This window comes from Phodopus roborovskii, unplaced genomic scaffold, assembly GCF_943737965.1.
Source record: "Phodopus roborovskii unplaced genomic scaffold, PHOROB, whole genome shotgun sequence".
NCBI lineage: Eukaryota > Metazoa > Chordata > Mammalia > Rodentia > Cricetidae > Phodopus > Phodopus roborovskii.
Window position 1 is genome coordinate 11,772,347 of NW_026125059.1, and position 286,864 is coordinate 12,059,210.

General features: G+C 50.6%; 1 protein-coding gene across 1 annotated transcript; it reads left to right on the forward strand.

The window, feature by feature from the left end:
- The first annotated feature begins 57,217 nt into the window (after positions 1-57,217).
- Prex1 (phosphatidylinositol-3,4,5-trisphosphate dependent Rac exchange factor 1) lies at positions 57,218-206,919 on the forward strand. The gene is made up of 40 exons (XM_051186107.1): positions 57,218-57,527; positions 124,403-124,474; positions 126,249-126,371; positions 132,705-132,809; positions 138,354-138,455; positions 151,322-151,483; positions 155,167-155,300; positions 159,388-159,506; positions 160,776-160,925; positions 162,758-162,905; positions 169,637-169,737; positions 170,771-170,874; positions 171,026-171,075; positions 173,011-173,086; positions 176,029-176,101; positions 178,429-178,571; positions 179,487-179,579; positions 180,158-180,306; positions 181,764-181,849; positions 183,895-184,031; positions 184,577-184,673; positions 186,188-186,375; positions 186,719-186,880; positions 187,462-187,672; positions 188,062-188,338; positions 190,192-190,398; positions 191,490-191,578; positions 193,282-193,364; positions 193,475-193,565; positions 194,961-195,089; positions 196,412-196,453; positions 197,270-197,490; positions 198,731-198,830; positions 199,678-199,821; positions 199,917-200,031; positions 201,353-201,419; positions 202,683-202,855; positions 203,748-203,850; positions 204,033-204,100; positions 205,411-206,919. Exons 1-40 carry the CDS (start codon positions 57,324-57,326, stop codon positions 205,451-205,453), a joined length of 4,941 nt encoding a protein of 1,646 aa, XP_051042064.1. The 5' UTR covers positions 57,218-57,323; the 3' UTR covers positions 205,454-206,919.
- Positions 206,920-286,864: the final 79,945 nt, after the last annotated feature.

The following is a 286,864-nucleotide window of genomic DNA, read 5'->3' on the forward strand; positions in this document are numbered from 1 at the left end:
TAACACATCTTAAACTAATATTCTATAATACGTATATGCACATGCAAACACAAAGATGTACACACAAATGCTCATACAAGCCCAGATAGATGCACAATGCTCCTACACACATGCATGCATACACTGGGCATGAAGAGACAAGTGATTTTAAAGATTTATTTATTTGTATGTGCATTAGTGTTTTGCCTACATGTATGTCTGTGTGAGGGTGTCAGATCCTCTAGAGTCACAGAAAGCTATAAGCAGCCATGTGGGTGCTGAGAATTGAACCCACTTTTAACCATTGAGCCATTTCTCCTCTCTAGTCCCCCTCCAATACTGTTTTTAAAAAACTTATTGATTTATGTATTTTATGTACATGGAAGTTTTGTCTGCGTGTACACCTGCATATCAGAAGAGGGCATCAGAAAGCATGGGGCTACAGCTATGGATGATCGTGAACCACCATGTGGATGCTGGGAATTGAACTCAGGAAGAGCAGCCAGTGCTCTTAACTGCTCAGCCATCTCTCCAGAGAGGAGACATGTATCCCCTTCCTCTTGTTTCCTTCCACCACTGAATACGTATCCTCAAAACGAGAATGCTTCCACTGTCCTTGGGAGCTGTGGGTCAAAGTGAGATCTGGAGAGAGCCTCCTCATGAGGCTAAGTGTGGCAGTGTTGGTGTTGATGCTGGTGTTGTGCACACGGGCTAGGCTGTGGGGCTGGACTAGCTGATGCACAAAGCAAAAGCAGCCATCATCGCACGGTAAGTGTTTGAGAAATGTGCTATGAAGTTAGCCAGTCCCCACGGCTGCCACCCACTGCAGCATTGCTGTTATTGTGGTCCCAAGTTGACTGTGAGGATTAATTAGATTAGAGCCCAAATTTTCACCAGGGGGAGAAACTCCCTCCAGAGCCACTTTTGGTTGTCACCAATCCGGACAGGGCACTGGTGGCAGCTGCAGACACTGGGGATGTGGTGATCAAATGCTCTAATCGAGGACAGCCCCAAAGGGGACTTATCTAATGTCTAGTGACAAGGATGTGGGGAGTGCTTTAGACACCAGGACCAAACCCAAGGAACTTAAAAGAGAGTGAGCCACCCAAGATACACTGTACAGACCACATTCCTCCCAGGCCGGGCCCCTTTGCTGCTCCCGCTAGCATTTTGGTCCTCAACAGGCAGCCACCCTCCCTGGAGACAGTCCCTCTCCCTTGTCACAGCTGCCACTTACCACACTTGGTACTTCCTTTTCCCTTCAAGTCCCTTTCAATTCCCCAATGATTTCTTCTGGGAAGTCTTCCTTTCTGTTTCTAGAATGGCAGGCTTGAAGGGTCCCAACCCTGCAATAACCCTGCAAGGGTTTGCAGAGATGGAAACAGGTCAAGCAAGGCTCAGAGAGGCAGAATGAATTCCCACAGTCTCACAGCAGAGAGCTGCTAAAGTTCGGATTCAAACCAGGGGCTGTGTTACACTGTGGGTTGGCTGCAGGCCATCCCACCTTGCCAGAGACCTTCCCACCTCCAAAACACTTCCACAAGATGCAGAAGTGAACAAACAGCCTATCCCATCCCCTTTATCAGCCACAGAACAATAAGAAGACTCAAACCCTAGAGCCCTCTGCTTGGGTGCTGAAATTGCTAGGGAGGAAGGGATCCTGCTGAAAGGGGCTGTGGTTGGAGCTGCAGGAATCAGAGGAACTGCCCAAGGGGATCTTGTTGTGGAATATTATTTTAAGATGTGTTACATTTCTTTATGCTGCAGAACATTTGTTTTAATAATGCAAAGATGTGTTGCATTCTTTTATGTTGAATCTGTTTAACTTTGTGAAGCTGTGTTACTGTGCCTGTCCAAAACACCTGATTGGTCTAATAAAGAGCTGAACAGCCAGTAGCTTAGCAGGAAAAGGCTGGTAGAGGAAACAAATGGGAGGAAAAATCTGGGAAGAAAAAGCTCCAGGAGTGATAGAAGGAGGAGAACCCCAGGGGCCAGCCTCTCAGCCACGAAGCAAGCCACCGAGTAAGACGTCAAGAAAGATACGCAGAAATAAAGAAAGGTAAAAGCCTGGAGGCGAATGGCAGACAGGAAAATTTAAGAATTCAAGTTAAGAAAAGCTGGCAAGAAATAAGCCAAGCTAAAGCTGGGCATTTACAAGTAATAATAAGTATCTGTACTTGATTTATTTGGGAGGTGGGTGGGGGTTCCCAGAAGAGGCCAAGAGTAAAACAAGCAACTGCAGGGTCTCTGTACCAGGGATGACAAAGCTGTGAGGAGCAACTCATGCACTCCTGGAGAGGCCCTGCGTCAGAGATGTAGATGCTGGGATGCAGGACCTGGCAAACAGAAGAATGACCCTCTTGCCTTCTGGGGGAAAGGGCATCTTGGGGAAACAGTAGTTCAGCCCCAGAGCGATGGGAACAGTAGACTGCCCTTACAGATTGCAGGAAGAAATCGGAATCTCACTTGGCAGGCCTGTTCTGCCCAGGCCCCCAGGGGCAACTGTGTCTGTCTCACGTGCAGGGGATGGCTAGCTAGCTAGCCCGTGCAGACCAAGGTTGGTAGTGGAAAATCCCAGTGCCAAGTGAGGTTCTCAGTAGCAATGGCACTGCCCAGCTGGCTGAGGCCCACAGTCATTCCTCCCCTGGTTCTGGGAGGAATTCCTCCCCAAAGTGAGATGGGGAGAGTTAGGGCAGAGGTGTCCTGGAGCTTCTGGACAGCCAACTTCAATGCCACTCCATTCTCATGTTGGTTATGCCAGCACAGTGACATTCATTGCAACTGGCCTCGTCTCTCTTTGCCCCAAATTCATAGCGTCCTGCCTGCTTCTACTTTGTAGACTGGCTATACAATGGCTTCTCTGTCTTGGGTTTATTGCCATCACAAAATCACTATAAGCAGGGTGTAAGTGTACATTTCCTTGGGTGACAGGAGGTGACAGAGGGTAAAATAGCCCCACAGAGAGTCCATTTTTGGCTATAGCAAATTCGAGACCAACCTGAGCTACATGAGACCCTGTTTGTTTGGTTGTTTGGTGGGTTTGTTTGTTTTGATTTTGTTTTTTGAGACAGGTTCTGACTATATAGCCTTGGCTGGTCTGGAACTCAATACATACATCAGTGCTGTGGGATGCCTTCCTGGTTGCTGTGAATATGTGTTGCTCTCATTGGTGGATAAATAAAGCTGCTTTGCCTATGGCAAGGCTGGATAGAGCCAGGCAGGAAATCCAAGCAGAGATAAAAGGGAAGAAGGGCAGAGAGATGCCATTCAGCCACCCAAGGAACAAGGAACAACATGGCAGCAGATCACCAGCAAGCCACAGGCCATGTGGTGATACACAAATTAATAGAAATGGGTTAATTTAAATGTAAGAGATAGATGATGGCCGTGGGGCTCGATGGGACAGAAAAGCCTTCAGTTACCGATGAGGTCTAATAGAGATCTGCCAGCCTCAGCCTCCTGGGTGCTGGGATTAAAAATGTGTGCTACCATGCCTGGCTGAGATCTTGTCTTTAAAAAGAGAAAGATGGGTCTGGAGAGATGATTAAGTAGTTAAAAGCACTGACTGCTCTTCCAGGATCGGTTCCCAGCACCCACATGGTGGCTTACAACTATAACTTCAGTCCCAAGGGATCTGACCCTCTTCTGACCTGCACAAGCACCAGACACTGAAAGACACATATGCAGGCAAAACACCCCTACATATAAACTTCAAAAAATTTTAAAAAGAAGAGAGAGAGAGAGGGAGAGGGGGTGGGAAAAGGAAATAGCGCAGCTGAGGGCAAAGTCATTGTAATTTCATAAAACCAAAAATTTCCCTCCAAAAGATGGTGTCAGCTCACCCGAACTGATGATCCTGTTTTCTGGTTGTCACCAGCGCGTGACAACATGAACTTCCACAGTGTGTATTTCACAACCTTCGAGGCTGAGACATCTCATGTGCTCGCAGCCATCTGCTTTTCCTCTCTGTGCGCTGCCTGGCTCCCTCCTTCTCCTCCTGCTGTATCTGCAAGTTGGTTCTTTTATAACACAAATCTGCAGCTATGGCTCTCAACCCAGTAGTAGAACATTTGCCCAGAATGCGTCAGGCTCTTTGTTCGATCCCCACTCCCTACCTTCACCCCCCTCCAAAAAGGTCTGTAGTTCTTTATACATTTTGGGCACTGATCTTCTGTCTGTATAAGATGCTGAGTATTTCTCCAATTCTGTCACTTTCTGGTTTTTCTCATTGATGTATGGGATGTATTTATAAAGCATTTCTGGGGAAGCAGCTATGGATGGGATTGATGCTCTGCCATTGAGCCACTTCCCCATTATCCGATAAAGCCTAGCTTGGGCTCAATGTCACTAAGTAGCTGAGGTTGGCCTTGAACTCCTGATCCTCCAGCTTCCGTTCCCATGTGTTAAGACTGCATGTGTATGCCACCATACCTCATTTTATGGGGTCCTGGGGATTGAGCCCAGGCTTTTCATCCACGCTAGACAAAGCAATCTACCAACTGAACTACTCCCCCTGCCCTATTATGATTCTCGACAACAGTTGCTAACCCATAGTTAACAGTGGACTACTGTAGCAGAAACAGCTCGTGCTGAGCCTCTTGCATGCAAAGGTCTGGGTGAGGTAATTGGTGTGAAATATGAGGACCTGTCAACAACTTCAGGGTAAATAATCTTTGTGAAGCCATACGTACCTATAGAAATCAAAATGATTGTGAATGCACCATGAGGAAAACTCTAACCTTTTAAATCATGACGGAAGCGTGCCTTCCACGTGTTGACTCTCAGAGGAACTCAAAGTGAGATAATGGAGACAAAAAAGAGTTAACTTTCCAATGACCATACAGACGGTCAATAGCAGAGCTGGGACTTGAACTCAGGACAAGTGTTCTAGAGCTTAGGCTGTTTGTCATGTGACCTGGGTAAGTCACCTGTCTTTTCTCTTCATTTTTTAGTTCCATTTCTTCCTTGATGGTCCTCAGGGATGGCGATCCCTGCTGTGCCTATCACTGATGCTTGGGTTTTTTTAGACCAATCTCATGTGGCCCATTCTGGCACCCAACTCACTGCACAGACAAGGATGACACTGGACCGACTCCTCCTGGTCCCCATGCTCCCACCTCCCGAGAGATGGTTACAGGTGTGTGTCCCTACACCTGTCTTTGGTCTGTCTCATTCTTTGACTACGTGGAGATACCTGTGCATCTGTGTCTGGCTTCGAAGGCCCACTGTGAGGCTCCGGTGAGGTGCTCCATGCACACCTAAAGGATTTTGTAAACTGTACGGTGCTGTGCACTGGGAGCGGAATGATGCAGTCATTAACAGCGTGGGCCTCTGATTGCAACCCAGCCCTGACATCCATCAGCTGAATAACTTTCAGGTTGTTTATTTAACCTATCTGTGCCTCAGTTCCATCACCTATAAAATGAGCCTGACAATAGCTACCCCATAGGCTTCTAGAAAGTTCTGTGTTTAAAAGTTGTGGCTCTTATCTCTGGCCTTTACTTATCTAAATGTCCACTATCCTCTGTGTAGCCCAGCGAAGCCTGGGCAAAGTCGTTGGGTCAGCACCGGGGTCGGCCGGGCAATCCTGACCCACATTCTGTTTGTCCCTTTGAAGTCTGGTCTCATCTGGGCCTAGCTTCTGGTGCTTCCTGGGAGACAGGCTGTGGGTTACACAGTCCTTTCAGTACATGCTCCTGAGGGCCAGATCTGACTAAACAGTGGCCAGATGGAGGCCAACTGGCTCACAAAAATAGGCCTGAGCCTGGGGTGGACCAGGCTTCTCTGTTACCCTGTTGAGCAAGCGGCTTGGGTTCAGGAGGAAGGAAGTGAGAGGCCCTGTTTAGGGATAACCAGTGTCTCCAAGCAGAGCTAAGCAGAAACATTACCACACACCTGGCCTGATGCTGAAGCTTTGGGAATGAGACAGGGTTTCTCTGTGTAGCACAGGCTGGCCTCAAACTCACAGAGATCTGCCTTTCTCTGCTTTCAGAGTGTTGGGATCAAAGATGTGCACCATTATGCCTGAATAGTCAGAACATGCATGGCCACTCTACTGCTAAACCCTGAACCTCAGGGGGACCCATAACACCACAAGGATCCTACAATGACACAATGTCACTGTAAGTCCATGTGTAAGTGAAGATTCACTTTGTGTGTTGCATTCTTTTGTTAAAATGTGGGCAGCTGGGGATGGAGAGATGGCTTAGTCTTTAAGAGCACTGGCTGCTCTTCCAGAGGACCTCAGTTCAATTCCCAGCACCTAAGTGGTGGCTCACAACTTTCTGTAATTCCAGTTTTAGGACATCTAATGCTACCTTCTGCCCTCCTCAAGCATTGAATGCACATGGTACACAGATGTGCATGAAGGCAAAACAGTCAGATTCATAAAATAAGTTAATATTTTTTAAAAACGTGGACATCTTTCTAGATGTGCCTGCTATAGCTAGAAGTTTCTCTCTCACCCGCTAGTTCCCAAATAAGCACTCAGAGGCTTAATATGAATTATAATTGTTTGGCCAATGGCTCAGGCATATTACTAACTAGCACTCACATTTAAATTAACTCATTTTTGTTAATCTATGTATTGCCACGTGGCCATGGCTTACCCGTAATGTTCTGTCATCTTACTCCTCTGGTAGTTACATGATGTCTCCCTGACTCTGCCTTCTTTCTCCTTGTATCTTTGCTTGGACTTTCTGCCTGGCTCTATTCTGCCTGGCTATTGGCCAAGCCAGCTTCTTTATTAACCAATGGTAATAAAACATATTTACAGCATAAAGAAGAGCATCCCACATCAATTTGCCATCCTTGCACAGGGGTCATGTGAATCTCCTCTGAATTGTCCAGTTTTAGTGGGGATGCTGCCAAAGTAGACATTGGAATTATGGCACTAATGGGTTCTAACAAATGTATAATGGCAAGCCACCACTGTGAGTACGAGTGGTCACATGTATTTATCTTTCTGCTTCAGAATCCTCCATACCCCTTGGGTTCTCCTCTGCGTGTGTGCACATCTAACACAAAAAATAAATGACCCACAGACAGATATTGGGGTCCATGCTTCAAGCTAAAGACCAGAAAAGCAAAGCATCCAGGCACTAGCTCTTTCAGCTCAGGCTGAAAGCTGACTCTGGCTCCACCAAACCTCAAACTCAGCTCCACTTGCTCTACCATACCTGGCTTGATCTGTTCATTCATCATGGCTTTTGTTATATTTAGATTGTGGCACATGCTTGTTTATGTGTGTGGGCTTGCATGCATGTCTGCATGATGGGAGATGTCACACCTTACTCCTTACATCTACATGTATGCATGCATGTACATGAATGCCAGTGTCATGGGGGCCAGAGGACTGTTTTCTGGAGCCAGCTCTTCCTTTTTGCTCTTAGAGGCTGGGTCCCTCTCGTTTCTGCCAATGTGCAGTGTGCTCCAGGCTAGCTGTCCCTCCCATCTCTCTGGAACCTAGAACTGCAGATGTGTGCCAACACCTCTGGCTTTTGGCATGGGCTTCAGAGATCCAATCCAGGTTATAAGGCTTGCGTGCCAAGTGATCTTTACCTGTCGAACCATCTCACCAATCTCCATGCTCCATACAGCAATGCAGTTTTCCAGAAAAAGACTTCAACCTGGCAACAGGCATTTAAGTCTCTGCATGGCAGGCTGGAGAGATGGCTCAGGGGTTAAGAGCCCTGGCTGCTCTTCCAGAGGACCCGGATCCCATTCCTAGCCCCCACATGGCAGTTCACAACTGTCTGTAACTCCAGTTCCAGGGGAATCTGACACCTTCATACCAATGCACATAAAATAAATTCAAATTATTTTTAAAAGTCTCTGCACGGGTCAATAGCTCTTGCCTTCTTTTGCTTTTTCTTATCTTCCTCCTGAATCATCAGCCTATTGACCAGATGCTGTTGTTTGTTTCCATTCATCTAGGGACGTCTTGGTTGTGTATATGTTTTAGGCAATAATAAATATAGCTGCTAAAAAAAGAGAAAATATGCCTGGGGTCCAGGTCATTGTGTGAACTTGCCTCTTTTATTTTGGGGGACAAATATCAAGCCAAAGAGTACAATTGCTGTTTGAGTGGGATGGTACAGGTATGCTTCATTCTGTAAGAAGCTCCCAGACTTCTTCAGTGGCCTCAGGGCTCTGTATCCAGTCAGTGCGGAAGAACATTCCAGCAGCATTCAGTGTCATCAGCTTGTGTCCCTAAGCAAAAGCCTTCCCACACTCATGGCTTTCTCCCTGGTCATACATTCCTTAAGTGGCAATATTTACTGTAGAAATAGTTACCACACATGTGTGAGGAGACACAGCCACTGCTTCATCACCCGGAGAGCCAATAATGAGATGGTACCACACCCCTCCAAGGGTTGTATCCACAGGATGCACATGGCAGCCATGATGAAGGTTGATATAGTTACCTTCCTGACTGTGATGTCTGGGTTTTATTCTGCTATGTTTTCAGGGAACCAAATCCAGGCCTTGTGTATGCTGGACAAGTGCATCGCCGCTGAGCTGCCCGAGGCTCATCTTCTACTGAGTTATTCACTCTCCTAAAACCCAACGGGAGATGTACCAGCTTCCCTTCTTGTCACTGAATGAATGCCTGAAGGGAGAAACCTGAAGGAGAGGCATAATTTGACCCTCCCTGGCTCCACCCGCCATTGTGGGATAATGCTGTGTGGGGTTTGTATTCCTCAGGGATCTGGAAGCAGAGAGGCCAGCCAAGTTGACCAGCTGGGCCCCATGCCAAAAAGGTCCTGCAACATCTCAAAACAGTTCCACCATCTGGGGACCAAGTGTGCAAATGCACAAGTCTGTGTGTGTGTGTGTGTGTGTGTGTGTGTGTGTGTGCATTCCAGACTCAAATCCTAATAGGAAGTATTACTATAATCAACTCCATTTTATTTATGTTTATGTGTGTTTGTGTGTCATATGAGTGCATGTGCCTGTGGAAGCTAAAAGAGGGCATTGGATCCCCTGGAGTTGCAGTTACAGGCAGTTGTGAGCTACCTTATGTGGGTACTGGGAACAGAACACAGGTCCTCTGTAACAGCACTCAGCGTTCTTAGCTGCTGAGCCATCTCTCCTGTGCTGTCTCTATTTTATAGAGGAGGTAACAAAGGTGCAGGGAGATCTGAGTGATTTGCCTGGGATTGAGCAATGGTGAAAATGGACCCGAGAGTCTAGCATGGGGATTGACAATATACACTGTGGTCTTTTGTCCAGGTATGCAATCAAGGCAACTTGGCTTCATTCATGCTGCTCCAGCATAATTACCAATGGCAACTCCCACTTTGGGTGGTAAAAGATGTGGTTATTTTACATCTGGCTGCTCCAGTTCTTTTTGCATAAGAAGGTCTCACAGCTGGCTTATAGGAAATGCCAGCGTTTTCAAGGCCAGGCGTTGCTGGCACACACCTTTGATCCCAGCACTCAGGAGGCAGAGACAGGCAGATCTCTGTGAGTTTGAGGCCAGCTGGGTCTACAGAGTGAGTTCCAGGACAGTCGCCATAGCTACACAGAGAAACTCTGTCTCGAAAAACCAACCAGCCAGCCAGCCAAACAAACAAACAAACAAAAACAAAACTAAACTAAAGTGTTCTTATAGCAAACAAACACATAAAAAACCCAGCGGGTACTTTTGAAAACATTCCATTCTGCAGCTCCTGCTGAGAGACCTATGGGATTTATAAACACAGCAAATGTTCAGAGAAGCTGTGCAGTTTTAAAAACTAGGCTGTTTAGTGATAGTGCACACCTTCAATCCCAGCACTTGGGAGGCAGAGGCAGATGGATTTCTGTGAGTTCAAGGCCAACCTGGTCTGCATGGTGAGTTCCAGGATAGTCAGAGCTATATAATAGACTGTCTCAAAAGAATAGACACACCATTGAACTCTGTCCCTACACGTGTGCACAGACACAGACACACATACACACATACACACACACACACACATGAAACTTGCCCATGAATGTTTGTGGCATTACTCATTATAGCCTCCAGTTAAAAACCACCCACACATCCATGACCTACTGGCTAAACAGTAGAAATATGGGTACCATGTGAGAGGCAGGAAACACTGACCTAGTGGGTGATGCATTGAACCTCGAAGGCATTATGCTAAGGAAGGAGGCTACAGAGTGAGCGCTCACTATGGGAGAGAGAGACAGAGAGACACAGGAGTTCCAGCTGAGTGTGGCGAAGTGTGAGAGAATAGAAAGCTGCAGGGCGGAGCCTACGGAGGGGTATGGAAGGCTTCGAAAATGGATGTGGGGATGGTCACACAACAGCAAGCCATCGGTTGATGCTCTTTGAAAAAGCGAACTTTGAAAGAGTGAACTTAACGATATGTGTGGCATCTCAAGACAGAAGATAAAAATACATTATTAATAAATAAGGAAAGCAGATTTTTAAAAGGATTAAAACATGAGGGCGTAATTACAATAGAAACTGCCTGTCAGTTGAACTCCAAGCAAGTTTATGAAAAGGAATATTCTAAAAGTAAAGAAATTACTGCGAAATTGAACTTTTTGTTACAGAAAAAAAAGTATTTAAATATACAGCAAAATGAAGGCAGGGGTCAGGCAAGCCCCATCCCCTTCACTCAGTCTAGTGGCCGCCACTGCCCATCTGCTTTTAGCTACGATCCCACCCACTCCCTTGAGCTGAATTTTTGAAGTAAATCCCAGTATAACGTCACCCGGTAATTACAGACATGCTGCGTGAATGTCATTCATTGGTACCATGTCTTCTCACTCAGCCTCAGGGAGTTTCCTTCCCAATACCTGCTTTGGGGAAATGACAAGGGATGGATTTGCTTTTCTTGTTTACATAGTGCACTTAGCATTCGGTCATTGGCAGCCAGGTACCCTAAAGGTCCCTCAGGTGACAGTTTTCTGAACCTGCTTAGACCTTGGCTTCATCTCGGTTTTCTCCTTTGCAATTAAGACTAAATTCTCAGTATGCATTGAAGTTTGTGGTTGAAACATTCAAAAACCTCTTTAAGAATCAAAACGAAAACCAAACAAAAAACTGTGGTGGTAAGGGTTTTTCCTTGCTGCCTGAAGAGTGGCTGCAATTGCTGGAGCACCTGCAGCCTTGCTGAAGCATGAGGAAGACTTAACGGTGGATGTCACTTCCCGGGATAATGGAACAGCGTGTACAAGGACTTGACTGTGTCCTCAGTTTTGGGGCACTACCGTTCTTTCTCCCTCTAGACTTAATTTATGCAAGAGAAAAAACGCACATCTGTGATGTTGAGGCTACTATTACTTTTAGACTGTCTCAGCAGCAGCTGAACATGATACTCTCCGTGTTTTAACTTCTCCCACACATCGATTCCCCTTGTATATATATATTTTATAACCCATTTAAGCCCTTATAGACTTACTGTTAAAATAAATAATTTATTGAACAACTACATTACACAGCCAAGCCCTTGGCTTCTCTTTTCAAAGATTGACAGCAGAAAATACTTCCAGACTGAGAGTCACAATGTGCTTGAGAGTCACAAAACTGAGCTCGAAGGAGAGAGGAAATCCGTCCCTTATTACCCCAAGATGGGCACCACATGGGAATTCAATTTGCAACAGAGTGAGTTTTTAAAATTCAGAAAGCTGAACAAAGGCAGACCATATGTCCCATCGTGGCTGAGGGCAGCCAGCCAGTGGGCAGTAAAACAGAGACTCTCAGATCACTACTCAGTGACTTAGACATGAGGGTCCCGGTGCTGGACACAGCGAGGATTTGGCTCTGTCACCGCTGTACACAATCAGGGCCCTGGTATCTCCAAAGGTCAACAAGGGCGGGAGAGACACTCAGTAAACAGGGATCTGTGACAGGCAGGGGCTGAGGCTGCTGTTGGTCCAGGCTTCTGTGTAAATGCATTTGTGCTGAGGAGCTGAGAGCTGGAACCAGAGGCGATGTTAAACACTGTCCTCATGGAGATGGGAGGGGGTGGGGGGGAGACAGGTCCATCACCAACACACTTACCACATAGCACGAGGACTGGAGGTTCAGCCCCAGAATCCACGTAGAAAAGCAGGATGAGACACATTCCTGTAATCCCAGGGCATGGGAGGCAGAGACTGGGGTAATCCCTGGAGCTTACTGGGCAAGTGTACCAGGCTTTTCCTTCTGGAGCACCAAGTAGCTCCCAAATCATGACACTGAGACTTATTAGTTTTGAATGCTTGGCCTTAGCTTAGCTCATTTCTAGCTAGCTCTTTTAACTTAAATAAACTTGTTTCTCTTTATCTATGATTTTGCCTGGGGCTTTTTACCTTTCCTTGCTGTCTCTATGTCTGTCTGGTTGGCAGCTGCCTGGCTTCTGGCCCTGGTGTCTCCTTCGTTCTTTCCTCTCTCCTCTCGTTCTTCTTGAGCCAAGAGTTCTCCTTTTAATTATTCTCTCTGCCTGCCAGCCCCATCCATCCCTCTCCTGCCTAGCTATAGGCCATTCAGCTTTTTTATTACACCAAACAGGTGCCCTAGGCAGGCAAGGTGAAATAAAGGCAACACATCTTTACATAATTAAACACATATCCTTACATCATTAAACAAATGCAGCATAAACAAATGTTACATGGTTTTACACAGTTAAAGTAATATTCTACAGCATAAACAAATGTAACACATCTTGGTCAAATTAAAATAATAGTCCACAGTAGACAGAAAGTCTAGCTGAATCAGTGAGCTCCAGGTTCAGTGAGAGATCCTGCCTCGAAAAATATAGTGGAGGGCAGTTGAGGATGAGAGATCAAACTCTGGTTTCTACATGCACTGTGTATTTAAAAACACACAGGTCTGTGTGTGTGTGTGCGCGCACACACACACACACACACACACACACACACACACACAGGTAGCACTGACCAGGAGTCCAGGCACACATACACACACACACACATACACACACACACACACACACACACACACACACACACACACGTAGCCCTGACAGTGAGTCCAGGAACCTCTAAGGGGCGCTGTGGTGACCCTTTAGGCATTTCCCCACTGTTTGGGCACATCTTGGAGAGCAGAGAGGCAGACAGTGGTTAGAACAGAGCAGAGTCAATACCAGAGGCAACCATCATAGAGGCTCTAAAGTATTTATACTGCTAGCAGCAAGGGAGCATCAACCTGAGGCACACGGAAGTCCAAACCTTTTTTTTTTCCCGTAAGTAAACATTTTAAAAGTGAAAACAGATTTGAATCTGTGTGTGGAAAATGAAATCATAAAATATTAATAATGATGACTTCCATTTGTGAGGAGTGCTCCCTGCTAAATCGTACTTCGTGGTCTCATGTAACCCTTGCTGGGAAGCCCTGGACAGGGCTCTCCTGGTTACAAAAGACCAAAACCCATCTCAAATTGGCTTGAACAAAGAAGGACCCCTACCAAGATGGAGAACAGAGGGACCACGAGATGGCTCTGTAGGTGAAGGCACTTGCTACCAAGCCCGATGACTACCTGAGTTTGATTCCTGGGACCTACATGGTGAAAGGAGAGGATTGGCTCCCACAAAAGTTGCACTCTGTGTGTGTGTGTGTGTGTGTGTGTGTGTGTGTGTGTGTGTGTGTGTGTGTGTAGGCAGCAGAAAAGTCCAGTAGGATTCAGGTACAGCTGAATCGAGGTTCTCGAATCGAGGACCTCAAAACTGTTATGAGAGTTCTGTTTCTTCATCCCTGGCTCTGGCTTCACCCCAAGGCCCTTCTCTCCTTGTGGCTCAAGGCTTTCATTACTCTCCAGCACTCTCAACTTAGAGCTTTTTGTTTATTGTTTATTGCTGTTATCATTTTGAGATAGGGTCTCATGTAGCCCAAGCTAGCCTCAAACTCGATATATTTCTTTAGCTCCTCCCTGCATGCTGAGAGTACAGGTGTGTACCACGGCACCCAGTTTGTGTGGTGCCGTGGATTTAACCCAGACATTCTATTCTACCCATTGAACCACATCGCTGGCCCCAGAGGTTTTATTCACCTGTCAACCCCAAGGATAGCCCAGACCTTCCGGGAACCAAATGCCAAGCCATTCAGAATGTTTCTTGCCCTGTGCTCTCATTGGCCAGGCTTGGTCACATGTCCACTTGCAGCTCTGAAGTGGGTTAATACTTCCTGGAACACAAGGTGAGCAGGGAGGTGTTACTCGGTTGTTGGAAAACTTGGGAATGCTGGGAATGTGGTCAGACAAGGAGTGAGATATTCCTGTTTTATTAGGAAGCAAACCAGGGCTCTGGCTTTGCCTGGCTGTTTGTGGATCTGTGAGAACCTTAGGCTGTAAGAGTAATGAGAGGGAGAATGTAGGCGGCCAGCCAGACAGGACCCAGTCGGGTAGGACCCTCAAAGCCTTAGGGAAGACCTTGAGGGTCAGAGAGCAGAGCAGAGACTTTGCTAATAGTAGGGGTCAGGGAGCAGAGCAGAACAGTGAAGTGGTTTGATGTGTGCTTCAGAAAGGGTCACCCGGATCCAGGTGTGGCAGCACAGGACTGGAAACAGAGGCAGGAGGATCAGGAGTTCAAGGACAGCTTGGGCTACGCAGAAAGTTCAAAAGGAGACGAGACTGCAAGAGACTCTGTCTCAAAGCACAAGGGCTGAAGAGATGGTCTAGCAGATAAAGTACTTGCCACACAAGCCGGAGGATCGGAGTTCACACCCCAAGAACCCATGGAACACTGATGGGATGGGTGTGGTGGCTTCCCTGTCATTCCAGTATCAGAAATAGAAAGCAGAGATGAGGATTCCCCAGCAATTTGCCTAGCAGACTGTCCACATCAGTCTGTGTTTGACTGAGAGACCCTTTATCAATGAATAAGGCTAAGAGCTATGTAGGATGATTCCCAGCATCAACCCTAGGCTTCAACATGCATGTGCGTGTGCACGTACACATAAGCTTATACACATGTGAACATACAAACACAAATGCACACATACACATGAAAATAAGACAGAAAGGGGGGAGGCAAGCCACAGCTATAGAGATTTCTCTCTTGTTTTGTTTTGGTTTTGGGTTTTGGGGTTTTTTGTTTTTTTGTTGTTTTGTTTTTTTTTTTTGGTTTTTGTTGTTTTTTTTTTTTTTTTGCTTTGTTTTGTTTGTTTGTTTTTGTTTTTGTTTTTTTGAGACAGGGTTTCTCTGTATAGCTCTGGCTGTCCTGGAACTCACTCTGTAGACCAGGCTGCTCTCCTGCCTCTGAGTCACCACCACCACCAGCCAGAGTACAGATTGCTTCCTCTCCAGGCCTCTGTTACCAAGCTGTTTGTTGAGCGCCCCCCTCCCCTAAGTAGTGCTCACCACTTAGCCGGAGGACAACATTTCTAACAAGATAAAAGTTAAAGGCCTAGGTTGGGCAGAAGACCTGCCTGCCTCCCAGGCTGCCTCACACCTACCACCCGCCCCCTCCCCCCAACCCCCAGACCAGCAGCCAGGAGGGGAGAAAAGAGAAAACAAGTCAGGCCCTATTTATTCCTTTTGGTCCCTAGGAGGAGCAGTCTTGGTAAGATAAGCCCGTGGCAGCTGCAGCCATCTCTCAAGTTGCCTTGAGTTTCAGACTACCCTCTGTAGGATGGATCCCACAGTCTGACAGTCAGGTCTCTAGAGGCCTGGGTGGCTTTCATCCTGCCCACCTGAGGACACAGGTTCTAACCTTTGTCTCCATAGCAACCAGCAGGGGTTTTGCCCAGTGAGGAGAGCCCTGCCTCAGGGTGTGGGGTAAGATTACCAAATCTGTGGCCCCATCTGCCAGCTCTTCCTCCCCAAAGGTGTGTCTTTGTGTGGAGAAAGAGGAGAGTCCCAAATGAATCACTTTAGTCCCTTGAGGTGAGAAGGCACAGGAGGTGACTAGGGCTTCTGCCATCTGAACTTGCTGTTTCTCAGCTACCCTGTGAAGGAGGAGCATGTCCCCAGTGCCCCTGACCTGCAGACAGCCAGGCTCCATCCCCTCCTCCCCATCCTTTCTTCACCCTTGCTTACCCCAGTCTTCCCTGAAGATCTAGTTTACCTGCCACCTTGCGATGCCTTCCAAATCCCCACCCTCCCCTCCTGCTGCCCTGCATGCCCCAGTAGAACTCTGCTCTGTATTTAGGGCCTCTCAGTGTTGCTCTATTACAGACCCCGCAGAGGATTCTGGGAAGGCAAGCACTCTATTGCCGAACTTCATGTCCAGTGCTGTCCTGGAACTTTCAGCAATCCTCCTGCCTCAGCCTTCTGAAAGGTTTTGGACACTGAGCTGTGTGGGGTAATAGTCTTACGATGTGAGGAACTGAATGAGGCTGAGCTGGGCAACAGCTCCTAGCCATGAAGATTTGCAGGTCCGCTTCATCTGCAGAAACAATACACCCAGGTATCAAAAACAACCTATTCTGTCTGCTCTCGGTCAAATCACAAAAAGAGTAGCTGTAACTTCCTGGTAGCTTCCTATGTATACATACTTGTCCCCATTAAATGTCTCAACCTTCCTCCCACAGGAAAGATGGGGCCTCTCACTGCTCCAATAAAGCAGTCCCAGCCTGCTGGGATCGGGTCTGTCTGTCCTGTGTCTCATTTTTCTTACAGGTGGATTGTTGGGGAGTGAGGGATTCATTAGAAGTAGTGTTAATGCCCTGGACACGCAAACTGAGAAGTAACAGCGTGGCGCTGCTCTGCTCTGAGAAGAAGGGTTCAGGCCCCAGAGCCAGACCCAAACATAACGGCAGGCTCTGCAGAGCAGAATCAGAGACTGGCAGAAGTGAGGATCTCTGATTCCCAGGCAGGAGGCAGGGGAGGGGGCAGGAACTGTGTGTGTGTGTGTGTGTGTGTGTGTGTGTGTGTGTGGCCACCAATACCCCTTTGATGTAAGTCACTTCCTAGGTGAGAGGTCCTGGCTCAGGGAAATCTGTTAGTCAGGGACCCAGTGTTTCAGCAGGGTGTCTGTGGGAGGGGAGGGGCAGCTGCAAGTGTGGTGCGGTGTCCCAGCATCAGATTCTTTACACCTTCCAGGAGCTGGGATGACAGAAGTGAGCCACCACACTATCCGACTGTGGCAGTTGCGTACCTGAGCAGACTCAGTGACTCCCCTAATCTGACTGAAGACTGAGGCAGAGCTGTTTACTGCCCTGACTGCTGGTTGCTCTCTGAGCCCGGGGCGCACCCCTATAGCTTCCACAGACAAGCTCAGCTCAGTCACCCGCCCTGAACTCATTTAAAGAGACAAAGGAGTGAAACAACAACAACAACAAAGGAGATGTGTTTAGTGTGGCCATGTTTGGAAGAGGAGCAAATAGCGACATCTAGGAACCCACTCCCCCACCCCCAAGTCCAGCTTCTGGTTTGACTTCACCCTCGGGTACACAAATGAAGTCACCTTCCTGTGGCACCTGGTCTGGTCAGCATTCTGCCTTTGCCCTCTTACCAGCCTTCCAACAGCCCAGCAGCTCAAGCCCTGGCCAGCTGCCCGGTTCCTCCTTCCTGCCCATGCTCCTCCTGGCCTCGGCTGCTGTCCCTTCCTGAGGTCCCCCACCCCAGCCTCAAAGGTCTCTCATTAGCCACCCCTTTGGTTGACCTAGATTCCCGCTTCTCATCTACCTCACACTCAGCCTCAGGTTTTGTCCCCTGCCCAGGAGGCCTTCCCTGACCCTCCTCCAGTCCAGATGAAGCCCCAACTGTGCACTGACCTCTCCCCGTGTTCCGGGGAGCATGCAGTAGGCACCTTTTCCCACACCTACCTGCTCTGCTCTCTAAGACTGTGGTCTCCCCAGAGCCTGAGCAGAGACACAGAGATGCCTGAACTTTTCTTGGGTCCCCGGTTTAGATAAACAGGTAATACTTCCTGCTGCCACCATCCTTGAGCCTCACACCCTGCTTTGTTATCTAACTGTCCCAAGGGAACTCCTGATTTCTTTGGCTGAGTGTGAAGAGGGTCTTTCCCTCCCATTTGGGCCTCCCAGAGCACCTAGCAAGAGTCTGGCATAGTAAACATGCTCCTTTATCCCAAACACACACTACCCTGTCTCCTGCACTTATGTGTGAGTGCGCAGGCACACACACACACACACACACACACACACAAACATGTATATGCATGCATGTATACACATGTATGCACAAACACATAAACTCACATGATCATACACAGACCCATACACACATACACTTTTCTGGCATCCCAAATATGGGTATAAAGCCATATTATGGTTTGAATTCGAAAGTCCTCATTGTAGGGATATATTACTTATGACTTACTAAAAGCTTGCCTGAGGATTCAGAAAGCAAAGTCAACCACAAGCCAGAGAAGCCAGGCACACACCTTTAATCCCAACAGCCAGAAGCTAGGAGGTGGTGGCACACATCTTTAACTCTAGGACTCAGGATTAAGAGGTAGACGGATCTCTCTGAGTTCAAGGCTACCCAGAGATACAGGAGATCGAATCAGTCTAAAAGAGTAACAGATCACACCCCTTTAATCCCAGCACTAGAGGGGAATAAAAGATAGAAACAGGGTTCTCAGTAGTTAGTAGAGGCATTCATTCTCCAGCCACACTGGAGATAGGAGCATTAATTTTCCAGCCACGCTGAGGAGAGGCAGCAGTCTGAGGTTTGGTGGAGCAAGGATGGCCTTTCAGTCTGAGGAAGAGGTAAGAGCTAGTGACCCACTCACTGCCTTGCTTTTCTGAACTTCAGCTTAAAGCCTGAACCCTAATATCTGTCTCTGTGTCTTTTATTTCTCTGGTTACACTCCACGGTGCCTGTGTTGTCCCTGTGAGTAGCACCGTTTGGGGAGGGGGTGTTGTGGGAATTTTTGGAGGTGAGGCTGGACTGGCAGATGTGTGGTCCTAGCAGTGGGAGTTGGGGGTTGAAAGCCTCCAGACCCCCCAGTATTTTCTGGCCAGCCTCATATGAATAAGCAGCGTCACACACTCCTGCCCCCGTGGCCTCTCGGCTGTGATGAACTGTGCCTGCTCCAAAATTAGGTTGCTTCTGTAAAGTCTCTGGTCACACTGAAGAGATTAATGAATAAAAGCTCGGGGACAGGTTCTGTGGTACAGGCAGCCTCATGACATTTTTTTTTTTTTTTTTTTTGGAAAGGCCTGTGTTCGAATCCTGTTCAGTTACTAAAGAGGGAGGCAACTGTTTTTACTCCAGACCCCTCATGTACGAGGGTGAGCACTAATTGAATGGGCATCAATATCTTCCAGTCAGGGTGTGTGTGACAGGAGCTCACCAGGCCCCACTGTGTGTGGAACTTTAGCAGGACACACCCTGAACTGTAACAGGGCCCTGGGGTGGGGATGGGCGACAGCTTCTGTGTGGGAGGATTTGGGCCCTATAGTTTGCTATAGTCCCTAGCACACCTCAGTGTCCTTAGTTCCCATCACTCCTTGGTGTCCGTTGCCTCATGACAACCACCATTTGTTGCCATGATTATTTTGCCTGCCATGTTTTTCCTGAGAGCCAGGCTAAGAGGAGAGGAACATACTGTTGTTACCAGAGTTGTTAAGAATCAGGGCCTGGGCAGCTGCCTGCCCTCAGTAAGCCAGTTAAAGGACAATTTATGGCGAAAAGCTGGGGAAGAAGGTTTATTCAGTGTGGCACATTGGGAAAGGAAAAAATAAAGAGGCCAGGTGAACCCCCGACATGCACTCCAGCTTTGGGGTCCCATGAGGTTTAGGTTTAATAATGGGCAAGAGTCTGCAGGGCTCAGCAGTCCTGGTCAAGGTCTGGCCCCGCCTATCACCTTTGGTTCTAGTGTCCTGCCAGGTGGTCTGGCAAGTTGTCAGATATGTGCGAAATCTCTTCCATGAGACAAGCCCCTCCACCCCCCACAGCAGGTTCCTTCTCCTGCATGAGATACCTGGGGGAATTCCCATTTCTTGGGGTCCATTGTCTCCATAGCCAAAGGGAGGCACTTGTCCCATAGCATAAAGCCTCCCTATAGGATCTCTTCAGGATGGTTACCAGGATGCCCCAAGCCAGGTGGTGGCTCTCTGCACAGCAGTAGGAAAGCTCCATAACTCAGCTGTGCACACCACAGCTTTTCATGAAAATGTCAGGCTCTGCCCCTGTGGGTGGCAACGAGACCCACAGGGCCTAGCTTGGCTCTGCTGACCCATCCTCTGTGTGTTCAAGCCTGAGACTCTCTTGCCTTCATCATGCCTGAACGTTTTGCCCCTGAGTGACTGGGTTACACTGGACAAACCTCTTGCCCTCTCTGGGTCATATTTAAGGGGACAGTTTAAAGTGGAAGATTCTGCAGGTCCTTCGTTCGGGAACCACTTCTCACTCTTGGAGTGGCTCTCCCAGTCATTGTCTGGGCAGGGTTGCAGTGGGCGGGGGCTGGTGGGGAGCAGAGCTCTGCATTCTTGGTGGGCTGTGTGGGTGGCGGTGGGAGTTCCCTTTTCTTTCTTAACTTTCCTTTTTCCTTTCTTCTTTTTTTTTTTTAGCCAGAAGTTATTTTAAACCCTAAGTGGGGAGCTGCTAAAAGCCAGCCGCCTCGGGCATCACGTGTTACACCTCTTGTGGAGAGAAGAAGCAATTCTGAAATCTTGCATTTTGCTCTGCCCCCACCCCAGAGAGAGGTCACCCCTCCATCCTTCCCTAGCCCAGGGCTCTGGCTCTGGCCACCTTGGGCACCCATGAGGGCTGCATCACATACCTGGGCATGCACTTGTCAGTGAGAGTTCTGGCTCTGAGCACGTGGGAGTCACCCAGTCCTGTGTGTGACTCTCATGAGCAGGGCAGCTTTAAACTCAGGGCCCAAGTCACATTTAGCTCAGAAAACACAGCTGGGAAATTGCCTGGCAACCACTCACTTGCTACTTCTCATTCTGATTTTTGTCCTGATCCCTTAGCATAAATACTATGTTTTAAAAAATGTTTAATTCAGTGTGTGTGTGTATGTGTGTCTCTGTGTGTGTATGCATATGTATATGTATATATATTATGTGTGTATGTATGTGTATGTATATATATATGTATGTATGTGTGTGTGTATATGTATGTGTATGTATGTGTGTGTATATATGTATGTGTGTGTATATATGTTATGTGTATAAGTATGTATGCATGTATATGTATGTGTGTATATATGTATGTATATATGTATGTATGTGCATATATGTATGCATGTGTGTCTGTATATAGGTATGTGTGTATGTATGTGTATGTATATGTGTATGTATGTGTGTATATATGTATGTGTATGTATGTGCATATATGTATGTATGTGTGTGCCTGTATATATGTATGTGTGTATGCACGTGGATGTGTGTTTATGTGTGTGTGTGTCTATGGAGGCATAGACCATTAAACTGACTCCTTCCAAGTGGCCCAGTTCTACAGTTGAGGGAACCACAGACCAGAAAGTCTAAACCCTTGGTTCTTGGTGACACAGCACCAACAGCCAGGGGCGGGACTTTCAGCCCAGGGTCCTTGCTCTCAATGCAACTGTGATGGCATGCAGCATTCAGTCACTTGCCTGCCTTTCCCTCTTGGCGGTGTGACTTGAAGACAGTCCTGGCAGGGCACAGATATACCTTTCCTGCAGGCAGCTGTTTGGATTCCCTTGTGAGGAGGGTCCCTTGTTCTTAAACCAGGGACCTATGTGGTGCCAGTGGAAGAAAGGAGACAGTCCGGCTCCACACCGCTGTCGGGTACACCATAGTTTACCAGAAAAGCTGCAGGATGCTTGTCACAGGCTCTGTCCCTGTCCAGTTTGGGCACTGGTGACAGTTGTTTGCCAAAGAGGCTATGGTGGCTCTCTCACCAGCAAGGCATGGGAATCACAAGTTCCCCCACACCCTGCTCAGGCAGGTTTTTTTTTGTGTGTGTGTGTGTGCTGATTTTGAAGCAGAGTCAGGCAAGACCCCCCCCCCCACACACACACACTTCCCTCATTGCTAGAATCACCTTCAGTGTCCACAGGCTGGCCACACAAGCCTCTTGCTTGGGTTGCAGTTAGTAGGTGCTCCAGTCCTTACCGGGAAAGCACGGAGCCTAACACCAGAGAGGCAAAACCCAGTAGGTCCCTTCAGTCTGAAACGACCATCCCTGACTCTACAGCAAGGCTTAAATGCAGGCCTGTGACCTAGATTCAAATCCTGCTTCCTCCTCTTCCAAACGTGGTGACCTTAGCTCAGTGGCTTCACTTCTCTGAGCTCAATTTCTGCAACTATGATAGTCCAAAGATGGGCTCGCTCCCCAGTGGTTCATTGCCTCAGAAGACACAGTGTTCTTCCAGGAATGCCTGGTACCAAAAGCCCACAATAATTAGTAGCTGTTACTTTACTCTTCATAGAATTCATTTAGTAACTAGGTTTTCATTTGTCCAGTCTCCCGGAGGAGATAGTCTCAGAAGTGCCCCTGCCTTAGACAGTGCATGAATGTAGTGGCCTGTTTGTGAGCAGCCACAGGGAGAACAAATGTATGTATGTATGAATGAATGAATAGAGGAAGTCTCACACACTCTTCCTCAGCCACAGTTGAAGCATTTGAGAGCTGGGAGATTTTAATTCTGTCCCCTGGGCTCTTCTATATTTTCCTAATCTGTAGCGATCTGAGTCATTACTTCCTGCACTTAGGAGAGAAAATGTTAAAAGAAAAAAAAAAAAGAAAAGAAAAGAAAAGATAAACCCAAGTTGCATGTGGCAGCGAATGACTTTAGTCCTGGCACTCGGGAGGCAGAGGCAGGCAGATCTCTGAGTTCAAGGACAGCCTGGTCTACAGAGCTCCAGGACAGTCAGGTCTACACAGAGAAACCTTGTTTTGAAAATAAATAAATAAATAAACTACCAGCAACAAAAATGATAAGCCCTAATTCATAATGGTGCATTTGGGAGCAATCAAGATGTCCTTCAGTAGGTGTGGGGCGGGGGCTGTTGCAGGAGGGTTCAGTAAGATGGGCTAGACATCATGGTGGCTTTGGGGAGGGAGGATCATTATAAGAGGTATGGAGCAGGTGTGTTTTGGGCAGGAAACCGCTTGGAGTGACAGCACACTGGTGACAATTATATACTGTATGAGCAGAGGCCATACCAAGGTAAACTGAGCAATAGGTACCAGTGTATGAAATCAACGAATCAGTGGTCTCAAGGAAGTCAGGGGCTACAGAAAGCTTCCCTTAGGGAATTAGAAGCACTTTCAATTTTTTCTAGAAATCTAAATGGACTCTGAAAAAGGCCTGTTATCTCAGTGTGCAAACATAGGCTCAGCCTTTAGGCTTGCAGTTTTTAAAGCACATTCAAAACAGACAGAAGTCTCCAATTTCTTCCCCGTGTGCTTCTATTCTCTGCAAGAATGAGCCATGCACAACATAAAGACCGCTTAGGACAGCATGTTTGGGGCTGGAGCCTGGGAAAGGAGGTGCTGTCTCCAAGCCACAGGCTCTCAGTCTTCCACTTTGCCATGGGGGCACCACCTCCATTCCCTTCTCTCTAAAGCAGGTTTGCAACAGTGCCTGCATCCTTGGGTTGATGTGAAGGTTAAATGAGGTAGCGTGCCTGGCATGCAGTAAATGCTTAGCAAAAGTCACCGTAGTGATCATAGAATTACAGAGAAGAGGGCGAGTTGGGTATGATGCCAGCCTGTGTCTTTCCTGTTGAGTGTTTGGGAAAGATTACAAGATTTCAGTAAGGGCAATCGCTAAAATAAAGAAGTGTTGCGTATGTACGTGTGTGCGTGTGCTTCTGTGTGCAAGCACATGGGAGCCAGAGTTTGGTGTTAGGTGTCTTTCTTAGTTGCCTCTACATTATATCTTGAGACAGTCTCTCACTGAACCTGGAGCTTACCCATGAGCTAGACTAGCTGGTCATAAGCTCCAGAGATCCTCCTGTGTCCACCTCCCCAGAGCTGGGATTACAGGTTCCACCACACCCAGCTTTTTTACATGGGTGCTGGGGATCGAACTCAGGTCCTCATGCTTGAATGGCAAGCCCCTTTTTGACTCTCAGTAAAGGTATTTTTGGTTTTGCTCTTTGATTCTTTTTCTTGAGATGGGGGTGGAAGGGAGCTTATTGGAGGGAAGTCCCTAGAGCAAGATATAGGACTTGATCGGGGACTCCCTCCTCCTGACCCGGGAATTCCAATAGAAAGTCAAATTGTGGGGTATCACTGGGGATCCCCCTGCCTGAAGTAGTCTATAAAGTCTATGAGAGTAAAAACTGTGAAAAGAGAGCAGAGAGCTCTGACCAAAAAACCCCGGGTGTTTCCAAAGAAATCTCCACCTGAGCCCCCGACTGGGCTGTCACTGAAGGTGGTGATAACATTTTGTTCAAGCCAGGAAAACTCAGCCACATTTGAAGCCCTGGCAGGCAAGGGTCAGACCCATGTGTGGGAAGCTTCAGGCGGCTTTGGGGCACCGCCCTTACCAAGTGTCTACAGATGGAGATGTTTGTTGGGATACACAATGGCTAGGTCTTCCAATCGGTTACTACTCCCAGGTTTTAGGTCTAGAAGCAGCCAAACGAGACGTGCCAGGGGCTAGGCAGTTCTGACTCCTGGGCAAGTTCTAAACTCTGGTCCCCTCACTTGGAAAGATAAGGAATTGAGGCCTCTGGAGATGGAGAGACCTGTGCAAGGTCCCCTGAAGTCTACGTTAGAATTCTAACTCGAAGAGATAGCTTAGCTGTTAAGAGTACTGGCTGCCCTCACAGAGGTTCAGCTCCCAGCACCCATATGGTGACTCTCCACCACCTGTAACTCCAGTTCCAGGGGATCGATATCCTCTTCTGGAATGTGCCTCTGAGGGCACTACACACACCATGGTGCATACACAGACAAGCAGGCACACGCACACAAATATAATGGAAAAAAAAAAAGAACTCCATCTCTAACCCATCCACCGCCCTGTACACCCCTCCCCGCCTCCTGACACTAAGGTGATGTTCTGGGCTTCACATTCTCACTGAGGTCTCACAGAAGTTTGCTCTGAGTGCAAGTGTGAGTGTGAGAGGGATCCAGGTATGGCTGCAGGGACCTCACTCAGGCACTATCAAAGAGGCACATTGATTTTTCCAGGCCATCAAAGAGGCCTCATGACCTTTTGTTTTTATTTATTTATTTGTTTATTTATTTATGTTGTTTTTCAAAACAGGGTTTTTCTGTGTAGCCTTGGATGTCCTGGAACTTACTCTGTAGACCAGACTGGCCTTGAACTCAGAGATCCACCTTCTTCTGGCTCCTGTGTGCTGGGATTAAAGGTGTGTGCCACCATTCACACTCCAGGTGTGGGGGTGTGCATGTGGTATGTATGTATGTATGTGTGTGTGTGTGAACCTGTGTATGGACATATGGAGACTGGAGGTCTACACTAGGTGTCTTCCTCAATTGCTCTCTACCTTAATATTTTTTATTTGTTTTTCTTTTTGTTTTTTTGAGACAGGGTTTCTCCGTATTGCTTTAGAGCCTGTCCTGGTACTCACTCTGTAGACCAGGCTGGCCTCGAACTCACAGAGATTCACCTGCCTCTGCCTCGCCAGCACTAGGGTTGTAGGTGCCCACTGCTGCACTCAACTTTATGTGAGTGCTGGGATCTGAACTATTGACCTCATGTTTGTGTGGCAAACTCTTTACCCACTGAGCTATCTCCCTATCTTACCATTTGTAAGTTGGCAGTTCAATGAAATCAAGTGTAGAACAATACTGGGCAGGGCCCTCTCCCCATCATCCACTTCTGGAATGCCTCGTCTTTTTTCTTTTCTTCCCTTTCCTCTCTCTCTCTCTCTCTCTCTCTCTCTCTCTCTCTCTCTCTCTCTCTCTCTCCTGCATGTCTGTCTGTGAGGTTGTCAGACCCCAAACTGAACTGGAATTATAGACACTTGTGAGCTGCTATGTGGGTGCTGGGAAGCGACCTGGGTCTCTTGCAAGAGCAGACTAGGGTTCAAATCTTTGTTCAGATGCCAGCTTCAGTTCTCATGGGCGTGCACCCAGGTGGTGTGTGTGAGTGTGTGTGTGTGTGTGTGAATGTGTGTATGTGTGTGAATGTGTGTGTATGTGTGAGTGTGTGTGTGGTGTCAGTGTGTGTGTGTGTGCGCGCGCGCGCATGCTGATGGATCAGCTTTGTTTTTAAGTTTGAGACCTTCTCTGGCTGTTTTGCTCTGGAGCTGCTTGCCCTTACCCCACCCCACTCTGCCCCCTCCAACAGTACACAAGGGTTCCTGTCCCTCCACTCTGTGCTCTGGGGTTCTCTTGAGGCAGTTTATACTTTGTGTTCTTGGATACAGAATCCAGGGCCTCCCATGTGCTAGGCTAGTGTGACATCAAACCACTCTCAATCCTTGCTGGATTTTGCGGCAGCCAACTGATGGATGGGAGGGAGGTGAATACTTTGGGTTCTTCAGGAGTAGTTCCTAGGGTTTAGAGGTGGGAGCTGTGGCTAGCACTGAAACCTGCTGGCAGGACAAACACATTTTAGTTTTGCTTTTGTTTCTATCATAGGGAACTTCATTGGCCTGTGAAAATTCATTTTTAAAAAATCAGCTTCCTTCTATAGCTCAGTTGGTAGAGCCAAGAACTGTAAAAAAAGAAAAAGAATCCACCACATGTGTCGGCAACTTTTATTCTCATCTGACCTAGAAAAGTGTTACATTGTACAAGGTCCTGAGAGGTGGTACACAGTAGGTGGTCAATAAACACGTGTATCAGCAAGACTCCACTTGCTTGAATCCAAGAAAGATCACACCGAGGAAGGTGATGGGAACTGGTAGGGTGTCCGCATCTCCAAGAGTCACTTAGGCTGTCCCTGTTGCCAGACTACCTTCAGCCTCACTCCTGGGTCCTATCTCTCAACTCAGACTAGGTGTGAAGACATGAAGTCTCTGGTTCGGGGCTCACGGGGGCTGGCTCGCTCTCGTTCTCTCTCTGTCTCAGACATGGTCTCACGTAGCCCAGGCTGGCCTCTAAGGCCCTGTGTGGCTGAGGAGAACTGTGAACTTCCCACCACACCCTGTGTCTGTGGTTCTGGGAACAGAGAGCTACATCATCAGCCCCCGTCCTCTCCCCTGTTCCCACCTTCAGTTCCCGCCGCTCTGAGTATGGTGGGAGATGCAGATTGATCTGCTGGCACCAGTGCCAACGCCCAGAAGCCAAGCTGAAGAGCTGCAGGCCTGTGAGGAGAGTGAAAAGGGCAATGGATTTGTGAAAGTCAGGGAGGAATCGCATGACAGACCAAGGGGGCAGGACAAAGCAGGAACTTGGCAGAGGAAGTACCGTAGCATGCAGACCTCTGGGGAGCCAGTCTCTGGGAGCGAGCCTCGTTGATGAAGACTGGACTTTTACGTTCAATCTGCTCCCAGTCCTGGAGCCAGGCTGTGGCCGCTGGGCCTTAGGATGGGAACCACATGTGTCATGCCAGGCCTTCAGGCCTGACATCTCTGCTCTTGTATCCTGACGCACCCCTGGCCCGCCATGCTCCAGCCCTACCTTTCTGTTCCTCCAGCACCAAGCTCCTCCTCACCACAGGACCTCTGCACCAGAGCCACCTTCTAGCCTGGCTCTCAGCACGGCTGCTGAGTGTGTGTCAAACCACAGGCCCTACCTGTATGTCACCTCCACTAAATTCGTTCTTCCAAATTGCTCTGTTTTGTATTATCCATAGCTCTGAAATGGGCCTGTTTGTCATATGACCTCATACCAGTTTATGATATTCTCTTCTCCCTCTCTCTCCTTCCCTCTCTCTCTCCCCTTTCTCTTTCTTTTCAGGCCGGGTCTCATGTAGCCAGGTTAACCTCAAACCCCAAGTTGCTATGTGACCAAGGCTGGCCTTGAACTCCCAATTCTGTTGTGTCCATCTCCCAAGTGCTGGAATTACAGGTGTGTGCCACCATGCCTGGCCGTGTTGATAATCATTTTCTTCCAGAAAAGGAAATACCAACCCCATAAACCCCAGGAATTTTCTCTGCCCTGGGCTCCTGTCTCCTCGTCTGGGGCCAGGGCCGTGAGCCGCAGCTCCTTCTCCATCTCCTAACTTGAACTATAGACTCAAGAATGTTAGGTGGAGATGGGAGTAGGGGTCGGGACGTGCTCTAGGGTAGCCCACCTGCTGGCTCCTGTGAGGTCCTAGGTCCATAACAGTGCCACACCAACACCAGAAGTGTGACAAGGGCACTCAGGAAAGCACCGAAGTTGAACCACAGCTTATGTGGAATTTGCCCTGCAACACGACACCCCCACAGCCCACGGGGCAAATAGCCTCACCCACTTCGTGCCCTAGGGAAATTGGAAGGTCTTAAGAACAGAGACCTCTTTCCACAGAGCGTGGGTCAATATTGTCGTAGCCCCAGTCTGTTTCTGAAAGCCTGGCTCTGTCCAGAACTCTCTTTGTGACCTGGGTTGGGCCTCCTCCCAACTCTGGGCTCCGCTTTTCCCAGCCCTCTAATGAGATGGTGAAAATGCACAGGTCCTCTCCTCTCAGCCCCCAGGTTTAGACTGACATGGACTCACTTGCCAGAAGGGAGGAGAAACCACACTGTCCCAAAGTGCCCCTAGCACAGGCTGGCCATCCATCCATTACTGACATTCCTCCAGGCCAAGCTCAGCCTCCCCGGCACTTTCCCATTCATTAGCTGCTGAGAGGGAGCAGGAGAGCAGGCCTCTGTCCTCACTCCAGCTTGGCAGAGAGGACAGTAAGAAGCGACGCCCTGTCCGTTTGCTTTTCCGTGCTCACTCCCCCAATTAGCTCCCTGGTTTCCACCACGGGGCCTTTGCACGACACACATCGCCCTAGGATGTTCTCTCCCAGGGTCCCCACATTTCCAAAGCTCTCTTCTCAAACCTCTCCAAGGGGCCTCTCCCTTTCCTCCCCATTAAACACACACACACACACACACACACACACACACACACACACACACACTCACACACACACTCACACACAGATACACACACCAACTCACACACTCACACTCATACAGATACACTCTCACACACACTCATATATGCACACATATCCACAGGAGAGAGATACACATATATTTCTTTTCTTTTTTTCTCTGTATTGCTGTCCTAGAATTCACTCTGTACACCAGGCTGGCCTTGAACTTAGAGATCCACCTGCCTCTGCCCCCCAAGTGCTGGGATTAAAGGTGTGTGCCACCCTCACCCAGCTATATTGTCTTTTTAAATTTTAGCTCCTAATTTTTTTTTATTTTACACGTATGTGTGTTCTGCCTGCATGTATGTATGCATACCGCATGGGTGGTATATGCGTTATGCATACATACATGGGTGCGGTGCCCACAGAGGCATCAGATCTTTTAGAACTGGAGTTACAGATGTTTGTAAGTGGCCATGTGGGTGCTGGGAATTGAACCTGGGTCCTCTGGAAGAGCAAGCAGTGCTCTTAACCACAGAACCATCTCTCCAGCCCCTATATTTTCAAACAGGAACTCATGTAACCCAGGCTCAACTCAAACTCTCTGTTTAGCCAAGGGTAGCCTAGAATAACGATTTGATCCTACCTACTCCTACCTACCTATGTCCGTAAGGCAAGCACATGCCACACCCTTCATGCCTTGTTTACATGGCACTGAGGATGGAAACCAGGACATCATGCATGCTAGCTCCACTCCTGTTCTTTATATTCTTAAGGGACAGGGTGTCCTGAGGCTCAGGCTGGCTTTGGTTTGTTATATAGCTAAGGATGGCCCTGAATCCCTGACCCTCTGGCTTCCATCCCCCATGCACTGAGGACACAGACACGCGCCACCATGCATTAGACTTTTCACTGTGGCGTTTCAGGAATAAGTGCTTTTTCTCAGGGATCCAGTGTCCTGCTTCTCGGGGCTCTTTCCTACCAAGCCAGCTCTGTTGAATGAAGACTTTGATCTGTCCTGTCACCTGTGATGTCCTCAGTCCCCAGCAGGCACCTAGCAGTTCCCAAGGGACGGAGAGGTGAAAGTGACTTCGAAAGAAACATTCCTTTTTCCCTCCTGCCACTGGGTGGGCCTAGGGCCTGGCGGGGGCTGGGGGTGGGGAGGGTCTCCTCTGTGAGACTCTCTTCAGAAACCAGGTTGCTTAAGGCACAACAAAGTGGCTTCCTGGTGATGGGACAGCTGTGGACTGTATCCAGAGGGCTTTTCACACAGAAACAGCTGAAAATGGATGACAGGAATGGACCAATGGGAAGAGATGTTCTGGGTCTGGGAGATGGTTCAGTGGGTAGAGCACCTGCCGTGCAAGTGTGAGGGCCTGAGCTTGAACCCCAGCACCTCATAAAAGCCAGACAAACACCTATGAATCCCAGGAGAGACTGGAAGAGTCCGGCTGGGGCTCACTGGTCCAGGCAGTCAAGCAGAAGTAGTGAGCTCCAGGTTCAATGGAGACCCTGTCTCAAAAAGCAAGGAGAATGATAAAGAAAGACACAATAGCAACTTCTAGTGTCCACACAAGTATATACACAGCCAGATACACAAGGAACAGGTGGGGGGGGAGGGAGGAGGAGGAGCAGGAGAGGAGGAAGGGAGGAGTGGAGGAGAAGAGGGATTCATTCCTCCTGTCAAATCCAGAGGTCTCACTAGCCACCTCATTTAACAAGACCGGTAAGGGACAGAGGTTGATAATCCTGGGGAAGGCCCGGGAAGACTTCAGTGTTGTTCTTTCAAGGGATGAAGAAGCCCCTGGGGCTGAGAGGTGGGAAGGGACTTTGGGGATAAGTCTGATCCTGCTGTGTGACCTCAGGTGAACGGACATTGCAGCTGTCCACCTGCATGTTAGTATGGGGGGGAGGGATCAGTGAGCTGAGCCTCTGTGTGGGTGAGGATGGAGGCAGCATGTGTGGTACGCAGCATACACTAGTTATTTTAGTGGCGCCCTTTTGCACGTGTTATGTGTTTCTCTCTGCCGCTCCTTACAAGCCTGCATATACCCTGTGGGCTTCCTGGAGCAGGAGGTGTGATTGCATCTGATGGTCTTTCCTCCCCACCTCCGACACCCTGATCACTGTAGCCCCACACCCAGGTCATGTGCCGTCCTTCTGTGTGCCGGTGACTCAGCTTGACAGCTGAGCAGATGGGAGAACCGTGGAGTTTGGCACTCACCGCTCTGGTTCTCCAAACAGCTGCCTCAAGCAAAGGTCAAGGAGTTGGGTTTCCACCCTTATCCTGAGGGTGTGCAGGAGCCCTGGGAGCCCAGGTTAGGGCTGCCCCACCCCTGCTCGCCCTTGTAGAGTGCTCACCTTATGCCCTGGGCAGACGGACAGATGGCTTCTGTCACTCAAAGGGGCAGGCACCAGCATGGCTGATTGACCACTGAGCTTGGCCTCTGTGCTGATTAGCAAGGACACATGGAGGGTTTGCAGAGCTCAAGCCTGTGTGCATCCCAAGCATAGGGGCAGATTGTCCTCAGATCTGCACACAGGGCGTGTGCATACAGGATATGGACATGGGCAACGACCTTCCCTGTGATTGGCAGTTCAGCTGTGCTAATGGTTTCTTCTCACCATGGGATGTGCAGCAAGTGGTGGTGGCGCACACCTTTAATCCCAGCACTCAGGGAGGCAGAGGCAAGCAGATCTCTGTGAGTCTGAGGCCAGCCTGGTCGTCTACAGAGTGAGTTTCAGGACAGCCAGGGCTACACAGAGAACCTCTCTCTCAAAAAAAAAAAAAAGTGATGGGGAGCTTGGTGCTATGGTACCAGCCTTGGGCATTTAGCCAGTTGGGCTACAGGTAGTATGACTTTATTTGTATACCATTATATTAAATTAACAGTGTGTGTGTGTGTGTGTGTGTGTGTGTGTGTGAGAGAGAGAGAGAGAGAGAGAGAGAGAGGTAGCTCATCATACTCTGGAGTCCTGGAGTGCTGGGATTATAGACATGCATTATCATGCCTAATTTTTGCCCAGGGCTTTGTGGCTGCCAGGCAAGCACACTTTACCAAATGAGCTGCATCCCTGACCCCTCACTTAATTTTTAGTAGGTGTGTTAGTGTCGCAAAATTCAAAATCCAAATTAAGTGTGTGTCTCTCCTGGCCACTCACACAGTCCATCCTCCTCCTCTGGGTGCTCTGCAGTCTCTGTCTTCTGCTAGGTGACTGTTCTCCACATCCTTATGACCATAAGTGTCCCTCCCCTACATCTTTTATACAAGGTGACCCAGAACCACTGTTCCTCATTGCTGTTCTGATCCTCATTTTTGTTGTTGTTGTGTTCACTTAAGCACATAAGTAGCTACCTGGATGCTTTTCAAGGCTTTGTAATATTCTGAATTTGTAGGGATATGTGTCCTATTTTGACTGGTCCCTCTATGGATGGACACTTAGTTTATTTCCAATACTTGAAATTACAAACTGTGATATAATGAATCACTGGGTGTTGTGGTAGGCCTGGGATCTAGAGTTTGGCTTCTCAGAATATTCCAGAACCAGCAACTGAGTAAGTTAGGAGAACCTCCATGATACTGGTTTCTCCTTTTCCCTAGATCTGCTGCTGGGTTGGAAACTTTTTTCTTTTTTTAAGACAGAGTCTCATGAAACCTAGACTGGTTTTCAACTTAGTCAGTAGCTGAGGATGATCTTGAACTCCTGATCCTGCTGTTTCTATCTCCCCCCAAGTGCTAGGATTATATGATGTGCCCACTGGCATACCCAGTCTATGCAGTGCTGGGGGATGGAGCCCAGAATTTCATGCATGCCAGCCAAGTGGCCCACCAACCTTGTGACATTCCTGGTCCCTGGGATCTATATATTAAAATGATGTCCGGGGACATGGATGCATATTGAACTTGAAGAAGACAAATCCCTAAAAGTGAGCTTTCTGAGCTGAGAGTTAAGTGTGTATGTAATTTTGACAGGTGTAGGCAAATTGACGGCAGAACACATGAGTCAGTATACACTCACACCTCATTTGAGAGACCCTTATAAAATCTCTGTACCCAGCTTGGTCCCTAGCTGGTGGCACTGTTTTAGGGAAGCAGAGAAGCCTTAGGGGCAGGGCTTAGATGAAGAAAATAGGTCATGGGCTGGGCCGATGGGGGACGACTACCAGGCCTGTAGTCTCTCTCTCTGCTTCCTGGCCTCCATGATGTAAGCCTCCTGGTGCACACACTCCTGCTGCCAAGATGCTCTGATCTTGTGTGTGGGGTCAGCCAACAAGTGGGCTGAGGTTGTGCCTGCACTTAGCCTGCTGGAGCCTGTTACTTATCCATTCACCAAAGGGCTTTTTAATGTTCATGAGGGCAATCCCATGTAGCCTGGTGAGGCCTACACAGCATTGGAGATCTTGGGGACCAAGGCTCCTATTTCACAGACGAGAAAATTGTGCTCAGAGTGGATAACAGGTGGCCTCCAGTATTTAAATATTTTAAAACAACCAGATCAGCCAGGTGGTGGTGGTGCACACCTTTAACTTCAGCACTTGGGAGGCAGAGGCAGGCAGACCTCTGTGAGTTTGAGGCCAGCCTAGTTTCCTAGTTAGTTCTAGGAGAGCCAAGGCTACACAAAGAAACCCTGTCTCAAAAAAACCAAAACAACAACAAAAGGAGATCAATATTTGTGACTAGTGGACAACCAGATAGGGCAAACCTTTCCCCCTAAGGGAGAGGAGGACAAATGTGGCAAGCAAGTGACAGCCAACTGGTTCATACCATGGGGAAATGAGTTTGTTACTGGTCTATGTGGTTCAGGGAACCAAGGGAAGATCACACTAGAGACAGGCCCAAGAAGGATGTTGGTTTTGGTTGGATTTAGATATGGGCTTAGCATACATTTCATGTGAGGAGCCATGCATCAAACATCTTGTATGTTGCAGGTCACATGGGTCTCTGTTTCAAATGCCCACTTGAGCCCTTTTAGCACAAGAACAGCCCCAGATGGTAGGTAAATGAGGGACCATGTGCCAATAAAACTTTATTTATGGACACTGAAATTTGAATTTCATATGGTGTTCTCTTGTCACAGAACACTTCTGAATTTTCTTCTCAGCCATCTGAAAATGTAGAAAACATTCTTAGCTTACAAGCTGCACAAAATGGGTGGTAGGGCTGCATTTGGCTGGTGACCAAAGTTTGGGACCCCAGAAGATGAGAGAGTGGGAAGCGGACAGGCAGGGCATCTGGGAGGTGACAAGGAAGGAAGGTTTAAGGCAGAAAGCAGGATGGAAATGCCAGCCTCTCTGTCTCCGTAACAGGCCCACTCCAGTTCCTATTGACTCTGGAAATATCCCCCTTGAAATGAGATTTGCCCCTAACTCTGGGCAGAGCCTTTTGTCTTTAACAACAAGCATCAGGGCTGAGGGATGGCTCCATCAGTCAAGTGGTCATGAGCATATGAGTATGAACCCACTGTCACTGGGGAGCCAGAGACAGACAAACTCATGGGGCTTGCTGGCCTGCCTGTCTAGCCAAATCCAGTGCCAGGTTCAGTGAGATACTGTCTCAAACAAATAAGGTGACAGACTGATAAGATGGCTGTGTAGGTAACGGTGATTGCTGCCAAGCCTGACGACCTGATTCAGTTGATTCAATCCTTGGAGAGTGACTGAGCAAGACACTTGACTTCTGGCCACCACCCGCACACACGTAAACACATACTTGTGTATATCTACTAGCACTCATGTGAATACACATTTGTGCACACCAATAAACACCTACACAGACACTAACACATGTGCGCACACACAGACAAGCACATGTACACAGTAACACACTCCTGTATACTCTAACACACACTTGCAGGGCAGCATGTCTCATAGACTTTCCCAGGGGTTTGTGCAGCAGCCTACACTGGGTTGGACGTTGTTCCCAGCACAAGTGTTGTCACAGTGAATGGAACACACAAGCTCCCACCCAGGCATGCTAACATCCGAGGTAGATAATGCAACAGTAAGTCCTAGCTTGAGAGAGTATAACAGAAAAGTTTTCCTTTTGTGTGAATGCCCCACCCCCAATCACACTATGTTTTGGTGGGGACCTGGGGACCCTGGGTACTCCGTGATCTGCAAAGGGTTCCTGGTCCTCAAGAGGAGCTTGCATCACCTTTGTAATTGGAAACTGACACCACAAGTTCCCAGAAACTTGGTGGAAACAGAAAGTGGTACAGGCCTTTCAAACACTGCTGTCAATTTCTTATGAAAGTTAGCCACGTGTTCCAGCAACTTCACTTCTAAGTATTTGCTCAACGAAGATGAAGACTTAGCCAGCTGCTGTGTTGGTGCACACTTGTAATCCCAGCATTTGGGAGGCAGAAGCTAGTGGATCTCCATGAGTTCAAAGCCAGCCTAGTCTACATAGTGAGTTCTAGCCAAGGGCTCCATTGTACAACCCTGTCTCAAGAAAATTATATATATAATTCATTAATTAAAAAAAAGAAAAAGTCACGCCCCCCCTTGCTAACTCATCTGTGTATACTGAATACTTACAGGTAGCTTCACCTGTGGCAGCCCACAGTGAGGACAAGCTAAATTAAGATCATCCCTAGGCCAATGGTTGACACATTCACACGGAGGAATACGACTTAGCAGGAAAGAGGACCAAGCCCCCGAGCCACGGAACTACATACATTGCTATGCGGAATGAAAGAAACCAGATGGTAGAAAGTGCATGCTGGGCCATGTGATTCTAATTATGTGACAGGCAAGACTAATCTACGGTGACAGATATCAGAAGGATGGATGCTTGTGGGGATTTAGGCAAGGCTGGAAGGGGACCCCAGGGGGATTTCTGGGGCAGTGGCAATAGTCTATTCTTGCTTGGAGGGGCTTACATACAGGTCCCAGGAATCCATCAACATTCTCTAACCACACACTTCAGATCTGCCCATTTCACTGCAAGTAAGCCTTACTTTAGTAACGAACCAGAGAAACCCCGTAAAGCAAGCAGAAGCGCCCATGCACACACAGCCTGGACACAGGCAACCTCGGGAGGCTATGCCTGCTGCCGGCTCAGACCAGAAAACAGGTGATATTCATTTTCTTCCCGCTGCCCCTCTGGGTTTTGGAATGATTCAGAAACTGTGTGCACTCATGCCTCCAGAGACCAGGAAGAAAGCTTCTGAAGTCACATGGCCCGTGTGTTTATGGAAAAGAACCCGCAGCTGCTTTTCTGCATCTTTTGTTTAGTCTTTTCAGAAAGGGCCTTTCTCCTCCTCCTCCTCCTCCTCCTCCTCCTTTCTCCTCCTTCTTTCTCCTCCTTCTTCTCTTTTTTCTTTTTCTTCTCCTCCTCCTTTTTCTTCTTCCTCCTCTTTCTCCTCCTTTTGTCTTTTTAAAGACAGCAAGAGGCTAGAGAGGTTGCCTAGTGGTTAGGAACACTGGCTGCTCTTTTAGAGGACCTGAGTTTGGCTCCAGCACCTGTGTTGGGCAGTATGAAAAACTCTCATAGCTCCAGCTTCAGGGGATTCCACATCCTTCTTGGGCTTCTGAGGGCACTTGCACACATGTGGCACATACAGGGACACACACACACATGCATACACAAACACACAGATAAAAGTAAAGTAAAATAAATCTTTAATGAAGGCAAGCAAGCTGGGCATTGTGGGTCATGCCTATAATGCCAGCCCTTGAGAGGCTGAAGCAGGGGGACTGCCATGAGTTCAAGCCACACAATGAGTCCTAGAATGGCTTGGGGTACACAAAGAGACTGTCTTTAAAATTAGAAAGGAAGAAAGAGAAAGAAAGAAGGGAAGGAAAGAGAGAGAGAGAGAAAGAAAGAAAGAAAGAAAGGGAAGGAAAGAAAGGGAGAGAGAGAAAGAAAGAAAGGGAGGGAGGAAGAAAGGAAGGAAGGAAGGCAGCCACAGGGCTAGAGAGATGGTTCAGTGGTTAAGAGAACTCTTGTTCTGGAGCAATGTTTCCCAATCTGTGGGTCATGAGCCCTTTAACAAACCTCTATTTCCAAAGTATTCATTTACAACAGTATCAAAATTACAGTTATGAAGTAGCAGTGAAATAATTACATGGTTGGGGGTCAGCACAATGTGAGAAATTGTACTAAAGGGTCGAAGTGTTAGGAAGGTTGAGAACCAGGCCTGTAGAAGTTCCAAGTTCAGTTCCCAGCACAACATCAAAGCTCACTACTGCCTGAAACCCCAGTTCTGGGAATCAGACACCCTCTTCTGGACTCTGTGGGCACACGTGCACACACACACACACACACACACACATACACACACACACAAATAAAAATAAGGTTAAAAAAAAACCCAGAAGGAAGATGAGGTATGCTGAGGGTGTCGCTCCGTGGTAGAATACTGTTGTTCATGATTTACACACACACACACACACACACACACACACACACACACACACACTCACTCACAGAGAGACACACACATACTCACAGAGAGACACACACCACACACACACATAGAGACACACACAACCGCATACACACTCACACAGAGAGAGAGACACACACACACCACACCACCCCCACACACAGAGACACATACACACTCACACAGAGAGAGAGTCACACACACAGGCGCACACACACACACACAGAGACACATACACAAATACCACCCCCCCACACACACTCACACAGAGACACACACACACACACACACACACACCATACCCCCACACACACACTCACACAGAGACACACACACACAGACACACACACACACACCATACCCCCACACACACACTCACACAGAGACACACACACAGACACACACACAGACACACACACTCACACAGACACACACACACACACCATACCCACACACACACTCACACAGACACACACACACACACACAGACACATACACAAACACCACCCCCACACACACTCACACACACACACACACACACACCATACCCCCCACACACACTCACACAGAGACACACACACACACACACACACACACACACACACAGGGGTGGGCCCTCTCATCCCTTTGGTTTGCTTGTTTTCTGCAGGGCTGGGGACCAAGCCCAGGGTCCTGTACTAACTAGTCCCACCAGTCAGTTCTCCACACGTAAGCTGTAGCCCAGCCCTTTTCCACCACGAGGCAAAGCTGACTCCTCCACAAAGTCCTCCCTGATTTCTCCCTGAGAGCCGCGCTTCCGCCAGCCTCATCCCCAGCCCTGGAAGACAGGGTACTTTCCTTGGGTCCCTGACTGTCATGCCACTGCCAGGACCCAATACCGATAAGGAACTGAGAGGTGACCCCTCAGCTCCTGTGGGGCAGGAAGACACCCACAGGGGTTTTCAGAAACCCCAGCCACCCTGAAAAAGGTCAGGCACTTTGGTTTTGTCACAGGGCCATGAGGCTCCCTGCAGCTATCTGACACAATGGGCTAACTTTTGCCCCACTGCACACAAGTTTTGCAGGAGCCCAGGGGTATATGGGAAACTTGGGCTACGGAATGGCACAGCACAGGGAGCAGGCCGGTGCTGGATTTGGGTCCTAACTGCAGACAGAGCGACAAAGCTGTTCTAGGGCGTAGAAAGGGACACAAACAGTGGATGCGCTGTAGGGTAGGTGGCAGCAGAGACACTCCACATATGAGATGGGTAGGGAGGCCCAGAGGAGGCCATGGAGACGGAAGCCACTTTGGGATCCCCACCCACCACTGTTCCTTTCAGTTTGTTTGTCCGTTTGTTTTTGAGGCTGACTTTCACTATGTAGCTGTATGTGCCTGCCTCTGCTTTCCTAGTGCTTGGATTAAAGGCACCACGCCCAGCTTGGTCCAGGCACAGGTGCGTGGGATGACAGGTACCTGCCACCAGGCCCAGCCTTGCCTTTCCACAAGTTGCCTCTAGGTTGGGGAGGTCAAGAGTCATACTGAAAATCCCAGCTTCTGTCCACAGCAGGGAGACAAGGGCACAGAGGGGTCCCGGTTATCCTTTGTAGGGTGCCCGGGCAGGGCATGTTGTTAAAAGAGCCTTCCTATGAGCCTTGGCTTTGCCTTGTCCACCTCTACTTCATCTAGTACCACTGTTGACCTTAGAGGCTCCCAGTCCCTCCCCTCTGGGAACAGGAACAGGGACTTGCATATGAAACAAGCCTAGCCAGTCTTCCTGTGGGAAAGGGGTAGTTCTGTGGATCCAGGCACCTGTATCTACCTGGTTGAGTTGGGTCAAAATATGCTCTCCCGTGCTGGTCCTGGCCTGAGTCCTATTTTTGCTGTTTCATTGTAAGGTTCCTAGAACATCACAGAACCAAGTAAGCAATGAGAAGGGTGGGAGTTCTGGATATGGACCACCAGGGAGTCAAGGATGACCTTGGGTGCGTCTTCCCAGAGGGTGATGGGCCTTCTAAAGATGAGGCCGGTGTGGGAGGCCACTGCCCATCCATTCTTCCTACACACACTCGTAGAGCACTCGGTCGGTTGGTATTCTGCTCCTGTAACAGAATCAGAGCAATTTGTAAACAGCACACAGGGCTGGCATCTAGAGAGGACCTCCCTGCGGTGTCATCCCAGAACAGAAGCACAAATGGATGAATGTGCTTAATGTGTGTGTTTGCTGTGAGTTTATGTGGAGGCCTGAGTCAACTCTCTCTCTCTCTCTCTCTCTCTCTCTCTCTCTCTCTGTGTGTGTGTGTGTGAGAGAGAGAGAGAGAGTCTGAGTCTGTGAGTGTTTGTCATATGGGGGTGGGTACCCAGAGAGGTTAGAAGAGGGCCATGGATCCCGGGAAGCTGGGATGCTCTGCCTAACCGGGATGCTGGGAACTAAGCTCAGGTTTTCCTCAAGAGCAGCAAGCTCTCTGAAGCACAGAGCTGTCTCTCCAGGCTCTACCACTTTATGCTTTGAGACAGCATCACTTTTTGAACCTGGAGCTCACTGATCAGCCAGATTAGCTGGTCAGAAAGCCCCAGGGGTCCTCCTGTCTCTACTCACACATCTCTGGGGTTATAAATGCACATAGCCATGCCTGGCTTTTTACATGGATATCGGGAATCCTAAGCCAAGGCACCAGGCAAGCACACTAGTCCTCAGGCAAGCATGTTACCCTGAGCCATCTCCTCAGCCCCTGTTTTTTTTTTTTTTTTTTTTTTTTTTTGAGACTGGGTGGCTTTGAACTCCCTATGTAGCTGAGGATGACCTCGGATACCAGATTGTCCTGCCTCCATTTCCATGATGCTGGGATGGCAGGCCTGTGTTACCCACCCCACTGAACTTTGATGACAAATCCAGTCTGTGGTCTAAGCCCCTCCCTCCCACAAGACATCATCAGTGCATGCATGAGTACAGAGTCTTCTGGGGCTGACCTCTTACAGATCCTGCCATTGCCCTAGGGATAAAGATTCCAGCACAAGCCAGGCAGTGGTGGTGCTCACCTTTAATCCCAGCACTCGGGAGTTAGAGGCACATGAGAGTTCGAGGCCAGCCTGGTCTACACAGCAAGTTCCAGGACAGGCTCCAAAGCTACAGAGAAACCCTGTTTTGATAAACCAAAGGGGAAAAGAAGAGATTCCAGCACAAGGCCATTGGGACACAAACAAAAGCAACAACAGGTCCGTTCAAGCCAGGTTCTGTGCTGGGGCTCAGATGTAGCAGTGGCCAGAAATCCCTGCTGCCACTTAGTCAGTGAAGTGCCCAGGAGACTGGACCTGCATCTGCTCCATTACCATGGTGATCACTGTTCCCATTTACACATACAGGAACACAGGCCCCAGACATGAAGTCACACAGCCAGCCAGAGGCCAAGTGCCGATCTGACTTCTGATTTCATAATTTCCAAGTCAGCTGTGTCTGCCACGACGGGCTGGAGAGAGAAAACATGGCCACGTGGGAATGACTGCTCGTTCTTCCTGCTGCTCCTCAAAGCGGGCTGGGGGTTGATTGAAAGGAAGGCTGCAGCGCAGCTGTGTGGTGGGCAGAGAGGGGATCTGATGCACAGGTCATAGTGGTTGCTGAGCTAGGCTTCAGGATGGGATTAATGAATGCTTTCTGGAGGGGGGTGGTCAGGGGCAGGAATGTAAAGCAAGGGGAAACACGGATAGGAGAGTGTTAACGTGGCTGCCTGAGTCACTTTACATCCACACAAAGCCTACCTCTTCTTTATTGGATGCTGGTGGCATAGGGAAGGAGGTCTGGTTAGCAAGACAGCTTTTGTCGTTGCAGCAGAAATCATCAGCCCCCTGCCAGCAGCACCCAGACCTCCAGGTCTGCGGGCAGGAGATAGACACACAAGGGTGCCTTTGAAAACAGTCTCTGGCAAGAGCTGTGACTCACGCTCATTTCTTCTCATGAAAATGCCGCAAGTGAGCGATGGATTCGTCACTTGGAGCAGTTTCTTTTAAGGACTCAGCCCCCCTGTGGTTGTCCTTCATTGCTTTGGTGATGTCTGCCGTGGCTTGGGAGTTGGGGAAGTGGGTAGTCTCCATGGAACAAGAATGAGTCTATCCTGGGCCAGACTCCCCTGGTGCATGAAGACTTGCTGTTCGGGTTGTGCCCAAGTTGGTGTCTGCTAGGTTGTTTGCTGGGCCCACTTCTAAATGAGACCCATTCCTTCACTCTCTAATTCACAATCACTCTATGATGGATTAAAGAGTGTGTGGGGCTCTGTGATTACTCCCTGTGTAGGTAAGGGGAAAAAAAAAATGCTTATCAGACAGCTAAAACCAGGAAAATGTGGTCTTCATAAAGATTTAAAGACAGAGGACTCTCTCTACTCCCTGTGTAGGTAAGGGGGAAAAATGCTTATCAGACAGCTAAAACCAGGAAAATGTGGTCTTCATAAAGATTTAAAGACAGAGGACTCTCTCTCTCTCTCTCTCTCTCTCTCTCTCTCTCTCTCTCTCTGCAGCCACACCTTCTGGAGCATTGTTTGTATGAATAAAGCTTTATTGGAAGCTGGCCATGCCCATTCATTTCCAATTGCCCTTGACACTTCAGAGATAAGCTGTGGAGCAGACACTGCAAATTCACAAAATGAGAATGGTCTGTTGTCTGCCATTCATGGATGTCAGTGACTCCAATGTCATGACTTTGTGGTAAAAATGCTTGCCATCAAGAGCGATGTTCTTGGAAATGGCTTCAGCAACCACATGTCCACACCAGAAAACCTGAAAGCCAGCACCCATCTGTCTCTGTCTCCAGAGTGTCCCTGGTATACCAGGCTTTGGTCAGGTGGGCATCATCTATACACAGAGGGGCACCTTGCTCTCCTGTGGACCGATGGAAGGTACTGGTTCACCAATACACGGGGAAACAGACACAAGGAGGCTGACCCAGAGCGGGAGAAGGGCTGATCTAGAACAGGAGACATTGCTCCTAGCACTGAGGAGCAGAAGTGCAGAGCATAGCTCTCTGTTGGGGATGACCTGACCTCTGTGACCAATGTAAAGTACCCATCTTGCTGGTGTGTCTGGCTTGTCCACAACAGGAAGACCCTTTCAGGCTGTTTCAGGCTGTTATGGCTCACAGGGTCATTCTGGAGGTCATCACAAGGGCAAGATGGAGAGTATGTGAGAAGGCTTCAAGGATTTGGCCTAGAGGGCTAGGCACATAGGTCACTACAGGCCTCCAGGAGCTTAAAAGCCAGTCTTGTGGCTCTGCCCACCTGCAAGGGACACTGGGAAATGTAGTCCTTAGTTATGCTAGACTTGAGACTGGCCAGCAGTCTGTACCAGGTAGTGCAGGCCCAGGATGGAACCCTAAATGATACTCACAGACAGGGACAGAAGTGACAGACACAGAAGAGAGAAGATACTGAGGGAGAAAAATGAAAAGATTGTGGGCACTGCATCTTTGACATAAAAACAGAAACACAAGAAACAGCACGGCACGAGGTCTTTCTCGCTTTTGTATTTCCCCCATGTCTGTTTGGATACACATATATCTAAACAAATATATGGCAGATGGGCAGAAAGAACACGCTTTAAATACACTGGAGTGGGTGTCCGTGGGGGGAGACAGGACTCTGAGGAGTGGAGATGAGAGAAGGCAAAAATAAGACGTTCAAACCAAACCAAGCCAAGGCTGGAATGGTGGGATGGGACAGGGAAGGGTTCTGCTTGGGAGAGGGTTTGCCGAGAGTACAGGAAGTCCTAGGTGCAGCGGGGGGGGGGGGGGGGGGGGAGCAATGACTCTATAGCACACACCTTTAATGCAGCACTCAGGAGGCAGAGGGAGACAGATCTCCGTAAGTTTGCAGCCAGCCAGGACACAAGGTTACACACAGAGAAAACCCTGCCCCAAAAGAACAAAAAAAAAAAAAAAAAAAAAAAAAAAAAAAAAAAAAGAAAGTTACATCCATTGTGGAAAATTTGGGAACTGTATAAAGAAGAAACCAATATCCATAATCCACTCTACAGATGTGACTGCTCTGTGAGTCACAGAACTCATGTGGAGGTCAGAGGACATCTTGCAGGAAGTCAGTTATCTCCTTCTACCATGTGGGGCCTGGGAGACAGAACTCAGGCCACCAGGCTTGGCAGCAAGCCTCCTTGCCTGCTGAACCAACTCATTTACCCCTTTTGCTATTTTTATAGAGTCCCTTACTGTCTTTTCTGCTTGGATAGATAGCGCACGAATGCCAGTCTACATATAATTCATTTATTACACACATTTTTATTCTCCTCCCATTTTTCCATTTCTTACAACCATTTTTCCCATCCCACTAAGTACTCTTTGAGCAGATGGCCCAGTGGCTAAATAGTTTCCACACTGCAATTTGCTATACTGTGATTAACCTTTTGTGGACTTGTGGGAATGCAGGTTCTTTCTGGTGTGACGCCATGACATGTGACACCATGACAGCATCCTTGGGCAGCAGGTTGCCTGGATGGGAGGTTATTCCTGTCATTTAGATAATTTGGTCAAAGAGCATGAATCCAAGTGTGTATGTATTTAATTTTAAGGCTTTGGGGACATTTTTTTTTTAATTGGGAAGAAGAGAATCCTTTCTTTAAAGAAAAAAATGCTTAAAGAATAAAATGTGGGGCTGGCAAGATGGCCGGGTGGGTAAGGGGACTTGTTGATAAGCCTGCCCACTTGTGTTTGGTCCCTAGGATCTAGGCATGGAAGGAAACAGGTGACTCTCAGAAGGTGTCCTCTGATCTCCACATGCTATATCATCACCCTCCCCCAAACAAAGGTAAACGAAGCAAACAAAACCCATAAATGTAACACATTATTAAAAAGTGAATTCATGTGAAACACATGCGCATCTCCAGCCCTATACTGTATCTCACAGGCTCATCTGGATCCTAGACCCTCCCCCGCCTGAGAGGAAACCCATGCTCAGTGTGCATGTTCTTGTCCCTCTCGTGGATGGCTTTGCCATCTGCCTCAATCTGTTGCTGTGATAAAAATGTCCCAACAAAAGCAGCTTCAGGGAGAAAGTGTCTGTTGTGCTCACAGTTCAAGGTATGGTTGCTCATGGAGGGGATGTCAAGACGGCAGAAGCTTGAAGCAACTGGTCACTGGGTCCACTCGCTGCACACAGAGCTGGATGCAAGCAGGTGCTCAGCTGCTCTCTGTTCTATGGAACCAGGATCCCCTGCCCAAGGAATGGCCCCGCCTATGATTAAGGTAAGTCTTCTAAAATCAGCTAATGCAATCAAAATAACCCTCTCCAGTTGTGTCCCAAGTTCACAGTTAACACTGACTGTCACACTATGGGGGTGTGTACCCTTAACCACCACAGTCTTGCCATCTGCTTTATTTATTTATTTATAGGCACAAATTCTCTGTGTAGCCCTTCTCTATAGACCAGGCTGTCCTCAAACTCACACAGGTCCACCTGCCTCTGCCTTCTGAGTGCTGGGATTAAAGGCGTGTGACCACCACCGCCTGGCCCTATCTGCTTCTGAACTCTCTAGATGGATTCTTGGCACATGTTTTGTTGTTGTTGTTGTTTTCTTTTACACATTTAGGCCAGCAAGATGGCTTGATGTGAAGGCACTTGCTCCCAAGCCTGAGCATCAGATTCTTGGGACTCATTGGTGGAAGGAGAACTGATATCCACAAGTCCTCTGAACTAACCATGGGCTCCGTGTCAAGTGGACATGTGCACACCCATGTTCTCTAGGCTATCCTACCTTCTTCAATAGCTTTGACCATCACTCACCCTGACAGGGTCTCCCCTGGACCTCAGCATTGGTCTTATTGTTCACAGAGTATCTCCTTGTGGAAACAGTCAAGCTACACTGCCAACATGATTGGATTGAAAACTACCCAGTGTACTAGAAAGGTGTACCTTTGGATGTGTCGGCCAGGATGTCTGGACCAAGTACAAAGGGATGAGATAGGATGTGGGGGAGGGGGGCAGAGAAAGTCTGCTTTGCAGGGGGGATGGGGGGAGTCTGCTTTGTACCAGTGATCCCTACCCCTATGTGAGCAAACAGCCTCATGCTCTAGACGCCATGCCTGCCCTGCTGTGAGGACCAAATCTCCTCAAACCCACAGCCAAATAAATCTGCCCTCCACTAAATGCCTTCTTATTGGGTAGTTTGTCAAAGCAACACAAAAGTAACTTATACAGAAAGTTGGTATCAAGATTTGGGACGTTGCAGAATAACCTGACCAACTGGTTCACGGGCCTTGGAACTGGTTTGGGGAAGAATGGAAAAAACGTAGAGTGTGGACCTGAGAAAGTCTGGAGTCCTGTAAGCAGCTGAATGGGCCTTTGTGGCCTGAGTGCAGAAGACCAGAATGCTGATAGGAATGAGGATAGTACAGACTGTATTCATGCGGCGTCAGAGGTGAACAGGCTCAGTGGGAATCTGGCTAGAGGCCACACATGTAATAGTCTGACAAAGAATCTGGCCATGTTCTGCCCATGTCCTTAAAATCTGAATAAGGTTGAGTTGAAAAGTAATGGACCAATTTGTTTGGTAGAGGAAACATAAAGACAGCAAAGCAACCATGCAGTTGTGTGGTTACTGCTCATGGCTTTTGGTCAGATTTATAACGGGAAAGGAATACAAGGTGAAGCAAAACAAACAAACAAAACCAAAACCAGCAACAAAGTTGAGAAGACAGGACCTGGAATACAGTTGTGTTGTTAAGAGTGCAGTGAATATGGGGGAAACTCAAGCTTTATACAGGGAAAGGTGCCCTGAGGGTGAGATTTTGCTCGTTTGAAACTCCAGGGCATAACAATGCAAATTCACTCAAAAGGAGAGTCCTGGAGAAGAAACAGCCTTCAGGGTACTCCAGAGGAGAACAGTTATTTAGGGAAGTGCTACCCCAGGCACAGCTGCAAAAGCCACTGCAGCTGTGTAAATGGGGATCATGTGACATCTTCAGCTGACAAGACAGTAAATGTGGCAGTGGCAGCATCCTTGGGATGCTGGTTGTGCAGCCATGAAAAATGCAAGAACTGTGAGGCCAGGGAGGCTTGCGGCAAGGTTATGGAAAGTCACCAAGGCCAGGAAATGCATGGCAAGGTGCTGAGATGCCTTTGCATGAAGCTGTGACGGGCGAAGCTCAAGTGGAAGGGACCCAGGATAGCCGTAGGCACAGAGTGGAGCCAGCACAAGAGAGCTTTGCAAAGGGCAAAGCTGGAAAGGCAAGGTCCTCAAGCCCACGGAGCCCAGTGCCAGACATGGCTACTTGGTATTTGCCCCCCTGGGCTTCAGAAGTCTTGTTTGACCCGCTTTCTCCTGGCTGTGCCCTGAGCCCTCCATTTTGGAAGGGGATGTTTACCCTGTGTCATTGTGTACTGGAAGTGTGTTACTTGCCTTTTAATTTTACAGGAACTAACAGTTAAGTCTTTGTCTTGAGCCTCAGAAGGTTGGGGCTGTTAAAGATTATGGGACTTAAATTGGACTGAATTTCTTTTGTACTTTTGTATTATGAGATGGCCATAACCCTGTAGAGATCAGAGGTGGAAACTTATGGTTTAAAAATTATATGCTGGGCTGGTAAGATGACTCACTGGGTAAAGTATGCAAGTTGAACAACTTAAATTAGATAGATATACCTGGAACCTACAGTAGAAATAAGAGAACTGAAGCCGGGCATTGGTGGCACATGCCTTTAGTCCCAGGCAGAGGCAGGCCGATCTCTCTCTGTGAGTTCAAGGCAGCTGGTCTACAAGAGCCAGTTCCAGGACAGCTTCCAAAGCCACAGAGAAACCCTGTCTTGGGAAAAAAATAAATAAATAAAAAATAAGAGAGCTGACTCCTGGAAGTTATCCTTCAACTTCCACATATATACCTTGGCAAGCTTGAGCTCACACCCATCTCTCTCTCTCTCTCTCTCTCTCTCTCTCTCTCTCTCTCTCACACACACACACACACACACACACACACACACATGCACTCACATGCATGCACACCAATAACAAAAATGATGTGTGTTCCATATGGAGTTTTCAAGGGACTTGGGAAGGTCGATCTTTACTGTGACCTGATTGTCATCCAAATGTCCAGAATGTCAGAGATGTATACCTTTGCATGTTCCTTTAGAGGGTCGACTGACAAAAAGAATTCTCATGCTCAGGATGTGCTACAGCATTCACAAGCTGTGGTCCTAGACTTGGTAAATAGGAGATGAGGAGAAATCCAGGGGAGCGCTAGCCTCCCCTTTCTCAGCTTCCTAATCTGCTAGATGTGAACAAGCAGCCTCAAGTTCTGCTTCCTGTTTTCTCTCCACCTCCATCATGATAAACTGTGTCCCTTTCTTTTGTTTGTTTTCTGAGACAGGGTTTCTCTGTGTAGCTTTGAAGCCTGACCTAGAACTCGCTCTGTAGACCCGGCTGGCATTGAACTCACAGAAATCCGTTTGCCTCTGCTTCTCGAGTGCTGGGATTAAAGGCATGACCACCACTGGTCAGACATGTGATTGCAACAATGAGGAAGGTAGCTATTATGTGATGGTTTGAATGAAAACTTTCCCCATAGGCTCAGGGAATGGCCCTATTAGGAGGTGTGACCTTGTTGGAGGAAGTGTGTCATTGGGGGTGGGCTTTGAGGTTTTAGATGCTCAAGCCAGGCCCAGTATCACTCTCTTCCTGCTGCCTGCCAATCCAGATATAGAACTCTTAGCTATCTCTCCAGCACCATGGCTGCCAACATGCTACCATGCTTCCCGCCATGATGATAATGGACTAAACCTCAGAACTGTAAATGCTTTCCTTTATAAGAGTTGTTGTGGTTATGGTGTTTCTTCACAGCAAGAGGAATCATAACTAAGACTTATTACAATATCTGAGACATCCAAAGCTGAATTCCCCAGCATCCTCTCCACTTAAGCTGCTCCTATTGTAATCTTCTCTATTCTTCATCTTCCTGTGGTCCAGCTCTGAACTTTGGAGTCATATTAAGTCTAACTTTCACTCCACCCCCCCAGGCTCAGTAAATCCTGTCTACTCCATCCTAGAATCCAGCATCCCTCTCCATTCCCTCTGGTCCACCACTACCTGTAGCCTGAACTAGCTCTTGTGGCCTTCTCCCAGGTCACCTCCTTGTGATCTCAGCTTCCATCAGTCTACCCCATGGAGCCACAGAGGGAATCACATCCTAACTCTCCTCTGTTGAGAACTTCTGTAACAAGCTGGGCAGTAGTGGCATACACCTGTAATCCTAGCACTTGGGAAGCAGAGGCAGGTGGATCTCTGTGAGTTTGAGGCCACCTGGTCTACAGGATAGCCCAAGATATGCAGAGAAACCCTGTCTGAAACAAAACAAACAAAACACCAACAAACAAAAAAGAGAGAGAACTTCTGTGTCATCCACCTCTCTCAGAAGAGAAGTCAAAGTCTCTCTCCCTCTATTGTGTAGGCTTATCAGTGGGTACAGCATCCATTTGGGCATGTACAGAGACCAAAAATAGATATAAGGATGTCTTTCTCTATTGGTCTCTACCTTACCTTTTGGGAAAGGGTCTTTGATTGGACATGGGACTGGCATTTCAGCTAGTTGGCCTGGCCAGCCAGTCCCTGACAGCCATCTCTACTTCCCAACACTAGGGTTGCAGGTGTACACTACCATCTCTGGCTCAGGTCCTCACATTTGCTTTGCAAGTATTTCACCAACTGAGGCATCTCCCTTTCCATTCACAGCCCCTCCTACTGTGATTCCTCTTGCAGTTCCCTGAACAGGAGGGGCTTCCACACTTGCTCCCCACCCCACCCCTGCTGGGCCACAGGCAGCATCTGCTCCTGCTTTCCTGGCCTTTTCAGACAAAAATATGTTGGTGATAGCTGGCACCTTTCATCTGATGTTCCCAGCTCTCAGTGCTGTGCTCAGAACATCACCAAACATCCAGGGCAAGGTTTCTCTCAAGCTAGAATCCAAAGTACGTCCTTCCTCCTTCCCTCCCTGCTTCCCTCCCTACCCCCCCTTCATCCACTCACCCATCTGGCTAATATTCGCTTGCTGCTAATGTTTCTGCATGAGGCCACTGGCCACATCTAGGAGGTAACAGGGCTTTGGAATGGACTTGGGTTCTGACTTCAGGGTGCCCAAGTTCTGGTCATAGAGGATGGCACATGGAGAGTTCCGGATTCCTTCTTTGAATGCCATACCCTCTTTCCTAGAATTTTCTTTTCCTTCCTTCCTTCCTTCCTTCCTTCCTTCCTTCCTTCCTTCCTTTCTTTCTTGATTTTGTTTTTGAGACAGGATTTCTCTGTGTAGCCCTGGTTGTCTTGGAACTCACTCTGTAGACCAGGCTGGCCTTGAACTCATAGAGATCAACCTGCCTCTGCCTCCCAAGTGCTTGGATTAAAGGTGTGTGCCACTACTTCCTGGCTCTTTCTCTCTCTCTCTCTCTTTTTAAATAAAATTTTTATTTTATGTGCATTCATTGGTGTTTTGTTTGCATTCATGTCTGTGTGAGGGTATCAGATCCTCTGGAACTGGAGTTACAGCAGTGAGCTGCCATGTGACTGCTTGGAATTGAACCCAGGTCATCTGGAAGAGCAGCCAGTGCTCTTAACCAGTGAGCCAGATCTCCAGACTATTTTTGTTTTGGAGACAGGTTCTTTCTGTGTAGTCCTGGCTGTTCTGGAACTCACTCTGTAGACCAGGCTGACCTCAAACTCACAGAGATCTGCTTTTGCCTCCAGAGTGCTGGGATTAAAGGCATTCACCACAACCATCTGGTGAATTTTCTTTTCTTACTGGTTGATTTTAGGCATTCTGCTGGTCATCTTGGCACCCATGGCTATTGGGAGCTGGAGTTCCCACATCTGGGTCCCCTATGCCTGCCTTAGGGTGCTCCTGGCATGGCAGAAATGTAAGCCTCTGTTTAGGTTTTTAGGTTTTTTTTTTTTTTTTTGAGACAGGGTCTCACATTGCCTTGCACTTGCTGTATAGTGAGGAGGACTCTCGAGCATCTTGCCTCTCCTTCCCAGGCACAGGCCTGCACCAACATGCCCTTCTTCTTTTTTCTTTTTCTTTCTTTCTCCCCCCTCCCTCTTTTTTTTTTTTTTTTTTTTTTTTTTTTGAGACAGAGTCTTACTGTGTACTTACTGTATAGCCCAGATGGCCTTGAACTCATGACAATTCCCTTGTCTCAGCATCTTGAGTATTGGGATTAAAGGCATGTGCCATCATGCCCAGCATAAGCTTCTATTTGAAAAAAAAAAAAAAATTGGTTACTATTTGTGACTTTACACTTTAGCAAGCTTACATCCCAGCTGACACAATGACACAGTTCATGTTTCTTCAGAGCACTTTTTCTCACCTATGAAACAGGAATGTTAGTGGCAATAACCTCACGAAGGGTGTTGGTGGGGGAGGAATCTGATACACGTCTTAGTAATTAATGCCTGTTGCACAGTGAAGATCAGAAACACTGGCGATGGAACTGGGGGCCCAGTGTGAAGAAGAGGCTGGGGACAGTCCCAGCACAGCCAAAAAGAAGAGAAAACGGTGAGGTGAGGACTGTCCCAAAACAACTCCGTTTCAACAAAGGCTCCGGGAAACAGAGTGTGCCTCCGAAATTTGGGAGCCAGATGCTGCTCAAGTGGCATTTGGAGAGGGTGTGGCTATCTGTGTGGAGAAAACTATTGGCCCTTGTCAAAGTTGCCACGGGGCACTGCTGGGAATCTGGGTTTGGACTTGGCAGCCTTATTTTCGAGCTTTAGATCCAGGAAAGACTGGGTGGGGGTAGCCAGACTTGCAAACGTGTGCCCCTACATCTGCTGAAGCCATCTGGCAGGCCCATTGCAGAATTCAAGACGCACAAGGTCAAGTCTTTTCTCCCTGCGAAAGTGGTGTGCCTGCATTTTCAAAGGGAAGAAGAGAGGTGGGATGTGGCTCAGTAAGAACAGTGCTTGCCTGGTGTACACAATGCCTCAGGTCCCATCCCCAGCTTTAAGTCAGGTGTGGTGGTGCAGGCCTGGAATCCCAGCACTTGGGAAAGTGGAGGCAGGAGGATCAGATGTTTAAGATCATCTTTAGGTACATCCTGGGTTTGAGGCTAGCCTGGGGTATATGACACTTTCTTTTGAAAACAAAAGAAGGGGCAGGTGGATGATGAGTGTTGCTTCTTTGGAAGATGAAGATGGCCATATGGTCCAAACTGATGTGTTATTAATAACTGTGTTGATGCACAGCACGCCTGACCTGGGTTTGACCCTGCAAACCTGGTCTTGTGGTCATCCTGGAACAGAGGATTCAGCTCATCTAGGGGGGAAGCAATTGGGGAAGGGAAGGCATGTCAATTAAAGTGCTGTAGCTACAGGTCAAGGATACTGCACTTGATAAGCCTAAGTAACAAAGACATTGAAAAAAATTGTAATACAAAAGGTTCAGAGACTGAATATCTGTAATTCGTTAATTCAGGAAGTCAGAGACATCGAAGATAAGAGGTTTTTTCCCATCTGTCATCTTGCATCTGACCATTGCACATTCAGCAATGTCCTTCCTCATGATCTCCAGAGGGCTGCCTTACCTCCAGGCATCATGACCTAACCCAGTTAGAACAGTTCACAGGCTAAGTAGGATCGGGCAGCAGTCTAACCACTTTGAAAATACCAAGCACTTTAATCTATGTAACAGCTCTGTCAGGTAAGAAACTCTTTATTGTCCCAGCTTAGAACCTTGAAGCTCAAAGACATTAAGACATTTGCACAAAGCCACTCAGTTACAACACGGTAGTGCTGGGGTTTGAACCCAGGTCTCTGGTCTCTAGATCAAGTATCTCCAAAGGCTAGAAAAGAAAGCAGGTATGAATGGAGGCAATAGGCATTTCCCTTTGTCCTCCAACTTGTGTTTGCACCAATAGGATTTGACAGGGCATGGAACCCTGACTTAGTCTGAAATCTCAGGAGGTTGTGTGACAAAACTTTTCCTGGGGGGATGCAACACACTTGGTATGCTCACACCATAGGGAACCCATGACAGACCAAAGTATGGAAACCACTAAAGTCCATCTTGGTGAACCAATGAATTTTACTGGAGTCACTTATAGGAGGAGACATGGCTTAAACACAGTGCATCCCAAGGCCCACCCCAGCATGGGTGACAGCTCACAAAAGCTGGGAATCTGGAGCACACTGCACAGCCTGTAGGCAGCTCCACAGGTTGAAGAGTGTCCTTTCCAGGTCCCTTGGGGGAGTCTGAACCTCTTTCAGCAGCTCGGCTGGTTTTCGCTTTTTCCAGGAAGCTGTTTTGGCTGCAGGGTCTTGAGCTTTTCTCCTTTGAGAGTCTTATGTAGAGCCGCTTCAGTTTCTCTTTTGAGGGACTCTCAGCTTTTGCTTCCTGTGGCAGGGAGGGGGCCTAGTGAATCTGGTCAGTTTCAGGAACTTCCTGAAGCTAATTTGAGTTGTTTACCTGATGTTTGAAGAGCTTCTCTGTAGGATGGAGTGTTTCAGCCTTGAGAAAACTGTTATACGACAGTAATGCACCCATTAGATCTTGAAAGATACTTCCCAGGGATACCTGTGCCCATTAGGAGGCTCCTCTTGAGCTGTTTCTACTGAGGCAGAGGGAGAAGCCCACCTGTGTGACTCTCAGGGACAGAGTTAAGCTTCAGTCAGAAGTGAAGCTGAGCCTGTGTGTCCAGCATGGAGTTGAGCGCTGCAGCTGTCTGTCCAGTTCCCAGGGAAGAGAGAACTCCCTTTCTTCAGCAAACTGTTTAGTGATGAGCTGGAAGGAACCTCACGTGGTCGTATTGAGGAACTGACCAGCCCTACTTCAGAAACCAGCAGTCCATTCCTGGCCCGTTTGGGATGGGGTAAAAGGCTCATTCCTGGTTTGGTTTTTTCCTTAAAATTTATCATTATCATTGTCATTGTAGTCATCGTCATCGTCGTCGTCGTGTGTGTGTGTGTGTGTGTGTGTGTGTGTAAGTATGTGTGTGTGTGTGTATGTGTGTGCAGAGAGAGAGAGAGAGAATGTGTCTGTGGAGGCTAGGACAGTGTGGAATTATTATGGAATTTGGTTTTCTTTTACATTTATGTGGGTTCTTGGGATCAAACTCAGGTAGTCAGGTTTGGTGGCAATCACCTTTATCTCTTGAGCTGTCTCCCAGCTCCTGATTTTTCTTTGCTTGTTCTAAATTCAGTGTTCTTTGAGACCGTTTTGGGAGAGGGCTTGCAGAAGCTTATAGGGCCTGGTAAGGGAATGAGCTGCCTGCTCTGTCTCCAAGCATCAGCATCTCCTTCTGCACAAGTGATCCTTGTGTGACAGCCACACAGTGGTACTTCCTAGCCCTCATGAGGTGCATGGCAACTGAGTCTAAAATTGTCCCTGAGAAATAAGAAGTTCCCTGTTAGAGCATCACCTCCCACATTGTACCTTTAAAGAATGCTCCCAACCACCGCTTGCTGTAGGTACTGCCTCTTTAAGGATCTTGGAGGGGAGGGCATAAGAAGTCAGTCTTTCCAGCTGACTGATATTGCCTAGTGTGACACAACTTTTCCCCAGGAGACGAAACACACTCATCTACTCACCCCAGATAGGGAACCTACAGCAGAACAAAGTATGGATACCACCAAAGTCTAACTTGGTGAAGCAATAAGTTTTATTGGAGTTACTTACTTACAGGAGAAGAAATGACTCAAAGACAGCTGCATCACGAAAGCCCACCCCAGCATGGGTGACAGCTCACAAAGCTGGGAACCTGGATTACACCACACAGCCTGCAGGCAGCTCCACAGGTCGGAGGGTGTCCTTTCAAGGGGCCTCAGTTGGTTCAAGTCTCTTTGAGATGACTCAGCTGGTTTCTGCTTCTTCTAGGTAGCTTTTCTTTCTCTGAGAGGGACTCTCTGCTTTTATTGCTCACTCTGACAGGGTGGGGCCTAGTGAATCTGCTCAGTTTCAGGAAGTTCTTGAAGCTACTTTTTTGTTGTTGTTTTTGTTTTATTTTGTTTTGTTTTATTTTCCTAGACAGGATTTTTCTGTGTCGACCAGGCTGGCCTTGAACTCAGAGATCTGCTTGCCTCTGCCTCTCAAGTGCTGGGATCAAAGACATGCACCACCACCCCAGGGATTGAAGCTACTTTTTTGTTGTTTATTTCCCTGCTTAAGGAGCTCCTCTGTAGGATGGAACTTTCTGATCTCAAAGGAGACTGTTACAGAACATTTAACTACCTTTGGCTCAACAAGTCACTTTCAGCCAGTACTAGCAAATCTGAGAGTCCCATTGTGATCCTGCTCGTTGCTTTGGACACCATCTATTCTGCCCTTGGCTGAACCCCAGTGGGTGCATAGGAGGTCCTCACTACCTCCTGATGGATGAAAGAGGGCAGGAACTTATCACCACGCTCATTCTTCTCTGCCCCTATAGCTCCCTTCTGTCAATCTTCTGCAGGCTCAGCACCTCCTCCAAGGCCCAGTGCTTAGTAGGTGCCGGTTGCAAACATCTTTGGGTCCTCTATACTTGTTCCCTTTGTCCCACACTTTTCAGGCCGCAGTGTCACAAGATATGAAAGGCCTAAGTTAATGCTGTGATCCTTAGTCTTGGTTATGGACTACTGGGAGAGCGTGATCACGTGACCCACCTCTGACCTGCTGGGTCTTAACTTTTATCCTTTTGATAAGAGAGACACAGAAGAGACAGTGTCCCCTTTGTCCTCTTTCTGTCACCCGATAGTTGTATGAGAGGAGGTGATGTCCTCTCAGCGGCCATCTTGTGACTCTGAGGTAAGCACCATGATGGAGACAGCATGGTCAGAGGTGCTTTGATGACATCACCATGCTCTGCGTCAGCCTTAGGAACCAATCTCTGGGTCTCTTTCTGAGAAAAGAATGTCCTTACGTTTCAGGCCTTTGGTAGCCCACATTTCCTTCTCCTGATGCCAAATCAATCCTAACAGACACAGCGATCAGCTTGTGAGTTGAATTGGTAAAAGTCTGCCGTTATTGCATGCTCACAGCGACTTGTATTAACTTAAACATTTTACCACCACAGGTTGATGGAAGTCCTGGTATTCACAGAGGAAGGCCGGCCTGGGACTAGGAGTGATACCCACGTGGCCAAAGCGCTATGGGTGCTGCGACAGGGAGATCCTGTTATGGGTTGCATGATGAGAGCCTGCCTCAAAAATCCAACAAAGCAACAACAACAGCAACAATAACAAAATCCCCACAAGAAATCCAGACATGGGTGCTAGGCAGTGCCACGATCCCAGAGTGGGAAACATGGAGATGATGTATCCCAGAAGACTGAGAGGGAGGAAGAGGATGGAAGAGAGGAACCCATCCACACATATGGAGGCACCGTGCCATTCTTCCTGATAGAGTGGGTCAATTCTTGAGTGGAGGGTGGAGCTTGCACGTGAACATGAAGCTAACCTTTAGCCTTGGTCACAGGCTAAGGAGACTGGCACTCATTGAGCACCTATGGTACACCAGCTAGCTGTGTAGTGTGTATCATTGTTTCTCTGGCTACATTAGCGACATCGAGGGCTCACAATTACAGACTGAGTGCTCCTGGCCACCAGTGGGTACTGTGTGCTGATATGCCCTACTACAGAGAACTAACCTGACCCCCCAATGTCACTAATCCTGGGTCTACTCCTTCGGACTCTCATCTTACAGATTAAAACGTGAAGTGGCTTGGCCAAGGTTGCCAGTGAGGGAGTAACTCTTTCAAGATGGCCACCATAACTCAGAAAGGTGCGGGATCCCTAAGGACAGAAGCAGTGCTATGCCAGGAAAGCTCCGGAACAAGAGGCTAATAACCTTTCAGAGACACTCGGCTCCATGACCCATGCCTGACAGGCTTACCCTTCACAGTCACACACCCAGGGTACCTTGCTCATGCCAAGGCCCACATCAAATGTCACAGTGCCCAGTGCCCGAAAGGAACAGGGACAGACATGAGTAGTAGCAGCCACCACACTCTCCTCTCTCCTAGGACAATGGTAGTTTTACTTCAAGACCTCAGAGAACTGTTCTAGGCATCTTGAAGGGAAATAAATAGGCAATAATGCTCCTGTCCCAGAGATGATGACAGTCCAGAGGACCTATTATGTGAAACAGGAACTGACACAATAGATCTGAGGCCAGCCAGGTAGGGACTGGACTTGCAGTTTTGACATTTTGACAGGGGCAGTTATAGACTGTTACAATCACTTCCCAGGGATTATAGCTGCGCCTTGTTCTGGTCCCTAAGAATGGGTCGCTATTGTTCTTCCCATTGTGCTGAGGCAAACCGAGGGGCTTTAGGCAGATGGTGTTGGGGGGAACCACGGTCACCAGTGAGGGGCTGCTCCTGTGCTCCTCGAGGGTGCACACTTTGCTGTAAGAATGAGCACGCTAGTGGAATGTTTGCAAGATCAAGGTCACAGGGAGCAGTTGGGCTGCGGGTAGCAGGATCGCTGGGCATCATCTCGGGTTGGGACGCGGGTTACTCCCTGAAAAGGTCACCTGAGTGGACACTTTTGCAGAGCATGGTGAGCGCCGGGGCAGCGGGCGCAGAGTTCTGACAGAAAGATAAACAGAAGAACGGAAAAAGATGCAGCTAGAGTTTTCCTTCCAAGATCGCTGCAGGCCCAGGATACAGTGGCTCAGGCAGTGGGCCGTCGAAGGGCTCTTCTGGGCGTCTGGCGAAGTGCGTGATTTGGCCCCGAGGGGCGTTCCCTACGCGTGGGTGCCGGGACGACCTAAGAGGCCTCGATCGGAGCTGCTGAGTGGGTCTTGGCCTTCACTCAGCAGAGCCACGACTCTGTAGACAGGGCGACCGGTCTACAGCTCCGAACTCCGGCTGTGCGGCGCGCGCACGAACCTGCTCTTGTCCGACGCTCCCTGGCAGCGGGGTGGAGGCTCCGCCCAGTTCCCCACTATGCCCCGCCCCAGCTCCATCCATTCTCCACTAGTCCCCTCCCAGTTCCCCGACAAGGCCCCGCCCCTCCACTGCCTAGCCGTTCCCACTAGGCCCCGCCCTCTTCGACGATAGATCCCGCCCACCTTACTCTCTCCAGCAAGGCCCCGCCCCACTCCGCCCTCCTGCCCCTGGGCTCCTCCCAGGTCCCGCCCCCGCTCCGCCTGCCCCGGGCCCGCTGAGCGGCGCCTGTCCGGGATGAGGAGCCCGGACGCTTGAGCCGCGGCGCGACCTCGGCGCGGGAAGTTTGGGCGCCGCGAGGCGATGGAGGCGCCCGGTAGCGGTGGCGGCGACAGCGGCGGGGACCCAGGCGGGGATGGTGCGCAGCCCGACGCCCGCGGCCCCGGCTCCGGGCCGTGCGCGGCCGCCCGCGAGTCGGAGCGCCAGCTGCGCCTCCGTCTGTGCGTGCTCAACGAGATTCTGGGCACCGAGCGCGACTACGTGGGCACCTTGCGCTTCCTGCAGTCGGTGAGCTCCCGCCACCTGTGGCCGGCCAGCCCGCGTTGCGCTTTTGTCTGTGGTTCCCCGCCTTGCGCTTAGTTTGAAAATGGTTACATCCGCGCGGCCGCTACCCGGGGCCCCGTTGGGGGCCGGTGTGGGGAAAAGCCGGGACAGGGGCTCCGCGCACCCTTGGCTCTACTGGGGACCTGTGGGCTCCGCAGCCGTGCCCTCAGCTCTAATTACACAGCCACAGCTTTAGACTGCAAAACAGCATCCGAGTGCGCCCTTGTACCACGCACCTTACACGGGTCTCAGTAGGCTGAGCCGTTATCGGGCTCTTCAGTACCGCGCATATATTTTCCGGTTTTTAAGACCGGGAAGAGTTTCGGCTCCAGAGAGGGTTGAGTCCCTTGCTCTGGATTGCACAGCTGGCTGGCTACGTGGGGTTGAATGCAGGGCGGTGACCTAAGGCAGCCAGCCCCGCGGGTGCTTTAAACTCGGGTGCTTAGCTTCCCTGGTGTCTCTACTGAGAATGAGGAAGGGGCCACTTCCCTACCATCCTAGGAAGTGAGAAAACTGGAGGGGGTGGGATTGGCTGGTCTAGGAGAACTGTGGGCTTTAATCTCCGTGCCTCCTGCTGGGGCCGCTTTAACTCCGGTCTTGGGTTGCTTGGGTTGGAGGAAGTCTTAACCCTGCTTCAGGAAGGGTGGTGTGTCTGTGTGTGTGTCTGTGTGTGTTTCAGAGACCCCTGAGCCACACTACTGCTCTCTACTTCTGGGAGAAAGGGTTTCCCAGTGGCTCGAGGGTGCAGGGGAGTCTGTGTGAGGTCGAGGGTTCCCATTCAGGGAGGAGGGAGTACCAAGGAGGGGGGAGGAGCTGTGTAGAGGTATTGAAAGCCATTTGGCCCTGGGATCCTTCTGGAAAGGCCTGTGAGAATAAAACAGGGTTGGCTTTCTTTCCCATCTCCTCCTTTCTCACAGTTAAGGGGGAGAGAGAGAGAGAGACAGAGACAGAGAGACAGACAGACAGAGAGAGAGAGAGACACACACAGAGGCAGACACAGGGTTTGCCAGCTTGAAGCTGGCAGTTTCTAAATGAAAGGTGCAGCCACTTTGTCATTGCTGAGCAATGCCAGCCAGATTCTAGGGGACTCCTCACTTCCCCCTCATCAGTGGCTGAGCTCCTCAGCCTTAAAAAGAAACAGGAAATGTAAACCAGTTTTTATATTGGGGGGAATACACTCTCCCCCCCCATGTATGCCCCTGGCTATTGTGCTGGTTTAACTGTGGCTTTAAATTGTCCCCATGAAGAGTCTGGGAAAGCTAGGACAATAGAAATTGATCGGAGTCCACATTCTTAGAATTAAAGAAACAAACAAAAAGTTTTCTCTGGCTTTCATGTCATCCCCAGGACACCTGTCGTTTGTGGACAACCATTCTTAGGTGTGACGGGGCATTCTGAGATGAGTAGGCTGATTGGATGTTTCTTGGAGCATCCTACCACCTATGCTGATCTCAGTTTCCCCACCTGTACAAGAGTAGGGACCCCAGGCTACTCCTGTGCCTTGCAGAGGACTGATTGTGTAACCCGAGGAGCATGCCCTACCCTGTAAGCCCAGGAGGCCCTCTCTGGCCTCTGGGGAATGGCCCTCAGGCAACCCATTTAGTCCTGGAAGCCTGGAGTGAGAGATGCCTGTTCATCTCATCACCCAGGCTTTCTTTATGTAGCACAGCACAGAGGGGCTGGCAGTTCTCCCGGGTTCTCCCCACTTGTCAGCTTTTGTGCACCCTGACCAGGGGTTCCCTGTGCTCCTGGCTCTCTGGGAGGAGCCAGTCTAGTCTACTGTGGCAAAATGGGTACTTTAACAAGTCCAGAGCTAGGGAGGTCGAGATAGCTCAGTGAGGTAAAGGCACTTGCCCTTAAGCCTGAGGACCCCAGTTTGGTCCCTGAGACCACCCCATGGCATACATGCCCTCCCTCCGAATAAATAAGTAGATAATGTAATACAAAAAGATCCAGATCTCCAAATTCAGAACCGGATTGCTTGGTGTGAGGTCTTTGGATCAGTGGCTTTAGGCAACTTGGCTTGACATCTTTGGGCCTTTATTCCCTTGTAAGAATACTAGGTCTTGTTTTTTTTTTTTTTTTTTTTAAAGGGTGGGTAAGTTCTACAACTTACCCAGAGCCCTAGGAGCAGTGCCTGCAGGCAGCTAGCTATGCAAATATCAACTGAAATTATGAGTTATGTGATAATTAATCTTCCAGGTGGGTAGGATAGTAGTCTCTGCTTCCAGAGAACAATGTGATCACAGGGGGCTGCCTGGAGGAAGTGAGGTCTGAGTCTGCACTGATAGAAAGCCTGGGGACTTCCAGTGAATTTCCTTTTGACCTTTGAACTCTAGCCACGGAAACCAGTGGGTCTGTTTTGTTCCCATCCTGGGGCTCTGGGGCTCCTTCAGCCTATCCACGCTGGATTTGTGCTGTACCCAGACACTGGGTTGTATTCTTCCTTGTCTCCCTGGAACTCTGTCTAGAGAATCAGAAAGAAGCAAGAATGTTTTGTGGAGATTTTGGCACCGTTTCAGGCCACTGTGGAGGTTGAGTGACCATGCAGGGGTGGATGGGGTGAGACTGAATGGGGTCTTGACTCAGGATCTTGGGTTTTAGCTGGCTGGGGCAGTGCTAATGGGGACAGAATGTGACAGATCATGTAGGAGCTGATCTTTGTCATTTACTGTGCAGCATTTTGCATGTGGCAGTCACTTAATTCACCTTGAGAAGGATGCTGGTGCTTCCCACTGACAGATGAGGAAACTGAGGTGACAGGTTGAAGTGAGCTCCGCGGTGGCTTGGTCTGTTGATGGTGCAAAGGTTGCGTGTGGAGCTCTAGAGCCAGGCTAGACATAGGCTTTCACCTACAGACCAACTTGGAGGATACCTCGGTTTCCACATCTGTATTGTGGGTGTATTTATTGTAGCACCTTTTTCACAGGGCTGTCGCAAAACTTGAACGAGCCTGACGGTAACTCCTACTGTTTGTAGTTGGAGACAGAGAGTAAGTAGTTAGAGATTGATGATGTTTGGGCAAGGTGGGCAGAGAACCCCAGTGGGGTCTGCCTTGCCCTGAGGCTTCCCCTTGGCCAAGGACAGAGATCTGCCATTTCCAGCCACCCAGAAGTTCTTTGCAGAACCACCCCGGCTGGGGTCTTTGAAAGGAGCAAGGATTGTGGGCACAAAGCTCCCAGAATGCATCTGGTGGTTCTGCTTTTTTTTGGGGGTGGGGAGGAGGAGACCAAAGATTTTCTCTGTGGAGCCTGCTCACCAAAACAAGAAATTGTGGTTTGCACAGTCACTCTGTGTTTTGTTTTTTAAAAAGCTCTTGTGTTCCTAGCCCTACCCTAGGGAGAAAGGCTGGGGGTGCAGGGCAGTCTAGACTCTGCAGTTATCCAGTCAGGGAGAACACCTAGTGTCTTTGGGCATCTTCCTATGCTTGTGCTTGGAAAAGTAGGGTACTGAGAAGAGTGGGCAGAGCAGGTCTGCTTTGGGGATGGAAACGGTCATTATGGGGCTGGGGAGACAGCTGAGTGGATAAAGCACTTGGCTTGCAAGTGTGAGGACCAGAGTTCAGAGCTCTAGAACCCATATAAAAGGTAGGCAGGTGCGGCTGTCCAAAGGGCAATGGGACTAGCCAGTGGGAAAGCTAGATATCCTGCCCAATATATAAGGGGGAGAGTGACCAAGAAGACAAATGGCATCAACTCTGGGTCTCCATATTCATGTGCATACATGTGCATGCTCATATATACACGTATATGCTCCTGCACACAAATGAACATGCATATGTCCAGGTATAGCACAGGGAACCTGGGCCAGAAACCAATGAAATCCTTCAACATTTTGGTTTAGAAATTTATTGTACCTATTTGTGTGTGTGTGTGCGTGTGTGTGTGTGTGTGTATACAAGCCACAGTGCATGTGTAAATGTCAGTTTTCTCCCCCTACCATGTGAGTCCCAGGGAGCAATCTCAGGCCATTAGTCCTGGAAGCCTGTCCTTGACCATTGAACCATCTTGCCAGCCCCTCGGTTTTAATTAATTAATTACCTAATTTGTTTTTTGAGATAATATCTCACATAGCCCAAGCTGACAGTGGACCTGATATGCAGCAGAGGTTGACCTTGTGTTGTGTGACAGAACTTTCCCTGGGGAGATGAAACACACGCTTTTACTCACCCAGATAGGGAACACACAATAGATCCAAGTATGAATATCACCAAAGCCTAGCTTAATGAACCAGTGAGTTTTGTTGAGGTTACTTACAGGAATATGGGTGAGGGGTCACTTACAGGAGCAGAAATGACTCAGAGACAGCTGCATCACCAAAGCCCACCCCAGCATGGGTGACTGTTTACAAAAGCTGGGAACCTGGAGCACATTGCACAGCCTAAGGCAGCTCCACAGGTTGAAGGGTGTTCTTTCCAGGTGCCTCAGTTGGTCTAAGTCTCTTCCAGGCAACTCAGCTGATTTTTGCCTCTTCTGGGAAGCTGGTGGTGGTGCAGGGGGTGGGGAGTTGGCTAGTGAATCTGGTGAGTCTCAGGGAGTTGTTTTTTTTTTTTTTGAGACAGGGTTTCTCTTTGTAGCTTTGGAGCCTGTCCTGGAACTCACTCTGTAGACCAGGCTGGTCTCAAAACTCACAGAGATCTGCCTGTCTCTGCCTCTTGAGTGTTGGGTGCCACCACTGCCTGGCCTGGCACAGGGAGTTCTTGAGGCTTTTTTTTTTTTTTTTTTTTTTTTAACCTCCCTCCTTAGGGAGCTCTCCTGCAGGATGGAATGTTTCAGTCTTGGAGGAGACTGTTACACTCCACCCTTTCCCATGATTCCCAAGCCTTGGAAGGAGTGACTTCAGATGTCCCTGTGTGACTGAGAAACTAAGAACCAGCTACCATGCCACAGTTACAGTCATTTGTTCTCAGGGGCTTCACCAGTGAGTTGAGACTGATAACACATGATCTATGGGTGTAAACACCTGTGGTTAGAAGGCAGTTTTGACAGGCCCATCTCACTGGTCTAGTAAAACCATAGAAGTTGCTCCTCCAATGGGACTTAGGCCCTCTTTTAAGTCCAAGGCTTTTTGTCTCACCTTACAGTACGGATGTGAACCCTTTCTTGTGGAGTGAACCTTAAGTCTGGTTGGAAGGCTGTGGTTGGTTTCACTCACGACAGCTGAACCGCTATTGCACAAGCATGTGCTTCCTGCCTGGCACGTCAGTGTTCTAGCGTGCAGGGTCCACAGCCAAGCAGAAACGTTGGTGACAGGTCTCTACCAGCAGCCTGCAGGGTGTTATAAGGAGCCAGTCAGTAGGCTGGGAGTTTCCAGTTAGTGCTAGCTTGGTCTTTCCACGTCTTACAATCACAGCATGCATATGAGTGCCTTTAGCAGTGGGGCCTTACCTTCTGGTTTTGGCATGAAACCAATAGCAGTAGCAGTAGCCTTTATGGTTTGTGGGATCTCAGGAGCTTCCCCGGCCAGCAACTCAAGGAAGTAGCCCACCCCAGGACTAGGGTTTTCATTTAGTAACTTCAGGGCCTGTGAAAGGGTCCTTTTGCATTTATTTTTCTTTTACTTAACCCAGCGCCAGTAGTGCTGCAGGATAGGTGAAAGTACCACTGCCTTCCCAAATCTTCAAAACACTCAGAGGATAGCATTTTGTCATCTTTATAAAGGTGATGGACAGGACAAGGCAACATCCCAAGCCACCCATAACAAACTGGGGCTACAAAGATGACCTTGGCAAAGCACCTGGAGTCTGCTGTCACCTGTTCTAATGGTCAGGTGACCCCAGAGGTTCACAGCTAAGAAGATACTAAAGCTTAACACAAGCAAGGTCTGATACAGCACGGGAAGGCTCCATCTATCTGTATCAGTTGCTTCCACCACAGATCAAGATTGGGTACAGAGCATGGATAAGAGGCACTGACTTAATTAGCCCCGTAATCCCTAAGTCATTCTCTGTGAGGCGTTACATTTCCATATCTTGGACTTCTTCCTCACAGCCCTTCCTACATTTTCTCACACCCGATAAACTCAGTGAGCCCGAATTAATTTGCTCAGACCTACTCAGGGCCAAGAGGGAATGAGGCCTGCTGCACCTGCTGGCTCCCAGGGTCAGAGGTGCCCTGAGTTGGCACTGTGGATGTTGCTGTATCTGTTGCTACTCCATCCACCATACCCGGTTGTTGGGGAGTTCCTGGCTGGGAAAACCCATCTCTGCCCCTAGCATAACCTTTTGCTGAAGGTAACTGTACCCTCCTTAGTGCAAACCCACTTCTGAGTCAGGGTTAATGTTTTGCCACATTTGTCTTCCAGTAGCCCAGACAGATGTCTGTCTGTCTTGCCTTTTTACAGTCTCCTCTAGGTTGCTCTCTCAGTTCACAAACTCTCCTTACCTGCTGGTCTAAGCCACTAAGAGCTTCCAAAGCCTCTCTTACTTTATAAAAACCTTACCCTGCTAGTGGACTCAGAAAAGGCACTAAAGCTCCACACTAGCCTCGAGGTCCCTGCTGGATCAACCTTTTTATTAGCTGTTTCTGGCCTAGAGAACTGGGGTTCAAGCATGGCTCCTCCTTTTTTTTTTTTTTTTTTTTTTTTTTTTTTTGAGATAGGGTTTCTCTGTGTACCTCTAGCAGTCCTGGAACTCACTGTACAGCAGCTTGGCCTTGATCTCAGAAATCCTCCTGACTCTGCCTCCCGAGTTCTGGGATCAAAGGCAGGTGCCACTAGTGTCTGCCTTACAACTCCCCTTATTCCTAGTTCCCTCAGTAGTGTGCCCCTCCTCTGTGGCTCTCAGTTCCTGGTATTTATGGGGACCTTGGAGGGAGATAGCCAAGTGCTCCTAAAGGCTCTGATAAGCCAATCTGTCAAGGACTGATTTCCCGCATACTGTCTTAGGTTATGCAGCCTTTGCCTTAAGGAGGGATGGCAGTTACATTGCTCAGTTCTCGGCCTCCACAGCAGCCAGACTGATCCTGTCCACTGCCATGTCTCACAGCCTCACGAGCCAGGGCTTGACGGGTATATTTTATTGCTTTTACCACCTCTTTATCATTCTCTTGTTTATCTAATTTAGTTGTCATATCAGGGGCTAACATGGATAGCCACATCTCCCTTTCTTGTTGCAATTGGTCCTTTGCACAAACACGCTCCTGCATTTCTAACTACATATAACAGAGGCCAGGCAACCCCCGCCGCTGCTTGCCAGCAGCCTCAACTCTTGTGTCTAATTTCAAAGATTGCAAGATTTTCTCTAAACCTTTAACCGTGTGCAGGTCATCTCCATATTCTCGTGGTGGACCCCACTCATCAGGTGGGCATGACACCTCATACCACACAGATGAAGACTGCCATCCCAGCATCCCTCCCACAGGCACCCCTGATCCTGATGGCTCAGCCTTAGTTGCTGTTTCACTACCAAGAACTGTGCAACTGCGTCGTGGCACAGAGGCACACTGTCACACATCATACAGGAAGGGACAACTCTCTTGGAATTTCCTCCATGGATGCTCCCACGTCAGGCCGTTTCAGCCTCAGTTGGATGCCCCGCTACCCATAGCCAGGACCACGCACTCACTCCTCCCCAGCCCATTTTTGGTTCTGTTATGACCCTGTTTGAGTGCCAGTTATGTTGTGTCACAAAACGGTTTCCTGGGAAGACAAAGCACACTCGTCTACTCACCCCATGTAGGAAACTCAAGATAGACCAAAGTATGGATACTATCGAAGTTCATTTTGGTGAACCAATGAGTTTTATTGGGGTTACTAACAGGAATATGGGTGAAGGGTTACTTCCAGAAGCAGCAATGACTCAAGATAGCTACAGCACCAAAGCCCACCCCAGCATGAGTGACAGCTCACAAAGCTGGGAACCTGGAGCACAGTGCATAGCCTGCAGAGAGCTCTACAGGTTGGAGAGTGTCTTTCCAGGTGCCTCAGTTGGGCTAAATCTCTTGCAGGCAGCTGGCTGGTCTGGGAGTCTTCTTTGCTTCGGGTTTTGTTTTTTTCTGGCAGGGTGGAGCCTAATGAATCTGGTGAGCTTCAGGGAATTCCTGAAGGGACTCTTGTTGGTTCCCTGCTTAAGGAACTTCCTTGGAAGGTTTTAATCTTGGAGGAGACTCCTATACAATTTCTGGTCCTCCTGTCTACCCTTCTGAGTTACAGGCGTGTGCCACCACAACCCATTTATATATTGCTGGGGATTGAACTCGGGACTTCTTGTATGCCAGGCAAGTACTCTGATGCCCATTGAGCTATTTAATTGCTTGTAGGTATTGGGGATGGGACCCAAGGCCTTGCGTATGCTAAGCAAGCATTTTTCCACAGAACTGTATCCCTGGCCCCAGTGAGCACCCCATTGGTGATAACATCTCAGATGTCAGGATTCTGTGGCCCATTTCTATGTCTTTGCAAGCAGAGCCCTGGACAGATGGAAATGTGGGCACTGATTACGTTTCTCAGTGTGCAGGTATTTATGAGACGTCAGCTGTCCCATGCAGACTATGAGCCAGACCCTGGGAATGCAGCCACCAACAGGGCACATGTGGCTCTTGTCCTTTGGAGGATGGCTGCACCTGTGAATGAACAGCTCTTTCTCAGACACAGGAAGCTCATTCACCATTATTCTCATACTCTTCCTGGTAGCCCTGCATCCTGCCACTTCAGGAGTGATGGATGGTGCTGGTGTTCCTGGCCTGGGAGACCTCAGGCAGGAGTAGTGGAGGGTACTCCCCTGATCAGGCCAAAGAGCCAGGTCCTGCTGGGCTGTCTTCCTCTCACAAGAATGTCTTTGGTGCAGTGGCGCCTAGCCAGCCTCCACGATCATTTGTTGACTTCTTTTTGTTTCCCAGGAAGATAGCTCTCTGGGTAAAATCTTGTCAAGAGGGGCTTACCCTGAGCTAGTGTGTGGGGTCTCCTGTCCTTACTACCTAGCTACCAAGCCAGGGCCGAACAGGCCCTCACCCTGGTCTGTAGAAGTCTGCTGAGCCAGAGTGAGAAACTGATCCCTGTGAGGGGCAATGGCCTAGGTTCAGCCAGGGTCCTATTCCCAGACCCCTGGGGACTGTCGAACCCCGAACCCAAGGTCCTGGAGGAGCCAGCTGCCGACAGGGCGCTCTGTGCTGGTGTTCCACATAGTGAGGCTACGTTGTACATTGTAGGACAATTGTCAGTGTCATCTGACAGGGGCTAGATGCCAGGAACAGTCTCTGTCCTGTGGGACTATCAGGAAAGTCTCAGAGGTCGCCAGATACCCCGTGAGGGTGGTGCAAACAGAGCTCCCGGATAAGGACCCTGGGCTGGGTCCTTTCTGGCTTCTAGCTTACGGTTCCAAACTTTGGGTGTTCACACACGCAGGTAGCAACATGGGAACCCACATGCATGTGTGTATCTGTGTTTAGGTGAGGCCCCAGGGGCTTGAGCTTCTCACCCAGTGGTGTGGCCCCTGTATTCTCACTTTCCTTGTGGGTAAGAGCACAGACTAAGGGTCTGGCTTCATATTTGGGCTCTGCTCCTGTGACCTTGGGCCTAACCCTTCACCACTGTTTGCCAGTCTGTGAAGTGCGGCTGCTTGGAGCCACCCTGGATTCCTTCTTGCACTGCACGCAGACATCTGATCTGGGGAAGGTGCTTAGTGCTCTGGATTTACGCTGGTGGCTACAGGCTCCCTGTATACAGGGGAGTTTAACATGCTTTCTCTGCTCTTCCAGGGGTGACAGGGCCCCTCCTTTGTCATCTGTGTCTGTAGGTGGCCTGCTTCCTTCCCCAATGTGGAACTGACAGTGATCCCTTGACTCTGGGCCAGGAGAGGCCAGGCTATTGTAGACTTGTGTAGGCAGGTCACCGTCCACCTCTGGGGCCTGGGTAGCCAGTCTTCTATCTGTTCAGAGGACAGTGTGGTGGACAAAGCAGCTGCTTCTGTCAGGAGCTTTTATTCATGAATTCACTTCCCATTTGATCAGTAGACACAAAGTACCTACCAGGTTCCAAGTAGGTACGCTCTGTCTTGCTGTATGGCTAGGATGTGATGAACGGGTCCCTACCTCACAGAGTCCTCACATACCCCAGAAGGAGAGCACTTGAAAAATGACCAGTTGTTACAGTAATGGCAACAAGATGTGTGTCAGGCACTGTGTTGAGGGCACTACAGGATTATCTCTGATCCTTTGCACACTCCCCTGTAGTGTGCAAAGACACCGCACCTGTCTAGCATGTGGAGAAAGTAAGGCCCAGAGAGGTTTGGGAATGCACTCGTCTGCAGCTGGGATGGTGACACATGAAATAAAATGTAGGTGACAGGTATGATGACAGCTGCTCAAGTGGAGTAGCCAAGGAAGGCGTCTCTGGAGGTGGAGGGCTTCAGGAAGCGTGTTAGAGGCAGCGGGAAGTGCTTGTGCAAAGGCCCTGAGGTTGGATGGCATCTGGCTGATTGAACAGTCAGAGCTAGAGTGGTTACAGGGAGAAGATGGGGTGCAGTTGCTGTGGTTGGTTTGGGCCAGGTGTCTCAGGCTTCCTCTGCGTGTGTATGTGTGTCATGTGTGACATGTGCATGTGGTGTGTGCGTGTTGAGCACTTTGGGTTTATGGTGGAAGGCAGCTTGTGTGGAAGTCTCTGGAGCCTCCTCCTTCCTCTGTGGGGGGTCTATCTAGGAGGCAGGTGACACACTTGGTCTCCTGAAAGCAGACCCCTTTAGCCTACAGGCTGCTGTGTGTCCCAGGGTGGGTCTCCTGGCAAGGTCCCTGCTTCCTGGTCTGGCCAGGTCACAGGGGATGCGAAGGATGCACAGAGCGGAGGAGTTTGGGCTGTTTGTAGCCAGCATGTAGAGGAGGTGTGCTGGTAGCTGCCTCTGAGCCTCCAAGCCAGGACATGATGCTGTTGTGAGTGATGGCACCGGCTTTCCTGTGACAGAGGAAGACAGCCCTGTTTTTTGCTCAGGAAGTTCAGCGCCTGATTAAAAACGGTCTGGTGGCCCCACCCTGCACTCCGCCGCCGTGCCATAGCGGATCCTCTGTGTGTCCTGAGCTCTCCCCCCTGCCTGGCTGGCTGGTGTTCAGACACACTTTGGGGGAGGGGCTCTGGAGGCAGGAGGCTTGGTCAGAGTCTCGGCTGCTGCCTCTCAGCACCAAGGAAGCATCCTGCAAGGGCTCCTCCATGGCCTCAGCCCTGTCGTTCTTGAGCAGCTCTCTTTAATTGAGACATGATTCATGTGCCATAACCCTCACCCTTCCCAAGCTGCCTGTGGTTCTGAGTTTATTGGTGAAGTTGGACAATACTCCTCTTACCCCCATTACCTCCTCACGCCCCATTTGCCCTTTCTCAGATGCACTTGCTCAGTGTGGGGCTCTCTCCTCCCAGGCCCCGCCCCTCCCTTCCCTTCTCACCCCTGCACGTGCTCAACCCTCCTCTCCCCTAGGTCTGGTCTGACCTCTCATCGCGCCACCTCACCACTTCCTGTATCTTCTATCCTGATGTGATTTTCCCAGTAGCCGACTCGACGCTGGGTGTTTGTTTTATTTAACGGGTGCCGTCTTTCCCTAGGATGTCAGCTGGACCAGGATGGGAGTATCCCTGTATTTCATTCACTCCTCTCTGGCTCAAGAACACCACCTGGAGCAGAGTAGATGATCATCCAGGAGTGAATGGAAAGCCTTGCCTTTCTGTAGACATGTCTGCGCTGTTACATAACACGATGGGTTTGGATTATGTAACTGCTAGTGTTTTGTGTAGACATTGGGAACCTGAGATGGAGACAGTCTAGAGTTTTCTAATGTAGCCAAAGATGCGTGGGTGGGTGTAGGCTGAGGGGATTTGGGGCAGGAGAATGCTCTATGGTGTGGCATCCTGCTTATGAGATCCAGGATCTGGGCCAGTCCATCATGGACCATCACTGCCTATCTCTGCCTCTGGGGCTGTGTGAACTGGGCCAAGGAGCCGTCCCTCTCTGGGTCTTGGTTTCCTTGCCTGAAAACTAGCTCAGGATGCTTTGTTCTGTGCACGGTGGTGGTCCTTTTCTGTGGAATACATGTTTCCTGTTCCCTCTGTTTCCCTCCTCTTCGCCCAAGGACAGAGGCTTGAGGATGTTAGTGGCCTCTGGCCCTTGGCACTTGGTTCTGCACTCTGGCACTGAGAGCAGCCTTGCTGGCATGGCTGCCGATGGAATGAGAGGCTGTTCCCCCGTTGCTGCTGCTGCGAGGGAACCCAAGATTAAAAAGAGGGGTCTGTTGCTCAGGTACACAGCACAACTGCTCCCCTCCACATGCTGTGCCACCCGAAGGTAAGGGCAGGGAGGGTGCTGTCTGGGTGGAGCCAGTGTGCTGCTCAATGCCGAGACACTTGTCAGGTCCCACAGAGGTGCTGTGTCTTAATTGTTAAGGAGTTCTAGTAAGTTCAGTGAGTTAAAAGAGCCCCTGTATTCCTAGGGTTTCCGTAGGTTAGAGGTCGGGTGTAGCATACTGAAGCTACAGTACAGGTGTTAGCCAGGGCTGGGATGTCATCTGAGGTTGGGAAGGGAGGGGCTTAGCTTCTTCATTATTCGTACTGTTACTTTATTGTGAGGAGATGGCAGTGCACACAGGGTTTTGCATGTGGTAGTCAAGGTTCCACCACTGAGCTGAGCCACACATCTTCTGGTAGAATCTATCTAGGCAAGTGCTCTACCACAAGTTACCCCTTTACCCCAGTAGATTCTAGGCAACTGCTCTCCCACTGAGCCAGCCCCTCACTGAGGGATTTTAGGCAAGTGCTCTCCCGGTGAACCACACCCCTAGGCTATTACTGGGAGGCTTCTACACTCTCCACTGCTCTGTCATGCCCCCAGGCTGCAGTCTGTGCGGACTGTGGGCAGAATTCATGTTGCTGTTTTAGAGACCCCTTCCCTACTGGCTGCAGTGATCATTGTCACACATTTTCCCCTCGCGTGACCCTGTCTCTCTAACATGGTACAGAATGTTCACCGTCTTCTGAAATATTGGCTGATTTGGTGGTAGGGTTTTAGGAATGAGCCTGGAGGAGCCCTGCTCATGATACACTTACACTGGGGACTTTAGACTCAGACCTGAGGTAGTGTAGGGTGGCTGCCTGTCCTCTTGTCCCCAGATGCCATCTGCTCTTCCTCTCTTAGTTGGCCAAGGAAGCCATCTACTGCATTAGTTTCTCAATATTGGGGCTTTTCCAGGCAATTTATCCAGTTGTGACTTCCAACTGAATTCTGCCATGCTCAGAGAGAGCGTGGGGACTCTCAGCCTTTCAACCTGGATTGAAATTTGGTCTGTGACCCGACATAGGCTCTGACTGGTTTGTTCAGTCCTTCCAAATGCATCGGAAAAGAAGGTATGTCCTGCTGTGCTGGGCTGATGGTCTGAGGAGGTCATGAAGCTCAGGTGGTTTTCTAGGCATCTGCAGCCTTCTGGTTTCAGTACTACCTGCTCCATTGGTCACCAAGAAGGCCATGGTCTCCAGGGAGGATGGAGATGTGTCTTTCAGTTTTTGTCATGTGCATTTTGTTCTGGCTGATATGACTTTACAGTTCTATCTTCTTGAGGAAGTGATGACCCCTTTGTCATCCTGGAGCATATCTCTGTCCCCTCGACATGCTCCTTGTTTGTCTGCTACCAGGGGCTGCCATTTTTCTTTGCCTTCTACCCCCTTGTCCCAGCCTCTTTGTGTCTTTTTATCTCCAGTACATCTCTTACAGGCACCTTATGGTTGGGCCTGCTTTTTCAAATCCAGTCTGACAGCCTCTGCTTTTTAATTAGACTATTTAGCTCACATATGTTTATTTCTATGACTGACAGGGTTGATTTTAGATCCAGCGTCTTGCCACATCCTTCTGATTTGTCTGCTAGGCATGGTGGCAATTACCAAGGGTCTGCTTCATCTCTCTAACCCACTCAGCTGGAGGTAGAAGGAATGGAGTGTGTAGGTGAGTTCAGTCTTACCTCCTCAGTGTGGCTAAGGCAGTATTGTGTGATCTGCCCCACCCCACCCCTTCCTTCATTCACCCTGCTCTTCACCCCCCTCCTCTTAGCTTTCTTTTTGCCTATGACCTTGCTCCACCCATTGCATCCTGAGTCCTTCTTTGCTGTTCCTTCTGTGTGGAGCACCGTCACCTGCTCTGTCTGAATAGTGACCCCAACCTTGGCCTCTAGCTCCCAGTCTCATCTTCTGATCCTTTCTTGTTGTTTTCTCCACACCACCGCATTCTTAGGGATTCACACAGCCATGAGCCATCTGTCTGTTTACTCCTTAGAATCTCCTGGAGGGCCCTTGAAGCCACATCCTGTCTGCTGTGGCATGTCATTGGCACATCCCCAGTGTCTGGTATATAACAGGGACCCTGTTGGTATTAGAGGAGGGAGTGGATGCACGGGAAGGGGTGGAAATGGTACTCACTGTGATGGAAACCTCGGCATCCATGATCTTTGAGTGTGTGCACTCTCCCATTAGGCTTCTTGGTTTCTCATTTTACCTGGATGTCAGAGGGTCAGCTCTGTGTGTGCGGTCCTGACCACCAGCTAAGGTGGCTCATGGAATCACAGAGTGCAAAGGAGCTAGGGGCTTGCACCTCACCTCTGCACAGCTGGTGGTACGTGTCCTATTATCTATGAACACAGGTGATGGGCCCTGAGCTCAGCTCTGCCTTGTCTGTGGGTCTCCAGTTTAATCAACTTTCAGAGAGGTCTCCTTATTTTCCCTTTTAGCCCCACCCCAAGCACACATGTCCTTATTATTGCTTGGGTTGCTTGGGTTCCTGTGGGGGTGACTGTGGACTTGAAATATATAAACCCATGTCTCCCCAAACAGGGATATTCCTAGGTAACCACAGCTCAGTGTGCAAAGTCAGGAAATTTAATATTGATGCTGAATTCTCTGCTCTGCAGTTAGTACCCCAAACTCCCTGTTTTCCTGAGTGTCCTGTTCTGGGAGCTTTACTGTGTACTGTCAACTGTACACAACCTGGCAGTATCATGACATACACTCTCCATTGAGGAATTGCCTAGACTAGACTGACCTGTGATTGCGTCTGTGTGGGAGTGTCCTGATTGCTAGTTGATATGGGAGGGTCCAACCCACTGTGGGTGGTGGCATGATTCCCTAGGCAGGAGTGTCCTGAGCTTTGTAAGAAAGCTATCTGAGTGCCTGTCGGGGTGGTGCACACCTTTAATCCCAGCACTGGGGAGGCAGAGGCAGGCGGATCTCTGTGAGTTCCAGGCCAGCCTGGTCTATAGAGCAAGTTTCAGGAAGCTAAGACTGTTATATAGAGAAATCTTGCCTTGGAAAGCCAAAAAAAAAAAAAAAAGGATAGCCGAGGGTAAATCTGTCTGCGAGCCTTGGAGCGGTGCCCCCTCCTGCCCATGCATCCTGCCGGGCTCCTTTGGCTGTGAAGTGAGCTCCCTGGTTAGAGGTAATGCTGTATGGAGCAACAGGCAGGGCTGCATTCAGGTTCCTGCCTCACTTCCCTCAAGGACCGTCATCCGGAATTGTAAGTCAGATAAACCCCTTCTCCCGCAAAGTTGTTTTTTGTCAGCAACAGAGATGAAACTAGGGAGCCTCCCCATGGCATCCCTTTTCCATCACCCAGGGTGCTGTTTCTTCCTCTCCCCATGGTGAGGGTTTCTTTACAGTGCTGGGTGAAATGAGATCTTCACCAACATGCTCAGGGAGTGCTCTGCTCCTAAGCCCCACTTTGGAAGTTTAGGTGGGGCTTTTATTAAGAACTCCCCACTGAGATGATGTTCTGCTCACATTTGCCTTGGTTCTATCCTCCATTGCCTCTGTGACCTTTGAACTCAAGCCTTTGTGGCTCAGTTTTCTCAGCTGTGAAATGGAGCCTCTAGTTAGTTTTACTTCTTAGGGTCCTTTGTATTAGCCACACATTTTTTTGAGCACCTGCTGCTTGCCTGTTCATAGCTTAGGCACTGGCTGCATCAGTGCAGGACAGAGAGATGGGCATCTGGCTCCCTGGTGATGTGGGGACAGCAGCAGAGTAGCTGATTGTCAGATCTGGAGCCTGCTTCCTGAATGGGCGTCCTGTACCTACTAGCTGTACTTGAGAGATTGCCATGCCTGTTGCAGAATGTTTGATGAATGGGGATGGGTAGGGAGATCATCCCCTCCCTACAGCCAGGTCCCTGATGTATTTGCTTGCTTTCCTCTTTCCCTTCCTATGGCTGATCATCTGCATATGTTTGTGTGCCTTGCCTCTTCTGTCCTAGACAAAATTCAGTGTGTGCGTTGCTATGAAGCACTCTGTCCCCAGGGCCCTCGATGGCATCCTAATGAAAGATGGAAGACTGGATCCTCACCATCCAGTTCAGATCCTGGTACTTGCTGCCTGTGTGATTAGTGGTTGCTGCTTTACCTGGTCCGCCCTTTCCAAAAGTAGTGATGTCTTGGACTGATGGGGAGGGCCCTGCCTTAGGGCAGTGTTTGACACACAGTAAGCAATGTGTATATTAGCTATAAATTATCACGGTGATAAGAGCAGGCTATGCTAATCAAACACTAACTAAGGTGTATTATTATTCAGCCATTCCTCTTATATTGGGCATGAGGCCAGTTCTCAATTTTTCAGAGTTAGAAGCTGTGGTAGTTTGATTGTAATTTGTCACCATTAGCTCAAGGGGAGTGGCACTATTAGGAGGTGTGACCATGGAGTAGGTGTGGCCTTGTTGGAGGAAGTGTGTCACTGTGGAGGTGGGTTTTGAGGTCTCATGTATGCTTAAGATACCTCCTAGTGTCTCAAACTACATGTTGTTGCCTTCAAGATGTAGGACTCTCAGCTACTTCTCCAGTACCTTGTCTGCCAGAAGGCTACCATGTCCCCACCATAGACAATAGACTGAATTGGCCCTGGAACACTGCAATCTTAGAATGAGGTCAGGGCTGGTTGAGTCAGAGACAGTGTCTGTGACCTCATCTTTAAACTGAGGTACATAGTTGCTTAGTGGCCCAGGGCTACCCAGGGAGTTGGTGACTGAGATGGAACTGGGATTGGGAACTCATGTTTCCTGAAGTTCATGGTGACAGTCAGCTTTAACCCTACTGCCAGGTGCTCTAGAGCACCAAGGGGTTGGGGCAGGAGTTGGGGATTGAGGTCTCTCTGGATCAGTTGGATGCACTGTGTGTCTGGGAAATAGTATCTTGGATTTCAGTGACCGTGATGGGAGGGTGGGCTGTGTTTCTTGCTGGAAGCCACTGTTGGGTTGACACTGTGGGTCAGGTTTCAGTGTGACTGGGTAGCAGCTATGATCAAATTAGACCCCCTCCTTGTCCTTCATGATTAGAACACAGGCTACAAACTAGGGCTCTTCAGACCAGATCAGACCCCTAAGCGAGTTTTGTTTGCCTGCATAGTGTTTTAGATTTTTTTTTATTGTCAACATTGGAAAAAAAACCTGCTTTTTTTTCTTTTCTTTCACCCTTCCTTCCTTCCTTCCTTCCTTCCTTCCTTCCTTCCTTCCTTCCTTCCTTCCTTCCTTCCTTCCTCACCTTTAATCCTAGGATTTGGGAGGCAGAGACAGGCAGATCTCTAGAACAAGTTCCAGGATAGCCAGGGCTACACAGAGAAACCCTGTTGGGTGTGTGTGTGGTGTGTGTGTGTGTATGGGTGTGTGGGTGTTGTGTATTGTGTCTGTGTGTGTCTTTGTGTGTGTATGTGGTGTATGTATGTGTGTATGTGTCTATGTGTTGTGTCTGTGTGTGTATGTGTGTTGTGTTGTGTGTGTATGTATGTGTTGTGTATGTGTGTGTGTTGTGTGTGTATGTGTGTGTGTATGTGTGTATATGTGTGTGAGTGTGTGTTGTGTATGTGTGTGTATGTGTTGTGTATTGTGTGTATGTGTGTGTGTGTCTGTGTGTATCTGTGTGTGTGTCTGTGTGTGAGTGTGTTGTGTGTGTGTGTGTGTGTGAGTTTTTATGTCTTACATACCCAGCTCAGGTTCCTGCAGGCAGCCCTGGCCCCATGCTTTAGTTTTCCAAAGTCTTTACCTTTCGCTAATGTTCTGCCAATGCCACCACCAACATCTATTTTGGTTGCTATTGCATTTACTTTTTTTTTTTTTTTTTTTAAATAATTGAATAGTTAAGAGGGTAAAGGAGCATTTCTCCCAACATGCTCCTGTTACAGCATGTTCTTTTGAAGGGCCATCCCTTTGTCATTTCTGTTTGTGCTGGGCCATGAGCATTTGAGTTGGAGATGCCAGCCAGCTCTTGGGTGGTCCTCTTCTTTCTCTGAGTGGAGAAGAGGGGAGACGGTTGTTTCCAGAGGGTCGGATTCTGTGGCCTGGCTTCTTACTTCCTGTGGCCTGTGGGCAGTCTCTTTTGCAGTGTCAGCCATTGCATAGGATGCTCTCACATCTGTCCTGCTTACTGCTCTGTGTTCCTTTGGGATGACCCGATAGAGACCTCTCTAAGGAAGCAAGGAGTTTGTGTCCCCCTGCCCATGTGATGAGCCCCTCAGGTGCCCGGCATATCTTCTGCCCTTATATCTAAAGGGACCCCGTTGCCCCTGGTTCTCCTTAGTTCAGTGTTTCTGAAAGAACAAACTGTCCAGCAATAGCTAGTTGGCTATCAGGATTCTTTGGTGTCAATGACAGAAAAATCCATCTCAGCTAGGCAGTGATGGCACATACCTTTAATCCTAGTCCTCAGAAGGCAGAGACAGGCAGATCTTTTGAGTTCAAGGCCAGCCTGGTCTACAAAGTGAATTCCAGGACAGCCAGGGCTATACAGAGAAACCATGTCTCAAAACAAAAGAACAAAACAGAAATCCCAACTGTCTTCAATAAGAACAAGAACTGGGGGCTAGCAAGACTGCTTAGTAGGTAAAGGTGCTTGCTACCAAGCCTGATGACTTGTACTCTGTCTCCGTAATTAAAAATATTAAATGGGGGTGTGCTGCTGCACACCTTTAATCATAGAGTTCTGGAAGTCTGGTCTGCACAGTGAGTTCTAGGACAGTCTGGTCTGCATCGTGAGAACCTGTCTCAAAAACAAAAAACCAAACAGCGGCAGCAACAACGAAAACCAGAAACTGAGAGGCCTGATTTACAGAAGGATCATGTCCTGGGTGGGCTCTGATTGGCTGCCACAGGTCCTGTGACTATGTCTGATCCCTCACTGACATGCAGGTGAAGACCTCCTTGTGCCCTGGGAAGTGGTGGTTTTGGGAGGGGGGCTGGGGGAGAGGGAAGCGTTGTTCCTCGAAAGAACTCTGCTGAGCGTGGAACCAGAGAGGCTTTGGATGTAGCGGAGCTTTTGAGCATTCAGAATGCAGGGTGGACGGTTTCTTCTCTCTCCTGGGCTCCTTGCTGGAAGTCCTTGCTCCTCCTAAGCCCCCTTGTCACCTCTGCTTGCTTTCAAGGCCATAGTCATGCTGGCTCCTTCCTACTGTTTGGGCTCTTTTTGTGGATCTCTTATTAGCATCAGTGGTCACAGGTCTGAAGTGTTTGCTCCAAGCACAGTAGCCTCCCAGGAACTAAGTAGGAAGGTGTCCCGCCTGTCCCACCTCAGGAAGGTTTCACAACCCGTCCAGAGTCACACATTCACCAGCAGTGTGACCTGGGGCCCATCCAGCCTCAGTTTGCTTCTGTGAGTGGTGTTACATTCTTGGGTTGGGGGGATGAAGTGTGAAGGTGGCTTCCAGTGCTTGGCCCAGCCTGAGCTCACAGCTAGTGTTTGTGGAGTGAACCAGCAAAATCAGCAGGGGCTTGGGGCCTGCTCCAGGCCTGCTGAGGAGTCCAGGCCTGAGGTCAGCCCCAGTGGGGAAGCATCCTGTTCAGCTCTGCTCCCCCCCCAAGATCTGAATGAACAGAACCCAGAATGTTCCGGCAGCGCTGGCTCCCTCTCCGTGTGACAAAGGCATCTTTGTCCTTCCCAGGGTGTGAAATCATTACAGAGGGGGAGACAGTGTAGGGCTCTGGAGTCAGCTTGCTGGTATGGGGGAAGGGGTTGTGTGTGTGGGGCTGGGCTGAGGTGTCCTCATCCCATGCAGGGCTCTGTAATGGGGCATCCTGAGGTGTCCCCATCCCATGCAGGGCTCTGTAATGGGGCACCCTGCTCCCCACTTACTCCTGCTTTCATTTTGGGCCAGAATGCTTTTTTCCCTTTGTGGGCGGTGGGATGGGTATAGAACCTAAGGACATGCTAGACAAGTGCTCACTTGCTGAGCTACCCCCCTTTACTTTTTGAGTCTTGCTGTGTAGCCCAGGCTGGCCCCAACAAGCAGTCTCATTGCCTTAGCTTCCTGAATTAGGGATTGCAGGTGTGTGTCCTGGTGCCCAGCCAGGGCTGTAGACTCTGGTTATCTCGTGGAATGAGAATGATGAGGAGCTGCCATTCTGTTGAGAAGTCATGTGTCAACGTCAACCTTCTGTCCTTTATGCTACATGTGAGCACAGCAGCTGTAATACCAGGCTGGCGTGGCTGCAGGGGACGGGCAGAGCAGCCTGAGTGCTAAACTGGCTTGGCTGTGTCTTTAGAACATCTCAGCAGCCTTGGCTCTGTTCCCTTGGGAATCTCTCGAATAAAATCAAAGGGGGGCGGAAAGCATGTGGAGCTAGGGAGATGGCTCAGTGGATAAGGGCGCTTGGCTTCGAAAGCATCAGGATCTGAGTTTGAATCCATTATGCTCACATAAAACGCTGGATGGGTCTCATGTGCATGTAAGCTTAGCATAGGGGTGGGGGCAGAGATCAGCACATCCCAGGAGTTTGCTGGCCGGCCTGCCCAACTGAAATGGTGAGTTTTGGTTCACTGAGAGACCTTGCCTCAGCGTGCTAATGTGAGGAGAATGATAGAGGCAGATACCAGAGGCCTTGCTGTGTTTTCTGCATGTATACTGTTTGGCTTATATGTGTATATGCATGTGTGTGTGTGCACATGTGTGTGCACACACGTGTGCTCATGCTCAGTGTTGGCATGCGTGCATGTGCGTACACACACACACACACACACACACACACACACGAGCATATGAAAGACTTAAAGCTGTTTTTTTTTCCCTTTTCCCAGCTGTGTTTATAATAACACAGCAAAATAAAAGGAACCAACAGGAAACCACGGAAGTGGTCATTAGCAAATATGGATCTATGGTTGTTCATTCACTTGTTAGACTATCAAGCAGCCTTTTCAAAGAATGACCTGACCTCTGATCTCTCACTGGATATGAAGGCAATCCCAGTGTTTAGGGAAAAGACCAACAACAAAACAAAAAGAGCACAGAAACTGGGCTTGATATAAATTCCAGCAGGGGAGGGGAAGGCAGGAGGATCAGGCAGGCGGTCTAGGTCATCCTCAGCTACACAGCATATTTGAGGCCAGCCTTCTTAAAAAGAAGAGGAAGAAGGAAACGAATAAAACAAACCAAAAAAACAGCTTTGCCAAGATCTCTCTTGGTGTTAGATCAGTCAGCTTTCTGTTGCTGTGACAACAGAGAAAGCCAGTTTTGAAGGCGGAAAGAGACATTTTGGTTCCTTGTTTCTAAGGCCACAGTCTTGGTCTGTCCAGTTGCCTTTGGGCCTGTGATAGGCAGTGACTTGTGGCCGTGGGAACAGTTGGAGGAAGCCTGCTCACCTCAGGGTGGCCACGAAGCGAAGAGGGAGAGAGGGAGGGGCTTGGGCCCTGATTTCCCCTGCAGCGCTTTGTCTGCAATGAGCCCAGGGTCTTCTGCTAGGCCATGACTCCTAAAGGTTCTGTCACTTCCAAGTAGCACCCAGGCTGGTGACTGAGGCTTTGGCGGGGGGAGAGGGGGCAAGGGGACACACCCTTGAGACCTACCCCACTGTCTGTGATGGCACGTTCTGGAGCAGCAGGCATGTGAGCTCAAGGTCAGCTGGCTGTTAGAAAAGAGCACCCTAAGCCATAACGGCACGGAGAAAAGAAAACTATTGTCGCATGGACACAGACACCAACATAGGCGGCCTCAGCCGGAGAATGGGGAGAAATGCATCTTCTTTGTATACTTTCGTGCATTGCTGCATGAGTTATAATTAACATATTTTCAAATGAACGTAGAATACATTAATAATAATTCAAGCCATATCCCAGCACACAGTAGCTTGGAGAAAGCCACTGTAGGCTCCCGTACCAGGCTTTGTTTTTGAAATGCTGAGGCTTGAGGCAGGCCTGGATTTCCTGTACTGCTATTTGGCTCACATGTGCTTTGGCAGGTGATGGTAGTATGTGGCAGGCACACTGTCTGGCCAGACCTTAAAATGGCTCAGCTCCCTTGTCAGCCCCACTCTGCTGGGATGCTGCTGCTCGGGAAGGTCCTTCCCTGACTGTTGCACCCGTGTGTGGATAGGGGTTAGGTCCTTTAGGTTCTCATCCACTCTGAGTACTTCTGAGGAGCTGGTTCTACGCCCTGAGTGTCTGTGGCCCTCCCTGCCCCCCACCCCATCACCCTATTCCTTATGGAACTTTTTGCCTGGTACACCTTGACCTTGGCACTGGAGATGCTAGGCCCGTGGCCTCCTTCACAGTGGATGTTAAGGTGGTGCTCCATGCTCCCTTGTCAGAGAACTTCCTAATCTGAAGGCCCAAAGTATGGAAGCCTAATGTTTATTTTTCTTCTCATGTTCAGTTATGTGATTTGGGGCAAGACACATGTGTGTGTGTGTATGCATGTATGTATGTATGTATGTATGTATGTATGTATGTATGTATGATCTATTAATCCATCTGTCTGTCATCTGTCTATATCTGTATATACCTGTGTATCTATCAGTCATCTATCTTCTAGGTTCTCATGGTGATTTCTGACTGAGCCATCTCTCCAACCCTGTTTATCATTTTGAGCCTTAGCTTTATCCTTCCTAAAGTGGGGATGACAACATCACTTCCTTCCTCTGACCCTTGTCCATGTTCCACCTGAGTCAGGGCAGGAACAGGGAAGCTGTATAGTGTGCTTGCTGCTGGGCATGTGGTGGGTGACTCACTAATGGTAGGTGTTACTGAGGGTAACCAGCCAAGCCTGGGGTTTGGAATAAACAGGACAAACAAGCCAGGAAAAAAAAAAAAAAAAACAGGAAAAAAGAGAGACCCTTTGGAGAACACCTGGAACACAGCCCTGTGTCCCATAAACCCAATGATGGGACTCTGTCACCATGGTAACGAGCACACAACCTTGGTTCTACAGAGAGGCCTCTTTTGCTTGCCAGGGAACATGCAGAAATGTGGTTGCACTGGGCTGTCAGGTTGTCAGGACTGGGAAGGATGGGTACTCCGGTGGGTAGCACAGGACAGATGTGAGGTGTCTGGGGTATAGAAGATGGCCCAGCAGGTACAGTGCTTGCTGGATAAGCTGGATAAGAACCACAATTCTCTAGAATCCACGAAAAACCCAGGCAGGCGCAATGGCCACCTATAATTCAGAGACCAGATCGGGGGACAAGTGGTCAGTGGGCTCTGGGTTCAGTGAGACCTTGCCTTGGTGAATAAAGTGGAGCAATTAAGGTAAAGACCTGATATCAACCTCTGGCTTTGTGTTGGTTAGTTTTATGTTAACCTGACACAAGTTAGAGTCATTTGAGAACAGGGACTTTGAATTGAGAAAATGCCTCCAAGAGATTGGCCTGTGGGGCATTTTCTTAATTAATGATTGATGTAGGGAGGCCAAGCTCACTGAGGATGGTGCAATCCTGGGAGTCCTGGAGATATAAGAAAGCAGGTTAAGCAAGCCATGGAGAGCAAGTCAGTAAGCAGCACCCCTCCAGGGTTCTGCTTCATTTCCTGCCTGCAGGTTCCTGTCTGCCTTGAGTTCCTGCCTTGATGTCCCTCAGTGATGGGCTCTGATGTAGAAGGGCAAGCAACGTCAACTTTCTTCCCCAAATTACTTTTGGTCATAGTTTTATCAGAGCAGTAGAAGGCAAACCAAGACAACATGTGTTCATGTGCATACATGTTCATCCCACATGTGAATATGCATATGCACAGGCAGGCATGCACACATATATACACATAAAAGGGAACAGACAAACATCTGATGGCCCCACAGAGAAGGGTCTAGTCAGCAAGGCTGCTGGCTCTTTCTCTTTGTTTGAGACAAGGTCGTTGTGGTGGTTTGAAGGAAAATGGCCCCCAAAAGGAGTGACACTGTGGCTTTATTGGAGTAGGTGTGGTTTTGTTGGAGGAAGTGTGTCATTGTGGTGTTGTCTTTGAAGTCTCATATATGCTCAAGCCATGCCCAGTAAGACAGCTCACTTCCTGTTGCCTGCATATCAAGGTGTAAAACTCTCAGCTCCTTCTCCAGCATCATGTCTGTCTGTGGTAGAACATTATTTTAAGGTGTGTGACTTTTGTCTATGTTGCATTTGTTTAACTCTGTGACGCTGTGTCACTGTGCCTGTCTAAAACACCTGATGGTCTAATAAAGAGCTGAACGGCCAGTAACAAGGCAGGAGCCAGGGTAGGTGGGGCTGGTTGGCAGAGAGTATGAATAGAAGGAGAAACAAGGGAGGAGGACTCTAGGGGCCAGCCACCCAGCCAACCTAAGACAGTCATGCTCTATAGCCTTGGTTGGCCTGGAACTCATTGTGTAGACCTGTCTGTCCTTGAACTCACAGAGATATGCTGGGAGCTGGACAGTGGTGGCACACGTCTTTAATCCCAGCACTCAGGAGGCAGAGGCAGGCGGATCTCTGTGAGTTTGAGACCAGCCTGGTCTTCAGAGCGAATTCCAGGACAGGCTCCAAAACAATATAGAGAAAGGCTGTCTGGCTGGGTGGGTGGGGGGGAGAGGTGCTGGAGTTAAAGGTGTGTGCCATCATGGTCTTATCAGTGTATGTGGTCAGCTGACAGATGTCACTTGCTAAGGTGACAGTTGATGATGAAGGTGCTTTCATGTGGGGCACCTTCCTACAGATGAGGTGATCAGGACCTGCGGAGGTGTCACAGCCTGTCCAAAGCATCTGTCAGTTGGGCTGGAGCTGGGATTTGAACCTTGGGGCAGTCCTCAAATGCTGAACCTTGTGTAGCAGCCAGGGGTTTATGGTGTGTGGAGGGGCACACAGAGATGGGCAGTGCATTCCATGCTGTCCTGTAAGTCCAGAGGGGGGGAGGGCCTGAGGCTGACAGACTCCTGAAGGCCCTGCCTATGTCTGTTGGTGGCTGTCTGTTCTGTCTTGGCTGCATAGCTGCCCGTCAGTCACCATAGTGCCTTGGTGTCTCATCTGAGCAGTGCACTGGGGTTGGGAGAGGCTGATGGCCCCTCTGCTTCCCTCTCTGGAGCACAGTGGAGGGGGTTGCAAAGGAGGCTGGGTTGTGATGGTCCAGTGATAGGGAAACAGGATAAGCTTTCCCTGCAGGTCCTCTCTGCTTTTGCATTCTCCGGCTGATATTGTCGTGCTCTGCTATGGCAAGGTCATCTCCTGGTTGACCTCAGCCCAAATTTATGTCTTCCTTTGCTGACTTATGTGCTCATCTGGGCAGCTCTGTCAAGATGACACCGGACATTTTTGTTTGGGTGTCTGAAGACCCGGAGAGCCTACCATCTTCCTGTCTTTGTAGCCCCTTTAGCCTCCACAGCCATGCTGTTTTCTCCAGATCACTGCTCATCGTCCTCTGTTCTTCGCCTCCAGCCTGCTCCAGCCGCCAGGTTATCTCCTGCCCTTTCATCTCTGCAGCAGCCAGAGTCTGGCCACACCTCCTCACCTCTTTGCCTCAGCCACGCCTCATGGTGATGGTCTCAGGCTCCTTTGTCTTCACCAGGAAGGTGACAGTAGCCTTCTGCTTCCATCCCTGGCCCTAGTACTTGACTTCCCCCAGGGACCTTGTGTAAGTCAGGCTTTCCTCCTCTCTGCTCCGGGTAAAAGCTCTGGTCCTGCTGCAGCCCCAGCTGCCCCAGCTGCCTCACAGCATCGCCTCCTCTCTTGTTTGTACCCCTTTGACTGTGGCTGCACACATGCCTGCCACCTCCTGCCTTAGGTCTCTGCACATGCTTGCCCTAAAATGCTCCTGGAGTATCCACATATTCTCTACCTTTGGTCTGTGTCCAGACATCTTACCTATGGGCACCCCACTCCCTGACCTGTGGGTACCCTGCCCCTGACCTGTGGGTACCCGCCCCCTGACCTGTGGGTCCCCAGCTCCCTGACCTGTGGGTACCCGCCCCCTGACCTGTGGGGTACCTGGCCTGTGGGTACCCTACCCCCTGACCTGTCTGATGAGTCACTTCTCTGTGTCCTCTTTCTGCTCTTCCTGTCACTTCTTATTCCTGTGTCAGTGGAACCAAAGCTCCTAGGGTTCAGAGGTCTTGTCTTCTGTTTCCTGCTGAGGGAAGAGCCTTCTGGTCATTGTCTCTGTCTCTTACCATGATCACAGGTGACCCGTGGTGTGTGTGTCTAGAGGAGAGACCTGTGCACAGGTTATAATGACACTGAACTGGGTGTGCCAGCCAGGATGATGTTTGCAGAAATCCCAACTCAGTGTTCAAATAAAAGCCGGCTCTGTGTTCACTTGACTCATACCGGGACTTCAGACCCAGCTGGATCCAAGAGCTCCTTGGGCTGTTCCCTCTGTCCCTCCTTTGTGGGGAGGAGCGCTCCTCTGACTGGCCAGGCTGGGCCACAAACCTCCTCCCAAACTCCTCCCAAATGACTTATTCCAGGATTGTACTTAAGACTCAGCTTTGAGAAACTGGGAACTCTGGGGGCTGGGGAGGGGCCAGGGAGGGGCCAGGGAGGGGCCGGGGAGGGACCGGGGATGGTTTGTGGAGTTACTTGGAAGTGGGGGCCTGTGGGCTCTGATGACAGGCAGCTTTGCTTCCCCCCCATCCCTAGGCCATGTCTTGTTGGGGCCCCTTCCTTTATCACAAGGGGGCTCCAGATGGCTTGGCTCACGGGGAGTCTGTCGCTCCCATAGCTGTCGACGGATGTCCCCCCCCCCTTCTACATATGTCGCCTCTGGGCCTTTTGGATCTTATTTTGGGGCTGTGAGAGGATGCATAGGGGGCCCTGGCTGATCCTTGCTCTTTCTGGCAGGTGGAGGGGCTGCTCTGTGAAAGTGTGGTCTCCGGCTTGCTAAGCCTTTTGGTTCCTAGGGATACCCTGAACCAGCCATGCCTGTCCTTCTTAACCTGTGGTCCAAGCTGGAGCACTTCTGTTTTACTCTCCTGTAAACTTTAGGAGATAAGGCTGGACAGGATGTCACTGGTCACATTCCTGTTCCCTGGGAAGCCCTCCTTGGTTGTCTTTCTTTCTTCCTCAGCCTGTCAGAGCCCCTGGAACACGCTCTCAGGAGGCCTGCCTTCTCTCAGAGCCCTGAAACAGAGGGGAATTCCTACACCAAGTCTAAGTGTTTTATCGGCAGCAGTCTTGGTTTCTCTGATTTGATTGTTCAAAAGTTCCACATTTAGGGCTGGGTGGGGAGCTGGGTGGGGGATACAAGAGTACTTGTTACATTATCATGGGGACCTGAGTTTTGAGTCCCACACACTCAACATAAAGCCAGGCATGGCTGCACATGTCTGAGTCACCCCAGTGCTGTGGGGGTACAGACAGGGTTGCTGGCACTTATCAGCTGCCAGCCTGGCTTCAGAGTCAGTGAGATACTGAAGCTTGCCAAATTTGGATTTGGGTCCAACTCTGGGAAGCTGTGTGACCCAGAGCAGATTATTTAGCCTATCTGTGCCTTGTTTTTTTCCACCCATAAATGTAACAGGAGTGCTCAGCTTCAAGGGTCACTGTGTGGCTTAAGTGAGGTGATGACACAGGGCAGGGGGTTGGTGGGATAGTTTTATTCTAGTTGCCTTGGTGGGACCTGCTGTGGTCCCCACCTCCATTCCCTTTTTGGCTGGATCCCTGAGTTAGGCTGCTCCTCCTCCACCACATCAAAGTCCCCTCCCCCCCTTTTTGTGGCACTTGGCCCCTGGCCCAGAGGCCAATTACAGGGAGATGCTGTCTGGCTGGAGGTGTCCAGCAGGAGTGAGGCCTTCAGCAAGGAGCAGTCTAGGGTAGGCCACCCCGCCCCACCCAGAAGGGATAGACAAACCCTGGGGTGCCGCCTTCACCCTTTCCTCCCCTCTGACGCCATTTGGAAAAGTCCCACACGTGGTACATGGGCACCAGGGCCCCGTCTGTTCTTGGGTACATGTGGGGGAAAAGTGTGGCCCTTGGCTGAAAAGCTTCCGTTTGAAGCAGGTGACACACTGTGTGTGGACACTGGAGCATTGCAAGTGTCTTCTGGGGTCTGCAGGAGCTGGCCTGGCTCAGGGGTACTAGTCAAAGGGATCCACAGATCTCTGTTGCCAGATGAGTGTAATGGGAGATATCTCCACACAGCCAGCCCCTGCGCTACTAACTGGGGTGTGGGGGCGGGGGTGTCTCCAGAGATATAATGGAACAGGATACACTTGGGGCAGGGGTTGCTGTCTCAGTGAGGGACATGCGGGCCTGAGGTGAGATTCCCCGTGGGCCCCTGAGAACAAAGACTGTATGTTTCCAGTTCCCTAATCCTGGCAAATGTTTACCCATCACCTGCTGAGAGCCTAAATCCTTCTGCCCCTGCTGTCCCTAGGTGTGCGCTGAGAACTGGTAGCAGCAGTCTGCTCTCCGCAGGCACCCCACCCTTCACCCCTCCTCAGGGGACACTGCAGTTTGCACGTTGTCAGGCTGCAAGGGCATGAGTCTGAGATGAGGCAAGTGACTTTGCCAGCAGCTCACTCAGGGCCTGCGCTGCAGAGACCGAACAGGACTTCTGGCAGGTGGGGGTATGGAATGGAGGTAGAAAGTGTGTGTGTGTGGGGGGGTGAGGGCAGATGATGTAAGGGCTTTAAGCAGGCAGAAGAGGAGGAGGTCTACCATGTGCTTCTCTGGGGTCCCTGGGGTCTGGTGAGGAGGCTGGACCAGACAAGCTACTGGGCTGTTGGGGTGCTGAGTATGTATCTAGCCAGGGCTGATGGCAGCCTGACCAGGAGGTGGCTTGGTGACCAGGAGACCAAACAAAGATGGTCACCTGGGATTGGAAGAGGAAGGGTGGAGGTGAGGCATCTCAGTGGAGGAGAGTCACCTGGGAGACTTTTTGAAGATTTCTAGGATGCGGGCAGCAAACAGGCTTGGGGACACTCTGGAGGTGGGAAATTTAGGAGTGAGCGGAGAGGATTGCTGTGAAGGAGAAGGGAGGATGGCTTGGGCAAAGTCCTTCCAACCTTACTAGGCCACCAAACATTGCCCTAAGGGCTGCTGAGCTAAGGAGGTTAAGCGTCCAGGATGTCGGGCACCTGCTGAGGTAGGAGCCAGGAGGTGGTGTAGCACATCTCATCTGGGTGAGAAAGCTTGTTCTTAGCTCTGGCTGCCCAGCAGGCTGTAGTTTCCCTAAGAGTCAGGCGGGTTGCAGTGATGGGAGGATGGAGCATGCAAGACAAGAGGGTCAGAGTAGAGGCCATCCTGGAGGCCCCCTGTGAGCAGGGGTGGGGAGGGCAGAGGAGGTAGCCTGGCTGATGAGGTGAGAAAGCTGTCTAGGGATGGAGTGGGGTGTTGGGATGGCTGTTTTCTCTTCCCTGGGCAGAGATCATTGGGAAGACACACGGAGGAGCTGGGAACAGAGGCCACGCTGTGCCACTCTTTTTGGGGGGATGGGGCCTGGGAGAGGGAGCTAGGTCAGCTGTGTGAGCTACTTAATACCCATGAACTTGCAATTAAATGCGGAAGTAGGAGACAAGAAGGGTGGTAAAAGGGAATATTGTTCCCAGCTCCCTGGGGAAATGGCCAGTCTCCAGCATGAATGGGCTTCAGTGTCCTGGGGGGCTGGGGTCCCCCCTCCGCCTGTCATTTGGCTCTTTGTCCCGCTGTGTTGGACCCAGCCACAAAGGCCAGCTTGATTCTCACTTGCTGCTTTCTTGGGGAGCAGTTGGGGGCTTTGCCCCTGGCAGAGGACTCTTTGGGAAGAGGGAGTGACGGAATTTGGGGGCTCCGACATATATACTATTCACTATGATCTGCTGGCTAGTTCTCTTTCTTTCCCATAGCATTTAAGTGTTTGGCTCCTTTAGGAAAGTCTTATAAGCCAAATGCACGGTGTTAAGTGAGGCTTGTGGACTTGTGACGTGATGTGAATGTAATAATGGGCTCCTAGTTCAGGGAGGGAGGGTCACCAGCACCCATAGGCTGTCCCTTTTCTGTGTTCCCTCCAGTTTCTCATGTATTCCAGGCTGGCCTTGAATTCACTATATAGCCAAGGCTGACCTTGAACGCCTGATCCTCCTGGGAATATAGGTTGTAGATTATAGGTTGTGCACTGCCACACCTGCTTTACACACCTCCTGGATGTTAGGTGAGGGCTCTGCCAACCGAGCTACATCTCCAGCCCTGATTTCTGTCATCGTGTGTTAGTGTTGCCTGGTTTTGGACTTTAAGCTAGGACCTTGTTGTATATGATCTTTTGTTTCTTGAGAGCTTGTTTGTAGGTTCCGCTCCCCGTGTGCCTCTGTCTGGGAAGGTGTCTTCTTTGACAAGCACACAGCCTTGGGAAGGATGCACATGGAGTGGTGAGGAAGGAAGGGACCTAGCTAGCTGCTAGCTGTATCAACCAGTTCAACCCTGGTGACCAGTGGAGTGACAGATGCCACAACCACATTACCCTCACTGTTTAATTTAAATTAAACAGTATTATATTCACTTTAGATACACTTATATGAAACTAGATAGCTGGCCAAGGTGTGTGCTACCATGTCCAGTCACTTTTCATTGCTTTGACTACCTGACAGACATGGATGTATTCTCATAGAAAATGTACTGCAAGCCAGGTGATGGGGGGTGATGGTGGTGGCGCACGCCTGTATCCCAGCACTCTGGAGGCAGAGGCAGGTGGATATCTGTGAGTTCTAGGACAGCCTAGTCTACAAAGTGAGTTCCAGGACAGCCAGGGATACATAGAGAAACCCTGTCTGAGAGAGAGAGAGAGAAAGAGAGAGAGAGAGAGAGAGAAATACTCTGGGCCTTCCAGATCCTTCCCTGTGAATTCCTGTCGATGATGGTTAAAACTGTGAGCCCACTGCAGTGACAGGTGGCTTTTGGGTGCTTGCCTCTGAGTCGAGGCCACAGACAGGTGCTGATGTCAGAGGTGTATCGATGGAGTCTCTGGAGGCAGAGGCTGTGAGTACCCAGCATCTCCGCTGTTTGAGGAATGGGCCTCTGTGGCATGATTTTACATTACCTTGTGTGGCACTGGCCCACTCCTGCCTTCTGCCTGCCGTTCTCTGAGTGTGGTTGCCAGAGTTCATCAGCTTGTCCCCTCTCCCTGGACACCCCCCACTAGCTGAGGCCTCACCCAGGTTGTGACAGCCAAAACTTGCCCCTTGGGGGATGGTAATGGTGCCCAAGTGGAAATCTCATGTCTGTACTGGAGCTGTGCTGCAGGGAGCCACCTTCTCTCAGCCCCTCTGCACATGGGTAAGGCTGGCACAATGCTATTCTTGTTCCACAGATAAGGGGATGGAGGCTCAGGGAGGTTGAGTCATTTTCTTGAGGTCACACAGCAAGTATGTAGCTGAACTGGAATCTCGACTCCCACTCCTCCACACTTGTTGGGCGCCCACCTGGTATCAGACCTAGCTGTAGCTGGGCATTTGGGGGTGGTGGGCTAGACTCTCACCCCTACTGTCATAGGCTGGCACTCTAGGTGGAGTTGAGGTAGGAAGCCGCACATCAGATGCCCACATGATGTGTCAGGCGGTGACCAGTGGGCGAGGGTCAGGAGATGGGAAAGTCGCCGCTGGTGCCACCTGACATTTAGTGGTGTTTTACGATCACGGTGAGTGTGGGAGGGTTTCGGTTTGTCAGGTATGGCTCTAGAGTCCCCGTGATTAACTCATAGAATTGCTGGGGAGACACCCGTGACGCGCTCAGGTTATTCTTTTGTTGCACATAGGGAATCAGGAGTAACTGTTAAGCCCTTTGCCAGGAAGTCACAGAGCTCAGAGGTTCTAGAGTCCTTAATGCCTTTGTCATGCTGTCTCTAGGCCCATTGACCTGCCCTGGGGAGCCCTGAGCGAGCGGCCCCTGCTCAGGCGACGGACAACAGCAGGTTGTTGGCAGAGAGGAAGCTGAAGCCAGAGCCAGAGCTTAAGCTTTCGTGCCAGTTGCATCCAAGGTTTATTTATAAGACATTAGGCGTGTAGTCTGTCTTTTGACTGTGTGCTTCTGGTAATTCATTTTTACTGCATTTTACAAAAGTACCAGTCTCAAGTGGGTTGGGTGTTAAAGAGAGAAAGCTGTTCTCCGGGGACATGGAGCAAGTTTGTTTCAGGAGGGGAGTGTACCTGCCACAGACTGTAGCCAAGCCCTCATTATGTGAGCTCATGTTGGTCTGAAGGTTGGCTGCAACCCCTCCCCCTTCCTGTCCCGCCGGAGCTAGGACAGTTGAGGGGTTCCACCTACTGAACAGATGAAGAAACGGATGAAGTTGAGGCTCAGGCAGGTGGACAGCTCAGGGTCCTGACACATGGGACAGGCCTGGTACCTGGATAGAACTGAACCTGAGGGCCTCCCTGAAAGGCTGCCTGTCCACCACCAACCCTGAAACCCTGAGCTTCTGCTCAGTAGGGAGAGAGCCTGGGCTTCCCTAGGGACCATCAGTGGCTGGGGCCCCTCTTGGGAACCCTGTTCCTAGCCTCTCCCCAGCCCCTCTCTTTGTCTCTGTGGCCATGGCAACCTGGTTGGCCACTTGGCACTTCCAGCCCCAGCCCCCACCAGCCTGGAGCAGCTTCCTCCTCCCACAGAGCTGTCCTGGTAGCTCTGGCCTGGGACTCAGTTCCCACCCTCACTGCTGGGAGCTTCTGGGTAGGGCCTCCAGGGAAGACAGCAGCTGGTTTTCCAGCCTCCTGGCCTCTTCCTTTACTCAGAGGTTGCTTCTTGATTTCAGTCTCTGGCTTTGCCGCCGCCCCCCCCCCCCAGCCTCCTGTGCTCTGGGGCTCTGGCAGCCAGCGCTGGTCTTCCTTACCCGCCTCCCCTCTCTGTGCCTCCCTATCTCTGGCTGGATCCCAGAACTTCACACATGGCTCCCGAATCTCAGAATGGTCTGCTTCAGAGCCTTGACTGTACGACCTCCAGGCCCCTTCCTCTGCCTAGAGGCGGGACCTTGCTGTAGAGGTCCTACACCAGTGTGGGACCCTGGCTGTCCTTAAGGGGAAGGGTGTCTCTTGGGAGGCCTTTTGCTCCATGGAGATGCCCTCTGGTGAGTGAGGGATCCCCTAGTGGACTTTGAGAGGATCCCCTAGTCCAGAAGCTAAGCAAGGATCACCTCATGGGAGAGCCCTGGGCACACCCTTGGAGGAGGTGGGCTACAGACCCAGCCACACGAAGAGCTTAATCTCTTAGGAAAACCTCCATGCTTTCTTCCCACCCTCCATGACAAGGACAGTCCCCCTGTGGGTCGTTAAGGTCATCATTTATGAGTGGCCGCAGCTGTTCTGTAGCTACAGCTAAGTAATGCTTCCACCAAGAGCGCTCCACTTGGAGGGTCCTTGGAGACCTTGGGGGATCGTGGTTAAGAGGTGCCCCAGCGTGGCCTTTGACCCAAGCTTGAGAGAAAGTGACCTGCCCGAGCAAGGGTCCCGGACCCTGGTGCCCACAGCTGGGCAGGTCAGGTGCATGACTCTGTCTTCTGACTTCACTCCACTGCCAGTCTCATCTGCCCTTCAGCTCTCTGAGTCTTGGTTTGCTCATGTGTAAAATGGGGGTCCCAGGACACCTGTCTCCCAGATGTTCCTGTGGAGGTCAGAGGTCAACCTCATGTGGCGGTCTTCACCTTGTTTGTGACAGGGCTTCTTGCTCACTGTGTGGAGCTTGGGTACCCTCTTATCTCCATCTCCTATCTCCCTGTAAGAGTGCTGGGATTATGGGGACTGCTACTTTGTCTGGTTTATGAGCGTTCTAGGGATTCGAACCCACACTCTCACACTTGCCTGGCAAGTACTGTGCCCACTGAGCCATCTTCCCAGCCCTTATTTTTATTGAGAATAGAATCTGCATAGCATGAAATTGACTCTTCCTGTGTAGCCCACTCTAGTAGGTTCTCCTTTTCATAGTTCCAGAGTGCCATAGGCACCCCAACCCGAGAACATTAAAATGTTCTACATTTGTTTGTCTATGTATGTGCATGCATGCCACAGTACACATGGACAGATTGAAGGCATAGTGTTATCTCTACCATGTGGGTAATGGGGATCAAACTCATGTGTCAGGCCCTGTGGCAAGTGCTTTTACCTGCTGAACCATCTTGTAGACCCACAATCCTAGAACATTTTAATTACTTTGGAAATACATCTAAAGTCTATTAGCGGTCACTTCCATCCTTTTCCTCACCCATGGAAACCACAGACCTATTTTCTCTCTATCTGGTTTGAACATCACATGTTAATGATATCTCAGAAGATGTGGTCCTTTGTGTCTGGCTTTTTTCACTTAGTGTGTTCAGAGGTCATTGTAGCAAGCATCCTTTCTCATGGCTCAGTCATATTCCAGTGTATGGATATACCACATTTTGTTAGTTCATTCCACTGTTGGGCTATTGTGAGGAGTGCTGTTGTGTGTGTTCTGAGCACACACCCGGATGTGGTTTGGGGTTTGTTGGGTGATCTGAGTTTGAACAGTGTTATCTGTTCAATGAGACTAGTGCTAGCTGTGTGTTAACTCTTGATATTACAGAAGAATTGAGCCTTAGTCCAGTCACTGGAGAGCCCAGGGTTCCTTTTACCGCTGGTGATTACTGGGTACAGCCACCAGTCCTGTGGGCTGGCCACTGGTTTGTAAACGAGGAAACTGAGGTTTAGAAACATGAAGTAACTTACCCAAAGTCACGTGGGAGGCAGCAGAGCTTAGACCCAAGTGAGGCCTGGCAAAAGCTGCAGAGCCCATATTCCTGATCTGCACGGCATCTGGGGCTTCTGGAGAACCAGTGAGCGTGAGTTCATGCGAGGGAAGGAGCAGCTGCTTCCTAGGACAGAGCCACAGTTCCTGACTACTGTTGCTGAGCATAGTTCTGGCCACAGTTCATGAGTCCATCATTGCAAGAGATTTGCAACAGCCGGAAATGCGGACTTTTTGGTATGAAATCATTTGTTTTTTAAAAGCTGGCAAGTCAGTCACATTTGCAGCAAACAATTCAGGAGCCAAACACAACACATCTGTGGCCCACACTGGCTGCCAGCTCCCACTCTGCCCTCTGGTGACTTGCTGGCAGGAGGGAGTGGCTCTGCTGGACAGGGGCCTTATCTGCATCAGGGACTCTTCTTTTGGGGGTGCAGCATGGTTCTGGCTCAAAGCCTGTTCCTCTTCTGTCCCTAACATGACCCTCATTACCTCTTTGGGTCCTAAAGTCACGGATGCTAACTGTGACTTTCATCAACAGTGTGATCCCGGGCTACTGACTTGAGCTTGGTGCCTCAGTATCCCCACCTGTTGAGTGGTCGTTGTCTGGCACTCAGAGAGAGCCCAGAGGCCCTGGGCCTGGCTGTCGGCATGCATGTGCACAGGCTGCTAGCACTCTGCCATCAGGCAGAGGGGGTGCCAAGGTGGCTGTTCTTCCGCATGCATGGCCTTTTTGTTTTCTGCAGAAGTGGGTTCATGTGTGCACGTGGCACTGCACAGGCCACGCCTGTTCGGCGGTGTCTCCTGCACATGAGTGCGTGATTATTCATGTGCATGCTCCTGTTCCTGCACCCACTCCGCCTAGCTTGCTTTCCCACGTCTCCAGAAATAAATACACACTGGGGTTCTCGGGCCCAGAAAACACATCTCTGGGCATTCAGGAGTTTTTCAGCTGGTGGGGGGGGGGGAAGTGGGATGAGGAGGAACTGAGTACCTGAGCTGGGCTGGTGGGCACTGTCGGGTGACCCCAGCTTGTGGAGTGGCTATGGGAAAGAAGCCGGGTCCTCCATTCACTGTCTTGACACTGGCTTCAGATTGGATGGAGGGAACTCGGTTTCCCTCAGTCCTGCTCAGCAGGCCCTGGAGCTTTTCTCCGCTGCCCACCCCACACCTTCTGTTTCTTCTCCCCAGCATGTGGCAGGCGGCGCTCATTTAGGCCAAGTGCCTTAGAGTCTGAGACAAACCAAAGCGGGTAGTCAGTGCAGCAGAGACTCGGCTACCTTCCCCACTCACCTCCTAGATTCCCTTCATCCTAGGGTTTCTCTGTGGCTTTAGAGGCTGTTCTGGAACTATCTCTGTAGACTAGGCTGGTCTTGAACTCACAGAGATCCATGTGCCTCTGCCTCCTGAGTGCTGGGACTAAAGGTGTGTGCCACCACCGCCTGGCTGTCCTAGGCTTCTTGTATCATCACATTGCCACTTGCTCCCCTTTCCCTGAGCACCTGTGGACAGAGGCCTTTTGTTACCCACTCTTCCCTCTTCTCACAGAACTTTCTGGGGACATCAGCTGGTTGTGGTCCCCCTGTTTTTGGTTGCAGGACTGGATGGTTGAATCCAGAGCCCCCTCCCTGCCCATGCTCACCTTGAGATACACCCCGTCTCATTTTTACTCTTTACTCTGAGATAGAATCTCCCTAAGTTGCTCACTGGCCTTGAACTCACTCTGAGACTGAATTGAGTATCCTCCTGCGTCAGTCTCTGGAGTAGCTGGGATGACAGTCCCTAGCCAACAGGCCTGGCTTTGTGTTGCTTCTGAGGAGGCCTGTGTAGCTGGGGCTTTTTCCTATCCCTGTCCCATTGGTCACCAGGTCATCAGCTGACATATGGAGTGTGAGGACTGTGTCCCATGTGTCCTGAGCATTTGTGTATTTCACTGCGTTTATTTTTCCCTACTACCTTGCTGGCAGGGAGCTGGGGCACGGGGTCCCTTGGTGAAGAAAGGGTTGAGGTAGGTAGAACCCACTCAGGTCTCGGGGCCTGTGCTGCACTGCCCCCTTTGCTGTGGGGCTCACTTGCTATGATTGCTGAGTGCAGCTGTGTGCTGGGCCCATTTCCCCCTCCATCCCCACCTTCTTCTGTTTCCTACGTATCCACCATCCAGATACAGTACCCACCCACCCATTCATCCACCCCATCTATACACCTGTATATCCATCTATCCATCCACTCACCCCATCCGCCCACCCTTCCATCCATTTGTATGCCCGCCCACCCACCCACCTATCCACCCACCTACCCACCCACCGCCCATCCATCCACCCACCTATCCACCCACCCATCCACCCACCCACCCACCCACCCACCCACCCATCCACCCACCACCCATCCATCCACCTATCCACCTACCCACCTATCCACCCACCCACCCACCCACCTATCCACCCACCCACCGCCCATCCATCCACCCCACCTATCCACCCACCACCTATCCACCCACCCACCTATCCACCCACCCACCTATCCACCTATCCACCCACCCACCCACCTACCCACCCACCCACCTACCCACCCACCGCCCATCTATCCACCTATCCACCCACCCAGCCACGTATCCTTCCACATATCTCATTCATCCTTGTATCTACTATCCATTGACCTGTTTTTATCCACCCCCCACCCATCCACCCTGACACCCATCCACTTCCCTACCTATCCACCCTTTACTAATCTACCCATCCACTGTCCATGTGTCATCTGCCCCTCCAATCAGTGTTTTCTGAGTTGTAGTGTCAGCCTTGTGATTTTTCTGTGTTATTTCTACGGAGTCCGGACTTCTGCCTTGCAGCCTTTATCCCATCTTAAACAGTTCTCATCAGCTCCTGAACTCAGTGTGACAGCCACTGTTACCGATGTCAAAGTTTACGCATTTGCAGGCGTTGCTGCCAGGTCGTCCCTTCCCAGCATTGCAGGGTCCACTTGGGGATACACATTGCTAAGGGAGTTTGACTGCCAGGCCTGCATCAGGTCCAGATGTTCCAGTTTCCCTCAGTGTGGGTTCCTGCCAGCTGTTTCTCCTGTGTATGAGAGCTTGTGTGACCGGGGTGGCCCTGTGCCTTGTGCACAGCTCCTATTACAGAACCCTGAGCAGATACCCAGACCTCTCTGGCCCGAGGGTGATAACGAACTGGAATCCAAGATAGGATTTTTCCCCCCTGAGACAGGGTTTCTCTGTATAGTCCTGGCTGTTCTGGTACTCACTCTATAGACCAGGCCGGCCTTGAATTTATTGAATTTACTGAAATCTGCCTGCCTCTGCCTCCCAAGAGCTGGTATTAAAGGCGTGTTCCACCACCACCCGGACTGTGAAGAGAGGATTTTGTTTTTTGATTTGCCCCATATTTTTCAACTTTCTGGTGGGGGTGGGTACTGGCTGTCTGGGAAACAGAGTTCTCATCCTTGCCCTTGAAGTGGTTATGTTGGAGGAAGTTTGGGTGGGAGGCAGAAGGAACAGGAGAAACAAGGGAGTGGTCACCTCAGAGAGTGACTAGGGCTAGCAATACCTAAAGTGGTGAGTGTGGGCTCTGGCACCTTAGCCTGTGTGGTCAGGGCAGGCCTCACAAGGGTTAGTTAGTTAGCTTTGTCGGTGAGCAGCGGGAAAGAGCAGCCATGCGGTGCCGTTTGGCACCACAGGGAGTTTGGCAAGTGGGGTGTAAGGTGGGTGAGAGTGGGGAGGCTGCAGGGCTTGTCAAGCAGGAGCACGTGGCAGAATCAAGTGGGGGTATGTGGTGATGTGGGAAGCCAGCCCCGGGGAGGAGGGGAGAGTTCGGAGCAAAGGAGCCGCACAAGGGGAGTTTACTTTGAAAAGTCTTCGGGTGCTCTATAGATGGGTGGGTGGGCTGTTAGGCTGTGTGGAGGAGCTGTATAAGCCATGAAGTGCTACCTAAAGGCAGGTAGGAGGCGCTAGCTCTGGCACTGGTTGGGAGGAGACAGTAAGTGTGCTGTTCCTTGGGGTCTGGAATCCCAGCTGAGTGGTGGTTGGATGTCAGGGAGCCACATGAGTTGAGGATTTGTCCCCTGTGTCCTGCTGTCCTTGTCCTACTCTAAGGATGAGCCCTCTCTTTTCCTCACCATCTCCACCCCCATTCCCACCCCCAGGGTCCAGGCTCTGTGATCTGAGCCCTGGGCTGTGACTCCAAGGTAGAGTCAGGCATTTACAGTTCCAGCTCTAGGCAGGAGACCTCTCCAGGTGTCCCTGCCACCTGCCTTCTTGGAGCTATGCACTCTGGGGTCATGGTGGGTCAACAGACCTACTCCATCTGAGTGTGAGCTTGATCTGGTCCTGTTTCTCTTAAGGACCAGAATTATCTACTGAGACAGACCATGAAGGAGGCTGAGTTTAAAGAAGCCTTGGAATGGGTTGAGAGACCACAACACTCACTCATTCATGTACCATCCATCCATCCATCCATCCATCCATCCATCCATCCATCCATCCATCCATCCATCCATGTCTCAAATTTATTAACTCTTCTACTCGTTCAGTCATTCATTCTTACATTCACTTATGCATGTACTCATTCATTCATGCATTTGTTCATTCACTTTCCCACTTTTCATTCATTTACCTACTCATTCATTCTCACACTCATTCATTGATACACTAATTCATGCATTTCTTTTTCATTCATGAATATGTTTTGAGCACTTGCCTTCAGGTGGTATAGTCACTAGGTGCCATGACAGTGAACAAGCTTGAAGGTCCCGTGTGAGGACATACAATGAATAAATAAATACACAGAAAGCCAGTTGGTGGGGATGAAGACAGGAGCTCAGAGCGCAGTGAGTTGTGGTCTTTGGCTGAGGGAGCACATGAATTGTGCTCTTGGCTGAGGGAGCATAGTGAGTGATGTTGGAATAGTCTTGAAGAAGATTGGGGCTGGTGCGAGCTGACATCTGAGGAGGAAAGATTCCAGGTGGTGGGAAGAGCAAGGGTGGAGCCGGGTGACGCTGCTGTTGTGTGGCAAGATCGGCAGTGGGAGGGGGAAAACATTGTGTTTCAGCCCCAGTGGGTTAGAAGCCTCTGGAGTAGATGGAGTGGAGAGGGACATGGTGTGACAGAAGCCAAGCCTGGGTTTGACTGTGTTGCCTTTCTGGCAGGAAAGGTGACAACTGAGACATTTCTGATACCAGGATGTTTAAACAGACCCTGAAGAATTAAGATCTTTGCAGGAATATTATGCTGGTAGAAAGGGCAGGCGGAAGCACTGGTGCTAGCCAGAGGGGAAACTCGCCTCTCAGGACGGCATTTCAAAGCCGAGACAGACAGGTCAGTGATGGGCAGGGCCACACCTCTACCAACACTACCTAGGTGTGTAAGCCTCTTGTCCTTTAACCCAAACTGAATACGTCCTTTATCTTGTATTTTCATGTTTATTTATATCTGGGGATGAGCAACTGAGCCTAGCTTGTTAGGGATGCTGGAGCCCAGGGTTTGACTCTGAAGTCCTGTCAACAGCTAAAGAGTAGAGAAGCAGTTGATGAGCAAGAGAGCCTGGGGTTACTTTGGTTGTGGCAGGTTGAACACGGAATGTGTAGGGATGGGATGTGCTAGCATGAGACCTTGAAAGTATCAGCATTGCAGGTAGCTAGGGAGGGCTGACTGGTAGACCAGCCAAGACAAGTGTGCTCCTGGGCAGGCCACTTTTCCGTTTCTTCTTGCTTCTCTATAGCATAGAGGTAATGACAATGCCTACCGCTGAGGATGGTCTGTTAAATGAGATGCTTCATGAAGATACTTAGGGTGTGGCTGATGTTTATTCTGAGAGCCTAGGAAGGTCTTGATGGCCCTGTGATCATGGGCAGAATTATCATTGTCATCATCAACATCAGCATCTCTATCATCAGCATTAGCATCATGATTATCATCATCACCACCATCAACATGCACATCACTGTATTCAACACCAGTATCACCATTATCCTCATCATCACCATCAGCACCAGCAGTAGCATCAGTCATCAGTTTGAGTTACAGCTTCATCCATACTAGCCCTGCTGGGTAGATCAGAATGGGCTCGGAACTTACTGTCCCAGAGCACAGTGGATGGAGGCCTGAGGGGGCAGATGCTGGACAGACTTGCTGAATGGGTCAGTGATTTAAGGGTGGGTGCAGCTAGGACCTCAGGCCCTAGAGTCAGGACCTCATTGAATCCTTGGCTGGCTGGTGGCTTTCTGTGTGAGATACTGATGACAATCCAGACCAAACTGGCTGAAACAGAGGACGCTTGATATCTCTGAGGCTAGAGCATGAATTTCAGGTACACCTGATTGGGAGCCTTAGGTGCTTAAATCTGGAGGAAGAATAGAATTGGGTGATGAAGGGTGGGGGTGCCTTCTGTCATAGCCAGGTGGGGGCTTCTGGGACCTAGGAGAGCTTTGGGTCCAAGCCCTGGGGTAGCAGCTGAGATTCCAAAGGACACTTGAGGGTGACTTTCATGACATTTCCTGGGGTGAACTTGTGTCACAGCCTGACATGTGTCCTGTGCCTTGAAAAAAGCTCTTTGGACTCAGGTGCTGGGTTCTTGTCTCCCAGAAACTTTCCCCACAACCTTTCAGATACAGGAAGTTGATTGCAAGTTCTGTTTGGGTTTCGTTTCCTTTGGTCCTGGAGTTTGGCTTTAGGTGTGTCCAGCATCAAGCCTAAGGCAGTTTGTAAGGGAAGGGCCCCCCTCCAACACACACACACACACACACACACACACACACACACACACACACACCTCCCCCCCCATTTCTACTTTTCTTTGCCTGGATTTTTTTTTAATGGCATTATAATTCTTGGGTGTCTTGAAAACAAAATAAACCATAGCTGTGTTTCCTGTCCCCAGCATGTGATGGCCACTTGTCTTCTGTGATATTTGGGGAAAATATGCGTTTTAATCATTCTTCAGAATTGTATTGTGGAAATGTATGTACCATTGGGTGTTGCCCTGCTGGGTCAAGCAGATCTCCCCAGCGTCTTCCTCCAGCTTCTAGATATGCCTTACAATTTTAAAACATTTTACCCCTTTCAGGTAGAGTCTCTAGCCCAGGCTGGCCTCAAACTTGCTATGTAGCTGAGGATGGCCCAGAACACCTGATAACCCTGCTCTGCCTGCCTGATTTATGCAGTGCTGGGGATCAAACCCAGGGCCTCTTGAATGCTAGGCAGGCAATCTTTCCACTGAACCAAATCCTTAGCTGCAGTCCCTACCCCCCTTTATAAGAAGGTTTGTTCTCTTGTATACATTTGTAATCTGGAGCAGCAGGAAGAGGAAGTGGCTGGCAGGTACAGGGCCTGTGATCATGGCGATGGCTGCAGCTGCCCGCAGGCATCTTTGCTTCTTTCATGATGCTCTGCATCAGATGCTTAATTTTCACACCTTCTTCATATATGTGTGTGCAGATGCACGAGGGTGCACAAACACATGCACGCGCATGCGTATGGGGGCACCAGAGGGTGCAACTGGTGTCTTCCTCGGTTGCTTTCCACTTCTTTTTCTTGGAGACCCTGAGCTCAGTTCGGCTAGGCTGGCTGAGTAGTCAGGCCCAGGGATCCTCATGGCTCTCCTTCCTAGAGCTGGGATTACAGACATATCCCAGGCTTGCCTTTAGTGCATGGTTCTGAGGATCTGAACACATGTTCTCGGGCTTGCATGGCACTTCACCACCTGAGCTCTCTCCGGCATGAGTGCCCTTCTTTTGAAAAAAATTGTGTGTGTGTGTGTGTGTGTGTGTGTGTGTGTGTGTGTGTGTATTCACAGGTGTGTGCATGCCAGAAAAACTTGCGGCATCGAACTCAGGCCGTCAGGTTTGGCAGCAAGTGCCTTTACCAGCTGAACCATCTCACCAGCCCTTCAAAAACTTGAAATAAAAATCAGTATTACAATGTGTGGACCGAATCCTTGAACACATAGAACCAGTTTTCACTGGGAGCCTGATAATGTACATGAGGTTACCAATAGCAGGGGGGGGGTGGGGGGGTGGGGGGTGGGGCTCAGAAGTGGACAGGAGCATTGGAGTCCTGTCTCCAGGGTGAATAGGAAGGAAGAATGTACCCAGATGCCTCGGGGAGGGTCTGGGGCTGAAATGGTGGCACTGTCATCCATCACCATGGTGAGAGAGGAGGCCATGGGAATGGCCTTCTGCCAGCCCTGTGCAGTCCTCGCTGGCATTTCTGGACCCCACTGAGGCCCAGGGAGTGAGTCCACAAGGACTGGCTATTCCAGTACTCAATAACTTCTGCGGCCTTAAGATGCGGGGGGGGGGGGGCAGGAAGGTCAGGGTCATGAGGCAGAGATGCCCCTCCCCTCACAGTGACCTGCCTTTCTGCCCCTTTCCTGTCCCTTTCTCTGCCCTTATCTTTCTCCTGTCTTCTTCCTCAGACCCCCCTCTTCTGTTTCCCTCCCCTCAGCATCTGTCACACCTTGAGCCCCAGGTGCTGAGGGCTCTGTAGAAGGCATCTGCTTCCAGGGCACTTAGAATATAGCTTTGGGTGGTCATTGCTCATTGGTCCTTGCAGAGGGTTCAACCTGTGACCCTGCCACCTCCAGTGAGGCCCCGGGGCCCCTTCCTCAGGGAATTACTTGCTAACCTCTGCTCCTGGGTGCCACCTGTCTTGCTCCTGCCTCTGCCCGGAGCAGCCCTGACTCTAGAACCCTTAGTCCCAGCTGCTGCAGCTCCCACCACCTGTCCTTTCGGGCCCTTCCCTCTTCACGGCCTCTCTGACCTTGCAAAGCTGGACCCTTCATGTTCAAACCCTCAATTGCTGTTCCTGTGGCAGCGTCTCGGGGAGCCCTACACCTCAAAAAGGATTGTTGGATGTTGATGTTTTTGTTCCAAAAAGTCTGAGTTGGGGCTGGGGAGATGATGCAGTGGGTAAACGCGTTAGCTGTGCAAGCACGAGGACCTGAGTGAAAACCAGGTGCTGTAGCATAAGTGCATGTAATCCCAGCACTCCCATCTTGTCAGGAGAGTCTCTGGAAGCTGCAGGGAGGGGCAGCTGACCTGGCAAACACAGCAGCAAACCGGCAAAGAGGCCTGCTTCAAACAGAGTGGAGAGCAAGGACTGACACTCGGTCGCACGCGCACGCGCGCGCGCACACACACACACACACACACACACACACACACACACACACACAGAGTTCATTCATTGCTCAGTGAGGAGGAGGAGTTGGTGGGTGAACTTGAAGGTCAGCAATAAAAGCTCAGAGAAGCCAGCCAGGGGATGAAGTTTTGGCCATAGGTCCCGTTCACAGCAGGGTGGGAGGCTCCGAATGACCTGACATGTGCTCACTGAAGGACTGAGTGATGGTGTTGAGCATAGTGGCTGGAATCAAGCCTTGTATCACAAGCAGTGCCGTCTTTATGACTGCGTCTCAGTGGAGTTTTGCCTGGCCTTGTCACCGGACAAGGGCGTAAGAAGTTGGTTGATAGTCATAGCTGTTATCACTTGAACAGTATAAGCTCTATCTGCCAAGATGGACTTTTCTATCACAACATTTGAGTGTATACCTAACGGCTTTGCCAGCACCCAGGAATCTGCAGTCAGGGAGCTGAGCTGACTCCACTCAGCCAAGGTTCAGGGGAAGGGGTGGCTGTGGGGCCAGGTAGTGTCAAGAGAGGATGTTCCGTGGCCATACTCCGAATGTCTAGTGGATCCCCAGTGCCTGAGGGGAAGTTGGGATTTTATCTCCAGGGAAGGGGCTTCTAGGGAGGGAGAGCTTGAGGTCTGTGTGAGGCCCAGCAAGTGGGAGGGAGAGGGGCCAGTGAGGCCTTCACCTTGAAGAGGACAGCTGAAGTCCTAAGAACAGCTGGTTCTCTAGCTGGCATTAATGGTGTCTAGGACGTGGGAGCAGTTTTGCATAGAATTAGCAGAGAATCAATGCTGATTAGTGTCCCTCGGGATGCTCGATCTCTCTGATGACATTGCTTTAGTGCTTGAGGCAATGCCATCATGGGGAATTGCCCTTTGAAGAACCTTGGTAAGAGTCATTTCACGAAGGGTTCAAACTCAGGTTGTTTTGGCTGTAAGCACCTTTACCCTCTGGGCCATCTCACTGGTCCCTAGCCAGAGCTCTGATGGTTACTTCCTCAAGGACTTTTCTTTGGTCTGTCTTTTTCCTTGGCAAGAACAGCAAATGCTCTTAACTGCCAGCTCTCTCTCCCAGTCCCCCAAAATACTACTACTACTTTTTTTTTTTTTTTTTTTTTTTTGAGACAGGGTTTCTCTGTGTAACCCTGGCTGTCCTGGAACTCATTCTGTAGACCAGGCTGGCCTCGAACTCACAGAGATCTGCCGGATTAAAGGCGTGTGCCACCATTGCCCGGCCCCCCACTACTTGTTTTGGAAGCAGTCTGTGGAAGGTTGGAAAGCTGGGGTGGAAGTGCTCCCAGCTGGGCCGATCATGGCCCCCACCGTGTCACACACATACATGCCCGAATTCTGTGCTCATTTATGGAGGACACAGGTTTACCAATAGCACTGGCAGTGACTACCAACAGCGCTCTGTTCCTGCTTGTGATTGTCTTCAAGGTAGCTGGGCTCAGCTGGCTTCTCCACAAATGTGATTTTGATTCGCCGAAAGCTCCTGGAATCCTGTCAGCTGGAAGGAATGCTGGTACAAGCGAGTGACGCATTCTCAAGCCGGAGTTCTCATCATGACGATTCATGGACAGCCCATTCATGCGGATGTTTTCGCCAAGCCTGCTGGGAAAGTGGAAAGATGCAACTCTGCTGGCAGCACCTTGCAGAAACTTGATCTTCAGCTCCACTGCCTTCAGAGTCTGTGAATTCAGCTCATTTTCTGTTGCAGAGCCATCGAATCTTAAAGTGTTTGTACAGCACTCTGACCCACCTTATTAACACATCGGACAAGCTCTGGCATTTTAAAGCGCCATCAGGGACAGGAATGGCAAAGTGTGGCCAGTTTCCCCAGTGCCACCCAGGGGTCTTGCGGAGCCCCTGCTGGTGCCTGTGTGTAGGATTTAGTGGTGAGTGCCGGCCCCATAGGGCTCACTGAGGAATGAGCTTTCACTCTGGAGGAAGATGAGTCAGCCTTTGCTTTGGTGGCTGAGCTTCTGGAGTTCCTTTTATTCTTGGATGAAGGGTGTTTTTCAAAGGCGAGTGAGGCACTGTGGGAAGGGATGGACTGGTCCATGGAAGAATAACATGGCAGCTGTGTGATAGCATTGCAGAACAAGCTGATGAGCTTGATTATTCCCTCCCCTCTCCCTTCTTCCTTCCCTTCTTTCCTCCCTCCCTCCTTCGCTCCCTCCCTCCCTCTCTCATCCCTTTCTCCCTTCCCTCAGTCTTGTTTTGAGAACAAGGCCTTGGATATATCCCAGAGCGGCCTCAAACTTGCCCTGTAGCCAATCCTATCTTACCTGAGCGAGTGCTGGGATTATAGATAGGTGTGTGTTGTTCTTATTCCATGGGAATTGCTGTTTGGGGGCATTGGCATTCAGGTTTTCAGCATTCGGGACTATAGACTTCAGGTATTCTGATTTGAGGGGCAGGGGGAATCTTGTTCTTTCAGGCTTTTGACATTAGAGATGATATTGATCTGTGGGGTGATGTGTTTGGAGATGGCTACGATTGGTTCTGAAGTCAGGGCAGGATGGCCTAGAAGTGGTTGACTTGTTGGGGACATTTTAGATGTTCTCACCCTTGGGTGGAGTTGGTGACTGGGCTGGCACTGAGGTGTTTGTGATACCTCTGTTCTCTATAGAGCCCCTGGAACTATTTACCCCCAAACACATAGCCCAGAGGCTCCTTGGCTCCCTTCTGCCTCTGCTCCATTTGCTGGAGTCTCCTTTGACTGCCTGGTACAGCCCAGCATGCCCATGTCTGTTCCTTGCCCCTGGCTCTCTGGATTTTAGACCCCTGTGTTCTTTCTACTTCCTTCCCATTGCATCACACATGTCAGAAGGACCGTGTGCTCTTCAGCTCGCCCTCAGCACCCCTTCCTCCCCGGCCTGCCTCTCTCTGTACAGGTAATTCCTTCCTCACTCTTGCTCAGTCCAGGAGTTTCACACACACACACACATACAGGCACACACGCACACATACACAGACACACGCACACACACAGAGACACATGCACACACACACACACATGCACACACACATACAGGCACACACGCACACATACACAGACACATGCACACACACATACACAGACACACACAGACACATGCACACACACATACAGGCACACACACACACAGAGACACATGCACACACACATACAGGCACACACGCACACATACACACACATGCACACATACACAGACACACGCACACACGCACAGACACATGCACACGCACACATACACACACATGCACACATACACAGACACACGCACACACCCCCTTAGCTGTCTGTTTGCTGGTTCATGTTTTCTTGACTTTAGCATCAGGAATTGTTGCCCTGGCCCCAGGGCTCTTAGGGCTTGCACCCACGGTTTCTCCTCTCGTTTCTCTTCTGTGTTTCTTTGTTAGACAGGCACACTGGTGAGCTTTCCCTGCCCCGCCCAGTGCAATAACCAACTTATCCCCCAAGGTCCTTAGCAACCGAGGTCAAGATGCCCTGTGTGCTTGTGGCTTATTGGATGCCCCAGAAATGTGAACAGAGAGGGATCCGTGCACTCACTGCCGTCTTCACATCCTACTGTATCTCTGTGTTTGGAAAAGTACGGAGGGAGCTATTTTAAACAGATTTAACATTTAGAATTCACAGATAGTAAAGATGGCTTTTTTGGGTTAATTGTGCACGTTTGTGCGCAGCCCAAGTACAGAACTACTCTACAAACCTTCTGTTGCCTCTGAGGAGCCACACCCTCAGGTCTATCCTCACCCCTTCAGCCAGTCATCCATTTCTTGGGCCCTGTAGTTTTGTCTTTTCTAGAACATACATACTTCACTGTAGACAATGTTGTGAAGAAAAAAAAAAAAAAAAAAAAGTACCCATATGGTCCACACAAGGAGACAGACTCATTTGGTATGCAGCCTTCTGGGTTTCTGTGTGAAACACTTGGGGTCTAGCCAGGGTCTCTGTGTGTCAAGGGTGTTCCTTTTAGAGCTGCAGCATCCCGTGGTTCAGTGTGTCAACAGCCTTTTTATCTCTTGTCTCATCCAGGGGCCACAGAGGCCTTCTTCGTCCTTGGGAGACATGGACATCTGCTGGTGTGTGTGTGTGTGTGTGTGTGTGTGTGTTGTGTGCACAGCTTGCATGTGAAAATGAGCTCTCATTTAAACAGAATAAACACCAGGAGTGGAATGGTTGGTTCCTATGGAATATGCATTTTTAACACCATGTGAAGTCGCAGGTGGTTTTTCAAAGGTCACTTTAATTTCCCACTAGTAGTATCTGGGAGATTGGCAGTTCACATCCTTGACAACTTGGTATTGTCAGTTTGCCTTTTAAGCTGTTTCCGATAGACATGTAGAAGTACCAGGTTATGATTTTCTGGTCTCTTCTCTTGCCAATGGCGTTGAGTAGCTTTTCATGTACCTGTCTTCTGCTCACTATCGTTTTTGCAAGGGTTGATTTTGACAAATTTCATGTTTCTACTTATGTACTAGAACCTTCATCTCCAGGCCTGACGTGTATGGTGAGTGCCTTCTTGGAATCAGAGTTGCTGGGACTGGTGAGCTGGCTTAGTAGGCAAGGGCACTTGACTCCAAGCCTGGTGACTTGAGTTCCAGCTCCAGATTCCTACAAGCTGTCCTCTGACTTCCACAGGTGCACCATTCGTTGCATGTGTGCTCCCCCAAATAAACAAAAATAAAAAAGTTAAGTAAGTTACAGTTGCAATGACCACTTGCACAAGGCCCTCATGAGGTCAGAGAGGGTCATCAGACCCACCCCCAAGATTCTAGCCACAGCTCCCTCCTACCACTGCACATGATCTCTAGGTGGACAGTGGGCAGAAGTGGGGCGTGGCTGGGATGGGGACTCTGGTGGCACAGCTTCTGTGGGTTGTCATGCAGGCTGGGATGGGTTTTTGCATCATGTGGCTGTTTGGGGTTCACCCTTGTTCTTGGAAGGCACCCTAATAAACTCATTGGTTCACCAAGCTGGGCATGGGTTGGGAGGTGTTTCTTGGTCTGTGGCTGCTTTTCGGGAGTTAGACATTTCTGTGGGAGTCTCCAGGAGAAGTCACATAAGAAACTAGTTTTAAAGTTAAGTTGTTTGGTTTCTTTGTTGAGGTTAGGGTTGCAGTCTGAACACAAGTTCTTATGCATATTTCCCTCCAACCCCTAACTTGTTTTCCATTGTCTTAGCTGTGCCTTTTGCATAACAAAAAACAGCTTTTGTGCTGATTTAGCTCTTATCTTTCTTTGTGCTTCTGAATGTCACTTATAAGTGACACTGATGTCACTTTGCTTAACCTCAAGCCACAAAAATATTTTCCCCTCAAGTTTCATAGTTTTAAATTTTGCATTTAAATGTGTGATTAGGTATGCTGTATGTGTGTGTCTCTGTGTGCTTACCTGTACCTTACCTAAGGAGGACAGAGGTAAACTTTGGCTATCTTAGTTTCTCTCTCTTCACCTTATTCTTTTGAGAATCTCTTGAATGTGAACCTTGCTGTTGTGGCTAGCTGGCTCCGTCAGCAGGACCCCAGGAACTCCCTGTCTGTGTACCACAGTGCTGGGGTTATAGGTGTGTACTAAGGTTATAGGCTGTGCTGGGGATCTGAAGTCGGGTTCTCATGTTTGTGCATTGAGCACTTTTACCCACAGAGTCATGCCTCAAGCCTGTACGGTCCATTTTGAGTTTTCTTTTGTGTGAAGTGTGCCATGGGAGGGGATTCATGAATCTATACTTTGTGTCTGTTTGTTGGAGACCACCTTTCTCCATTGGCTTCTCTTCGCATCTTTGCTTTAGCTGTATCCTGCCCTTGAGAGAGGCCGCTTTAGTGTCTGCTCATTTTCATGGACCCACGCCCTTCCCCTAATACCGTGTACCATCATAATTATTATGACTTTGCAGTCATTCTAAAGATTGGGTCGTGGGAGTCCCAATGTTCTTTCTCAAAATCATTTTGGCTTTTCTAGTTTCTTTGCCTTTCCTTAGACAGTTTTATAATACAAACTAGCAAGAGTTTCAAAGGTGGAAAATGCTACCAAAAACTTGCATGCTTGATTTCCCCAATGAATGCTGAGCTGCCTGTCTGTACTTTTGCCTGGGGATGGACTGGAGAGTGGTGGCCACCCTTTCAGATCAGTATCCACTGTCTCTACTTCTCCTTCTTGTGCTTAATCTGGCTTGCCCCTTCCCTTCCCCAAATACATGGCTTCTACAGGCATTGGCGTCTCAGTCCTGGGGACTCCTTAGGTGTCTTTGGGTGTGGGATTTGGAATGCTGATAGCCAAGAAGAAGAGAAAGATGATGATGATGGGAGCTGCCAGTGTCAACCAGGACCCATTTGTGGTGTTGCTTAGCCCCTGGTGGATGGCCTCTCCAAAAGTCTTTGCCGCAGAGCACCAATGTTACCAAGTCTGTAGAATGGGGCTAATAATTGCTACCATAGGAAGTTATTGGGGGAATTAAACGTTGACTCCCACAGCCTGTACTTGCTGGTGTTCTTTTTGTTTTTTTTATGTACTGTTGTGGAGATGACACAAGTCCCTGTGTTGGAAGCATTGGTCTCCATTCCAGAGAGGAGGCTGGTGATTAGAGATGCCCTGTGGGCCATGCAGGCGCAGTGTTGCAGAGCTCTGAGGTGAGGTGTGCAGCTCAGGGTGGTCCCAGGCTCTGTGCCCTGCCATTCAGGACCCCCCGGGCTTGTGAGTCATGTTGCCTTAGAGCTGAGTCTGGGAGCCCCTTCCCGCGCCCTCCAAAAGCCGTGTGAGATCTCTGGGGCCCCAGCTGCAGTTGCCATGGAGTCCAGCTGTCATCCCATCACACTGTTGCTAGGCAGGTGTCTGGTTGCCGGGTGCTACCTCCTTGGACCCCTTGGCTGCCAGAGAGCCTGTATGGGGCTGCTTTGGAGTGGGGCCTGAGTGGGGGCCCACATGGTTCTCTTAGAAGATGCTGTAGCCAGGGAAGCTTTTGGGTGGTGCTGTCTGAGCCGTCCTGAACTTGGGGTCTGGATGACCCAGCTCTAGCATCACTCATTAGACTCCCCAACCCCTGAGGCTGGACAGGTCTCAAGTCTTTATTTCATACATGGAGACAAGGAAGGCTCATGATGGAGGGAGGGAGGGTTGGGCCCCTAGTTCCGGCCATGGGACCATTGGCACTGCCCAATGTAGGGGATGTACTCTGCCTTGCACATGGAGAACTACGAGGGGGGTTGGGGAGTGTCTTTCCCTGCTATGGGGAACTTTCCATGCCATTTGGTGCATAGCCATCTTTCCTTAGGGTTATCCTGTCCCACGTGGTTTAGCGTCTGTTCTCATCCCTGAGCTGAATCCTTGATGCCCTTGGCTGCTCCTTGGCTCTGCTTTTCAGCCTTGCTCACACATCAAGCAGGCCCTTGCTGCAGGGCCTCTGCACCTGCTCTCCCACTGCCTGGCCTGGGGTTCCTTCCTTCTTTGGTCTCTTTGTCCTTCCTGGCCATGGTATGGAAAGCAAACCCTCCTGTCCCTCTCCTGCTTTGTACCTGTCCACAGGGCTGAGGTTTTGCATCTTGCTTAAGTTCTGTTCCCAGGGCTGAGATCACAGCACCAACCTATGGGGTAGCAGCAGGAGGTTACACACTTCCCTTGAGTCCCACTCTGACCTCATGGAAAATCCCAGCAGGGCAGCCTGGACCTGGACCTGGGCTGGCCGGTTGTTTTAGCCCATTGGCTAAACCACTCCTGGCTCTCCAGCTTCTATGTGAAGCTGGGCCTGGGGAGACGTGATATTGCCCCAAAACCTGAGGTCTTGGTCAGGTGCTAAGGCATTGAGACAAGGTTAGCAACTCATGGTCCTTTAGCACAGAAGAGACAGCTCTGGGATTCGAACCTCTGAATCAGAGTTCTGGACCCTGGAAGCCACGTTTGCCCTTTTTTGTGGGCCCCATCCATAATGGATGGAGCATGGAGAGTGGCATAATGGGGAAGGCAGAGGACACCCCAAGTAGCAGCTTTTACACCTTCACCCTGCTTGTCCAGCCTACCTTGGCCTCTTGGCTTCAGCTCCCTGCTGGCTCCTCTACACACCTGGTGGTGCCTGCTGGGGTCCCCTTACTCAGACCTCTTCCGAGCATGTTTGCAGCCAAATCGATCTTGTGCAAGCATTTGCTGACAGGGGATCTGTCACCACACTTAAAATGCCTCAGAGCGGACCCTTCCTACCACACACCCTCCAGACCACAGCCTGCCCTGTTTCTGTGGAAGTGACTCTGGCCTAACTATGTTGGAGGTCGGAGGTCAGGGAGCCAGCCTCCACGGCCCCCTCCTCTCCCACATTCTACCTTATAAATCACATGGGCTCTGCCTTCAGAATGCCAGAGCCCATTTTTCAGCCTACCGTTGCCCCCTTTCTCCTCCACACTCAGCACGCTCCCTCTCCTGCCTAGAACTCTCTGTGACTCCCACCTTACCCACAGGAAAGTCAGAGACCCTGACACAAGGTTCTGCATGCTGGGCCCCTGCTGGGTCTCTGGGTTTATTTCCTTCTCCGCCCACCCCTCACTCCTGTGATGCAGCCTTGATGTACTCTGAACAGTGTGGGTCCCTGTACCTCAGTGCCTTTGGAGGTGCTGCTTGTTCTGTGTCAGGAACAGTCTCCCTAGATGCCCACAAAGCGGATTCCTCAACTTCGTCCAGGTACCAGCTTGGATGCTCCTGCTTTGGCCTCCCATTGTTCCTGCTTAGCCACATCATGCTCGTTTGTCAAGGTCACATTCAGGGCCTCTCTCAAGTCCTCTGTGACTTTCCACACCAGTGTCTCACACAGAGTCTCTCACTAAACCTGGAGCTTGCCATTTTAAAAGACTGGCTGGCCATCAAGTCCTGGGAATGTGCCCCAGCACTGGGTTACACAAGACTGCTACTGAGTCTAGCTTTTGCTGTTTTTTTTTTTTTTTTTTTTTTTTTTTTTTTTTGAGACAGGGGTTCTCTGTGTAGCCCTGGCTGCCCTGCGTTAATCCTCTGCTGAAGATGGATGGGTGGAGCTGTGTGTGTGTGTGTGTGTGTGTGTGTGTGTGTGTGTGTGTGTGAGAGAGAGAGAGAGAGAGAGAGAGAGAGAGATCTCTGTGAATTCTAGGCCAGTATGGTCTACAGAGCAAGTTTGTGGTCAGCCAGGGCTGCAAGGTGATGAGACCCTAACCCCAAATCAGAGCGGAACTTCTGGGGTTTACTTCCCCGGTCCTTCCTCCTCACGGAGAAGATAGATATGAAGATATTGAGAAAAGTGCGGGGGTTAGCGGGTGATGAGTGGAAGGAGTGGAGGATGCTGGGAAGACAGAGCAAGGCGGGTCTTACTAGGGAGCTGATTTCTGAGCCAAGACTTAGGTGGGTGGGGTGAGTGCCTGGAATTGGGCAGAGGGGGTAGTCAGGGCACAGGCCCTGTGGCGGGTGCCTGCCAGGTTGTGTGCCTGGATGGACTCACATAGGATGGGTGCTGAAAGCATGCAGGGCTTTAGAGGCTGCGGTGGCCATTGTTGTTGGAAGCGGCCTTGTCTTTGTTCTGTGGGATGTGTCCCATTAGAGGCTGGCGCAGGGGTGCGTGGCAGTACCCATTAACTGTAAAGCAAATGCTTGTGGCTGTGTTTGGTGGATGGGAGGAGTATAGTGCAAAGTTTTACTCTTACTCTTTTTGAGGGGTCCACCACCCAGTTCCCTAATCAATCACACAGGGAGGCTTATTCTTTGTTGTGAATGCCCGGCCATAGCTTGGCTTGTTGCTAGCCAGCTTTTCTCATCTTAAATGAACCCATCCGCCTTTTCCCTCGGGCTTTTCTCTCTCTTACTTCTGTATACCTTACTCTCCTTCTTACTCTGTGGCTGTCTGGATGGCTGCCCCCATGTCCTCCTCCCCTTGTTCTCCTGCTGCTGCTCTCCTCTTCCTCATTTCTCCTTCTGTTTACACTCTTATGCCCGCCAGCCCTGCCTACCCTGGCTCCTGCCTTGCTATTGGCCGTTCAGCTCTTTATTAGGACCAGCAGGTGTTTCAGACAGGCACAGTGACACAGCCTCACAGAGTTAAACAAATGCAGCATAAACAAAAGTCACACACCTGGAAATAATTTTCCCCAACCCAATGTCAAAACCAGAGGCCAACACTGGTCTCCCCCTGTGGGGCACCCCATGTCTGACTTTACCTCACTGCCTCCCCAACCTTTTCCTTGTCTGCTTCAGAATCTGAGAGTAGACAGATTTTGTTTTTCCTGTTCTTCAAAGAGGCGACCTATGTGCAGGGTGGCTTGTCTCTCAACAAAGGGTCCTAAACCAGAGTCACTGTCTGGGGGGTAGGTCAGTGATTCAGGGACCTAGCCTTTTGCTTAAAGCCTCTTTAACCGGACCATGGTAGTGGATGCCTTAATCCCAGCACTTGGGAGGCAGAGGTAGGCAGATCTCTGTGAGTTCGAGGTCAGCATGGTCTACAGAGTGTCAGGACAGCCAGGGCTACACAGAGCTACTATCTAAAAAAAAGTCTCTGTATGCAGGTGAGTGATCAGGCCTAGGTGTTTAGTGCTGCATGGGTCCTTGTGTGTTTTCAAGTGAGGACCAAAAACATCTCCAGCAGTCAGAGGCCAGGAGCAGCCTCCCAGACCCATGGAGAGGCAGTGGCCTGTCCATGTTCGCAACCCACGGCAGCAGGTCCTGAGTTATGGCTGCAGCACTGTCTACATTGCACAGATGGGAAAACAAAGTCTCAGAGAGAAAGTGTGGCTCACCCAAAATAACCAGCCAACATATGGTGTTTCCTGTATCCATCAGTGGGCCTTGGAATTGGTGCTGTGATTGGAGGAGGCAACCCCAGGGAAAGGGGCTTCGGGCCTTCTTTCCCTCCCTCCCTTCTCCCTTCTAGACCAGACTGGCCTAGAACTCACAGAGATCCACCTGCCTTTTCCTCCCAAGTGCTGGGATTAAAGGTGTGCGCCACCACGCCTGCTGCTGGCCACTGTTTCCCAGGAACCTGCATGCTTTTTCTTCCCCGTGACTGTAACAAGTCATCATAAAGTTCACGCTTAAAACAACGGAGACACATCACACAGTTCTGGAGGTCAGAGTCTGAACTGTGCCCTGGGGAGCTACAGTTAAGTTGTCAGTGACCTGGTTCCCCTGGAGCTCCTGGAATAGGAAGGATCCGTTGAACTGCTTTCCAGCTTCTAGAAACTGCTCAGGTCATGTCTGTGGGCTAACTCTGTCTGACCCCTGATCTCCTGCCTGCCTCGTTCCTTTGGGTTCTTAGATGACCTTGGGCCCACAGACAGTCCAGGTGTACTCTCCATTTCAAGGTCTGTGGGGTCCTTGGTCTTTTTATTCCCCCCAAAGATGTCCTCTTCACCTGGTCGCAGAAGGTTGGGCTGGTGCTAGAGTCCAGGGACATAGAACCTGTTAGAGGGCCTGGGGGAATGGCTTTTATACCATTATCATCAGGAGTCTGGAGTGGGAAGTGAGTGACAAATTGGACATGAGACTAGGCCAGAGTGGACACTGCAGAAAGTCACTGCTTCCATGCTGGATAGTTCAGAAGTTGGATCTCAGCTAGGTCCACTTGGCGCTATGTTCTAGGACTATGGCTTCAGCCATTGGGAATCTCGGTTGTGTTTTCTGTTCAGTGGGGTGATGCTGATAGCAGGAGGCTATGCCAGGGAAGCTGTGGGAACTTCACTCACACCCGAGCTGCAGCAGAGCAACCCTGTTGGTCTGTTCTTGAGCCCTGCTCTGCACCCAGGAGCTTCTGCTGTCCTGGGATCCCTTCCCCAGGACCCCAGCTGCCACAGTAAAGGACACACAAGAAAACCTCCAGCCGCATGGGCCACTGCCCCCTCCTGTCCGGTTTGGAACACCACTATTGTTACCCGCCCCGTGTGCATTGTTTCCTGGTTCTCCACAGTCCCGGGTAGACTGAGGGGCTGCACTAACGCCTGTCCAGGGACAATTGTTTGGGGAGATGGGGGAAAAGCCTAACCCTTGGACCTGGGTGTGTGGGGGAGGATCCTAGAGCAATTGTCTCAGATGTCAAGTGTCAGGCCCACCGAGAGCAGCACATCCCATCCATTGTCCCAAAGTGCAGGAGCAGTGGGACCCCAGGATGGCCAGCTGCCTCGCCCTGTGCTCTGGGGCCCTTGAGTGACTGGCTTTCCTTTGTCCTCGCATTCCGGTAGGAAATGCCACCGAAATTAGGCCCATTCCCAGGCATTGCTGGCTTGTGGGCTTGTCACTTTTGCTCCCCGCCACCTGCCATGCAGGCTTCTATGGCCGAGGCTGGAGGCTGAGGCTCGCAGGGTGCTTTTGTCCACTTTGTCCGGCGGGGAGTCTTTGCCTTTTGTTTTGACAGTATATTGCTATACTCTGCACATAACAGCCCCCTGGGCTTGGGGAGTATGCTGCTCTTGGGTTTGAGCAGTCAGAGTTGTGTCATCATCACTGCTGCCAGATGCAAGGATATTTCGTCACCCGTAAAGAAGCCACTAGAGCCACTGTCTGTCTTTACTCTGCAGAGAATGGAGCTGAGACAGAGTTCCTTGTTCCCATTCCTCAAAGAAGGGAGGCAGGGCCCAGAAAGACAGTTGTTGCACACAGCAGGCCGGGGCACAGCCAGCACTTGAACCCCAGACACACATTCTAAGGGCAGTTTTGTTCGCTGGGTCAGCTGGCTGTGGCTCACACCTAGGCAATATCTGGAGGCAGGTTTGGTTGTCTGACTACAGGAAGGAAGCCAGGGAATCCACCAGATGGCTCCCATAGCAGGGATCTCCCTACACACATACCAGGAGAGCATGCCCCACACAGAGGTTCCATCCATCTCTGCAGAAACCCCAGGCAATCAAATGTCAAGGAGCTGTGGTGGAGAACCCCTATCTTAATTCAACTGTGGTGACCCCATTGTTCGCAGAAAAAAGAAACTGAAGGACTCAACAGAAAGGGAGGAACTGGGGTCTGAGTAGGAGAGATTCAAAGGTAGATCATGAGTCTAGGGATAACAGCGAGGAGACTCAGCAGGAAAAGGTCTGTGCTCCATTAGTGATGTCTGCCCTGGGTGTGGGCTTGGGAAGCCTCCTCCGGTTTCCTATTATCTGTGTCTCATGTAGGAGAGGGTCACACACTCATGCCCACTGCGGTAGCCAGGAAAGGTAAGGCGGCAGCGAGTGTGTTGCTTGGGAAAACTAAGGGAGCTTGCCCTGGGGGAAGGTGGTAGCTGTTTGGGCTCTAGCTAACTGCAGCCCATGGGTGCTTGGAGTTCATATACCCATTTTCCCAAAAGAAGCTGAGGTCGGGACATGAGTGGGTTATCTGAACTCAACTTAAGCACACGCAGACCCACCTAAACAGGGTGTGGTTTGCTGTAGGATGGCTGCATGTTGTAGAGTAGGCTCTGAGTGGACCTTGGGTGAGAGCTGGCAGGGGAGGAATGGGTGGGGCTCTGTGGGGAGAGGTTGCTTCCCCTCTGTGGCCTCACCTCCCCCACTGTTGCATGGTTCATGGTAGGTTGTAGCAAGTTGGGGGTTTTGCTTCAGGTTCCTCTTTGTCGGGCTCAGGGCGGGTGCCTCTCATTAGGGCCTGGAAGGGAGATGAGGTGGAAGGTATGTGGGATAGATGATTGACAGGTGTGTAAATCAATCATCACATCGGCCATGTACTAAGGTACTGATGGGTCAGACACATGTACTGAGAGCTTCACCCTAGGCTCTGGCACACCAAATGGACAAACCAGTTGGTTGAAGGGTGAACACAAGTTGCATCCCTGGTGTGGGATTTGTCTACCAGTGTGACTGTGGAGTAAGTAAAACAGTAGAGGGGCAGGTACTTCAGGCAGGACAGTCTAGAAAGCCCCCAGGGCCTCTGCACAGGCTATGCCCCCTGCCTAGAGTGCCCTTTCCCCCAGATACTTGCAGAACTCCCCATGCCTTCATGGGGTTGGCTCAGACACCAGCCTCTCAGACAGCTCCCCTCAATCTCTCCCTAAGTCCGTCTTCTGAGAAACTGTCTGTCTACTCTCACAGCTAGCCTGCTGGTTCCAGGAAGTCTGGGTGGTGAGCGGGTCACCTTTTCTAAAGAGACAGAATTGACTCAGGTGCTGGGTGGTTCCCAAGACTGGAGGGCGGGAGGGGCAGTCTGCAGGGCATGTGCAGGGTGTGGCAGGCGCCTTTGTTGCTGATGACAGACTACACTGTCTTCTGTCACTGCAAGAGACTCAGGGAGACAGTGTGTTCACACTGGAAAACACAGACTCCAAAAGGTACTAATCCAGGCTTAGTAGTGTGGGCCTGTCCTCTCCGCTGTTTGAGAGGCTGAGGTAGGAGAATTGCACATTCTAAGTCTCTGAGTGAGTTCAAGGCTAGCCTAGACAACCTGACAGAACCTTGCTAAATAACTGTTGCTATGGCAGACACCTTGACAACAGCCACCTAAGGCCTGGAAGGGTTATTCTGGCTCACAATTCCAGGGTGCAATCCATCATGGTGGAGAAGGCGTGGTGGCAGAAGCCCAAGGCAGCTGGTCAGGACACCTGGAGAGAGATGCTGTCGCAGGCTTGCTGCTCCTTACGCAGTCCAGTACCCCAGCCCATGGAATGGTGGCTGCCCCTCCCCTGGTTCAGGGTGGGTCTTCCCATCTCAACCTAACCTGGGTAGTCCCTCACGGGGCATGCTTAGTGCCTCTAGTGATTCTAGATCCTGTCAAGGGTCTAGGTGTAGTAGCCATCATGCTGCCATAAAATAAAAACTGAGAGGAGAGCTGGGGTGTAGCTCAGCGGCAGAGTGCCTTACTAGAACGATGGGCCCCGCACTCTGTCTCCAGCACTGCAGACAAGCACATTTGTGTGCCTGCACCGCTCCTGTGTGTCACGTGGTGGCCTCTGAAGCACCCACTCCTTCCATGTTCTATAGAGGAGGGAACCGAGGCCTGCGGTGGGGGGTGAATTACCTGTTCATGCCCACCCTCATGTCACTGGCATAGCTAGACCTTTGCGCTCACTCTGCACTGCTCAGTGTTTGGGCCCCATTCATGCCTGTGAGAGGCCCAGGCAGTTTATGGAGCTGTCCCTGGTCATGGTTCAGACCAAGGGACCATCAGTGACTTTTCTCCAGGTCATTAAGTGAACTTCTGTGTCATGAAATTGTCATTGCATGGCAGTCCTGGGCTGGCATGGAGTGATGGACAGCATGCCATTCATGGAAATGAGATCTTTGTGTTATGTATGAGGTCTGTGATCCTCCTAGGGTCCGAACCAGGATTGTGAGTGGTTAATGCATAGGACTGAGGCCTTTGCAGGGCTCAGGGGTGTTGTGGGGGCCCTTCCCATGTCTGGCTATGGGGGTCTGCTGGGAGCAGGCTGTGGATGGTTTAATCTGACTTTGCTGCCAGGGTGCTATGGGTCCACGAGTGTCTGCTTCCTTGGACCCTTGGCCAGTGGACTAGTGAGGACTGAGTCCCATGGGCATCTCACTTCCTTTGTCCTTGGTGTGATCTGGGGGTGACCCCGCCAGCCTCTCAGGTTTCACCATATGTCGAGTGAGGTCACCCCAGCTGAGGTGTGGGTGTCCCTTGGCAGCTCAAGTTGCCATTGTCTGTCTCCAGGAATGAGCGCAGGCTCTGCTCTGTTCTGCATCCCCAGGGAGACCTGTATCCTCCCTGGGCTGTGACAGTGGGTCCAGACAGATGGTGTGGGTCCCCAGGCAGCTGCTGGCTGCTATGAAAGCCATCTGTGGCCTGCTTGTTAGGGCTGGGTTCTCACCGTGAGGCCAGGCCACAGCATCCCAGCCTGTGGCTCTGAGTGAATGCTTCACAGCTTGGTTCCCTCAGTTCCCCTGTTCTGTAAAGTGGACACATGGGACATCACCCACCTCCTGGAGCTGCAAAGTTTGGAGAGTGGCTGGCAGGGATGGTACACACCTGCAGTCCGAGCTGCTGGGAGGCTGAGGCAGGAGGATTACTTGAGCCCAGGAGTTTGAGGTCAACCCGTGTGATGTAGAGAGTCCCACAATCTGGTCTCAAAACAAAAGAAGAACAAAAATAAAATGAGAACAAACCAAAACAGCGGGGCTGCAGGTATTGATAGTCAGTCAAGCTCCCAGCTTCCCTCCCTCATTTCATACCCTCCATGCCTGGGGTTTCCTGAGGCCACACCAGGGGCTGGGTACAATGCAGGCCAGGACAGTTACCCTCAAATGAGGGAGAGGCCTTGGAGAGCAGGGCTCTGTACACAGCCTCAGGCACCAGCAGTCCTGATCGGGTGTGGTGGTTTTGTGTGTGTGTGTGTGTGTGTGTGTGTGTGTGTGTGTGACATCACATGGCCCTGCTGGGCAGGGAGTGATGACAGCTTCCTTGTGTGTGTTCAGGGAAGGCCTTTCTGAGGGGTGTCTCCCATTCACTTGACCCATGGGTGGGGAGAGGGGGTGTTTAAAGGCAGAACACATCAGATAGTGAATGCCAGGGCCTAGGTGGAGATAGGCGTCAAGGAGGCCACGAGGCTGGGGCTGAGTGATTGGCATGGGCAGAAGATTCCTGTTCTCCCAGGGTTACGTGGTCAGGCTTCAGTCTGCGTGGTGATGGGTAACTTCTGAGAAAGGCTCTTTCACCCTGTAGCTGAGGCAGTACATTGCTAACCAATCATGCCTATCTTCCTGCTGGGCCCTAGCTCTGGGGACCACGAAGTCACATGCATTATGTGTCCCAACAGTATGTGGGAGTCACTGTCCCTGTTGTTTTGGTTGGGGTGACAGGTACTGTCTCTTCATCCCTAAGACTCAGTCTGCCACATAGGATCAACAGACAGGAAGGCCTCCCTAGTGGTCTGTAGTGATATATTTGCCTGTGTACCCATAATAGTGGCTGCGCTGCACCTTTTAGGTGTGGTTACAGGTTCGACATGACCGGCTAAAGGGGAGGATCGGAGAGGTGGTGGTGGTGGTGGTCCCTGTGGGTCACGGAGAGCACTGGGGAGGCAGAGCCTGCATCCTTGGAGCGGGAGCCGCGGCAGTCACTTAAGTTTTTTATGTAAGTTTTTTTCCCCAAGAAAACTTGACCTATCATTTATACTGGGTCTGGTGAATCATAATTTCCACACTTTCAGTGGTTTGAGGCCTGGTGTGAGTGTGCACCTCTTTCTGGGTGTGGGGTCAGGGGAGCTCTCTCCCACTGTGTGAACTTGGCTCAGTCAAGCTGTAGATCTGCCTGACGCTCATCAGTCAGGAGCCTGTCCCTAACCTTTATCCAGCCATGTCACCCTGGAGCAGTTTGCACACCCGAGTCAGTCAGCTTCTCTGTCCCCAGAGGGACTCTATCTGAGTCTGGCAGATATAGCCCCCGTCCCAGAAGAGCTCACCCTGCACCTTGGGGATGTGTTCACGGGGTCCTTGTTGATAGGAGACACTTGGCATTGGTGCGGTATTGATGGTATTACAGTCACTCACATTTGTGATTACATAAGGAAAGGAGCAGCTGGGAAAGAATCACACATGATGGAGTCAGAGAAGTGGCCTTGCTGGGTAGAGGCACATCAGGAAGCCTGGGAGCACAGGGAGAGACTGCAGGCAGGCTTTCCGGTCCTTTCAGCCACTCCCCAAATAACCACACAGAGACTTCATATAATTATAAGTGCCTGGCCAGTAGTTTAAGCTTGTTTTTAGCTAGCTTTTATGTCTTAAATTAACCCATTTCTACTGATCTATGTGCTGCCCTGAGGATCATTTACCTCATGTATGTACTTCCTATCCTACTCGCTCTGTGTGTCATGGGGCATCCTTAAGATTTCTCAGACTCCTATGACTCTGCCCTTTTTCCCAGCATCCTCTATTTGGCTTGCCCACCTGACCTCTTCCTGCCTAGCTATTGGCCAATCAACTCTTTTATTAAACCAATCAGAAGGTGCCTTGGCAAAGACACATCTTCACAGTGTACAAAAAGATTATTCCAAGAGACAGCCATCTGACTGTGGAGCAAGTCACCCGGTGGGGTACCTCATGCCACGCGGGGAGATGGCACCTTGCCTCCTGGCCACAAGGACCAGATGTGGAGGCTCTGAGAGGAGGGGCTTTTGATGCACAAGTATTCAAGGCCCCGAGAGAATTGTGATTGGCCAGGGAAGTAGGTGTGGTTGATTGGTGATGTCTGCCATGGCTGCAGGAGGGCAAGAGGTAGACGTTGGGCTTGCTGTCTCCAGCAAGCTTCTCTCCCACCACCTCCCACTTCCCTGGAGTGTGTGTGCCCTGCTCAGATTCTTCATCTGCTTGTGGGCCAGCTCCTGCCAGGTGTAGCTGAGACCTGTGCAGCCTGCCCTGTACATTGAGGAGGCCTCTGGGCCTGGAGGTGTTACCTGACATTGCTTATAGGTGCTTATGTGCACGGACATGGTGGAAGTCTGCATGGATTGAAGAGCCAGGTGTCCATGTGGCAGGCCCCTCCTCCGTGCTCCCCTCCACCTAGTGTCCATGTGACGGGTGTCTAGTGGCAGGCCCCTCCTCCGTGCTCCCCTCCACCTAGTGTCCATGTGACGGGTGTCTAGTGGCAGGCCCCTCCTCCGTGCTCCCCTCCGCCTGGTGCCCTTGCCTGGCTACAGTTTACCCAAGCTGTGTGGTGATGAGCCTGCCGTTTACTGCATCCTTGATGTATGTCACAATTGCTGTCGTTTTTGGGATGAGGGGTTTGAATGGATGCTGAGGGATTGGGTGGTCCAGGAGTGACAGGGCCCTGGTGAGCCAGAGGGAGCATCTCAGGATGGTGTGTTGCTTCAGGGAGGTCCCCAAGATGTAAACTGCTGTCATCTAAGAGTTGCACTGCCATCAGGCCTTGGGTCCCTTGGCAGCCCCATCAGTATGGAGAATGCCAGCACCACCTGCAGGGTGGTGGTTCTAGGGCTGCTGTGCCCAGGCCCAGATCCCCCGCTGGCCCATTCTTTCCAGGTCACGAGCTGTTCTTGGTGCCCAGTGCCTGTCTTATTGGCTTGTGTGCACGTCCTCTGTGGGTGGCCCGAGCCACCTATTGTCCCAGCACAATAGCAGTAGACCAGCTTGTGTGAAGAAAGCGGGACAGGAAGCTCCATCTAGGTCAGCCCAGTGGCACTCAGGCTTCCTGCCCGCCCGCCTGGGCGCCTGTGCCGGGTGGGGCTACCTTTGTCTCCCCGTCTGGGTGGCTGGAGACTGCTTCCCCTGGCACCCCAGGCCTGGCTGCTGCATCCTCGAGGAAACTCTGCCCCCAGCCTTTCCTACCGTGACCTTTCAAACAGCAAGTTCAATGTCCTCAGCTCCTGTCTCTTTATCCTGTTTCATTTATCACACACACACACACACATACCACATATACACATACACACACACACCACATATACACATACACACTGACACACATACATATACACCATAAACACATGCACATATACACTGATACACACACACACCATACATGTATATACACACATACCACACATATACACATACACCAAACATAAACATACACACTGACACACTGATACACATACATATACACCATACACACATGCACATATACACTGATACATACACACACATACACACATACCACATATACACATACACCAAACATACACATACACACATACACATTGAGACACATACATGTACACCATACACACATGCACATATACACTGATACATACACACATACCACATATACACATACACCAAACATACACATACACACATACACACTGAGACACATACATGTACACCATACACACATGCACATATACACTGATACACACACACACACACACACACACACCCCTTACCTACCTTCATATTTGGGGAGAGCAAACTGAGATTCAGAGAAGCTGGTTCACTTTCCTGAGATCACATAGCAGGATGGAGGAAGATCTGTGGTTTAACCCCAAACCCTGTGGTTTCCAAACCTGACCTCTCTAGAGGCTAAGAGTCCATCCTCGCTCCACTCTTGTCTTATTGTGGCCAGTTTTGACTCTTACAAGCTGGTGTATATTGTTTGAGCTCAAGTTTTTAATAATTCAGCGTAGGGTGGTAATGAGTGCAGAGGGCAGGGAGGGCTTCTTAGAGGAGGTGATGGATGAGATGGGGCTAGCTCAGGGCAGAATTGGAGGGGAAATGTGTCAGCAGGAAGAGTGTATGTCAAGATGCTAGGGTAGGAATAGGCTCGGGAGTGTGGCTTGTGTGGGAGGATGGAGTCTATGGAAGATCTGGACTTAAAACAAAACAAACAAACAAACAAACAAACAGAAAAACGAATACGGAGAGTATTAGCTGCTTTTGTCATTGCTGAGGCACTGACTTGACCAGAATAATTTAGGAGTTTGCTTTGGCTCACGGTTTAAGGGTGCAGCCCATCATGGCGGGGGCAGTGTGTGAGGGCTTGTCATGATGCGCCTGCCATGAGGAAGCAGAGAGGGATGAACGCAGGTGCTCTCAGCTTGCTTTCTGCTTGTCATTGAGTCTGGCACCCCAGCCCATGGGTGGTGTTAGCCACGCTGAGGGTCGTGAATGTGGCTCCTTGGTGATTCTAATTCAGGGCTAAGCTTCATATGGGTGAGTCACATAGACTTCTGTTGAGCATTGACTGCATTTTAAGGGATTCTGATGGGTGAGGAGGCTGGAACTCCCTGGGGGCAGAGGTGTCATTGACCAGGCTGGCTGGGAGAGGCATGGTCTGTGGACTCTGAGGGTCTGTGGGGAGTTAGGACTAGGAAGGCCTTTGTAGGGTACACTTGGAGCCTGGGCTCTTGATGTTGGTGCTCTCTGGGAACCAGTGGACATGTAGACTCAGACTCATCAGTAAAGTGATGGCATATAGTCCAGAACCAGCCATAGTCACCCTGTGGTTTGTGGGTAGAAACAAGGTTGCCTTCTGCCTGTAGCCTGCCTGTGAATATCAGCCTATGTGGCTGCATGACAGCCCCATTTATGAGGCCATCATACGTGTCAGTCCAGGTGACGAAAAGGATCAGACAGCAGCATTGAAGGGCTGTCATCTGCCATCCCAATACCAGCACAGTCTGTGCCGTCTCCTTGGCATGTGGGGAATCTCCTTAGACAGCCGTGGTAGGACAGGACACACTCTCAGTTAACCCAAGGCAGGGAGACTACACGCTTGCCTGGCTCAATTCCCTTGGGCCCTCATTGTAATGAGCTGCGATGGGTTGATAGCTGATGGGTCCCCTATGCTGGGACATGTCCATGAACTCATTTTCCCAGGGGACTCTATGTGACCACTGCCTAGTTAACCTGGGCCAGGCCTCAAATCCTGAGCCTGAAGTCTCAATGGGAGGCTAGCCTCAATTCCCATTAGGTACTAGCTTGGGTCTCTCTCTTTTCCCTTCATGTCCTTTCCATCCTTAGTCATCCCTGTAGCCTCCACAGTAGCTCCCCATCTGCTGCTCTGTCCCACCCAACCTCTGTAACCACCCATCTCTCCTTGGTACACTCTATCATCCATCTCACATCAATACACTCCATCATCTCTCTTTGGTGTACTCCTTCATCTCTCAGTACACTCCATCATCTCTCCTCTGTACACTCCTTCATCTCTCCTAGGTACACTCCATCATCTCTCCTCTGTACACTCCATCATCTCTCCTCTGTATACTTCATCTCTCCTCTGTACACTCCATCATCTCTCCTCTGTACACTCCTTCATCTCTCCTCTGTACATTCCTTCATCTCTCCTCTGTATACTCCATCATCTCTCCTCTGTATACTCCTTCATCTCTCCTCTGTACACTCCATCATCTCTCCTCTGTACACTCCATCATCTCTCCTCTGTACACTCCTTCATCTCTCCTCTGTACACTCCATCATCTCTCCTCTGTACACTCCATCATCTCTCCTCTGTACACTCCATCTCTCCTCTGTACACTCCATCATCTCTCCTCTGTACACTCCATCATCTCTCCTCTGTACACTCCATCATCTCTCCTCTGTACACTCCTTCATCTCTCCTAGGTACACTCCATCATCTCTCCTCTGTAGACTCCATCATCTCTCCTCTGTATACTCCTTCATCTCTCCTCTGTACACTCCTTCATCTCTCCTAGGTACACTCCATCATCTCTCCTCTGTACACTCCATCATCTCTCCTCTGTACACTCCATCATCTCTCCTCTGTACACTCCATCATCTCTCCTCTGTACACTCCATCATCTCTCCTCTGTACACTCCATCATCTCTCCTCTGTACACTCCATCATCTCTCCTCTGTACACTCCATCATCTCTCCTCTGTACACTCCATCTCTCCTCTGTACACTCCATCATCTCTCCTCTGTACACTCCATCATCTCTCCTCTGTACACTCCTTCATCTCTCCTAGGTACACTCCATCATCTCTCCTCTGTACACTCCATCATCTCTCCTCTGTACACTCCTTCATCTCTCCTCTGTACACTCCATCATCTCTCCTCTGTACACTCCTTCATCTCTCCTCTGTACACTCCATCATCTCTCCTCTGTACACTCCATCATCTCTCCTCTGTACACTCCATCTCTCCTCTGTACACTCCATCATCTCTCCTCTGTACACTCCTTCATCTCTCCTCTGTACACTCCATCATCTCTCCTCTGTACACTCCATCTCTCCTCTGTACACTCCATCATCTCTCCTCTGTACACTCCATCATCTCTCCTCTGTACACTCCATCATCTCTCCTCTGTACACTCCATCATCTCTCCTCTGTACACTCCATCATCTCTCCTCTGTACACTCCATCATCTCTCCTCTGTACATTCCTTCATCTCTCAGTACACTCCACAGCAGTGGTCCCTCTTCTAAGTCCTTACCTGAGTAGCTGGGCTGTGCAACCTCTTAGGTCCTGGTCAGCATTTGAACCCGTGTCCCTCTGTCAGGGCTATTCAGGATGGGAGATGTGGCCACTTATCTCTGCTTGCTTTTGTCTTCACAGGCATTCCTGCAGCGAATCAGGCAGAATGTGGCTGACTCTGTGGAGAAGGGCCTCACAGAGGAGAATGTCAAGGTGAGGACTCAGCCATGGCTGCTGCTGCTGCTCCTTCTGGGCCCTGGACTCCAGGAGTTCAGAGGCCTCGCTCATGGCCACTGCCTGCCTCCCACCCCCAGCTTCCTCTCAGCAGCCCTGGAAGGCCTCCCCTGGGAGGGAGGGACCATGCACACCAGACCCCATTCTCCGGTTCACATTCAGCATGGCCATTCTGCTTTCTCACCTCCTGGGAGCCTGGTGCCTCCTGCTGCCCTTCTACCCCTGCAGTGGGCACAGGGTATCATGGCAGGCCCGTGAGTCATTGGGCCAGCTCCATTCTGGCGGTGGTGCTGGGGAGTCTGGGCAGTATCAATGGGCCGTCTGTGTGCCTCTGATGCCTGTGCTGGCCAGCTCTCTGACCTCAATTTCTGGAAATCTTTTATTTTGTGCTCTGAAAGGCCTGGACCAGGAGGAAATGGATATGAGGGGCTATGTGCATCTGAAGAACCCAGGATTTACCTATATGTGGTCAGAGATGGCCCCCGCCTAATGTCCTGGCTCTTGTCAGTCATGTGCATGTTATTAACAATTATTAACAATGCATATCGATAATTCTAACCCTGCTCTTTTGCTCTGCTGGAAGGCTGTGCAGAGCTGGTCTGGGGGAAGGGGTTGTGGAGATGTGAAGGGATACCTGCTTTCTGAGACCTATTGCTTCACTCACTATTCATCCATCCATCCATCCATCCATCCATCCATCCATCCATCCATCCATCCATCCAGTCAACAGATATTCACTGAGCACCTACATTTTATTATACTGATTTATTATGCACTGTTAGAACTTGGAAGCCGTTACTGTCCCTTAAAATGTCACATTGAGGGATTAGCTGTACCACACCTGAGTTTTCCAGTGGAGGCAGGGGAGCAGCATCCTTGCCCAGCTGGCTCACGGCCCCTCCCAGTCAGCCCTACCCCAGCGGATGAGGCTTCCATTGCCATTGATTGTTTTGTCTTGTCTCTGTCTTTGAGCAGTTTCCACTTTGGGGCTATTCTGACAGTTTCTGTGAATGTCTTTTGAGTGGGCATTTCTTGTTTTATTTTTGGGTTTTTGGGGGGTGGTAAACAGTTAAGGGACGGACAATTCTTCAGTCCTTTCACATTTGAGTATAACATCAAGGTCTAGTATGTTCCCTTCAGCATAACCAGGTTCAGCCTGTGAGCTGAATTAGACCGAAGGGAAAGTGAACAATGGCGAGGTGATCCCCCTGGCCACCTTCATGTGACTATCAGCCCCCCAACCAGGGCGGAGGCGGAATTGGGCTCTGGGTGCTCTAGGCCTGGCAGTGACTGAGGAGTAGGCTCTGGCCCCTGCCCCTTCACTTTCCCCGCGCACTATTGTGGGAGCAGGGTCATGTGAACACCCTTGTTGGTGCCGTTGTCTGTGGCTGGATGTCAGAAGATACCAGGTGTGGCAATGCCTGAATACAGGGAGTGATGCTCTGACCCCTCCACACTGCTGACTGGGATGTCAGCACTTGCTCTCTGAGCTTCCAGTTCTCAGGTAAACTGGGACCAGGAATGGCCAAGAAGCTTGTAGAGATCAGGTGCTACCAATGAGTCTGACAGTCCAGCCCAGGTCTGCCACTGGTCTGTGCAGCTGATGCTGGTGGTGCTGAGCCAACAGCAGCTGCTTGGCTCAGGGGACCTTCACCTATTGTTGCCTGCTATGTACCCTGGGGTGAGGGCTTTTCTGGGAAAGGCCTTGCTCTCTCCAAACCCTAATTGACTCTGACCTCTTGGTCCCTCCTAGATCCTTTTCTCCAACATTGAGGACATCTTGGAGGTTCACAAGGACTTTCTGGCTGCCTTGGAGTACTGCTTACACCCCGAGCCTCAGTCTCAGCATGAACTTGGAAATGTTTTCTTGAAATTTGTGAGTATGGGAGCTAGGGAGTTGGGTCAGTGGCGAGAATGCTTGTGAGGACCCGAGTTTGAGTGTTCAGTTAGCATTGGCTCTGTCATGGTGTTTGTGTACCCATTCTTGTGGTCTGGTTCTCCCAACTACCCCCCCCCCCAAGAGTCTACAGGGCATAGCCTTGTGCAGAGTCCTCAGGCTTGGCCTGCTGGCCCTTGTGCTAGGCTCTTAGTGAACTTGTGTGAGCCCCTGGGCCTCAGTGGACTTGTTCTCCTGACTTTCCAAGACCCAGAGCCCTGGGTAAAGGGTTGGGAAACAGGGTCTCCTCTGAGATGCAAGAGATCCTCTGGAAGCACAAATGTGGTTGCTTCTCCCCTCTTCTAGAACTCTCCTTGGCTTCACTTCATCAGAATAAAATCCCCACAGCTCTAAAGGCCTGCCACTTCCTGGAATCTAACCCCTCACCCAGCCATACAGTCTCTTTGTCAGTCTAGAACATTCTAAGCTGTCTCCTTGGTACACAAGGGTAAAGACCTTATGGCTTGATGATCTGCCCCTATAGGGCAGACAAGATGGCTCAGCAGGTAAGAGCACTTGCTGTCAAACCTGGTGGCTAGCATTTGATTCCTGGGACCCACATGGTAGAACGAGATATATCTGCCTTTTGTAAATTATTTTCTGACCGCCACATATGTGCCATGGCACTCTTGTACCTAGACAGATAATCTAATTTTTTAATAGTATTTTATGTTTTGAGACAGTGTCTCACCATGTAACTCTGGCTGGGTGGAACTTGCTACGTATATAAGGCTGGCCTTGAACTCAGAGATCTGCCCACCTCTGCCTCCTGAGTGCTGGGATTAAAGGTATGGGCCAACATATGCAGCTATAAATAAAATAAAATAATAAAATAAAAAGGAGGAAAGAAATAAGAGACCAAACAGAGGATGGACAAGAGGTGACAAGGTTGTCACCATACGTGTGGCAACAGAACTGGACATAGAAAGGGTGAACCTATTCACACTCCGAGGTTGAGGCCTCCACTGCATCTGCCTGAAGGGGTTCCTGTGAAACCCTTTAAAATCAGTTCTTTTAAAGACCTTGCATAAACATACTTAGCAAGGGGAGTGGTGTCCTTTCTGGAGGGGACAGTGGGTGGCTGCCGCAGCAGACAAAAGCTACTCAGGTGACTGTGGGTGCAGTGGAAAGCTCTTGTGCAACCATCCTCCCTGAAGCACACCCAGCTGCCTCAGGCCAAGGCCGCCTGAAGATTCCTGGACCAGCTGTGGGGTGCAGAGCTATAATCGCAGTGCCTGGGAGGCTGGGGTCAGGCGGTGGGAATTCTCGGCCAGCCTCGGCTACTTAGACTGTGTGTCAAGCACTGGGAAAACCAGAGGCAGCTGTGTGGAGGAGACACTGAGTTTGCCTGCACACCTGGCTGAAGCCCTCCTCGAGGCAGTTTCAGCAACGGAGAGAGCAGCCCGGAGGCTGCTCAGTGTGAGTCAGTGTTTTTCATTTCAAATCATGTTTTAATTTAAAATGTAGCGCCTTCACTTTCTCTGCCCCCGTGCTGGGGGAGGGGGGAGAGGCAAGTCACAATGGCGCTGGATTTTTACAGTAGCTGGTGGCAGGTGTGCAGGTGGCTTTCCGTGGGGAGCTGATTAGGTCGATCGAGTGCCACGTTTGTCTAGACCTAAGTTGGTCCCATCTGGGAGGGTGCCAGAGTTAGGGTGGCCTTGGAGGTGCGCATAGAGGCAGTGAAGAGCCCCCACTCTAGGGCAGGCAGTCACTTTTTAGACCTGGGGCTATTGGCAGAGATTTAGTGGCCAGTGCCAGGAAATGGCACCATGTTGTTACTGGTGGACTCACAGAGACAGTGTGGTGTCCACTCTAGTCCCAAAGGTCACATCTGGCTTTGTTCTTTATCCTTAGTTCCCTGGGAACCCCAGACAGCATCTAGGACGGGGGAGTGGGGATTGGCCACGCCACAGACCCTTCTGCTACCTACTCAGTCCCTTAGAAAGAATCTGCATCCGGGATGGCAAACACTGTGGATTGAATTTACATAGACAAGAACCCCTTAGCCCTTTCCTCTGTAGGGTGCTGTTCTAAATGTTCCATGCATACCAGCTTGCTAAAACCTCATGATTGTTAGGGAGGTGGCACACTCCTGGGTTCCAAGCCCTGGGAAAGCTGAGGCAGGTGAATTACCTCAAATGAGTAGCCAGTCTGGCCTGTGTACTGACTTTAAGGCCAGCCTGGGCTAAAGCATGGAACCCTGTCTCAAAACTTCACAATAGCTTTTAAAGATGTTTCCTGTCATTGCATATTTTACAGAAGGGGAAACCGAGGCCCAGAGAAAGTTATAGTTTGGGTTTAGGTAACTAGAACTGGGATTAAGCCCGAGACATTCTGACACTGGAATCTGTTACGGTTTTAAGTGACATTGGCTCCTGAAATACACGTAGCAATCTGAGTGCCAGGCACAGTGTGTGAGCTTACTTCCACTAGGCAGGGCAGACCTGCACCCTTCTGATGGCATCCTGCGAGGCAGGTGACAGGAAGATGGCCAAGCAGACAGTGACAGATATGAGGTGCAGTGATCATGGTGTGACCAGAGTGCTTCTGTTTAGGTTTGTTGGATATAGCAAAATAGGAACACAAGACAGAGTGGCTTTTCAGGTAAGTGTCCAGGTCACATTCAGTATCTCAGTGTCACATGCAGTTTTAGGGACATGCATCATATAATGGCTTGCTGTGTGTGCCCTTCTCTGGGTTCAGGGCTTCCTGTGGTTTGGAGCTGGTAGCATTTTCTCCTGGGTGTTTTCACAGCTGTGAGAATCCTCATGGCTGCCCTGGTGGCTGGAATCTCAGCCCATTGCTGAATGTCCTCACCCACTATATCTGTGTATCTGTCTTCCTTCCTGGCAGAACACTTAGCTCCTCTGCCCCTTGGGAAGAGACAAGCCTTACACACAGGGACTTGATGGTGTCAGAGCAGGATCTGCACCCACAGACCAAAGCCTGAGCTGTGGCTGGGCAGCTTGCTGTGAGAGCAGTGGGTGCCTGAACTGGGTCTGAGGAGGGGAGGGTGCTAGTCTTCATCAGTGTTCCATTGCTCTGAAGAGACACCATGACCACAGCAACTCTTATCAAAGAAGGCACTTAATTGGGGCTTGCTTACAGTTTCAGAGGTTTTAACCATCGTCATAGCTGGAAATGTTGGTGCTGGAGAGATAGCTAAGTCCTACATCCAGATCTGCAGGCAGCAGGAAGAGAGTGACATGGGGCCTGGCTTTTGAAACCCCAGAGCCCATCCCCTGTGACACTTCCTCCAACAAGACCACACCTCCTAATCCTTTCAAGTAGTGGGCCACTCCCTGGTGTCTTAAGTATTCAAATCTTGTGAGCCTTCAGCCACCATGGTGCTACTTGCTACTCCTAGCTGCTTCAGGCAGCAAGTCTAGGCCTCTTTCCTTCTAGAAGGCTGAAGGAAGGGGTGACTTTGTAGATTATCAGAGACAGGATATCCTTTCCATTACTTCCCTCTCTGTACCTGTGGCAGACATAAATAATCAATCACAGTATTCTGACTCAAGTTCTTAGTGGTTCCCAGAGTGCTTGCCAGCATCTCCAGCTTCATTGCCATTGACTGGGGTTGGCAAATGGGAAGAGCCAGACCTTTCCTTATTTTCTGGCCTGGCTCCTTGTGGTGTAGATGGCAGTGGACAGGGAGATGTCACCTTGTTTACATTTTCTTCTTAGAATATGACCCAGTTAGCAGCTCACAACCACCTGTCGTTCCCCCTTCAGGGGATTTGATGCCCTCTTTGCCCTCTTCTGGTCTCTTTGGGTACTACACTTGTGTATTTGGTGCGACAGACAGACAGACAGACAGACACACACACACACACACACACACACACACACACACACACACACAGAGTCTTTAAAAAAAAAAACAGATCTGGTCAAGAGTATCTTTATCTGTGACAAAGCAGTAACTGAGGCTTCAGGGAAGAAAGCCTTTTTGGTGCATGTCAGTGAAATAAATCTTTTGGGGTATGACTTGATTCCAGGCATCTCAAGATCCAGGTATCCCTATGACAGTTTTAGGATCGTTTTTCTCTGTCCTCGGTCTGTTTCCTATGTAATGATTTTGTTAGTGGTGGTGGTATATAGGGGCCCCTCTCTTGTCATGGCTGAGGTAGCCCGTATGTCTCTTCCAGAATGCCATGCTTCCTTAAGGGCCCCTGTTGGCTGCCCTTGCCAGGACAGGGAGCTCTCTGGTTGGCTGCCTGTCAGTTACTTCTCATGTCACTGAGAGAGTACCAGTTGAAAGCAATTTAAGGAGAAACTTTGATTGTGGTTCACAGTTCAGAGGATGACGTCCATCACTGGCGGAAGGAGCATGGTGGATCAGGAAGCCGAGAGCTCCGGCTAAAAACAGTCAGGTTACAGCCCTCAGGTCCCGTCCCTTGCCACTTGATTCCACTGGCCAGGACTACCTTCTAAAGTTTATGGAGTTTCTCCAGGCACTGTTGCCAGCCGGAGATTGAGTGTTTAAACATGATGGGAGGGGGTCATGAACCCTTCCTGACCCTTGCTTCTGTCTGCCAGTATCTCTGGGCTGCACAGGTTGCAGGTAGAGGTTGGGTCTCCTGATATCGGTGAGGTTCTGTGCACAGTAGCTGCTGACTGTAGCATTTTGAGCACATAGCTTGAATGTTGTAATGCCCAGATGGTTGGGGCCCCATGGTGATTGTGTGTGGGCTTGCTGGGTAATGGTGGCATTATTTCATGGTGGTGCTTTCCTGGCCGCTTGTATTTGTTGCTCATACTTTTAGCAGCCACTCCTTGGAGGGCACCCGGGGCTCCTTGCAGTGATTACCCTGTGTCAGCCTTTTCTCATCAGCTCGCGCATACCAGTTAATCCTCCAGTTGCCCAGATGTCAGGAACCATGCTTCCTGGAAGCCAAGGAGGTTAGGGTGGCAGAGTTCCCTGGCCAGGGTCACTGCCGCTCAGTCAGTGTGGTGCTGGCTGTCCCTCCTCATGATGCTTCGGGGTCCCCTCAGAGCTTTACCTGTGGATTTGTGGCTTGGGGTTTATATTCTGGGCATTGCCCCCAGCCGCCATTGCCTGTTCTGTGCTGTGACCTTGAAAGGGCATGGTGTGTGTGTGTGTGTGTGTGTGTGTGTGTGTGTGTGTGTGTGTGTGCTTGTGTGTGTGCTTGTGTGTGCGCGCGCGAGGTTTTTTAGATACTGGTTCTGTCCCATCAGTAGCTGGGTCAGATGGGGAAGTTTTTCCTTGGGTCCTGGGGCGATGGCTCAGTACTGACATCGTGAGGTTATGGTGAAGAGAGCCTAACCACACTCATTGAGAGAGCAGAGTGGCCTTGACCTGGTGCTTGGCCCTTAACTTGATATGGCAGTTGCCTCTGGCTGAGGGGCTGTTCCTCAGGATGTGCACTCAGGTCTGTGGAGGCCAGTGCACTTGTGGCAGGCTGGGACTCTTGTTGGTTTGGAAACCCCCTTCCCTCCTTCATTTCCCTCTTCTGTCTCCCTCCCAGGCTTTTGTGGAGGAAATGGACCTCGTCTTGCTCCTTCTGCCTCCCTCCCCCATCTTCCTCCTTGGGCTTCCTCTTTCCTGTGCCCTCTGTAGGAAGTATGGACTGTTGGGGCCCCTTTAGAAACAGGATGAGCCGCTTGCCCTACAGACCTACCTCTTCCTTCCTCAGCTTCTCGGGGGTCTCTGATCCATCCTCTACCTGAGATCTAGGCTCTACAGGCCTTCATCCCCAAGAGACCTCCAGGACATCCTTGTTTGGGGTTTGGCTAATTCTAGGATCTTTTTGGAGTGAGGAATGCTTAGCCAAAAATTTCCTCCTAAGAGGGCTCTGTTCTGTTCAATTTTGAAACTAAGTGGTGGGTAGGGACCGGGTGACCCTCAGGTGACTTCTGGGCTGAAATGAGTCCAACTTTCGGCTCTGGGTCACCTAGAGGTCAACAGAGGTAGCCTCCTGCTGTAACAACTTCCTGGCATTTATTAGCATCACCTTGCTATCATATACTGAGGCACAGGGTGCAGGCGGGACCTCAGGTTCACAGCAGAAAATACAGACCTGGTGTCCAGGCCCTGGTCCCCTTGTTTAATCCATGTTCTGGACCCTCATGATGTGCTGCCTGCCATCCCCAGAAGGTCACTCAGGCTGCTAGAGGCAAATGAGGCAACTGGACACAGTCCCAAAGCAAGCTAGAACAGTTTCACCTGGGAGACTTGAGCCATAGCCTGTGCAAGGCCCCAGCAAGTCCCATCTTCCTGCCTCTCACAAGTCTGCCCTTGCCTTACAGAAGGACAAGTTCTGTGTGTATGAGGAATACTGTAGCAACCACGAGAAGGCCCTGCGGCTGTTGGTGGAGCTCAACAAGGTCCCTGCTGTGCGTGCCTTTCTCCTGGTAAGTGCCCAACCCCTACCTTTCTGTCCATCCCCAGGCTGCCTGAGCTGCCCACAGCTCCCATCTAGGGATTCCCTGGGCTATTTACAAAAACAGGCAGTCTAAAGTAATGGCAGGGGATCACAGTGGGTTGTGGGGGTCAGCAGGCTTGTATACCAAGTGCTTTCACCTGCTGACATGTTTTGCTTGCCCTGCCTCCTGCTTTGTGAGACAGGATCTTACCCTGTATCGCACACTATTATGATTCCTGGGGTAACAGATACATGCCACAGTGCTTGGTAAAATGTAGGCATTAATTCTGGTCAGCCCTGTGACCAGCTAAAATATCTAAGACACTAGGACACCTTCGCCCCCTGTGACCAGCTAACACTTCTAGGAAGACATTAGGCCCCCACCCCTTCTTTTAACAGTAGATTTGGGGACTTTATGATGTGAAATGCCTCTCAGGGTCTGGGCTTGAGAAGGAGGCTCCTCAGGGCTCCAGTCCTGCTCTGACCTCTGAGTCCCTGCGTATTTGGCCAGGCACATCCCACCCAGTTGCTGTCATTTTCCCATGGGAATGCAGAGCTCAGCTCATGGAGTAGAACGTTTCAGTGGTGTGGCCAGGAGCTTGAGTCAGGCTTACAGGGATCCAACCTGCACCACAGCCCATCCCCACCACCTCCATTCTCTCCCCCTCTGTGCACAGCCTCCCGCCAAGCATCCCCAGGCCTTCGATGCAAACATAACATGTATTTTCCTTCACTGGTGAGTTCTTACTGCCTGGCCCAGGGACAGTGAGCGTCCGAGACAGGCAAATCGGCCACCTCTCTTCCATTTTTGTCTCCCACCCTTCCACTCCAGCCCTGCACCTTTGAACTTTGCTCTTGTGTTCATAAAACAGTCTGGGCAGAACACAGAGACAGGCAGTCACTCTGCCCTGGTGTGCCTTTCACCATCACGGTCCTACCTTAGTCCCTGCTGTCCAGGTTCCACCCTTGGATGATGTCCCCTGGCCTCTTCAGGGGTTCTGGGAGGCAGGAAGAAGCCAGGAAGGTGAGTGGGCCATTGTAAAGAAAGAGTCTCCCTCTTCCTTCTCAGGCAGCCTTCCTGGTGGGCCAGGCTGCCACACTCCGGCAGCAGCTGCCCGGGGGCTGGGTAGGCAGGGAGGAGTGTGGGGTGTTGTCATGTGCCATCTGTCTCCCTCCTGGCATCTCACAGCTTCTGGCCACCTGCAAAAGAGCTGTCATGGATGTTATGGGAGGTGACTGTGTTGGGAACAGACAAACTGGCTCTGTTTGAGACGGGCTCTACACTTGCTGAGGGACTCGGGGCCTTTGGCTTTCTGTGCCTCTGTTTGTTGTGTCTATTAAATGGGTGATTCATGAGTTCAGTCAGTGGCTTCGTGTTGAGAGCTTGTCATCTTGAGGGGATCAGTGTTGGGCAGGTACAGCAGTGGACAAGGCAGGTGTTTCTGTTCTCATGGGGACAGTCCAATTACGGAGTCCTAATGATGTATTATGTAGCCGTAAGTTCCCCGAAGGAGGTGTGGTACTGAGGATGGCAGGATGCGTGAGGGAAGGAACTGGTGGCTACTGTTCTGATTTGGTCTTTAGGATAATAGTATCTAAGGTGACAATGGATGGAGCAGGGCTGTGGATATGGTGGAAGAGAGGCAGGGGCCGTCACCAGGGAGAGCATTCCAGGTGGAGGAACTGCCGTGCAAAGGCCCTGTGGTAGCTGTGTATTTGAGAAATGGCAGGAAGGCTAGAGAGGGCAGAGGGATGAGCCTGAGGGGAAAAGGCCAGAGATGAGGAGAGAACAGCAGCACTGGAGGAGTTCAAGACCCAGAAAAACCTCATGGAGGTGGCTCTTCTGTGCGCTAAGTGCCCTCTATGTGGGTCTGACTCATGATAAGTGAGCTTCATCCCCAGGGAGGACATGGTGGGAATCCAGAGAGTAGCAGAGTCACTCTGAGTCGGGTGGGAAGCCAGGGGGTTGAGTAGAGGAGGGCCTAAATGAATTTGTGCGGGAAAGGTTCCTTGGTTTTGTGAAGTTGGAGCAAGGCTGGGCACACATCTCTTCAGGCTGCTGAACATTTAACACACACCAGCAGCTTTAAATGAGACTGGAGAAGTCACACGGTCAAAATCAAGGGGTTTCAGGGTGCGGCTCCCTTGGAGCCCTTCCAGGAAGCCGCCCTCCCTCTCCTGGCCCCTCACACCAATCTCATCCCCCTCTTCCATGCCTTCCTGTGTAAGGAGGCTTTGGATTTAGGCTCTTTGTCCCATGTGACCTCATTTTAACCAGTCACACCTGCAGAGATCCTGTTTCCAAATAAGGTCACATTCTGGTGTGTGGGTGGGTGTGGCATTTTGGGAGAACATCATTTACCCCACCACGAGGCTACTGGTGTGTGGGGGCAAGGCTTGGGTGGGTGTCTGTAGAGAATGAAATCCAGTTGGCAGTTCCACTGAGAGCTATCTTGGGGTGCCAATGAAGCAGAAGGCCGCAAGATAGTTCCAGGACAGGTTCTGGTTTCCTCTTCTGATGAGATAAAATACTCTGATAGAAGCAACCTTAAAGGGGGGGAAGGATTATTTCAGCTCACAATTCCAGGGCCCAGTCTGCCAATCATTGTGGGGTGTCAAGGCAGAAAGTTGAAGCAGCTGGCCAGATGATCAGAAGCAGAAAGGGAACAAATGCATGCAGGCTTAGCAGCCAGCTCACATCCTCCACTCTTACACAGTCTAGGACACAGCCTAGGGAATGGGGCCACCCATATGGGGCTGGCTCTCTACACATCAGTTAGCATAGTTGAGACAGTTCCTCACAGACATGCCCACAGGCCAGTCTGACCCAGGCAGTCACTCATTGAGACCATCTTTCCAGGTGATCCTAGGCTGTGCCAACTTGACAATTAAAAGTAAGTATTCTAGGACCCCAACATTTGGCAGACTAGAGTAGCTTCATCCTCTGATGGCGAGGGCTGGGCTGAGCGCAGGTGAGAAGGAATGCCCTTTTAGATGAGAGGCAAGGCATGCAGGGGAGCCTGGAGCCTGGAGTGCAGGGAAGGGGCCAGGCTGGAAGAGGGAACTAGAGTCTCTTCAGTCAGGACTCTGTAATACCAGGGGTTTAAGCATGATCTATACTCAGGAAGTGAGTGTGGCTAGCACAGAGGGCTAGGATGGCCAATGGGTGACACTCATCTGAGGATCATGTGTATGTGGGTTTTGAGGAATGCTGTCCCCAGGCCCCAAAGAGTCAGGAGAGGAGTGAATGCAGCCTTGCATTTGCTTGCTTTTCTTTGAAATGAAAGTAAAAAGAGAGCTGGGGTATAGCACAGTTAAGAGTGCTTGCCTGGCATGCACTAAGCCCCGAGTTCTATACCTAGCACCACATAAACGGGGCATACCGTTGCATGCCCGTAATCCCAGGACTCAGGAGATGGAGGCAGGACGGTTAGAAATTCAAGGACACCTTTCCTACACACACACACACACACACACACACTGACTACACAGTTAGCCTGGGGCACAAGAGACCCTGCCTGGATTTTGGAGCTTTGGGAAAGGTGGTGGCTGTGGCTATCCTGTCTGAAGGGCTTTTGGCCTTTGCCTGCCAGGCTCTGGGCTTCTGGAGTCTTCTCTCTCCTCCTCAGCTCCCTGTTCTCCTTTGCCTGGAGCTGACATCACCAACAACTTGTGGTGACCACTGGCTCAGAGGACAAAGGCCCAGTGTGCGCAGCATGGGGTCTGGCATCACCCAGCTGCCGCAGCCAGGGTATCTCGTTTGTACCAGGGGCAGATGCAGAGGCTGAGGCCATGTAGGCAGCCACAGCCAGGACCCAGGGTACAGAATTGCACCTCTCCAGGAAGAGAGCCTGTGATGATGCTCAGAGGGCAGCTAGGCATCCCTGGTACTTAGGCTTACTCTGGGTGCTACAGCTTCCTATGGGAAATGAATGACAGCCAGCACACTTGTTCCTGAGGCTGTGTGTGTGTGTCTGTGTGTCTGTCTGTCTAGAACATGCTGGAATCACAGGAACCATAGGTGGGAGTCCTGGTTCCTGAGGGTCTGGGTTCACTTCTGTCTGCAGAGGGGAAAGGCTGAGGTGTTGGTGATGCTGTGCTGACTCAGTTATGGTATATACACTATACACTGTGAGCCTTAGGTAGGAAGACATGGAATTCATGCTTCCAGCATCTTCAATGTGAGTTCTCTTGTTGGAGCCCCTGTAAAGGGGAGGACATTGCCTGTGACATGGGATAAGTAAATGGCCTACTGTGTTAGCACTAGGTGGAGGGAGTCTGGAGAGGGGACTGGGGAAGTGAAGTAAGTCCAGACCTGCATTTGACCCCTGCACCTGTGAGAAGCCAGGTGTAGTTGTGCACACCAGTGAGCCCAGCACTGGGGAGGCAGAGACTCCCAGAGGATCACTGGGCAGCCAGCCTAGTCAAGTCAGTGAGTTCCAGGTTCAGTGAGAATCCCTGTCTCCAGAAAGGTGGAGGCACTTGGAAGTCAGGGGCAGGGGCATTGGCAGGTGGATCTCTATGAGTTCAAGGCCAGCCTGGTCTACAGAGTGAGTTCCAGGTGAGTCAGGGCTACATAGTGAGACCCTGTCTCAAAAATAAATAAGTAAATACAAACAACAGAAGAAGACAATTTGATACTGACCTCTGGCCTCAACACACACATTCAATAGCATGTACACTTTTAACCCCATCTGTGTCTTACTGGTCCTGGAGTTAAGGGCTGGACACCCCAAACTCAAACTCCAGTGTCTGAGCTGAGATTTGAGGTAGTAACATTTCCAGTTCTTGGCTGGTTGGAGGTCATTGCCCGGGCAGGAGAAGGCTTTGTGAGCTGGGGCCAGAATGAGCAGAGAGAGGCAAGGGTGCATGTGGAGGCAGGGCTGCTGATGGTGGTGGCACCCAGGTGATCAGTCTGGACTAAGCTGGGTGTGTGCTGCAGTTCTGGTGACCGTTGTAGAGTCCTGGTTGTGGCCTCTACCTGCATAGCATTACCAGGCCACCACCATAACCCTATCGCACAGGTAAGATTCCCAGTTCCCAGGTGCTGTTGTGTTCTTCTTAACTGCTGAGGGTCTGTGTGTGGTGTGGCCTTATGAAGCAACATGTGAATGCAGTGTGGGTGACATCAGGCCCCAGGCTACACTGCAAGACTGGGTTAAAGACTCCCACAGGGGAGCCAGGTGTGGTGACACACACTTTTAATCCCAGCACTCAGGAGGCAGAGGCAAGTGGCTCTCTGTGAGCTAGGGGCCAGCCTGGTCTACAGATTGAGTTCCAGGACAGCCAGATCTGTTAGACAGAGAAACTCTTTCTTGAAAAACCAAAACCAAAAAACACAAACAAAAACAAAACCTCTCCAATTCTTGCAGGGTTCTAGAACCAAAAACCCCCAACTCCTGGCAGGGTTCTAGACTTGGTACCGCTCCTAGGGTTGCTGAGTTGCCTCTTGAGTACCTATCCGTTCAGAGAGTTCCCATACTCCCATGTTGTTTTTGGCCCATATTAATGAGTGTCTCATGTCCCTCTGTAGAGCTGCATGCTTCTGGGAGGCCGGAAGACCACAGACATCCCTCTGGAGGGTTACCTGCTGTCCCCTATCCAGAGGATCTGCAAGTACCCACTTCTGCTCAAGGTGAGACTCCTTGGTCCTGTACCCAGGCAAAAGTGGCAGGCTCTGCCTGGCCTGCCAACAGGAGAAGCTATTAATGTTAGGGATCTATGGCATCTAGTGGCAGAGCTGGCACTGGGCCAGTTCAGACCTGCACCAGTTCCTGCCTCTTTCTTTGCTGTTCTCTGGGCTTCCACGACTCACATCATCTCCATTGAGGCAGCAGATGGCTGTAGGCATCTGGACTCACACCCTGTCAAGTTTAAAGTCAGTAGGAGGCAGTGAGCTTCTCTCTTGGAGTTCTGATGGACAGACAGCCTGAGAGTCACTCTGGCTGTGGCCAGCCATCTGTGGCAAAGGGAGTGGTATATTCCAAATGGATTGGATTTGAGTCATGTGGTTTGACATTAACCAGTCACAGGGAATTTTGGCTTGGACCACTAATCATCTTCCAACCTGCTTGGACCATTGCTTTTCCTTTGAGCCTGTCCCCAGCCACTGGATAGTGCTATGCTCTGATGGGCTGAGATGGGCCCTATATTAGGGTTTCTGTTGCTGTGAAGAAACACCATGGCCAAAAGCAAGTTGGGGAGGAAAAGGTTTGTTTGGCTTCCCCTTTCACATTGTTGCTCATCACTGAAGGAAGTCAGGACAGGAACTCAAGCAGGGCAGGGACCTGGAGCAGGGCTGATGCAGAGGCCACTGGTGGTGGTGCTGCTTATGGCTTGCCTAGCTTGCTTTGTTACAGAACCCAGGACCACCAACCTAGGGATGGCACCGCTACCCATGGGCTGGGCCCTCCCCCTTTATAGACTAATTGAGAAAATGCCTTATAGCTGGATCTGAAGGAGGCATTTCCTTAACTGAGGCTCCTTCCTCTCTGACACAGAACCAGTCAATACAGGCCCCCCATGCTGCTCTGCTCCAATGACAGTATGAACAGCTGGACTGTGTTCTTATTGGCTGAGATTTGGGTCAGGTGCTCTGGTTCTGAACCAATTACTCTTTACTCAGACTTGAACCTTAAGCCAGTTACTGGGACCCATATGCCACAGGCCCAAGGAGGGACAGACAGGCTGGCACCAAAATCTGCTCTTCCTGGCAGGCATAGAATGACTTGGCACAACCATTCATGCACCTGCTGTCACCTTCCCTGCTAGCCACCTTGGTCAGCCCTTGGCTGAGCAGTCCAGGGCCCAACTGACCCTAGATGGCTCCATCCTCAGCTTCAAAACTGACAGTTGGACAGGTCCCACGCTACATGGATGGCTCTGTTCCCATCTGCTACTTGGTCCTGCTTTCCCAGACCTTACAAGTGACTGCTGTTGGCCAGTGCAGACCCTGGCTCTGTCCTGAGGCCTGCCTGATAGCTGGTTCTTGGGCTCCCTGCTGGCAGGCTAATCTCACTGCTGGTGCCCCATTCATGAGCTGGTGCCCGCTCATGGGAACCATCCATGTCCCTGTTCTGTGAACTGGAGGGAGGGTAATGAGGGTGCTCGGGAAATCTTGACCTTCATTTTGTGCTGGGGAAGGTGGGTGGACTTGAGTATCTGAGGTGACAAGACCCTGGGACCGTTATTCGTGTGTGTGTGTGTGTGTGTGTGTGTGTGTGTGTGTGTGTGTTAGGCTGTGATGTGAGTGGATGCCAAAGACCAACCTCAGATATTTTCTTCAGGAGCCACCTACATGTTTTTGAGATAGAGTGTCTTTTGGGGACTTTGGGTGCTCTACTGGGCTAGACTGGCTGACTGTTGAGCTCCAGGAACCTGTCTGCCTCTCTCTGCTTCCCCCGGTGCTGTGATTACAATCTTGTGTCACCACACTTAGCTTTTATGTAAGTGCCGAGGATCGAACTCAGGAATGAGCCATCTCCCCAGCCCAGGACAGTATGCTGTAACACGAGAAGCTGTGGCAGTGGGGGTCAGTTCTCCCTGAGCCCCCTCAGCCCTCAGTTGCTTGTACCTCTCAGGGAGTCCAGTGGCAGCTCAGCCTGTGTCCTCCTGTGACTTCAGTGACACACAGGCAGTGGACAGTCTGGGCTCAGGAGCTGCAAGTGAGCCCAGACACCAAGAAAGGACGCCCTCTTGTTTGCGTTCACTCTAGTTCTTAGCGCTCAGTCAGGGATTTAGAGGGAGGATTGGTGACCAGGGCTTGGTGAGCAGATCCAGCAAGAAAAGTTGGCTTGTATAATTCATGAGTTAAGAATGGGGCTCGCAATTTTGCACTGCTTTCAACTAGAGCAAACCTCCCTCTCCCCCAAATGCCCAGACAAAGCAGAGCGTGCTGGAGGATCTGGTGCTGCTGGCAGAGCCTGCTCTCTGGCCCTGTCAGGGCACCTTGCTGGCCCTGCCTTAGTTCTGGGCTTTGTAGCCATGGCTGCCTTTTGTCTGAGTTTCAGCTGTGCATTTTTAGCTCTGCTCGCGAGTAAGTCCTGCCACTTTGTATGCCTCAGTTTCTTCTTTGGGATACAGAACTACTTACTGATGGTAGCGAGTCTGTGTTTGTTATGGAGTGCCCTGTAGCTTGGTGGGGGAGGGGCAAATGAGGCCATCGGGACACAGAGAAAGGGAAATGACTGCCCCAGACCCCATGAAACATTGCTGACCACTGTCATTTTAGAGTCTTAACCCTGGCTCCAAAGTGGTGCATCTGGTAAAGGAGCATGTTTTGCTAGCTAAGTCACTGTGTGCTCGAGGGTGAAGTCTGTAGTCCTTGTCAGTTCCCTAAATGGGGCCCGAGAACAGTGGTGCCTTCATGGCTCAGTGGCCAGTTTACTTTTCTGGGTCTTAGCCTTTGAGCATCTGACCCTTGAGGGAAAACTCTGGGCCACCTGTAGCCCCAGAGCTGAGTTGAACTATTAACCCCTTGGTTTCTAGGTCTTGACCAAGTTTGGGGTCCTGGGAGCTTGCAGAGAAGCAGATTTTGTGATCTGTGTCACTAACTCTGAAGGAAAGGCCTTTGTGGCCTGTTCTTTTTTCTCTAGGGCTTGGGGTTTAGTCCCACAGGGCTTCTGTCCTAGGAAGATGGAGGCAGCTGGGGCAAGCCACTGCTGCTTCGGCAGGAAGCACCCACAGGAAGTGGCGGAGGTGTGACCTTGCCCCCTTGACAGCTGTGCATGCTGCTGCTCTCCTCTTTCCAGCTGTGTGTACTGGGAGACTGAGGGTTGCTGGGAGCCAGCCAGCAGGACCTGAGATTCCCTTGGGGACATGCAGGCTCCCTGGTGGACAACCACTCAGTGTCCCAGCCTTGGCACATGCCACTGGAACATTTGTATCAGCAAGCAGCAGGAACTGAGGGCCTTTTACACCCTCCTGGGTGTGTGTGTGGGGCTCCTTTGCTCACAGTTTCCAGGCCATTCCAAAAGATGACCCTATGTGTGCAGCAGCTGACTCCAGCCCCAGCCTGTCCCCTCAGCCGTGCAAACATGCACCCACAGATGTCTTCAGTTCTATGAGCCTCCTTGTTCCCACTGAGCTCCCAATGGTGCAGGCTGCAGGGTTGGGGAGCCTGGGGTGGGTGAGGAATAGGCAGGAGTGAAAGCCCTTTGGGAACGCCCCCAAAGCTGAACTTGAACACTGCCTAAGAATAGCCAGAACATTCTATTTTGGCTCTTCAGCCTGGGCTCAGGATAGACAGTTGGCATTTTCAGGCTTTATTGAGTTTTCCATCAATGTTTCCAGGGAGATGATTCAGAGCTGGGTGATGCCTCGATATGTAGCAAGCAGGTCCCTAGGGGAACCAGCTGATACTGGCCCTTTGAATGCACCTGGCTCTTGCTGTGGCCCTGCTCTGTCCTGTCTGCAGACATGGCCCTGGGTCCCCAGCTGGAACAACACTCTAACCTGGGTCTTGAGTCTTCCAGATCTTGGTGGGTCTACAAGGGCCTTGGGGTGTCATGGGATGGGCAGGAAGCCCTAGGTGGTCAGTAAGGACCTTGGCCACTAGTTCCTTGTATCTTTTGCTCCTTGTGTTCCCGACCTCTGTGTGTGGGTGTCGTTGGCTCCTGCATGGGCTCATTGTCCTGTCTCACTTGTGTGTTGTCTTCATCTACTGTGACTAACAAAAGAATTACAAGTATATTCAGAGGTTGAGCCACCAAAACCCACAGTAAGCCTGTAGTGTTTCCATCGCCCTAGAAGGAAGCCCATTTCCTTTCTTTCTACCCCCCTCCTCTGTCTCTGAATTTACTTTTTTCTGGATACTTCATACAAATGGAATCCTAAATCCTACCCTGTGTGTCTTGGCTTTTTTCGCTTGGCATCGTATACTTCTCATTGTGGCCTGGGTTCGTATGTCATTCCCTTTTCATGACTGAGTATTATTTCCCTGTAAGCTGGGTTAGTCTTATTGCCCATTCATTGGCTGGATGGACATTTAGGAGTGACACTGCTATGACCATCCACACAGCACTTAACACACATGCTCTGGGTTCTCCACATGCTGGCTCTAATCTTTTCCAGAACTGCTTGCCTCCCAGCCTACCTCCTGGCTCCATTCCAGGAATCAGCCACTCCATCCTGGAGGTTTCTCAGGCCAAACCTTGGGTTATCTGTGCCCCTCCCCGTTACCCTCACTCCACTGCAGTTGTTGAAGAAGCACTGTTGGCTCTGCTGTGGAGCCTGCCCAGGGCTGGCTGCTCCTGTGGGCCTCCCTGCCTTCACCTTGAACCCCTGATGCTTGCCTTAGCTCCCACCCCTCCTACCCTGAAGGCAGCTTCCCGTGTTATCATACAGCATCTTCCCTGGGGCATGCCCGGGCCACCTGTCATGGTTTTTCTACATTCTTCTGGCTGTGTGACCAGGGAGTTTGCTGGACCTCTCTGTGTTTGCTTCCCCAATGGGGACGGTGCCAACAACCCTGGTTGGACAGTGTGTGGGAGACTTGTGTTGACACCCTGAGTGTGCCAGGGGTGGGGGGTATTTTCTGAGGCTGTCATGGAGGGGGCTGGTGTGGGATTTTTCTTCCTCTCCCAGTTCCTGCTAGACGTCTCTTTGAGATGTGACTGAAGCGCTGTGTCTCAGTTTCATGGTGTTGGTAGAGTTTAGTTAGTTACTGTAAAGAGGCTAGATGGAGAGGAGTGGATTGACATAAGGATTGCTTCAACCCTAATTAGCTACACACTTACTTTGGCCTGTGTTTGTCTCAGCCTCAAGTTGAGCTGTCTTGTCCTTAGATTTAAGAAGGTTCTGGAAGCACTAGAAAAGCCACATTTGCAATCAGATGTGGTGATATTACTCTAGCTCAGTTGCTTTCTGCTTATTATGTGTATTGATAGGAACTCTGTTTACCAGTCTCTGTGTATGTGTGTGTGTGTGTGTGTGTGTGTGTGTGTGTGAGAGAGAGAGAGAGAGAGAGAGAGAGAGAGAGAGAGAGAGAGAGAGAGACTGAACCCAGACTTCCATATGCTGGATAAGCACCTGATCACTGAACTACACCCCACCCTCTTATTTTGAGACAGGGTCTCAGTAAGTTGCCCAGGTTGGCCTTGAACTCTCCATCCTCCTTCCTCAGCCTTCCCAGTAGCTGGGGCCAGTGTGGCCTGTATTTCTTTGTCATCTGTTCATCCTCTTGCTGTCATTTCTTCCCCTCTCTCAAGGATGGTATCATGTTGGGGTTGGGAGTCAGTCCCTTTTGTTTTCTACCCCTCCTTCTCTCCCGCTGCAGCTGAGGAAGTGTCACTGTCATCGGGCAGTTTTCTTGTTGCTTTGGAGCACCATCTCTGTAGCGCCTGGGGCTGTCACCTTTTCGGTGGCTTCCTTGGAAAGCTGGCTCTCCAGTCCCTAACTGATGGAATCTAGAGGGTGGTGGTGAACCCCTGACCATATCCATATATCCATATCCATATATATATATATGTATATATATATGTATATATATATATGTATACACACACACACACACACACACATACATACCCATATATGGGTATATACGGGTATATATGTAGTGGGTCAGCATGGACCTTGGCCCAGCTGCTCAGGGCTGTGGCACATGGTCCTTTAAGGGGAAGCAACTCTGTACCTCATGGTCACTGTGCTGACTGGAGACTGGCTTGGGAGGACACTGGGGTCAGATTAGTTATACGTCTGCACTGAGCAGACTGCCAGCACTGGGCGTGAAGAGTCAGCACCCTCTCCTCATGCACGGGTGGACCCAGGAGCAGGGTTCAACATCAGTATTTGGTCTCTTTGCTCATCTTGGAGGCTTGGGTCTCTGGATTCCCACAGGGCAGAATTATTTAAGATATTTGCATGTCATTTTCATATAGTTTGCCAGTGTCAAGGCTTTCTTTGCTGTGGTGGGCAACTTTTCAAGTTCTTCCAAAAGTTTTTCACTTCTTGTTTTCTTTTCCCATTTTTCGTGTGTGTGTGTGTGTGTGTGTGTGTGTGTGTGTGTGTGTGTGTGTGTGTGTGTGTATGGTGTGATGTGGTATGTGTGTGTTATGTACTTGTTAGTGTGTATGTATTTATGTGTTCACATGTGTATGTATGGGGGCCAGAGGTCAGTGTCAAGTGTCTTCTTCTATTGATCTCCAACTTATTTTGCAGACCCAGCTGACCTCCTGAGTGCTGGAATAAAAGCATGCACCACCACCTGGCTCTGATTTTTTTCTTTTTTCTTTTCAACATAAATGCTGAGGATCCAAACTCAGGTCCTCAGGTTTGTCACTGAGCCATCTCTACAGCCTTACCTTTTCTTATAGGAGTCCTCTTTGTCTTAGTCACCGTCATGGAGCAGACACCATGACCAAGGCAACTTATAAAAGAAAGCATTTAACTGGGGGTTTGCTCACAGCTGCTGAGGGTTATTAGTGCATCACCATCAAGGTGAAGAGTGTGGTAGCAAGCATGGAGAAGTAGCTGAGACCTTTCCATCCTGATCCAGGGTAGCAGAGAAGAGAGAGAGGAGAGAGGGGAGAGAGGAGAGAAGAGGGAGAAGAGAAAGAGAAGGGGAGGAGAGAGAGGAGAGTAGAGGAGAGAGGAGAATAGAGAAGAAGAGGAGAGGAGAGGGAAGAGAGAGAGACTGCATTGGGCTTTTGAAATCTCAAGGCCCACCCACCAGTGACACACCTCCAAGAAGGCCACATACCTCCTAATTCTTCCCAAAGAGCTCTGTTCCCTGGTGACTAAGCATTCAAGCATAGGAGCCGGGGGTGGGGGGAGTGGGGGGTGGGGTGGGGGGTATTCTCATTCATCCTCCACACCCTTAGATGCTCTCCATTTGTGTCTCCCCGTTATCCTCGGGACCCCAGAGCCACAGTGTCTGGAGTGGATGATACTCTCCGAGCTAGGCAGAAAAGCCTGCTGCAGAGGCCTTTGTGAGCAGAGCTTGTGTTGGAAGGCCTGATCCATATTCAGCCCCAGAGAGTGGGGGTGTTGCTCTGTTTGGTCTAGCCTGTGGTTGACACCCCTCCCTTTCTAGGCCTCTCTTTTCTCTGTGGAAATGCTAGCATGGCTTCCTAGACCTGTGCCAGCCACCAGGCGTCTGCCAGTATAGGCAGTGATGGGTGCCAGCCACCAGGCATCTTCCAGTGACAAACCCAGCTTCCCTTTATGCTACAGTTTGATTGCGCCATCCCACTAGTGATGGAAAACCTAATTTTTCATTTTATGTCATTAACCACCTCCACACTTTGAAAACCTAACTTAAACTTGCTTTTTCAGAAAAGAATGGAGAACAGCCAGGACTCCCGGCAGGGCTGACTTGAGCCACAACGTTATCTAGGGGCTATGGCAAGGCATCCCCAGGCCAGTATCTTCAGCTGAAGTTTGCAGCTCAGCGGACCCTTTCCTCAGGTGGCTCCCGCCTCAGGCAACGACAGCCTCAGGCTCACAGCCCCAGGGAACAGAGTCATCACCCCTGTGACCCCTACAACTGGAGTCTCAGCCAAAGCCCTTGCTGGGTGACTCTCGGGCTCCCTTCCTGAGGTGGAGGCTGGAAGACTCAGGCTTTGATGTGAACTCACATTGGGAGCCTAGCTGTAGTGGCCTCTCTGGGACTCCTAGCCCCGGAGAGGGTCAGGAATGTTGGACTGCATGGTGTGTCTGCTTCCCATTCTTCATGCTCTCCCATAAGCCTTTGTTGGGCCCCAGGGAGAGCAAGCAAGCAAGCAGTTGCTAACCCCACCAACTTTGCTTGTTGCCCAGCTGGGCCTGGTCATGTTGGAAGCCCATGTTCTTCTGGGCTATATTCTTGTGGCCGTGCTGGGGCAGAATGGAGTTGCTCAGAACCTGTAGGCACCATCTTGGTACATGTGGTTGCAAGGGGCAGAGGCATGAGGTGGCTTGCAGAAGCCCAGGCCCTCTGCCCTACTTCCTCCCTTCCAGGAACTCCAGGCCACTCGTGAAACCACACAGACTGGAGCGGATGCTGGGGAGGGCCACAACCTGGCTTGTGCGGTGGCTCCCCGCCCTCCCTCACCCAGAGCCAGCCTCTTCTAAACACTTTGTAAGAGCATAACAGGAGGAGGCCTGTAGCCATAGCTAGCATCTGCCAAGCCCCACTTCCTGTCTGTGGCCTTTAGAGGCTCTGATAATCGTGCCTCAGTTTCTTCATTGGGATGGAAATGCTTGGTGACGTAGTTACTGTGCTGGGTGCACAGCCCCTGCTCTTAGCTGCCGCTGTTGTGTGATCTGAACCTGAACAGCCTCTGGTGTTGTTCTTATTGTATAGAGACAGCAGTAAATGCGTTACTGTTACCATGGGAGTGAAGGTAATGATGATAAACATTGTCCCCAACTTGGTCTGCAAAAAACGCTTGCATTCACGTCTGCATCTGTTGGTGGTGGGTCAGCAGGGGATGTGACCTCATTTCACTGTGAGCACATTCTGCCTCAGAGAGTTTGGGTTCACTTGTTGAGGTCACACAGCAGAGAAGGGTGGAGGCGGGTAGTCTGGCATCCATCTCTTGGCATCAGGGTCTGGGAAGCTGTTGGAGTAGCAGGATGCAGAGGCTTGAATCTCTTATTGATGCCTCTAGTGATGGGGTGCTCACTCCTTTATAAGGCAGACCTCTTTCTCATGGAAAACATAGCATAAGGGTGTGATTACTCCATCCCGCCACTGTCTGCTTCTGCCTACTTGACCCTCTGAACCCCAGCAGAGCCAAGTGGCTTCTTGTTTGTCATAGTCCCTCTCCCCAAGATGCTTAGCAAGTAGCTAAGTACCTCCTTGGTCGCTGTACATTCAGAGCTGTCTCACTTTGGATACGGTTCCTTGGGTTTTCAGGATGGGAGCCTGTCTCCTTGGAACCTGGTTGTGTCTGACCCAGAACAATCTGAATCTAGCTGAGTTCTGAAGGAAATCAGGGAATCCTCACCTTTTACCACTTGTGGGGTGGTGTCCCAGGGTCAATACAGGTGGTCAGGTGTGGGAGCAGCCTCCTTTGTCTGTTGAGCCATCTTGGTGGCTTCCTTCACCTATTCATGTTATTTTTACTTGTGTGTGTGTGAATGTGAGTGTGGTTGTCAGAGGGACAAGGGATCTGGGATCTGGAGTTACAGGCAGTCAAATCACCTGATATGGGTGCTGGGAACTGAACTCTAGTTCTTTGGGAGAACCACAAGTGTTCTTAGCTGCTCAGCCAGCTTCACTTGTTTGTTTGTTTGTTTGAAGCAGGCGTTCTCTGTGTAACAACTCTAGGTGTCCTGGAACTGGCTCTGTAGACCAGGCTGGCCTTGAATTCACAGAGTTCTGCCTCTGTCCCCACCTCCTAACTGCTGGGATTAAAGGCATTTGCCACCACCACCTGGCTTGCTTCACTTATTTTAAAATTACCGTGTGTGTGTGTGTGTGTGTGTGTGTGTGTGTGTGTGTGTGTCTTGCTTCACTTATTTTAAAATTACCGTGTGTGTGTGTGTGTGTGTGTGTGTGTGTGTGTGTGTGTGTCTTGCTTCACTTATTTTAAAATTACCGTGTGTGTGTGTGTGTGTGTGTGTGTGTGTGTGTGTGTGTGTGTGTGTTGCAGGCTCCCAGGGTCCACCTGTTTCCACCTCCTGTGTCACTGTCTGTGGGCTTACAGGTGCACATTGCCACCCCTGGCTTTTTAGGTGGGCTCTGGGGATCCCGCTCAGGTCCTCATGCTTGCCGGACAGGTGCTTTATCGGCTTAGCCATCTCCCGATCCCTGGGTTGTCTCTGCTGTGTGGTTGTGTTTTTTGTCTAGTTTGGAAACAGCTCCACTGACTCCTCTTCTTCCACCCTCTTGGATGGCAGGTGTCCTTGGGGACATGATGGCTTTGGACTTGATGAAGCTGAGTGTCACATTTGTGAGGTTGTTTCATGCGTGAGTGTGTCTGGAAGCGCATTGCCGGACCTGAGGTGGCAAGGGTTCCTTTCTGTGTTCTTTTCTCTTGGTTGTATGGTCTTGGTTCTTCTGTTTGGGGTTCAGCACATTTTGTGTTAGTTTTTGGTGCTGTAGAGGAAGTGGCCTGATTTGATGCTGCACAGGGATGTGTGGGTATCCTGCACCATTGTTCAGAAGGCTTCCCTTCCCCCAGCAGTGAGGTTGTCCCCTAAGCGCCTGACTAGAGTGCCCAGAGGGGCCAGCATGTGTAAAGGCTCAGGGGTGAGGATGGGTCTTAGTGCTTGGAGCTTCCTGGAGTGTAGCCAACACTCCCCTGTGACACCAAAGTCTGCACTTCCCCTGCAGTGTGGGCTAGTTATCAGTCTGGCCTTTGCGCTTGGTTTCTGTTCCCACCCTCATTGCTGACCTCAGGCAGAAATAGAGGTGAGGGCAGTCGGCTGGGAACGGGAACTGGCCCTTTTCTCCTTTTGACTGGCATTGGCTGCCTTGTAAGGGACCCCACTGAGGAGTGGCTGGGCCTCTGACTGAGGCTGTAACAAGTAGGAGTCAGCTGCCCTCTGTGATCAATCTGGTGGCCATTCTAGCCTCCTGAGACTCTGCTGGGCTAACCAGAGTGCAGCTGGTATCTGCTTTATCCCCTGCTGTCCTGTCTGAGGAAGCTGGTGTCCCGAGTTCAAATCCCAGCCCCTTCTCTCTCTCCAGTGGCTGGGGCTACCATAGTCTCCTCTGTTAGATGGTCTGGGACCTGTCTCTTAAGCTCAGCCAGGGGACTCTGGGGATGTTCCATGCCATTTTCACTATCACTGGCTTTCTGGTGACTGGCTAGTAGGGGGTGACACGGGGTGACGCTGAAGGAAGGAGGGACCAGCCCGAGTCCATCCAGTTAGTGTGCAAAGCCACCCTGGTATCCAGTGCAGGGGAGCCAGGGACATTGCCTGTGGCTACAGGGAACAGAGAAGTTGGTGGTGGCTGTCTGTGGGTGGAGTGTCTGGTTAGGAAATTCTTCTGATGCTGTCTCAGCGCCCTGACTGAGGAAGGCCATGGCCTGGCATAGTCACTGTCACCTCACACCGTCCCCACCACTGCTGGCCCGTAAGTTTCCATATGTCGTGTACCATACCTAGTGAGTGGCTGCACGCCTTGAAACCAGCCAGAGGTCAGCGTGCTGGCCCAGCATGCAGGAAGCCCTGCTTCTGTCCTCAGCACTGTATAAACCGAGCATGGTGGCACACACCTTTAATCCCAGCTCTCAGATGCAGAGGAGGATCGGGAGTTTAAGACGCCCCAGTACATAGTGAGCCTGAGGCTAGCCTGGGTGACATGAGGCCATGTTTCCAGAAAACACTGTTTGGCCTTGATAATGTCCCTGCCTATGTCTGAGGTGGGGGTGCGGGTGGGGATGGGGGCGGGGGACTAAGCTGATGGCAGTGGGGTCCTGACTGGAGAACTATCTGGATGCTTTTTGTACTCTGTTCAGTGTCCTCTGAAGGAGAGGCCTGTTCATTCATTTACCTTTCAATCCCGGGGATTGAACCCAGGGCGAGCCTTGAGCATCTTAGGAAAATGGCTACCACTGAGTCACACTTGTCCCCCAAGAGGCATTTTCTCCCTACCCATTTCACTAAGAAAGCTGGGGCAACAGTTGTGTCTGTGGCCACCTCTGTCACCTGCCCATCTCCCTGTTCTGTTTTACGGTCTCCACCCCACGCCACCCCCATTCCTTGTCATACCCAGTGTCCTCCGACCTCACTCTTTGTTCCTGCTCTCTGGCTGCCTGCCACGTTGTTACCTCTGTGTCCCCTGCATGCCCCCTCTCCCCCCTCCAGTTTGAAGCTCTTTTCCTGTTGTCCATTCCAGCTCCTCACAATGTTTCTCACTGCTGGCCATCATCCATCATGACAGAGGCTTGATCTTTCTTTCTGTTTGGTCTCTGTCCTCTATATTAGGCTATGACGCCCAGCTGGCTGGGTGATTTCTGTTTTCTTGTGTATTCAGATTTTGCCTTTAAGGGCACTCAGATGATGCCCACAGAGTGAATAAATGAATGAGCAAGGGGGTGAGAAATGGATGTCTTAGTTACCTTTTTGTCTATGGAATGAATACCTGACAAAATCAGCGTAAGGGAGGAAGGGCTTATTACTGTTCATGGCTTTAGTCCATCAGGGAGCATTGGGGTGACTGGTCTCGTGTCTGCTTTAGGGTACAGCGCATCAGGGGTGGTGGGTAGCTGGTCTCTCTGTGTCTGTGGTCCGGAAACAGACAAAAACAAACGCTGGTGCTCAGGCCCCATTCTCCTCCGTGCTCAGGTGTCTGGAAGGCCAGCCTGTGGGATGGTACCACCTTTAGTCCAGGCTGGTCCACCCTGTTAAACCTCTCTGGTAACAGCTTTGTAGGCACCCAGACGTGTATGTTTTAGGTGACCCCAAGCCCAGTTATAGTCACTATGAAGGCTGACATGCACATGAATTTGCCTGCACGTGTGAGTTTTGCTCACCATGCCCTTGGCACACTGGTTCGACATGGCTCCACCTCTGGCAGGACAAATGTGGACTGATTTCCCGCTTTCCTGCCCTTTTCTACACTAGGAGCTAGCCAAAAGGACCCCTGGCAAGCACCCTGACCACCCAGCGGTGCAGAGTGCACTGCAGGCCATGAAGACTGTTTGTTCCAACATCAATGAGACCAAGAGGCAGATGGAGAAGCTGGAGGCTCTGGAGCAGCTGCAGTCTCACATAGAAGGCTGGGAGGTATGTGGTCAGGTGGCAGGATCCTGTGCTGAGGGGGCGGGGCCCTCACTTGATGTAAATCACAGCCTCCTGCCTGTGTTTGGCCTGCCCTATGTCTGCTTATAAGTGGCTCAGTTGATTTTCAGTAAAATATAAAATCCCAGATTGCACATTTCTGTAGCAAATTGGTAACGCTGCTGTATTACAGCAGCTGCCGCTGGGACTCCCATTCCCTCAGCCCCACCCCTGTGGGCCGCACTCCCAGTGCCTACCTGCTGACTACGGGCCTTGGAGCTCCTGCTGTCAGTACCAAGGGCAGTATCAATATACCTGAATTCATCTCTTTTCCTGTGACTGACCTGATGAAAACCACAGCGGGAGGAAGGCTTATTGTGGTACAGTCCATCATGGTAGAGAAGTCATAAGCAGGGTCGCCACACCCATGGGAAGCAAGCAGAGATGATACAGCTCCCTCTCCTTTGTACTCAGTCTGGGACATCAGCTCAGGAGGTGACATGCTGGAAATCTAGAAGGGGATTCCACACCCTGTCCGTCTGACAGTGTCAACCTTCCACACTATTCCAGGTCAGCACTCTGGTTTGACACATCCTTGCTAGCTGAGTGATTTTTGGTTCCCGTTTTTAACTTCTCCGCCCCTGGTACCTCGTTCTTCACCTGTAGCAGATGTCATTTCACTACCCTTAGGATTGATAGTGGGAGGGGTAGCCTCAGAGTGTATGTAACTGACTTTGCTTATCACACTTATTTGTGTGTGTGTGCACGGTGTGCCACAGTGGGAGTTGACTCATTTCCTTCCACCATGTGGGACCTGGGCATTGAACTCAGGTCATCAGGCTTGTCAGCAAGCCCCTTTACCCACTGAGCCATCCTTTCAGCCAGAAAGTGACCAAGTGACTTTCTTAACTCCACTTCTTGCTTATATTATTGAAAGTTTCCTGTGTGTCTGTAGAAAGACAATGGAAAAATACAAGTAAGCAAGGAAGGCCAGCTCAGCTGGAGTGAGGGATTAAGGGCTGAGATGAGAGGTCCTGGGACAGATGTTGCTGTCTGGACCCCCCCCCCCCCCACATACACACACACCAGGCCCTGGGTGGCCCTGTATGTCTGGGATTTAGTATTCTTTTCTTTTACTCCTCCGCCTTGGGTTGAGGACCCAGCTGCAGACAAGACTGGGGCTTTGTTAGAGGACACGGGTGACGTGTCCCCTGGACACGGGTGACGTGTCCCCTGTACTTTCCTTCTCTGCTGTCTTCTCCGTGAGGGCCAGCCCTAGTTCCCAGACTCTCTTGCAGATGGACTTTGGAATGGCATTAGGGTTTGACCTCGATCAAGCTGGAAGGTGGGACAGAAAAGGTTCCCACTTGTGTGCGAGAGGGGCTACCACAGCAGGGTCTGGTTATCTGTGGCGGCAGCAGCTTCCTGGGCAGGGAGGCTCCAGTCACCGGCCTAAGTTGGTGGGTTGGTGTGTTCAGCAGGCAAGGTAAGGCAGCAGACCTGGCATCGAGCTCCTTTGGCTGTAGGGATTGCACATGGCTTTGTCTAAAGCACAGGCGATATGACCAGCCTTTCCACCATGTCACAGGCCACTGTCCCTGAGCTCCCTGCAGCGTCGTCTAGGCACACATTGGCATGTACTGGCTGGCTGCCATGGGGCCATAGGGTGTGCATGTGGTGGCAACTCCAAGGTGCTCACATTGCAGCTTGTGGGCAATATAGAGGAAGATATGTGACCAGTGGCCAGCCAGACTGGGTAGGTGGCTTTGATCCATCAGGGCTGTTCTTTCCTGTGCCTTGGGCATGTCTGTTACTAGTGTCCTTCCCTAAATCTGATGGTTGTCCTTTACCCGTAGAAAAAGATAAGGGAGGGAGGAGAGAGTGCCTGCTTCTTGGCATGATTACGTCGCTTGACCGTGCTTGGTGCTCAAGAAGCTGGGAAATATGTTTCATTGGTCAGGCAGCCAGTGCTGCAACACTTCCTCCCCGAGATGGCCTGTGGGGAGCAAGGGCGTGGGTTGCCTCAGTGGGTGTTCTGTCTTTGCCTGTCTAGCTCCCTCTCCTCAGCCCTTAGGATCAGTGTATCCATGCCCGGCCCTTGCAGGATTTCACATAGACCCACTAGGTGCTGGCTCTGAGGATTCCTGCTAGTGATGCTTTCCTAGTCCCTGTCTCTGTCCCTCCTTGACACCTTTCTTAATTCTCTGTCCAAAATCTTACACTGCTCAGTCAACCTCATGCATACCCTGTGTGTTAGCCGATCTGACTAACTCACCCCACAGCTCCTATTGATATTCTCCTTTGTGCCCACAGCCTTCAATGGACCTAGCGCTCCCATAGTCCTGCCTTGCTGGTTCCCACCTGGCTTCTGTTGAGCCCCTACTGCAACCAGGGAAGGTTGCTAGGTCCTGGAGATCTCACCACACTTGCTCAATAGTGGCCCTGTTTTTACAGATGTGCTGACCTTGTAGGGAAGACTTACCAAGCCAGGCTGCAAGTAGATCACAGGGAAAGACTGACAACAAGACAACCAGACAAAACCCAAACCCATGTAGGACCAAATGCTGACCTCCTGAGCCTGCCATTAACCATGTGAATTGATGTGTTGGCTCCCTGCATCCCTAAGTGTGTCCCATAAAAGGAGTCCACTGACGGTGCTGGCCCACACAGCCACCCATTGGATTGTGTTGACTTTCTGTCTGCTGAGAGATTTGCGTTGGAGGCCAATAGGGATTTAGAGGTATGGAGGAAAGAGCGTTAGATGGCTAGTGTTGTCAGTTTGACAGGGTCTGGAGTCATCTAGGAGACAAGCTTCCAGGTTTATCTGTGAGAGATGCCTCTAAGAATCATCATGGTTAGATTAATGGATGTGGGAAGGTCTCTTTTAGCTATGGCAGGGCCATTCCCTGGCAGGATCCTGGGCTATACAGATGGAGGGAGAGAGAGAGAGCTAAGTAGCAGCGTATATTTGTGGCCCTCTGTGTAGCTGTTTATTTGTTTTTAACTCTTTGGGGGCCTGCCATCCAGCTCACAAATAAATACAGAGACTTATTCTTTCTTATGGATGCTCGGCCTTAGCTTGGCTTGTTTCTGGCCAGCTTTTCTTAAATTATCCATCTACTTTTTGCTCCTGGGCTTTTACCTTTCTCTATTCTGTGTGTCTGTTCTTTCTTTCTTATTCTGGGTGGCTGCGTGGCTGCGTGGCTGGGTGGCTGGCCCCCAGCAGCCTTCTCTCCTTTTCTCGCTCCTTCCTCTTCTCTTTTTCTCCTTCTGTTTATACCCTGTCTGCCAATCCTTTCTTCTACCTAGCTATTGGCCATTCAGCTCTTTATTATTAGTGCAATCAGGTGTTTTAGACAGGCAAAGTAACACAACAACATAAAAGAATGCAACACATCTTTGCATCATTAAACAAATGTTTCACAGCGTAAACGAATGTAACATATCTTCAACTAATATTCCTCAACATCTCTGCTTCCTGATTGTGGCTGTGATGCAACTGGCTTCTTCAAGCTCCTGCTGTCATGACCACCCTGCCATGATGGACTGTCACCTTGAGTTATGGAGCAGAAATCAACCCTTTCTCCCCTGAGTTGGTTTTGTCAGAGTGTTTCCCTGTGCAGCAAGGAAAGGAACTAAGGCAGGGTGTGTTCTTGGCTGCTCATTCCTGCCCTCCATCTCCTCCCCAGGGCTCTAACCTCACCGACATCTGCACCCAGCTCCTCCTTCAGGGCACTCTGCTGAAGATCTCTGCAGGCAACATCCAGGAGAGAGCCTTCTTCCTCTTTGACAACCTGCTTGTCTACTGTAAGCGGAAATCCAGGTGAGCTGCTGGGGCTGGACCAGGGTGCCCAGGTGATCTGCTGGGGCAGGCCTATGCTAAATGCCCCTTTCTCCAGGTGACATCTCAGGCTTGTTCCATCCCTCTCTGGGCTTTGCTTTTCCTTCTGAGTATTTAGGGAATTATTCTAAATCAATGTGTACTATAAGCTGAATATGTTAATTTAAATTTTCTAGTACCACATTAAAGAAACAGGTGAACTGGAGTTTAGTAGTGAATTCAAGCCAAGATGCTCAAGTTATATCTAATTATAATTATATGTAACTGTAAACAAATTTGGAAAAGTAGTAAGGAGGTGTTTTGCCATATGTTTTAACATTCTGTCTTTGAAGTGGCTCATGTGTTAGCTTTACGCCACAGTGGGTCCCAGTCATATTTTCCTTGTGACCTGGGAACACTGTGTCATACATCATAGCGCTAGACGGTTGTGGAAGCTCACCAGCACCCTGAGATTCTAAGGTCCCCAGTGTGGAGGGTAGAAAGCAAGAACGGCTCATCATCATCTTCACACACTCACTGAGCCGCTTGGGCAGTCTTGGCGGTAGTGTCCTCTGCCTCGGTTCTGTTTCCTGTTGAGTTGTCCTGAGAGTGGAACAGTAGCCTTCCTGAGGCTTCTCTCAGAGCCTCTGTTTTCGGTTTCCTTGTCTGTTCCCAGCTCCTGAGCCTGTGTGGGAAAGCTGGCCACAGGGGATGGGTGGCCGTTCCATGTGCATTGTGCGGCCTCAGTTTCCTCTTCTGTAATGGGCCACTTTCGTCCTCTGTGTGTTTGTTTCTTTATCTCCACATCTTCTCCTGCCTGTGCCTCAGTTTCCTTTTTTATACAACAGTGAACTCTACTGAATATACCTCACAGGATCACTGTGGAGTTGAAGGCAGTAAGTGCTCAGTGTATGAGGTTGGGGTTGGCTGCTGGTGCCACCTGCGTGGACCCTGCACTCACCCTTGGGCTCTGTGCCATCTGTGGGCAGCCCCAGGGCACAGAGCCCCTTGTATTTTCCATCCTTCCTGTTTTGGGGTGGTCCTTCTTGCCACAAGCCTTCGCCTCCCATTGTGTCCTCTCCCGCTGCCTTTTCTCCTGGTGTTTTCCTGCTTGCTCTGTAAGGCTCTCTGTTGCTGTCTCATGTGTCCCGTCCTGAGGCCTCCTTTGACAATCCTAAGGCTGCTATGAAACGTCACCCCAGGCTTCCTGGCCCTGGCTGCTAGAGGCAGCGCTTTTCCCAGAGGACTAGGGTGTGGGAAACAGAATGTCCCTTCAGAACTCTGTGGACAGCTCCCAGCTGCTGGCTGTGCTTGCCCAGCGCTGGCTTCCTTGCCATGCCCTTCTTCCTCTCTGTCACCTGCCCTAGGAGTTATTTCCACCACCTTGGCTTCTGCAGGGACTTTCTTTGGCCTTCCTGTGTCCACCCTAAGCTCCCTAAGGCCGCTCCCTCCTTAGTGACACAGGCAGCTGGCCCTTGAGAAAGGGCACACCTGTCCCCTGAGCGGACCAGGAACCAGGCTACTGTCCAGCCTCAACATTAACAGCCAGGAGGCTGTGTGCCTGAAGGCAGGGTCAGGTGCTGGTGGATGGAGCCTGACTGGCTGGAGTGGCTGCAGGAAGTACCCGATGTGGCTAGGCAGCTGCTGGCTCTTGGTCCCTGCCTGGAATGTGGGTGGGACAGTCTGTGACACAGACCTCCTTTGGCCACCAAAGGAGGAAGGGTTTTTTTTTTTTTTTTTTTTTTTTTTAAAGTCAGCCCTCTCAGTTACAGAAGGGAAACTGAGGCCCAGTAGAGCTAAGTCTCATACCTTACAGATATCTCCTCTGTCCTGAGAGGCCAGAGTCAGTGGTTGAAAGCACCAGGCCATGCTGCTGCTCGGGCAAATGCTGTTTTTGTGTCTGTTGTCCTCTGGGGTGTGCTTTACAGAGTCAGCAACCCTGGCTAGGCATCACTGTTGAGCAGCTGGGATGGTGCCAAGCTCACGAGTGAGGAGTAGGAGACCATTCCTGTTTGGTTTCCTGAGATTTTTTTAACACCTGTGTCTGAGCTGGACTTGTCTCCTTGTCCATAATCCTGTCCCAAACCTTTATCTCCTCAGTTCTTGCTCATTCCTAGAAGCAACGTCAAAATCTCCATCAGTCTGAGATGCAGACCTAGTAGGATGTGTGTATGTGCATAATGCATGCTTACAGACAGAAACATGCACTCATACACACAGGCAGATAACCATGTACAAATTGATGCATATTCATACACATGTACACACATGCATTCCCATGCATTTTTGTACCATCATACACAAACATACATACACATGCAGGCATATACAACATGCACATGCTCATACATATATGTACACACATGCATTCCCACACATCACTGTACCTGTATACACAGGTGTGCACACACATGCATACCCATATGTACATGGAAGTGGGAGGGTGAACTTTGGTACATCTGTAAATATACACATGCTTGTAGATTTATAATAAAGCAGAGTCCAGCCAGCCAGTGCCCAAGGAAACACATGGTTTCTCTTAACTCTTACCCAGTCTGTCCCTCATTACAGGGCCAGGGAGCCTGAGTCTGCCAGACATACTCATCCCCTGCTGCTCCAGCCCTCACCACTTAACTCCCACATGCAGCAGGAGCACAGGTCCTCCCCACATACAGCTGCATTCTCAGGGAGGTCTGGCTGTCCTGTGGCCCAGGGTCCTCAGCCTACTCTGAGGTCCTCACACATACTGTTTCATTTACCTAGCTGTAGTACGTTTGTCTCAGGTAGAGAGGTCTGCCCATAGTCCTAGCAGGCTCTGAGTAAAGATAGCGCACCCTGTGGATCAAGGAGGTGCAGAGGGCCTTTGCTGTGATTGGTGTCTCTTTCTATGCTCTGTACCCCTTCTCCCAACAGAAGACAAGTTCCCTAAGATTTCATGTGCTTCCCTATGGCCTGGCACCCAGCGTCCACTTCTGAAGATTTACTGCATGTATTGTCCCTCACTTGATTTCCTGCCGTGCGAGCTGGGCATCTTCAAGGATATGTTTTCAACTCATCCAGCCTAAGATGTCCAAGGGCAAAACATCAGGAGACGTACTCAGACTTCCTTATGCTGTCTGTTGTGTTCTGGCTTGGTGGCAGGTGGAAGGTGTCTCTCTTTTTGTAAAAGACACTAATTTCATTCATGAGATACCACCAACTCGGTGATCTAACCACCTCTCATGGCCTCACCCCCCAGCTCTTGGCATCAGGGGTTGGAAGTCAGCAGATGAATGTGAAGGGTGCCATGTTCAGACACTGTAAAAATGACTGAATGTGTGAACAATAGGAATCTGCTGAGTGAAAGCATGTGTCGGGATAGGTAGGTGATGGATTCATGAGTAGATGGGTAAGATAGGTGTGTAATTGGATTGGAAGGAGGTAGATGGAAGAATGGGAGGGTGAGTATATGGGTAGGAGGTTAATGAGGTGGCCATATGACTGAATGAGTTTATGGGTAGATGGATGGATGCATGGCATTTGGATGGGTGGGTAGATTATATAGATAGATGGTTAGTAAATGGTTGGTTACTAGATGGTTGAATGAATGATGTGGGTAGGTGTATGAATCAACAGATGGTTGATGGGTCATGGATAAATGGTGTATGTATATGATGGTTGTCTGGATGGTGGATGAATAGATAGCAGGCTAGTGGATAGAAGATGAGAAATGGATGGTAGATGGATGATGACTGTGGGCAGATAGATTATTGCTTTCCCTAAGTCCTTATATTCTGGTTTCAATTTGGGAGATAGCGTCTGTGAGAAACCAGTGGGCCCCTTCCTGCTTGCTAGCCCTCTGTACTGGGTTTCTGTTGTTGGTCTCCCCTGAGGCCCCCATTAGCTGAAGAGCTGATCTGTGAGGTCATCACACTATTAGCCTATTTTTCAGATGTGAAGCCATGATGGGTAGAGAAGAAACTCACTCAGTTGCCTACCCACCAGCAGACACCTCATTTCCTCACCCTAGCCCAGAGCGCCTCTCTGTCCCTGAGTGCCCCTCTATGTTGCTGTTCCTTGCAGGGGATGCTGACTTCCTGTTGTCTTTCAGGGTCACTGGGAGCAAGAAATCTACCAAGAGGACCAAGTCCATCAATGGCTCCCTGTACATCTTCAGGGGTCGGATCAACACTGAAGTCATGGAAGTGGAGAATGTGGAGGATGGGACAGGTGGGCCTCGCCCTCTCTGATAAACCCCTCCCTGCCTGCTCTGTGTCTTGTATAATTTTTCTTGTATTGTTGAACGTAACTTGAGGAAAAGCATTAGAACCTAGTCAAGTAAATCCCTGGAGCTGGGAACTCAGAACAGTGAAACCCAGCACACCACGTGACTCCTGGCTACATTATATTTCATTTTATGCACGAGTGCTTTGCCTGCCTGTGTGTCTGTGTGTCCATGTGTGTGCAGTGCTCATGGAGACCAGAGGAGGACATTGGATGATCTGGAACTGGAGTTACAGACAGTTGTGAGCTGCCATGTGAGTACTGGGAATTGAACCCCAGTCCTCTAGAAGAGTAGCCAGTGCTCTTAACTGCTGAGCCATCTCCCCAGCCCCTCACTGTAGGCATTTTATAATGCAATCCTTTTTTTTTTTTTCCTGCTTAAAATATTTTTACTATATTGGGTATAGTGGTGCACACCTTTAATCCCAGCACTTGAGAGGCAGAGGCAGGTGTGAATTTGAGACCAGTCTGGTTTACATAGTGAGTTCCAGGCCAGCCAGGGACAGTTGTGAGATACTATCTAAAAACAGAATAATTACTTTCTTAGTTTCCATTGCCAGATATTTTACTTTAAATTTCTCTGGCTTTCAACCTTATGCGTATTAAAGTGCCTTTAGGTGCATGTGTACATGCTTTTCCATGTGTGTAATAAGGTGGGCATAGAGCCCTGTCTGTGTTCTACATGCTTCTTGTTTTCTGTGTGCTAACCCTGGGATGCATCCTTGCGTCACATAGTTCTGGGTGAGGCCTTCTTCCCGTGGCTGGAGAGCTTCTGCTGTATGAAACTTAGGGTGGTTTCACCGTTCACTACAGGGATGACACATCTCAGGAGATGTTCCGTGAGCCTGTCTGGGGTCTAATGTGGTTTTGAGCCATGACACACCTGCAGGGCCCTCTTTAGATTCAGGGTGTGGTGGGATCCCACATTCCTAAGTACTGTGTTTCTGTTGTGTTTTCAGGGAGAGTTGCTCTCCTGAGCTCTGGGCAAGCATCTCTAAGTGCCATATGTGAGGTCATGACACCTGTGTCACTGTGGCATTGGAAGGGACTGTGCAGATCTTCTTTGTCCATGAGAGAGAAGCCGGGGAGGGGGTGGGGGGAGAGGGAGCATTTATCACCAAGGCTGGCACTGGTGATGACCATCATTTTTGCGGGCTTTTGGGAGTTGCATAGCTATCTGTGTACTGACCCATGTTTGCCTCTTGTCCCTACCAGCTGATTACCACAGCAATGGCTACACTGTCACCAATGGCTGGAAGATCCACAACACGGCCAAGAACAAGTGGTTTGTGTGTATGGCCAAGACTGCAGAGGAGAAGCAGAAGTGGCTGGATGCCCTGATCCGAGAGCGGGAGCAGCGAGAGAGTGAGTGTCTGTGTGTTCTGAGCTGCCAAGGAGGGAGCTGTGGTTCTTCCAGGGTGAGGGCTGTGCCCAGGGCAGGGATCTCGGTCCCTGCAGAAGGGTTGCAGCTATAGATAGCAGGTGTTTCGATGGGTGGGGACCTCTGTGACTATGTTGGGACCTGGTGGAGCCAGTCAGTTGTACCACATTCCCCTTGTGGCTTACTGGTCACCCAGAGCATCTGGAATTAGCATGTGCTTTCCTCTGCAGCTACAATGCTTGCCCAGGATTTTGTTTGTTGGTCCCTGAATGGGGGTCTGGGGGATGGTCCCCAGGGTGCCCATTAGGCGTGGTGGAGAGCCCCTCAGGGCAGTAACCAAGGGGGCTTACAGAAAGTCAGCACAGGGTTTGAGGTGACAGACCAGGAATGGGTGGGCTCTGAGCCATCTCTCTGCCCTAATGTACGGAGCCCACCGGGTTGTGAACTTGAGGGTCTGGGCATGCGTGGGACAAGTTACTTCGATGACCTGGGCCTCAGTGGACTCATTCTCTGCAGAGGCTGTGACACTGCCGCCCAAGGCCTTAGATTTGGCCATCTTGCAAACTCCACATATGTTTCTAACCCCTCACCACCTCCTCATTTGACCCAGGATTAAATTGAACCTCAGTTTCCCCCATGCACATCTTGCTGACCTAAATTGCTGGCTGATATATGCATTGTAGACATGTCACATTGTCACGGTTTCATCACCCCCAGAGCCCCTTCTGCTCCGCTTCCCAGCCCTTTGTAGCAGCAGATGAACTCTCTACTCAGCCAGTGCTGAATAACAGTGCTGCCACCCTTGAACTGCTCCACATCACCACTCTCCATTCAGCAGGTCATCATGGTCCTGCAAGCCCGTCCTTTACATGCACGGTCCGGACAACCTGTCTCATTCTCCACCTCACACCACCTGAGTCACTGTCCCCAGTGCAATGTCTCCACCCGCTTTCTAGAGAAAGTGGGGCCGTTAGGTAGCACCTCCCCATCTTACATATAAAGCCAGAATGTATTAAAATGCTGAGAAGCCAGATAAGCTCCTGGCTTTGGCCTCTGGGTGAGCAAGGGCTCAGTGTCTAAAACTGTTTAGGGCTTGGGTGGGGTTGTTACTGAGGCAGGGGCAGGGAGTTGGCCTGACTGGGTGGGGTTGATCTGTACTTCTGTGGTTAGAATCAAGAGCTGAGGTTAGCACTGGGTATATGTCATTAAGAGGTGTGTGTGGTCCAAGGGGGCCTTGTCCTTAGATGTGAGTGTTGTCTAAAGTTCAACCTCAGGGTTGGGCACACTTCCCTGGGCTCACACTGTGGTCTGTGGTCATAGCCCAGATCAGGATATGGAGCCAAACATCTTGGGATAAAATCTTGGTACCACCTTTTCTGTTCTGGGAACCCACGTTCCCTGGGCCTCAGCTTTTCCTTTGTAAAATAAGGATAATTGTGGTTCTTTGTCAGGAGCATGGGGCATGTAGCTGAGGCCATGAAACACTTCTTTGCTGTTGGTGTTGTCTGGATGGGGTGAGGTTCAGAGAGAGAACATGAGTAGAGTTAAGGATGGGGCCCAGTGTAGATGGTGTGGAGGGGCGGGGCTGTGTGTGTGCAGTGCAGAGGGATAGGCTAAGGCTTGAATTAATAAACCACCAATTACCCTGGGATTTAATCTGGGTCTCTCCCTGGTCCTTCTGAGCAGTCCCTGCCTGGTAGGACATTGACCAGGGGTCAAGAAGTGCTCTGTGGCTATGCTAGGTGAAGGTAGAAGGCATGAATGCCAGAATCCCCGACTACCTTGTGTACTCCCATGGCAATCTTTCTCCACGCAGGTCTGAAGCTGGGCATGGAACGTGACGCCTACGTCATGATAGCCGAGAAGGGGGAGAAGCTGTACCACATGATGATGAGCAAGAAGGCAAACTTGATCAAAGACCGCCGGCGGAAGCTGAGCACTGTGCCTAAGTGCTTCCTGGGCAAGTGAGTGGCTTCGCATCCCCATCCCAGCTGCCACCTTCCCTTCCTTCCCACCCTGCTGGGCTGTGCCTGCCCCACCCACATGCCCTTCCCCTTGCCTGGGATCTCCCTATATAGCCACCTACTGCCCCCCCACCCCCAGACCTGTGGAGCAGGCTCAGCTGAGGGTCAAGGCTGGCAGGGCTCTGCTGCAGGCCCGCCTGGTGTGTTTGCTCCCAACCCACTGTGGAATCTGCTTCCTGTAATGAAGTATGTGACGGAAGCTGAGCACTTCCCGACTCATCGGTCTAGCCACACTCTGCCCATCTCTGTCTATTCTGCCACAGCCAAGGCAGAGGATGCTGGGGCTGTGCTTAGAAGATGAGGGAGATGAGGTAGGGAGAGTCTGAGGCAGGCTGGAGCATGGCAACCCACACAGTATAGAGGAAATTGGAAATAGTGTCGATGTCGCGGCAGGAAAAGACTAGATTGCGATCAGTGTATGGGGCAGGCATGTAGACTGCCTTTGAGTCAGGAGACCTGCTTTGTGGCCACCATGTGCACAGAAGAGTCTGTGCCAGCAGGGTTGGGGAATGGATGAGCAGAGGCCTCTGTGGACAGTGGTCAGAAGTCCCTGTAAGCCAGGTGGTGACATGGATGAAGACTGTGGAGGGAAGGAGCCAGACTGCCAGAAACCGGTTTTAGATGTGTGAAGGCACAGAGCCCTCTGGGTATCTGTATCCACTGGAGCCTGTGGAATTAGGAGATGGCTCAGGGTTGGCCCTGAGGCCCAGTGTGTTAAGCAGGCCAGGGGCGGGTTTTGGGGAACCAGGACTGTTGGATTTTTACATCCATTGTCCTTGGGGGTCAGCAGTCCTGGTTCTGACTCTGAGGCTCTGTGGAAAGGAGAGAGCTGGGCCCAGGAGTCTTGGAGCTCGCTTGAAAGGTTAGAGGGCCCCTGGCTATTTTCATTGCTAATCCCTGATTCCGCTGCAAAGGAGCCTTTTTTCCTCTAGCAGCGCCCTCCCTTCTTCTGCCTGGGGGGGGGGGCATGGGAGAGTCTTCCTGCCAGCCCAGCCGGATGGGATAACCTGTCTGTGATTAAGGCTTCTGAGGCCCGGCTCGCCTCAGGATTAGAGGAGATTTCTCTTGCTACCCATTTGAACCCTAGCCAGCATTGCAGTTCATGTAACCTCAGGGCACAGAGCACCTGACTTCCAGTTAAGAGAACGTGCTTCTTCAGGCTGGGGTCTTCTCTGCACCTGCCTGGGCTTCCAACTCTCCTTCCCTGCAAATGTACAGCTCAGAAAATCTCCAGGAGCCCCCAGTCCCCTCTGTAGGACGAATAGGTGGCTGAGACACCACAGGTCTCAGTAGCCCTTAATCAGATCTGTGGCCCTCACATTTGATCACGGCTTTTAATCTCACATTTTAAAGGTGAAGAAACTGAGGCATAGGGAGGCAAAGTCACACTGCCATGTGTGGAGATGGTACCCAAGACAGGACAGGATGGCTCCAAAGCTAGTGGTCTCTCTCTCTCTCTCTCTCTCTCTCTCTCTCTCTCTCTCTCTCTCTCTCTCTCTCTCTCTGTGCCTCCCTGCTTGGTTTATTTTAATCTCTCTTCGGCATTTATTACTTTCCCTCTATCATAGCTTTCTCCATATCTCTCTGCTGTCAGACAGGGACTCCCTGGTTGTGGTGTGTCTGGCTTATCTTCATAACCTTGTAGGGCCCGGCTTTGAGCCAGACTGGGGCCATGTCTCATTCCCCCATCTTCCTGCTGGATGATTTTGGGCACTGGGTTAATGTCTCTCGCTCTCAATCGGTGACAAGGCATAAGAAAGGCTGGAGGACCCTGTGGGGATGCAGCAGCGCTCAGCATGGTGCTGGCCAGAGCACTGAGAACATGTGCTGGGCCATGTGTGTGTATCATGTCGCAGGGACAGGTGTGAAGAAGCAGCCAGTTTGTGCCCCACTCAGAAACTAATAGACTTTCCATTTCAGTGATAGAATCTGTGTACTGTGGGAAGCACACTGTGTGTGTGTGTGTGTGTGTGTGTGTGTGTGTGTGTGTGTACACCTGCCTTCCAGCATCCTCAGATTAGCTGGAGAGGCAAAAATTCTCCCTCCTTTCTGCCTTTCCTGGTTGCCAGCAGGCAGCAGGGCACAGACAAACATCCTGCCCACAGGGAGATAACCATCCTACAGGAATAGGTCAGTAGACAGATGGATTGATTAAAGAAGGAAGCCACAGGGCCAGTGAATGCTGCAAGGCCGTTGTGGAGTGATATAAAGGGGAGAGTTGTGGAGCTGATTTAGCCAGGGTGGGTAAGATGGGCCTCTTATGGGAGGTTACCTTTTAACCAAGATTGAGTGGCAAGCAAGAGTCCTCGACGAGAAGAACTGAGAACAGCAGGCCTGGTTAGGGCATGGCAGATGCAAGTGTCCCGTGGCTTGTGTGAAATACGGTCCTGGAGCAGCAGGAGTCCTGAGTTGGCAAGGGATGGCATGCGGCCCAGGAGTTAGCAGGGCTGCAAATGGTGGCACCGGGCCAGGGGTCAGATTTTAGTTTAGGTGCTCAAGGAGGCTCAGTAGTTGAGAGAGATGAGCTGTCGCTCAGGCTCTGGACCACTTGGAATGAGGTGTGCCAGTCAAACCATTAGGAGAACTTTCTGAGAAGATGAACACATTTGCTGCCACCCTCAACAGTCGTTAGATGTCATGCTATTGACAGCTACACGTCGGGAGTTCTGAGGCGGGAGGCTTTGCTGAAACAACTCTGTGTGCACAGCTGCATGCAACAGAGACCAAACTGGGTACTGTGGCACACACCACGATCCTGGCACTGGCCAGGCTGAGGTTCAAGCAGCGAGCAAGGCAGGCCTGGGTGACATAGCAAGATCCTGCCTCAAAAACCAACCAACCAACCAACCAACCAACCAACCAACCAACCAACCAACCAACAAGCCAACCAACCAACCAACCAACAAGCCAGCCAGCCAACCAACCAACCAACCAACCAACCAACCAACCAACCAACCAACCAACAAGCCAACCAACCAACCAACCAACCAACCAACAAGCCAGCCAACCAACCAACAAACCAACCAACCAACCAACAAACAAACCAACCAACCAACAAGCCAGCCAACAAGCCAACCAACCAACCACAAAAGATCCGGGAAGCTTTGTCAGGGACTGGGGATGGCTCAGTGGGTAAAATGTTTGCGGTGCAAGCATGAGGACCTGAGCTCAGATACCCAGCACCCATTAAAAGTCTGTGATCCCAGTGCTGGGGAAGGGGTGGAGACGTGTGGGATCTATGCGGCTTGCTGACCCACCAGTGTGGCAGCAATGAAGACCGTGTCTCAGAAAATACGGTAGAGAGTGATAGAGGAAGATGCCCCAACATTCACACACACACACACACACACACACACACACACACACACACACACACACGGCTTGAATAGGCATCCCTATGGACGTTGGCAGGAACTTTGTTCATGGGGCTCACAGGTGTGCATATATATCAAGGCTCCAGGCACTGGAGATCTTGGTCCCCGTAGGAGACAGGCAAACAATGTTCAGTTCTGGGGAGTATATGGCACATGGGGCCTCTGGTCAGGTGGCTCTCATAAAAAAGTGACACAGGTATGCCTAGGTGTCCTTTGTGCCCAGCCGTGGCCTTGACCTGCAGCAGGCTGAACAATGTCCATCGGGCAGGAAAGAGGAGGATGGACGCAGCCTAGCTGTCAGCGACCCCACCATTCAGTTTCAGGGTACCCCGCCCTGTCTCAGTACCTCCCACTGCTGAGTGAATGTCTTTCTGGAAGCCTGGGCCTGGTGCCCTTCATAACCCAACCCAGAGCTACTGTCAGATCCCAGCTCCCTACCTGTCACTCAGAGCTGCTATACACTCTGATGTCCAATTTGGAACACCCCTCCTCTACCCCGAGACCCTGCTGGCCCAGTACAAGTAGAAGCCTAGGGACAGGATTCAGGAAATACTGGGTTAGACAACAGCATTTAACAGCTGGGAGCTTCGTAGGAAATAGCGAGTTTCCCCCTCTTTCTTGGGGAGTCGGACCCACAGGATTGCCATGGCCTTTTTGAGCAATGGCTTTGACTTTGACTGGCTTGGCACAGTCCCCGCCTGGCCAGCATCCCCCATTCAGAGTTTGAGGTTCTTGCGGAAGAAGAGATTAATTTTATCTCCCTACCCCCTGGGTCCCAGCTTAAAGTTTCATAGGATTAAAAAGTCTGCCCACTAATTCCAGATGTCCCCAAGCAAACCAGTTGTCAGCTGTATCCTGTTGAGTTGCATCCAGCTGCGTCTTGTTCCCCAGATAGGGACAACTTTGCTCCAGCGTCACCCAATAAGCTTGGGTCTTGGTTTCCTAAAGACCCAGTCACCAATCAGCTGCTCTCCTCTGCCCTCCATCTGTCTTCTACCCCTGCAGCCACTTTGGGATACTTCCTGTCCCCTGTCCCCACTCTGGCTACAGGGCCGTTGATCCGTTAGTGGTGGCCCTGGATGGGACAGCTGGTAGTCAGCTTTGCACTGGGCCTCTGGCCTCCAGCCTCTGAGAGTGGGCACATCAACATCTGTTTGCCTTCTGGGGTTGCTGCCAGTTCTAGTCATGCCCCAAGAGTTGAGACTTTGAGAACAGAATCAGTGGGGAGGAGGGGTTACGGGGGGGGCATTGTGTAGGGGGACACAGACCCTGGAAATTCCCGCTAGGGTGCCAGAAATGTACCTGTTTCTTCCTCATCTCCCTGGGTGTCCTGTGAATTTTCTGGATGCCTCACAGTGTTGCTACCTACAAAAGGGCAGCTCCTTCCTCTGCCAGTACAGAAAGCTAAAAATAGCGCCCCCTGCTGTAACTGGAGGTGGGACAGCTGTTTTCCATAAAGAGGGGGCTGGGCACTGCTGCCCACACTCACGGGAACTGCCTGCTCCAGGCTCACCCTCTTTAGCCGACTCCAATGGTCTGATATCTTTGCTGAGCTCAAGTGGCCACAGGGGCCGGGACCTCATAGGCCTGAATGAGTCTGGCCCCTGAGCTGTCACCTGGAGCCAGAAAAGCTACCTGTCTCATCTGTGACCCCAACCTTCCTGCCAACCCTAGAACATTCCTTCTTGCCCATTCCTCATTTGTTAAGTAGAGGACTCTTGTGCCCCAGAGTGTATCAGGGAAAGTATCATAAGATCAACCCCCTTCATCCTGCATTCTAGGTGTCTGTGTGGACAGGGAAGGATGCTGATAAACACACAGTTCTGCTAAGCTGTTACTTTAGAGAATGCTTGGTACAGAAAGGAAGGGCAGTCAGAATAGGCCGGCTGCTGGGCAGGGCCCTGGGGGTAGATAAAAAGAAGAGCCAGAGAAGGGCGTTTCTGGGTAGCCGGGGCAGGAATTGCAAAGGCCCTGAGGCATGATGGAGTCTAGGATTTGTTTGTTTGCTTGTTTTTAAAAGGGAACAAGGTGAGTGAACTAAAGCGCAGAGGGTGGGGATACAGGAGAGGGACCTGTCTAGGGATTATGTTCTGGGTGTGGAGTTGGGAGTGGCTGATGAAAGCACACATATCTGGACAGATGTGTGGGACAGTTGAGGCAGAATTGAACTCCCTTCTGAGTAAGAGAGAAGCTATTGGAGCATTGTGAGGACAGAAAGCATGTGATTTGAGCCACCCCTCCAGATCAACTTCCTGGGGTTGGCATTGCCTCCTGCTTATTTTGTGTGTTTCATCTACATACTACATACATACATGCAAATTTAGTGTACACTCACCACCTATCTAACCACCCTCTCATCTGGCCACACCCTTCTTCAGCTATCCGTGTGTACTTCCACCGTCCACTTAGCATTTCCTGTCCACTCAGACAACTCCGTATCTACTCATCCATTCAGCATCAGTTTTTCTGATGGTTCATCCACCTGTCCATTCTTATCATCTGCCTTCATACCACATGGCCCAGTGTATATCTGTTGGCTTATGCCTCCATCCACAAATCCATCATGGAGTCGTCTGCCCACAAAAGTACTTCCCTGCCACCCTCCATCATCTGTTCTTTGCCCATCATTCATCCCTACTCATCTGTCCACCCACACCCATTAATCCTTCTCATCTATCCATCTATCCATAACCTACCCACCTTCCACTTATCTGTCATCTCTTCATCCATCCATTCATAGTCTACACATCACCCATTCATCTCTTGTCCGTCTATCCATCCACTCAGAAGCCACCCCATCCATCCTTCCATGTATCCATCCGTCTGTTCATCTACCCACCTACCCACTCATCTGTCCATCCATCCACCATTTACTCATATACCAACCATCAACCATCCACCCACCCTTCTACTAGTACATCTCTCAACCCAATAGCCTATCATCCACCCAGCTGTTGTGTATCAATCATTCATTCACACACCTACTCCTCTATCATTCCTCCATCTACCAGACATCCACCATCCATCTAACCATGCACCTATCCATCCACTCATCCATTCATGTGCCTACCACCCACCCATTCACCCCCCTCCACCTTCCATTCTGGGGTGAATGAGGCAGATGTGTATGTGACTGGTCTTAGCCACCTGAAAAGGCACAAGCCTTACCATTGTCTCTTGGACAATTGTGTGCCTGTAGGAAGATCATCCTGTCATTCCTGGGTTGGATGGGGCCGGGCCAGCTTGATTCTGGTTCCTGTGCTGGGGACCGTTTCACACATCTTCTGTTCCCTGCAGCGAGTTTGTTGCCTGGCTCCTGGAAATCGGTGAGATCAGCAAGACAGAAGAGGGGATCAACCTGGGCCAAGCCCTGTTGGAAAATGGTATCATTCACCATGGTGAGTGGAGGAGGTGGCCCGGCAGGCTGGATGTCAGGGAAACCACCCTCCCGCCACATTTCCAGGCTGCTGACCCAGGACCAGGGCTGCCTCATGCCACTTCTCTGGGGCGTCAGAATGAGTATTCACTTGGGTATCAGCAAGAGAGGATGCCTCAGAAGACAAGTGGCCAGGGAACAGAACTTTCTTATGTCCCTTGCAGCAGACACTGCTTGCATCCTTGTGAGTGGGACAGGTTAGAAGTTTCATCCTCACAGAGCTGACCTTAGCTTGGAGGGGAGATGAAGGTGCGGTGTGATTGGCGCTGGGGAGCACAGAGTGGTGGTCGGTGTGATTGGCGCTGGGGAGCACAGAGTGGCGGTCGGTGTGGTAGGGGTCAGTTTTGAACAGGAGCTTGGGGAAGTCTCTCCTGGAATATGGCTCTAGGCGGGGGATGACCAAGGTCAAGTGTCCAGGGGGATGCTGAGTGGTCTACAGGGAACAGCAAGGGAGGCGGTGAGGCTGCCTCGTGAGTGGACAGGGGCAAGTTAGGAAGTGAGGCCAGATGGCTCAGAGCTGGGGAACACAGAGACTGAGGTCTGAGAGTGTATGGGGTCACTGTAGAGTGACTCGAGTAGTCCCTGATGCTGTGCAGAGGACAGACCTGCCACACTAAGCCCTGGCCCAGCCTGGGATGCTGTGTAGTCGCACTGAGTCAGCTAGGAGCCACTGAGCACCCAGCTGGGAGGGAAGTGTCTTCATTCTTAGAGACTGGCACTTTTGGCTGCACACAGCATCTGCTGCTGGGTCTAAGCCCCTGGCAGAATCGGGAGGTAGCTGTCAAGACCCCAGCAGTGTGGGCCCTACCCTGGGGTGCTTGGTTTCCATTGCTGCCAAGGACAGGCCAAAGCAGAGGTGCCCACAGATGTCAGCTGGGTTGCTGGTTTCTGCAGGCCTGCTTAGGGTCGTGTGTCTCATGCCCCTCAATGTACACGGGGGCCGGGGGTGGAGGTGGAGGGTGTTCCCAGCCTCACCGGTCCCTGGGTCCTTCCAGTCTCCGACAAGCACCAGTTCAAGAATGAGCAGGTGATGTATCGCTTCCGCTATGATGATGGCACCTACAAGGCCCGCAGTGAGCTGGAGGACATCATGTCCAAGGTAGGATGTCCTCTTTCAACCTGTGTCCCTGATCCAGCTGGAGGAGGTCCCTGCAGAACATGCCTATGTCCCTGCAGCCTGCCCCTGCCCAGCCTCGCTCTCCCAGCAGTCCAGAGATTGTGGCTGATTCAGACCTTGCTCTTGCTCGTAGGGCGTGAGACTCTACTGCCGGCTGCACAGCCTCTACGCCCCTGTGATCAAGTAAGTCCCCATGGCGTCCCCTCCTGACAGTAGCTGCGTGGCCCCACCAGAACCCTGACCTCTTCTGCCAGGCCATCAGGATGAAGTGAGGGGATTTGTGGGAAGTGCTGCTGCGATAGTAAGGGACAGGATAGCCAGGCTGACATCAGATTTACCTGCTGGTTCCCAGCTGTGTGACCTTGGACAGTCGCTCAACCTCTCTGTGCCTCACCAGTTCTGTCTGAGTCAGGATGTAAAGTGGGATGCACCCCAGGGCCTTTGCACTCGCTGCTGCTACTGAATGCTCTCTCCTACATATCGTTAGCAGCCACTTCCTCGCAGAGCCTTCCTGTCAGGAGGGCTTCCCTGGCTGCCTCTACATTTTATTGTTCCTGGGATGGGACCCGAGGAAGGGACACAAACGTGAGACAAGTGATCAACCACTGAGTGCCATCTCCAGCTTGCCCTGGCCACCTCCCTAGTGTCCCACCCCGGAGCTCTCTGTCCATACTTCCCGTCAGCCATGGTTCCTGGTGCCCTCTGCCTGTATCATCACTCCCAGGGGCCAGCTGTCCCCATGGTGTTTCAAATGCTCCAGGCTATGGAGTCTGTATTATTTATTTATTTTGAGATGGGTTTCCTCTGTGTAGCCCTGGCTGTCCTGGAACTCACTCTGTAGACCAGGCTGGCCTCAAACTCATAGAGCTCCACCTGCCTCTGCCTCCTGAGTGCTGGAATTAAAAGCGTGCACCACCATTGCCTGGTGGATTATTTTTTTTTAATTTAATGGAACTTTAATTTTGATTTTATTGGCTTTTGAGTCTGAATTCAAATGGCTATATGGCAGGGAACTGGCCTCCAGGGCAGCAGCCCTGCACCAGTGTTTGCTGATTGAATGTTTCTGTTCTAGTCAAATGGGCCTAGCAGCATCTTAAAGGTTTAAGTCATGGAAAGTCTGCTCATGGGCTCCAGACGGCAAAAACAAGTGGGTCAGTGTCTGTTATGAGGCTTGTGGTTGTGAGTGGAGAGACAAGGACAGAGCGGCATAACTGGTGTCCCAGGGACTCCATCTATCCTGCTCGTGGTCTGTGAGGTCAGGCCCTGGGAAAGTTTCACCCACAGCCCCACTTCCTCACCCACCCTTATTTGCTGCTGTGTGCCAGTCCTAGGAGGTAGTGGCTGGGGGTCCCAGCAGCCTCCTGGGCCCCTGTGGCCTCTGCCTGTTTGCCCCCTACTGGCTTTCCCCGGGCCTTCTAGCCTGCTGGTCTGACTTCCTTTTTCTTTTTTTAGATGGTAGTGGGGATGTGCTTAGGGTCCTTGCTTAGGCTCACAGCTGACCACGCCCAATCCTGAGCACACTTCAGTGACTCCACCCAGGGCTGTAGAACTCCAAGTTCATCAACTTAAGGCTAAGATTGTTACAGTTTGGCTGTTCAGGTCCAAAGATTAGCAAGGTAGACACCTCTGCACCCTCCAGGCCTGGGCTCTGTCCTGTGCTTAGGGCCCAGCCTGCAGCTTAGCCAGGTGCTTTTGAACACTCGTCTTGGCACGAAAACAACTGAGAGGAACAGGGGAGCCTCGCTTACCCTTCCTTAGAGACTTAGGGCTCCTCAGACGTGGATAGACATTTGGTCAGGGAAGGTCCTTGCTGTGGAGACTTCCGACCCCGTGGGATGCTCACGGTTCCCAGTGTGACATTCCGCCCCAGGATGAACCTCCAAATGCAGACAAAGCTGCCTCAAGAGTCATGGCTGCACAAGGAGGTTCCCCTGGGCTAGAGAGTGTTTGTAGCCCCAGGCTCCCCCTTCAGCTTCTGGTGAGGCAGCTGGCCCATAGGTGAGGAGTGGGTTGGCCTCTTCCCCATGTCTGTTGAGGATCTTCCAGCTGGAGCAGGCTCCAGACAGCAGCCTGCTCCCCTCACCCCATGCTGCCACTCATTGTCCACCTCTTCCCCAGGGACCGTGATTACCACCTGAAGACCTACAAGTCTGTGGTCCCCGGGAGCAAGCTGGTGGACTGGCTGTTGGCACAGGTGAGCATGAACGGCCCAGACTCTGTGTGGCTCGGGATTAGCCACATAGCTGGGGGCAGCAGCATAGCTGGAGGCAGACACAGCAGCGCCTTTCTGCCCTCTCTGTCTACAGCGTGACCACACGGGGACCTCACAGAAAGAGAACCTGTGGTACTGTACCAGTGTCCTTTACTGTAGTATGACATCCTTAGATGTTTCTGGTGCTAAGTGATGGTGTTTACGCCCAGCCTTCTACCCCTCTGCTGTTCGACTATGCAGCCTTCTGATTGGTTGCTTCACAGTCTCACTGAGGCAGCCACATCTCCAGGCATTGCACCTGTACATAACTACAGTCACAGGCAAGCAGCAGGGAGAGTTGAGCCTTTTCATTTCACTTAATATTATGGGAGGAAATGCCTCAAGTTCTCCCTTGTCCAAATGGTTTGTCCCCTTAGGGACAAACTGGTTGGATGAGCCCCCACTTAAATGCTTAATCCAGTCCATGTAGAAGAGACTAGGAGTGTTGATGGCCCCTAGATATCTCAGGATCCAGCCCTGGGTGCTTGGGGACAGACTTACATGCTTGGGCGGTAAGTTAGAGGTGAGACTCTGAAGACCAGGTGTATCTAGCCCCAGAGAAACCAGCCTCGCGGTGTGTGCCCTCAGATCAAAGTGTGTCATCTTATTTGACCCTCAGAATGTTCTGGGGTGATGTGGTAGCTATCCCAGTGTTACAGATGGGGAGCCTGAGGCTTAGTCATGTGACTTGTTCGGAGTGGGCAGCCAGCTAGGGAGTGTGGTATGGGGATGCACTGCCTTGATAATAACCCAGCTGTAGTGTGTTGGTGACCAGGGGCAGCGCATGCTCTGGCCTTCCTCTTCTGTGCCTCCTGGACCTCAGGGCCAGTGCCAGCAACAGGGAGAGGAGGTAGATGTTTGGGTGCCCTGAGAACTCATTGCATCAGCCACCGAGGCCCAGCAATGGTGCTGCATTAGTCACAGGAAGGAAGGGCCACATGGACCGTGCAGGGAGGGGACACATGTAAATACATCATGGCAGAACCACAACCTTGGGACCAATGATTGGCCCTTGGAATCTCAATTTCCCTGTCTGTGATGTGACGACTGGCAAAGCCCAACTCAGAAAGCCTCCTTGTCATTGGGCAACCTGGATTAGGCCGCCTACCTGTGCCTCAGTTTCCCCTGCTGTTAAGGAGTCCGTCAGTGGATAGACGGAGCATGGTAGACATGGTGGGCAGAGGTGTCCCACATTGTGTCTTTGGCTTTTTGTCAAAAATAGCCTCTCTGTGTGCATCCGGCGCTGCTTTGCTCCATTGAGAAGTCAGGTGGCAGGGTAGCGATGGCTTTGCTGTGCCCTGCGTGCCAGGCAGGGCCGTGCACATTTCCTTCCAGCGACTTGGGGGGAATGCCTTGACTCCTGACTTAGAGACAAGCAGCTAGAGATGGGTCCGAGAACACTGTCCTCATCTGGGGCATCCAGGTCTGTCACTGTGACTCTGGGCTTGTCCTGTGTCCTGAGGAGCCTTCTTGGCCTCCAGCTCCTCTGGGGATAGGACAGACAGGCTAGGCTGGTTCTGAGCCCTTTGCAAGCCAGGTGGACTCCAGAGGCCAGCTAGTTTTCTTAGACCAAGGCCACCTGGGTTGGCCATCACTCCCCTCTAGCCATTCTGGCTGGGGGCAGCCGCTCTGGATGTGTGCTCTGTGGTAACTCCATTCCTGCCACTACCCTGCCTCTGGCCTAGGCTCTCTTAGGAGCTGTTTGTCTTCTTTGTGACCCTCCACTAGTGATGCAGTGAGCCTGCCTGCCCTACCCCCACCTGGAGGTTCTAGCCTATGTCTACCAGTTTAGCAGAGAAATGTTTGTGTTCCAAATCTGTTGTGGTGGGATACATCTGTCCCCTAATCATTTGGGAGGCTGAAGGGAGTGGGGGAATTCCAGATTTAAAGCTTGCCTGAACTGCAAACAACACAAACTTGCTGGTTTGGGGGTTGGGGGTGGGAACCTGCAGCCAGGCCACAAAGGGCAGACACCGGGAGTCAGATCCCTGCTCCCTGTCCTGTGCCATCAGCTGACATGATGTAAAGACAGAAAACTTAAATGAAAGGTGACTGTCAGAGGTCACATATCTAGAAATGTGGAACCAGGTGGCTCTGGGGACAGGTGGTAGCCTTAGTGGCATCTGTGTGGGTCAGCCTTCTGCCCATCATACCACCATCCTCACTGAGGTCAGGCCATCACATCCTCGCATGGCTTTGACCCTGGTGAGAGGGGCAGTGGTAACCCCTTTCTAGAGGTTTGCAGAAGCTCCTGCAGGCTTGGCAGGCACTGTGGACTTCATTTCTAACACCAGAGATGTGTCTGCAGACACGTAGAACAGAACACACTGGGGTTTGTGTCTCATAGAGCAGCACAGAGGTTGGTGGCCCCGAACACCAAGGCATAAGATGCCTTTGGGAGCCACTCTATATGTTTTCTGCTCTGTCACTGTAACTGTGTTTTACCTCGAGGTCACATTATGATCTAGAATGATTTCAGAGGCACCAGGCATCACACCTTTGGTCCAGACAGGAGTCGGGAGCAAAGGGAGAGTCTGTGGGCACAGGAGGCTTACCACATATGTTGCCCTTACTGGAGGACTTTGCTTGTGTCTCATTGTCCACCTTAATTGCCCAGGTTGTTGTGGAGGGGGCGAAAGTTTCCTTACTAGGGAGGGATCAGGAAAGGGCTGTTGCTAGGCAACCAGAAGCATCTAACTGAGTGACTCCCTTGTTACGAGTTTATTAGGAGTAGTTCCAAACATGTTTAGCAACCTTGATACTCGGCACGACAAATCTCTGCACTCATGCAGTCTGCATGTCTCTCTGGTGGCAGCCTGTCATGGGTTACACTTGGCTGATTCAGTGCTGGCTCCCCTCACAGCATCCCGTTCTGTTCATTGCAGGGGGACTGCCAGACTCGGGAGGAGGCAGTGGCGCTTGGCGTGGGTCTGTGCAACAATGGTTTCATGCATCATGGTAAGTGCAGGGCCTTGAGAGCCAGCTTTGCCTGTGTCTCACTCAGCATTGGCTGCTTGTGCTGTGGCGTCCTCTGCCCCCAGGTAGCATGGTGTCCACCCATGTGCTCCCATCACTATTGCCGGCCCCTCCTGGAGGAACTGTGTCCTCTCTTCAGCATCTGCCTCCTCCTCAGCTGGGGATCACCGTGTGCTCGGCATGGTGCCAGGTTATGGCATGGAAGGGCTCGGGGTCTGGCAGATGTGCATGTGTGCATCCTCTTGGCTATCGGACAGACCCAACCCGCCTCATGCATGCTGATGAGCAGGTGCTGCGGTGGGATGCTCTGGCTTGGGCTCAAGTGGGAGCTGGTGTCAGAAGACTGGTCCTGGCAGGCCTCAGGTCATCTCCTTGCCCCCAGGTGCTTTGCTTTAACTCAGAGTTAAAGCAAATGGCTGGGCAGGAGATACTGAAGCAGTTACCACAACACTGGAACAGAAGGGGTGTGTCTGGGTGCCAATAAAACTTTATTTAGGAAAATAGGCTGGGAGCCATAGCATTCTGAAAGCCTGTCTGTGCCCATGGCCCAGCTGTAGGCTCACCTTAGTTGACTTCCCCTAGGCTTAGCTTCCCCGTGGCCTCAATTTCTTTGGTTTCTCCAGGAGCCTTGCTGTCTTGTCCTCTCTGTTCCTCACTGCCCTCAGCTGAAGGGACCAGGCTTAGCTACCCATTGGGCCTATTTCCTTCCCAGAAGCCATCAGTGCCTCCGGTAGTGCTGGCCCTGCCGCCTGCCCTCTGCAGGAGCCTCTCATTTGTGGGTGAGGGTAATTGTGGTCCACCCAGCCCTGTTCCCGGAAGGCAGCTGTCTGGGGATACTGTACAAGGAGGGGCACTTGGGCAACCCTGATGCCCTCAGGGCCCTTCAGGGAGGGAAATTGCAGGCTCTGCAGCTCCCCCGCACCCTGCCACGAACTCAGATATCCGCTAAAATAGGAAAGGGCCGAAAGTTAGGGTGTGGCTGTGGCAAAGGGCAGAGTTAGCACAGAGTGGAGGAGGGGACAGTACCTCCTGCCACGTCTGAACTGAGCCTCAGAACAGAACTGTGTGAGTCTTCAGGTAGGGACGTAACCAGACAGGGAAAGTGAGACCCACCATTGCAGCCTTAGAGCCATCCCAGGGACTTGGTCTTCTTATTCTGCTGGAGGAGACAACTGAAGAGCAATGGAGTTAAAGTATTAGATGGAGGGATTTGAACCCAGGTCTGTGTGTTCCTCTCAAAGCTGGGAGAGCGAAGCGTGGCCTCACCTGCCTGTACGGGTGACTCAAATGGTTCTCACTGCTGCAATGTCTGCTGGGACGCTACTGCTCGGATACAGCGCTCTCTCTGACTCTCCCTCCGGCTCTGGAATCTTCTAACCCCATGTTTACAATGGAGGCTAAATAAGCAGGCTGCTTGGAGCCTGGCTGCCCTGCTCTGATGAAAGTAGCAATTTGTGTGTCTGTTTGTTCTGAAGAGGTAATGGGGTTGCCCGGGAACACGCTCACGTGGCCTAGGAACACTCACAGGTAGTTTCCCTGCAGGAGGAGGGACCCCACCTTGATGAGAGTGGGGTCTGGAGGAGTCTGCTCAGGCTGTCTTGTCCCAGAGCCTCACAGGTCTTAGATGAACTCTATGTTCGTTTGTTTTAAATTTGAGTGTGTGCGTGCATGCATGCATGCGCGCACATGTATGCTTGCACTTGAGTATAGTTGTCCATGGAGGCTGGAAAGGGCATCAGATCCCCTGGAGCAGGGGTTGCAGGTTCTTGTGAGCTGCCCAGTGTAGGTGCTGGGAACCCACCTGGATGTGTATGTATGTGGGTGCACTTACTCATGCACACACGTGAGGCCAGAAGTGGACATTGGATGTCTTCCTCAGCTTTAACTTTTTAACTTTCCACTTAACTTTTGAGACAAGGTCTCTCTCTGAACCCAGAGCCCACCAATTGGGTAGACCAGCTGGCCAGCAAACTCTGAAGTTGTGCTGGTCTGTCTCTCCAGAGCTGGGGTTACAGACCTGGGCCGCACTTGGCATTTATGTGGTTACTGTGGATCCGAACTCAGGTCTTACTGCTTGCATGGCAGGCACTTTACCTACTGAGCCATGTCAGATTTTTAAAGACTTAGATAGCTGGCCCTTCATGTGGAGTTCACATGTGTTAGCATTGATGCACAATTTTGTTTCAGTAGAATTCTCTCTCTGCCAAGCCACACTTGTCCGAGACTTGCTTCTAGCCTGTGGCTGTCGGTTGGCAAAGGCTGTTGAGCCACTGCCGTCTGACCACATGCTGTGTGTCTGTGGCTTGCAGTTCTCGAGAAGAGTGAATTCAAAGATGAGTCCCAATACTTCCGCTTCCACGCCGACGAGGAGATGGAGGGGACCAGCAGCAAGAACAAGCAGCTTCGCAATGACTTCAAGCTGGTGGAGAACATTCTGGCAAAACGGTTGCTGGTAGGAGCACAGTAGGGCTGCTGTGCCTTTCTTGCCCTGACTCGCCTGCGGCCTGGGAGCTGGGCGGCTTCAGACAGTGCAGGGCATACAGCTCTGAGCATGAGTCTCAGGCCCAGGAAGCCAGGCCACTGTGCCAGCCAGGACTGCACTCCTCACAAAGCACTGGGGTTGCAGGTGCTCCTGCCCTCTCATCTACTCTACACCGTAGCTTCACAGTGCCTTCTGAGTCACCTACAGCACTGTAAGTCTCAGGACTCTGTCCCGCCCACATTCAGGAGTCTTGAGTGTCTACAGTTGGGAACATTTCACCAGCCAGGTCAGGAATGTTGGCATCCTAGCCCACTTTGGGGCTGCCCTAGGGCCTTCCCACGTGCCATGCCTGCTGTTGGAACACTTCCCCCATCTATGGAATTCTCAGATGTCACTGGTGCTGCTCTTGCTCTGTTCTTCTGCTCTGGCCTGAGCACATTCCCCATCACACTGCAGACGGTCCCCTCCACACACAGCCATCATCAGTACAGTGGGGCAGGTTCAGTAGCGTCTCCAGGGCTCCTGCTGGCTGATTGTGGGTGCATATTACCCAAACCCCAACTCCCAGGACCCCCGCTCATCTTCTGGCTATCCTGCCCTGGGGAAATGTCCCCAGTTTCCTTTTACCTCACTTCCCTGGCACTCGGGATCTCATTCCTTCATGTCAAAGGGTTTCTGAGCATTTGCAGTGAGGGCTTCGAGGAGGCAGGGGTGGTGGGTGGTAGGAGGGTCAGAGAAGCAAGCACTGGCTTATTGGAGGAGAGAGAGTCTGCACTCCTACCCTGTAGACTTGGGATCCCAGCTGCAGGAGCGTAGTCCATGGGGAGCAGGGTGGGGTTGCTCCCAGCTGGCTGCCTCAAGTGCGCATGGGTCTTGGGCTTTCAGATCCCGCCGCAGGAAGACGATTATGGCTTCGATCTTGAGGAGAAGAACAAGGCTGTGGTGGTGAAGTCTGTGCAGAGAGGCTCGCTGGCAGAGGTGAGGCCCACAGCACAGGGTGGCCACTCAGGTGGAGCCGGCTGGCCAGCTCAGCAGGTCCTGGAATGTTGGCTGATGCCTTTCCTCTTCTTGTTTATTATGGGGAAACTGAGCCTGGGACTTTTCCTGTCTGAGATGCAAGGTAGCTGGGAATGAGACTCCTTCCTGGTGTATTCTTCCAGTGACCCCTGCTGGGCTTCTGGGGACGTGCAGGGAAAGCCCAAGTCTCCCCTGAAGGGTTTGTTCCCCAGTTCCAGCTCATGGCACTGCATGGCCTGGAAGGAGCAGGGCTGAGTCACATTGATGTTCATTTCACATTCTAGGTCACATTGTCGTGGTCACACAGTGGCCACCCCACTGACCCTTGTGCCCTGACAGCAAAGGCTGCCCCTGACCATTTCTTTCCAAGGGAATTACCACCCACCCTTGCCTTCTTGGGGTTTCGTTTACAGCTCAGAGCCCAGAGCCTGGGCTCACACACCTCTCAGCACTCATCCAGAGGGAATGAATGAGCTTCCCGGTGACCATTCCTCAGTGAAACAGGAGAAGGTCAGTGATAGGTATGCTTGTCCCTCCAGATGGCTGGCCTGCAGGCAGGGAGGAAGATCTACTCCATCAATGAGGATCTAGTGTTCCTGCGGCCCTTCTCGGAGGTGGAGACAATCCTTAACCAGTCCTTCTGTTCCCGCCGCCCACTCCGCCTCCTGGTGGCCACCAAGGCCAAAGAGTGAGTGTGACCTCAAGACTGACCCAAGTCTCCCTGGCCTTGGTCCCTTGGTTGGGTCTGTTATCTTTGTTAGTCTCACAGCAAGTGCCCCAAGTGCACTTGTGAGTGGTGTTGCGGACTTGGGAACACAGGCCCATCAGGGTAGATAGGGTTTCTCCCTTCATGGATTTAGGTGGAGTCAGGGAGGGAACGGGGGACAGATGTACACAGAACAGGAGTGAGGTGTGTGCTGAGCTGGTGGTAATCAGTCAGGTGAAGAAGGTAGGTGTGTGTGATTGAAGAGAACACTGTGCAGAGAAACTGGGTCAGAAGGATGTCACTGGGGACTGTGGTGGTCAGAGATGACAGAGTTAAGGGGGCTTCTGGGGATGAGGGCTGTGGATGCATGAAGCATCTGACACAAAGATCCTGAGGTCACATTGTTTATGGCAGGATGGAGGGACAGGCCATGGAGTGGCAGAGAGGAGAGGTGGGCAAGGCCGTAGGGCCCTGTGGTTCCTTATGCCTGTGGCAAGGCCCCCATAGATGGCCACTGGAGTGGAAGCTTCCCTGGGGCCTGCAGGTAGAAGCTGGGAGCTACCCAGCTTGCAGGGTGTTGGGGGAGGGGCACATCTAGATGTAGGTGCAGGGGGCATGCTTCTATTTTAAGATGATATATTTGGTGTCATTTTTCACTATAATTGATCAAGTGTTGGCTGTAAGTGGTCAGGGAGTTTTCAGTGGGGGCCATGTAGGATGACCCTTTCACAGGGGTCATCTGAGACCATTGGACAACACAGAGAAACTGTAGCAAAATTACAGTTATGAAGTAGCAATGAAAATAAGTTTATGGCTGGGGGTCACCACGGCACGAGAAGCTGTATGAAAGGGTCTCAGTGTTAGGAAGTCGAGAACCACTGCTCTAGACTATTTTCTGTAAGAAGAGGAGATTTAGGGAAAAGGTGACAGGTAAGGCTTGCCTGCTAGGTGCCGGAGATGGAAGTCGCCAGGGTTTAAAGTTCTGTGAACAGGCTCTCAGGGTGGCTCTGCATGGCTGGTAGGCATAGAAGGGATCAGTGTGGCGGGTTACGTGGCTGAAGCAGGGAGGCAGAAAGCTGATAGCAGCTCGATACGTGGCACCTGCCACTCCCCCTAGCTGGTACCTCTCCTTGATATCTGAATCCACCCCCAGTTAGTGCCTCCCTTGATACCCGCCCCCAGCTGGTACCCCTTGGTGTCTGCCATCTTCTCAGATGCCGCTGCCCCTCTGCTTTGGGGGCTGGCCTTTGGCTCCTTGCCGTGTGCTTTGAGGATTTGGTTGACTGTTTCTAGATGCCATTCCTTTCAGGGCTGGTTTCCCAGGAGTCTTGGAGGCAGGGTGGGGTGATTGCAGGAGAAGACTCCTAGGGAAGAAGGAACCACGGGAGCCACACTCCTCCTTCTCATGGCCTGCCCCTCCCTGCCCCTGTGCCTTCTAGGACCATCAAAGTCCCTGACCACCCAGAGGCCCTGTCCTTCCAGGTCCGAGGAGCAGCCCCGCCATGCGTCTTTGCTGTGGGCAGAGGTGAGCTGGAGCCTGGTGTGCAGAGCTAGCCTCTTGGGGTTGCATTGTGTGCCTGGGGAGACATGTACCCAGTGCTAGTGCACCCTAGTACCTATTGCTCTAACCGGGATCTGCAAAGGCCAGATGGAGGAGGGGAGAAGGGACAAGCGGAAGGCATGGGAAGTGCTGGGGGATATAGGCACGCCTTCCAGAAGGGCTGGATCCCCCTGCAGGCAGGCATTGAATCCAAACTCTGAATCTGGAGGTCCCACAGAATCACTTCTGTGGCCACATTGCACAGGTGACCAATCCGAAGCCGCCGTGGTCTATGCTGCTTTTCTTTGGGGTCTCTCGGGTGCTGTTCTGTTGGTCTGTGAGGCCACAGAGATCCCTGATGCTGGGTTTCCTGAGTTCTCTTCTCACACCTGCGACTCGTCCTCTAACATTTGCATTTTAAATGCCCTCTTTTCTCTCAGAGTTCTACTTAAATTTATTATTTTTTAATTTTATTATTTTTATGTTAGTATTTTTGCATATATATATGCTCAATATATATGTATATGTATATATACATACATACATACACACACACACACACACACACACACACACATATATATATATATGCGCACAGTGTCTGCGGAAGTTAGAGAGAGGGTGTTGCATCTCCTGGAACTGTAGAGACAGTTGTGACTGGCCTTGTGGGTGCTAGGAGTTGAGAAGGTCCTCTGGAAGAGCCATCTCTCCAGCCCCTGGAGCAGCTGTATCTTTTAATATTTATCAATTGGTAAAACACATGTCAATGAAGGCAGTTTGGATTTGACAGTATTTTACAGTGATCTGTATGACATGTGTCTTTAAAAGGATGTTTCTCTCTGGAGCAGTTTGTTTCCTCTCCAGGTGACACCTGGCATTGTCTGTAGGCAGTTTTTGGTTGTTACCACGAGGGAGGGTGTGCCATAGCATCTAATGGACAGCGGTGAATGTTGCTGGCATTCTGTAGGACCCATGACAGCCTTACAGAACGTCAAGGGTTCCACACTAGGTGTAGAGAGTTAAGTAAGGGGGTCTGCCCTAGTAGCTACGGAGGCATTTGTAGTTGTTTACAATGTATGTGGCTGTGTCACTTAGTGTTGCTCAACTGTAAGAAAATGCCTGAGTTAGTAGACTTGGAGAGTTTCAGTGTGGCTCAGGGTCTGTAGCCAGTGGGCACCATTGTTCTGGCCTTCAGAGAGGCATCACGACAGGAGTGTGGCAGAGTGAAGCCATTCACGCATGACTGACCGGCAAGAGAGTGAAGAGTTAGGAGGGCAGGAACTCACAGTCCTTTTTAAAGGCACACTACCAGTGAGTGGGACCTCCTTCTCCACACTTCTGTAATTTCCGTAGCTCCCAGAGCATCAGTGGGGGTCAGCCGGGGTCCAGCTGTCACTGTGTGAGACCTTGACTAGAACCGTAGGTACACCAGCTGGAACTAAAGAACTGAGTGCCAGCTGTTTCCCATGTCCAGACAGAGTCATTGAAGCCTGGAGAAGTGAAGTAGCATGTTGCAGGATGCAGGGCAGAGGCGCACACAGTGGGGACCCCAAGACTGAGGTCTGCACTGGCCAAGGTCCTCAAGGCCTATGAATCTCTTAACTGGAGGCAGCTAGTTATTTGTTTCTATTTCTGGACTTGTCAGTCAACCCACAGAAGCCTGGGGTGGAGAGGCACCGTGTGGGCATTGTAGAGTTGAGAGGGATGGGCTTGAGTCAGGCGGCTGCATTGTGGCCTGGGCTTTTCTGAGCCCATGCCCTTTGGTGTGTCTCTGCCACTTGGCTTTGGTCCCTCACTCTGAGGTCATGCAGGGTTCTGAGAGATGGGGATCTGAAGTTCCACCTTGGGCTAATTGCCCAGTTGCTCCCAAGTGGGGACATCAGCTCTGCCCTGCCCACTGCAGGTGTCACTGGCAGCTCTCTGGTTGGCAGGTGGGAGGAAGTACAGCTTCTAGATGCAGCTCTTGATGGGGGGTAGCCTGAACGTGGCTCCTCTTCTTGTCTCTGGCCTCAAGTGCTCCTGTTCCCCAGGCTCAGAGGCTGTGGCTGCCGGGCTCTGTGCAGGCCAGTGCATCCTGAAAGTCAATGGCAACAGCGTGGCAAATGATGGTGCCCTCGAGGTCCTTGAGCACTTCCAAGCCTTCCGCAACCACCGGGAGGAGGCCCTGGTGAGCACTCAGCAAGAAGGTGGGAGGCTGGGCACCATCTTGAAGGCCCCTTGGGAGCTTTGAGCTGGGCCATGCGCCCTGCCAGGTGAGGCTTTCCTTGCTGAGCTGAGTGTGATGGGCCCTTTTACAAATAAGAATGTTAACTGCAGTGTGTAATATATGCTGTGTGCACAAACCACATTGAGCATAGAGGTCACTCTTGCGTGTTTGGGGGCCTGGGTTCTGGTAGATGTTGGCAGTTACTCATGTCCACACTCAGTCTCTAAGCAAGTGTTTACTGAGTACCTGGCACACACCGGACATGTTTCTTGGCCTTAGGGATGTAGGAGAGATTGCCTGTGCCTCTAGTGTTTCAAAGCTGCACTCCCGTGTTCCTGTCTGGAGCCCATGTTCCAAACTAAGAACTGGGTGTGAACAGTGTTCCAGAGTGACGTTTTGGAGGTCTCTTCCAAGGTGGCCTCGTGGATGGGAATCAGACCCAACTTGGCCCGTCCCTTTCCCTCTGAGCACTAGGGGTCTGGTCCTCTGATAGTGGCTCTTTGCAGGGTCTGTACCAGTGGGTCTACCATAGCCATGAGGATGCTCAGCAGGCACGGGCCAGTCAGGGAGCACCTGATGAGGACCCGCAGGAAGATGACTCAGGTAAGGGACTGGGAATGTGAGGAGTTTCAGTTTGGAGTTACCATAATGGCTGATCCTCTGTGTCCCCAGATCCATCCCTTTTGGTCCTCAGGACTGCAGCCCTTGGCTCTATAACATCTCTGTGTAGACCCCCATCTTCAGTAGCTCACGTGGGAGTCTAGAAGAGTCTCACTGGGCCATGTTTCTTTCTGGGACTGTTGGGGGAGTCCACTCACTTGTCTGTTTCAGCTTCTAGAAACTTCTCATACTCCTCAGCTCCTGATTCTCTTGCTGGCTGATGGCCCAGCACAGTTGGCCCAAGTCCTGACAACTCTCTCGCTGTCTTTCTGGCTCTCTCTCCATCTGCCACGAAGGACCCTGATGGCACTGTTCCCACTTACTCCTCAGCGACTTGAGTCGCTGTTCTTCCCTGCTGACAGTTTGACAGATTCATGGGTTATGGGGTCAGAAGTATAGGTCTCCTATGGGCCACTGGCCTATCGTGAACTGCTGCGGTCCCCTTTGGAGTCACCTTTGGCCCCTTATCAGTCAGTTCGCTTCCTCCGCTGGCTGTTGACAGGCACTGCAAACTCACTGTGGCCCAGGCTGAAGTTGGCTTTCCCCCCAAACCTGACCCCGATCCATGTTTATCCTTCTGGATTCTCAGGCCTCTTTTTTGTCCCCCCTCCCTGGTTCCTGCAGCACTTTCTTCACTCACCCTGTCCTCCTTTCCTCCCACACACAGGGTCTGACCAGTTCCTGCCGCCTTCACTGGTACTGGTTTGGCCTGCAACTGGTTTTTACCAGGATTAGTGCAGCAGCCACTCACTCTCCTCTCCCTGGTTGACCTGTGCCACATGCCACACACTCTATCCTCACAAAATGAAAACAGCCTTCTGGTGGCCTCCTCCCTGCAATCCTGACCACACTCTTCAAAGCCTGGGAGGTCTGGGCCAGCCTGGTTCCCCATGTCACCTCCCTTCTCTTTCCTACTTCCCCTCTGCTCTGCATCTAGCTGAATATCTCCCTGCTCCAGCTTCACACTTGTGGACAGTGCCTGGACCCCTGCTCTCCCCTCACTCAGATGTCACCTCCTCAGAGGTCACCCCACCTGTCCTAAACACATAGACGCTTTCTGTAGCTGGATCACAGAAAGGGCTCAGCAAACAGATCTGAGCAAGCCAGCCAGCTTCAGTGCTGGCTCGACCCCACACCTCTCATGTCTCAGCCTCTCAGCGGGCTTTTTATACTGTGGCCCTGGCAACTTTGAATCCACTTGAGAAAGCGAATGTCTCGGGGTCGGACTGGCAGTTCCCTGCTGTCTGTGGGGCAGGTGGGGTCGGCTTCCACTGCGAATGTGGCACTGGGCTCAACTCTGGGACCCCTCTGGGTGTAGGATAGCGGACCAGCAAGCAGGTGAAGCTACAGTGTGCTTGTTGGAGTGTGTCCCACCATGTCCCACTCGGGTGCTGGTGGCAGTCTTACTCCTAGGGTGCAGGACCATTCTCAGCATGGTTTGCTCCTCTGGCTTCCAGCCCTGCCCCTGCTGTCCCTGGGTCCCCAGCTGAGCCTGCATGATGACAGCGCTGTGGTCAGCCTGACGCTGGACAATGTGCACTTGGAGCATGGTGTGGTCTACGAGTATGTGAGCACAGCCGGAGCCAAGTGCCACGTGCTGGAGAAGATCGTGGAGCCCCGCGGCTGCTTCCACCTGGCTGCCAAGGTCTCACCCTGCCAAGTCCCGCCCCAGCCATCCCCATTCCACCCGGGGCCCATGCCCAGTCCCACCCCCAGCCTGCCCCCTCAGGCCCTGGCTGGCTCTATTCTGCCCCAAAGTACTTGATTACTTTGCCTTGGAACCCTGGCATAGTTGTTTTCCTAATACCAGCTGCGGACCTGGGGAAGATGGTCACTGTCCTTTTAACCTTACTTTACCTTTCTCCAAAATGGGTGTGTCACAGCCCCAAACCCTCAGAGTGTCATGGTGCACAAAGGGTCCCTACATGTGAGGACAGTCTGCCCACACGGTACATAGGCATGCTTAGTAGCCACCCTCCCTTCCCCAGATCCTTGAGGCCTTCGCTGAGGATGACAGCATCTTTGTGCAGAACTGTGGGCGGCTCATGGCCATGAGCAGTGCCATTATCACCATGTCCCACTACGAGTTCCATAACATCTGTGACACCAAGCTGGAGAGCATCAGCCAGAGGGTCAGGTGCTACCAGGAGGTACGTGCTGCCCACACTCTGCTCACAGCTTCTCTGCCAGCTCGCCCCAGCAAGGCTAAACTTCACATCTCAGTCGTGGGCAGGCCACGGGTGAACTTCAGGCCCAGTTATATCCAGGATTTGCCTAAGCAAGTCCCGTGGGATCTGTTTGCTCACAGAAGCTTCACTCTGAGGCTGGGCCTAAATCAGTGGTGACCAGATAGCCTTGTGACTCTAGCTGCAGTGTCCTCTGTCCTCGTGGATCCCCAGGTGCTCCTGGCTCTGCACCTCTCCCTTTCCTTGCCCAGCCCCAAGCAATGGAGTATGAGGAGGTGACCATGCTTGAACCTTAACTGAGGGTCATGAGACATGGTTCCTGAGACAGTACAACAGCTAACATAGAGAAAAGAGTGCATGTCAGTGCTCATGTCACAGATCCCGCTAGGCTGTCCCTGGGAGAGATGCTCAGGGGACCCACTTTATTCACAGCTTTTTCATTTTCTCTGTTTGGGAGAGTCAGGTCTAAGCCCGGACAAAGTGGCCCCAGGGGTATTCAAGGACCCCCTGATGCCACCTCATAGTCCCTTGTCCCCTCCTCTCAGTTTGCTGCCCAGCTGAAGAGCAGGGTCAGCCCCCCCTTCAAGCAGGCACCCCTGGAGCCCCACCCGCTGTGTGGCCTGGACTTCTGCCCCACCAACTGTCATGTCAACCTCATGGAAGTGTCCTACCCCAAGACCACCCCTTCGGTGGGCAGGTCCTTCAGCATCCGCTTCGGACGCAAACCCTCCCTCATCGGCCTTGATCCAGAACAAGGTACTTGCGTGTGTCTGTTAGAAGGTGTGTTAGATGGGGAAACAGGAAAATGCCAGGAGGTCACTGTCCAGGATGGTGTTAGTGGCTCTATAGTCACCAAGGGCCCAGGCTCCTGTCTTTTGAGCCTTTCACCTTCATGATGCCTCTCGTGGTAGAATATGGCTGCCAGACTACCTGCCATCATGTCTGTACTCTAGGTAGTAGAGAAGACCTCAGTAGTTAAAATGTATTATCAGCAAATGGCAACTCTCTTCTCAGGGTGACCTAGTGTTCCAAGGGTGTCAAAAGATCAAAGTTGCTGTTCGTATTCCTCAGTCCAGAGGTTTGGCAGGGTCCCCTCTGTGTGAGTCTGGGCCTGTTTCTGAGTAAGCTCCCCCGTTTCACTGCAGGCCACCTGAACCCTATGGCCTACACTCAGCACTGTATTACCACCATGGCTGCCCCATCCTGGAAATGCTCATCCGCAGTAGATGGGGACTCTCAAGGCCAGGGTCTCAATGACAGCAGCTTTGGGTCAGCCAGTGGTGGCCCCAGCCAGCCATACCGGGGCCTGAGTTTTCTGCTCAGACAGGAAGACCGAGAGATTCAAGATGGATACCTGCAGCTCTTCACCAAGCTGGATGTGGCCCTCAAGGAGATGAAGCAGTATGTCACCCAGATCAATAGGTGAGGCCTGGCCTGGGGCAGTTGGGACTTCTCAGCCCCACCCTCTCTGCACATCACTGTTCATAGTGGCCGTCTTGATTACCACAGGTGGAGGAGGTAGAGGGAAAGAGAATCAGGGAGAAAGAGCCGCAGCAGGGGAGGGCCAGAAGGAGGAGGAGGGACAGGAGGAGGAGGGACAGGAGGAGGAGGAGGGCCAGGAGGAGGAGGAGGGCCAGGAGGAGGAGGAGGGACAGGAGGAGGAGGAGGGACAGAGGGAGGAGGAGGGACAGGAGGAGGAGGAGGGTCAGGAGGAGGAGGGCCAGAAGGAGGAGGAGGGACAGAGGGAGGAGGAGGGCCAGAAGGAGGAGGAGGGACAGGAGGAGGAGGGACAGGAGGAGGAGGAGGGACAGAGGGAGGAGGAGGGACAGGAGGAGGAGGGACAGGAGGAGGAGGAGGGACAGGAGAAGGAGGGACAGGAGGAGGAGGGACAGGAGGAGGAGGAGGGACAGAAGGAGGAGGAAGAGGAGGGACAGGAGGAGGAGGAAGAGGAGGGACAGGAGGAGGAGGGACAGGAGGAGGAGGAGGGCCAGAAGGAGGAGGAAGAGGAGGGCCAGAAGGAGGAGGAGGGACAGAGGGAGGAAGAGGGACAGGAGGAGGAGGAAGAGGAGGGACAGAAGGAGGAGGAGGGACAGAAGGAGGAGGAAGAGGGACAGGAGGAGGAGGAGGGACAGAAAGAGGAGGAAGAGGGACAGGAGGAGGAAGAGGGACAGGAGGAGGAGGAGGGACAGGAGGAGGAGGAGGGACAGGAAGAAGAGAAGGAGCAGGAGCCATTGTTAGTCTAGAGACCTGAGAAATGCATTAGCCAGGAACAGTGTCTGGACCAGTGTAGGGACCTGCTTCCTGTACACCACCTGAAGGAACGTTTTGGACCCAGTCAGGGCATTTGTCTCGAGTTTAAGAAAGACTCGTAACTTGGTCCTTGTCGTGTAGAATGTTTGCAGCATGCCTGGCCTCTGCTTGCTCATCACCATGGTGTCCTCCTGAAGTCGACAGTCCAGACTGTCTCCAGACACTGCCCACTTCCCCTGCAGGGAACATTTATTTAAAAATCTTGCAAACTTACAGTCAGGGACTAGTGATGCCCTGTGTCTTTTATACATTTACCGCTGTGCTCACAGTAGCCTGCCACATGGATCGATCATGATACTACCCTGTTTTCCAAAGGAGGAAACAGAGGCTCAGAGGGAATAACTTGCCTCTAACCTATGTTAACCTGTGTCTGTGGGAGAGAGTCAGCAGGGCCTCGTCTAGCTGCACAGCCAATATAATGATACTCATTATAGCTGTCAGCCGACAACCAGAATCTGCCCACCAATAAAAGTTTTACTGTAGACATAACCTGCCGTGGCAGAGTTGGGGGCTGTAACTGAGGTGCTTTGACCTTCGAACTCCGGGTTTCTTGTTTACTTTTTCTTTTTCTTTCTTTCTTTTTTTTTTTTTTTTTTTTTTTTTTTGTTCTTTTGAGACAAAATCTCATGAAGTTGAGGCTGGCCTAGAACTTGCTATGTAGCTGAGACTAGCCTTAAGTTCTTGACCTTACATATATTTTAACTTTTAGAGTTCTGGGACTACAGGTGTTGGCTTCCATGCCTGGTACCATATCCCCAGCCCATGTGAGGTGTTTATAGCCAGGTCCAGCAGGAGGCATCACTGGGTACTCATGGAGTTGCTGAAGGGACTTCCAAGGGAGGGAGAGATACTGGGTGGCTTTCCTCATCCCCTGTGGAGTCAGATGAGGTGGAGCTGAGCCCCTGTGTGGCAGTGCCCTGCCAGCCTGTGTCCTCACCTTCAAGGCCTTCATCTTGCTCTGGCAGGCTGCTCTCCACCATCACAGAGCCCACCTCAGCTGCACTCTGTGACCCACCCTTGGCAGAGGAGACCTCATCTTCCCCGCTGGTCAGTGAGGAGAGTGAAGTGGACAGGACTGACCATGGAGGCATCAAGAAGGTGTGCTTCAAGGTGTCAGAAGATGAGCAGGAAGACTCGGGCCATGATACCATGAGCTACCGTGACTCCTACAGGTGCGCGTGGCCCGAGGGAGGTCGGAGGACAGTTGAGACTTCTGACTTGTAGGAAAGTCAAGACTGACATTTCTCAAGATGCTTGGGGAAGGCATCAGTCTCTGGGGCTAACAGTGTGTGTTGGGTGGGTGGAGGTGCAGGGTCAGGGCATCTGTGCCTCTCAGAGAATATTCCAGAATGCCTCCCTTGACTCCTTTGCCCTGAGTTGAGCCCTTGGAGCCTGGCACATGGATACCGTTCATTCTGTGTTACTCCATATGTTCACAGGTGTAGGAGAGTCTGGGTTCTGTGGTGTGTGGGGGTCCTCTGTAGCTCCAGGGAGAGAGATGTTTTCTGCCTCTGAGGATGGGGGTGGCATTCCTGCTGTTGTTAAATTTATTCTGAGATTACCAGCAGGGTATTAATTAATGAGCAGACAAAAAGCAGAATTTCCTGTGATGTGACAGGTGACCCTCATTACTACAGAAAAGCAGGGTTTCCCAGCGGAAAATTATGTGGTATCTGACTCTTGGGGTCAGAGATTGTCTTAGCCTGCAGTGTGTGGGCAAAATCTGAAGCCGCAGGATTGAGAGAACGATGTCGCCAGGCCGCCTGGTGTCAGTCCCCTTCCTGTGCTCAGGAGGTCTGCCTGGTCCCCATGGCCACCTTTCACAGTGTCTCTGTGGCATTTTGTCATTCCGTGTCCTTGGAGCATGGTCTCAGATTCCCCCCACCTCTTGGTTTTCATTCTCTACCTTTGGCTCTATGATTTTTCCTTTGTCAAATGCTGCTGGCGCAGTGTTGGCAAGATGGCTTCTTGTTTGATCGTCCTGCTGCGTTCTTTTTGGTCAAGTGTGGTGTGGGCAGGTCTGTCCAGGCCTCACAAGAACCTGGAGGTACTCACTAACACACCTGAGTAAAGAAAGTTCCTGTACGTGTTACTGAGCTGGGACCTGAATGGGTTCCCCCACCTCAGACATGGGATACTGGCTGAGCTGGACTGGCTGCCTCTAGCTGGGCTGTCCAAGGCAAGGATTTTTGTCTACACCCCAGAAGGAAGGTTCCAGGAGCTGGGATGAGGGTGACTCAGGGTGTCTCTTGTCCCATTGCAGTGAATGTAACAGCAATCGTGACTCGGTCCTGTCATACACCAGCGTGAGAAGCAACAGTTCCTACCTGGGCAGTGATGAGATGGGCTCAGGTGAGCAGGCGGTGGCCTGAGAGCATGGTCTAGGACAAAGGGGCTTTGCTGGGGAGTATGTGACGGAGAGGTCACAATGGGGACCTGAGGGCTGTGCTGTTGCATTTTACCATCCTCAGCATCATGGAATGGACTTTTGCTAGTGTGGGGGCTGTAACGTGTATGGGTTTTTCTGCCTGCCAGAGCTGGTCTTGTCCCGCTGCTGCACCAGCCCCAAATAATGCACAGAGACTCTGTATTAGATATTATACTATTGGCCAGGTACTAGTTTCTTATCGGCTAGCTCTGCCTTAGTTATTAACCCATTTGTGTTAATATATGTATGTCCACGTGTTCTTCTTACCGGGAGCCGGCTGCCGCATACTGCTCTCTCCAGACTCTCCATCTTGACTCCTCCTTACTACTTCCTATTTCCTCCTTGTCTCCTAGTCCCTCCTATCTTCCTCTCCTATTGGCCAACAGTGCTTTATTTATTAACCGGTATAAGAAACATATACAGAATGACATCTCCCATCAGGGGGCTACTGCCTAGTGGTCCCAATGTCGGCTGACCGACATTGGCTTTGCCTTATGGACAAGGCAGTGCTATGCTGGGAGCACTTAGCTAAAGCCAGACACTTGCTGATTTTATTTGGTCTTAGTTGCTTCAGACTTTAATAAAAATCATTTGCCCATGGATACGGCTTAGTGGTGGAACAGTTGGCCAGCATGCAGGGACCCTGGTTCTGTCCCTGGCTCTGCAAAAAAAGAAAGGAAAAATTTATCTCATGACCAGGCTTCACCTCTACAAGGTTCATTATTGGAAAAATCCCGGGAGGGTTCAAGGCCACCTGTCCCCCATGAGGTCTCAGCCTCCTGAGTCTCAGGCTGCCACAACAGTTCTCCCTTTCCTGTGTGTCCAGAAAAGTCTATGCATGGAGATGCAATCTTAATTCCCTATCAGTTTAGTAGAAGGAAGGGAAGAGGAAGGAGCGTGAAGGTGGGAGCACTTGAGCCATGTGATGGGTGGATGGGAAGGCTCTCCGGGAGCACTGCTGTGGGGAGGGTGCTTGTGTGAGGGAACTGCCAAGATAAGCTTGTGACTCCTGTTTGTAATCAGGAGGATGAGGTAGAAGGATTGCTGGAAATTTGAGGCTAGCCTGGGCTGCATAGTGTGTTAAGAGGCAACCTTAACACAGTGATACCTTGGAAAGTCAAGAAAGGCCAGTGAGGTGTCTCTGTGGGTTGAAGGTGTATGGCTGTCCAGCCTGGTAACCCAGGTTTGATTGACTGGACTCACGTGATGGAAGGAGACTCCCACAAGTTGTCCTCTGACCTCCACATGAGCTCCATAGCCACTCCCAAGAAGATAAATAAATGTAATTAAATATATTTGGAAAAGGAAAGAGAACCCAGGGAAGGAAGGGCTAGCTGAGTGATAGATGGAGAGCCAGTCCCTCTCGGATGGAGGCTGTCACCTACCTACTAACCCTGCAAGGCTTCAATGCCTATGACCTGGGTTATGGATGATAAAACTGAGGCTCACAGGGGTGAAGGCTTGGTCCAGGGGCTTGGCCAGGGCCTGGACTTGTCAGATTCACATTCCCTGTGGGTCTGGTCTATAGCCATGGTAGCTCATCAGGAAAATGGTTGGGAAGATGGGATGTCCAAGGCTGGTGGTTATGGTGTTTTGTTTTGTTTTGTTTTGTTTTGTTTTGTACCAGGGGATGAGTTGCCCTGTGACATGCGCATCCCATCTGACAAACAGGACAAACTTCACGGCTGCTTGGAGCATCTCTTCAACCAGGTAGGACCATTGTCCCACTGTGCCTTGGATCACTCTCATCACCGTGGGGTTGGGGGCCACGCTGTGGATGGCAGGCTCCTACTGTACTCACGGGAGCTTCTTGTCCCTAGGTGGACTCCATCCATGCTCTGCTCAAGGGCCCTGTGATGAGCAGGGCATTTGAAGAGACCAAGCATTGCCCCATGGAGCACAGCTGGCAAGGTGAGGGGACTAACAAGGACATGGCCACATGTGGGCTCTGTTCCTCATCTGTGTGGTAGCTCTGGGAGGGTCTTGATTCCAGCCTGCAGGCCAGAGCCAGGTCACTTCTGTGTTCAGACCTAGCCAAGAATGTATTTCTCTTTTCCTGGGCCTGTGGGGTGAGGACGGGGAGAGCCTGGAGCATGACCTCAATCCTCGTGTTGCCTCGGCTAACCTTACTACAGACTCTGTGCACAGTAATCATTTTCATCTGCAGTCTGTTTTTTTTTTTTTTTCTGACATAACTTTTAAAAACTAAACAAAACTCACCCTACTAGAAACTTAGTTTCATAAGTACTGTATTAAGCTTCATATAGTTGAAAAACCAATATAACGTGCTACTAATTAGCGATAAACCAAAGCCACAAATCTGTTTGAAACCATAGCAAAAATGTCCTCTGCACATGCTGGTCCTGGTGCCTGCTTAGATCTTAATGTGAGAGGACTTCCTGAGGGAAAGAAGTGCTAAGGGCCTTCCTGGCATCAGACTTAGCCTTTCCCCAAAGGATGGAGAGGGGAAGAGATGAGCATCCCAGGTCCTCCCACTCACATTCAAGTCATGTAGCCATTTCCCTCCCTACCTATTCACCCACCCACCCTCCGCCTGTCCATTCCTTCATCTAGGCACTAGTAACTGATTCCTGCTTATTCCAGGTCTGCTCTGGACACTGTGACTCTGAGATGAGTCAGTGCTTTCCTGACTTCTGGGGTTACCTGCTGTGTATGGGGGACCAGATTCAGATAGGCAGCCACCATAGAGTCCAAGTGGCAAAGAATTGGGGAACCTCCTGTGTCTTAGGAGCACGTCCCTAGTGATGGGCCTCTGAAGTCAGAGGTGGCATGGAGGGAAACCTGAGCAGGGTCGAGTGCCTGCCTGACCCTTAACTGGTCCTGCTCAGGGCAGATTCAAGGTCCAGTAACCTCACAGCCAGCCTGCCTGCCTGCCCTTAGATAATTCTTGTCTTTCTGCTCCATGCCTGGGCTGCTGCTTCTGTTAGGGAAAAGCTACTTGGTTACCACTCATCTGACAGCTCAGTTGGCTGTAGCTATAAGGAGAAGCCTGTAGCTACAGCTTCCAGTTCTAGGAGAACCAGCAGAGATTGACTTGTAATGTCTGTACTGGATTGGCTATAGCTATGGGGGGACTAGAAGGAGGGAGTGCCGAGACCGAGACCAATGAACAGTCTCTGTTGTAGGTGCAGTTTGTGCAGCCAGCTAAAACCATGAGTACTGCCAGTTTCCTTGATCTGTGGTAGTGAGTTTTGTAACCTGGTGACAGGACACAGGCATTTGTGCCACCATTCTTCAGAGCTGCCTCCATCCCTTTCCTGATCTCATGTCACTTTGTTGTCCCAGAGTTCAAGCAAAAAGAAGAGTGCACTGTCCGTGGTCGGAACTTGATCCAGATCAGCATCCAGGAGGACCCTTGGAACCTGCCCAGCTCCATCAGGACCCTGGTGGACAACATCCAGCGATACGTGGAAGGTCAGTGGGTAGGGAGGGTGTCATGCTTGTTGGTGGCATTTGGTTCTGATGTAGACTGATGTGGTCTGGAATGGGCTATCCACGTGGCCCTGTCTTCATGTCTAGGAAGGGACAGAGCAGCAGAGCCATTTGCTAGTGAATGTCCCAACCTGGTGAGGCCCCAGGCTCTCTGTGGCCAGAGGAGCCCTTCCTACTGAGGCTTCTTGCAGTTATGAGCTGGCCTGGGGGATTCATTTCTCCTTAGCTCCCAAAACTGGATTCCATCTGGGTCCTTATTTGTCATCAAGATCACACACTGAAGCTGGCTGGTTTGAGTTGTCAGTGATATGGGAAATTGCCATTTCCTGACACCTTAGCAGCCAGCTGCCCTGTGGCCTCACTTGAATGAGGACATTAGGTATTTATACTCGTGTCTGCCACACATATCTCGTCTACCTATTTGAGTCTTTGGGCATCTAAGTCAGAGACTCCCAGGCTAGAACAACTCAGACCAGGGGTGACTGGAACAGGAGAAAGGAATTACAAAGGCATGGCCGTATCAAGCCAAGCCATTCTGGTTTCTAAACAGAAGTAGGTTGCTAGTGTGAGTCTAGGATCTGTCTGCCAGCAAGAAATCCTTTCTTAGCCACTTTTGGCTGTGTGACCTCTACACCTTCCTTGACTTCTCTGGGCCTTCATTTCTTAGTGAATGCTGCAGGCTCAGAACATTCTCTCCGCCACATGTTTCTATGAGGATGAATGAGTTACCACCTGATACAGCTATGTCCTCAACGAGTGGCTTCTTCCCACCCATGCTGTCCCCACACCCCTCCAGAGCACCTCCCCTGTGTCTCACTAGGGAGGAGTATCTCAGTACCAAGTCTCGAGGCTATTCCAATTTTCTTGGAGGATTTTTAGACCCAAGAGAATCTCTGAAATGGCTGGGTACTCAACACCTCTCAGGCAGAAGTGAGCCTGCGCCTCACAGGGCAGGGCTGTGCCTGGGCACATGCGGCTGTACACTTGACTGTTGGTCGATGAGACTGCTTGTATGCCTGTGCCTCTGCAACATGTGGACACATTGTAGGGCAAGAGTCTCTGACTCAAGAGACAACACTGCTGGCTTTATCCTCTGTGATGGGGATGCAGGGGCAGTAAAGGGTGGCAGTAGGGGCTCCATGTCTGATGCCCAGGGGCTCTGGAACTTACCCAGCATGCATCGTTACTTCTGAGCATAGCTCAAGCACCACAGCATTTGTGCAGGGCTAGAGTCTATGTGCTACAGCTACTGGCTTGTCACCGCCTCCGCCAGCCCCGCTCAGCCTCCTCCTCTCTCCTTCCAGATGGAAAGAACCAGCTGCTCCTGGCTCTGCTGAAGTGCACAGGTGAGAACAGGTTCTGAAGGGGCACCTGGGAGTCACAGTGGGTGCAGAGGCCGCAGGCTGGGGAAATGTCCCTCTGCTGACCAACAGTGCCCACTGGAGCTCCTCAGCACCTGCTCCCAGCCTCACCAAGAACTAGTTGAAGCTCACCTCTTGCTCTGGGACTAGGCAGGAGACTAGTGTCAGGCACTGGGAGCAGGAGCCCTGTTCAGTGCTACATCCTAGGCCTGGTGGGTGTTGACAGGGATACTGAGCAAAAGACAGAGGGTGAGGAAGGTAGGCCCTTACTCAGTAGAGCCCAGCCCTGGAAGAGTGAAGGCTGGGGCTGCAGGAGGCCTCGGGTGTGTGCATGTGGGGATGCATGCATGTTCCATATGTGCCTTCTCTCACCAGCTGCTTGGCGTTGCCTAGGTCCTTCATCCTTCTGTTGTGCCAGTCAGGGGCGAGGCATGTAGCGGTGAGGCACGGGGAAAGCATTCTTAGGACTGGTCTTGAATGTGCAGCTTAGCATTATAGTGTTGGTGTGGCCGAGGCTGAGAGGGCCCGTGACCCGTGGCAGGACCGATGGGGCAGGGTTTGGACACAGCCTTGGAAAAGGCCACGTGTCTGTTTCTTCAGGGAGCAGATGCTTGGGCAGTGGGGTGGTGGGATGCAGAGTGGATCTGTCTGCTTTTGAAGAATTTATTTTTTGTGGAACTGGTTTTTGGTATCTGAATTGTGCGTCCAGAATTCTCCACCGGCCCCTTGTGGATGTGCCGGGTTGGGGGTTGAGGTTGGAGGTGCTGTTGGCACAGCTGTCTGACCCGGCCCCTCCCACAGACACGGAGCTGCAGCTGCGCCGGGACGCTGTGTTCTGTCAGGCCCTGGTGGCTGCAGTGTGCACCCTGTCAGAGCAGCTGCTGGCGGCCCTTGACTACCGGTACAACAACAATGGCGAGTATGAAGAGAGCAGCCGCGATGCCAGCCGTAAGTGGCTGGAACAGGTGGCAGCCACAGGTGTCCTGCTGCACTGTCAGTCTCTGCTGGCACCAGCCACTGCGGTAAGTGGCCAGGGTGGGTGGCAGCACGGGAGGTGCACTCTTGCGGGCTCTCTCTGCTCCTGCTTACCCAGGGGTTCTTGTGGTAGTGATTTGCTGAGCATTTACTGTTAGAGTTGGGAGTCTGTGGCTGAACAGTAGTCCCTATTCTCTATGACCATGGTTCTCAACCTGTGGGTTGTGACCCCTCTGACAAACTTCTGTCCTCCAAAAATATTTACATTCCAATCCATAACAGTAGAAAATTTAGTTATGAAGTAGCAACGAACAAATAATTTTGTGATTGGCGGGGGTGGGGGGGTCACCGCAACATGAAGAACTGTATTAAAGTGTCACAGCATCAGGAAGGTTGATGATCACTGCTCTGTGGTGTCCTGGGGGAGGGAAGCAGTCAGACAAGGAAAAGAAATAGCACAAACCAGTGGTTTTGAGCCACAAGCGGGCAGGTGTCTTGGGACAGTTGAGGAGTTGGGCGGGGGTGGAGGGGTATTACTTGCATCTAGTACATGTGTAGCCCCCAGAGGTGCTGGCTCAGCATCCCATATCGGCTCCAGGACAAGTGGCTCCAGAGGTGGCCATTTGGGTAGCCTCAGATCACCCCCTGCTGGCCACTGATGAGCACTGCTTCTGGTCCCCCAAAGATCTGCCTCTGGCCCAGAAAGCACCCTCATCCCACCCCCACCCCATGGCAGCCATCACTAAACCCTTCTCAGGATGGAACACTAGACCCAGCTCAATTGCTGATGTCACCAGCACTGAGCTGGCCTCTGGGTCTGTGACTCACCTCCTAGCAGAAGAGGTACACTGAGAGAAGGGAGGGAAGACATCAAGCTAGGAGGGAACTCAGAAAAGCCTGCAGGCTTGGGAGTGTCTCTGGAGGGAGTGGTCAAAGCCAGACTTTCTGGGGAGGCAGGCAGCTTTTGAGTTGTGGACTCTGCCACCCAGAACGATGGTCTAAGGAAGAGTATGCAGAGGCCCTGAGCCGAGGCCTGTGTGGAGAAGGAAGCCCTCTGGGCTGTCCTGGTGGGAAGTGGCGACTGCAATTGGGTGTTGGCTGGGAGGCTCGAGTAGGACAGACTGTGTCCCGAAGGTTGTCCTACCAGACTTGGTCATGCTGCTGGGTGGGGTTAGGGGACCAGGGTGCAGAAAGCCTTGGGAAAAGTGGGCAGGACAGGTCTGCGGGGCTGAGAAAGGAAGCCCAGGACAGGGTGGCATCCAAGTCCTTACCATCTTCTTCCTGCAGAAGGAGGAACAGACCATGCTGGAGGACATCTGGGTGACCCTGGCAGAGCTGGACAACGTCACCTTCTCCTTTAAGCAGCTGGATGAGACGTCTGTGGCCAGTGAGTCACATGTCACATGATGCCCTCCCTTCCTGCCCTGAGAGTTGGGTTACTCAGAGCTACCCTGGCTCCTCCCCCCCCCCCCCCGCTGCCAGGCTAGCAGCCCAAGTTTATCAGTTTCCAGTGCTTCAGCCTCACACCCCAGCATGAATCTCAGAGTCGGCCTTTGGGGAGCACATGGAAAAGGTGGGGAGTTAGCTGCTTCCCTGGCCAAGTCTTCAGGTGATAGCAGCTTCCTGTCTGGAGGCTGGGTGGGGCTCAGGGAGAAGCGGTGGTTGATTAGTGATGCCTGCATGGTGCGGGTACAGGCTCTGAGTCACATTTTGTTTCAGCCTTTTCTTCCTTATGGGCACTGATAAGTGACAGGGCCCATTTTTTGGACAGCTTTTGCTAGGTAGGGGGCCTCTGAGCTGCCAAGCAAGTGAGTCACAGGACAGGGTTGGGGAGGCTGAAGACACTACAGCCAGCTCTCCCCAGGGGCCAGGAGGAAACAGTGTGGAATCGGGGTATGGGAGCAGGTGAAGGGGGTGGCCATCACAGGCTGGTCTGGAGGCTACAGGGGCTGCCCAAAGTCACACATGGGGCAGGGGGCGGGAGGATTGAGACTGTCCCTCTGGGATGCCATTCTGTGGAAACAGAAGTCCTAGCATGCTACCCCAAGCCTGGGAAGACAAGAGGGTCTGAGGCTACCCTATGAGTCAAAAGGACTGGAGGTATAAGGTTAGTCCTCCTGAGTGCCACTCGAGCCCCTGAGGGAGGAGAGGCCCTGTGCTGCTCTGGTGCAGCTATGTCCACTTCCCCTCTGGCCTTCCTGGTGAGCCATCCTGCTTTGCTTCACCCTCCACAGACACCAACGTCTTCTATCACATCGAGGGCAGCAGGCAGGCACTAAAGGTAGTCTTCTACCTGGATGGCTTCCACTTCTCCAGGCTGCCCTCCCGCCTGGAGGGCGGGGCTAGCCTCAGGCTGCACACTGTGCTCTTCACAAAAGGTGAGCAGCCAGGCTGGGGGACCCTCCAGGGTGGTGGGTGAGGCCTCGGAGCATCCTAAGGCCCAGCCTTGAGCCTCCCTTGCCTTCCCTCTTAGCTCTGGAGAATGTAGACGGGCCTCCGCAGCCAGGCAGCCAGGCTGCAGAAAACCTGCAGCAGGAGATCAACGCACAGTCCCTGGAGAAGGTGCAACAGTACTACAGAAAGCTCAGGTAGCTGCTGCTGTGGGCTGGAAGGGACAGGAGGGAGCCTGCAGGTGAGGACATGTCCTGCAAAGCTGTGGGCAAGCCTGACACCCTCTGGAGCACATGCAGCACTACTAACCCATTGTACAACCCAGTATACTGAGGCCTTGCAGCCTGCCCCAGGTCACACAGCCACATGAGTCCAGTCTCTCCGGCCCATTCCTCCCTGCTCAGGGAGGGTTGCTGATGGGATCTTTGGGCTCCTGGCACTGGGTCCTGCGCTGAGGAGAACTTCCAGAGAGAAATAAAGAGGGCAGGAGTCAGCTGGGGCCAGGAAAGCAGCTAAGATCTGACTACAGCCTCCCACAGCCACACCCACAACCACACCCTCCAACACACCCATAATCTCACCTTCACCAGACCCAGACCAGGCTCCCAGCAGTGGCCCTTCTTGAGTCCTGTCTCATTGCTCTCTCTGCAATATCAAGAGGCAGGGAATGGGTTCCTGGAGAGGGGTACTCTCTTTCCAGGTCCCCTCTGACCATTTGCAAATTGGAAGATGAAGCTTCCATGCATTTGTTAGGCAACAGGACCCAGGGCACAATTTCCGACGTAATTGTTGCTGCCACTGTCTTTCCTGTGTCTGACTGTTGAGCCACTCATTTCTTTTCCTTTGTTCAGAGTGTTCATGGAGACTTTCTGTGGGCGTTGTACTGCCCTGGCACTCAGAAAACAGCCCTGTTCTTCATGAACACTTGTTCTATCAAGGCCGGGCTGCCAAATCCAGCTCACCCCTTGTATATAAATAAAGTTTTATTCACACACAGTCAAAACAATTTTCTTCCTGAATCCTTCGTGGCTATTTTGCTGGGTATGGCAGAAGACAAGGACTGCTTAAAAGGGCCAGTGCTTTCTAGTCAGCTCACTAGACGGATTTGGAGGGAGCAAAAAAGCACCAGCTTGTAAACCCAGAACAGTGTCGTGCCAATTGCAAGATGTTCAGAAGAGAGAAAGCAAGGATAGGAATGTTGTCCAGGGAAGTCAGGCAGAGGTGACATTGAAGAAGCCAGAGACCTTTTCTTGCTTCCCTAGGGCTGCTGGAGGAGCAGGTGACAGTTGGCACACACATACAGCCCCCAGAGGCACTCAGTGACTTCCTTCTGAGAGTCCCGGGAGGATGCAGGGCTGTAACTGTAGGGCTGGGACCCAGGGCAGGGGCGTGGCCAAAGCTTGTGTATATGTGTGAGTGTGTGTGTGAGTGTGTGAGTGTGTGTGTGTGTAGTGGGAACATGCATGCATGCATGGCTGCTATGTGTGCATGATCCTTAGCCCCATCTATTTCCTTCAGGGCATTCTACCTGGAGCGGTCCAACCTTCCTACAGATGCAGGGACCACAGCTGTGAAGATCGACCAGGTGTGCTGATGTCCCTGGAAGCTTGGGCAGGGTGGGAACACTTGGGCCAGGGTCATTACCTCCTGAGTTTGCCCTAAACAGAATCAGACCCAGAAGTCCCTAAGCCCACACAGCCCCTGCAGCTTGCTTCCTCCTCCTAGGACAGAGGTTCTCAACCTGTGGTCACAAACCCCTTTGTGACTCCTTGAGGGTCAAATGACCCTTTCACAGAAGTGGTCTAAGACCTCTGTGGAACAGATATTTACATTATGGAAGATTCATAAGAGTAGCAAAATTACAGTTAGGAAGTAGCAATGAAATCATTGTATGGCCGGGGGTCACCCCAATGTGAGGAACTGTATAAAGGGCCACAGCATTAGGAAGGCTGGGAGCCACTGTCCTAGGACTTCCTTGGGTGACATGCTCTTGCTGGCCTCTCTTGTGAGCCCTTTCTTTGTCACATGTCTCAAGCTGAGACCTCAAGCTGAGTGTTGACTGTCACGCCAAGTATGGATTCACACAGTATTTCCTTTTGCTTCAGGTCATTACCAGGTATTCAGAGATCAAACATTCTCCGTTGAAACTAGAGCTTTGTCACTTCTTGGCTTTTCGGTTAGGAGCGAGTGTTGTGTCTGTTCTTACCGATTTAGTGCCTTGTCATTCCTCTTGTCTAAGGATGACAACAAAATCAAAGCTTCCATACCCACATAGAGAACCCAGTAGAGAAGTGGAGTGGTCTGAGATCTAGCTGCATGCTAGATGCATCTCCATGCGACTGAGCGGTTTCTGCCCCTCGCCCACAATGCATCTCTCTGGCCTGCTTCCCCTGGCCCACATAGACCTTGAACTTGGAGATGGCTGTGAGGGACTGGACTTGGGGCTCAGAGGCTGTGGGCTCCATCTTGGGGGATTTTGTAGTCTGCTGGCTACAGCCCAAGTGTCGTAATGACACAGGGTTGAGGAAGACCGAGCATAAGGAATGGCTTGTCCTCCGGAGAGGCCACTTGAGCTAGCTGTGACAGATTTAGAGAGGATAAGAGATGTTACCCATTGGCTTAGGTGGGGCTGTACTTGGCAGGGGAAAAGCCAGCTTGGAAGATCAGAATTGAAACAGTAAATGCTAAGCACCAACTTACAGGGCAGTGGGAGCTGCAGATGGTTCTGGAGCTCATAAAGGGACATGGGTTGTGTATCAGCTGGTTGTGGATCAGAAGGATGATAGAGAAGGCCAGTGAAGTTTTCAGGGCTCTGGGCTTCTCTGGACACCTGTCGCGTCTCTTGCAGCTGATACGTCCCATCAACGCCCTGGATGAACTCTATCGTCTCATGAAGTCCTTCGTGCACCCCAAAGCTGGTGCTGCCGGGAGCCTTGGTGCCGGTCTCATCCCCATCTCCTCAGAGCTCTGCTACCGCTTGGGGGCGTGCCAGATCACCATGTGTGGCACCGGCATGCAACGGTGAGCCTGAGCCAAGGCCAGATGGGACATAGCAGGGCTGGGGAGGCTCTGGGTATTTGGGGGCTCATGCACAGATGTGGGAGGGTTGGGTTCAAATCCTGGTGCTGTAGTTCCCATGTTCTGGGCCTGGACTTACTTACCTGTGGGTGAAATGGAGTAGCCCAGGTCAGTGAGCCTGGGAGGATCATGCCTTGTTTTGATTCTAGCCCATTCAGAAGGGAGAGACTTTCCATGAGCCATTGTCCACCCAGGGGAACTGCTGTCTCCTTGTAACTGTCAAGACTGTGTGAAGCTATCCCAGAGTCTTAACTGGGGTTGTTTTACTCTTGGGGGGGGTACCCAACAATGTCTAGAGACATTTGTGGCCCTTGTGATTGTGGGGAGAGATAGAGGGGGATAAGCAGCAGGCGGAGGTCAGAGAAACTGCTGAGTGTCACACACTATTGCAGGGGAGGCCTGGTATGTTACAGTTCGGGAATTGAGGATATTGGATGGATGAAAGTGTAGATTAAGAATATAAACAGTCTGTCTCCCAGCCTCGTCCAGGAGCAGACATAAGGCACACACCTCTGTCCCCTCTCTGATCTCCTAAGAGAGCCTCCAAGGACCATCCCTCAGTCAAGTGCTCGCAGGGGCCTCTGCCTGGGGCTATGGGCACTTGTAGAAAGCTCCAGGAAGTCCCTGGTTCACGGTTCTGCCTTAGGGGGTTGTGGGTAGCGTGCCTTGAGAGGGTGAGAGGTAATGGCTGCCAGGAGGACTGAATGGGAGGACCCAGGAACCTCCTGAGAGGCAGTGGACACCTGGGGATGGTGGGAGGAAGGGAGGCAGCAGTGGACAGGAAGTGGCGTGCAGGAAGTGGTCCTTGTCCTACCTGTGTCTTCACCCACTGCAGGAGCACCCTGAGTGTGTCCCTGGAACAGGCAGCCATCCTGGCACGGAGTCACGGGCTGCTGCCCAAGTGTGTCATGCAGGCCACAGACATCATGCGCAAACAGGTAAGCCACCCACAGCGGGCACCGTGGCCAGGGGTCCTGAGCTCAGCCCTGTGGGGTGTGCTTCATCAGCCCCAGATACCTTGCTTCGTCTCAGCTGTTCACGTTTGTTACCCCACCCAGCTCCCTGGTTGCCCTGTGCCCTTAGCTCCTCAGCCCAGGCCTGACGGAAGTTTTCCTTCCAGGGTCCTCGAGTGGAAATTTTGGCCAAAAACCTTCGAGTCAAGGACCCAATGCCCCAAGGTGCACCACGGTGAGTAGCCCCCCACCTCTCCCCCCCAGCCTCTGTCATCTTCCCAGGAAGGCCAAAGCCTGCTTGGTGTAAGACTCTGGGTCTTACCCCAAAGAGAGCCACAGTGTTCCATGGGGCCATCTCTCACTGTGGGAGCTCTGAGGTCACAACCAAGACTTAACCTGTTACCCAGCCTGTGATCGACTGTTGGGCTCCCTCCCCAACCCCTGATGGTGACTCTGCCAGTCTTGTGGCAACAGCCTTCTGTCATCTTCAGCAACCAGCTCCTGCTGCCCCTCAAGCGGTCACGACTCTTTAGTCCCTGCCAGCTCTGCTACCAGTGGCTGCCCGGGAGTTCTGAACCAGTGTGTTTTGAAAGAGTGGCTTCCGGCAGTGTCTCCTAGTGAGCGTGCCCGGATGGAACCCGATCAGGGCCCTGATAGGCTGTTGTCACTTCCCTGAAGCCTCTTCATGTCCTTTGGTCTGCCAACTTGTCTTCATGCTCTTGTTGGCCCCTGGCCTGTTGAGGAACGGCGCCGTCCACCCTCTTATAAACCCAGTTGACCCCGCAGCAGCCCTGCAAGAGAGGTCCTGCTGTCACACGGCTGTCACACGGCTGTCACACGGAGGCCCAGAGGTGTTCAGTATCTTGCTGGGGGTCACGCAGTTAGTAGCGGAGCTGGAATGCCGACCCCAGACAGTCATGGCCTGGACATTTAACCTCACCGCTGTCATTACCCTCTCACGTTCACCACGGTGACCTCCTGCCTGGTCACCCTACTCCTGAAATCATCCCTTTCACTCCTTCATGGAAGGCGTAACCCCTCTGTGGCCCTTCCAAAACCAAGGAGCCACCGTGGCTACAAACAGGCAGGCTCAAACTCCGTGAGGTATGGGGAGAAGCTTAGACTATTGCCCAGTGTCTGTACTCTGAAGCATCCAAGTACACATGCCATTTGGAAATGCCTTGCCTGCCTCTAGAGTAGTGGTTCTCAACCTTCCTAATGCTGTGACCTCATGTTGTGGTGACCCCCAACTATGAAATTATCTTCATTGCTACTTCATAACTATAACTCTGTCACTGTTCTGAATCATGATGTAGGTATCTGATATACAACCCCAAGGGGGTCGCAACCCACAACTTGAGAACCACAGCCCTAGAGGGACCAAATCTGCCCCTGAGAAGGGGGCAGGGTAGCAAGGGCAGTTTCAGTACATATACTCTCTGTATTGTTCTGGGTGTGCATCACTTGTCTGATAGATAAGGGGGAAGTCGCCCCATGTGGCGCCCTCTCGGGCCCCTCCTCATGCTCTCTGCCTTCACCCGCCAGCCTCTACCGCCTCTGCCAGCCTCCAGTGGATGGGGACATCTGAACACCGATGTACACCCTGCACAGCCACTGCCTCTGCAGCTGTGATGTGGGAGGACACGGAGGGTCCACAAGGTGACCTGAGGCTTCTGCCATAGCTGTGTTGAGATCTACCCAGCTGACCCAGCTGTCACCGTCCAGGATAAGCCTCTGTGTGCATACCCTCCCCAGACTGGCTGATCACCGCTGGGCTGGCAGGGTCTCCATACTTCTGCCTAAAGTCTGAGGGCTTAGGGCCCCCAGAGCACATGAATGTAGCTGGGGCCTGGATGCCTACACTCACCCAAGTCCCCTACACAGGGACGAGTCACAGGGTCCGGTAGCTGGAGGCCTGAAGACCCAGCTCCTCAGATGGCAAAGCTGCACTTTGAACCCGGGGTTCATTCCGGGCCCACATTCCTGGAGACTGTGCCTGTTTCCTGCCCTGGCTGAAGCTTCCAGATATGCCCCCTACCCTTACTAACAGCCCAGCAGACTTGGGACAGCCTGGCTTCTGCCAGGAGAGGGACACTGGGCTGAGCAGCCGTCACCTCGTGGACACTTGAGAGAGTTGCTAGCTTTCATGACTGCCGTTGGAATCTGAGCTGCCAGCTCTGGGCACCAGATTGGCTCTGATGCTAGTTTATATGGCACACCTCTGTGATTTATATTTTGTATTTTTTTCTTATCATTATTGTTAGTGCTGTCAAGAGTTTCCCCTTCCCCTAAGTTTTATGATTATGTCTTTGACACTTTAAAGTTCAGAGAAAAGTATATTGCCTAACGGGACCAACGTAAAGTAGTATCAACAGCTTTATTCAGTTCACTAAAAAAAGAAAAGAAAAAAAAAAACTAAATTATTGAAAACATTTAAAAGGTCATTATTTCCATTTTAAAATCTGAAGGTCACGGGATGTGGCTCACAGGGTCCACCCCCCCTTCTCGCCTCAGTACCCCCACATCTGGCCCATGTTGAACGTTGTTGTTGAATGACTGCACCGGGGTTTGAGAGGTGGCTTAGGGCTGGGCTGTATGTCTGGTTTCCATGTTGCCATCTCAGAACAGGGCATTTGGGACTTCTCGGAGAACCAGAGTTAGGAGCCTGTTGTCTACCTTCTGGGTAGGGGTCTGCACGTGGGCACCCCTTGGCTGTTTGTCTGATCCCCAATTTCTGAACATCTAGAGGGACCTGCTAGCATGGAGGAGGAGGGAGAAGATCCTGTGACCTCTGGCTGGCTGTAAGGCTGGGTTGGGGGAGCATGGCCTTCTCAGTCCCCAGGGGCCACCTTTCTCTTGCTATGGAGTTGCTTTGTTGGTGTGTTTTGTTTGTCCAGAGAATCAGGGCCCCGTGTTAACCCTGCGGAGGGCAATGGGGAAGGACCCTGAGGGCCAGGACATCATGCCTGGTTTATTTTAAATGTACAGATTCTTTTCATTAAATTCACGATAGATTTTTTATTATTATTAAAAGTCAGTATATAATACAAATAAGGTGTGGTCTGCTTGTTTGGTGGTGAGTGGCGTGGGATGGGTTCCAGCTCGGACACCTAACCTGGAGGTCAGTGGCCCTGAGCCAACAGCATGAACAATGTGAATGTGACAGGTCCCGTACAACAAATAACAGCTTTTTATATTGGATTCCAATCTTCCTTTGGATTCTAAGCTCTTGAGTTCGTTGTTGGCAGGAGAGAAATGTGACTGGTATTTTTCTAGAGGTTTCCTGGCCTGTTCTGGGTGGGTGTTTTCCATGTGTTCAGAGGGCAGGGCAAATCCAGAGTAGCCATAGAACTATTGTCTGTCCCAGTGTCTTGAGACAATGGATCTGAGCAAAAGTGGAGTTTAACACTTAATGGCCTGGAGAGGGCTCAGCAATAAGAGCTCTGGAAGAAAACCCACACCACAGCTTAGGACCATCTGTAACTCCAGGCCCAGGGGATCCGACACCCTCCTCTGCTCTCTGGCTGTACACGTGTGGTACACAGATGTAGATTGCAGGCAAGATCTTCATACCCACAAATAAATCTTAAAATCAGAAATGCAGCAAGACGGAATCCAAGCTGGCCACAAGCATGCTGATCACAAGAGTCCCCATAGGCTGACCAGAGCATCCCTGCTACACACAGGCCCAGGCCAGATGGGACCCACACTATTTGTAGGTGTGTTATCTGCTTAGGCTCCATGAGTTGCCAGGATTTGTAAGCCCAGCCAAGCCAGTCACTTCCAGGACTGAGTTTGATGTGCAGGCCGTGGCCAGCCCTGGATGCCCCCTCCCCCTTACCCTTTTGCTTCCCTTTTCCTCCTCCTCTGCTTCATCTCCTCCCCTTTTCCTCTTCTTCCCACACATTGGAAAAGGTGTTTCCCCTGTCCCTTTGTCATATAAGAGTCCCTCACCGCCTCTGCCTGTCCCAGGTTTATTCTGAAGGGCACTGGGTCCCCCTGAGAGGTGACCTTGCTTCTCGGTTCCAGTTTCAAATGACCCCGTGCTGTTTTAACTCTCTGGGGGCTTCTGCGAGGGTTTGGGGGCGTGGGATAGCATCTTCTGGATCATTTGAAGCCAGCATCTGGATTTCAGGGGAGTCACTGAGAGCTTCACCTATGTGTAGTTAGAGTTGCTGGGGGGTCAGGGGTGTACACAGAAATCAAGCTCTGAGATCTGCAGACAGAAGGTTCCCAGAAGTGAAGCAGAGAGACCAAAGGCAGAGCACCTGTGACTGGGCCAGTAGCTTTTGTTCCTGGATCTGGTGGGAAGAGCTGGGACTGTCAGCGGGCTGGGAGGGCCTGTCTTATGACTTTAGAGGCCAATGTTCTTGCCTTTCTCCCTGACCTGGAAGCCTTTGTGCTTGATGGGAGGGATGTCGCGACCTCTCTCAGAGGCTCAGTTTCCTTTTTTAAGCAATGGAGATGCCATGCTGCCCTCACTCAGGACAGCCTGGCCTTGCAGTAATGTTCTGAAGGCATGTAGAGCCCAGCCTATCCAGCAGGGGGCACCAGGGACTGTGGAATCCCAGAAGTTGCTGTTGCCTCCTATGGACACAGAGCCTGGCCCTGGGTGCCCGTGTTGGGGACAGGGCCTGCCTGAAGGTGCAGCTGGTGTTGTTTGGACCAGGAGACCTGCTGCCTAGCTGAATTCCATATAAACATTCCCCCCCCCACTGATTCCTCTACGCCACACCCCCCCGCGCTTGGGTCTTTTTTTTTTCCTTATTTTATTTTACTTTTTATTTTTATTGGTCATTGTTTTTGTTCCTGTTCCTTTATCCCTCACTCCCTACCCCCTCCGCCTTTTCTGGTTTTCTTTGTTCTGTGGCGGGCCTTTGGGCACAATTGTTTTCCTGTTCTTTCCTCTCTTCTTTCCTTGCCTTTCATCTTCCATTTGTATCTGTGAGAACACAAGGACCTTCGTCAACTGTAGAGATAAGTGTGAGGGATGTGACCGATAAACCCACTTTTACTGTCTTCCCAGATCCCACCCCCCTCTTGCTGGGACCACTTAAAACTGTGGCCACTAGGTGGTGGTATAGACCAGGCTCAGGTTGTCTTGAGAGGGATCCCCAGACTGCTCCAGTGTTCAAGGCAGGCATTGGAGTGTGTGTGTGTGTGTGTGTGTGTGTGTGTGTGTGTGTGTGTGTGTGTGTAGGCAGGGTGTCAGGAGGGGGTTCTGGAATGGCTTGAATGTAGAGGTTCCCCATGTGGTATGTGACTCTGTATGCCCCTGTCTCTCTCTGCACTTGTCCCCCACCTGTGAAGAGAGACACAGCCAGTCTCTCTGAGAAACTTGTCACTCTATAATCAGCTCTGCTGTCCAACTAATTTGAAGGACGAGTTGTGACATTTAGAATCATACACAGACACTGAATCAGACATGCTGCTCAGTGGCTTGAAGGATACTGACTGACCTACCTCCCTGGTGAGGCTCCACCCACAATTCCCTGCAGGCTGTCCCCTTGGTCCTCATCCCCCAACCCCTTCTGCCCCCAGCACTGGCCTTGGAACTCTCAGTTCAGGGCCTTTGCACGAGCCCCTCCCTACAGACAATTTCCACGGATCTTGAGGACCTTCAGATCTCTGTCACATTCCCTTGTCAAAGATGGTCACTGAGCCATGTATGTGGCTGTGCTTCTGTCCCCAACAAGAATTTGTCTTTCTCTGCTTCTCCGAGGGTCCTTCAGAAATAGTGACTGAGAATGTGAATGAATGGGCTTGTGACTGACTGTGAGGGTCACCACAGGGGGCCCGGCTCTCCCATCTTCAGCTTCTCCAAGGAGGACCCTGCCATCACCACACACCCTCTGCTCCAGCTGCTCTGTCCCCCACAGCCAAGGACCACTTAGGATGAACTGAAGGACCCAAGGGGACCCTTTATTCCCAGTAAGCAGATGATGTGATCAGGGTCCTCCTGGGGCCAAGGAATACAGGCTGTGAGCATTTGATGAATACCTACTATGTGCTGGGCATGATATCCATGGGGCCAAATGCTCATGACTGCCCTACAGGGACCCCATGGGGAGAAAGATGGGGACAGTGACAGGCCTCCACAGTTAAGAAGCCTCAGAATCGAGAGCTGAGGCTGTGGCGCCTGGGTCCAGAGCTTTGATCCTATCCCAGTTCTGCCAGCCAGGGAGAATGGACAGTATGAGGTGACCCAGGACATGAAGACGTGCAAAGCCCGGCTGTGGAGACCAAGGGTGGCTGACAGGTTTCAGTGAAGCTTTACCCTACAAGGAATTGGGAGCCAGGCAGCCAGCCTCAGGAAACACCCACAGGTGCTCAGCAGGTGGGGAGGTGTGACAGAGGGCTGGCCTCTGCCTGAAGCCGGCCTCTGCACTGGGCTCCCCAGCCCCAGGTGCCTGGGCCAGCTGCTTGACTCAAATGTGCCTCAGGTGCTCTCCTGGTGTGGCTGGAGGAGTCATGTGACAGGCACAGCTTGGCGGACCGTTGTAGGGATGCTGTGACTGACAATCCATCCTGGCTGGAGGTCCATCCTGTTGCTGCGGGGATCATTCGGAAGTCCCTGGTGGGACTGGCCCCGGAGAGGTCTTCCACGCATTTATAAGTAGAACCTGATTGTCTGCTCTCTACCCAGAACCCCCAGGGAAGCACAGTGAGACCGCTGATCCTATTGGAGGTGCATCGGTGGGTTTGCTTTGCCCAGGGTCTGCTGCACTTAGGCCAGAGACAGTATGGAGGAAGCCAGGCTGAGAACACAGGAGCTGGAATGTTCTGGGCCACATAGAACCAGGGCCAGAGAACATCACCTCCTCTCAGCATGGACACTCAGGATCACAGTCACAGGATGCTGCTGCCTCCCATGTGGCACCTTCAGGCGGGATGGGATGGCTTGAGTTTGAACCTGATGTGAAGTAGAAGGTCCTGGGTTCATATTCCACCCTTGCTCTTGACTGGCTGCAGGGAAGGCAAGGAGCTGGCCAACTGAGAGAAGACGTAGATTCTGACAGGAGCTGCGACTTTCAGCAAGCTCAAGCCCAGTCCGAGGGACTGACATCACAGGCTCAACATGCTCCTGCCACAGTTACTCCTGTGGCCTGGCCATCATCGACATCCAGAGTTGCAGGAAGAAAACTGGGCAGTTGCCCAAGAGCCTATTGGCATGTGGCGGCTGGTTTCTGCTCTGTCATGTGTGTACAGGGTGACATGTGGCAGCTGGATTCTGCTTTGTCCTGCACGGGGTGGATGTGGCAGGTGGTTTTTTTCTCTGTCGTGCATAGGGCGTCACTGGCCACTCTGCCGTCCTTTCCAGTGCACAGAACCACCAGAACAGCTTGGAAGGCTCATGCCTTCCTTCTGCTTCTTCCAGATCTTCTGATCCAGGGTTGTTTCTCTGAGAGAAGGAAGGGAAACTGGCCTCTTGATTAGAGTCTATACAGCAAATCCAGAAGATTCTGTCTGCTTCAGGAAGAGGGGGGCTCTGTGCTCATCACAGCAGTGAGTAGGAGCATGTGTGCAAGTATGTGGTGAACCTGTGTGTGCGTGCTCACACATGTGCACATGCATGGCTGCACCCTGCACATTCCTATCTGCATTGCTTTTGCAAGCTTTCATAACTCCAGCTCCTCAGTGTCACCCGGACTTTAGAGGTGTGATATTTCTGACTGTGGATGTGGTGGGCCTCGCTGTCTCAAGCTCCCACCATTCTGAGGATCCCCTGGGATTGTGAGCTAAGATAAACCCTCTCTCCTCTCAGTTTTTTTCGATCAGGACATTTGATTGCAGTAACAGAAATGAAACTAGAACAAAGGTCAACTCCACCAGGGCCAGAACAAAGCAGTGTCCAGCCCACAGGACAACCAATATCCACCGAGGGGATGAATGATGGGCAGAGAGATGGCCCAGCTGGTCATGCAAGCAGAAAGACCCCATGGGGACACCCAGCACCGCTGTAAAAAAACAAAAACAAACAATAAAAAAATCACAGGTGCTGTGGTGAGTGGAGTGTGGCCAGCCAGTGTGGTGAGCTCGGGGGTCAGTTACTGAGCCTGTCTCAAAAAGTAAGATGGAAACTGATAAAGGTGGATACTTGACATCAATATCTCACCTCCACATGCACAGACACACACATGTATCTACATGAACATGTACATAGACATACAACAAGTACTCATAAACATATGCATTTACTGCACTCATATATACATGCATACATATCCCCCATACAAACACATGCACATTACACACATTCACACACACAACACATTCATATACACAATACACATATATACACGCATGCACACACACATATACATACATTCTCTCTCTCACACACACACACACACACAAACAGAAAGCTCGCTGTGACCCCCCTGAATAGACTCAGCACAAACTTACCTGCCTCTCATATCTTCTCTCTCAAGCCTCCCAAACTCAGAGCTGATGGAGAATTTATTTATTCTGATGAATATGTATTATTTCTTCCCAGACAAGATATGCAGGTTTTAATAAGGAGTGTCTAGAGACACAATGTTTAACTCCAGGGACATCGCCCCAGTAATGAGGCTGTAAGGTGATGATGAGGGTGACGGAGATAGTTAGGACACAGGGGCCCTGGGGAGTCATGGAATCACAGGGCAGCTAAGGCCTCCCTGGATGCAGGGGAGGGAGTGCTTGTACCTGGATTGTACAAGCATGTCCTTCTCTTTGTGGTTAAATGTCCCTGAAGCTGCTGTTAGGTTATTGCTGTATGAGAAGCAGGCCTTGTGTGTGTGCGCAGTGTGTACTGTTCCCCAGCTCCGGCCACTTTGTTCCTTCTCCCATAACCACTGTACCCAAGTCAGGTCCCCTCTCAGAGCCCCTGCTGCCATACAGGTGCCTTTCCTGAGGCTTGCAGAGAAAGCAGAAGAGCTGAGCACTTGGAGATGAGCTGGAGATGAGATGTATGGTGTGTGTGTGTGTGTGTGTGTGTGTGTGTGTGTGTGTGTGTGTGTGATGTGAGCTCAGGACAGCTTGGAGGAGTTGATTCTCTTCTCCCACTGTGAAGGTCCCAAGGCTCGAACTCCAGGTTGTCAGGCTTGGCAGCAGGTGCCCTTTATCTATTGAGCCATCTTTCTAGCCTTGAGTATGTTATTTTATACTCAAAGGCTACCTTCATTACAGTTGTAAAGTAGCAATGAAAATAATTTTATGGTCGGGGGTCAGCACAGCATGAGGAACTGAGTTAAAGGGTTGCAGTGTTAGGAAGGTTGAGAACCACTGTTACAAAGGAAAGCATTTAATTGAGGTCCTGCTTACAGCTGCAGAGGTTCAGTCCATTGTTACCATGACAGCGTGCTGGTAGGCATGGTGCTGGAGAAGGAGCAAGAGTTCTACATCTGGATCAGCAGGATGCAGGAAGAGAGAGACATTGGGCCTGGGTTGGGCTTTTGCCACCCCAAAGCCCACCCACAGTGACATACTTCCTCCAATGAGGACACACCTCCTAATCCTTCTAATCCTTTCAAATAGTGCCGCTGCCTGGTAACCAAGCATTCAAATACAAGGGCGTCTAGGAGTCATTCTTAGTCATGTCTGATCTCAGATATTGTGTGTCCCAGTGTGGTGGTTTAAGGTATCAGCCCCTCACCTGGCCTCTAGCTAGCCTTGCCCTGTCAAGCCCAAGACTTGCCTATGAGGAAGGACAGAGACAACTAAGGGTTCTGTTTCAATGAGGCATAACTGAGGAAAAGGCTTTATTTCAAATTGAATAAAAGGGAGGGACTGGAAAGATGACTTGGTGGTGAAGATCTCTCACTTCTTGTGCAGAGGACCCAGGATTGGTTCTCTGAACCCACATAGTGGCTCACGACTATTATAACTCTAGTTCTGGGGAACCTGCTGCCCTCTTCTGGTTTCGGAGGGTACTAGATGCATATGGTACACACAAAACTCAAGAAGGTGCATATACACATAAATAAATGAGTGAATAATTCTTAAAATAAAACAGGGCTGGACAGATGGCTCAGTGGTTAAGATCACCGGTTGCCCTTCCAGAGGACCTGAGTTCAATTCCCAGCAGTAACGCACAGCCCACAACTATCTGTAACTCCTAGCCTGTGGTGGTTTGAATAGGAATGGCTCCCCATAGACTCAACTGTTTGAATGCTTGGCCCATAGAGCGAGGTACTATTAGGAGGTGTGGCATTGTTGGAGTAGGTGTGGCATTGCTGGAGGAAGTGTGTCACTGTGGAGGTGGGCTTTGGGGTATTATAATTTCAAGTCTGGAGAATCAAGGTGTAATATTCTCAGCTCCTTCTCCAACACAGTGTCTACCTGCATGCTGCCATGTCCTGCCCTGATGACAATGACTAAACCTCTGAAACTGCAAGCCAACCACTATTACATGTTTTACTTTATACGAGTTGCCTTGGTCATGGTGTCTCTTCATAGCAATAGAAACCCTAAAGAAGACAGTCTCAGGACATCCAGTGCCTGGTCTTAACATGCTCTGAGCATGTACATGGCACACAGACATGCAGGCAAAACACCAACACATATGAAAAAATACAATGAAAACCACTAAAAATAAAACAAAAGGGAATGCATCACATGCCTGTTCCTTAACCCCACAGTGTGTACATTCATACAAAGAATATTTACTAAGTACACACCCCACAAGGCACACTGGAAATCATGTGAACATAGAAAAGGGATCAAAAGCCAAGTAGAAGCAGCCTCATCCTACAAGGTAATGGCTTTGTGGTGGGGGAGGGGCAGGTAGAGACTGCAATGAAACAGTTGCAGTAATTTGCAGTCAACAGTGGGGAGCCTGGGGAGCTTGTGTGGGAATGCTGAAGGGGCGGCTCCATTCCCTGGGACTGGGGATTCTGACTTCACTTTGTAAACATCACATTTAATTATGGGGGGGGGGGCGGGCGGGAGGGAGTGGTACATGCATCATTGCCCGGATGTGGAAGTCATTTCTCTCCTCTCACCATGTCCGTCTTGGGTACCAAACTCAGGTGGATAGGCTTGGCGGCAAGTCCCTTTACCCATCACATCATCTGGATGGCCCAGATAGTCTGAATTCAATGGTTAGTTCATGAAGGAGAGCGTGTCTCTGTCCACTTGGTTGGTGGCCCACTCAGTCAAGTCAGGATAACAGTGTCCCTCAAATCATGTAAAGGAAGAGGTTCAAAGATGTAAAAGATGGGGTGCATCGAACAACTTGCTTCCAACCCGCTGTGCACCCCTATAGAGATGCCCAGTGCTGAACCTCACTTGTGAGCTTGGCCTGTGTCGAGGCAGATGGTTCATGGAGACTGGCTTTAATTCCAGTCAGGTGGCAGAGTCACTTACCACTGCCATCCCAGAGGGGTTAATTTGCCACTGACACCTCATGGGCAGCTGTGGCATGGTCCTCTCTGGACCAGCTTACAAGGTGAAAATGTCCTGTGTCCACACCTGTGCCAGTGGTTCAAGCCGGCACTCTTGCTTCATCCTGTGATGACTCTCCTGCTCTTTATCTTTCTAGTCTGTGAGCATCACAATGGCCTGCTGGGTCAACAACATGTGGCTCTTCAGACCTAATGAGCCCAAAGATACAAGCACACAGACAAAGGCGAGCCCTCGTCCATGTGCTCGGGCAGCTATCACCCATGGCTTGTCTGAGTGCTTTGTAAGTGAGATTGCAGGGGGCACACACATGCTCCTGATTCTGGAAATTGCTTATGATTGTCCTCATACAGCACAGAGTGGGGCTTGCGAGCCGCACGTTCAAGAACATTAGTGACACTTCTAGGATAAACGCACTAACCCTGGCAGGCACTGTAGATAACAGCAACTGGATCTTATGCTACTGCGTGGGGAGTGGGGGGGGGGCTGAAAAGTCTCTTGGGTGGAGCTGGTTAGGGATGAGGAGTGTCTGAGAGGTTGCTATGGTGTTGATAGGAATAGCAGAAGCAGGAAGAAGCAGACAGGAAGCTCGAATCCTATCTGCCTCCTCCAGGTACACAGTCTTCCTCCGGGGCTCCTGGTAGGTAAAACACAGGAAGTCTAGGTGAAGCCTAGCAGGAAGTCCAGGTAGAGTCCAGCAGGAAGTCATGGGTAAAGCCCAGAAGGAAGTCCAGGTAAAACCCAGCAGGAAGTCCAGGTAAAACTCAGCAGGAAGTCCAGGTAAAGCCCAGCAGGAAGTTCAGGTAAAGCCCAGCAGGAAGTCCCTGGCAGAGCCCACCATGAGGTGTCTGTATTGTGGTTGCAGAGACCTGACCTTTACCATGAGGACGTACATAGTAGATGCTTCCTGCTGAGAGGTATTCATCTCAACACTAATAAGTGCATCAACCGTCCTTCCCCTATTCAGACCCACTCTAGGGGACCAGAGATGGAGGACTGAGTGTGTGCCTGTTAGGGGTGTCTTACAGACTTAGATTCTGGGGTAGGACTCAGTTTTCGCATCTGTGCAATGGCCAGGCAATAATAATAACGTAGGTCATGATCTGATGCCCAGCATGCGAACCTAGCACAGAGCTTCTGATCACCAGGGCAGCGTGCACAGAGCACTAACAAACAGGCTTGAGCATCTGGGCTGGCTCGTAAAGGCCCAGGCACCTGCACACTATCACAGTCTTGGGCCTGCGCCTTTATCTGGCTAATGTTACCATCTCCCCCCACCCCCCAGACACCACCACAGAAGAAGCTATCACCATCTGAGCCAATCCAGCCAGCTTTCTGAGCACGGGGAGGTCTGGGACCCACTAGAGCGAGGTCCAGGACTAGGCACCCTGAAGATGCCCAACAAAGATTCCATCTGGGACTCCCTTTCGCCCTCAGCCTTTCCAAGGGTTTGTTTTCCCCACAGGAAGTGAGGGAACAAAGGTGAGGGAAAGGCAGATGACCTACTCAGTGTTACAGACTGAGCACAGCTGGTTTCAAAGCCAGTCTGACACATGCATGCTCTTGCTTCAACCCTGTGCTTGTGGCCTCTCGTCTCCAGGTGGCTTTTTAAAGACACTTTTTGCCAGTTCAGGGAGGGCCAGCCCCTCTCCCAGACAGCACAGTGGCTCCCAATGGCAATCTACTACCTTCTTCATGTCGATAATAGCCCAAAAGAGATAAATCCAGCAATATGTGTGTGATCAGCAGTCTCATTGTCCCCCCAGACACAAATTTATGGGGCATCCACACTCCGGGGGTCATCATTCCCAATAGTTTATGGTATCGAGCCTCCTTTATTTCCGCGGTAAATCTAATTTATATGGATGAGCAGATCGAGCTGTGCTGTCCCAGGCACTGGAAGGCTGTGAATCATTCACACGGCTTTAGGAAACTTGGGGAGATTAAGGTTTTGCATAATGCAAATCAGGAGGGAAAGATGTTTGCTCTGCCTCCGCTGTGGATGCAATTAGCACAATGAACACCAAAAGAGATTCATTTTCCTGGGACGAAGAAAGGTCCTCTTGGTATGCAGGAGAGCGCAGTTATTTGCAGCACGAGAGCCCAGAACCCAGGCTAGCCAAGCACCAGTGACTGTTTGATTTGCGACTTTAAAGAATTTAAGGATGAATAAAACATCAAGTTAATTTTCAAAAGGCTGTTGTCAAATGACCTAAGATCTGAGCATTTGCTGGACTCAACAGTAAAGAGATAGCACTTGAGGTGTGTTCTGGGCCCAGGGTATGAAATCCTGTGTCCACCTGGAATTCTCTTCCACCTAGCTTTGGCCCCTCCAGGACCATAAGTCCCAACTGTTTTCTGGAAGTCCCACTTGTATGGCCCAGCTGTCCTGCCCCAGCTCCTTTGACTCCAGATCTTTCCATGGTAAACACTGACAGAGTCCTGTGAGCCAGGCAAGCGATGCAGGAGGAGGGTGGGGCAGATGCCTTGCCCTCTTGGAGTTGATGCACCCTGGTGGGAAATGAGAGGCGCCATATTAAGAGTTGCTACATGTGTGGTGAACAGAAGCCATGGCAGTGGGTGGAAAGGGTAGGAAAGGGCAGGAGTAGGGCGTGGGGAGGCACATAGCTTTAGATAGAGAGGTTGGGCACATGTGCACTGGATCCTTACGGAGGTGTGGGCAGATGTGAGGCATCTCTGGACACCGGCACGGAGAGCCAGTCCTGCAGCTGGAAAGATCCCCAATTTTAGAGGAGCGATGGCCACAACTGGAGCAGCCAGAGTGTGAGTAGGGAGGTGAGGGATCTTCACCATTGGCTCTTGAGCAACAATCATCTCTCCCCTGAGCCCATTTAGCAGATAAGAAGACAGAGTGGTGCAGGGGTCCTGGCTTCTACTCCTTGGGCTTCCATAGTGTAGGAACTGGGGAGAAGAACGAACTTCCTCTCCTTCTGAGGCCACTGTGAGGCTGTGGGAAGGTCTAAGATAAAGGCCCTGGCCTTATGCTGGCCACACATGGAAGATTCTGAGGATGAAGGATTTCCAGCTGGGAAGACCTCTGTCCAAGGCAGTGTGTCGAGGGCCTAAGAGCTCTCTGGGAACCTGAGAATGGGCTTAGTGTGGACCAATGAGCTGGTTGTGACTCTGCTGGAACTCAGGGCTGGAGACCTTGTAGGTTGCTGGGCTGGGCTGGGCTGGTACTGCGCTGCTGTAGAGGGGTGGGGCATGGTGTCTTCCAGCTCTGCTGCCATCCCTGAGCCCAGGCCTACTCTAGGCTGGGACAGTAGCTCATTACCTGTGCAGCCTCTGAGCTCCCGATCTACCCTGATCACCTGTGGTCATCCTGTCTCCACATGGCCATGGGGACTTCTTTGGGACCTTGAGCCATTCTTATTCATCCTGCTCAGAACCTCTTAGGGCTCACCCTGCACTCAGAGAAAGCTGATGCCCGAGAGGACACAGAGGTGCGTATGTACAGAGCCAGGGCCCTCCAGGAAGCATCAATCCTGCTGTCCCTTCGCAGTGGGGAGAACCCTCGGGCATCTGTGCAGTGTCATGGAGGAGTGAAGAGCTCTTGGGCATGCCAGGCGCTGAGGACAGGTGAGCTCCCAGGAAGCAGGAATGTGGGCTATTTCTTCCGGGTCCAGCACCCTCCATGCTGCTCCCCCATGTTGCTAGGCTGTCCCATGCATATACAAGGCATAACGGGCACCCATATGCTGCCGTTCCTCCTGCCGTCCTGGGAAGACAGTGGAAATTCTGCCGTACAGGACAGAAGGCTGGGAACAGAAGCACAGAGTGGGAGGTGACAGCAAAGGCTGTGCGACCATGGCTGCTCCAGCTGCCAGGTGTGGACGTGACCTCAGGTCACAGTCCCCGGGGAAGCGATGTGACGGGCATCTGCCTGGCCAGACCCCTATTTTCATGTGAAAGGCAGGCGGGACCTGATGAGGGCTGGGGCACCATCTGCTTTGGAGTGCTTTGTGCTGTGAGCTATGTGTGAGCCTTGCGTCCCACCCCAGGGAGGCACAGCCATAGAGAAGGCGGCTGGCAGTGACTCTGAGGGTGGGCCGGGGTCTCTGTGTCCATCTGTGTGCAGGCAGGGGAGGGGGGATGCGGGCAGGACTCAGCGCATCTCAGTACCAAAATCTCAGGATAGACATGGACACTGGCCTCTTGGAGCTGTTGTAGACTCCTCTGTCCATGGAGAAAAGAGACAGGTGGTCCAGGTCCCCCACCCTACCCACCCCTGCCTTCTCTTTCTGTCACTTACCACCCAGCAAAGCAGGTGTTTTTCTCTTGACCCTTGCCCAGCCCCTGTTGTGGAACGCGCATCCTGGAGAGGAGGCTTGGTCCATTTTGCTGTCAGCTGTTGGAGGTGCACTGGTTTGAAGCTGCTGCGCGTCCCAGCCGCTCACTTGTGGCTGGGGCTGGGATGCTCCGCTGTAACCCCTGCCTAAGGATCTTGGTGCATTGGCAGCAGTGGGCCTGGCGAGGCCCTCCCTGTGCACCATGGGCCTGGCAACTGGGGAATGTGAGGGTTCTTGGGGCTCTTGCTTCCAATCTGTCACTTTGCCCTCTCTCCCTCTCCCTCTCTCTCTGACAAAACACATGTGATGAGGAATTTTTCAGCTCAGGCTTGGGGGAAGATGTGACCTCTGGGTCCTTTGTCTGCTTTGTGCCACTTAGAGCAGCGGTGCCTAGCTAGCTTCAGGGGATACAGAGAGGAAGCAGCTCTTGCAGTTTCTGCATCCCAGAGTGTTTCCTACTAACATACGAGGTGCATGGGGTACGGGTACCGTTTCTCTTGTTGTCTCTCCCTCAGGAGCACGGTAGTCTTTTCTGGGGCTGGCCAGGCCTAAAGAGACTCAAGTCACAGTGAGTGCAGCCTCTCTCTCTCTCTCTCTCTCTCTCTCTCTCTCTCTCTCTCTCTCTCTACCTCTCTCTCTCTCTCTGTCTCTCTCTCTCTCTGTCTCTCTCTCTCTCGGTACATAGCTTCTTTTTCTTAGTTGTTGTTACATATACATATATGTAAGTGTGTATAATATGTACATATATGTATATATATTCCTAAATACATAAACGTAACCTGCTCAGTCTGTGGAGTGTTACTTGTATGCATGTTTTTAGGGCGGACCACTTGTTATTGACTAAGCCACCAGTTGGCGTGCTCTTCCCTGGGGAAGGCTATTTCTCCCACTCTCCGCATTCTCTAGTTTTCTATAGTTTTTCTGTAGGGTTGAGGTCTTTCCCCTGCCCACTTTAGGATGTCTATTGGTGTCATCCTTGCTCAGGCCACATTTAGGCAGTCATGCTGGTGAGACTTTCTTTCCCCTCCCTCTCCCTCAGTGTTTAGAGTCTAAGGTGCAGGTGTTATGTTGTAGTTGTCGTAGGCGTATCAGTTGGGACCGGGCTTCACAAGTCTGCATTTTAATTGTCATTTTTCTGTGATGCTCTCCATCTGTTGGAGAGAGAAATTCCCTTGGTGAGGGATGAGAACTGCACCTATCCATGGATGTTTTAGTTACTTTACTATTGCTGTGAAGAGACACCATGACCGAGTCAACGTATAAAAGAAAACATTTTGGGGGGCTTACAGTTCCAAGGGTTAGAGTCCATGACCATCATGGCAGGGAAGCTTGGTGCTGGAGAAGTAGCTAAGAACTTACAGTTGGCCCACAAGCACAGGCAGAGAAAGAACTAACTGGGAATGGAGTGGATTTTTGAAACCTCGAAGTTCACTGCCACTGACACACCTCTTCCAACAAGGCCACACCTCCTAATCCTTCCCCAACAGTTCCACCACCTGGGAACCAAGCATTCAAACATACGCACCTATGGGCGTCATCCATACCACGGCAGCGGGTGCAACTACAAACACTTGGAATGCAGTTAGTGATTTTGCTGGTTTAGTGAAGTGGTGGTGGTAGGTTCTCCTCCTGGATCCAAGACTTCACTAGCCCTGGGTAACTGTCTAGGTTTCTAGTACCAAGTATGGTTTTCCTCTTGTTGATTAGGTCTTGAGTCCGATTAAAGAGCTTTTGGTTACCAGCAAGGTATGCATGCCACTACTGTGGCCCTTGGGCTATGTGCTGTACTGGTCGTTGTAGCTCACAGACATGACAGCTGGGTGAAACTGTTTACTTCTCTAGAAGCTTCCATGGCATCTTCTGGTACCATGATAGCTAGTGCTTAGGGAGGAGGCTTTCAGTGCAGACAGACCCAGCTCTGGTCCTCTGGGCCCTGTGTCTTCAGCAAAAGGGACTTACCTTTCTCTTCTGGGAGGCAACCAAGGGCAATATCAGTAGCCTATAATGTTTAGGAAGTCTCTTGGATAACCCTGACTAACAGCTTAAAGAGGGCTTTTCATGCCTGGTGTTAGGAGTTCTGTTAGTCTATGGCTCTTGTGGGGGAGTCTTGCAGCCCAGTTTGATTCCAAGCCAGGCATACTGAATATCTTCTGCCACCAAATCAGAGCCACTGTCATGTCTTCTGAGCCACTACAGACTCCTCAGTGGTGAGGCTGTGTTCATTGTCCCTATGGCAAAGGACTCTGAACACATGATTCGGGCCTTGTCATCTTGCTATCTACTGCCACTCTGTCACTGAGTGATGCCATAGTCTGTAGCTTTGAGCCACACATCTTCCTTGTTCCCCTGTACCTACCCTGTTCTGTGACTGGCGATGTTTCCTGAGTGACCCATACCACAGGCTCCTTTCTTCTGGCTTTGTGCATCCGTTGGGGATGTCTGAAGGAGGTCATAGGTATGGTTAAGAGTTCAAATGTCTCTTATCTTTTGGGATCATCTTGCTCTGGCCTTTCTGCCTTCCTGTCATGTGAATTTTCCTGGGAAGACACGAACAAATGTCTACTCATGCCGTATAGCTAACCAAAGTAATGACTGAACCAAAATCCAATGTTTTGAAGCAATGCATTTGTTGTGCTTACCTTACATAAGTTTCGATCAAGGAGAGGTTATAGGAGTATGGGGTACACCAAAACAGCACAGAACCAAAAAGCCTCACCCCAGCCTGGATGCAGCTTCCCCATAATGTCGGATGAAATCCCCTCCTAACCATCCATACCGTCTGTCTGCACTGCACCATCTCCTGAGACAACAGGACCACAGGGCTTCTGGGGGTAGAACTGTGTATAGTGGGGCAGGCAAGTGTAGGCAAGTCCAGGAGTGCATAGCTAGACTCTCAGGTGAGGCTCCTGAACCCTTTCTTTGTTGACAGGTGGGTCTTGATGGCCTTTTGTATGCAGTCCTAGCACCTCTGATGAAGATGGTAATGGCTGCCATGCTCAGAGTCAAGTGTCCACAACACCATTAGGGTGACATTGTCCCCTCCCAGGGCTGTTGTGCCAGCTACAGAAAGCTCCCTCTGCAGAGAGCTCCTCCCCCAACTCCTCCCCTGTGGGTTCCTCCCACCTAGAGGCAGGTGGTGTAGCCAAGAAAGACCAAGGTAGCCGAAAGCAGAGTGGTGAAGAGAGAACAGCACAGGGGCAGATGGGCCTGGGGTAAGGCCAGGCATTGGCTGTTGCCCTGAGAAGGGGACTGATATCTGGGGGAAACTGGACAGTTAATTAATCCTTCATTGTCACTCTCTCAGAACCCTCCATACCCTCCTGTCCGTGTGGTTCCCTGCTGTCTGCTCAGCACCACCTGGTTGGTTTCCTCCATCGCCATCATAAAGCCATCATTCGAGCGCACAGCGTCTGCCTGACACACAAGCTGCTGAACCCGAAGGCTGGGACACAGAGCTGGAGTGTCCAGTAAATACTGACTGAATCAATGATCAGCATGCAGCAAGCCGCGTGCTGACTGCTCCCACACGCCTGAATACACATGCACCTGGTCCTTGGGGGAAGAGGGACTCCTCCTATGGCAGGGCACCGGTCCTAGAGGCGGGGAGCAGATTGATTCAAAGGTGTCTGTTGGCTGCCAGCCATCTCTTGCAGAATCAGAACCTGCTGCCTGTCTAGAGGAGTTCTCCTTCCCTCCTACCCACTTCTCCTCCCCGTCCTTCCTCTCCCCTGCCCTTTGCAGAGGTCTTCATTTTGTCCTCACCTCTTCATGGTGCCTAAGTCTATGGAGAACACGGCCTTTGGGGCGGAGCCTGCCCTCCACGCAGTGACATCACAGGGCTGCTCCGGAAGGCTCCACCCTGCCTCTGCTGTGGAGGTCTCACTTGTCTTCCAAGGTCCCATCCCAAGGTTCCTCTGGGTCACTGGGGCGCCATTGGATGTAGCCTCCCCAGGGCTAGCAGTATGCTGATCACATCCTATGGGCTAGGGTGCTTTTAGGGCTCCCCTCGCCCTTCCAAGGACTTGGTATCAATCACTGATAGAACATACAATGTCACCACATGCCATAAAAGCTAAGATAGCACTTTAAAGCTCTGTAAATATTTAAAAGTAATGAAATTAAACTCCAACGCTCCTAAGATGGTAGTAAATCCCAGGGCGCACGGCAATGAGGGTCCTCCATCCAACTCAGTAAAAACGCACACAGTGGCATTAGAAATGCTCCGACCAGCCCATAAATCAGAAATAAAACTAACACACACTGTGGGAGGCATCAGACATTCTGTTAGGTCTCACTCCGTTGGTCTCAGGATTTAGGGGTTCTGTTTTGTAATATTTGGACAGGGTGGGGAGATGTCCCAGCCTGTGATCTGGAGCTGACAAGAGGCTGTGTATCGCTACTGAGTTCAGGACTCTTCTGTTCTTCATCTTGGAAGCTTAATTTCAGAAACAGCAGCTCAGTTACTCTTGAGGGAGCACTAACCTGTAGCTCAGCCTGGGGCAGGAGGGTGGGAGTGGGGGGGGGGAAGAGGAGGGAGGAGGGGGGAAGAGGACGGAGGAGGGGAGGAGGGAGGGAAAGAGGAGAGAGAAGAAGGGAAGGAGGGAGGGGAGGAGGAGGGAAGAGGCGGGGGAAGGAAGGGAAGGGGTAAAATAGACCACGTGGAAGTACTTAGATTAATAGAAATGGGTTCATATTTAAGACAGAGCTAGCCGATAAGAAATTAGTAATTGGCCAACAGCTTTATATCTAATACAGTGTCTCTGTGTGTTATTTGGGGCTGGTGTGGCTGTGGGACCTGACCCGCCTGGGGGAAAAACAACTCATAACACCAACCGACTCCTGGCAGGCTGCTCTGAGCCGTGGATTAACAGGGAACTTGGCCTTTCCCTTATCTGTCCAGTAACAGGAAGGGGATCTGGGTAACTGAAGCTGAGGGGCTCAGACTGGAGACTGAAGGAATGCTGGGGTAATCAGGAGGCAGAGAGACAGGCATGGGGAGGGGTAAGCTCTAGGGGGCCTGCAGCAGAGACTGCCTGGATAGGTGCTCTTGACATTGACTCACAGAACAGAAAGAACCCAGTGAGAGCTGATTAGGTGAATCCATGAAGAAACCAACAAATGAACCAATGACTGGGATCCGTGTGGTGGTTTGAATGAAAACGGCCCCCATAGGCTCACGGCACACTAGGGGGTGTGGCCTCCTGGAGTAGGTGTGGCCTTGTTGGAGGAAGTGCGTCACGGGGGTGAGCTTTCTCATACTTTCTTCCTGATGCCTGCTTATCTGGATGTAGAGTACTTGGCTCCTTCTCCAGCACCATGTCTGCCTGCATGACACCATATTTCCTGTCACGATGACACTGAACTAAATAAACCTCTTCACAGCAATAGAAACCCCAATTAAGACAGTCAGGAGGGAACGGTGAAACTGTCAGGAAAGCACAGTCCCCCCCCTCCCAACTGTTCTCCAGGGCTCAGCCTGGTGCTGACCTCCAGCTTCACCTCGCCCTTCACTCTGGTTGACAAGGGTTCCCACTGCCTGGATTCTGTTCTTTCCCTCCTCACTGACCCTAAAGATGGGCATCCCAGGCTCTGCCCCCCTGATCTTGTGGGCAGTCCCCTTTGCCCACAGCCTCATTTCTTGCCTTGTTCTTAAAGTGTGTGCCTGGGTTTCTAAAAGCTAAGACTGGGGCCCCATCAATCTCACACTTAGTGTCTACTGAACGCTTTGCTAAGTAGCTTATTGAATCTCTGTTGCAACCTAGACAAGATTCGAATTGCACGGGAAAGTTCTGGAACAGGGCTGTGACTGGAAACAGAGGTCTTTGTCCTGCACTATCCTGCAGTCCACTTCCCGGAAGCACAGATCTAAGACCAACTTCATGCTGTCTCCTCTCCCTGTGATGGCTAGAATCAGAGCCCTGGGAGCTTCCTGGCTGTGTCCCTTCATCCCAAGCTGATGCCCAGCCCCACTTGGTCCATTCCCACAGGCTCCTATAACTGCATTGGTGGAAACAGTTCCAACCCTGTAGAGGGCACAGGTCTTTACATTCGCCAATAAACACCAGGGAAACCAGGAATGTTAAGCATGCAGGCTTGTCTCTTCAACAAAAGGGATTTATTCCCGTTTTTCACCCACACAGCTGTGAGTGGATGCTGTTAATAGTCTAGAGGTCCGTGTTAACTGTACAGCCAGGCCACGCCTGAATCCCCTGGAGTATCGTGTTTATCCTAGACTCTTCCTCCCTAGACCTTTATCCTGAGCATTGCTTCTCAGTCACTAGAACCCATCCTTAGGGGAGATGTTGCACACTGGGATAAAGTCATTCCTATGCCAGAGCTGTGGCCTTGGGAAAAGTTGGAAACCTCTGTTCTTCAAGTCTGTCATCTGCCTGAGGGAACTTGACCCTATGGGGGAGTCTGGGAATTCCAGGGAGTCTGCCATCTTAGTCACTTTTCTACTGTTATGATGAGACACCATGACCAAGGCAGCTATTAGAAGAAAGAGTTAATTGGGAACTTATAGTCCCAGAGATCTAGAGTCTGTGACCATCATAGAGGTTACCGAGGCAGTAGCTGAGAGCTCACATTTGCTCCACAAGCAGGAGGCAGAGAGAAAGCTCACTGCAATGGACTGGCCTTTTGAACCCTCAAAGCTCAGTGACACTTCTTCTCACAAGGCCACACCTCCTGATCCTTCCCAAACAGTTCTACCAACTGGACCAAGCATTCAAACATAAAAGTCTATAAGAGCTATTTTTATTCAGAGCACCACAGACTTGCAAATATAACTGGCTGGCTCAGGAGTCATCAGTTTAGAAGGCTGCACTGTGGTCTGGTCATACAGCTGTCCACCTCTGCCCTCAAGGCCCCAGGCTCTGCAGACTCCCCCGGCAGAGACTCTGTGTTGCATGTCCATCAATCCTTCAGATGATGAGCACCTGCTCTGAGATGAAAGCACATTGATCGGATGCCAGGCCCAGTGCAACAAGGTGTCTTCACACAGTGCTTTAAAATTCTGCTCTCCCTGGCTTGGGAATCGAACTGCACTTTACGAATGAGCCCTACCAGTGGGGTGAGCCTGCTCCCTACTGTGACCTACATTTTTGCAACTTTGCACCTGGCTCCTCTGAGGCTGACCCTGATAGGGTGCTCTACAGCCCACCAGGACCCAAAGGGCACAATGTACCTCCCACCTGGTGAATATTTATAGAGTGCTGTGTGCCCAGCCATCTCCAGGTATGCCAGTGAAAGGCACAGGGAAAAATCACCATGGGTTTAGAGCCTAATAAGGAAGAGGGTGGGAAGAAGGTAGGATGGAAGAGAGATGGGAGGGAGGGAGGGAGGGAGAGGACAAGAAAGGAGAGGAAATGGAGGGGGAGGGAAGAGGAGGAAGGAAGGAAGGAAAGAAGGAGGAAGGGAGGGAGAAAGAGACTTAATTGAGAAGCAGAGGGGGCCCTAACGGCAACCCAGCTTCTTGCTTCTTTCCCCCTAGGGCCTCAATTCCTCAGCTCTTTCCTGCTGCCCTTGGTCCCTGGAGCCTGCTCCGAGCTGGCTTTGCTAATTGATATAGATGACCTGCCTCTCACTGTCACGTCAGCTCAGCACACTTTTATATTAATTGGGCTGGAGGATGAAAATTAAGTGGTTTAGTTTGCCATCATTCAAGATGAGGAATGTGGAAGTGGGGTGGGGAGAGAGAGAGACGGGGCGAGCAGTAGACCCCCCCCTTTAGGGGAGGGCACAGAGGCTTCCTGGTGAGGGGATCAAACTCCTGGGGCAGCCCAGCAGCCCTTTCTGTGCACATGGGTTTAGGCCCATCCTGTGGGGCTCGGTCCAGCCCATGGCTGCCCCTGTGGGCATCTCTCCCTGACCCTCAGTCAGGCATAGGCACTGCTCCTTGACCCCGGGGTCAGACAGACATGAAGTCACAAGGACTGGAAAGCAAACCTCAGAGTCTGAAACCTCAGTGGTGATGCTGCCCACAACAGGCTGCACCCAGGACCCAGGCAGCCTCTCTCAGCTGGCCTGGTGGCTGCTCTATCTCCTTCCTGCTGGGGGGCCCCCGGCCAGAGCTGCCACCCCGGCCTCTCCCTGGTAGTACTGCAGTGTGGTTATCAAGGTTTACCTGAGTGGACCCATCTGTTGATGTATGTTCCTCAAACACAATCGGGAGGGGCAGTGGTGGGATTTCCTCAGGGAAGGGGCTTCCCCTTGGGGTCTTGGAACAAGAAGCATAGCTGCTCACTATGATGAATGTCCCTGGATGCGGCTCAGCTCCAGTGTGGAGCCCAACTGGCCCACTGTCGCCCACACCACAATATATGTGGAGGGCGGGGCTCCCCAAGCATCATCAGTGTCCAGAAAGGGAGAGAAGGTATGGGTGACCTGTCACATTAGAAAAGGCTCACTGGGTACAGAACGGGTGGTGGCCCAGGTCCATGTCCTCTGACAGCCAGGTTCTAGCCTGGGAAGGTAGATACAATTTCCTTTTCAGTGACTGTGACAAAACAGCCCCTGACAGACGCAACTTAAGAGGGACAGGACTTATTTTGCCTCACGGAGACTCAGTCCTTCGCGGTGCGGAGGGCATAGCATCCACAAAGAGACCGTCCTTTCCATAGCTCTCCCTGACTGGCCACCCGGATGACCAGGGACGAGCTCCGCTTGGTTGGTCCACTTGCTCTGAAGTGACAGAAAGTCGGTTTTTACAGATATGTGGAGAGGTAGGTGTACTAACCTGCATAAATCCAAGGACCTGTCTCAGCTAGAAACGCCTAATTACATGAGAAAGGCTCAGAAGAAGGCCCAGCACCGAGGAGCACTGGACAACATGAGCTGCCACGATCACGCCACCGCATAGCTTGTGTCCCCACACTCACTTCCACACGTGAGTACACAGCTGTCCACCAACATGCATGCACCTGCCCAGTGCCTGGAGCACGAACCACTCACACAGAGACGCGTGTTCACCCAAAAGGGGACAGACAGGTTGAGTGTTGCAGACTGAGAATGGCAGAGGGAGGTGGTAAAGACTGCTTTTGCTTGTTTCTCTGTCCTCTGCTTGGAGTCTCAGTTTTCTCACCTGTCAAATGGGGTTACTTGCCCTCACCTTGCATGGTTTTCTTGCAAATCATGGAAGACAGTTTAGACGGGCTTCATCTGGGAGAGAAGTTTAGGCTCCTTGAAAGCCGTGACTGTCTCCTGACTGTCTTTGGGTCTCTGGGTTGACTTTACCCACAGACTGACTGTTCTAGTTTGCTTTCTGTTGCTGTGATGAGAGACATTCTGACCGACGGCAACTCAGAGGAGGAAAGGCTTTATTTGACTTAGACTTCCCGGTCAGAGTCCATCGCTGCAGAAAGTCAGGGCAGAAATTGGAACAGGAACTGAGCAGAAGCCTTGGAGGAGGCCTGCTTACCCACTCACTCTATGTCTCACGCTCAGTGGGCTTTCTTTTGAAGTCCACGATCACCACTTGCTTAGGGATGGTGATGCCCATAGTGGGGTGGGCTCTCCTACGTCATTAAGCAATTAAGACAGTACTCCACAGTGGCCAATGGTGAAGCTGATCTCGGCAATTCCTCAGTTGAGGTTCCCTCTTCCCAGATGATTCTAGATTGTGTTAAGTTGATAGTAAAAACGAATCAGGACACTAACCTTCCTCTGGAATGGTAGGGAGGACCCTTAGCTGCCTGTGAATAACAGCCTCCTATCTCAGCCACCTCTGCAGTGATAGCCACCTCTGTCCCCACACAGATGAAGAGCTGTGAGTCCTCCTGGGTCTGGTGTGACTCAACTGTCTTAGTTAGGGTTTCTATTGCTGTGAAGAGACACCATGACCACAGCAACTCTTATATAGGGAGACATTTAATTAGGGATGGCTTGCAGTTTCAGAGGTTTATCCATTATCATCATGGTGAGGATCATGCTGGCGTGCAGGCAGACATGGTGCTGGAAAAGGATCTGAGAGTTCCACATCTTGATCTGGCAGTAGCAGAAAGAGACTGTCCAACAAAGCCTAGCTTGAGCATGAGACCTCAAAGCCCACCTCCACAGTGACAGACTTCCTCCAATAAGGCCACATCTTCTAATAGTGCCACTTTCTGTGGGCCAAGTATTCTCACACAAAAGTCTATGGGGGCCATTCCTATTCAAATCACCACAACAGGTCACAGGTACAACCCTGACCCAATCAGTAGAGTCAGAGAAATGAGGCACTCTGATTGGCTAGATTTTGACCCCCTGATCCTTTGGACCCACCATGGACATAGGACTTACTTATTGCTAAGTAGATTGCTTAGTAGGGGGTGTTTTTGTAAAATAGCACATTTGTTTAATTAAAAATAAAGATGTGTTACATCTGTTTGTGTTGCAGAACAACTGCTTAACTATGTAAATATGTGTTGCATTTGTTTATGTTGCATTTGTTTAACTATCTAAAGATGTATTGTTGTTTTACCTTGCCTGACTAAGGCACATGACCAGTCCAATAAAAAGCTGAACAGCCAATAGCTAGGCAGAGGAGGGATAGGAGGGGCTGGTGGGCAGAGAGAAAAGGGGAATTAGCCAACTGGAGGCCAGACAGACAGACACAGAGGAAGCAGGAAAGCAGGATGGACAGTATGTCAGTGAGGTAAAGGAGCCTTGGAGCAGCACATAAATGAATGGAAATGGGTTAAGTTAAAGGGGAAAAAAACTAGCTAGAAAAAAGCGTAGGCTAAGGCTGAGCATTCATAATTAATAAATCTTCATGTAATGATTTGGGGACTGGTAGCCAAGAAAGCCTGCTCCAGGTGCTTATCTACCTCACACTCATTTCAGAGGTGATGAGCACTCAGGTGTGTGAACCCAGGAGCACACTGGGTACTCTGTGCTCCCTGGTTAAAAAAAAAAAAAAAACAACAAAACCCCCAAAAAACAAACAAACCACCACTACCACCACAGTCGCCACACAAAACCCCAGCAGCCCTGAAGCACTAAAAGGGAAACTCACTGGAGGATAGTCACCTGCATCGTTCAAAAAGCTCCTAAAGAATCTGCTTCTCCAGCATCAACAGAACAGGGCCTAAGCCCAGGCAACCCCACCCCATGCAGATGTCTGGCTCATATGGGAGTTAAGACAGGAAGGCTGTGTCAAAAAAAAGCCAGGCTTAAATAGTTAAAGTAAACTGAGGCAAGCCACCAAACTGTAGTAGCCCTAGAGGCTAGGGAGGCTTAGGAGCCTACTTCCCATTTCCCTGATAACACTAGAAAGTTAACTACCAGCATAGCTCCTCCTTAGGATTAAAATTACCACAAGAAAAGATAGAGATACCTGGGAGTTTGTGGTTGAGGTCAATTAAGGCAAAGCTACCTCTTCCAGGTTAAAAAAAAAATTTAAATTCTCTGTCTGGCCTGGAGTGGACCCTCGACATTCTAAGCCACCCTGAATATGGCATAAGGCTGTCTCCTCCCTTTAAGAGTTAACACAGTGGGGCCTGTCCATTATCCTGCCAGGGAGAGGGGAGGACTAATTATCCCTTTACAGAGACTTGCCTTCCCAGGGGCCCCTCCCTCAGGGCCAAAGCTCGTAGAGTAGCCATTCTGTAGTGTCCTGGAACCTCCCAGAAAGCTGATTTTCCCTCCTCTTACTTCTCTCTGTCTTTCAGATGCTGGCTAAAGCCTGGCCACAGTTTCCTGGACACGCTGGGCTTTCTCATTGTTATCTCTGAAGCCACTCAACCCTGCCATGTGGCTGCTTGTCTACAAGAACTGTTCACCTACCATGTGGTTGTTTTTCTCTCTTTTCCATCTCCCTCCTGGAGGCTGCCAAGATTTACAGCTAGCCCAGCTGGGGATTTTTCTTTTAAACTCTAACAAAATTGTCCTTGAATTTTCTTCCAAATCTATCTCTAATTCTTTCATCAGTGAGACTACGGACCTCAAAGACGGAACCCCAAGTTACTCAGTAACAAAACTTGTTTTCTCCAACATCAGCTTAGGGAGCTACAGAGAAAACCAGACCCAGTTCCTGCCATGATTCAACCTTCCCACTGCATCTAGTTCTGTGACTTGGGTGGGCGCGGAACTCTCCCATGCAATGTAACACACCGTGGTGGTCTCCTGGGAGAGGGGATTCTCTGCTTCCCAAAGTAGTCATCTAAGACTGAGTGTCACTGTCACTGACAGGATGGCTACCAAGCTCTTTCACAGCGCCAGACACACACACACACACACACACACACACACACACACGACCCATCCCAGATGGGAGGTGAGTGCTCCCCACATGTCCACGGGTGCTCCTGCACTATTGCCTGTTCAAGGACACTAACCAGGCCGCCTAGATGGCAGACCGTGAGTCACAATCTGGGCACACACTTGTGCACACACAGTCCTGTGTCTTCGCACTGTGGCTCGGGGATGCCATCCCACTCAGGATTTTTATATCAAACTTGTCACTCAATGGGTAAGTTTAGAAACGGAATGTGTAATTAGCATTACAGAAGTCTTAAGTTAGCCTGGAAAAAACCAAAAGGGATAAAATAAAATAGCAAATATGTTCGAGTATCAACTTCATGCCCACGTCCTCTGCCCTGGAGGAGAAACACAAGGCTGGCCTGGGGAGGCGGGGAGGGAGGGAGGATTCCTCACATGCAAGTGCCTAGCATGTCCTCAGCCATGCCCACCACCTTGCAGCACTAAATTCCATACCATGACAGCTATGGTGATTGGCTCTGTCTCCCCCATGGTGCTGCCAGACTGCCAGGAGCTCTGTGTGCCTGCACGGGCTGTATTGTCAGGAAAAGGCTTAGGTGTAGTTACACCCACCCCCTTGGGGAAGGAGGATACAAGGAGAATAACTCCTTGGGGAGAATGGAATATCGGGGTGTTGCCCATGGAAAGCCAGTGTCCACTGTGCCCTGGGACCCTCAAGACTGAGCTCCAGTGCAGCCTGTGGGGATGGCAAGAGCACACACACCATGGGGAAAGGCAGAGGACAGGTGTGAAGACGGGGAGAGTGGGTGTTCTCACAGACACGAAGCCAAAAGAGAAAACTGACCAATAGCCAGAGAGGCGTCACCCAAGGTCTCAGCTGTCTGGTGGGTTTGGAACAGGTGGAATCCCAGGTTACAGCAGAGTGGCTGGAACTGTATTATAGAAAGGGACAGAGACTCCCTTCCATGACACCAGTGAGTTTTTTCCTTACTTCACCTTCAGAGTCTGCGGAGAGGGTCTCAGAGTCCTAAGGCTGGGTGGTTGTCTGTCCTCTCCTTTCTCCTAGATAAGATTTCATTCAGTGAAATGTGTGTGTGTGTGTGTGTGTGTGTGTGTGTGTGCGTGCGTGTAGAATTGATAGAAATTTAAATTCAAGATTCTCAGTTAAATTTGAATTTCAGATAAATAACTAATTTATTTTAGTATAACTCTGTCCCAAGCAACATTCAGTACATATTTATATGAAAATTTATTTTGTGTTGATCTGAAATTCATTTTTTTTCTAATTCCAGGAGAATTTTCTATGTGTATTTTTAAGGACTGAAAAGGATTTGAAAATGAGTCTTTTACCATATGCTATACTCCTTCAGGCCTTCACTGCTTCCCCAAATTGAGCCCTGAAAACAAGATTCTAGACCATTCTCCTATCCTCATGAAAAAAAAAAAAAAAAAAAAAAAAAAAACATAGTCCAATCATGGGGGTACAGTCAGACTGAAAGACCCACAGAGCATGGACCTTCACGTTCCGACTCAGGAAAGGCGACACCCCAAATCATTCATGAGAAGCGGTCTTGATGCAAACTGCATGAAGTCTTGTTTATTCCAAGTGCACTGGGGTCCACAGCCATATGCCACGCAGGGGTAGAGGACTGAGGACCCCGAGTACAGAATTGAGACAGCTTTTATAGGGTTACAACAAAGCCCGCGCATCGTAAACCAATCATCTCATAGCATCAAGAGCCCAATCATTTTAAATCATCCAAGCCCCGTGCTTCATAGACCAATCAGTTTTCTATAGCCCCGGAGGTCTTATTTGCACGGGCTCCTAGACCATTCACCTATTTACAGGCAGAGGAGAGGGTCAGGAGTTTAAGGTATTTAGGACTTTTTAGATAGTACTTTTAAACTTCTAGCTTCCTGGGGTCATTGGAGAGTTAGGCTGTATTTTTCTATCCTTACAGGACATGTTCAAGAGGGAAGGAGGACTGGGCTGGGATGCTGTCGTTTGGTCATGTGGCTCCCCCTTATTTGCTGTTGTTAGGGGCTCAAATGTGGTGACAGAAGCATGTATTCCAACCTTTCCCTCAGAAGGAGGGGCAGATCTAGCCTGTGAGTGCCAGTGCACATATGTGTGTGTGTGTGTGTGTGTGTGTGTGTGCCAGTGCACGTGTGTGTGTGTGTGTGTGTGTGTGTGTATGTGTGTGTGCAGTCACTGGAGGTAGAGCCTGTGTCATTGTCATCGAACACATACTCACTCATCAGTTCAGACACCCAAGGGACCTGGAAGTCTGCAGTGCCCTTTGGCTATGCTTTTCCATAATTCCCAGCAAGCCCCATGGGCCTCGTGTTCCCAGATATGGCTGGCTTTAATTGTCAACTTGACACAATTTGAGTCACCCAGGAAGAGACTCTCAATGAAGTATTGTCTTTATTGGGTTGCCTATGGAAACATGTTTTAATTAAGTTAATTGATGTGTGAAGATCCAGCCCACAGTGGGTGGTACTGCTCCCTAGGCAGGAGTTCTGATCTGTAAATGAGTGGAGCATCAGAGTGGTTTTGGCCTGGCCACTTTCTAGTTCTGTTTGGGCTGAAGCTTGAAGCAGATGTGATTTCATGAGGCTGTAAAAGTCAAGCTTTGGATGTGTTTCTATCAAATGGCTGTGGGAAGGATACAAATAAAAAACAAGGAAATAATGAGGGGGTTCGGGAGGAGTCAGGATGCTCTGAATTGGGGTGGTAAGGGGTAGGGCAAGGTGGGGCACAGGTATCTCTCACAGCTGGCTCGCTGAAGTTGCTGAAGCCACCCTTGAGGGTATATCGGGAGGCCCCTGTGTGGGGATGGTCATCTACAAACTTGCAAACAGAATTCCAGGGTCCTCTGTGTAACACAGCCTCGCAGCCAACGCCACCTGAATCTTCCTTTAAGCCCAAGCTGTCTTGTTGGTGGAACGAAATTACATTAGGGAAAAAATTGTTTACATGTCTTGAGATACTACGATTATGAAAACAGCCACACAAACCCCTGTTAAGTTAGAAGAAAGTTAATTGTGTTTCGTGTCGCCTCCTGGGCCAGTGTGCTGAGGTGGATTTATTTCAGCAAAATATAGCTAATCTTGAAGCCCAGAACACATTTTCTCCCTTAATTAGAAATAATTGTACAGAATGATTTACACGGTGCATGGTGCCGAGAAAACCATGTTCGAGAATAAAGGAGACCCATCCTTCTCATGTGTGAGGGAGGGGAGAGGTCCAGCACACGGTGGCACAGGTGTGCTTGGTGGTCAGTGTGAGGCTGAGTGGAGACAAGCAGTGGCCCTGTGCGGATGGGGCAGAGCTGTGAAACTTGGAGCAAGGACATATTCTCAAGGGAGAGAATCCGGGTCCATTGAGTCTCAACTGCAAGCTCACTCAGAGCTCTTGGGACAGAGGGACAGAGTGCTTGGCAAGCATATGTCACCCTGAGTATGTTCCCTAGCATCTGATAAACATGGGCGCAAGCCTGCAATCCCAGTACTAGGGAGGTAGAGGCAGGAGGATCAGAATTTCAAAGCCATCCTTGGCTGCAGAGGGAGTTTGAGGTCATTGTCAAATAAGCAAAACAATCCAATTAAAAAATCAAAACAAAAACAAAAAACAAAAAAACAACCATGTGTGAGCTGAGCCATAGCAACTAAACCAGAGCAGGGCGGAAGAATCCTGGGCGGTACCAGGATGTCTTGGGCTCTGCTCCCAGGGTCTAGACTCCTTAGCTGACCTTCTGGGTCTTAATCCTCATCTTTCTGTTTGTTTATGAGACAGGGTCTCACTGTTGTAGCCCTGGCTGTCCTGGAACTCACTCTGTAGACCAGGCTGGCTTTGAACTCACAGTGATCTGCCTGCCTCTGCCTCCTGAGTACTGGAATCAAAGGCGTGGACCACCAATGCCCGGCCAGTTTCTTTATCTTAATAATGGGATAATATCAGTGACATTGTGCACTGTCACATACATGAAATGAAAGAGAATCTGAGTGAGTAGCCCAGGTTCTAGGGTTCTCTGGGTCTCTTCAGAGCATTGTGACCCCTGGGAGGACATGCCAAGAGGAAGGATCCTGCGGAGGGGTTCTGCACAGGGGCTCTAGCTTCAGACTCACATTGTGGACTCCTGGGCCTCAGAAGCCTCAGCCTCTTCATCTTAAGAATGGGTGTGGCCTTTGGCTGTTGTGAGGGGAACCACTGTCACTGAGCCCTGCCCTGAGGCGAGAGCTGAGGGAAGTATCCTGAGGGAGTGGACAGGCAGGTACACTGTGGTACCTGTCATGCCCCACCCCACCAGAGGCTCTAGAGTTTAAAATGTGCTTTTGTTTGAGGGACCTGCCGCCCAGCTCTCAGGTAAATCACATGGAGGTTTATTCTTAGTTACGAATGCCCGGCCTTTGCTTGGCTTGTTGCTAGCCAGCTTTTTTTTTTTTTTTTTAATCTTAAATTAACCTGGGTGTACCTTTTCCCCCTGGGCTTTTACCTTTGTCTCTATATCTTTCCTTCCTTCTGGGTGGCTGGCCCCCAACATCCTCCTCTCTCTCCTTGTTTCCATGCTGCTGCTTCTATTTATCCTCTCTGCCTGCCAACCCCACCTCTCCTTTCTCCTGTCTTACTATTGGCGGCTCAGCTCTTTATTAGACCACCAGGTGTTTTAAACAGGCAAAGAATCACAGCTTCCCAGAGCTAAACAAATGCAGCATAAACAAAAGTCACACGCCTGAAAATAATATTCTACTGCAAGGCTCATTCTCTTATGCCTTCATTTGACACACTTTCGAAGTTGAGAGAAATGACGTCTGGCCAGCCTGTCCCATTTCAGAGGATCAGCTATAGTCCTCTTCATCAGGGACTGAGCCATTTTTTGCTGAAGCACCATGAGTGTAGAGTGATAAAATTTTTCTCTAGGTATTACATCCTCAGAGGATATAATCACTCTTGGCTGAGAATCACTGAGTTAAGGTCTGGTACTGAAACAGATGTAACCTGTGACCATGACAAAGAGTTCAAAGCTGTGACTGAAACTCAGTGCATTTTGCATTGTGAAATGGCCATGAGTCTATGAGGGCCGGGAGTGGACTATCATGGTTTAAAGGCAGTGTGTTTGGGTGTCCTATTGATGAGGGGTAGATGCTAATGGTTACTCCTCATTACCAACTCCAGTGGTGTTTGTGAGGACATTCCTAGAAAGGTTTAGCTGAGGAAGGAAGACCCATCCTGATCGTGTGTGGCTGAGTCAGGGGGAACCATCTCATGGGCGGGGGTGCCAAGCTGGATAAAAGGCTCTGGAGAGTGGGGAGGAGGGCACAGCTGGGAGAAAACCCAAGAGCCTCCATTCTCAGCTCAAGTTAGGGGTCTCCCCAGTCTCATCTTGACTAATGGAAAGGTACACGCTGTGAAGAGCCAGACCCTAGTTTTGTCCGTATATGGTAATCTCTTCGCTTTTTCTTACTTTTAACTAATGCTAAGAAAAGACTGTTTAATTTCCTAGTATGAGCCACCTACGCAGCATTCTGCATGGAATTTGGAAAGGTTGTTTCTAAGGTGTAGCAGGTGGCTTTTCTGCTCTAACTTCACGGTACTAAAATGGATAGACCACACATATGCAAAATGTATACTTTGGTAAGTTTTTAAAAGCATACTTACTTGCTTGCATATTTATTTATTTACTTATTTATTTATTGTGCATGTACAAGCCATAGCTCGCATATGGAAGTCAGAGGGCAATTGGTGGAAGTTGGTCCTCTCCTCCCACCATGAGTGAGCCCATGGCTAAACCCAGGTCATCAGTCTTGGCAGCAAGCACCTCTACCCACTGAGCCATCCCACGAATGGGATGTACACACCTAAAACCATGACCTTGCCAATCAAGATCATAAATAACTCTATTGGACCAGCAAGATGGCTTAGTGGTTAAGAGAACCAGTCCCCAAGCCTGATGACCTGGGTCCCATCCTCAGGACCCACATGGGAGAAGGAGACAGCTACTCTAAAGGCCTGTTCTGTAACACACACACACACACACACACACACACGCTGTGTACAGAGTAGGGCTGTTGATGTGATAAAGGTCATTGGGACATTTGTAGGCCTTTGGAAATGGTTATTGGGAGGGTTGTGGAAGAATCTAAAGCTATGGACCAGAGAACTTTCTTCAGAGTGCTGTAGTGTAATGGGTTGTTCTGGGGAGAGTGTGGATGTGAGCATGCTGGGACAAATGTGACCGTGAGGGCCACAAGGGCTGTGCTCAAGGCCTGTAGAGAATGGACTAGAGGCCATGTGTGTTGTATCCCAGTGAACAATGGCTGCCCCCTGCCCAGAGCCTTAAAAATCACGAGAGGCTGAATTCCAGAAAAGTAGAAGTCACTGTGTCCTATGACAGAAGATGGGGGAAGGAAGGGAGTTTTGGAGAGGATGCCTGATCTATGTGTAGCCCTGTTGGAAACAAGTTCCCACCCATCCAGATAGGAAGTGGATCTAGAAGTCAGGTATCTCCTGCTTGCCTGGTGCTAAAAAAAAAAAAAAAAAAAAAAAAAAAAAAAAACAACCAGCCCAGCCCCTGACTGGCTGCACTGTGGATGGCAGAGAGGTATATTTTTAGCAGGCAGCAGATGGCATCTCAGCCTAGGTCAGCACTTCTGGTGAATGTGAGACTCTCTTCACAAGGAGTGACTGTCCAGGCTCCCTTCAGCTCACTGGTATTGCAGATGCCCGGGGGGAAGAGGTTCCAGCATGACAGGGGAGGATCCAAGTTCCCTGGATGTCCCAGAATGCACGTCCCCTGGCTGTCTGTGGCCTTAACCCCTTCACTTGTTCATCTGCAGAATGCTTGATCTACCAGAGCCAGTTGCTGTCCTCCAGCTGGGATACCTGGCCAGGCCAGTGTGGTCAGCAGGTTCTATAACAGTGCTGTGGGGCTTATCGCTCTTAGGCAGGGCTGTGACATTTTGTAAAGCTCTTCCATTTTGTTTGAAATGCAACAGTTCCTGAAGCTACAGTAATATGGTTTCCAGAACTACAGTAACTTTTTTCTAGACTCTTCCCTCCCCACCCTCATAGCTAATTAATTCAGAAACAGTGTAACTGCAAGCAAGAGCTATGGGCTACTCATCAGTCATGGGACATAGAACATCGCCCTTGATGATTCTCTGCCACAGGGCCTGAGCTCTCCTCAGAGGATGCCTCTGCTCCCAGAGCAGTGTGGCCCAGTAGCCTGGAATAAACACTGAATTTCCCAGGATGCCTTGTGACCCAAATGTGACCAATCAAGTATGATCCTTGACCTTTTGTCGTGTTCATTGGCTGGAGAGGTCTGACTGGTTGGTAACCTGGGAAGACCCTCAGCTTTCTTATCCTGTTGGGAGTGTAACTGCAGGCCTTAAAACTCAGGACTGTCTTCTTGGCTAAATTGCAGAAAAGCTGACTTTATGGGTAGAGGGTAAAAGGGATTTTTTTTTTTTTGGCACCTTTTTTTTTTTTTTTGGCTCAAGTACTGGAAAGTTCCAGCAAAGGACTGCTTCACACATGACTCAGAGAGAAGTCAGTGGCTACAGGGAAGCATATTTTAAAGTGTGGGAAATGTAAACAAAATGTGCTGTTGAATAAGACAAAACACCCTAAAAACTGCTAAGAAGCCACTGGGCAGAAATTCAGAGTCCTGCGTGGTCAGCCCTTCTTTAAGTGAGAATATTTGTTCAGTTCTCCCCAGGAACTGCACAGCTCTATGTTAGCCAATTACATGAGAATGTAAGCTGAGCTCGGACCACTCAGGGAGGCACGGGGCCCTTTTGTGTTAGGATGTTTGCTTGCTCCTTGCTTGCTCCAATGGAAGTAAAACTTTTTGCCTTGCCAAATACTCTGGATTGTGTGGTCATTTTTTGAGACCTCAGAACTGTCTTACACAAGGTAAATATTTACTGTATATCGTGATACTACACAATTGTCTTACTTTGTGCTACTTTTAGTTAGTGGGAAATGTTGACAAATGGACATTTGACTTTGGCGACGTTTAAGGACAGGCAAGTGATGGTGGGGTGGTCAGCCATGGTTAGAGTCTAACTCAAAGACTCATAGAAATCAGGGAACATCCCCTGACTGTACATGGCTTGGGAACAGTCTCACTTGGTTGAGTCTGGGGTTTGCATGGTACAACCATTCAGGTCACACACAGTTCTGGAATAAAGGGATCCATGGCCCAGTCAGGGAGGGGCCGGTCTGCAGGGAAGTCATTCTGAGTCCATCCTTCCCATTGGGTAAGGCTCCTCCTGCTTGTTTCTGCTTTCCCAGATTGCTCCCCCAAGGTGGCTGTGGTGGACCTGCCTGGAAGATGACTTTGGAGCAGCACAGGAGAGATGCCCTGGTTCCTAGGCCATTTCTGCCAACTCCAGAATAAGGATGCATTGCTTAGCAACCTCATCCCTCCTCCTGGCACCCTACAGACTTTACTGTCTCATCCCATTCCTCGGGGTATTTATGACATCCTGGGCCACATGTTTCAAGCCCTGTGGCTTCTTGGGTTTTTTTTTGGGGGGGTGGCTGCAAATGTCCCTGTATCCCGTGGTGGGATTTCTATCTGTATTGCAACCTTCCTGAGACAGCTACCTGGCTGGTGGCTCTGTGCTGGCACTTAGACCTGAGCCTTCTGGACACCACCTCATCATGCTACCTGGGGTTCATGACAGGGGTCTCTTCCCATTTTATAGTCAAGGCCATTGAGAGATGACTTAGTGGTCAGTGAAGTTGCCAGGCCTATGTTCCCCTCTGTAGCTCACTCTGACTATTGAAATTTGGCCTCTTCCCTCCTATCTACCCTTCCCAGATTTTTTTTCCCCTCCTGGCCTAGGAGCACCTTTCTGGAATGCGCAGAGAGTAAATGTTCTAGGCTTTTGCGGGGGCTATGGTCTCTGTTCCAGGCCATTCCTTGTGCTACTATTGGCACCAGCCAAAGCTAGACAGGGGACATGACAGATAGGGTAGTGGTCTCATCTCAGACAAATTTGCTGGCTTGTTGTCTGACCCCTTGTATTTTGCCTCTGTATATGACACAAACCACAACTAGAAACAATACGGGGAGGAAAGGGATTATTTCACCCTGTCCTTCCAGGTAAGAGACCGTCACTGGAGGGAGTCACGGCAGGGACCTGGAAGCAGTTGAAACAGATCCTGGAGGAGCACTGCTTCCTGGCTTACTTACCCTTCTTATCTAGCTCAGACCTACTTGCCTACAGGTGGCACCGCCCACAGTGGGCTGGGCCCTCCTACATCAATTAGCAATTAAGAAAATGCCTCTCAGACATGACCACAGGCCAGTTTGATCTGGGCAATTCTTGAGCTGAAGTTCCGTCTTCCCAGGTGACTCCTGGGTTTGTGTTGAGGTGACAACTATTGCAGGGTATTTGTTCATACTGACACTCTGAGACTGACATTAAGGCTTACCTTGAATCAGAGGGTGGAATTAGGGGTAGAGGGTTTGGAGGACCCAACTAGGGGCACAGGGAGGCGTAGGGAGGGTCAGCTGGTAGTTCTCTGCTGCTCTTTGGATCTATCAGGGTTTTACCTTAATATCTGACTCGAGTTTTTATTGGTGTTCAAGTATTGAGGCTGACTACAATACTCCTGATTTACTTTCTAATTTTGTTTTTTAATAAACAAACAATAAGCAACTTTCCTTCAGAAGGAAAACTATGCTCATAGCAGCCAGAGCGGGACTGTAGGGGAGGGTGGAGATGGGAGGCTGGGAAGGGGATGGGGTGGGGATGTGGGAGGGTGAGAATGGAGGAGGCAGCTCCTCCTGCCATGAAGGAAAGTCACCCTGGAAACAGTGGTCTAACCCTTCCTAAAGCTGTGACTCTAACACAGTTCCTCATGCCGCAATGATTCCCAACCAAAAAAATTATTTTTGTTGCTGCTACATAACTGTAATTTTGCTGCTGTTATGAATCATAATGTAAGTATCTGTGGGTTCTTTTGTTTTGTTTTGTTTTCAAGTCAGGGTTTCCCTGAGTAGCTATGGAGCCTGCCCTGGAACTCACTCTGTAGACTAGGCTGGCCTTGAACTCACAGAGAACTGCCTGCCTCTGCCTCCCGAGTGCTGGGATTAAAGTCACGTGCCACCACCGCCCCGCATATCTGTGTTTCCTGATGGTCTTAGGTGGCCCCTGTGAAAGAGTCATTTGACCCCAAAGGGGTGGCAACCCACAGGTTGAGGAACATTGCCCTACAGGAAAGAGCAGTCAACCCAGATGCAACGCTACATTTTTTGCTGGCCCAGCCCGCTCTTTCTTCCTTCAGGGTGAGGATAAACTAGGCTTAGAAGCTGCTAAAGACATATTAGCACCAAATTAACGTGTTTTCTTAGATGGCGCAGAACCAGAGAAGGATCTGTGAGAGCGTAGAGTGAGCAATCATCCCGTGGTCCTATCTCAGCCCCGGGATATTCAGCATTAAGTGGGAAAAAATGAGCAGCAGTGAAGGGTTTGGGAGAACACTGAACTTGGGAGCCGTCAGTGGGGACCCCATACTGCCAGTAGGGGTGTAGGACCCAGGACTGAAGAGAGGGAACGGAACCCTGAACTGTCGGGCTGGCTGCAGAGGCTGCTTAAAGTTCTGTCAGAGGAACTCCACCTGCTGTCAAGAAGTGATGGCAGCTGGGGGTGTAGTTCAGTGGGCAGAGTTCCTGGCTAGCAAGCAAGAAGCCCTGGCTTCCAGAGTAAACCAGGTGAGGTAGCACGCCCCTCTAGCCCCAGCACTCTGGAGGCAGAGGCAGGAGGGTCAGGCGTTCAGTGCCATCCCTGAGCACACAGGAAGTTTGAGGCCAGCCTATCTCAAACAAACCATCCAAACCCCACAAAAAACAGTGGCTCACATCAATTTCCCTGTGTCTTCTTTCCCACTTCCTACCCGCGTCTCTTTACTCTCCAGTTCTGCTTATTCACACACACACACACACACACACACACACACACACACACACGCACACACACACTTTGCTTCTGCTAAAAAAAAATAATATTTTGGTTATCTTTTACTTTGGCAAACACTTCCCCATCCTTCCCCGGGAACAGTCAAGCAAAGAATTAATTTAGATTTGTGCGACACTGGGCCTCTCATTAAATGACTGCCACTATCTCTTGGAAACCCTGGTGCCTGGCTTAATGATCTCTCTCTTTACATCCTTTTAAAAAATGTGTGGTGTGCCTCTGGCTCAGCCTGCGTTCTGCTGGCAGCTTTAGGCTTCCTTATCTTCTTCCTCTGCACTCTAAATCCACTCCCACAATTACCACTCTGTACTCACAGTCCCCAGCCCTGGCCCTGGCCCCTCTTCTGTCTGTCCCTCTTGGTTGGCATTTCCCATCCCCCACCCCCTTTTTCTTCCTATTCTAATGAAAAACCTTATTTTCCCCAGGATTGCACTTTACACTGGAAGGAGACAAAGATCGCTGTGCTCTGTGGAAGTCATTGCTGGAGGTTTCCGGGGCCCAGGGAGCTCTCAGGATGGGACACTCCTGCACATTTGGTGAAATGGAGACGGCCATTTAATTCACTTGTGGAAGAGAGGAAGTTATCTCCTGAGTGCCGGCTTTGGATGAAGTATGAAGGGAGATGAGGGTTACACTGGGCCTTCAGCCTCTTTGTAAACAGGATGCCTGGAAGCGGCTTAGAATCCTGCAGAAAGCTGGAAGAAGCTGGATGTTTCCACACCAGCAGGTCGTGGAAAGAGCGCTCCTTACAACCCTCACGCTTTTCCCTCTCCTTCTCTGTCTAATAGGGTCTCATGTAGTGTGGTGATGTTTTGTTTATATCTAACAAATAAAGCTTGCCTGGAGATCAGAAAAGCAAAGTGGCCAGCCACTAGGTTTTACCTCTAACTCAGACCGAAATCAATGGGTGGTGGGCCCATCTCCAGGAATCCTCAGACTGCACACTGCTCCTGGCTCCTCCTACCTTATATTCCTCTCTAGTGCTGGGATTAAAGGCGTGGGATCCCAAGTGCTGGGATCACCTTTGTGTGAGCTCTGTTTCTCTTTTAATCTGGGTTAATTTCATGTGTCTCAGGGTGGCCTTGAACTAACAGAGATCCGTCTGCTTCTGTGTCCCAAGTGCTGGGATAAAAGGTGTGTACCACCACTGCCTGGCCTCTATGGCTAACTGGTGTGGCTAGATCATAAACAAAGTATCACCACACACACCCCCCCCCCACTTTTTTGTCTAATACAAAAGAGGTTGTAACTAAAGCTTTATTAGTTACATCATAAACAAAATATCACCACAAAGTAACTCAGGCTAGTCTCAAACTATGCAGCCAAGGATGACCTTGAACTTCTGAACCTTATCTCCTACCTCTTGAGTGTTGAGATTACAGGCACAATGCCCAGTTTACATATGCTGAAGATTGAACCCAGGGCTGTTTGTCTGCTTTGTGTATGCGGATGCAGCATCTGAGCTTCATCCTAGAGTCACACACTCTGATGTCCACTTCCACCTGAGTCCTTGACCCTGCAGGAACATCTAGCAGCCGGGACACTGGGCTGGAGCAGGCAGAGGCTGCAGAGACATGAAAGTCATGCACTGGGCAGTTCCCCTCCATCCCACCTAGGGCTCAGGCTGGGGAGAGGGTGGGACATGCTTGGAAGGAGGTGCAGGCACTCAATAGACAGGAGTGTTGAGGGAGGCGGGAGGTCATCCCTTCTTTCTAGAAAGAACAGGAAAGAACAGATGAAGGACTGTGTAGGGAGTTGACGGGGGAGGTAAACACAGAGAACTCGTTAATAACGTGTTCTGTTGATTTAGAAACACAGTTCAGAACAAACCACAATTTGTTTTCATGTTCTAATATCTGGAGTTGAAATGCATCTCCATGGTGATGCACTGGGGTTCATTGTCGGTGTGGTTCTCCACAGTTTGTAAGAAGCCAGTCTTAAGGCTCAGGGCTGCTTCAGCAAGTTTCTTGTGGAACCCCCCTTTCAACCAGAGAAATGTTAATGTGTATTTTTACAGGTACACAGATGAAAACTTCATTTCTTATAAATAATAAGGAGATTCATTTTAGGGCAATCCTTTGATATAGATGTGGTTTTATCATTTACTAAAGATGCAGGGAAATTTACATACCAATGAGATGAATATGCTTGCCTGTTTAACACAATATAGTCCTAAACTGTACTAATTTGATACTTATATGCTGAGGAATGCTGGTAAGAAAATATCAAAGTCCTTGTTTCTGGTAATTAAATGAGTGTGTTTCTGTAAGGGCAAAGAACTTTGTATGTTAAATAAAAACACTGCGATTCCTAACATATGGTGGCCTCAGATTGAGCAGGGTTGCTTCAGGCAGCATTGGCTTCCATCCAGGGGCATGAGCTTCACATGAAAAGCACCTGTATGGTCAGCCTGCTGGCTACAGAACCAACACTAGCCAGAGAGGAGCCACACTGGCCAGCGCAGTCAGAAGCTGGTGGGAGTCCATATGTGCTTGACTTTGAATTCATTTTATGCTATTGCACATGGAAACCTTTTATTGCTGCAAAATTCTCACCAGCTCTGTGTTCAGATCTATGACTGCAGGCAGGGAGGTTTCAGCCTCATTTGAAGAGACTTTGTCCTAGCCAATGGCACTTAGAGTTGATGAAATTCTCTTGTATGTCTGGAGGTAAAATGTTGCCAAGTGAAGAACAAAATGACTAGTCCCCTTATTCATGGGACTTTTATTCCAGGATTGCCAATGGGTTTGAAAGCTAAACCCTAAATATGCTATGTCTTTCCCCCAGATTTACAGCAAGGTCTGTTTTACAGATTAGGCCTGCAAGGGGTATAGCATGAATTCTCTAATTGGTCTTAATAATAAAAACCCAGAGTCAGATATTAGGGGGTGAAAGCTGAAAGACCAGAGAAGCAGAGCAGTCAGTTACTAGAGTTCTTACCTCTATAAAATCCTCAGTCTGAAAACGCTGATATATGGTAAAGGCTCCTGTCTTCTCCCACCTTGTATTCTGCTCTCTGCCCAGCCTTACCACTTCCTGTCTCCACCTACCTAGTGCTGGGGTCAAAGGTGTGAGCCATCACTGCCTGACCTCTATGGTTAACTAGCAGCTAGCTCCGCCTTCTGATCTTTATTTGTTAGAACACAAAGTATCACTACAAGGGGTTAACCACCACAAAGAGTAATTTGACAGTGTGTCACTGTGGGGTTGTTATTAAACAAAGAAAGGGTCACATGAACATAAGTGCTAAGTGACCAGTAGGTCATATTGCTTGCACAGTCAGGAAGCAGAGAGAGAGATGAGTACTGGCATTCAACTTGCTTCCTCCTTTTATTCAGTCCGGAATTTCAGCCCATATTTAGGATGGGTCTTCCCTCCTTAATGAAATATTTCTGAAAATGTCCTCACAGACATTCCTGGAGGCATGTTCCTGTGGTGCTTTTAAATTCTGTCAAACTGGTCATCAAGATTAGCTATCACGGCTCCTGAGACTTTTGATGGATCTGATGACCCAAATGGCTACCAGGCTTCGATGGGATGGATAGTGTATATCATGTGGATACAGGGCAACACAACTGCTGGTGATACAAAATTAGAAACTTAGGAGTTACTTTTTTGTTTTGGAATTCTCCATGCTGCACTTTTTAGGCTGTGGTTTCTGTAGGTAACAAAACACTGGAAAGGGAAACCATGGATAAGAAAGGACCAACATAGTCAGTTGTACCCCACAGGGGATAAATGTCAGGAAACATGCAACTCAGCCGGGAAGGAGGGTTGAAGAGAGGCTAATGAAGTGGAATTAATGTAGGAGGCGCAGGCTCATAGGACTCAGTTGTGCCAAGGACCAAGCCCCAGCTGGCTGCAGCCAGAGAGACTGGGACACTACGGTATTAAAACCTCAGCAGAGGGGTCACCGGGTGCAACCTCTGTGGAAGCCGCAGACCAAAGGAGAACTGGAGACTGACATCCCAGCCTCACCCATCTGTAGGCCATCTTTCCAAACCTTAGTCAGGTTCCCAGTGGAGATCAGAGGGCTAGGAAGCCTGTGAGGCCACTGAGATCAAGTTTCTAGGGCCCCAACAGGGTTGAGGAGGGCAGATCCTGGATCTGCAGGGGCAAATGAGGTCACCATTCCACTGTCTATGGGGACAGACTGCAGCCATGGGTCACATAGGTGATGGTTCACACAGGATGGAAAGCTTTGCTGGGGTGCAGGACTTCAGTGCAGGAACCAGAAGGTACCCTTTGGGGATGCTGTTGTTGAGTGAAATGCACACATACACCAGAGGCTGTGATCTGTAGTGTGTTGGTGAGCTGGGCCTACATAGAGCCATAGGGTGGTGTGTGGGTGCAGGAGCAGCACCTCCTTTCCGCTGAGCTGGGCTCGCAGAGGCCCAAACCTGAAACCTCCAATTTCCAGTTGCTGCTGCTGCTGCTGCTGCTGCTGCTGCTGCTGCTGCTGCTGCTGCTGCTGTGACTCTGGCCAATGCAAGTTTTAAGTTTGAATGCTAATGGCTGGGCAGATCATTAGAACAATTTGGAAGAGGTGTCTTAGATGCTGGCATTCCTCAGGTGGGCTTTCATCCCTGATTTCTGAGTTCCGGAGAAAGAGTAACTGAGATGTTCTCAAGATGTGAGGACAATTTCTGGATGAGTAACAGGTAGGTGGTGTGTCCCTGGAGAGGAGGAGGCTGACACCCCCCCTTCCCACCCCCACTCCTGTGAAGGAAAGCCTTAGAGTCTCTGCAGGTGGCAGGTCAGGACTTCAGTGACCCCCTTTTCTCTAGCAGATCTAAGAGGTCAGGGGAGTCCACCCTGCAGGGCACTCCCAGGGCACGTCCCTGGGGCAGCAAGATCACAGAGCATCCTGGCCACCAACTGTTCCAACAAGGCCGGTTTCCTCACTGCCCTTTTCAGGCTTGCCTGGATCCTTTTCCAGCCGGTGGGAGATGGATGGTTTCATTACTCGCGGCACTCGGCAATCAATCTCGCAGTTGTGGTGGAGTCGAGCTCTTTCCCCATGCTACCTCCCCTGTCCTGTGATTCATCAAGTTTAATCTTTCCTTTACCTCTTCAGCTGGGGGCTGGGAGGATCAGAGGCCTGGGGACTGAAGGGCTGTGGCTCCTCAGAGGCTGAGGAGAAGGGGCTGTTTGCTGACAGGGTCACAGCTCCAGGTGGGCTGGAGCAATGGCAGCCTCGGTGTAAGGGAGGGGCTGTAAAGGGAAGTGGTCAGCACAGCCCTTGGGGAACCTCCAGGCCTGGTCCATTTGCCAAGAAAGTCTCCCAGAGAAGATGGGAGAAAGCTGAATATCAGACAGAAAAGAAGGAGCCAGAAAGTTCTCCGCCAGGGGAGTGCTGGAGAATCTAATTCACGATGAAATGTGTTCTTGTTTGTGTACAATTAATTTTCCTCCCAAATGAGGGGCTTTGTATGTCACTCTGTATTTCAATAGCAACCGCGTAATTAAGGCAGCGTGTGCGTCTCTGCTCGGAAAGGGGCTGCTCGGTGTTAACATGGTGGGAAGCAAACATTGCTTCCTTGCTTCCTGGGTCTAAGAAGAGGAAAACAAAGAGCCAAAGAAAATAGCTTCAAATAGAGATTTGGCTCCCACAGGGCTGATGTCATTTGGAAAACGTGAGCTGGACAGCTCTGTGAATGGAGGGGCCACAGGAACCCTGTTCAGGCTTGGGGAGCTGGGGTGAGGAGGCTGGAGGCTAGGGGCGGGTAGAGGGAGCCAGGTCAGAGCCAGATCCTGACTCCAAGCCCTGCAGAGGCCAGGGGGAAGGTGTGCATGAAATAAGGTTTTCAATACATGATTATTTGCATAGTAAACACTCAAATACAGTCTCTTGTTTTTCTTGGCTATCTTTTATATTGTTGATTTCTACAGAGCGATATGTTTTTTTTTTTTAAATCATGTTAAAAAGCCTAGAAAAAGCCTAGAAAGATGCATCCTCGGGGGTGTCTCCAGACACAGTTAATGGAGGCGGGATGACTCACTCTGAATATGGACACCAACATCTTATAGGCCAGGGCTTCTGTTAGAATAAAAGGGATGACTGGAGGAAGTCTGAGAACACAGGTTTATTCCCCACCCCCCATCACCCATCTGAGAACACAGGCTTATTCTCACCCCCCCCCACACACACAATTCCCCATCATCCATCTGCTCTCTTCATCGTCCCTCCCTCTCCTCCCTGGCTACTATGCACGCCCTTCTCATTGACTAGCTCAAACCTCTGAAACCCAGAGAGGAACATTTCCTTCACCTGCTAAGTTGTTTCCAAGGATTAAGGACCAGCCTGTTAGATCTCAAACCTGGAACACAGGACTAATTGAGGAGCCTATGTAACATATCAAAGTGGACCTGGCTGACATCATCCCTCAGTCCATACCTGTTACAAGATCCTTTTGGCTGGCATACCTCACCCCCACCCTAAACTTCTCCAGCTCAGGGGCTGGACTGCCTTTCCCCCAGCTGCCTTTCCCTATATAACCCAGCCATTTTGGTTACCTGGTCTTTTTGTCTGTCCTGTACTCTCCTGGCCCTCCCCTGTCCCTTCCCCTTGTCTTCACAGGACGGGACTCAGGGTCAGGTTGACTCTAGACTCGCAGATGTCTCTGCCTCTGGCTCTCACTTTTATCTACAATAAACCTTCTTCTCCGCCACACCTAGGAGCAGTCTCGACCTTCCTTTGTATTTATTTTTTTTTTCCACTCAGCTTTCCTTTCCTGCTTTTTCTCATATACCTTCCCATTTGAATAAGGACAAGCCTCTCATCCTCCACTTCTACCTAGATATTATCCTAAACAAACAAACAGACAAACAATAAACCCAAGATCAGTCCTGCCTGTCGGCACCAGGAGCAGTAGCTGGCTGGGTTTTCTCAGGTTAGGCAAAAAGCCCGGCTGCCACAGTTGGGCCATGGTCCACCCACAGTGCTGTCCCTTCTGCATGGTTGACTTTTGTTTTCAATTTGGTTTTTAACAAATTGTCTATGCATTAGCAGCACAGGGTCATGTATTCTGCTATGACTCATCTGAGACATCTGTGTATATGGACAGGCGTGCACATCTGTGCATGTTTGTGTGTGTAACTCAAGGCCAGCTTGGGCTGCATGAGACCCTGTCTCAAGGGAAAAAAAGAATTAGAATAACTTTTGTTTTTTGTTCTGGCCTATTGGGAATAATTCCACACTGAAACTTTGTATTTTTCTGTCTAGGGGATGGATCTCCAGGCTGGAAGCTGGGATGTGCTCTTTTGAGAGCTGGCTCTATCCGAGTCTCAGTTTCCTTTCTCTTCAGCTCCTAAGAGGCCTTTGCATATTACAAAGTTCACAGTTAACGCAAAGGACTGATTGAGATCAAGGTTGTTGAGATCGCTCAGTGGGGAATGGTGCTTGCCACCAACTCTTGTGACTTGCCACCAAATTCTGGGACTATATGGTGGGATGGAAACCTGACTCCTGGAGACTGCCTCTGACCTCTATATGTGTGAGTGCATGTGAGTGTGTGCTCGTACACACACACACACACACACACACACATTAAAAATAAATGGACACATTAGCTGAACACTTTTTTTCTGATGAGTTAACTAAAAGTAAGTGAAGCTGCATCAAGGATGCCCATGAATAATTAAAGGGTAACGCATGGTGGCCGCATTTCAAGGAGGCTCATTCCTCAGCTTGTCACCTTCCTGGGCTGCACAGCAAGACCTGCTGAAGACTCCCTTAATTAAATTTTATTTGTGAAGAAGACGAGACACATCTGTTTCCTCGGCCTTCGTTCTTGCAAACTCGGTGACATTGTCTCTGAACAATGCTTTCCTGCTCAAAAGAGCCAGATTTTCACCACCTTTCCTCTTCTGCCCGAGAAGGAACTGTCACCTGAGCCTCCTCAGGTCATCAGTCGTCCTTGAAAGATCCATCCCGAGACATCATCTGAAAATTATGGCTCCTGAGACAGAATAAAGCATGCTGAGCCCTGCTGGGACGAGCTTCCCTCCTGCAGAGTCTGGAGCCTGCCCATTGCCCGAGCTAATGACCTGGGTGCCCAGTGTGGCCCTTCCTTTCTGTCCCCTCTGAGGCTGTGCTGTTGACACCTTCTCTCTGGGTGACCCCGAAGCCCGGAAAGGCATCTCAGCTTGGCGCTGTCTTCTTGCCTTCCCCAGCTAGCTCTTCTGATGCCCATGCGTGTAGTTTGACTGCGTCTCTGCCATGCTGGCCACCTGCCCCGCTGTGGGGAAGGACGATCTCCAGTTCAAGGTCCCTGGCAGGTAAACAGCACAGTTTCAGATTCACAGACCTCCTCCCCTCCCGCACCAACTGCCCATCAGGAAAATCGGAGCCTGGCGCTGCTGGGGAAGGAACAGGTGATGTATGAGCCTGCCTGCGGTGCCAGGCCCTGATCTGTGTCCCGTGACTAAGAAGGCACTTGAGTGTCAGGCAAGCAGGGCCGCCCTTCCTCCTGCCTTTGACATTGACTCGGCTTTTGTGGGGTCTTTGTGGCTGTGACACGGCAGAGGCCATGCCATCACATCAGCACCACAGAGGCAGGGCGTGGAGATGGCATCCAAGGTCAGGCCCCTCCTCCCCAACAGGGCATTCTGTGTTGTGGGTGTGAGTCCTGCCCAGGGACCCGTGAGACCGGTGTTGCCCAAGAGAGCTGGGGGAGGGGCCTGGGAATTCGGGTCAGAGACTTCTATCAGAAGATGAAGGTCATCCAGGCACAGCCTACAGATTCTGCGGCACAATGCACTCTGTCAGCAGGGAATGGACTTCAGTTCCTGTAAGCATCAGTGGAAATGGTGACTAACACTGAGAGTCCTGGAGCTTCTGTCCCCATCTGCCACATGTTCCAAGTGCTGGGCTAACCCTCACTGTCCCTCTGTGTCTCGGTTTCCTCACTGGTAAATTAGTTCCAGCGACAGTCCTTGGTGTCCCCTAGCACAAGACAAAAGAGATGGAGGGGAGACCTGGTATTCCTGGAGGAGACGTTTGTTCCAGAGTGTCCGGGAGGGGTGTGGGAAGAACGGAGCTTCTCAGTTAGCAGCAAACAGTTCTAGGTGAGGGGCTCGGAACTGCTGAGTCCTCCCTTGGCATTTTCAAGTCCATTGCTCATTTATTTTGTTTTGTTTTGTATTTTCATGACAGGATTTCTCTGTCCCACCCTGGCTGTGCTGGAATTGATCAGTACACCAGGCTGGCCTTGACCTCAGTAATCCCAATGTCTGTACCTCCCAAGAGCTGGGGTTAAGGGTGTGTGCCACCACACCCAGCTTCATTGCTCATTTATGTTGAGACTGGAGAGAGGCCCCATGGGCCATGGGGTTAATGGCTGGTGCAGACTTCGGCTTTCCTTCCTTCCAAACTGATCCTGCTTTGCTCAGGTTTTGGAAGAAATGAACTGTCCCACACCAGCAAATGGACAGCAACTGGTTCATGCTAAAACCAGCCTTCTCGATTGCCATTGGAGTGACTGATACGTAGGCAAATGAGTCAGGTTGAGTAGATGGGATGTAGTATGATAAACTCTTGATGGGCGGCATTGGGTCTCATTTAAAGAGGTATGGGAAGCTTAGGGTGTGGTGGCACACACCTCTAATTCTAACACTAGGGACTCAGAGGCAGGTGGATCTTGGTGAGTTCCAGGACAGCCTGGTCTACATAGTGAGCTCCAGGCCAGCCAGGGCTACATAGGCAGATCCTGCCTCAAAGAGAGGGGTTCAGGTGGGATGAACTATTATATTTTTATTGTCTTCATGGTTTGGAGAGGAGGTGACATAGGGTGGTAAAGCAACAAAAGCACCTACAGAACACAAAAGAGAAAGAAGGTTCTACCAGGAGCACACACTGGGATGACCAATCCTGGACCTGCCTGGCTGTGGTGGCCAAGGTCTCCTTACAGCCACACATGTTACTGTGTAAGGAAGACATCATATCTTTTCCCCAAACCTCAGCAGAGGCTGAGGGTACAGTATGCTTCCATTAAGGTGGCACCCAGGGGTCACAGGGAGAGTTAGGAAGGGGTGAAGCTGAACCGTCTTCACAAGGACATGGCCCCTCAGGTCAGTTCACAGAAGGCAGGCTGGCAGAGGCCATTTGCTGGTGGCCTCTCTTGTCTTTTGTTCCTCACTCTCCACGGTGTCATCTGCCTGACCCCCAGTGAATTGTAGAGTTCATAAGCTCAGGGAAGATTGCCATCACTTTAATAAGAAACTGCATGATTAAATTCCATGAGCTTCTCAGCCTGTCTTAGCCAGAGTTTGTGTTGTGAAAACACAAAACAAGCAAGGAAGACTTTGCCTAACTGAAGAGTTCAAAAGCAACTGGAATCCAGGCATTGATACATCCAGGGACTCAGACACCATCATTGGGACCAAGTGGGTGTGTCTGTCTCTCTCCAGGTTCATCTTTTACACCTGTTGACCTACTTTCTGTCGCCCCCTCTGTTCTGGAGGACTCGATGCAGCTGCTGGGAGGCTGGTTCAAGAGTCTGGTCCCTGGGAATCTCCCCCAACTATCCTGAGTGGCTCCTCCTCCCTTAACCCAGTGTTGGGACCCATATATGGGAATTCATTCCATCTTGCCATGGGTTCAGAGAGCTCAAATCACTCCTGTTGTCCTTGAGATATTAGCTTACTTGCTACAGGATGTCTGGGCCTCAGTGGCAAATGACTCCTAACAATAGACTTGGGCCCAGACTGGTTTACACTCACCCTGAAGGCAGAGAGTACGTGCTTGCTGTTATGGAGTGTCTTTAGGATTAGGGGAAGGAATTGCTATTTGCCCTTTATACCCAATAATAGAAGTCCTCTGCCATTGACCCCCACCTTTGGTAGACTACCTAAGTTTGGTGTATGAATAAATCAGAGGCATTCAGTATGGACTGAATCTGTCTTCCTGACATCATATTTATGTCTCTGTCTTCCTTCAGTTGTTGATAGCTAGCCTTTTCCTCGTCCACACTCCCTGACTCAGAAACGGATACAGGAATGATTGGCTGATTCCAATTGTCGCACCACAAACTCCAGCCTGAGATAACCCAGACTCTCTTTCTTACCATTCCTGAGAGAGGAAGAGACTTTGAAAGTTATGATGGGAGTTGCTCTCCCTTAACCTCTTTGAATAAACCAAAGAACTTTTTAGGGTGAGGAGGGGTGGGCTGACCCCACACACTTGTGGTGTTGTGGGATATTCTATCACACTGTGAACCCCGAGTTTGCATTTGCATTAATTAAATAAAACCAACCTCGGGTCAGGAGGCTGAGCCAGCAACTAGTTGACAGAAAGTAATCATAGAGAATCAGAGGGAATCTAAAAGATGGCTAGAGAATTGCACAGGAAGTAACAGGGAGGAACTTTGAGTGTGGCAGTCGTTTTTAGTTGGGCAGAAGAGGACACTCCCTTTCTGAGAGGCCTGCAAAGAGAGAAGGTCAGCTAGCTGCTCCTCCACCTCTCTGAGCTAGCAGGTTTCCACCCCAGCCTTTGACTCCAGAGTCTTATTGATAAACAGAATGATACAGACTTCATTACAAACTGCATTTGTGGCAGCAGCAGGAGGCAGATCTGGAGGCCTGTCAGGCTGCTGCCTGAGAACAGAGTCAGTTACCACAGAGTCAGTTACTGGCTGAAACAGCAGTAGAGTCAGGTGGTCAATGAGCACCCAGGTGAGTGTGACTCCTAGGCTGCAGGGGTGAACACACCCAGGTGAGTGTGACTCCTAGGCTGCAGGGGTGAACACACCAGGTGAGTATCGCGGTAAATAAGGATCAGGGCCCATCGCTCCACCCCCCAATGGGTGTGGTCAGTGCTACAGAAGGACTATCTCACTACAGGTGAGTGTGACTCCTAGGCTGCAGGGGTGAACACACTGGCTCCTGAGTCAGACCTCACGGGCTCTGCTCCCAGCCTTGCCGTTTGCTGCTCTGCCTGTGGCCAGTTTACTCAGCAGTGTCTCAGTGTCTTCACAGGGAAAGTGAGTCCTGTGACCACGGCACTGAGAAGGGGCTGGGTGGGCATGTGTGTTAACAGCACGGGATACCCACTGGAGGTCCCCGCCGCCACCACAGTCTGAGTGCACATGTTCCTGATGGTTAGGATTGGCAGCCCTTGCAAAGGTCAGAAACCTTAGTAGTCAGCATCTCTGAAAAGGACACTTCCCTTTGCTCCATCCCAGGTGCCAGTGTTAGGAACACACGCGCGCACGTGCGCGCACGCGCGCGCACACACACACACACACACACACACACACACACACACACACACACACACACATACACACCCTTCTTTTCCATTCCTTCTCCTCCTCTCCATCTCCACCTTTTCCTTTCTTTCTTTTTAATTTTTGAGACAAGTTCTCATGTAGTCCAGGCTGGTTTTATACTCAATTTGAAGCTGACGATTAACTTTGACTTCTGATCCTCTTGCCTCCACCTCCCAAGTGCCCAGATTACAGGCGTGCGCCACCATACCCAGGCTGGGTAAATGATTTGCTTGTAATCCTCTCAGAAGTCCTTCTAGCACCAAGGTCAATGACATCTGAACATCACAGCAATAAGACAAAGACACGGTGTGTGGGAGTTGAGGGCATCCTAGGTCACTGGGAGGGGTCTAACAGTTGGAGGTCAATGGAGATCAAGGGACTCTGAGTAAACTTGGTTGGGAACTCATGGAGGGCAAATTCAATCATGTGCTAAAATCTCAATGTACTCAACACCACTTTTTAAAAGGATACATTTTCAAGATGATGCCTTTATTTTTCAGATTTGTGGAATTGATGACTAAGGTGGACAGAAAGCGGAAAAGCCCCCAAGCGTTTCGAAACAAGAGACACTGAGTTAAGGACAAACATCCGATTTTTACACAGCAGTGAGTTCTTTAAGCACTGCTTCTCTTACATTGTCTTATAAGCTTCAACATCAGAATTTTTATTGAAAACAAAATTCATTATTAAAGGAAGGGCCTGTCTCTTTTATGAAGACTCCTTCATTGTGCAGAAATTGCTGGAGACTACCATGCTTTTCATAGAAGGGGTGTATTAGTCAGGGTTATCTAGAGGAACAGAACTGATAGAATAAAAACCACCTGCACTCTGTGTTTATATGAAGGGGATTTATTAGAATGGCTTATAGTCTGTGGTCCAGCCAGTCCAACAACGGCTGTCAACTGATGGAAGGTCCAAGAATCCAGTAGTTGTTCAGTTTCTGAGGCTGGATGCCTCAGCTGGTCTTCAGTATACGCTGGAATCTCAAGGACATGGGCTCTAAGGCCAGTGAAGGAAGGGACTTGCCAGGGAGAATGAGAGCAGGCAAGCAAAGAGCAAAGTCCCTCACAGGTGTACCAGACGCTTGGGTTTTAGTTGATTCCAGATGTAGTCAAGTTGACAACCAAGAATAGCCATGACAGGTGGCTGCTGGTAACTTTGAGCAACTCTTTTCTCCTGATTTTGGACGACTCCATCGTATTTTATGAAATCTGGAGACATGCCAATAGTTACAAGGAAGTAAATGAAGGCCGTCAGTGGTGGCTCCACTGTGTGTGATTACGGTTGGATTTTTTTAAAATTTTATTTTTGAGACAAAGTCTCACTGTGTAGTCTAGACTTCCCTGGATGCTTTTGTCCTCTTGCCTCCCGTGTGGTGTCACAGTGTCCACCACCATGCTCAGCTCTGTTGGAATGCTGCTGTAGCTCACCAGCCCTCTGGTCTCAATGGGAGTGCATCACCCCTGCTGTTCTACGTCCTGTGTTTCCCACTTATAACATCAGCATCTTCTGTGATGTTGACAATTTCATGCTAGCATCTTCATCTGAAGTGTCCCTGCCTTACGCTTGGGTCCTGCACGGCTGGACATCTGCAACCCGCAGTGTCTAAGCTTTTTGGTTGCAACTTGTTGAGAGAAGACTGACCTGAGGCTTCCCCTGAGTCCATGATGTATGGAGAAGGAGCACAGCTCCTTCCCTAAAGCCAGGAATATGCTTGGCAGAGCTTGAAGCCAGAACTTGAAGGAACTGCAGCTCTGTGTCCTGAGACACAGCTCTTCCTTCCAGAAGCGTCTATGGTTATTAGTCCCAAGTTTGCTATGTACTTGCTCTATGATGCCCTTGAGATATTCTTTTCCATTGCTTGATTAGCTTGCCTCTGACTCTGTCGCATTTCCGCCACAGGTACATTCTGCACCTTTTAATAAACTTGCTTGGTATAAGCCATCAGTTTGTGCCAGATCTCCTGACTTCAGCTTTAGAATCTTCTTTATCGGTTCATCTCATGCCCCTCCCCTTTAGTCTCTGTCACCGATGGACAACCTGCTGGTCCAGATCACATCTCATGCTACAATGAGCATGCTACCAGCTTTGTGCTCATGGATGCTTCCCTAAGGCAATTCCTGCGTGCTCATCCAGTGTTTTAGGGGGCAGGTGTGTCCATGTCATTTTCCAAATGGCTTTTGGAGTTTGTGACCTCACTGATGGCATCCTGTGCACCTGCCACCAAATCCTCAGGGAGCAGACAGCATATGCTGCTGAAAAGATCTAAACAAATCCATTTTGACACGTTTCCTAGTTTGGTTTCAGAGCTCCCACTGCAGGGAGCAGCCCCTTGTCTCACCTCCTCAGGACGAGACAGGGACTTGTCTTGGGGCCACTAGAGTAAATATAGGGTGTGACAGGCAGCCCCAGCAGTGCATTCTGGATGTGATGGCCACAGCTGCACTGTGCCAGACCAAAGCAAGGCCCTCCTTGGGAGTTCAGGAGTTGGTCTTTGACTCTCAGCAACTCTGGGATGGAGTCTGAGGTGGCAAGTAGCTGGCATCTGGCTCCTGGTTGTCACACCCCAAGCAGCCCCCTGAGTGTAGGATGCTGCAGGCCCAGGCATGTTTACAGCTCAGTGTTTTTGATGCCTCTTCTTTGTCTCTACCCCATCACAAGCTTTGTAGCACCCCCACCCACAGTTTTCAGAGTGTCCCAAGCCTGTTGGCTGGGTTCTGTGTCAGCTGCAATTTGCCCTTTTGATCCCAGCCCATTCATGCCCCACCCTCCACCCCCCATTAAGGCAACAGTGGGATTGGGATCCTAGTGGCTGGTCAGTGGGTCTGGGACCTGCGTGTCCCTATCTCATTTCTGGGAACTGATTGGTGACATGATGCTGCAGGTGTGGGGAATCTAATCTCCTCTGAGGTGGCTTTCCTGGGGATAGAGCCCAGTGTGTGTGACCCAGGTTGGGAGAGATGCTGTCTGCAGCCCAAGAAATCTTGCAGGCAGATATGCAAATCAGCCCAACTGCCAACACTCGCTGCTTCAGGAGGGCAAATCCACTACAGGGCTCTAACCCTCAAGACCCTCCCCAAGCAGCCCACCAAGTGTTCAAACACACGAGTGGTAGGGGTCACTTTATATCCAAGTCATAGCGTTTCCCACCAGGGACCTCATCAGCCAGGGAGCATGAGACTACTGTCCAGCAGGGGCACTGCAGGCTGTGGGCCCAGAGCTATGCCACAGCCTAGCACCTGTCCCCAGAGGGCCCTCCCCAGATCACTCTTTCTCTCTTCAGCTTCACCTCTGTGAAGATGAAACACACACACACACACACACACACACACACACACACACACTCACAGGCATCAGTCTCATGGGGGTTGGAGTCTACCTTTTTTTTTTTTTTTTTTTTTTTCTTCCCTGTGTTAGGGTCATACCCACCCTGACAAAAGCAACAGAAAGGACAAAGCGTTTATTCCCTTTCATGGTTCCTGAAGGTGGTCCATCATGGCAAGGGAAGATGTGGAAGGAAGCAACAGGGAAGCACGGAGCCAGAGACAGCAGGCTGGCTGGTGACGTTGCATCCATACCCAAGAGGCAGAGAGGGGCAGGGCTATGACGATTCAAGACTTGATCCCCAGTGGTCCATTTTCTCCATCGAGGCCCCACCTTCTAAAGGTTCCACAACCTTCTAAACAGAACCATGGGCATTTGGGGGCCAGTTGTTCAAATAGGTAACTGTGCAGGACATTGTATTACACTGGAGAGCAGAAAGAGATTCAGGCAAATGGCCCATGAAGTGTATTTTCAAGGGTTGATGGGGCTGGGCTGCACAGGGAAGCCTGGGCTGTAGGCACAGATGCCCTCTGTGGTGATGTGGATTCAGTTCAGTGAGAAGAAAGTCTGTTCTCTTGGCAGTCACCTGACCTATCGACCAAGGAGCCCGGGAGCATGAATAGGTGAATGGATGGATGGGTGGGTGGATGGATAGATACATATATGTACATATGACTGCATTTATGTGTAGGTGGGTTGATAGATACATGTATGTATGTATGTATGTATGCATGCATGTATGAATGAATGGATTGATGCATGAATAAATAGCTGGTCTGAGTCTTGAAAGATGAACAAAGCAATTTGGGCCACACTGACCATGGGGAATATTCAGAGAACTTGCCTTGTCCTGAGGTCATGGGTAGATAGCTTCCCTGTTGGTAGGACAAAAGTGGATCTAAATGATCCTAAAGTTCTGTTTAGCAGACCTGTGCCTGTGCCTCTGTTGTTTGTCTCATGGAGTCCTAAATGGAAGTGGGTGAAGTTCTGAGACTCCAACAGCCAAGAGGTCCCCTGGAAACTCTCACCTGGCAGCAGGTGTGGTCCCTTGAGTCCTATGCCACCTGTTTCTTCCTTTACTGTGGTCACAGGATAGATGTCCAATTCAGCTCCCTCCCATCTCTTGTCTCTCTCTACAATGATCCCAGGCAGCAGCACTCACAACAGATATTGTAATAGAGGCAAGTGATGGGGACATGAGATCAGGCACATTGTGCATTCATTCATTCATTCATTCATTCATTCATTCATTCATTCATTCATTCATTCATGCTTATTAGAGGCAGGTATCATAGCTCAGGTTGACTTACAACGCATTGTGCATCTCAGGCTGGATAAACTTACCATGTCTGTACTCAGGCTGGCATCAGAACTTGTGATCCTCCTGCCTCAGGCTCCCATGTGCGGAGGTCCTGATGCCAGGGCTGCCTCTCTCCTTTTTCTGCACAGCCATTTGTTGAGGAAGTGTGTAAGCAGAAAATCCAAACTCAGCCCCATTCAGAAAACATCTATGTATGCTGTCTCTCCAGCTACCGAAGCAACAAGAAATACAGGGCATTCGATGCCTGGTGCCGAGACCTCTGTGATGAGAGAGTAGCTGGGGTACTTTTAAGGGGCATGAGCTGATTTGGGGTACTGCTGAGTCAGTGGAAAGTCACCCGTAATCTCATGAGTCTCTGTTTTTTGGACTTTGGGCAGAGAGACTCTGTTTCAGGCTGGCTTGACTTGCCCATTGGGGGCCCTGGGCAAAGCAGAGTGGGTGCGGCCTCAGCTTGGGTCTTCAATGGTTCCAGCAGGGGAAGTGACTTCCATGGCTTCTCTGTTTTGGTGGCTTCTATTTATGGCAAGTAACATTTTTTTTTTACTCTGCAGAACAAGTTCATCAAATTTCCCTTAAAACTTTTATTCCAGCAAAGTAAGTAACCAGTTTCAGATGTGTTTTCATGGGCCATGTTACAGACATGATGCAGCTATTTTAAAAAGCCTGGTGGGAGCTCTGTAGCGGTCTTCATAAGCTCCAATCACGTGTATGTAATTCAGGCCCTGGCCCCAGTTCCGGCTCTCATGCAGCCATGGGAAGAGGGCAGCATTTTCTCTGCTTTTCCCATTGCCCTTCCCCAGCCTTTACCCTTAAGTGCCATCCACCTCTTTTCTCTTCCCCAGTGGGCGGGTCTTCCTGCCTCAAAAGGTGCAACCAAGATAATTCCCTCAAAGACATGCCCAGCAACAGGTCTCCCAGGTGACCAAGTTGACAACTGAGATTACCTATCACACAAACACACACACACACACACACACACACACACACACGCACGCACACACACACACACACACACACACGTCCATAATACATATTCTTACCTATATATACACACACTACACACTCATCCTTCCTCAAGGACAGGCATGTCAGCCACCATTATAATGCCTGATACCCCAGGGCCTCCTTACAGAGCCTCATGGGATCTGCCTATCATAGAAGGGAGTCCAGGGTGATCCTAGTTGCCCTTCATTTCTCCATGGCAACCAGCCTGATACCTGCTTCTTGGTTAAAGCCCTGAGCTAACATGATCTCTCCTGTCAATTCATACTGTGTGTGTATGTAAGTGGGATGTGGTATACACACATACACACATGTGCATATACATACAGACTCACATGTATTCATTCATACAATCAGAAACACACACATACAGTTACATACTCAACACAAACACTAATACTCATACACACACTCACACATAGACTGATACTAACACAATCATGCATATACACAACAATGTGCACATACAGACACACACAGTCATGCACACAACACATATAAACTCTTAATCACACACTCACACACTAACACACATGCACATATACTCCCACATATACACAAACTGTTACACACACACACACACACACACACACACACACACACACACACCCCACAGCTGATCTACATGAATTGGCAGAAGGGATTGCATTAGTCAGGCTTTCCTTGAGGTGAGGGTTCACTGGGGTCACCCAGGAGTCTCAGTGATGGGGTGACCAGACTATGGGAACCCAGGCCAGGTGGCAGGCTCTGGGTTCTCCATTCTTTGAACTAAAGAGACTTCTTTTTCTAGACTCCTGCCCCAGATCTGCCCTCTCCAGATCCTGGATAATGGCTGACCATGAGACATGCTTGTCACTTCCTGACATTTGTCAGTTGACTGCTCACTGTGGCCTAATGGCCCCTCTCACCTCCTTGTTGCCTTGATTGCAGCCATATTTGGACATGTGGGGAGTGAGTCCATGCCATAGGCGGCTGCTGGTGCTGGTGACGCTGACGGCTGGTGAGGCTGTCTTCAGGCAGCAGCTGCTGTGACAGGACCCTGTGGGGTTGGAGGCTGGCTGCAGTCAGGAACCCGGTGTGATCCCTGAGAACTCCAGCCCTGCTGTCTTCACTGTCCTTGTCCCTGTGATCCAAAAGGCTGCCCTGTCCTGTTCCTGGGTCCATTGAGGGCAGCTAGACTGAAGGGTACTGGGGGGGGGGGGTGTCTGCTTCGAGTCCACACATTATAACAACAATCTGTTCCAGTTCCTGGCTCATGTTCACACCTTTATAACTTCACTTATCATACAGGGGCTCCGCAACCATAGCCGACTACACTGTGTTGGTAAGCTTTGCTTTTGTCCGTGGTTCATAGCGTAGAAAGGGATTTGCAGCACAAGTCACACTCATAGCAGGAGAGTGTCCCGTTAGACACCCAGTTCTCTCTCTTCGCTTCCCACTCTTGTTGAGTCTTGTCCTCTGTGGCTAGTTACAGACACATTGGAGTGTTGGCAGCCAAGTCCCAAACCAGAGGGGAGGTTTAGTGAGTGTGTTAGCATGGGAAGAAATGTGGCTGATCACACGTGTTACACAAAACACATGTTCCTTCTCTGTAATAAAGAGGCAAGTCATCAAAGCTCAGAGGTTGAGAGCACTGGCTGCTCTTCCAGAGGACTAGGTTCGATTCCCAGCACCCACACAGTGGCTCACAACTGTCTGTAACCCCAGTTCCACGTTATCCAATACCCTCTTCTGGCCTCCTTAGGCACCAGGCTCGCAGGAGGTACACAGATATATATGTAGGCAAATCACTCATGCACACAGAATAAAAATAAATCTTTTAAAGAGGTAAGCCATTGAGCTGCAAGTTTAATATTTAAAAACAGGTACGTGAAGCCTGTTTTCTCTAAAGGAAGTGGGATCTTTGGCAGTAAGGGCTGGCTGCCTTCCATCTCTAGTATGATTCCTAGTTGTCGTCTGTGCAATACTTCACTCTTCACAGAATCCCCTTTTTCCATTCAATGCACTTGCCTGTTATGCCTCTCTCTAGTTCTTTCCATGACAAGATAGCAGCAACAAAACGCCTACGGATACCCGCACTGCGGACTTTCCCACAAATGCACCCTCCTTCCCAACTCTGCCCTGATGTCCTTGGTGTGAGTGAAGGCTTCCTTCCTGCCTCCTTCACTCTTTCACTCAGGGCTACGTCATGGTTAACTGTGGTCAGCCGTGGCTCTTGGCAAGCCCAGTCCTGTCAGGACCCTCTCCTGTTCTGCTCACACCCATTCTGCACGTGGGAGCATTGGCCTCCCTAACTCCAGTTCTGCACTCAGGCTCATGCTAGCTAACATTAGAGCCTGGATACAGGCTCAGATGTCCACCAGTGTCTGCCACTTCCTCTTCTCACACAGGAATTCACTAATCATCATGTGACCCAAATCAGGACAGTGAGCTAGAGGAAAAGAAGTAGGGCCTGTTACAGTGGAGATGTGAAACTGAGCCACTGAGTAGAGAGAGATGGTACCAAACAATCGATTTCCGAAGATGTGACTCCAGTTTCTGGGTCTCGTCTTCCTGATGCTGGTTACCCCAAATAATTAGTAACTTGTATATTCTTTTTTCTTTCCCTCTTAGGAGTAATGAACCTGTCAGTCTCACTGGCTCACTTAATGTACTTTCCAGAAGGGAAGAGGGACCCTGGAGGAGGAGGCTTCTTTGGGGTCTATGAGCATGCCTCAGCAGGCATCTGGGGCCTCCTCGTGTATCACAGAAGCATCCTAGGCACCCATGAGGTTGTGAAAACAAGATGCTGGGAGTGTAGCTCAGTTGGTGGAGAGAGTGCTTGCCTGGCATGCATGATACCTTGAGTTCAATCCCTGGCCTGGCGGAAAGCAAAACAAAGCAAAACCAAACCAATACTCACACACACACACACACACACACACACACACACACACACACACACACACACAGCAAAAGCTCACCAGACCCTATCTGAACAGGGGTGAGAAAAGTGGGATTGATGACATAGAATGGATGTGCAATCCATTTGGGTTTTATGTATGTATGTATGTATGTATTTTTTTTTTTTTTTTTGAGACAGGGTTTCTCTGTATTGCTTTGGAGCCTGTCCTGAAGACCAGGCTGGCCTCGAACTCACAGAGATCCACCTGCCTCTGCCTCCCGAGTGCTGGGATTAAACGTAGGTGCCACCAATGCCCAGCTTATTATTCTTATATTAATATAATTTTTATTGACTCACATTATGCACCCCAATCCCACTCAAATCCCTGTCCTTCCATGCCCACCCTCTGCCCTTGTAGCTTCCCCTTGCAAAAGAAAATTAAAAAAAAAAAAAATAAAGAAAAAAAACTACATAAAAAAAAAGAAAGAAAGCAAAAACACCCCAAAACAAAACAAAAGAACCACTTTGCTCCTCGTGTTTCCTGTCTGTCCATCACATCCATTTGTCCCAGCGGCACTGAGAGCTGCAGTGAGTCACACAGTACCCTTTTGTCCAAACAGCTTTACTTGTAAATGTTCATTGTAATGAGTTGTTGGTCCGGTTCAAGGCCTCTCTGGCTTCTGCTACACTATCAGTACTGGACCCTTATCCAAATTCCTCTCAGATACCCTGCTGTTACCTGAGTCACGGAGATCCTTCAGCTCTTGTTCCTCAGGACTGGGCCCTTCACGAACTCCAGCAGGTAGATGGGATAGGTGTTGGGGGGTCCAACTCAAAGCTCTGGATGTGGGCCTGGGTGGTAGCTGAGTTGGTCAGTCTAGGTCTCCATCAGGACCTCCCCACTCAGGTGAGGGTCAGGGCCAGCTCTCCCACGTGGATGCTAAGGGCCAGCTCTCTCATGCTCATGACATCAGGGCCAGTTCTCCGGGAGTGGGTGGCAGCCCTCCAGACCCTGGCTGCAGTAGGGCTATGGGACATGGATATTATCATGGTCACAGGTGTCAGCTCAGACCACTGAGATTAGTATGGCTCTGGTGGCAGCATGACCTCAAGTGGTGGCCCAGACTGAGGCCATCTGTATGGCCCTCCGCCTCCATCCACACAGGCCATGGACATCACAACTTAGCCAGCCAAAAAAAGACTTCTGGAAACATCTAAAGACACAATAAGGCTTCCACTGATTTGAGCCAGGAGGAAAGAATAGGCGTGGGGACAACAGAGGGGCTTGGAGCTGCAGAGAAGCTGGCTTCGTCTGCACACATTCATGGTGGGAAGGACATACGACCAGTGCACCGTGTCTCCAGCCCAACATGGTGCTTTTTATTCGTTCACTTTTAACGATGTTATTCAGCATCCAGCTCACGGGCTGATGTGGTGGCTCAGTGGATATAGGAGCTTGCTGCCAAGCCACATGACCTGAGTTCAATCCCCAGAACCAACATGGCAAAAAAGACAGAGCAGACTCGGAAAGTTGCCCTCTGACCTCTGTGAGTACATCGTGGCATGTGTGTTCCACAATAAAAATTTAATATAATAAAAAAAATTAAAAAAAAAAACCCAACTCATTCTTGACTGTTAAAAATCAACTCTGTGGCTGGGTGGTGGTGGCACATGCCTTTAATCCCAGATCTCGGGAGGCAGAGGTAAAGGGATCTCTGTGAGTTCAAGGCCAGCCTGATCTACAGGTGAGTTCCAGGACAGCCTGAGCTACACAAAGAAATCCTGTCTGGAAAAAAACTAAACAAACAAACAACCACCTTTGTGTTAACCAAGTCTTCCTTCTTCTCTTTGCTAGAACACCCAGATAATTGTGAGGTGTTAGGAGCCCTACAAACATCACAAGCATTGCCTGCTGCAAGAACACTAGCTTAGGAGAAACCCAGAGTCAGAACCAGTGGTGAGAGCCACAGAAACACCGCCAGGCCGCCTCTCCACTGCCAGGTCTCCAGTCCAGTGATGAGTGATGGATTCCTGTCCCTCTTCCTGCATCCTCAGAAGCTGAATGCTTATGGCTTCATTGGCTCATGTATCTGGATGGGGGTGATAGGGGGACAGCAGCCTCCCTGGACATGTCCCAGGATCTTTCATAATCCAGGTGATGCCTTCTCCCTGGTTAACTTCTTTGTTCCTTCCCAGTTGGAGACACAGGACCATTTTCAGACCCTTCCAGCTGAGCAGGCAAAACATTGCTCAGGGATACCTAGGAAAATGCCACTTGCAATGTGCTTGTCTGTAAGTGGGTCATCTGCCCATCCTGGGCACTGTCATTTAGATGCTGGGCTTACAATTTGAGCAGCCCTGGCCTGGAGCAGCCCAGCTTTCTGGAGGCTACAGGATGCTGGGAAAGAAGGGGTTCCTGAGCTAGCCCAAAGCCCTGCGATGAGGAAGAGGTGGTAGTTGTAGGTGGGAGGGGACACTATGACTCTGTCCACTTGTACTTTCACAGAGCTGTTCTGACACCATGCGCAGCAGTGTGAGCCTGGTGAGCATGGGCATTGGAGGAGCTACCAGAATTCCACAGGAATCCCACGTGGTGTAGACAGGGCCGCTCTGATGACGTCTAGGGATTGGGACTTAGTGCCACGCACAGGAAGCATCTCTTTGTGCCTCCTTCCCCATGTACACCTCTGGCCTATTAACATCACGGGCTGTCTCTGTGCATCCAGTAGGTGCTCAATAAATACTTGTTAAATGAGTGAATTGGGGGTTGGGTTAAATGAGTTAGAAGTGGGCTATCCTGGTAATTTATCCTTTAATCAGCTTTTGGGGGCTAGATATTGGGCATTGAGGGTAATATCTTTCCTTCCTTTCTTATTTTCTGCTGAGACCCAATCCTTGTTTGTTTTTTTTAAGGCAGGTCTAGCTGTGTAGCCCTGGCTGGCCTGGAACTCACTGTGTAGACCAGGATTGTTATGAGCACTTTTCTGCCAGCCTGGTTCCAGAGCTGTGTCAGCCCCAAATAACATGCACAGACAGTGTTTTAATTATGTAACTGTTGGCCTGTTGGCTAGCTCTGCCTTAAAGATTAATCCATTTCCATCAATCTAAGTGTTTCCACGTGGTCTTATCTTACCAGAGAGAGGGTTCAGACCTCTTACTTCTCTCATGGCCTACATCTTGACTCCTCTCTACTACATCTCCCAGAATCCTCCTTGTCTCCTAGTCCTACCTATCTAGGAAATATTGGCCAACAGGGCTTTATTCATTAACCAATAAGAGAAACATTTACAGAATGACATCTCCCATCACAGGATGGCCTCAAAATTATAGCCACCCACCTGCCTCTGCCTCCCGAATACTGGGATTAAAGTCATGCGCCACCACACCTGACTGAATTCCCCCTCTTCTTTTTTAAAGACAGGGTCTCACTACGTACCCCAGGCTGATCTTGAACTTAAGATCCTTCTGCTTCAGCCTCTGGCACATGCCGCCATGGAGACATAGTCTTCCCCTTGTCCCCATTCTGCCTTGACAGCGTGTTGGCTAGGTCTGCCTGTGCTGGCTGGGACAGATTTCCTGTTTAGATGTGTGAACAGATACACAAAGGGAAGAATATAAAATAAACAGCCTAGACTTTTGGAGCCTTCCAAACTTTCACTTACTAAAACCATCTCCAATTCAGAGGATGAGAGGGATCCCCACACCGTCTCTTTCATTTTTCTATAATCTTAAACTTCTCTAAGAAGTCTTTTCTCACCCAATTGTCACTCCAACTTCATGTTCCCAGAACCGCCAACAAATGGCAGCTCAGATGCCAGCTACCCCTGCGCTGCCCCTGTGACCCTGAGATACATGCTTGTGGAGTGTTCCAGCTGTTACAGTGGGGACTCGGGATACAGTCACCCCCGCGTGGAAAACTCAAGACTCACTGAGAAGCAGGTGCAGCATCAGTGTCCTGGACCTGGTTCTCAGAATCCTGGGTCCCTTGTACTCAAGCGTGTCCTTCTACCAGGCTTGTGACTGCTGACCTTAGTCTGGCTGCTGGCACCTGCTCAGCCTTGGCTAAAGGGGCAACATCAGGCAGTTCTCCCTCCAGAATATATCCCCTAACCAGCAAGGGACAGGGGTTTGTGGCGAGAGCCCCCAGCTGTGTGCCCAGTGCTCACCGTGGGGTCCCTTCCTCCCCTTTGCCTCAGTCCCCCGCTAGTGCCTCTGGCACCAGCTTCCAGGTGACTCCATCTCATCACACCCTTGTCCTGGTCTGGGTTAGAGGCCCTGGCTTGCCTCTTCCTGTCAGGAACAGGGGATTTAAGGGATTGAAGTATGGAAATGGCTAGGAACTGGCTTCAGACTGATGTGGATTCAGGAACTCCACTTCATCAGGCTCAGATCGGCTGGGCGCATTCCTAGTTTTATCTGTTGTCTGCCATGAAGGGAGGTGGAAAGAGGTAAGAGCCAGCAGGGGAGGGGAGCAGTGTGAATTGCTCACTGCCAGGCATGACACTGTGATTACCTGCACAAGAAGGGGCCATGGGTCCCACTTCTCTCTGAGGGTGATGGGTGAGGGGTAGACGTTTTCTTCAGTGGTGTAGCCACTAGTGCAACTCATTGGGACACACACACGCATGTGTATACACTAGTGTACACACACTCATATGCGTGCACACAAACCACACACACACACACACACGAGTGTACACACATGCACATGCATACATGCATACACAGCACACACACACACAGGCACACACACACGAGTGCATACATGCACACACATACATACATGCATACACACATACACATGCACACGGTGAAAGTTGGGAAGACAAAGGGAATTAGTGAGAATGGAGGGAACTAGAGAGGGTAACTGGGTGGGTGAACATGAATGAAACACATTATGCACGTGTGTGAAAATACCAGAATGAGCCCAGCCCATTAATACCCGTGATTAATATATGCTGATACGAACACTTTAGGAAAGGAAGAAAAACAATTCACCCTGATTGGGCCAGTTCAGGTCAGGTGACAACCATTGACTCAGCCACGGCAAGCAGGAGCATAAGGAACCCAGCTGTACCTCTATGCTCCTCCGGTCTCGTGCCTGAGTGGGAAGGGCCCCACAGACGACTGTGGACACCAGGATGCTGCTGACATTGGCCTCGTGATAGGGAACCCTGGACAGCAAAGGACAGGACTCTCAGGAGACAAGGCAGCTGGCCAGAGGCTGGGGGTGGGGTCACAGAGGCCACAGATCCTCCCACCTAGACTGTCCATCCCCTTCCTGACATGACTGTGGTTCTGCTTTCATCTTCCTACATCAGAGAGTGACAGTTAAAAAGATGGTTTCTTTAAAGGAGGCGAAAAGCACCTGGGACTCCCGTTGAGATGAGCAGGGTAACTGTACTGAGGACTGTGCAGGGCAGCGAAGCCTGGTGCACACAGGCTGCTTTCGCATGTCATGGCCTCTGCCCATACTTCACATCTTTTGTTGAAGGGACCAGACCCTCGCCCAGCCCCCTGCTTTAGCAGCCATGACAGGCCGCAGAAAAGACCAAGACAAAGGCCCCAGACTCAGCAGCATGTGCTGAGCTCCCAACCTTGCCTGACCTTCTAGTCTCTAGGAAGCCAGATACCCTCCATGTGGAAAGCAACCAATCAGAAGTTAGCAGGACTGCTCTGGATATTCTTTACAGTAACACTGGAGTGCAGAGCATAGCAACTGCCCTGGGAGGGCCTATAGGCCATAGCAACCAGTTGACCAATCAACACAGGACAGATTGCAAAGCCTGGAAGTGCACCTTCCTGGGACAATTGCAGACCCTGGACACTCCCCTTGCTCTGCCCCAATAAATTCCCTGCCCCATGGTCCCTCCAGGTCCTTCTCGATCCACCTGCTGTGTTGAATGGATGGAGGACCCGAGTTAATACAGTTAACTCGTTAATTTATTAAAAAAAACAAAAACCTTTGCTTTTGTGTCGGATCTAGTGTCTTGGTGATTTGGGGGTTCCAAATTTGGGGACAACAGCATCTGTACCCTCAAAACGAAACGGCAGGCTGACTTGCCTATCCCAGTTCTTCCCTGACCTCAGTGCACATTCTCCTATGTTTCTGCTCTGCGTGCTGCTGTCTGTCACTCTCTGACTAAAGGCGGTGAGCAGTCACCATCCACAGGCCACCCGGCTGAAGTGAGTGGTGCTATGCTGCAGTAAGTGCTCATGCCGCAAGTCACCACACTGTGGTCTGGAGTCCAAGCTGCTTTGGAATTTCCTGTCAGGTTAATCCACTGCTTCTGAATCAGCCTCACTCACATTTTCAGGATGCCCTGCATGGCTTCTAGCCCAGTACCTGATGGCGTCTTCGGTCCCCTGTGAAACCTTGTGAGCCAGTCTTTACTGTCCACATTTCCTCAGAACCCTGGTCTTCCACACTCCCACAGAAGCGCCCTCTCAGTTTAGCTTCTTGCAACCCAAGGCTCCTCCAGCTTACATTCTTCCATAAACCCGGCCCAAAGACTACAAACAGAGTGGCTCATTTACCACAGCAATGACTCCATGACCTCACCCTCAGCACCAATTTAGTTCCTTTTCCTGTTGCTGACAGAAAAACACTGATGGAAACGACTCAGGGAAACAAGGTTTTATTTTAGTTTAGGGGTTAGGAAGAGGCATAGCCCTTCAACGTGGGAAGGCATTGATGTGACCAGTCAGTCACATTCAGGAGGGAGAGAAAGGGGTTTTCCCTCCTCAGGTAAACCTTCCTGGAGACACACCTCTGAGTGTTGATGTGGGACGTTAACAACCACAGCTAGAGAAAATGGATGAACACAGACCCTCCTCACACACTGGCCCAGGAGAAAAGCCCTCTGACCCTTGGGTTGGGCATACCCTTGTGTGTGGAGAGAGGGTGAGGAGACCAGGGTAGGGTGCAACCTGTGTGTGGCTGGGGAGACGTCCTCATGGGCATGCTCTAGAAGCAGGGAGGCAGGGAGCAGGGGTCATGTGGGAGGAAGGTGGGGCTGGAGACTCAGTGTTGGGAAGGCTCTGGTGGGTGGAGTCAATTCTGTCAAGGGACTTAGTGGGCTCAGTTTCTTCCGGAAACCCCCACAGGAACAAAACCCCGAGCACATTTGACCTCACTTGAACCTTTGCTGACCATCCTGCCCTGCTGCATCTCTCTCCTGCCTTCCCCATGGCCTGTCCTTATGAACTCCTTGCTCTTCTGATGCCTGCCCGTCCCCAAACCATACAATTTCCTGTGCATTGCTGATTAAAAGCAAGGCCAGGTACAGCTGTCATCCTGTGTCGAGGGAACAGGAGGGACAAAAGAAATAATTATGAGGTCTCTGATAGAATCAGCCAGCATGGAGAAATAACAAAGGCGGGTGATTTTCTAGCTGCTGGTGACATTTCACTGGATGCCCGGATCAATGTAATTTTGAAACAAGGGGCAGTGCTGGGCTACCTACAGAGACTCACGGTGTCTGCCTGGTGCTGGGAGTCAGGGGAACCTTGTGCTCATGGGGATTTACAAATTCCGTGCTTACTGGGCACTCACGGTGTACCAGGCATGGCTCGAAGTGTCCTCCACAGGCCATACAGAGGGGTCATGATGTTGCTGGGTTCACAGAAGACTGACCCACAGTCGTGGACGGAACCTTCTGAGCAGATGGGGTCCTGAGCTCTGCAACTTGAACGCTTGTTTAGTGGTGCTCACCTGCTCCAATTGGGAGGCTCCGTGTGACCCATGTGAGAGGCTTGGTCCCTCCTAAAGCTATCAAGCACACCTCCCTAATGGGTCTCTTTCTCATAAGCCAGTAGACTTCTTATTCATTATGAAAGCTCAGCCTATAGCTTAGGCTTGTTCTTAACTAGCTCTTATAACTTAAATTAAGCTACGTCCTATCACATGGTGTTACCTCTCTTCCATCTTACACTTCCTGGTTCCTTTCTGTGTCTCCTGGCATTTCCCACATGCCTACATGCCTCCTCCTCTTCCTTTCTCTCCCAGGAAATCCAGCCGACACCTCATGCCTAGCTATTGGCCCTTCAGCTTTTTATTACAACAATACGTCTTCACACAGTGTACAAATATCCCACAACACACCTCAGGTTCAAATCTCCCTCTCTCTGAGTGCCTGCACATATGTGACCAATGTACATGCATGTTTGTATGTGTGCACACATGCTGACACACACGAGCAGGGGCATAGTTAGGAGTGTGCTGATGTGTACATCCATATGTATGTTACAGAAGATCAGGGATCTGGATTCGGGTGGCCAGGATTTGAAGTCAGGCTCAGCAACTCACTGACGCATGACCTCACTGATGACTTAAGCCCTTGGTATATGAGTCCTCATCTGCCCCATGGTGACAATCAGCCGGCATCTTGTGGGCTGCTGGGAAGTCTGTGTGAAGCTCTGAGAAGGGGGCCTGGCTCGGGGCTGGCACTGGACACATCCCTGTGGTACTGCCCGATCTGTGTGTCCTGCAGGCTCAGCTCCATGTGGGAGTCTGGGGGGAGTTAGAGTTAAGTCTCCTTTCCTGTGTGTGTGTGAGTCCTCATCAAAGGCAGGAGGAGAAACCCAGGCTGACTGAGTAACCTTCACCTGGCGTGTCATCTTTCTATGTGTCTTCTTCCTCCTCTGGAAATGGATGGGGGGGGGGTCATCTACTCCCACGAGGCTGTTGAGATCAACTCTAGTGCTAAGGACCCTGCCAGGGCCAAGTCAGCACCGCAGTGCACCAGTGGCTGTTTCTCTCTCTCTCTCTCTCTCTCTCTCTCTCTCTCTCTCTCTCTCTCTCTCTCTCTCTCTGTATGTGTATGTACACATGTCCAAAAGTATGTGGGTGCACATGCATTTGTGTGCATGTGCAAGCTCATATTTGCACACATGTATACGTAGAGGCCACAGACAAACTCAGCTGTTGTCCCCAGAAAGGCTGTCCACTTTGCTGTCGAGACAGGGTCTCAGTAGCCTAGAGCTCACCAGATAGGCTGGGCTGCTGTACACTCCAAATGACACAACCTGAGGCCTTACTGTCACAACCGCATGCACATTTTCTCTTGTTTCTGCTCTGCATGCTGTCACCCGTCACTCCCTAACTCTAGATTATGAGTGTGGGCCACCACACCCAGTTTTTATTCTTATTGTTTCATGGTTTTGGGAATTGAACTCAGGTCCTAATACTCTCAAGGCAAGTGCTTTACCGATTGAGCTAACTCCGCATCTCCAGGTGCTATCCTTCTTGTTGTTATTACTATGATTCGTTTCATTATGGAAGGTTACGGTCAATGTAGTCCCCTGACCCCACTGGACCCTTATATCTTCTCTTTCTAAACTGTCCCCTCAGCAGGCCATTCCCGGGACCCTTCCTCAGACTGCAGGCTCTCCTCATCCTTTCAAAACAGGCTCAGATAGCACCTTCACCCAGAATACTGTCTTGTTTTGCCCCAAGCAGAAGCCATCCACCTCTAACTTAAACACATGCATATTCTCCCACCAAAGTAGTCCTATTTTTAGGGAAGTGTCCCATAGAAACCAAGGCTCATATATATGCGCATACGTATACATACATATGCTGCGGATAATAAATATTCAAAGATATTTATTCCAATGCTGATCATGGTTGATTATAGTTGATCATAGAACCTGAAAATATTCCGGAGCACTGCACCACCATTAGGCAATGTCATTAGCACAGCGTGTACTGATGCTGCAGCGTCACCAGGCAATGCTGTCTTTAGGGACCACCCTGGCGCATGTGTACACCATCGATCGAACACAACAATGCACTAGGGCAGTGAGATGAGGCTGGTCTGCCAATTTTATTTTTCTATCTTGATGAATATTGTTGTCTGGATGCATTTTAATGACAAATAACATATAAGCAATCTACACACATGTGAACATGAGCATGTGCTCACATTGACACACTCAGACACATTGTTAACCATCCAGGAAGCAGCTTCTGGTGGAGAAGTTCAAGACCCTTGCAGACTGATGTCCGTCAGCTCTGAGGGGTTTCCTGAAAAAGAGGGGTAGAATCAGGAATCACCCAACATGTGCATGAGCTCATGTATGTGTTCATGAATGTGTGTGTTCATGCATGTGCATTTGGTGTGTGTGTTCATGCAAGTGTGTGTGGTCCTTCAGGAATATCTATGTGTGTGCAGTGGGGTAGCAGGGTGGGGTGTTGCCCCTCAAGAGTTGCAATGATGGAGCAGGGTGCTTGGTGTCTGCAGTGGGGGGGGGTAGCTAGTGTTTCTGGGTGACAAACTGCACCAGTGCGCAGGCCAGGTCTACATCAGGCAGGCTTGCAGCCGGCTCTACTTTGAAATGGCCCACCAGCTGTTTCTGGCAGTCAGCAAACCTTACTTGCAATGATCTGAGCCCTGGAATTGGAGTTCTCTGAAGAAGCCACACTATACAGAGGATCCTGCAGACCGTTTGACCTTGACTAAATCAAACATCAGATTGTGGAGAGATGGAATTTGCTGACAGAGAGCTAACGTTATCTTCGGCTGCCTAAAGCCATGAGCTAAAACAAATCGTTCCTCCATTAAATATTTCATTAGAAAGTGACTATTTTGGCTCATAGCTTCAGAGAACTCAGTCAAGGGTCACTTGGCTCCACCTGCCTGGGGGGACAATATGGTACTGGGCATGAGGGTGTCTTCACTCATAGGAAGCACAGAGTGGTGGGAACTATGGAGCAGGTAACCCTGAGAATCCACCCAGCTAGGGGGATCCAGCCACAGTGAGCGACTTCACCAGCTAGGAGGATCTACCCACAATGAACTACTTCACCAGCTAGGTTCCACCGTCTCATATTTCCCAATTAGCTCCACCAACTTGACTTGTGAGCCTGTGAGGGAATGTTCCTAGCAGCCATTGCTGCCAACATCTGCATCCAACCTGGTCTCCTTGTGACCAAAAATGAAGATCCTGGGAGTCTTTGTTGAGCCTGAGGTGTCTCCAGCTTCCACCAGCCCTAAGGCTTCTATGTGCCAAGGCAGCCTCTCTGGTCCTGTAGAAGATGGCTTCCCGGATTGCGGCAGCCTCTATGTGATATTCCCATGGTTAGCAGTAGGGGGGCAAGATGCGGTATCCTTCTAGACCTCAGCTTGGGAAAGACGAGGCTCCCTGGCTTCTGCACTGAGAAGAACCCTGACTCACCAGTGTGGTGAAGTAGAGCGGTGGCTTTATTAGAGGTATTTGACATGGCCTTAAATGTGGAGTTAGGAGAAGGAAGAGGGGCTTAGAAGAGAGTAAGACACACAGGAGTGGGAGGATGGGCGGGAGAGGAGGAGAAGGGAAGTAAGATCTGCCCAGGTGGGGATGGGCTTTTCTCAAGTTACAGCTCAAATGTTGCTAAGAAACCTCTGTCCCACCTCTTCCCTCTCTCTGCAAATGGGGTTTCTAGTGAGAGCCCTGGAACTTTGCAGGTGCACGGTGGACGGGGAGAAGGCCCAGAAGCCAGTAGTCACTGTGGTGGAATTCCTGCTCCACTGCTGGCGAAGGCTCCCACCGGATCCCAGAGTCAGGCTATCTGACTCTCCTCACGTCCTGCACCCCAGTTCTCCTGCCTTCTTATGCTGCACCCCCTCCAGTGTGTTGACAAACACCCTGACTTATTTTTACTTTCTTTACCCTGTGGCTATAAAGCTGTCAGTGAACTGGCTGCTCATCTGTGGCTCCAAACAAATGACTTCCTTATTTCTTCAAAGGACAATCGCCATTTTATCTCATCAACTCCAGTGGAAGCTCCCCTTTCCGTGGGACCAATGGTGGCTGGGTCTAGACGGTCCCTCGCCTTCCTGGTGTGTTGGTGCCCCCAAAGGCCTGATGGAGAAACGTGGGGGAGATCATGAATTCCAGTCCATCCCAGCTACAAGGCACAGAGTGAGGAGATGATGAGGAGAGCAGCCCTGAGCAACAGTGGCGCTGATTGGAGGCCACTGGTGGCAGGGAGCGGGAAGCAGACAGGTGGTGACTGAGGTCTTAATTCTCAAGGCAATGGTATGCCCAGATCGCGGAACCCCAAAGAGACCACCGCCAAGGAGACATCTCACCGAATGCAAGAACAAAGGTTTATCAAATCTAGCTGCAGCAAGGACCCCACTTGTTCAGGAGTAAGTGGAGTGCCGCTTTTTGGCTGAGGGGGCTCAAAAGACTGATGTCTTGAGATTACAAAGTTTTTATGGCCACATAGGATGACACAATAACTGTATGTTTAGGCAGGATGCAATTAAGCAGGAAGCTGTAGAGGAAATAAGTTTGTTAATTATCTCCTAGGCAAGGACTTTTACAACTGGGAATTGACAACTGTCTGTTCTTCTTTAGGACAGAGAAAAGTTGACACAGCTGGAGTGTTATCTGTTCCCAGGCCTCTGCCTCCAGTTCTTTGTTTAGCCTTATTTGTTGGGCTGCCTTTTTGGGAACTCAGAGAGGCTTGGAAATTTTTTTTTTCTTATATATGCGTTGGAGTCTAAGTTTTAGACTTTTATTAATTTTTTTCCTTTCAGCATAAAACAAAACAACTCTTACCCTAATGGGAATAGTAGGTAGTTTATTTTGTAGCCATTTTGAGTGACCATCTCCAGGGAACATATACTTAGGTCATCCAAATTCCATGTTCTACACACACACACAGAGAGAATACTAAATCTTGAGTATATAGATTATACTACCTATGACTTTCATTTTACTGAAGTGAAAATGAATTTTGAAACTGTTGCTAACACGACACTTGGGAATGGTTAGGGCTGAGAGGGTCTTCCTGAGACACAGTTGTAGTAGTAGTCCTTTCTCCAGGGGCCTGTGACCTCATTTGAAGTGAATTTTGAGAGCTTTCTCTGAGTCTAGTCAGGTTTTCATAGCAAGAGCTCCTTGATTTTCTTCTTATCTGGCATTTCCTGCACTGCCAAAACTCCTCTTACAGCCACTGCTGGAGGCTAGTGTAATTTTTATCCTTACATCCTCAGGCTGTCCAACACCCTTGGAATTGTCCCCATCAAGTGTGGGTGGCAACCTAGCTCTTTCTCTTTTTTTTTTAACATGCTGCTGAGGTTGCTGCCCAATTTAGGTCACTGTCAGTGGGCAAATAATTTATCCCTTCATAGGAGAAGGATCGACATCCACACGAAAGAGCAGGGCAGGGGCGCTCAGTGATGCAGATGGCAGGGCACAGAGGGCAGAGGAGAGGCCTCATTCACAGTCTGCATCAGCCTGGGCCCAGAGCCTGGAGCCTGCAGGCAGCTATGGAAACCCTGGGCAGAGCAGCCAGTGCTCAGTCCAGCCACAGAGGCTCCGGACGGGAGCAAACAGCACGGGTTCCCAGGACACCGAGAGCCAGGAAATTAGCCAGAGGCTGACTGGTCCTTAGCAGGACACAATGTGGGTCATTCCGCGTGGAATCCAGGCCCTTCAGCTGAGGCTCGGCACAGTGACTTTCTCACAGGGGTGGGGGCAATGGTGACTTAGCAGCCAGGGGAGGTCTCTTGGATACCAGGGGAGCTGTCACTGTGATTCATGGCGCCTCTGACATCACAGGGCGCCTTTTATGATGCAAAGTCAAACATTGTCTAGACACACATGAGAGGTCCAGAGGACTTGTGATGTTCTGTTGTAGCCTGCGGAATGGGACTGGAGGCACACAGACAGACAGGCAGGCAGGCGCGCAGGCACACATACACACACACACACACACACACACACACACACACACACACACACAGAGAGAGAGAGAGAGAGAGAGAGAGAGAGAGAGAGAGAGAGAGAGAGAGAGAGAGGAGACACACAGAGAGACAAAGATCACTTACAACAGATTGCTTATGCTCTATGCACACTAGTTGATGCTTATTCCGTGCCAGGTTCTGTTCTAAAGCTATCAGATAAATGCCCCGATTTGATTCCCAATCTGTGACCCTCATTGGTTCCATTCCACAGATGAGGAAAGCAAGGTTAGGGAAGCATCCATCCAGTAACCATAAGGTGAACCTGAGGAGCTGGCCCAGGACCCACACAGTTGGACACTCCCTCCCTCTGCAGAGGATGAGTGTATAGTCATAACAGGATGACTTACAGCCTGCAGATCAAGGCAAGTGGAGGCATGTCTCTGCCTCTTCATCTAGGACTTCGGGGTCTTGGGGGATCTTCCAAACTGCCCCAGAGCATTCTTGTTTTCAACAAGGCCTCATTCTCACTAGCAAGCATGGCACCCTGGTGCACAAGGGGACACTGTCTTCGTAAGTGTGCACTAACACAAGTTCTAGAATTTTTAAAGAGCTGGGACATGATTGAAAACCACGCCAACAAACTGAGGAAGGCAGAGCCGAGTGGGGCCGAGGCGGTAGTTAAGCTGGGTCATTTATCCCTCCATTACACGGGATAATTGGTGTGGCTCTTTAAGTCCATGAGCTTGGTTTCTGGCACGCACAAGTTTCCACACATACTCTGCCCACTACAGACTCATTTAGAAGCTTGGAGCTCCAAGGGAAGATCCTACTTGCGTGTGGAGCCTTCGATATTGCTGAGGCTTTTCTGTTGGTTCAGGCTGTGTGAATCTTTACTTACTTCCACACACTTGATGTCTGCTTCTGCCTGAGGCTCCTTTCCTGGGGTGAGGAAAGCCAGAGCCTTTGCTGCTAAGGGCATTTGGTGTTTGGTACTTAAATTCTTTAGAATTCCCTGGTAGTAGTGCACACCTTTAATAACAACACTTGGGAGGCAGAGGCAGGCGGATTGCCATGAGTTTGAGGCCAGCCTGGTCTACAAAGAGAGTTTCAGGATGGCCAGGACTGTTACATAGAGAAACCATGTCCATCGCATTTCTGTTGGTAGGGAACAAGGGCACATGGAATAGCATATGGCAATTTCTGCCACAGTATAATAATCTGGGTGACAAGCCTGTGTACACATGTTAACCAAGGGCCATGGTACCCATCTCCCCAGACAGCTGTGCTTCTAAGTGATGGAACCCACTTCACCACAAGCTCCCGTCCTAAAATGTCTGCCTGGGCTTGGGTTACCCCAAGCAGCCAGCACAGCCAGCATATTCCTCAGGAACCCCCAGATTACTGCCCACTATACACAGCCTCCTTACAACACCCGAGTTAGTTCATTTGGGGTTCCTACCCCCATCACCCCAACTCCAAGCATCTGAACCTACATAGACTCAGCAGTCACCATATGCAGGCTTGCTGAAGGGTGCCACAATCCCTTGTTGGCTGTGGAGCCCATCACCATCTCCAGCAGCTTGGAGGCTGTCCCAGGAAGAAATCAGCATCCTGTAGGAGCCAGAGCGGCCATTATTTCTGCTCAAAACCAGCCCTGGGTTTTTGATGTAGGGCTGGTGACAGACCCACTGCCTTTGCTCAGCCAAGCATATCAACTGGTGACTATTGTAGTGAGTGAGTTGTAGCACATAAAAATCCCTGCCCTATATGAAGTCTTGGCCTGAGAGTCATGAGAGTCTTGTACATACAAGGTTTGGTGTCGTTGATAGTTGTGGGCTCAGGCCACCTGAATGCCCTCACCTGCTGGTTACAGTGCAACCTACAGATAGGTAGGCAAGTGTGCAGTCCATGCTGTGTCATAGTGTCCAGAGACACTTTCTCAAGTAAAAACCTCAGGGAGACACCAGGAGTGGCTGTTCCAGCCAGATGAACAGGGTGACCCACATGAACCCACAGCCTGGATTCAGCAGTCTCCAGGATTGGGCCATCTGCTCTTGTCCTAGTCTCTGAGGACCTGTTTGAAAGTGGATCCCAGGGCTCAGGCATTGTCTTCTGAGACCCCTGCAAGACCCTGATGGCTTCTAATGCTTGGAGAGCCCCTGGCAGCTCCCAGATGCCTGGGCCTCTTTCCCAGGAGTTTGGTAAGGGCTGTTCAACATTGTGTAAGAAAATCACATCTGGGACCACTCCTTTGCTGCCTGTTACCTTTTAATTGCTTCCACTGGGAAGGACAGGCGGACACTGAGCAACCCTGGGAAGGGTGACAGTTTTAGTAAAAGAAGGTGGGATGTTGGCCCTCAAAGGCCCAGCTCTTCAAATTGGCTTTGGCAGGTGACAGCGCACATTGTGAGGTGTCCTGGGTCACGGCTGGTAGCACTGCCTGTGAGTATCTGACCACCTCACCCCTCACTGCTAACTGCTATTGCAAGCTGTGTCTCTTCAGTGAGCTCACTGACCTGTCCTATCTGGTCCCCATCCCCTGCCCAATAGTCACTGTGTGAAGAAACCCCCAGTTCAGACTGCAGGGAGAGGAGGGAAGGGGCTGTGACCTTGAAGGCACTGTAAGCTGAGGTAAGGGGTGGCCCTTGTGGCCTTGTTGATCCCCTGAGCAATGAGTGTGAGCCCTGAAGGTCAGAGCCACTGGTTTCCTTCCAGGACAGCAGCTCAAGTGCCAGGTTCTACGACATGCTGTACCTTACTAAAACTTCACAGCCCCCAGCGTGGCTGGTGCAGCCTCCTTCACAGCTGGTGACACCAAGGCTGCAGGAGGTAGATTTGCTCACCATGTCTTGCAGAGCTGGAATAGGTCCAGGCTTGGGCTTCTCCTGTCCCTCCTTGTGTTATGCTCAAAGTCTGGATCCCCAAATTACCGCCTTGAGACTGAATCGGATGCAAAAAAAAAAAAAAAAAAAAAAAAAAAAAAAAGGAGTCTTCATTGTGAATTAAGTCAGGTTCCTCGGTCCATCCAGAGTGGCAGAAGCAGAGAGCACAGCAGGAGCAGAGCAGGAGAGGCCCTGAGTGGTGAAGGGAGGGGGTCCTTATAGAGGGGAAGGCTTGACAAATTCAGAGCCTAAGGCTTGTGATTGGCTGCCCCCACCCCCACATGGGGTGAGGGGACTTCCCAAGTTTATAGGCTTGGGATTGGCTGCCCCCCTCAATGTTAAGGGGTGCTGAATCCTGTGAGATGGGAATATCCCCACAACTGCCTCAGGGGGATGATTCTAGAAAGGTTTGGCTCCAGGTTCTCCCTCTGCTGTAGGGAGTTGTAAGATCCCTGAAATGATTTGGTCTTCCCAAGAGACCCCCTAAGATAAGAGAATCCCCGGGTGGGTGGGGTGGGGTGAACGACCACTAACTGGCCTTTCAAGTGTGTGACATTCTTAGGCTGGGATGTCCCCAGCTGAGGGACATCTGCAGGGTCAAGGTACAAGGCAGAAGCTAATTTGAATGCAGATCTTTGGGACTGGAAAGCTCCTTGGCTTCCCCAGCAGCTAGCTGCCTGGTGGTCGTTCTCACAGTTTCCCTCAGAGGCTGCTTTCCATCACTGTCTCATTAAGGGAAACTAGGTTTAGAGGAAGTCTCCTCCAAGGATCCCAGCTCGTGCTAGCCTGTCCTGACTGAGCTGAACTGAGAAACTGTCACTGCCCCTGTGGCTATGGAAAGAGTCCACGCCGAGTGTCCATCACGCGAGCTCTTACTGTAACAGCTCGGCGGAAACCAGACAGCGCTCTACGGTGGCCTCAGACTGCAGCTATTTTCTTGGCTCCAGCATTTCCTTTGCCCGAGAGCATCACAGGCCTGAAGTGTTTGCTGTCACCTGGGAAGGGAGGCTACCAGGTGCCACTGAGGATGGACTGTTTCCCAGTGTGCGGACCCCGAGCCAGGCCAGCTCAGCCGTGGACAGCTAACACACTGAGAACTTCCACCGTGGATGCAGCTCTCATGACCAGGCTTTGGGGCCGGGACCATGCACGTCAATGCCCACATCTCCTTGTCTTAGAGGTGGGAGAGAGGACCGCAGGGAGAACCCAGAACAGGACTCTGGGGGTCAGGACAGCTGGGGACGGTCAGATGTGTGTTGATGAGCTCTGCTCCATTCTGGATCCTGTCAGGATGGTCATGTGTGACAACTCTCTTTGAAGGTGATGGGACTAAATAATAGCATTTCCCCAAAGCCCTCTGCTTCAGCAAAGAAAAGCCAGCACTCCACGTGACCAGAAACTGGAGTTGTATTCATGATCCAGCTCTGCTGCCAGGAAAGGCGATTTTCTCTCAGAGTGGTTTTCCTGCCCATTTGGGAGTTTCCTGTCAACACTGGGAATAAAGAACAGTGGGGGTGGGGCGTGCTCCCTGGATCAGGCCAATCATAGCCTGCTCCTAGGGCTGGAGGCAGGGTCAGTCCCAGGGACTGCTGGGTGGGGACATGGAGAAGGGCCCCCCACAGAGGGGTAAGGGGGGGGGGAGACAATTCACTTGGCCAAATGGGAAGAGACATCATGACACTTCCCACAGTTCTGCTGTGTTGTCCTGAGGATCGGAGGGCATCTAGTGTTTGAAACATGCCCAGACAGTGTCAAGTTCTCTCCAGAAAGGGACATTTGACTTCAGATTGCTCTCTCTGGAGTGCTCATCAATGGAAGGAAATTAACAAACTCCCCATCAGGTCTAAATTTTGTCAGGAACAGGCTAGGCCAAGTTCACCTTACGAAGGACCCTGTGCCACAGCGGTGACGTTTGAGCATAGACAACTCAGGATGCCTCCTCTTCAGAGTCCTTCACCACGTCCTGGGGACTATCTACATGTCTGCATCTCACTTACTCTCTAGCCTGTGCCATGATGCACTACGCTGTCGGGAGGGGCAGCTGGCCAGAGTGGTAAAATACCTGGAGAATTGAAGCCTGGGCACTGTCGGTCCTGAAACCAGGGTAAGAAGAGGCCACGTGTCCAGGGCCTCAGCAAAGGTGGCCTCTGTGGCTGAAATCACTGAGTGCCTGAACAGACCCCAGCTGTGCCGCAAGAGTGACCCCAAGGCTTCTGGACAGCCTTGGAAGAGTTTGGTTACTTTGGCCTTGGCTGAAATATGCGCCCCAGGTTGACTTGAGCCTGGCTAGGCAGGAGTAGACTGGGAGTGATCTTCAAATAAAGGTCAAGAAACACGAGGTGAGAGGGAAATTGGTTGAAATGACATCCCTTTTCTCCACGTAGTGTGAAGGCTTTGCTGGGATCGCAGAAGACAGATCACAGCCGCGGAGTCTTCCCGCTGGAGGAGAGAATAGAAGAACCGGCTCAGCGCTCTGAGGAAACATCTTCCTGCTCCCTGCCGAGGGACAGACTTGCAAAGGATGATATTTACATTTTCTCCAAGCCTCTAATTTTCTCATTTATCATTTGTCAGAGCCCGAGGCCCTTCCTCAGCACATAGTGTTTGCCAGCAGCTAATGATCCCTTTACCAAACATCACAGTCTAGCCAGGAGCTTCCTTAATGTCACTGGGGCTGCTGATTTACAGTGTTAGGATCTCATTGGGCCATCACAGGCAGGTCTCAGGCCCCTGGATCATAGGACCACTGCAGCGCTGGGGCCCTATGCTTCCCCTAAACTCCTTCAACCACCTTAGCCACCAGTTCCTGAGAACAATGGCTGAGCACTGGGGTGTGTGTGTGGGGGGTGCTTCACAGCCAGGCTGGGGCTTCTAGAATGTTATTTGAGGGGATCAGGAACCCAACCCTTGCCTTCTGGGTGTGTCCTATGGGAAGCCATGAGGCAGCAGCACCATCACCAGCCAACAGGAGCAGAGCAGACGGGCAATTACCCTTGGTGGGGATCAGGTTGGGCCCTGCCTTAAGCGACTCCATTTTGTAAAGTAGGAGCTTGCTTCATTCTGAGTGCAAATGCTGAGACAGAATAACAAGTCAATAACCACCATCGGGGCCAGCAAGAGGGCTCATCAGGTAAAGGCACTTGCTGTCAATCCTGATGATCTGAGTTTGACTCCCATGACTTACAGATTGGAAGGAAAGAATTGGCTCATTAAATTGCCCTCTGATTTCCATGTGCATGCCATCACACACACACACACACACACAGAGAGAGAGAGATTCAATAAATAAAAATGCAATATAAAAAATTAAGAACAACAGCTGCCACCTGTTCAATATGAACTGAAAGGTACATAATTTATTTATACAGATAAAAGTTTACCACCTATGAGCTTACCAAGTTAAATGAGGAACACACAGACATGTGGGCATATTGAAACCACATTAGAAACACCAGGTCTGTGAGCTTAGTTGTACCAGATGTAAACCCTCACATCCCAACACCGAGTCATGGTAGACCCACTAAGTCAACACTTTATTACTCTTGGTCTGGGAAAATTGTCTTGGGAAAGGACCTCCACATTTGCCTTCCAGCTTTCGCTCAAGTATAGTTTTCTATGCTGATGATACACAGCCTGCTTCAAAATGACATGTGAAATGGCTTGCCCATTTCTGCAATGGACAGCAGTGAGCCTGAGAACTAGTGCCCATGGTTAAGACCTTTCCTTGCGTTTCAGCCCCCTGCCTCTGATTATAGGACAGTGTTCTGAACTCTTCAACCTCCCTAGCCTTCTCGAAGCCATTGGGCAACCCACGTAGACACCCATGTAAAAAGCTTGCATGTAAGCTGAGTTAATATGGTCCCTGAAGCTAGCAAGGCTAGCTCTACCAAGTGAAGGTGGGAGGTTTAGTGAATTGCAGACAATAGACTGCCACCGCTTCTGAATTTATTGATATTCAACATAACATGGACTTCATGGAAAGGTGTGTGTCCATCTCTGTGTCTATTGTAGCCCGCCTGTGACACATTGGGAATAACCCAAGGCCCGTTCAAGGCTTCCAGGGTGTGTGTATGCCTGTGTGCATATTGGGAGATGGCTTGGGACACTTACAGTAGCTGAGGAGGGAAATAGGAGAGGACAGGGAGAAACATTTAAAAACTCAGGATTCTGGCATCTGTCTGACATGTTACCAAATCCAGATTTTGGGTGTTTTTCCTGCTGGGTGGTTAGGTCTCCCTGCTTTAGCAGTCAGTATCCTGGGCTTCTGAAGACCATGATTCATGCACAGAGGCTGCTCTGGTGTTGACAGTCTGTGTTCTGGGGCTCAGCACTTGGCTCCATGATGAGCTGTCTGTGGTACCCGAGTGTAGTTGGGAGGGCCAAGGCTGCAGGGTGAATATCTTTGCTTGTCTACAGAGTTGTGATAACTGTTTTCGGTCCTTCTCCTGGCTCAGGTGACCCTGTCTACTCACGGACTTGCCTTATTTCCTTCTGCATAGGTGTAACCTCATGTTCCCCTCCCTGGAGTGACTGCAGTGGTGTCGTTGGGGTCCTGGCTGGGGCCTCCCCCGTGCTTGACAGGTCTCCCTGGGATGGCTCATGTTGACTCTGATGGACATAAGAGACCCTTTTGGCCATTGTTCCCACTTTCCTCCAGGTGGGAGGTTCTGAAGTCACATGAACAAGTAAGATATAAAGCTGATTTTAGCCTGTATGGATCTGAAGGTCACAGGAATGCCAAATTTCAGCCAAAGCCAAGGTCAGAATTAGCACATTTGGGACCTGTGAAAGTTGGCTTGTCTATCAACCCAGGAGGACTGAGAGATGTTTAGAGTGTGTCTGTGGCGGGATTTCCAGAGAATTCTGACATGTGGGACAGTGACAGAAGGAACAGCCCATCCTGAGTATGGGCAACACCATCAATAGACGGGGGCCTGAGGGGGATAAAGAGCTGGAGCACACGGACACTTTCTGTCCTTCCTGGGCCACTGCACCCACCTCTGCTGTCATTGCCTGGGGACATCACACGTCTGCTTCTTCTTGTGTCTTTGGACACAGATGTACAACAGAGACTCTCCAATCGGCCTGCAGAAGAAGTGTTGAGGTTACAGCTCCCAGGGCTGAGCAGTCAGCTGGCCCTCCGTTCCTTCCTCATTTCTCACTCAGCATCAGCATTTGAGATTATCACATTCTGAAATAGTGTTCATAGATGCTGTGGTGACAACCGATTGACCAAGGTGTGACCAAAGTCACAACAGAGTCTGCGAGTGATACGAGAGTTTATTTCCAGCACCCTCACACAGGAGGTCATCAGTCTCAGAGCAGACTGTACAGCCAGCTCCCCTCAGCACTGGGAAGCACTGACCAGAGAGGCTGAGGCATTGTCTGCAAGGGCGGGATTTTAGCATCAAAGTCAGCATGGCTTTGCTTGGTGGAATCAGGCAAAAGCAGCATACAAAAGCCTCCAAGTCAGCTAACCAGGGCCAGCGACGGTTTCCTGCTTTCTCTTCCTGAGAACCATGGTTCGGCTCATCAGTACTCTCTGTTCCCACACTTCGCTTTCTCACCCTGGCAACGATTCCCTTAGGCATGCCTTCCCATGGGTTTAGGCTAAAAGCCTCCGGCCTGTGCTCAGGGGCCGAGCTGTGGTCCATGGGTAAAGTTTTTTGGTGTTTTTGATTTGTTTTTCTGTCATTAGACAGTGAAGGGCCCACTGTGGTCTCTGGTATAGCGAAAGCTTATTGGATGGCAGCATGTTGGCTTGCCCTCCATTTTTTAGTTATCCTTTCTCCATTTGCCAAATCAAGACCAAAAAAAAAAAAAAAAAAAAAAAAAGTTGGTCTTATTTACAACACATGTGTTTGGAGACCATCAGATATGTCTCCTGTCAATGTTTGTGTTGGGAGTGTATCACTAATTAACCATCATCACCATCAACATTTTACCATTGTCATCATCAACATTGTCATTGAGACCATTAAGATTATCACCATCAACATTACCACCATCAACATTATCATCACCAGCATCACTATCATCACCACCATCATTATCATCACTATCACTACCATCAACATTATCACCATCATCATCACCAGCACCATAATCACAACCAACATCATTACCACCTTTATTGTCACCATCATCACTATCATTACCACCATCATTATCACAACCATCACTATCACTACCGTCAACATGGTCACCCACATCATCAGTCACAATTAACACTGTCATCACCATCAACATTTTATCCTTATCATTGTCGTATTCGCCATTATCATGATCATATACATCTTCGGAGGGGAACAAAAAAATCTTCCCAGTGTACTAGCAATCAAGGAGCTTGCAAGAGGCAGAAGATACGGACTTCAAGAAACTTCTAGAAGTTCTAGAGAATAGTGTGCTGTGACCCTTCACAGTCTCCACAGTCCTTACTTTGGCTACTCTCTAGAACTTCTCAGCTGCCTCCTAGATGTTGAGTGACCCTAAGTGTTTATGGCCCTGGGGGGGGGGTCACTTTCCAGCCATCTTCTGGTTGCTGCTAGAAGCCCAGGTTCTGTCTGTTCTTTGTGTTAGTAGATTGGCTTAACTGTATTACTCAATGAAGAACACAAGTAGGCAATGAAATATCTTTCACTTGGGAGAGACTTTCACTGGGCTTTCACCCAGATCTCCATGACCAGTGAGTGTCATGGGGCTCTGACACCTGGCCTTTGCTTTGGGAGCTGGTTCAGAGTGCCCGTAGGG

What these genes read in the sequence shown, in the direction of transcription:
- Prex1 (XM_051186107.1), top strand. Translation starts at nt 57,324, where the DNA reads ATGGAGGCGCCCGGTAGCGGTGGCGGCGACAGCGGCGGGGACCCAGGC. An exon ending in CTGTGCGTGCCTTTCTCCTG is followed by an intron (nt 132,810 to 138,353) that starts GTAAGTGCCCAA and finishes GTCCCTCTGTAG; the next exon opens with AGCTGCATGCTTCTGGGAGG. An exon ending in CCTAAGTGCTTCCTGGGCAA is followed by an intron (nt 162,906 to 169,636) that starts GTGAGTGGCTTC and finishes TGTTCCCTGCAG; the next exon opens with CGAGTTTGTTGCCTGGCTCC.